Genomic DNA, 266,112 nt, shown 5'->3' on the forward strand with positions numbered 1-266,112 from the left:
CTCATTGGGGTCACGGACTAGTATTTATTCCTAATATCAGCAGACTTCTTTCAGCAGAGACTCTGAACTCCGACATGCTAAATGATGCACCACCATCTTAAAACCTTACTTACAACTTGTGAACGTACATTGATTTTTTTAATCCTCTGTGGGGCAACTGGTGCTTTAAGCAAGATTTGTTTTAAGAAACTATGGCTTAACATTGGCTCAGTGTAATGTGTGAACCCGGCCACTGTAATGGTTCTTGCCCATCTTGCTCAGACTTATCAGGCATTGCAATAGTTCCACTGCAGGCCCCTGGTGTGCAGCAAACTCTGCACAGTAAGTTCATTTTGCATCGGATCTAGCTTGGAGCAAATTTTCATTCCACAAAGTCCCTAGCAATGTAAATGTAAATGGCAGTGTCAATATTGAGCCTGACATAAATGATAGCCTTTGAACAAATGAAATGTAGATCGCTTTATTGGATTCAATTACATATCAAATTGGACAACTTGAAAACAAAGCACAATAAAAACTGGAACACATTTATTAGGGTAACTGTTTTTGAAATCCCAACAGACATAAATATAAATAGGAGTTAGATAGTAAAAATCCTATTGTATTCAAAGAGCAAGCAAACATTCTGCCATTGCCTAACCATTTTTAAAATGCTAACACAGACAGCATGTTTTAAAATTCCATGTCCTTATGCTCTGTTGTGAAAGGAAACAGAGAAAATTTGTACCACCTTCTCCTTAAGTTTGTGAAGGCCAGAGAATAAAAAGGGTGGAGGTAGGGAGGACAGTGACAATTAAAGATTTAAAATATTAGTCTTTTGCCATAAAGTAAAGCAGTCTATATTTCAGTTCCAGTATTTTAATAAAATGCATTCATCTGTGTGTAAAATTCTGCAGATTTCATTGTAATATATGGTTTTGAACCCATATTAAATGTTTAAATTAAAATACAAAGATAGAAGACCTCATTTAAACATGTTATGCTGTCAAATTAGAAAATACCTTCTTTTTTGGGGGGGGTAGTTTCCCACTAAGCAGCTCCAGCCATTTGATTCAGGTGAGAAACTGTGTACACAGGACTAGTTACTGCAAGTTGTTCCCCATCTACCTAAGAATACACACAGGAAGCCTCACAGGACTGCAGGTGAAGGTGTTTGTTGTGGACATAAGTGATATGGGAAGCCAATTTAAGTATTTGAACTTAAATATGGTTAAATATAGTGTCCTATAGTTTGAGTGACTAGAAAGGTTTATCATTTTTGGCAGTGGAGTTCTGAGGCAGGGAGAGGTTTGATGCACGACAAGGGAAAGTCTGAGAAAGGAGGCTTGCAGTAGTCAAGGCAGGAGGTGTCCAGAGCATGAGCTTCTAGCCCAATCCTATGCATGTCTACTCAGAAGTAAGACCCATTGAGTTCCATGAGGCTTGTTCCTAAGTATATACAGAATGACAGCCTTAGTCAAGCATGGACCAGTTTCACAAACATTGCACAAGGGAAGAAAGAACATCAGCATACACCATATGTCATACAATCCTGTCCAATTGATATTTATTTGTATACAAAATCCTCAGAGACAAAGAAAGTATGCAAGAAGATAAGCAAACAAGATCTGTGCCATTTGTTAACTTTTTGTTTCGGGGTTGCATTGATCCAAGCACAATATAAGACTTCTCTCTGTGCTACTGAGCAGCTCAAATCAGTTACAGCACTTTAAACAAACTTTTAATTTGTATATGAATGTGTTTCATTTCAGCTTCCCCCCACCCTCCGCCCCGATATGAAACAAGGCACTTTTATAGCCAAGGAAAGCAAAGACGCAACTTTGTTCATCTTTTGTACAACCTTTTCTCTTGGCAAGATTTTGAATCTGTTTGCCTCTCTCTCTCTTTTTCCATGGGAACTGTTTGGTAAGAGCCGACATTAGAGCTGACAAAGCTTTGTGTGTGTTTTCCCCCTTTGCCTGGTTTCTGTGTCTGTGTGTGCAGGCATGCATTCATTAACGTAATTCCTCTACATTCAACAACGGTGCATCATAAACCAGAGAGAGAGAGAGAGAGAGAGAGAGAGAGAGAGAGAGAGAGAGAGAGAGAGAGAGAGAAGACCTCATAAATATTTAGATTCTCCAGTCTACCTTCCAAAGCTAAGTGGCTGGAAAAGAAGGGAGCATTTGGTAAGGACTTGGTCAAAATTAATCTGCATGTGAACCAAAATGGGTTACAAAGGGATGAAAAGGTGGTGGAAACTAGCATACAAACCCGCAGTCTCCAGGGGGTCATTCATCTTGTTCTTGTCAATACATCCCACTCTCACTGCCTAGCTGCTTTCTGCGCATGACCAAACAGACAGGCTTTGCAAAGACAATATGGCAAAGGACTGTGTATTTTGTCCCATCGTGCAGGGCATTAAAAAAAAAAAGTAAAGTAAAATGCTTTACATTTTGGGAATAGTTGCTTGGCTTTACTGCATGCCCCCTCTTTCCGCTTGCTATCCCCTTCCTCTACAAATTGGCATCTTTGTCCAGTACTGTACATACATCAACCCAAATGGTCCAAATTAAGAAATTATTGTACACTAGTAGTTAATGCTGGAAGGGGGGGGGGTAAAAGTTAGATCATATGGTCTGATGAGTACAACTTGAGTACAATTTGAAAACAACTTAGAAATGACTGTTATCTATAATATGAAACAAAACTACAAAAAATGCAGGTAGTTCTTCTCTCACAGCTCGTGTGATTTATATCGTATTGTGGTACTGACAAGAAAACAAAGGCAGTAACAAATACTTATGCTTATTTGAGAATTAACATGAACTGATATTCTGCTTTCACACAGAGGATTAGTGAGGGTTTGTTCCAAGAATATGTGCCTTGCTACAGTAGAATAATGCCACTGCATAAATCAGATAGTAAGCATGAAACATACTTAATGCACACACATCAATTTGTATTTATGTTATACTCTGAATTGGCTTAGCTCTATATATTCAAAACTTTCAAATTGCCCAAAAGCATTTGCAGGGTTTCTCTTGCAATCTGGGATGAACAGGGTTCAAAACTTTGCTTGCCTGTGAAGTTCTCTGAAAAATTACTTTCTTTTGGTCTAACCTACCTTGCAGGATTGCTCTGAGGATAATATGCACAATAACTCTTTATATGCTGCCACAAATATCTTGGGTGGCCTACAGATGTGATAGAGCAGGGATGCCCATTTTTCCCCCAAAGATAGCCAGATTTGAAGAAGTAAACATGCATGGGGGCCATCCAAACTTGTTGAGCTTTTTTTAGGATTTGACCCCGGACCCCGATAAATGAACTGCCACAGGGGCCGGATTAGACCCCCAGAACGGACTTTGGACATTCCTGTGATAGAGCAATAAATAATGTGAAGACTCTGAACTGAGCATGTGAACTGTCACCATAGAGGTTGTCAACTCTATTTGTGACAATGCACAATGGTTGATTTACACAAAGGAACTCAGTATTTGATGTTACAATCGAGTGATGAATGTGCAAGTGAAGACCAGCCCTTGTTCAAATCTATTACTTCCATGTTTACTGCCTGGGAGACAAATTGAATCAGAACTGAAAGCAGGAGACACACACACCACAGTAGTCCAAATTAGCCCTTTCCAGTTTTCAGTAGAGCTGTACTATTACTTCTGCAGTCACCTGTCCATAGATACAATCTAAATGGCAATGGCCATTTCCCCACAGCACTATATCACTAACTCGTGTTGTTTTTTATCTGCTAGAATTCTAAAACCGTTCTGGAAGTGTTGCTTTCTTGCTTATTATGCCCCATCTTGTACTTGTGCATTTCGAGTTTTATATGTGTAGGAATGTGATGTTATACATGCCTTTGCAAATCTCATTTTGTCACTATGTACAATGGCTGGAATCTAAAGAGCTGCTTAAGATTCATGCAAAGGACTTCCATCCTTGTTTGAATAGCTGACCCCAATGTCACGGCTTTTGAAACTCCTCTCATTTTCAAAAGAAGTTTGCCATGCAGCATAAGGTATTTGAGAAAAACAAAGTCTAGAGCACTCTTCAGCTGATACAACTGATTGCATATTCTTTTATTTCAGGAAAACATTTTGCTCAGCAGTGTTGGGACTACAGAAACCACCTCAAAATAATTCAAAGCTGTTGAAGGAACTATCCAAGTTCTTGGCATGATGGAAAATGGAAAGAGAACTGACAAATGCAGTGGAGAAGATACATGGTTTTTTTGTTCGTATTAGTATAAAGATTTTATAAAACTACTAGGAGCCAGACTTTAGAGCAGTGGAGTTCTGCTACATGACACTCCCACTGGCAGAAGGGAGATGATTTTGAAAAACATATTTTCATGAATTCTCCCTTCTCCATGCAACCCATTGCTTCTGAAAGTCTATTCTGGAACGTAAGAGAACCTTCTGTAAGTGGGAGGGGCATTTGGGCCTGCAAGAGAAATTTAGAGGAAATAATCCCTTCCCCTTCTGCCACTGGGAACTTGTTGGATTCGAGGAGTCCACTCATTTGCCCAAGGAGGGCATGTCTGGATTTACCCTGTGGATAATATTCAACTTAAGTTTTGCTCAGATCAGACAAACTGAAATGAATGAAAAATGGCTAACTAGGTCCATTAATTTCAGTGGGTCTACTCTGATTAAAACTTAGTTGAATACCATTTTGTGTGCTTTTGTTACTCGCAGTCCAACATGAATGGAGAGAGACTTATAGTTAAGTCCTAGATGTCTTTCTTCATTTGTGTTGGGACTCGGAGTAGCAGACACATGCATACAACATAAGTTGTATTCAAGGTCACAAGTCACAACTTTCTGAATCATCATGGAATATGCAGGGGAGAGATTGTGCTGGACCACCAAGGGGCAAGATTTTCCATCTGTCTGCCCCACCCCTTGACTGGGGCCTTAATAAGAAAGAGCAGCTCCCTCAGGGTTTTCTCCTGCTCTCCCTGACATTTTTGTGGGAACTATACTTTGCCTTTAGCAGGAATATGAATGCATTTTGATTGTAGTCTTTTTTAAAAAAATGTATTTGTTGTCCTAAACTTTTCTAAGCTGAATTTTTTTTATTTGAAATTTGTTTTTGTGCATAAACCATCTGCTGCCTTGGGGGTCTTTTTGGCAAAAAGGCAGTACAGAAATAAACTCTATTTATTTGCCTAGTACTGCTATCAGCATTTCTCAGAAAAAGCAGTATATGTCTAGATCAATCAGAATGGGAGTGCTGATTTCTTGATTCTGATTCAGTTTACACATGACTGGAGAAATCCAAGCTGCTTGGTTACTTACATATTTAGTGCTCGAACCTGGACATTATGAATATTCTTAAACCTCTAAATAGGGTCAATGCCATTTGGGGTGGCGTGAATCCAAGATTACATCATTCTAGAACTAAAAGTATATATGACAAGCGCTTGGCTAACTGAAAACATAAATCTAGAGCACTGTAAATAAAGCTTCAATTATTTGGAACCAATTTGTTCTGGTTTCTGACCCATTTTTCACACGGAAACTGCCTTGATGGAGAAGCACATCGGAAGTACATCTCTACTAATTTCCCAGTTCTATGTTTCTTTCAATACTATCAACCATGGAATCCTTCTGGGCAGGCTTTCTATACAGGGAGTTGATGGCATGGTGTTTTGCTGGTGGTTCTCTTTCCATTTCTCAGGTGCCAAGAACTCAGGTTGTTCCACCACCCTTAGAAATCTCTGGGGTGGGGTGGGGTGGGGTGGGGTGGGGAGCCGAAGAGGGAACATTGTTTTCAGCAGCCCCTAAGTTGTGGAACTCACTTCTCATAGAATTGCATTTGGCACCATCATTATGCAGCTTTTGGCAAATGCTGAAGATGCAACCCTTTACCCTAGCTTGAGATGTATATTTGTAGGGCCAACCTTATTTCTCTAATTTTAAGTTGCTTTCAACTATTTTTAATATTGAGGATAGCCACCATGGGACCCTGGAGTGAAGGATGGGTAATAGTTTGTTGTTTAGTCATTTAGTCGTGTCTGACTCTTCATGCCCCATGGACCAGAGCACGCCAGGCACTCCTGTCTTCCACTGCCTCCCGCAAGAGTAAAAGTAGTAATTAATAAATAATAATAATAATAATACCTGCAGAGCCAATTCAAGAAGATGGTGCTGGGGAAATACTCTTTAATGCTGTAGCATTTATGCTATGGCATCCCACAAGATTATCTTGTCCTCTTCTACATAAAATCTTTGAGAGGTAGCATTCAACTCTCTTTCTCCTGAATTAGTGCCCAGATGACCTCAATGTGGGTGAACAAATTGAAGTTCAGTCATGACAAAAAAGTGGAGGGAAACACCGTATCCCATAGTCGAATTCGACTGGACGTAACCGTCCAGGGGTTCTTTACCTTACCTTACCTTTGTCCTACCAGTTGCTATGCTTCCAGGATAAAAATATATAAGACATGTTTTTGTAATCTCCAAATTAGGTACTACAGTATTCTGTACTTGGAGCTGCCATTGAAGATTGATATGGCACCATTCAGAATACAGCAGCTAGGCAACAAAAATGGAACTGAACATTAGAAATATAACTTGCCTCCTCTGGCTTCAGGTTCATCTCCAAACACTATTCAAGCGCTGATGCTAAACTTTAAAACAATACATGGTGTGGGAACCTGGGCACCTGAGGGAGCATTAACCTGTCTGCACATTGCTATCTTTTTCAGGTGCTTCTGTCATCTGAAGCAAGTGCCTGTGGAGAAGATACCCTGAATTATGGAACTTTATTATTATTAATAATAATAATAATAATTTTTATTTATACCCTGCCCTCCCCAGCCAAGGCCGTAGAGGCTAACTAGTGAAAACACTCGGTTTTTTTTGGCATCAGGTGGAGACTATAAAACTGAAGGATGTTATAAGGTACAAAGATTTTTTAAATAAACAAGTAGAAATGGGCTTTTCACTGTATTTGATAATTGTATTTTGTGATATACCCAAGCATCAATTGGTGGGGATGGGTGGTATAAAATTACATTTATTACTATCACACAGGAGACTGGATTTCTAAAACAATTTCCTAATTCTGTAAGTGAACAGATGACCATGTGAAAGGCATACATTCAAACAACAAACAAAACCCTTGCTTAAAGCAAACAAACAGGAAGGACCTCACAACACACACTCAATTTAAATTTGAACTCTAGAAGCTGGTTCTTCTGTTATATGAGCAATATATTGTATTCCCTTTTCTCATCCAAAAAGAACAGCCACTATGTTTTTTCTATAGAATTAATTTTTTATATTTAAGTCTCCACACAGTAACAATAAACATTTTTCAAAGAATACTAGCAGGTGATTTATTTGGCGGCCTGTGTGAAGTGAGTTGCCAAAAAATTTGCTAAAAATTTGACCATCTAAATGTGGAACAAAGCTGAAAATCAGGTCAGCACTTGTAGTAAGTCAGAGGAATGTTTCAAGAGTGTCAATAGACTTTTGGCAGATGAAATGATCAAAATGAAGCCAGAAAATGCTCACAGTTCCTTTTTTATTTTTTTGTGTGACCCTGTGTGAGTTGCAACAGTGAAGAAAGCACTCTTGAGAAGCACTTAAAAGAAGACAGAATATGATAGACTAGGTAGGTGCAGAATGTGGCCCTCAAGGCACCTGCACTTTGACACGATTAATGTCTCAGCTAGCTGGCAAATTCTGCAAAGATTATTACAAACCGGAGCCATTTTCTATTTTAGGGTAGGAAAAGGAAGGAAGCTAGCAAAACAAAGGTATGAGATTGGGTCACACCCAGGGAATGTGTGATCACCAGATTTGATGTGACAAGGTCACATGGAGAATTATGTCTCCCCTTTGTTGCCATTTCAATGGGAAGAACAGACTAATCCCATGGCAATTTGAGCAGTTGCCTAGTGACAATATTAAACAAGACTCATGAAAGCATCAGGATCTTCCTGAAAAGAACATGAGAGCAGGCAAGTTGTGCACATGTGTAAATGAGGAGTAGCCACATGGAGGAGAGTGAAAGAATATGCCATTGGATCCATAAACAAAGCAACAGAGGGGTAAAAAGAACAGAACTCTAGATTAAACAAATGCCTTTTAGATTGCCTGCAGAAGTACTTGTGCATTTCAAGGCACAGACAGAGGTCTTTAGCCTAAACAATTTTCACTGATCACACTAATCATAGAATGGTAGAGTTGGAAGGGGCCACAAGGGTCATCTAGTCCAACCCTCTGCAGTGCAGGAATCCTTTTCCCAGCGTAGGGTTTGATCCCATGACCCTGAGGTTTAGAGTCTCATGCTGTACTAGCTGAGCTATCCCAGCTGTATTAAATCAGCTGCATTCTGAAGGATCAGTTCAAAGACTTTCTATTTGGTGCTTCAGGCCTCTTCAGATACTTCTAAAGCTACAAACAAAAAGGGCCAAACTAGACATGATGGGATCCACCATGCTAACGGCTCATGTCTGAAAACAGGGTATGCAAAGTGGGTTTTACAACAAAAGTTGAGCTGAATGCTCCATCTTACTCTGTTGCCACATACATTTTTATCCCAGCCTGGCTGCAATCACAAAACATGTGAGAAATGATGGAAAGAAACAATGTTTGAAGTCATGGAGGGTGAGTGGGTGGTGGTGATGTTAAGCAATCGTAGGGATGTTATTTTCACCCACGGGTCCCACTCATTGTAAAAAGTGGACCCTCATGGTTTTAGATGAAAATGCAGCAGACATGAATAGCCAGCTGTGGCTGCTACTGTCACATCTAGTTTGGTCCTGTAGTACATGTTTTAACATGTGATTTTGTTAAAGTGCTTATCTCTGGCTAGACCATGCTCCATTATAAACATACCTCTAAGCAAGCATGTTTAGGATGGGGCTACGAGATACTGTTTTTTCTAGATCTGAAAATAAGCCACGTTGAAAGAAAACATTTTAAAAGTTTAGCCTATACATTTGTAAAGTTTGTTTCTCTATCATATATATTAAGCACAGATGCAAAAAGAAGGAAAAATAGTACCTTACACTGGAACACAAATATATATATATGTATGTATAACTTTAGTAGAACCAACATTATTAATAGAAGCTGACACAACTTCCCTCTAAATTTCAGGGCAAATGTTTGATTGAATTTGACATTAGCCCTGTAAAGCACTAGTACTCACTTCAGTTCTTGGGGGAAGTACCATAATATTTTGATTCACAAAATAATTGGATGCATTCATAAGGATAATACTGTATAAATGCAGTTCTTTAAAATAGCTTTGCCAAGTAATAAATGTTATCAATATCCCTTTGTTTAAATATGGAGAACTGCATAAACAAACAAGAACTTCTCTCATATTTACCTTAATGTGTTTTACACATCAATTTTAGTAGGAATTTCTGAGTAACACTCTAAACCTGAGCACACTTCTGTAGGGCAAGACTTTTTGAACAAAGTGCAATATGCTTTTGAATAAATAGGGGACACGTGCTTGGCAAGTCCCTCTGAATTATTTTTTTCAAATATGCCTCACCTAGAATAGAAATCTGTCTTGCAGTCTGATCCAGTGTACATTTTCTCAGAATGCTTCGGAGAAGTAAATAAACACTTCCATGAAAGTGTGTATGGGATTGATTCTATTTTTAAGGCAATTTTTTTTGGAGGAGGTAGAACATACACTATATAAGGAGGGAACCAACATGAATGTTAACACCGAAAAAAGTAGCACATGAACAGACAGAAGTATGTGGGTTTGACGACTGAAAAAGAAAAAGAATCCGGTTACTTCGGTATGATCTGTTTCACGTGTGTTGCGGCTGAACAAGCAGCAAAAAAGGCATCCACCTTGGAACAACGAAAGAAAGACAATGTCTGCCCTCTGAAATACTGCTTACATTCACATTTACGTAAATTTGATGTAAATAGGAGTGAATTTAAAAGGAGAGAGAACTGTGGCATCGATGCGGTTGCGGTACGCGTTGAAAACCCTGAGAAAGAGAAGCGGGTGGGGGAAGAGAAGGGAGAATCCGTGCAGCCCGTTTGGGTGGGTGGAGGGAGGGCGGTCTGGAGCCTTGCAAATTCCGCGGACCACAATGACAGTTGCAGGATCAGGTAACACCCGTCCTTGGCTGAAAGAGGCGGGGGGTGTTTAGGAGAGGTTTAAGCACTGAAAACCTAGAGGGGGGGGGGGGAAGCAGCAGGTGTTGGGCTTCGTTTCGTATGCCAAGTTGCCTCCTTGGTCGAGCATGCAACAGCCGGGAGGAAGGCGAGGACGGCCACAGCTTCTGCGCTTGGAGGGAGAGGGCGGTCCTGCATGGAAAAGCAACGGTCCGCGCCTACTCCCCACCCCTTTTAAGGGATTCAGACAACGGAGCCGCGGCCGGCTTGTGTTTTTCTGCGGCGGCCGCCGGGCACGCCAGACTTCAGGGACACCAAGAGACAGCCCGCGCGTGCTGGGCTTGGGAGCGACCCCCGCGGCATTCCGCACGGGGCTTGTCCCCAAAGGAGAGCGCCCATGGAGGGGGGGAGCCGAGGCCCTCTGGGTGGGGGGGGGGGGGCAGGCGAGCCACACGCAGGTTCCTGCCTCCGCCTCATTCACAAGGATGCTCGCCCCGTGTGGCCGCGGCGAGACCGTTAAAACAGCGTCAGTCTGCCGCTCCCCCGGCGGGAAGGAAAGGTGCGCCTGAGGGGAGGGATCCCGCGAGGCAGAGGCCAGCAGGACCCGGGAGCAAAAGGCAGCCTCGTGCGGGGAAAGTCCCCGCGTGAGACGACCGGGGCGGGGCTTGAGGGTGCCCGCGAGCAGCGCGCGGGAGGGCTGAGGTGGCCGCGAGGCGCGCCAACTGCCGAGCATCGCGCTGCCACGAGCGGCTGGCTCGGCGGTGCTGCGTTCTTGTGGCAAAAGGACACGGCTCCGCGCGTCAGGAGAGCCAGCGGGCGACACGTGCATCACTACCTCGGTGGGGAGTGAACGTGAGCCGAGCAAAGGAGAGTTCGCCAACGGGCGCGTGTGCCTCGAGCTCCTTTCCCCCCACGGAGAAGCCGCTCTTCTCCCGTGCCGCTTCAAGGGGATAGAACAAAATTACTCTGGTTTCTCGCTCTGCGCAGGCGCACGGGGCTCCATTCAGCCTCGCCCCTCCCATTCCATTCCAACGCTTGGGGAGAGACGAGGAGAGGGGCAGGGCCGCGGCACAATTGAAAGCGCGCGCGAGGGAGCGCGCGTATCCGTATCCCGCTAGGCGCATGCGTCTTAGTTAGAACCGCGACACAACCAGGACTTCCCCCCGCCACCGGCACGTGACCGGGCCCCGCCCCAACGTAAGATCGGTGAAGTAACAAGAGTTTCTTTAAGGAGTTTCTAATCTCGTGCGCTCAGACCATTTTTTGTGGAAATTCGGCGGTGGTTCGGGAGGGGAAAGAGGCGCCAGCCGATGGTAACGCGCACGCGCGCCAAAAGCAACAACACCTTACCCCCCCTCCCCTCATATACATGTCGAACGTAAAAGTAGTCTTAAGGCGGCGGCACGAGATTGCTCGTGCGCGCGCGCGCCCCCGTCACACTGAAGCAGGCACATATACAGTATTGCGTTGCGTGTGTACATATCCGTGTGCGCAGCGCCGCCGCGTTCTTTTTGGCGCGCGGTAAGTGGATGCAACCCATCCCCGCCGGGTTCCGCTCCGTTCTTCGTCAGGCGAGTGCCCAAGTCTCTCAGTAGGGGCGGGGCGGCCTGAGTCCGCCAAGTGGCGCTGCCGCCGCCGCCGCCGCCGCTCGCTGATTAACGGCCGCCCCGCCCCTGCCTCCTTCGCTGCTGCCGCCCCTCCCCCGCGCCCTCCCCTTCCCGCCGCCGCCGTTGCTTGCTTGCTACTGCCGCCGCCAGCGCTGAACTGAAGCGAACTCCGGAGCGAACTGAGGAGGAGAAAGACGAAGGAAGAAGAGGAGGAGGCACCGCGGCGGCGGCAGGACAGAGACTCGCCAGCCACAAGCAAACGGCACCAGCGGGAGGGGAGGGAGGCAGGCGGAGCGGGAGGCGAGGCGGCGGCATCATCACCACCACCACCAGCAGCAGAAGCAGCACCACCGGTGGCCGGGAACAGCCTTACAAGCGGCGGCGGCGGAGAGGAGTCCTCGCGAAACAGTAGCCAAGCCCGCCCCCCGTTTGCCTGCCCGCCTCCCTCCCTCCCTTCCCCGCCGCGGAGACAGACCAGGGGGCAGCAGCGGCAGCCGCGCCGAGGAGAAGGAACCGCGGCCAACGTCTGCGTGTGCGGCGGCGGGTGAGAGGAGGCGAAGCGGGCGGCGGCGGCGAGGGAAACACCGGAGACTGCGCCGGCCGCGGGCGCACGGCGCTGTGAGGAAAGGCTTCCCGTGGGAGCGGCGACTGGAAACAGGGAGAAACGGCGGCGAAGGCGGCGGAGGAAGACTAGGGCGCAGCCCTCTGTGGTGGAGGCGGAGGGGTTGGGGGGGTCACCGAGTTTCCCCCTCTTATTTTTTTCCTCCTCTCTCTGTCTCGCACGGGACCCAGCGGCGTGTGCTTTGGTGGCTTCTTCGTTGACGGCGCCCCCCTTTTCCCCGCTCCCTCGTTTTCCTCCTCACCCCCCCCCCCGGTTTTAGGGGGGGAAAGGCCTCCTCCCCCCCTCGCGCTTCAAGCCCACATAACACACACCCCGTCTCTTTCCCCGCCTGGCGGGCGCCCAGTGCGGTGGTTGGGCGAGTGCTGGTGCGGGCGCTCGCTCGCTCTCTCCCTGCGCTTGGAATATGGTTGGGGAAATGGAAACCAAGGAGAAGCCCAAGCCGAGCCCCGATTACCTGATGCAGCTGATGAACGACAAGAAGCTCATGAGCAGCCTCCCCAACTTCTGCGGGATATTCAACCACCTCGAGAGGCTGCTGGACGAAGGTAAATTCACCTCCCCACCCCCACCCCCGAAAAATTAAGAGCAACTCTCTCTTTTTAGCCGTGGCTGTGAGGGGAAAACGGTTGTTTCTCTATTGGGCCTCTACACCCTATACGGGATCCCCTTTGCCCTTCCCTCTCCCGTCCCGAATCGGGGGGGGGGACTCTCCTCCCTTTCAATGGCGTCTTTCGGCCTTCCCTTCCCCCGTAAACAAAGGGGAGAGAAGCGGGAAGTCCCTTCGCAGAAGTTTCGGCCTTTGGGGACGAGGCGCTCGGGGAGGGAATAAAGTGTGGCTTTGTTGCGTTCCCTCATTTTTTCTGCGTAGCTGCGTTTTTAAGCGAGGGGGAAACGTCGCCGCCTCATTGAGGGGGGAAAGAAGGGGGGAGGGGAGCGAAAGAGCCCAGGAGGTTGTTTTATTTTGGAAAGGGTGGGAAAAGAGAGTTCTGAGGATTACGGTAGAAAAAAAAGTACGAAGGCGAAGTAGGCCGGGTGGCATGATTCATAGAAGTACTTGTGAACGAGTTTGCAGCCCGAAGAAATGAGGAACGGGGCGCTCTTGTTGTCGAGATTTGACTGGGAGGGAGGTGGTGCAAACCCATTGCTGAGACTGGAGGGCTTAGCTCTCTCCTCCCCTGTTGGGTGGTTGCTCCGTCACAAAAAAGGAGTTTGTGCTTCAAGTTTGTGAGTAAACAGACCAAACTTTACTAGGTTTTGCCTTGGAAGAGTTTACACTGGAGAATAAGCGACTCCGAGTGTCAAGAACAAAACGCGAAACCGCCAGTGGCGTTGTTAAATACCCACCGCACGTTCCAGGCCATACACCTAATCCTCCTGTTCCCACTCCCACTCTGTAAAGTCACTTTTGTGGAATTAAGACCTAAATTTTTACTGTAATCTGTGGTGTAACTCTTAGCACACTTCAAAGTTTTTTTTTGTTTAAAAAATCCTAATTGTATGCTTTCAAATGGCTTGAGGATTACACCCAAAGGCTTTGCAAAACAGTGCTCTCTTGTCTTATTTTTTAATCACGTGTTGACTTCACTTGGATCTGAACCTGATTCCTTTCCCTCAAATCAAAACCCTGTCCCGAGAAATCATGAGTTTTGGCGTCCTATGAATTTTATGGGGGTAGTTTAAAACTTCAGTAGTTAGATATGAAAGATGTTGACATCTAATTTCAGTCATGGTTTTGGGTATTTTATTTTTCCAGTTGAGAAAAGTTTATGCATAGTTTCAAATGGCCTTTGAAGGGTTTGTCTACACTTGAATTGGAAACGCTGTTAAGCATTTGTTTGATGTAAATAGTTGTGGGATGTTGATTTACAAACTGGAATTTTATTTCTGACTTGTTGGGATAACACTACTATAAATGAGACAGACATTGAAAGGATGCTATTTAGGAAGTAGCTTCAGATTGTTAACATTTTTTCAGGAAGATTCCGTAGTATGAAATTAAGATACGAATTCGAGCAGTAGCTTCTAAAGTAACTAAATTGAGCACAGTTATAACAATGGATTGAAAAAGTTACTGAATCATCAGTTTGATCTGGAAAAGGGAGGCACAGCGACTTTGTCACAAGAACAAAAGAGCAGAACATCTCTGGTGTCAAAAGGATATTTCAAGAAGAATATGTGAGGTCACTGAATCTTTTGAGTGTGGTATAACCTTGGAACTTCGGAAGCCTTTGAACTGGCATCTCCCCTCCCCTGTTTTGTGCAAGTCCAAAACAAGATCTGAAAGTTATCTAATTCAACAATCAAGCGGTTTCTTGTCCCTCCCTTATTTTTCTCCCCTCTTCCCCTCCCCATCACTTTCTGGATAGCTCAAGGCAAAAGTTCAGCTGCCCCTTTAATTCTTTCTGCCTTTTCCTGTTTGTGTTGGCTCCTGGGTGGAAGAACTGCAAATGCTGAAAACTTTCTGGAATGTTGAAAAAATGTTCCATGCAAATTAAATGAATGATCTAAATGTTTTAATATTTGAACACTAAGGGGCGCCAGTTCTTTCTTTTTGGAAAAAAAGATTGCAGATTTTAAGGCTTTTATAAACATTTTTGCCAAAATTGGCAAACTTAAACAGAAAATTTAAGAAGTATGTGAGATGTTGAACTTAAAGCAAGCATATTCACATATACTGTGCCTTTAGGTTTTATGATTGTGGTATAATCCCCACCCCCTTCTCAAAATATTGTAGAAAGGTTTGTGCAGTAAATGAAATCTGTGAAGTAATTAAAATTGCTGTTTAGTCGCTTGCTAATCATGAAATAGTTAACGTTTTTACTTCTGGATTTCTTAAATTGTATTCACATTAACAAAAACTAAGAAAACATTCTGGCAATTTGATAGTTTTGTAGAACAGGAGGCAGAAAGTTTGTTTCCCGCCCTCTGTTATTATTGGTATTTGGCGGTTATGGCAAGCTCAAAGAGTGTAAAAGATAGCTAGTAATATTAGGGCTTGGAGCATTCTAATGGAATCTATACGTATTTGTGGAAAACTGCAGATAACGTCTGTATTTTTATAGGTCAGTTGATTGTATGGGTAAATATCAGTACCGTCCAAAATATTCTACATTTAATCATGTGTATGCCTTTTCATATTCAAAGGTACACAGAGATAAAGCTTCAATAATAGTGTAGATTCTCAAAATCATTGATTTTTGTTTTATTTATAAACAGCAGCAAAGTTATGTAAATTAACTTAATAAATATAAAGCTGCTTTTCTATTGGTTTATGGGAGCCTGTAGGAAGTGGAGGGAAGGGCTTTTCTTAGGTTAGAAGATCCTTTTGTTTCCAGCAATTGTCTGCTGAAAGTATTGCCACAAATTTTAGTCATGTATGCATTTTTTAAAGAAAGGAAAAAGTATCTATTTTTATGTGAATAGCAACTTGTTGAATTCCTTTTGTTTGTCTCCCCTTGTGTTATGAGTACACGGGGATTAAATATTTAATAAAGATGATGCTGAGCAAGCCAAATATCACGCTTCAACTGGAGATCGGCAAAGATATGTTCAGAGTTCATTTATGTGAGATTATTACTAGAAGCCCATATCCAGGTAGGATGAAGTTTCATTGACATCTATGTTCATTTTTTTAAAAAAAACAAACAAATCTAAAATGAGTACAGAATGGCACTGTCACAGAAGCAAGATGTTTAACCTTCACATCATGACTAATGCTACTGCCGCATAATGTATATATCTTCTTTCTTTGGCGATCACTCGTAGCTGAGTAAGATTGTCTTCCATGAATATGGTCTTAACAAGTGTGTCCGTAGGTGACTGTGGAGACCAATTCTGGATCCACACAACCTTCCACAGTGGAGACATAGGTTTCCGAACAGAAATTGGGGCCAAACTTGGTATGCTTTTGGTTCTGAGTATTCAGTATAAAAATAGCCATTTGAATTGTATTTTTTAAAACCAATTACAAATATTAGATTGAATCCCAAGTAATTAAAGAGTCTACTCTGATGTAAAGACCATTCAGTTTAAGGGGGCTTACTTCTCGGTAAGCTGGAATAAGATTGCAGCCTTCGTTTAACCTGAAAACAATAGGATGTTTAAGCCATGATGAGGTTAACATGGATCCCATTGATTCACTGAGACCCATGTTGAACTAATAGGCTGCAATCCTGTGCACATTTATCTGGGAGTAAGCTTCACTTAGCAAACTAGTGCTTGCTTCTGAGAAAATATGCAAAGGATTGCACTGAGTCTGGATCCATCCCACTACATTAAAGCTATTCAATTTATAAAAAAAACAAACAAACAAATTTCTTTCCAGTAGCACCTTAAAGACCAACTAAGTTAGTTCTTGGTATGAGCTTTCGTGTGCATGCACACTTCTTCAGATACACTGAAACAGAAGTCAGCAGACCCTTATATATAGTGAGAGGGTGGGGAGGAGTATTACTCAGAAGTGTGGTGGGAAGTGTATCTGAAGAAGTGTGCATGCACACGAAAGCTCATACCAAGAACTAACTTAGTTGGTCTTTAAGGTGCTACTGGAAAGAAATTTGTTTGTTTGTTTGTTTTGAGTATGGCAGACCAACACGGCTACCTTTCTGTAACTCAATTTATAAAGCAATTGTGTGTGTATTTATTTATTTAAAGCGTGCTCTTTGTGTGTGTGTGTGTCAACAAAATTCTATGCGTTAAGCATGTCTACTAAGAAGTAATTTCCATTGAACTCAATGGAGCTTGCCACCAAGCAAGCTTTAGTAAGCTTATTTTAAGAGAAAATGCTGTTTTTAACTGGCTTCTATTTTAACCTTAAATGATTTTGTTAAATTGATAGTGAAGTATGTGCTCAGTCTCTTACATATACAGTATTCTTGGAACTTTGTTCTGTAGGATTTTTGTTTTCATTTTTTGTATGCAATATTTTCTGTAGAAACTTCAACTGAATTGGAAGATTAAATTACAGCTTTAATAAATTAGGAGTACAATTCAAATATATAAATAAAGGCAAGAGATAACAAAGCCCCCCATCCTGCAAAACAGAATTTAAAATTATGATTGGAATTTTCCTATTCACGGACTTAACCTAATATGTATTTGCTCTTGTTCATTTGGGATCAGTGAGGCAGATATTGTACAGCTCTGGCCTTGACTCTTCTGGAACCCTTTGTGGATATTTTCCACCAATATTGCTAGTGGAGGGGTGGACTTTTGGCATTGTTTTCAAGCAGAAACATATATATTCTCTGTCAGAACTGGACATTCAGGAGAATTTTTTCTGAAAAGATCAGTGGTCTGGAAGTAGCCCCCAAATTTTCTATAACCTTGGCATAGCAACATGTATGTCTTTTGTAGAAATTATTCAAAAGCTTCAGTGGAGGCAAACATGGAAATAAACAGTAGCAGCCTTCTCAGATAGATTATCTCAAACTGTGATAGTGTGTATACTTGGCACATGTGAATTTTACAAAAGTCTCTGCCCTTCCTCCACCTGGCATGTTTGGCAGCCTTTCTGATCCCTCTTACTCATGCAGAAGGTCGGGTCTGCAGCTGGTGTTCAGTCAACAAGTGTTCTTGAAGAAACCCTAAAGAACTTTGAATACCTCTCTTCTTGATATCTCCCAGTTCACATCCCGTCTTCAGCAGAAGTTTAAAAAAGAATACAGTGAAAGGGAGGTATGAAGCCTCTTTAAGTGTATAGTGTCCAACAATTTTGTCCTGTTATGTGCTTGTAGAGCGAAAATTTTCCTCCACTGTGTGCCCCGACAAATCTGGCAGTTTTTCTAACTCTTCAGAGCAGATTTGGGGGTGCTTGGGCTATGTGTATAGAGAGAAGTTCAATTGCGCAAACAGACTTGGGATAACTTGGTTGAATACAACCTTATCTAGGCTGAGTTCAGATTTTGAACCACTATAAGGAGCAAAACCAGACAAAAACAAAATAAAAGAATTATGTACCAGTTTGTTAAATACCATTAACTGGATTCTTAATTAAAGTGGCACAAGACCCTTACAAAACTCTGGAGTTTCATTTGCCATAACTCATTTTAGTCACTTTCTGTTATAAGAAAGTGAGACTGAGTTCCAGTTTTGTTTTGAGGGGAGAAAGATGATAGGCAATCAAGCTTCCAAACACTTCCAGATATTTTTACAATTTTATAATGACACACTGTGCTCGTGGGTGCCAGTGTGTCTGCCAGTCCCTCTTATAGCTCCTGTGAAAGGTCTAGGTAAATAGCCCATCAAAAATCTTTAACACATGAGAGATTGTTTGCCTTCCTGCTTCAATCCTGTTTCTACTGGAAGCGGGTTCTGTATTGAACACGTATCCTAAAATATTTCTATGTTTCAATTGAAAGCCAGGACTGGACACCCATGCTTTTTGTGTTCTGAACATAGGAGAGGTGCAAAGAGCTCTGTCAGTGCAGCAATGGATAAGAAAGGTGCCATTTCTGTTGATGGGAGGGTGGACATGCCTACACTTTTTGTGGCTCTCTCATTTTCTTTAAAGGTGGCAGCCATTTTGTGCTATATCACGCCCCTATAGCAACCATTTTGTGACTGGTGTCCACAGCACTTACTCAGAATTCCAAATGGTGCCCCCTGGCCCAGAAAGGTTAGTGGCCTATTGGCTACAAGCTATAGGCAGCCATTTTTACTACTCCAAAAATAACCAGTGCTAGCACATTTGTAATTAAAACTTTTAAAAAACTTAAAATGTTTTATAATTACAAATGTTTTCATATATTTTGGGACGGAACAAAATACAACAACATTGTTTACATTTTTTCAAACTTATCTAGATCTGTCTTGTTCTATATTACATTTTTCAAACTTACCTAGATCTGACTTCTACATTACTGAATCTTTCCTGCATTTACAGTATTTCTCTTTATTACATTCTGTTTAAAGAAATGTGTGGGATTTAAATAGGATGTAAGAGTTGTGTTTGAAAGTTAGACTTGCTCCTCTAGTTACCAGTGTTATACATTATAAATTCAGGCTGCTTGATGTATAGAGTAATTTGCCAGATGCATGCAAACATTCTATGAGGCATACATGTTATTTTTTTATTTTTGTACTTACCTGTTCTTAAACAATATTCACAGAGTGGTTATGCTTTCCCTAAATGGCTTATCCTGTGCTAATGCTTTTCCTAAATTGAGAAGAAATATTTGATATAATTGTTAAATGGAAGAAACACCCTTTATCTAGAGAAGTGTGATTACATTAATGAAGAATTTTGTATGTGCATGTTACAGTTAAATGACTATGCTAGAATTCTGATGCAAAATTTTAATGTGGCTAGTATTTTAAATGCTCTCACTATTCAAACAATAGGATGTAAGAGTTGTGTTTGAAAGTTAGACTTGCAATTAACTGTGTGGCTTTGTTCAGCTTTTCTGTTTTTAAAGTGGTTTATAAATATGTAATTGAAAATTATTAAAATACAGAATTGTATTTCAAATTTCATGTCAGTATGCATTATTATGCTATGCTTTCAAATAAGAAAATTTTATATTTGCATACTAGTTATCATTCTGTGACCAGCATAGCTGCTGTATCATTAAGAAAGCATGAAATTTGATATTTGGGAGCTCAGTCAGGCCCATTATATTCTAACCTGCTTGGTCATCCTGACACCTTATTGTGACTGGAATATGTTTCTTCCTTAAAACTCATGTATTTGCTGTTTTTCTGAAATAATATAAAGTCCATTTAGGTTGACAACTTTTCATTGAGACTTTACATGTGGTACCCTTTTTGAAATTTGTTTATACTTCAGTGATACAAATCTGGAATATGATTGTAATTTTGAAAATTCAGTTGAAAGACATGGCTTTGAACTACTTCATTAAGTCCAATTTGTATGTTGGGTGTACTGTTAGAGTAAGAAATACAATAGTTCTGTGTGTAAGAGAGGCTATTGGTGATGAATCTAATACACTACATTAGTTGTATTGAAGCAGGAAGCTGATAATTTAAAACTCCTTGATGAAGTTATGAAAAGAAACACTGACACAGGCAAGCAAATAAAAGGTGCAATCAAACATACAAAATTGTTTTTATTTATAGCGTAGAATGGCTATAGGACATTGCCATTAATATAAAATGCATTGCTTATTGAGGGGGGGGTGGCAGTTTAGAGGGTATAGTCAGATTTGTAAACATCATACTGCATACTTTGAATCTCAGCTTCCCTTACCCAAATATTCAAATTCTGAGGGTGAAACATGCAAACTTCTGTTTCAGTTTACTTGCCTGTTGTTCTAGATCGTCCATTAATTTTCATGTTCTCTATATGTGCAAGTGGTAACAAAATGCTAAATTTGCAGTATATGAAGGCCTTCAAAATTTTCTTGAGTAACTTTTATGTTTGCTGCTTCCAACACATACATTAATTTTGTTTGTCCTGTTGAAATATCAAATATAGTTCTACTTTGTAGAATATGTGTAAAAATATATGATGTCATTACAGCTGCTTCTAGCTTGTGTAGAAGGCTTAAAGGCCTTACACTTGAAATGTTGCACCTCCCAGTTTGATGTCACAGTGTTTGGTTGTGGAGTGAAAAAGAGTCGTTTTTTCAAGAGCTTTCATAGGTTAAGCGTCCTGTCGCTCTGTTGCATGAGGTGGAAGTGGTTGGAGTATAACAGTGAAGGAACAGCTGAAGAAACAGTGCTGGTAACAATAACAATAAGCCTCTTCTTTCATGTACTGCAGGCTTTTGACTGGGATTGAAAGAACTACAGTGGACTCTCCGGGTATGAACTTAATTCGTTCCGGGGGTCTGTACATACCCCAAAAAGTCTGTACCTAGAGGCGCCGCTTCTGCGCACGTGTGCGGGGCAAACCCGGAAGTATACACTTCCGGGTTTGCCGCGTTCACAAACGGAAAGTTACGTTACCCGAAGGAAACATAACCCGAGGGTCCACTGTACTAAACTGTAAGGCGACGTGGGCTTTTTTGGTTTTTTTTTTAATGACAGTCTACCATGCAGCACATAGCAGACTACTTTTAAAAAGTTGAGTGTACAGTATTGGGAATGAAGCAAATAGCCCAGCCATTTAGTTCTTAGTTGTGTTGCTTTCAATGCAGAAATGGGAAATACAAAATACCAGACAATGCAGGATTAGATGCAAGTGGTATGACAATATGTAACAGTTACTTGTATTAATGTATAATTGTTACAACAGACACATAATTGTGGACTTCAAGTAGAATCTGAAAGATGTAGCCGATTCTTTGAAACTTCTGGTGTTGAGAAAGTTAATCTGAATGTCTGTGCAATGATGCATTTGCTTATAGGTCAACTGCTGCAAGTAGAATCTTACCTCAGTACTTCAGCATTCAGAGTCAGGGGCACTGTTTCAGGGTCTGGGGAGAGGGCAAAAAGATTGTGCATGCTGACTTTGATTAAGAGTGCACTTCTATGTTTGACATTAAGGTGCTCATCTGCTTCGAAGGATTGCTTCCACACTAACCCTTTTTTCTTTAATTTCCATATCTAGTTCAGTCCAGACAGTGTTTTCAAATAACTGCAGTCCACCCTGTGTGTGTGTTCACAACTATTTTGTGGCGATTGGTAAAAAAATACTGTGGCATTGTCAGCCTGTTCAGTGTTAATAGGTAAGGTGCTATTGATTTGCTCTCTTGATTTTAGGCACTTCTTTCTGTGATGTTGCCTACTTTTTCTGTCATGGCGATAATAATACTCACTATAGTTAATAGTTATTGTGCCGCAGTATGAACTAATCTTCTCAGTGAGCCTTCTGTTACCCCAGAAGTGGTTTGAGTCAGTTTGGAGGTTCCTATTGTGTAATATATATAGGTTTATTTTTTTCTGGTATGCACTCTTTGCTTATTAACTCTGATGTTAAGCAGTAGACGTACTTAAAATATGGTGGCTAAAATCATATTATATAAAGTTGTGAACAGGTTGGAACCAGTTTACTTGAGGGACTGCATTGCCCCATATTCCTGCCTTATCATTGGGTTTAGCCAGAAAGTCACTTTTAACGATACCACATGATGTTCATCTTGTCTATATGACACAGGTGTCTGTGTCTAGGATGCGGAACTCCTTTCTTATTATTATTAAGCAAGCCGCATTGGTACTTTAAGAATCTTATATTTACACAGCATATTCTGATGAATACAACAGTTGGTTATTGTGTATCACTGTCCCATTGTTGGTAAAATATTTCTATGCAAGTGTTATGTTCACTACCTAGATGCTTTGTTTATTCTATAAAAGCCACTGAACTCAGTGAAACATTTAGGCAAAACATGCACACAGGATGGTGCTGCTAACTTAATAAATGAGGATTATTGCCTAGTTCTCCTTGGATGCTAAAGGCTATACTATGGTTGTGAATGACATCCAAGTTTGGAGTAATCCTTTTGGAGTATTTTAGTTTGATTATACAAGTCTTGGTAATGAGCTAAAATTGGGGCTTGCCACTGAAACATCCCCTTATCCAGGGGACATGTTGCATATTACTTTTGGCGACACACTCAGCTTTGGAAGTACTCTGACTGTGTCAAAAGCCCAGGCAGGTTTAGGGTGACCCTCTTGCCCTTGCAGGTTTCAAGTTTAGTTTCAAGGATATGGAGAGGTGTGTTACTTCAGTTATGCTGAACCAACACAAAGGGTTGAGTAACAAGGGGACTGTTGTAAGAACAGCTGTGGCTGCTACTGTCCCCCCCCCCTTGTAACTGAGGGCTTTACAGGAGTCACTGAACACTGCAGCAGTTTGTTCTGTTGTGGTACCTGTTGCTTTCAACGTGACAGGGGCAGATGCAGCTGACCTTGCTGGTTCCAGTATTGGGTGAGAGTTCTCTAGTGCAGGGATGTCCAAGCAGTAGATCGTGATCTACTGGTAGGTCCCCAGCTGATCCTGGTAGATCGCGGGATCCTTATCGTGTACAAAAAGTTATGGGGGGAAAGCTCAACAACTCTGGTCACTTCCCTCCTAAAAGAGCTCAACAACTCTGGGCAACCCACCCACCCCACACACGCTCCTCCTTCCTCCAATGACAATGGGTAGATCACTGCCAGTTTTTTTATACTGGGAGTAGATCACAGTCTCTTGGGTGTTGGACATGCCTGCTCTAGTGTATCATTTTATTAAGCTGTGTGAAATAGATGTTTGGTGCAACTTTTCCAAAATACATCAAAAGGCTATATCCAAAATATGCAATAAGTTGTGATAGATTCTTTGCAGTGTCAGTGTTAAATAAACAAACCATTTAGTGCAGTCTGGATTTGTTTAACCTAGGCTGTTGAATGTAAGATGCAGGGGCTTACACAGTCCTCTTCTTTAGGTCTCCACAGTTTCACTCCATTATTAAAGCATTCCATAGATCATGGTCTTTTTTAGAGCCTAGAAGGCTGAGCTACGAGTAACTGTTACATGTCACAACATAAGCATCTCTTCCATTCCACTTGATAGCTCTATAGCTATAGGGGCGTGTGGAATTGACAGTTTGTTAAGGAAAATATGTGGATGAGTGACCATGGTTCAGTGGAAAAGCATAATTAATAAATTTGTTTGTGAAAGGATTTTGTGAAAGGATTTTGGAGGGCAAGCAAGGGGCATGTATGAAGGGACCTTGAATGGAATTTGAAACTTTAGGGTACATAGATATGAAGTTGTTGCTTCAGTACAGGGGAGGGCGGATTGAGGTCTGTGGGGTCTGTTTCTTTTTTACTATTAGAACCCTGACATCCAGTCTTTAGAGCTAGGCACACAATAGTAATAATGGGGGCAGAGCAAAATGGGCAGGTGGTCAGTTCATTTACTGGCTGTAACCCATGGACTGTTAACACAAGACATGTGTTAACATGGCAAATATTTTATATATAACAGTTAAACTGTTGGCAGTTCAAAAGTTGCAGTTGCCAATATGTAGGAGGCCTCCCCTTAAATACTTATCTATCTGACCACTGTAGTAGAAAGTTGCTACAGACCAATGTTGGTTTTGATGGATAACGATAGGTCCTTGGTTATATGTTAGATAGCCAGTATCTAGGCTTTGTCAAATCTGCTGCCTAGGGTAATTACAGTGGTACCTTAGGTTACATATGCTTCAGGTTACCGACTCCGCTAACCTGAAGGATGAGAACAGAAATCGTGCAGCAGCAGCAGCAGGAGGCCCCATTAGCTAAAGTGGTTCTTCAGGTTAAGAACAGTTTCAAGTTAAGAACAGACCTCCAGAACGAATTAAATTCTTAACCCGAGGTACCACTGTATATAGCGAGACACTTTTTCTACTCTGGCTAGTGAATGCAAGTGATAACAGGGCCCTTAAGGTTTTACTGTTGTAATAGTTATGATACCTTTTCAATTGGAGCTGGAAGGCAACAAAGCAAGTCATAGAATAATGCTTGTTTAGTTACCTATACTAATTAGTTGAAGGAAAGAAGGATTCCAGCTTAAAAAGAAAACAGAAGGAATAGAGGGTGGAACATGATCCTCTGTACGTTTGCAACCTTTTTAAGTCACTCAGTTCTACTTAGTTTTGCTACAAAGGATTATAAGTCAGTATTTTAAATTTTATTTATTTAACAGATTTTTACACCACTTAATTGCCAGAAACCATTGAAGTGGTGTACGAGATAGAAGTAAGAAACACACAATACAGTTTCAAAAAGCAATAAAATCATTTGCACAAAACAATAAAACCATACAAGAAAAACAAATCTGCAACATATCTGCAAATATGAGCTCTGTACCCCATAGTCGCCTTTGACTGGACTTAACTGTCCAGGCATCCTGTACCTTTAACTTTCCATATGGTGTCCACAGGATGCCCCAGTCAACAACCCAGCTGCTGCATTCTTTAGCAGATGCAGTTTCCAGGTTAGGCTCTAGGGAGGCCCCACATAGAAATAAAAGAGAGAGAGAAACAATTATGCAGAAGCTGGAAGCTCTTTAGGGCTCTTTGCACTAATAGTTTAAATGATAAACACTCCTTTATAATATAGTTTGCATTACTTACTAAAGCTAAAGGTTTCATTTCAGCTTGTTGAAGAGTTTGTTAAGCAGTTGCCCAGTGTGTTCTGTAAGTTGAACATATGCTTGTTTACTCAGAAGCAAGTTCTATTGGGTTCAGTCAAGCTTACTGCCAAGTAAATATGTAATAGAATTGCAGTCTTAGAATCAAAGTTGGAACAAAAGCGGATTTTTAACTAATAGAAATATAACAGATTTATCTTGTCTATTCCCCTTTTAAGCAGATAACTTTCCTCATACCCCCCCCCCGCCAACTTTTGGGACCTAGGGAAGTGTTAACAGAGTCTTTGTATGTTGCCAAATTTTGGATTTTATTACTAATTCACTTTTTTTTTTACATTGCCTTTGAATCTTTGAATGGCTTTAAAATATTGTAAACTTATAGGCATTAAAGCAAAGTTGTATCTTCTTGTGTTCGCACAGTTTGTTAGGGAGGCTATTGAAGGAGGTAGCAAATCACATTGTTTTCTCATCTCTGTAGGATACCAGTGGTTTATTATGATTAATTTCATTTCTATAACTTTATATTTTTAAGAAAAAATCTCAAAGCAGTTTAAAATGCATTGAAACATGCGTCCGCTTCATGTTATGTCTTTTCGTGTTACGTCCCGCAGCAACATGGAAGTACCGGAACAGGTTACTTCTTGGTCTTGCTGCGCGCATGCACAGAAGCACTAAATCATGCTTCGTGCATGCGCAGAAGCGCCAAATCGTGCCTGCGCAGATGCAGCGCTTCCAGTTGTGGGCATTTCACGTTATGGATGGGCCTCCGGAATGGATCCCGTCTGTAACATGAGGTACCACTGTAAATGAAACCAACTCAGTGCCCTTCCTCTTTCTAAAACCAGCAGTTATTTCTGAAGTTGCTGTCCCCAATATAATTTACAGGACTGTAAACTAATTCTTTCCTTGTAAAAAAAAATAGTTAACATGTGTTTACATCTTTTAAATTCTCAGAGAACATTCCTTGTTATAGTATGAAGGAGGAGGGAGTTTCTTCTTAGTGATTTAATACACAGAAGCTACCACTATTTGAGTGAAAATATTATAGATTTCCAAAAATTATAAAAGTTTAAAATAAGTCTCATTTAAAATACAGACTACTAGAATTACAATGGTTTCAAAATGAGTTCATCAGTGTTATAAATAGCTGAATGACACAATTGGATACAACCCAGTGTGTTTAACCTTGTTGACAGTAAGGCTTTCGTCAAGAGAATGGAGAGAGAAGCCATTTTTGGTGCTTCCCCTCCCCCTTCCAGCTTTCCATGCTCCTTAAATCTATTAAGGTGGGCCTTCTAATCTCCAGAGTAGATAAATGGGGTATAAGGAGCTGCATGGAGATGGGAGTATTGCCAAAACCTGCTTCTCTCCCCATTCTGCTGAGTGACCCTGTTGGATCCATTGGCATAAGCTTCTAAAGAGGACAAGTAAGCTTCAGTTTCATTTGGTTCTTAGAAGAAAAGGCATGATTGTATCATCCTCAATGGTAAGCTGGTCTTTCATCTTTGTTACCAAGCCAGAAGGAAGAATGAGGAAGTTATTACAGTGGTACCTCGGGTTAAGTACTTAATTCGTTCTGGAGGTCCGTCCTTAACCTGAAACTGTTCTTAACCTGAAGCACCACTTTAGCTAATGGGGCCTCCCACTGCCGCCGTGCCGCTGGAGCACGATTTCTGTTCTCATCCTGAAGCAAAGTTCTTAACCCGAGGTAATATTTCTGGGTTAGCGGAGTCTGTAACCTGAAGCGTATGTAACCTGAAGCGTATGTAACCCAAGGTACCACTGTATGTACTTGCAACTTTCATGACAATGTGCCTTTAAAGAGCAGAGTTGCTTGTTGGTGGTCCTATGCTGATATAAATTACCTGTGTTTAGAATGCTGACAGACGTGCTAATCAAAGCTTTGGAGCACTAGTAATAATTGGTATTTTAGAAAGCATAAGAACACTCCAAATATTAAAGTTCACCAAAAGTAATTCAAATCTAGGTAAGCTTATGGGGGGAAATTAAAGGATTCTGTATGGTTTTTGTGTGTGTGTATATCCATATAGCTTGTTTTGAGCAAGAGAATTTACCCAAAGGCAGGATATAGTTAAAGCAGAAAATATTGAGGAAGGAATCTGTCATCATATATCTCCAATGTGCTCATATATTCTTTGTGGGCTTCGCATAGGCATCTGGTTGGCTATTGTGGAAAACAGGATGATGGACTTGATAGGGCCTTGGCCTGATCCAGCAGAGCTATTCTTATGTTCATCCTGTCTTATGATGGTCTATAGATTGAGTGCTTCCAGTTGCTGCTGTGTATATTTTCTGTCCCTAGCTCTTTCTTGGACTTAAAAGTACTGCAGCTCTTGTTAAATATTACAGAGCTTAAAAGAAATCTGAATAGGAAGGGTATGGAAAGAGTGGGGTATTTTCAGAGGCCAGGAGGGAGACAGAAGTAAAGGATGGAAGGATGAATGAAGGGGGAGGGGAGGGAAATGTGGTTAGCTTTAAGATTTATCTGGAAGGCTGGCCTGGTGTGAAATCTCTCGGTGAAGAATAATAGCAATATTTATTGTGTAGCTGGGTTGTGCTAAAACTTGAAATAAACGTGTTTGAGTTCCATGTTTAGTTTGTTTTGTTTGACAGTATGAGCTGGTTGTAAAACTCTCATTTTACTAGGCAAACAACGTTGCTTTGATGGTTTTACAGTAGGGCTATTTAGACTAATAAAACTTATTTGCAGTAGATAGCGAGCAATCATAATACTGAACATCCACTATCAGGTAGACTTGATACAAAAGGAAAACATGGGATAATAAAAAGAAGTACATTGATAGCCCACTTTTACATAATAATCAAGTAGAATGGCCAGTGCAAGAGAGGCTACTGAGGGTAGGGGGAGGAACTAAATGCCACTTGGTCCCAGCTATGCTGATGGAGGTGCCTGGCTTTTTAATGCAGCTAAAGTGGAATTGCCCCAGATAAAGAAAATTCTTTGAAAGGAGAGCCAGAGCACTTTTTTACTAGGCAGATGCATGTGTTGTGGTATTTAGTGACATTTATAATAGACATTTATAATAGTAAAACAGGGACGCGGGTGGCGCTGTGGGTAAAAGCCTCAGTGCCTAGGGCTTGCCGATCGAAAGGTTGGCGGTTCGAATCCCCGCGGCGGGGTGCGCTCCTGTTGCTCGGTCCCAGCGCCTGCCAACCTAGCAGTTCGAAAGCACCCCCGGGTGCAAGTAGATAAATAGGGACCGCTTACCGGCGGGAAGGTAAACGGCGTTTCCGTGTGCGGCTCTGGCTCGCCAGAGCAGCGATGTCACGCTGGCCACGTGACCCGGAAGTGTCTCCGGACAGCGCTGGCCCCCGGCCTCTTGAGTGAGATGGGTGCACAACCCTAGAGTCTGTCAAGACTGGCCCGTACGGGCAGGGGTACCTTTACCTTTACCTTTATAATAGTAAAGGGGACACGGGTGGCGCTGTGGGTTAAACCACAGAGCCTAGGACTTGCCGATCAGAAGGTCGGTGGTTCGAATCCCCGCAAGGGGGTGAGCTCCCATTGCTCGGTCCCTGCTCCTGCCAACCTAGCAGTTCAAAAGCACGTCAAAGTGCAAGTAGATAAATAGGCACCGCTCCGGCGGGAAGGTAAACGGCGTTTCCGTGCGCTGCTCTGGTTCGCCAGAAGCGGCTTAGTCATGCTGGCCACATGACCCGGAAGCTGTACGCCGGCTCCTTGGCCAATAAAGCAAGATGAGCGTCGCAACCCCAGAGTCGGCCATGACTGGACCTAATGGTCAGGGGTCCCTTTACTTTTACTTATAATAGTAAAGCCATTCAGTTGAATGTATTTGGAATAATGCTTTCTTTAAAAAGCTGATTCCTAAACAATAACATAATATGCTCGACAGTTTTTTAGAATGCTTTTTGAGGCACATGGGATGAGTTTTTCAAATTAGTACACTTAAATTTCTTTATGAAAAGGAGCAGATATCTTCGGATAGACCTTATGCCCAGTTCTACCCTGGATAATTCATTAAATGCCTTTAAATGCCCTTAGAAGTAATCTACCAGTTAGAATTCAGTGTTCTAGCAGAACTGGGGAAACATACCAGCACATGTGAAAAATGTTTGTCTTAAATGTGGGTGTAGAAGTGAGATGTAAATGTTTGTCTTCATGCAAAATGTTTGTCTTAAATGTGGGTCTGGTAGTGTTGATAGGTGGGATTATAATTACAATTAACAGACAAATGCCAAAGTAGTCCTCTAAGCGAGTGACAAAATATCAAAGCCAATTACAGACACATATTTCCCTAATGCTTTTCTCTGAGACCAGTCATGCAGGTAGAAGCCAGAATCATTGTAGAACAGTTTTTGTATCCCCAACTCTTATAAATGGTCACGGGGAGCCAGTAACATAAAATCAGTGTTTCACACACACACACACACACACACCCGGGACATCCATAAGTGTGAACAAAGCTGATTTCTAGCCAAAGCCAGACGTGAACCAATATTGGAATGAGTCCAGAGATAATTGTTTTCCTCCAAAAATTCCTGTAGCTGACCCACTGCTGCCTACATGAACACCTTGTCCAAAGAGGGGTATGGTTGCCCACCAGGTTGTAGTTTTCAGATACCCCGGCGAGGCTTTTTTCTTCAATGGCTGTGCCACTAGCTCCTTCAAAATATCCATGTGTATGTGTACACACACACTTTACTATTGGTCTTATCAGGATGAAAGCAATTTATTGTTTTTATGGCTTTCACTGAATAAGGTATGGTAGAGTAACTGAACAGCTATAATCTAATCAAGTTCTGTGTTGTATATAACATTTGAATGCCTGCATACTAATAGAGTAATACAAACTGCTGAACATTATTCTTAAACAAATCTCCAGTGAGCTGGTCCCTTTATGATTCATTTTAATTGGAGTGGCTGCCCTGCATTTCACTGCAAGCAAAAGGCAAAATATGTTTGACTTTCAGTGCTTGATGGTTGAGCTTTCTTCTTTTCCTCATCTGGACATGTAGGAGTTTGCTAACCATTCTAATTGAGTTTCTGAAATTTTGAAAATGTTTCCTTACAGGTGTGGAATACCAAATTAAATTGTTGCATTTGCATACTTGCAACGTACTTTTTAATATAACCTAAGTTACAGCTTGTTAATGAATACTGAATGCCATCTGTAGGTATCTACAAACTAGTCTCAAATGTTTTTGATAGCCCACTTGACCACATAAGCGCAGCCTGTCCCATCTTTCAATAGAATCAGAGAATTGCTAACAGTATAGATGGCATGCTCCCCCAGTCTCAAGTCGTGCACTACTTTTTTGAAGAAAATGAACATTGCACCATCTCTTCTATACTCAGCACAACCAAAGAGCACTATCTTCCTCCCAGCAGCTCTACCAAAAATGCGAGTTCTCCCAACACTTGAACTTACCTTAGCAGAATTTCTGTTTGTGCCTGCCCACTGTACAGTTTTCCAATTGGTGCATTGGCATAGAGCAGTAGAAATTCATTTTCAGTATTAATGCAAAAAGACCAATAAACCCAACTCTCCTTTCCCAAGAAGTATAGTCCAGATCTTTCTGCCAACCTGCCTTACTTGCAGCAACTCCGTTACAAGCTAGTTTGTTTTTAAAGTAGGGAGGATAAAATAGCTGGCATATTTTAGGGCTAAGTTGGTGTAAAAATTATTTATTTTTTTTTAGAGAAGGGAGATTGGGCAGAAGAGAGGTCAACTCTTTATTTGCAGTGGAAGTGTACTCTTCTGCAGACATGACAGGTTTGGGAAGAGGCTTGGGAAAAGGTCTTGAAATGGAGAAGCAGGATAGAGCTTGAGGAAAGGATATGCGTGGAAGTGAGAAATAAAAAGAGTATAAGTAGAAGCAGGCAGCACCATTTTTAATCTATTGTAGAGGATTTCAGCAGTGTGGCAGGATTGACAATGACAGGCAGATCTGGCAAGCATAGTTTACCTTGACAAGAAAAATATTGGCATTTCTCTCGCCCCTCAAAGTGGCAAAGTGCAGCTGATACTTACTCATGACAGCATCCCTGTTTTAATAGCCAAAATGAAATTCATAGTTGTCATGGCAAGTGGCTGTAGATATCTGGTAACCTCACTGCTGGTACTTTGGCCTTGTGATATCATAGGGTGCTGCAGAGCTCATTTGATTGCTATATTTGCAAATATGCACTGGAAAACTAAGCTCAAAGTAGCACTCACATTACATTTCCAACTTGTCATGTGATGCCAGTCCTTTGAACGTTAACAGAGAGAGAATGTGATATGTTGCTTGAGACATACTTTCTACCCACAGATTTTTTGGAAGAGGCCTAAAGGGGTAAAAGGAATAGCTTTGGGATCTGATAATTGTATAGTATTCTTACTTCATAATTTGAATTTAAAAGCTGATTAGGCGGCTTGAGTCGCTTTCTAATTTGTTCCTAGTGTTCAGATTAGAGCCTAGTGCTCGGTTAGAGCCTAGTGTTAAAGGGCTCTTTGTCCCCCTTTGAAACGGGTTCCATTCTGTGTGTTTAATAACCCTTAAACAAATTTGATCCAGAACTTTTAAACATAGTTCTGGGATTGTGCTAAAATATGTGGACATTCCTTATCAAAAATTACCTGATCGTGTGTTAGAATTGCAAATATCACTTTAAAGTGCTAGTTAATCCTTTATCTAACAACATAATTTTTGAGAAATCCTTTAGTATTCAGTGATAAATGTGCCTTGTAATAAGCTTTTCCCAAACATACATGTAAATAATATTCCGTATTTTGAAATATACCTGTAGCCCTTCGAAAGAACCTGTTCTTCAAAAATCAAACTGGAGAGTAATGTGTATGGGAGTGGTGGTTCAAGAGCATGTTTGTTCAGATAGATAACTGTTTTTAAAAGGTGCTTAAGATAATGAATATATTCATTATGACGATTTTGAGAATAAATTGTTTTTAGATCTGCATAGAAAGATGTTACATACATGAAAATTTCAAATATGCACCTTTTTGTGAATGATATGTGTTACCATCATATTGAAGAAGAGAATGTTGGAATGGATGTGGTGGATATTTTAGAATGATGCTGCTTTTAGAAGTGAAAAATATCTTTCCTACTATTCTTGCTCAGTAGGCCATAGAGTGCAGCACATTTTTATAATAAAGATGATGAATTTAATCGCAAACTGGCAGTCGAATGGAAATTGCAGTCCTTGATACTAGAAGAAAATTGCCTATAAAGCAACTCCTGGGAGAGCAGGCTTTAAATTTATCCACCCATTTCGACATTGAGTAGAGGGTAGGAATTGCAGGGTATTTGCTGGGCCTGCTTAGTTTAGATGGATGATGGTTCATTTTTCCTTTATTTAAGAACTAGAGAGAGTTTGTTAAAAGATGACCTTGTTGCCTTGCGTGTAAGGCATTTGGCAAACTGATCTATTTATAAAGCTTTTGAAATATTTAGGCCTCAAAATAATCATGAATGAAAGCGTATATTACAAGTGAAGGCCTGTTCCTTGTGTTCCCATTATTTTCTCAGTTTACAGTTGCAATGCTGATATAAGTTGAAAAAGGATAAAACAGTATATTGAAGAATTTTTAGGGTAGCTTACGATTTTTCCAAGCAAGGTTTCATAAACTAGTATTTTACTCTGAGACATTTTAAGGATATTTCAGGTACACAAATTTGCTGATTCATTGTGTATTTTTATAGATTTATTACACTTGTATCCATCCTTTAATTAGCTCAGAATTGTGTACAAGCTCTCTGTCTGCTGACTTGATCATCACAATAATTCTGTGCAGTGTGTTAGTCCAAGAAATTGCATAGCACCAGGTTCCCAATGAGCAACATGGTAGAATGGGGATTTGCAACTGGCTGGAGATGTCCAGGAGCCACTGTTGGCTGCTAGCATCTCCACCTGCCTGGCTGCAGTCAGCTCGTCTGCTGGGCACGATGGCAGTAAAAGACGCACATCTGCCTCCATCCAAACACCTGATTTTCCCAGCAGTGCAGCAGCAAAAGACATGCCGCCAGGTGAATCAGGTGTTTAGAGGGGTTGCTGCCGCGCTACCCTGCAGACCCCCTGATTTTCACCTGGCAGCATTTTTATTTTTTGCTGCAGGGCAGCCTGGTCTAGTAACAGGGCAGAAAAAAGGCACCTAGACATTCTGGTTTGGTGCCCACAACCTAGATCCCAGCAGCTACATGGCTCCTAGTATTCATACCCCAGTTTCTAACACTGAATTTTTAAAAACATGTATATATTTTAAGGCTATCGGTGTTTAAATGGATGAAAACAGTCCTTCAGGTAACCAGCCCACAGAGTTTAGGGCTTTAAAAAGCAATACCAGTATTTTGAATTATAGGTCTGGAAGTGCACTGGTAACTGGAGTAACTGAAACATGTTCTGCCCCCCTGACCCCCACAGTACCTGGGTGGCCACATTTTGCATCAGTTGAGGTTTTTGACTCTTTAAATGCAACACCACATAAAGCACATTACAGGAAGTAGTCTAGCATGAATAGCTAAGCTGAGGTTTGTTTATTTCAGATAGGGTTGCAGTTGGCACACCAGCCTAATAATAGCAAAGCACTCCTGGTCACCGCCTGCACTTACTCAGTTTATGCCCAATGCAGGAAAGCTTCTGAACTGCTTATTACACTTTCAGGAAGAGTGCAATCCTGTCTGACATGGTTGCAAACATCCATCCAGCATAGATTGTTTATTCTTGATCTTGTACAGATTAATATCTAGTTTGTTCACTCTTATGCAGCCCAAAGGTGCTTCCAACACAATTTAAAGTGTTGTAAATCTCCATGGGATTGTTAGATACAAATGAGAGAGCTGGATTACATCCACATATTGATAACACTGCAGACAAAACCACAAGATGATTTCCTCAGTGGTTTATGTAGACATTAAATAGTGTAGGGAACAAGATGGAACCTTGGGAAGCTCTCTGGTGTGTCACATTAATCCTTCAGGACCACCTTCTGTCACCAGTTTTTTAGGAAGGACTGGAGATGAGTGCTTCCTAATGTCACTTCATATAAACTATATACAAGGATACCATGGTTAATGGTATCAAAAGCTGTTGAGGGGTGTAAGAGAACCAATAAGCTTGCAACCCCGCTCAGTTTCCTGGCAGAAGTCATTCACCAGGGCAACCAAGTTTGGTTTCATTCCAAAGTTGGTTGTGTGACTAGATTGGAATTAACCTAAATCAGTATCTGCCAAGCCTACCTAGAGGTGAGAAGCTACTCACTGAGCACAATCTAGAAGAAACTTTGTGAGTGAAGGGAGAAAATCTCTTTTCACTGTTTTCCTCAGAAGCAGTGCACAGACTGATGCAGGAATAAGGCTTCATTGAGTATGTTCTTCTCCCATATTTCCAACTCGGTTGAAACATTAGCACTTTGATGTTAGTTCACACCTGAAGGGTGGTATGATACCTGGAGAAAAAAATAGGAATGCATAGTTTGAAGGAAATGTCTGGATTCTTAGAAATAAATGAGTGAAAAAATGCTGTAGGTTCCAGAGAAAAAAAACTTAGGTGAAATCACCTTGGTCATACATTCATAAAGTAAATGTTCCATATATTCCAAGTGTTACCATAGGTTCTTCCTATGATCCTTCCCCAAAGCTGAATACAGAGTTTATCACCACCTTTTTATATGTGTAAAGTTACACATATAACTGTTGTACCACTGCTAAAAATGCTTGCACAAGAATGGCTTTACACGCCATGATGATAGGTGTTGATTTCAGTCTCAACACACAATAATGCCAGTGGACACAAACTGATACTATGGGTAATATTAACTTCAGAGAGACCACTTCATTCATTCATTCAAATGGATTTTTTTTTATATTAAATTTATATACTACCTTTCATCTGAAGATCACAGGGCAACATAGAACATAAAAACAAATACTGTGTAAATCAGAGATGGTTTGTGGGCTGGATCAGGTCTCCTGATTTTAAAGGATGCCACTTCCTGACCTTGGACAGAAACATGATTTCCCTCTCGCATGCTGTCACATTCTCCAGAAACAGGAAGGAGTACCTCTGAACTGCTAGCGATGGCGGCATCCAAGAGGGAGAAAAGGTGCATTTTCAAGCTATCTTCCCTATCAAAGTACTAAGCAGGGAGGAGAGGTCCGTCTCTTCCCAGTGCTGTGATGGGGAAGAAAAATGCTGGCTGCTCTTTAGTGATTAATCTCTGAAGAATAGTCATAATTTCTTCCCCCCAGTCCAGCATGTGGGGAAGAAAATTCTGCTCCACTACTTTGTTGTTGAACGAGTTTGGAGCAGTGACCATAATGCTAGTATATTCAATATATAAATAGGCTATTGCCAAATAATCCAGCACGGTTTTGAAGAGATCTAGCCAGCCCACAGCAGTTGCCTCTATTTGTGCCTGAAGTGGGACCTTGTTAGCTTCATAGGCTGAAGGAGGAGTTTCTCTTTGAAACTGTGATCACCGGGCTCCAGTCCTCTTTGCTACAACTGCTTTGCCGCTCCCAAGAATTCTCTTGTGATGATTCTGGAGTACTGCTTGCATGTAATGTATGCCTTGTAATAGTGGGTACATTGTGATGAATACTGTGTCTTTGTATGCTGGCCTGAACCCCTGTTTTTTCTATCTGAAAAAACTGCATGGCTACCTCGGACTCAGAACAGGAGTCCTCCACAGTATAACATTTTCTTGCATATCCCAATTATTTCATAGGGAGCTAACTATTCATTTAGACCAGTAGGGTCTAAATGGATTAAATAAAGCATGTAATATCAGGTAGTCCATATGGCATTCTAAACAAGAAGTAGAGATGCTATGCAATAGTTGATTGAAGCAAATGGTTTTGTCAGCAAGTACCGTATTTACTTGAATCTAATGCTCGCATTTTTTGGCCAAATTATGTTGTGAAAATTAAGGTGTGCATTAGATTCGATGGCACATTTACATTTGACAGCAAATGCTTTTTTTGGATTCAAGGATTCTGTAAATTGAGGTGTATGTTAGATTTGATGGCTCAAGTAAATACAGTATTTCTGCATTGGTAATGTACATTTTCTATGCTTACATTGCCATCAAGTTACAGCTTTGTGCTTAAATGAACATATGCTTTTATTCAACAATAGTTGCTTTAGCAGCTCATACTGGTTTGCGTTACATAAGTACCTAAAAGTAGGTTTTGCTTCCTGGATATCAACTGCATTTACCCATAGTGAAGTATGTTGGTTTACAAAAATGAGAAAAATGATAATCTTTCATCCTTATAATGCATAATGAAAACAGTTATTCTAAAACAAAACAATTATCTTTTGTGAAGAATTATTTTAAAGTCAGTTACGATTCTTTGCATCTTTTGGTCAAGTTCTTTGTGTTCTTGCCAGCTCGTGTGCACGTCTAAACCAGGCACCTTCAACTTAGTGCCCTCTAGGTATTTGGTCTGCAACTGTTATTATTCCTGACTATTGCTAGTTGGGATTGCAGCGAAATGGAGACCAAAACATTTTGGAGGGCATCATATTAGGGAAGGCTGCTGTAATTACTTGTCACAAGGCAGCTTGTGCAGTAAAGACAAGGTGCTTTGTTAGAAGCTTGCTAACTGCAAAGAAGGTTGCTTATGATAATGTGACCCTGTTTCTACTTGACTTTTTTAGATGAATGTGGGGGTGGATACATTGAGCAGCCCTGTAGATATTCATATGGCACCTCTCCCACTCCCACATGCTGGAAAATGGAAACCTTCAGCGCCTGGTGTTTAAACTGTTTTCAAAACCTTGATTTCAGTTTACATCTCTGTGAAAAGTCACTGAGCAAGACTAGGTCAGTGCTCAGAGTTGGCATTTACTACATAAGTGTTTTAACTTTGCATGAAATGTAAAGTAAACATTCATGTCAAGTGAGAAATATCCATAAACTGAGAAGTGAGCAAAAAACAGTTATATAGGTTACACCAAATAAGATATTGCTGTGATGAGGGCATCTGTTGTTATACTTCATTCATTATAGAGGAAAACAGTCTTAAGCTTGGTTCAAATTAGGGGTGAGGGGTAGGGAAACACTTACTCTGAGAGCTGGATTCAAACATGGCCAACTTTCCAAGTGTTCAGTGGTGGGTAAGACAGAAACAAAGCAAAATAAAATTCCTACCAGTGGAATAAATTCAAATAGTACAAAGAAAAATAAATACAATTTTCTCCATTGGAATGAAACAAAAATTAAATTAAAGTATATCTGCACACATTTCCTCTCTTCCTCCTGGCCACTAGCAAATGCTCAGCCCACTCATTCCCCATCTCCATTCCAGCAGTGAGATTTGGGTGGCTGGAAAGTTCCCTCTGCCTGAGCAGGCATAGAGGCAAAGGGGTTTTACTTGGTGTTAGTGCTAAGCAGCAATGAAAGATCAGAAATGAAAGTAAATGGCAGCATTTCTTACCACCTTCACTGGTTTGGGTGGAAATGGTGCATTTTACTTTTTGCAGAGTGGGCAGAGGGCTTAAACCTGATCTTGGCATCTTGTTGCTCATTACAAAGACTGGAGGTGTGAGATCCTTCTGACTACTTTTTAAGGGCTTATTTCCAAACTCAATAAAATGATGTAGAATGATTGGCAGATGGGTGAGGCTTTCTGAGATAGACGTGACCGGCCAGATTGAGGGGTGTGGTGGGTCTGACGTTCTCCATCACTGATTCTAGGTAGATTTGGTTTTAGGTGCTGGTTCATGTAGGTCAGATCTGAGTGCTATTGGGCTATTGCATAGCTCAGTCAGCATTTTTGCCTATCTCTTGGTTGCAGCCCAGCATGTGCGTATCAAAATAAAGCATGCTGCATTAGTCTGAAACCATTCAGTGTTAATGTAAAGCAGATCATGCTACAGCTTTTTCCAAGCATCCTCCTATTACTGATGGCAGTGAGTGGGGTGAGCAAGGTGGGCAAGCAGGTGAGTGAGGTGGACTTGTGGCAGTGGGGTAATTCAAGTAAGGGGCTGGAGAGGGTGACTTGTGGAGGTGGCGTGGGTCAGTCCACAGGGGAGATGTGTTGGCAGTCTTGCGCTGTGGTGCTTTGGTGAGGAGTAAGGTGGGGGTAGGGTAGGGGGTCTTAGGGGAGTGGGGTTTGAGAGCAAAGTGAGCAGGGACTGATAGTCACAAATAGCTAATCATTGATATGTATTGTCATGGTGGTAGTTCTTGTATTTGTCACTCTGAAAAAAGCCACAAAGGGAGTTACAAACTCCTAATACTAAGGCTCTGGGGATTACTCCTGCCTATGCTGCCAGACACAGTAACAAAAACCAATGAAAAACACTGGAACAATTTTTGATAAATTTCTTCTACATGCCTCCCATAAGCACCGCAATTGGAAGTAAAAAAAAAAAAAAAAAAAAGCATTAGTAAAATTATTCCTTGGTTGAAAACTAGAGCTGCCTGTCACAAATCTGCACTCCTCTTCCTCCTTACACGGTTTTCCCCATATGGAGCAAAATAAAACAGACAGTTACAGACATTGAATCTGTCTGTCTGTTTACCTCTGTCAGTAAGGAATCTTTGGGAGGACTCTGATTCAGTTAAAGTCACTTAGAAGACCCCTGCTTCAATTTGGGCAACTCCAAAATCCCCTGAATCAACCCAGTTCCCTGATCTGGGAGTTACCCAAAGCAATTTGACATGTGTACAGAATTCTCTAGTGCTAGGGTTCCTTGTGCTTACAGAAAGTTGGATGCAACATTCTTCATCCCCCAATCCATATCAAACCATCGTTCTCGTAGATATTCATTGAAGACAAATGGCATAGGTGTTTCTGTGAAAGAAAAATATTTAAATTATTATTTGATGAATCCTGGGGAAGTGTTGAAAGGGGCATATTCTGGTAATATTTTCACACAAAAAATAAGGTGAAATGCATGTGTACTACAACAATGTTTGCTTTTTTGTTTTCCCTGAATGTTTTAAGGCAGGGGTCCTCAAACTTTTTAAAGGAGGCCAGTTCACTGTCCCTCAGACACTGTTGGGGGCCGGACTATAATTTGAAATAAAAATATGAATGAATTCCTATGCACACTGCACATATTTTATTTGTAGTGCACAAAACAGGAAAAACAATACAATATTTAAAATGAAGAACGATTTTAATCAACATAAACTTATAAGTATTTAAATGGGAGGGGTGGGGAATACGAGAGGGGGGGGTGACCGAGAAAGAGGGAGGAAAGGAAAGAGGCTCTTGCCAGAGGCTGCAGCACCTAGCTGCTCCTCCCTCAGTGCCCTCCGGCGAGCTCTCCCTGCTCAATCTCAGCCAACACTTCCTTCATGCAACCACCATGCAGGCCCTGTTGTTGCACAATGCCCATTATCCCTTCACATCGCTGTCAGATCCCTCTCCCAATCTTCTCCCAAAGAAAATGATCCCTGAGCAATAAACTACTATCAGTCCATGAACTTTGGCAGAGGATGTAAGACTTATTAGTTCTGGGACAAGAACTTGCTGAGCTAAAAACTGGAACTGGAATACAAGAAGGGGAGGTGTGAGGAAGTCAAGGAAATTGGTCATTGACAGTAAGAAATGTAAGTTGTATGTGTGTTTAATTGTTTTTTTCCCTTTATGTTTTGTTTTTATTTTTTTGAAAATTTCAATAAATATCTTTTAAAAAAAAGACTTATTAGTTCTTTGTAGGAATGGAGGCTTGAGTTTTTGCTTCCTGCTTTGTTTTCATTGTGTCACTTGTATCTGCTAGTACTAAAAAGGAGAATAGTAATAGCCAATAGGAGCTTGAGGTAAAGCTAAAATTTGGAAAACATTCCTACAAGGTGTCCCAGTAGAAGAATGCTACAGTTTGAAGAACAATAAATGTTTTATGAAATACCTGCTCTGCTACTAATGTCTGAAATGCTACTTAAACTATAGTATGTTAAAATCTTGTCAGATATACTGCAGATATAAAAAAGTCAGTGGTATCAACGGGTAATGATGCTCGCAATGCTGGTATTTAGAGTACTAAACAAGTAGCACTTTCAGGACTGATGTTTGAAAGTTGTTTCAAAATTGTACAAAACAGAGCTTCATAGTTGCATCTGCTGACCAGCTTGCTGCTGCAATATGGTGATAAGGCCTTGTACTGCATAACATCTGAGTCTTTGGGTCTCAGTTGTGTCGTGTTCATTCAGGCCCTGTTAAAGTATACCTTCCCTCCAAAATGTGTGGGCCCTGGGTAAAATTTGTGGAATTTTAGCAACTAATCAGTGTGCTCAAGTTTTAAAATATACTGCTATGAATTGTGAATTGAATGAAATTTTGACTAACAATATTGAAATGTTAGTTTGAAAGGCTGTTTAGATTCAAACCTGTTTGTGTATGGAAGATGTTGCTTTAAATGCTGCAGCCATTTGATACGAGTGTTGCAGTTGGGGTGAGGGCTTTGCAACCCTGCAGGTCCATTTTTATAATAGAAAATGATGAAATTGAGTTTGCTGCCAAATTGAAATGCTGCCAAATAGTTAAAAATATATTATCAGTCTCATATGACAAGCCAATCATTCTAACCACTATGAACTGGATTCACAAAGGAAACTGATGGAAGGAAAAAAATAAATCGCAAAGAACACAGAAATAAGTAAAAACCCACATCTGTTGTGCAGTAGTGGTTAGTGTGTTGGACTAGGAGCTAGGAGACAGCTTTCTGGGTCATGTGGCCAGCATGGCTAAACTGCTTTTGGCACAACAGAACACCGTGACTGAAGCCAGAGCGCATGGAAACGCTGTTTACCTTCCTGCTGCATTGGTACCTATTTATCTGCTTGCACTGGTGTGCTTTCAAACTGTTGTGTACGAGAAATGAGTATGAAGGAAAACAGTAATTTGGAGTGAATCCTATTAATGTATGTGATCCAAAGAGCTACTTAAAGTAATGTAACAGTTTTCTGCTACCTAGTGGAATTCCCTTTCTTAAAACATGTCAAACTGCTTTAGAAACTTCACTGGTTTTTAACATGGGGAGACTACTATTCAGTCTAAAGTTGGTCTTAGTTGAGAATTCTGTACACTGCATAGATGTATTTTTATGTGAGTTTGTGGTAGAGAAATGAAATTACTGTTACTAAGCTTAAATGTTTCTGGATGTGCTCTTTGAAATTCTTTTCCATTTTGGGTACAATAGTAAATATTCTACACCACATTCTGTAGTGACTACTAGTTAATTAGATTCTGTTGTACTGAATACCAACAGAATGTATAAATTTAGTGAAAGACAACATATATAAAAAATTGAATAGGGCAGTGGGACAGAAAATTATTATTTAAGAGATGCTTCCAAAACATTGGTTTCGGAAAATCCTGCCCCTCCACCCTGTTCATGTATTTAAAGTTTCATTTTTGTTTAGCTTTATTTCAGCAGCCTGTAAGTAGTCATATGTGTTGTCTGTGGCACTGAAGAATTCTCTCTACTACAAGGCAAGAAAGCCTGTTTGAATTTGAGAAAGAGTTGGGGCCAGTGTGCCCTAATGGCAGATGCGAGATGAGCTAGAGAAACTGTTGTCTAATAATTGCTGTGCCTTGAATTTGTGAGGCTGCTACTGAGATCTATATCATTTTATGTTCTTAATGTTACACATGGGTGTCTGTTTAACTTGCCAAAATGTGGGCCTTTAAAAAGAAAAGTCACATTCAAGCCTGCAGTCCTCAGTAACACTTGCTTGAAAATCTAGCTGATTGATCTTGGTAAATGCAAGTTTCATTTCTGTCATAGCAGTGATATTCTGTGACTTCATCATGACGTGAGGTGTGACATGAATTACTTTAGAGAGAATAGTCATTTCTATTTGGTCAGTATTATCTAAAATGGTTCCTTTTGAGTTCCCAGCCCCACATTTGAAGCATGCAGATATTATTTTCTCTTTTGGAATATTGGTTTGTTGCATTGGTCTGGAAATAGGTTATTAGCTTTGGTTCCTTCATTTGTGATTGGATCACTACTAAGTGAGGTTTCAGAAGATTGTCCAGACTGTTTCTTGAGCAGTAGACCTGATGTGATCATGTGTATCTCAATGGACCCAACGAAGTTCTAGAATTCCTAGGAATTTTCTGTTTGCTGTACTGTAGTTTCCTCTGAAGTTGAACCCTTACAGTAACATCCTATGATTCCCACCTGATTGTGCAATGAAGTTTCCACTTGTGCAATGGAACTTCCTTTCCTCCCACCTCCCATAATTATTCTGGAGTGCTCCCCGCCGCTCAGAAGCAGATTTGGGGGCCCCGCAGTGATAAGGAGAGGAAGAGTGTGATGTTGGATGATACCTATCAATCCTGGATTTGATTTCATAAAGCAAGCAAAAACACTTTTATTTTGGAAAGCTTTAAATAGTTCATGAGGTTTCAGTATTTTGCTTGAATCAAAAGTTGAAGGTGGACTTAAGTAAAATATTATGGTAACAATAACTAAGAGGTTTTGTATTGACAACTTTACTTCCAGTTGTAGTTAATCAATTTTGAGTATTTTTTAGAGAGTAAATATATAATGATGAAGTAGTAAATAGGATTGATGAGTTTCCCTGCACCAATTATAAAGCAGAATGTCCTCTCCTACCTCAGAGTACCTTCTAATTGCTTTAATAGAACATTATAAACATAATCTATTCTAGTAATAGTTCTAGTAACTTTCTAGTAACTTTGAGAATAAAGATAAAGACAAATTGACACTCTGGTTGCTTTAAATGATTTGTCATAGTGCTCAATAATGGACCCTATGAAATTCATGAAATACTTCGGTTATTTCCCTTTACATATTTCAGTAATAAAGAGCAGTTAACAGCTTCTGGTACATTTGTAAATTTTCCTTGTCAATACATCTATAAATTTTTACTACAACAGCCTTTTTTTAATGTAAAGAAACATCCCTGGAGTATAACTGGCAGTAGCAGAAATGTTTTTAAAAGGTGCATATATGTATTCAGTTTCCAATTGTTTTATAATTGAAATAAATTTTGGGGTCCCATAAAGATGACAATAAAATTGATAAATAAATGTTTTAGAAATTGTAATGTCTTGAGTTTAACACAAAGTATACATTTCCCCCCACAGAAATTAGCAGAGTACGGAAAGACATGTATAACGACACGTTAAATGGTAGCACGGAGAAGAGAAGTGCAGAATTACCTGATGCTGTGGGACCTATTGTACAGTTACAAGAGAAACTATATGTGCCTGTAAAAGAATATCCAGATGTAAGTACCTTCTTTTGGTGAATCTATCTTCTGGCTTATAGCTTATGCAATACCCTCTCAGTGTTGCTTCATGTTTGCCAGTTTTCTAGATCCAAGAATACTACTGAGGTGTAAGGTCTGATAAATAGAGCAATCTTTATTTTTTATTTTATGGCTTATATCTTGCGGTTTTTCTGGACTAAACTAAGATTAAGAAAGTGGTCACTTCACAAAGTATAATGAGCTGTTAACGGTATTAGCTATTGTCAAATACTTGGCACAGCAATACTTTTCTGGAAGCTACATGATTCTATCATGATGACAAGGTGTAAGACCATTTATACTCATCCCCACAGCACCTGCAGTTTGTGTGCTCAGGATCAACTCACCTGTCTCCAATGAGATATTTCTGAAATGTTCCCATATATGAGCCTTCCTACGTCTAAGAACAGGCATAGGCTAGCTTGCTGCTCAGATTATAATTTGGAAGGACACTCTTCTTTCTGTAACATATGAGATTGCACTTCAGAATACATGACATCTTGCCTCTACAACAGAATAACAATTGAAACTTCATATTAGATGAACTTCTGCAAAGTTCTAAAGTTTGTTTGTAAACAACAACAACAACTCTTTAAATACTTAAATCTACACTGAAATATCTTGAGTAATAAATTTTGATTTGCTAATAGTTGGAAAATATGTGGTTAGCAAGTTTCATTTTTTATACAGTGGCAGTATGGTTTAATGGAAGGCAACCGTTAAAATGTGATTGACTGGTCATTTGACCATTTTGTTTTGAGAGAAGTGTCCAATCTTATGTCTATGCTTCTGGAATTATACACAATCTGTGCAGTTGCTTTTCTGAGAATATCTGGGATTCGATTGAGCCCTACCTATTATGGGCACAGCACTTGCAGGCACATTGAACTGAGTTTGGGAAGTGTGCTCAAGTTTTTTATACTTGTCACACCTGAGCATGTTGAGCGTCTATACATGCATGTTTTAGTAAAAAAAAAAAAGAAATTATACTGCAGCAATGGTAACTTTTTCAGTTAAGTATCAGACTAATTATGAATTAGTACATAAAACAGTTACTACTAAATGGAAAGCTGTGATATTGCTCTTCCTGAATTAATAATGGTTGAGTAAATTATGGAATGAAGACATAACAAACTAAGGAATTCAGAGTCTGTATAATTTTATTTAAAAAGCTTTTAAAATGTAGGATAGGGTAGCATTTACTGCCTTAATACGGTGAATGGGGCATGGGACCAGAAAATGCGGTGGTGGGCGGGGGGGGGGGAGAGGAGCACCCCACTCAAAAACAAAACAAAAAATACCAACCCTGGGGCAGGGCTTCTGCCAAGTTGCTGCTTTTTCTGAAATCGCTTTCCATGCTGCTTGCTGATTTGGGCTGATGAGAATGTCATATTTCTATTTTTATTAGCTCCTGGTTCTTGTTGCTTTCAGACTTTGAAATCTGATAGCCATTTTCTTGCTATCTACACTATTCCCAGTTTAAATCTCCCACCCTCCCAAACTACTATCTGTTTCCAGGGGAGAAAACCATTACTCAATAATGTAGAGCACATGCTTTGAAGGCAGAAGCTGCCAGGTTCAATCCCTGATAACTCCAGGTAAAAGTATCTAGTAAGGCATGGATGGGGAACCCTTTTCAAGCTAAGAGACACATTCCCTTCTAGGCAATATTCTAAGGGCCTCGTGCCATTGGTGGATATGACCAAAAGCAAAAGTGGACAGAGCTGCTAATGAAACTTTGCCTTTGTATAGTAGGCTAGTTCCTATATGTACTCACACAGCCCTCCCTATCCTCCGTCCCGATTTGCAAGAGGCATCATCAGAGTTCAAGGACACATTCCAGTCAGGCAAAAGCACTTCTGGTGCAAAGTTGGGCCAATGAGAGGGGTATGAGCTGTAGATAGTTTTGAGGGCCAGATGGAGAGGCCTGGAGGGCCACATTCAGCCGCCCAACCTGAGGTTCTCCATTCCTGCAGCAGGAAGTGATGAGACCCTGGAGAGCTACTGTCAGTCATAATGGGTAATATTAGGCTAGATGGGCAAATACCTGACCTGGCCTAAGGCAGCTTTTTATGCTGCTGTTGTAGTTGTACATATATTTATTTATACCCCACCCTTTTCCCTGACAGGCTAACTGTGGCTTACAGATAATAACAGCTATGAACAAGCATTTTAAAAATTAAACTTAGATGGAATTTGAAATTAAAAGTGTGTGTGTGCATGCACACACGCAAAATCTATTAAAACCATACAAATAATTACAATAAAAACAGCACGGCACCAGTCCTCTCATTAAAAGCAGTCAGTTCTCAAAAGCCTCTTGGAACAAGAAAACCTTCACCTGCCAGTGGAAGGAGGAGCAAGGAGGGAGCCAGTCTGACTTCTCTAGGGAGGGAGTTCCAAAGTCTGGGTGCAGCCAATGAGAAGGCCCTTTCCCATGTTCCTACCAAGCATGCCTGTGAGGGTGGTGGGAACGAGAGAAGGCCTTCCTCAAAGATCTTAAATCATGGGCAGGTTCATATGAGGGATGCGCTCCTTCAGATAGCTTGGACCTAAACCATAAAGGGCTGTATAGGTCGTAACCAGCACTTTTAATTGTGCCCAGAAACAGGTGCAGCTGGTGCACTAGCTTTAACTGTGCAAATGTACTCCAGGCCACCCCAGAGACCTGGGCATCCATGCTCGGGGCTGAGTTGGGATTTGAACCCTAGTCTCCCAGGTCCTAGTCTGACATTCTAACCACTACACCACACTGGCTTTCATCAGTATTACCCCCTCACCCCCCCCCCCATTAGTAGTGTTTATTAGTCCTGTGTAGAAGTTCAGTGACATGATGCTATGTAAAATACTCCAGAAAGTCATGTCAGGGCATGCCCATTGAACTTATGTCTCTTCCAAAAAAATTTAAACTTTGAAAGTGTCTCCTTTTTATAAAATATGATAGAGAATCTGTCTCATTTTTTAATTCCAAGTTGTGACACTACAAAACAAGGTGAACTTCTTTCTGACAGTGCTTTGAATATTTATATCTATATTTCTTTTCTAATTTCCCTTAATTATATTATTCTGCTAGGTTTCAAGAGGGTAAGGAAGCAGAGACTTACTGGTTGATAAGAGAAGAGAGATAACATGAATACCTGTCTTCAAAAATGTGTGTTTAGAGGTTGAGCATGATCAGTGTGTTGCTTACTTGAGAAAGAACACATCCCTGTCAAGTATTGCCATCAGCTGGGTGATAGAGCAATCGGTCAAGCTGACTTCATGCACCTTACCGGAATCCAGCTTGCCAATAAAAGACTGCATAAGATCAGATTCCTATGAATAAGAGAGCTCATCAAATGTGATCATCGGGTTACAGTTTAAATATCCTGTCAGTTGATAGTGAAACAAATGAAGAAGTACTCAAGCATGGAGTAATGCCATCACTAGAAAGAGCTGCAGTCAGGACTCCCTGGAATCTGGTTGGGGATTGCTGAAATTCTTTAATTCCTTCTATACATTGGGCATGCTAAATAAGTGCACCTTTACAGCAGCAAATCACTGTTTGATGGCTGATTGTAAATAGCATATGAATTTTCTGTGACTAGTTTGGAGGACAGAATTCTTTTGCAATGAAACCCAGACTTTGAAAGAATGAAGGTATCCTGATAGAGAAAAAGGGGCATGCTACTCTTTCTAGACCGATTTGAACTTCAGAAATCTGCATGGTGTGTTTGCTCCTTAATGTGATTTAGATTATTAATTTTTCTCATTAGTTCCCAGTTGAGAATAAGTTTATGCTGGAATTATATATATTTCAGTTCTTTGATCAATTACTTGAGGACTTGAATGAGCTGACCATCATCTATCTGTAGATGCCTTGCATTTCTAAACAAAAGGATACTGAATATTAGCTGTGGATCAGAAGTCAGACATGTAGTACCTGCAAGCATTCCTGCTTGGGAATGACAATTAACCAGCTATCCCCTTTACCATGATATTCCCTTGCTTCTCCTTGCCTTTTCTCTCCCCCGCCCCCAGCACCTCCATCAGAGTTTCTGTGCCTACTTAAGCATTCTCATTCGTTCATCGCTTAGCTGTTTAGGAAGAGGTAGCCTAAGGGAGATAAAAGTATCTTTGTACTTGGACATTATTGGGGTTTCCCTAATGTTTGAATCATAGTTTGAATCATTCAGATGTCATGGCAAAAGAAGCATGCCAGAAGCTAGGGATGGAGGGAATTTGGGAGAAGTGAAAGTTCAAAACATGTTCCTGGCAATCGAATGATGTCTGAAGCAGGTCTAGGTCTTGAGTATTGAGAATTCAACTAATGCGGGCTATTATTAAAATCATGTATTTTTTAAAAACCTTATTTGTGGTTGACTTTGTAATTGGATGTTATGGGTGGAATTATCCTCCAATGTAGTTCTGTGAATCTCCCCCATGTCAGATAAAAGGAGCTTTGGCGGGGGGACAACAATGACAACAGAAATATCATGAAATATGGCAGTCTTCAGATGGGAATAAAAGTACTTCTATTTCCACAAACCTTTTCCAGTTTGTCTCTAAGGATCAGTTTTTCCACAAAGCTTGAGGAATGAAATAAAATGTGTTAAATTGCTGCGTTTGTGTATGTGTGTATAATTTTATTTCACTATAAACAAAATAAACTAAACAGTCAGTTATCTTGCATACATGACCCAACAGGGAACGTGGATAACACATTATCCAAAATAATGACTTAGAACATTGAGATACAACACTTTTGATCCAATAAAAAAAATTAAAAAAACAAAAACAACCTAAGGCACCCATGCAGCTGTAGTATGGTAGCTTTTCTAATATCTGATCGATATATTGATGAATAGTATGACAATATCTGTAATAACACAAAACTTTAAAAATTCAGGATGAGAATTTCACTTATGACTTGTACACAGCTCTACTGAAATTAGTGAGGAAAGGATGTGCCAAAGTATTTGCCAAACTTCAGCTTGTCCTAGGTAGTTTCAAGCAAATAAAAACTAATAAATACATTAAGACTCTACCTCGAATGCATGTGTCTTGATGACAGATAATCTTGCTGCATTGTGGTGGTGCCAGTTTGGTAAAGAATGTCAGCAGGCAAGAGCAAGAAGGTTACTACATGGTTGTCACTAAGGGAAGGCAATAAATGAGATCAGAGCTAAATATATTTGTGTGACATTCTAGCAGCTGGCTTAAGCCCTGCTGTTTGTTGCAGTGGTACACTGGCCTTAAAAAGGAAGAGAATGCATTGTAGCCCAGGGAGGGAAACAGTTGGTGGGCTTGTCATTCTGCTTACTGACAGTGAAGGTCAGACAGTTTGGAGAAATGAACGTAAGTGGTAAGATACCTCTATGTCCACTCCTTTACCTGTTAGGTGAAATGTCCCACTGTAAATGGATTGGTTTGCCTTCTAATCTTGCAATTTATTCAGATGATTATATATTCTTGCTTGCTGTTTTGCAGACTAAAATATAGTATTACTATAGCATGCTTTTCAATGTAGAAGAATTTGATTTCCCTTTACAAGTTGCAGTTCTTCAAATTACTGCTAGTACAGTGGTACCTCTACTTACGGACATGATCCATTCTAGGGTGCCATTCGCACCCCGAAATGTCCGTAAGTAGAGCGCCGCTTCTGCATGTGATGCAATAGAGCGCTCATGTGTGAAGCGCGCAGAATGCTTCTGCGCGCATGCACGCAGCGAAACCTGGGAGTATACACTTCCGGGGTTGCAGCGTTCGCAACCCAAAAATCCGCAACGTGAACCTAATGCAACTAGAGGTATGACTGTAACTTTTTTCATATAAAAAGCAGAGATTAGCCATTTCTTGGAAATAAGTTTAGCAAAATATGTAAGGACCTGTTTCCATATGAAAAATTGAGACTAGAACTCAAACAGAAGTATTCAAGAAGTTTGCAGATGGACTGGGGCCTACTAAATGTTTCTTCTGTTAACCGTGGTATCATTCTGGACCAGTTGCCAAGATAGAATTGAGGGAGCAACACTTTGCTGGCTTGAGTCCTGACTTGTTAGCTGGCTGGCTAAGAAGAGTGGTGTTGCATAAGCCGTGGTCCATTTTATCTGCTGTATACAATTCAACTTCTGCATGAAATAGTTTGGAGCGGCTGACAATAATTATGCTGATGACACTCAGTGCTTTACATCTACTAAAGGTGAAACTGTAGAGGTCCCCCTGACATGGTGTTGTAAGGATTTTGCTTTTATTGTATGCAGGTTGTATGCTCACATTTGCTTATGCAGAAATAGGCCTCAGAATGCTTTTCACATTTTTAGGATTATATTGTAAACAAATAATAATTTAATTATGAAAACTATAGTAACTGTGAAGATTTGTGAAATTATAGATAACCTGGAGTATTCTTCATTGCCTTGTATTCATGGAACCCTCGTGTAAAAGAAATGAAGCTGAAAGCTTATCTGAGAGTAGGCAGGGTTTTCAAACGTTGCTGAACTATTGGGAAGAAGGCTAGCTATACCAATATTGAACTTGTTGAAGTCTAAAGTTGAGCCACAAGTTTTGTATGGAAAAGATCTACAGCTTCCAGAGCAAAGGGGATTTATGTTGCATTCAGAATAGAATCTTAAAGATTGTATTAGGGATAGCTAGATATATTTTAATGTTGTACTTTGGTTCCAAAACTGGATTAACTCTATGGTCTAAGAAAATCTGTTAGCAGACTTTGTAAACTTTTAGGGTTTGTTGTAAACTTTGAGGGTGGGATTCACATAACTAATCCTGTCAGCAGAAGCCTAGCACTTCTGCTTGTGTAATGGTGCCTCCCCCTCCAGAACAGCACACAGGAGGAGGAGGGGGGATCATTCTGTCTGTTAAGTTGAAATGCTGGTGTGGACTCAATCATTAGAAGAGTGAAATTTAGAATTCCACTCATAGATATCCTGGGTATTCAGCAAAAATTCTTTAACTGGATAAATTGTATTTTAATATGCAAAGGGTAATCAACATATTTGGATACTCAATTTCTTCAGGGTAACTGTGAATCAGCTAAGACGTTTAAATATGGAATTTATATTTGCCCATACATATTTTTATAGGTCTGTAAAGGTAGTTCCTCTTTAGAATATTACTCATGTATAAATCGGGCCCCCTTTCTCACATTTATCAATACGCTACAGGAAGGTTCCAAGCCTCCAGGCTTGCAAGCAAGTTTGTGGAGAGGCTATGTGAAATAATGTGACTTATTGGCACTAATTCTGTCTCCCTTGTACCCCCTTTACATAATATGACTGATAGAATAGTCTGTAAGACACTAATACTTGTTCATTTCATGTTGTTCAACTTTGTGTTTATTGAAATTCAATAAGATACATTCATAAACTAGGTCCAGAAAATTATTTATCAAAAATTACTAAGCATAATCTGAGAAGGGAATTTACTTTATTTCAGTTGATACCATCTACTATGATAGGATTGCAGCCTTAGAAGATACAGGCTAATGTAAGGGTAAGATATTGCTAGGATTCCACTGTTAGTTTCCCCAAAAATGAATTGTATGGAATCTAACATCCTTCTGGACCGTCTAGAGGCTGGGAGTTGGGGGAACTGTTATACAGTGGTTCCGCTCCTTTCTCCTGGGCCGTGTCCAGAAAGTGGTGGTGCGGGATGAGTGTTTAGACCCCTGGGCTCTCACTTGTGGGGTTCCTCAGAGTTCCGTCCTCCCCCCCCCATGCTTTTTAACATCTACATGAAGCCACTGGGAGAGATCTTCAGGGGCTTTGGGCTGGGTGTTCATCAATATGCAGATGATACCCAGCTCTACCTCTCTTTCAAATCAGAACCAGTGAGGGCAGTAAAATTCCTGTGTGAGTGCCTGGAGGCGGTTGGAGGAGGGATGGCGGCTAACAGATTGAGGTTGAATCCTGACAAGACAGAAATACTGTTCTTGGGGGACGGGGCAGACTGGTGTTGAGGACTCCCTGGTCCTGAATGGGGTAACTGTGCCCCTGAAGGACCAGGTGTGCAGCCTGGGAGTCATTTTGGACTCACAGCTGTCCATGGAGGCACAGTTTAATTCTGTGTCCAGGGCAGCTGTTTACCAGCTCCATCTGGTATGCAGGCTGAGACCCTACTTGCCTGCAGACTGTATTGCCAGAGGGGTGCATGCTCTGGTTATCTCCCGCTTGGACTATGCAATGCGCTCTGTGTGGGACTATGCAATGCGCTCCTTTGAAGGTGACTCGGAAACTGCAATTAATCCAGAATGCGGCAGCTAGACTGGTGATTGGGAGTGGCCGCCGAGACCATATAACACTGGTTCTGACTGGAGCAAGTATGTTTCCAAGCACAATTCAGAGTGTTGGTGCTGACCTTTAAAGCCCTAAACGGCCTCAGTCCAGTATACCTGAAGGAGCGTCTCCATCTCCATTGTTCAGTCCAGACACCGAGGTCCAGCTCTGAGGGCCTTCTGGTGGTTCCCTCACTGCGAGAAGTGAAGTTACAGGGAACCAGGCAGAGGGCCTACTTGGTAGTGGTGCCTGCCCTGTGGAATGCCCCACCGTCAGATGTCAAAGCAATAAGCAATCTTTGCTTACTTTTATCTTACTTTGGCAGCCCTGTTTAGGCATGTTTTTAATGTTTAATGCTGCATTGTGTTTTTTAGTATTCGGTTGGGAGCTGCCCAGAGTGGCTGGGGAAACCAAGCCAGATGGGTGGGGAATAAATAATAAATTGTTGTTGTTGTTGTTGTTATTAGGATGATCTCTCACACTGATGCAGGATGCAAGGTGGAAATAAGATTTTAAAGTAAACGCTTAAACTTTTTTAGACCTGCTTCCCATCTTTAACACAAACTTGCAGTTACTCACTTCTTAATTTCGCAGTATGGTGATAGCAATGGGTCAGGGTGTTAGGGGAGGGGTAGTACTTCTGTTGGGGGACACATTGTGGTCCTTATGGGGAGTGCATTTTCTGTATGTGCTGCAGAGAAAAATGAGGGGCAGATGGAACTCATCAACCTGAGAAGGTAGCCCATGCAGAAGGGGGGAAACTCTGATCCTAAACCTCCGCTACCTTGCAGGATAACTTGGGGAGAAAAAAAGCCTAAGGAGTAAATTTTGTATGCCTCCTTCCAGCAACTGCTACAGCCAAACTGATGCCAAATGTACTTCTCCGTTTTCCTGTGGACCATACCAGTGAGGCCGAGAGGGTGGTCTTGTCATCTGGGCAACCCAGAACCTCCATACACACTGCCAGGCTTGCGCCCTGGGGAGGTCACTTATGTGCTGCTAATGCAGCGGTTTGACTTCACCCCCAGAGGTTTACTCCATTGTCTCTTAAAACAGATGGATGCCAGTAAAGTAATGGGTCTCAAATTATCTGTGGAAGACTAGTGTTTCTTTAAAAGAATAAGAAGAAAAAGTGATAGCTGGTCTGTCTGTCAAAAAGTAATAATATGCTTTTAAATGATTCCAGGGTTATGAGTATAATTCTGTAACAGATTTTTTAATACAGTGGTACCTTGGGTTAAGAACTTAATTTATTCTGGAGGTCTGTTCTTAACCTGAAACTGATCTTAACCTGAAGCACCAGTTTAGCTAATAGGGCCTCCTGTTGCCGCTGCATGATTTCTATTCTCATCCTGAAGCAAAGTTCTTAACCCAAGGTAATATTTCTGGGTTAGCGGAGTCTGTAACCTGAAGCGTATGTAACCCGAGGTACCACTGTATATTTAAAATTCTCTCTCTGGTTTTAGAGTAACCTTTCCCTCAGTAAGTGAAAAAACTTAACTGATTTGGCCTGTCTTTGTAGCTCAGAGACCACAGTTGGCACTAAATTTGGGGGGAAGCTGCTAACTAGTGCAAGACTTACATAATATATGTTACGAACTGTTAAAGAACACTGCTTGTCAAATGATGTTTGGTCACAATTGAAATTGGTTTCAGGCTCAGTGGTACTGTTGGGCAGGTGCTTGCCACCCAGCATCTCTTCACAACTGCCTCATCTTCCTTCCCAGCTTCATTGTTAAGTTCTCTGGGTTTGTATATTCCTTTCTTCTCTCTCCTCCATCTGTGTGGGGAGGACCAGACAATCCACGGGTAGCAGACCACAGGAGTGGGTGGACACAAGACGGAAACCTGGGGTGTACTTTGTGGTAGCAGGAGACCTACAGGCAGATGGTGGCTTTATTTAAATTGCGATTTAAAACAACAATTTAAATTGAGGATGACTTATTTGTAGCCCTCTAGATGTTGTTGGCTTCCAACCTGCATCAGCTTCATCCAGCATAACAAGAGTCAGGGATGATGTAAATCAAGGTTCAACATCTAGTCTAGAGAGCCAAAGGTTAGCAACCACTAATAGTAAAAATCAAAATTGGCAAGCAAAGGCTGATTTTAAACCATTGGTTTACATCAAGTTACCCATCGAAAGTTCTTCATTTTTCTTTAATGATGGTGCAAATAATCTTCATTTACAACTAGAATGTTATTTACACTTTGATGCTTTCAACAGAGTCCTGCATCTCTTTGCACTATATATGTGCATTTTGAATGCTTCCCCTTTTCTCTTAAAAAAGGAAGGTATTTGAAATATAGTCATATAGGGTCTTATGAAAAGCAGCCATGACAGTATGTGTTAATTGTGAGAACAAAGGAATCTGAGCAACGGACAATTTTCTCTTCTCTTCTTCTTTCCAGTGGTGTTCCATTCTGCTTCACTCTGCCTTGGCCCTGTTCCACCCTCAAAAAAGCAAAGTAGCAAACAAAATGAAATGCCCAGGACTGATAGGTTGAACCAAAGTCTGAGAGTAACTGGGCAAACTAGAGAAGATTTTCATGAGATGAAAATGACATGCCTATGTTTGGTAGGTAGAGTGTAAATAATCCTATTCGAGAAATGATCAGATTGGTTCCTAATTTACATAGAAATAGAGCACCCAACTTTTCTCTCACATGTACATGCTCAACTTTTAAGAACATTTTAAGAGGACTTGAGAATGGTCCCACTTTCTGAATTAATGTAGATGGTAACAGGTAGCAGGAATTTCTGGTTTTTTGTGGCATCTTGTCCCTTTACCATAAAGAGTTAAAACATTTCTGTTTTCCTCTTTTTATCCTGTTGTTCTTAATTATTCTAGGTTTATATTGAAAGCTACCTTGTGAATCAGTATTAAAAAGTGAGATAGAAATATTTTAAATAAAAATAGACCTTGTACAATCATAATTCCTCATGTGAGATTGAAAGCTGCTGTGGAAGATCTCCCAACCTTCTGGAGCAGGTTTGGGAGAGTTAATTGGGGCTTAGTTAGGAAGGGGTCCTTAGGAGTTATTGCGTGGGGAAGTACTATTTATTATTTTCTGAAATCCCCTCTGCATATTTCACACATAATTGGGCTACCTCATACAGATATAAGTAAATGTAAGAAGGATATTACTTTGCTCCTAAAGAATGCCACCAGTCTTTTTTTTAAAAAGCCATGCACTTTTATTTACTACTACCACTGTTCCCTTATTATTGTCATCGTCATCATGATTGACCTGGAAAACCATTCAGGCTTTTTCCATTTGATCTGTTATATTTACATTAGATAGAAAAGCTGTTCATCAGTTAAACGCTTCAACTCTTTGGTACATGGGTTATTAGAGGTGAATAATGTGGATTTAAAGGATTTAGTAATTCATTCTAAACCTCATACTACATTTTTAGTTTTTGCCTTTTAAAGCACAGAGCACCTGCTGCTATCTAGAATACTCATTTTATCAAGATCACATAGATAATCTGGTTAGTCCAGATTAAAGAAGCAGTGATAAACAGTAATCCAGTTTTTGGAATTGATTGTCAGTGATATTTCTAAAGATAGATATGATTTGATAATTCAAGAGTTGGAGGGACTTAAACAGCTTTTCAGCAGATTTCCAGGACCAATTAGAAATGAAATTGGTTTGTAAAGTAGTACTTGTAAATTATTTTAGCTTGATACTGTTGGAATACAATTTTGATTAGGTGGTCTTATTTTGATTTCACGTTGGAGAGGAGGTGTTGGCCTTGAAATGTTTCTGGATTTGTATGTAGAATATTAGAACTGTAGATTGTACCTACAAGTGTTCAGCTGCCTGGAGTGTACAATGCATTACGGCCCTGAGGCTGGAGCACTGAAAAATCTCCCATTTACCTAGCTACACATAAATTCAGAGGTGGGACAAATGCACCCAGTGAATGGAATGGGACAGTGTGATCCCACTCTCAACTCAGATGTTAATTGTGGAATTCTTATCAATTCTTATCTGCTTCTTTTCTAGCAGATTCCTCTGCAGGAGGAATAGTACCTTCCAGAAGTCTAGATAAATCATAGCCACCAAGTTATGCTTTCCAAAAACATCGATTCCTTACATTTCATAGACAAATGCACACTTTTTTTTTAGTACAGAGATAATCTGTATAGGAAAAAGTGGACACATTTGCATTGACATGAATGTGTGGATGGGATAGTCACTGATATTTAATACGAATTTGTACTAACACGAAAGTAAATTTGCCTCAATCCTGCTTTATTTAGCTTTAAGCTTCGGCACCCTTGTGAAGATTGATTTCAAACTATTTCTTCATATAGGCATGAAACAAAAGAATTTGTTGCTGCTACTACTTGCTAGACATAATGACAGGCTATACACATAATTGGAATGTTAAACTGATATTCATGCAGCCAGTGAGGTGGTTTAACTCCTGCCATTTTGAGGAACATATCATGATAACTACAGGAAGCAAATGGCAGGGCACTGTTTCTTCTGTTGTGCCCAAGCCTGTTTTATGCTAATACTTGGTAATGAGCTTAGAGAAACAAACAACAACATTACATGTAGGCAATGAAGACTTCCCACTATCATTGCTTTTAGATATTCATCAGCTGCTTTCATAAAACTATATGCCTATTTAAAACTATTTTGTTTTTGCAATTCAGTTATAGTAAAAGATTTTTATCTTCAGTACTATCTACTTTGATTTAGGCACTGTCCGATTTGTTGAAGTATTAAGTGTCTAAGTTTCGGCTATTGAAATAAGTAGAATTGACTGGATTATGCTTATTGTTAAATGTAGCAGTTGGACAGTGTTTCAGAAGAATTTGCTCTATGGTTATATGAAGTTTAATGTAACCACTGTTTTATTGTTAATAGTGAACAATTTCCCCCCACATCCTTTAATTTCTTTAGTTAGAGTGCCTTTGTGGGACAGGTGCAATGTTGAAATAGTTCACAATTATTTTTTTTAAAATCACTGGTGATGTACAGTAGATTAATTTTAATGTGAGTTAGTATCACAGTTAAGAATAGTAATGTGTTAGTGTTTCCAGTATGTAGTTTTCTGCTCTGTTTGTTTTTGAAGGTGACAACTCTTGTAACAGCTCATTGTATATAAATGATATAATCAGATCTGATTATTCACTATTTAGAAATGTTTACTAGACCTATTTAACTTTACAATTGAGAATGTACTTGTTATTTGTTGGAAGTAGCTATATAATATTCTCTAACAAATGAACATCTGCTAACTTCATAGTATATCACTGACGCTGTTCTTACATTTGTGTTTTTGTAGTTGCTAGTCTTTATTCATGGAGCATAGTGAGAAGTGACTATCGATTTTTAGCTTTTCTCATGGTTAAGATGTGTGAAGGATGTAAAAGTAGTATTGTTCTCATTTGACTGACATTTAAGAGCTGGCAGAATAAAATATAAAATTAACATATAGCTCAGATTTGTGTATTAAGCAGGAAAAGATAGCTAGCAGGTGGCTCAGCTTGTTTTAAAATCCTGTAATTTGTTTCCCAAAGCTCTGCATACAGTGATGCAAAAAGAATTGCAGCAAAAGTAATTGCACATTCAAGAGTGATCAATGATGCTTGCATTAGGTAAAATATGGGGGCTCCATAATGTTTGGCTGGCCTTAATAGGCAATCAAATCAGTCTTTTCTAGAACTACTTCCCAAAATAGTATGTCTTGTCTCTGATTAAGAATTTGGGAGAGTAGATTCACCCGGCAAGCATAGTGCTTGGTAATGGTGTTCCAAGTGTCTTAGCAGTGCAGCGTGGTTGCAGGAGCAATCTCCAAATCTGCTTGGAAGCCCAGTGCAACTGTGGGGATGATGCCCACTTCCCCTCTCCAGCTCTAGAATTGGGAAGACAACTATAGCGGGCAGGAATAGTTACACGCCCCAGAGGTCAGAGGATCCACTCTCTCCAGGGTGGAGAATCTCTGGTCTGTGGACCCATCTTTGCCCACCAGGAGGTTAAATTTGGTTGCTCTACTTCTGCCTCCTCCTCTTAGTCTTCTCCTTTAGTCCCTGCCTCATCTTGCTGCATCCTCTTCCTAATTGTCACACTAAAGTTTTCAGGACTTAGTACCACCTGTGGTCGGTCATGGAAACTACAGCATGACAACAGACCAGTGAAATATAGGGTGGAGAGATATTCTGTTCTGTGGGAAATTGAGGACAAGATTCTGTTTGTACTTAAACTACAGTCATGCTGATTGTTATCTGAATGTTTATTGCTATATTTTGAAGAAAATGGTGATTTCCCCCCTCTTTAAATTTCAGTTCAACTTCGTTGGAAGAATCCTTGGGCCCAGAGGGCTAACAGCTAAACAGCTTGAGGCTGAAACAGGATGTAAGATAATGGTCCGAGGCAAAGGGTCCATGAGAGACAAAAAGAAGGTAAGATAATTTAAAGATAATTTAAAAACTCCTAGTTTGTTTATGCTATTTATATATTCTTCATTGTTTGTACATATGATTATTTTATGCTGATTAAATAAACCTTGAGGCTTTTAGTTATATGGGAACTGTGTGTGTCTTGGTGGAGTGGACTCTAGAATTCATAACTGTGCCTACAGTATCAAGTATTCAAAGAGCTTCAAATGCATTATATCTTGATAATCCTTTCAACATCATTGTAAGTAGGCCAGTACTAATATCCCTATAGCAAATTGAGGAGTTGAGACATGGGAACTTGCTTAAGGCCGTTAATGATTTCATGGCTTGGAGTTCATACTTTTGGTGACATTGTACATATATTGTGACTGGGTGGTTGATTACAACAGCAAGAGTCCTAATGATAATAGGTTACTTGAGTAAACAGCTTAAATTATTTTCTGTGCTTCATCTTCTGCATGCTGAATGTAATGTGACTTGTGGAAAGATGCACATGACATTCCTATTTTGAAAATGGTGCAAATTACAAAGCTCCAGCTAGTTAAAATATAAAATTTGGTGATCTCAGGGGATAATGATGGCAAACTCGGAGCTAGATACTAAATTCTGAAATAGGCAATGACTTGGTTGTGGAATTCAGTGTTGTGCTACTACAACTAAAAAGTTGCTTGAAAAAGAAACTCTTGAGATGCTTGAAATAATATTAGAAACTTTTTCAACTATGGTATTTCTCTCCGTGCCCTATTGTCACAAGCTGTTATCCTTGAAAATATTTAAGCTACTAGAAAATCTCACAATTAACTATCTGTGAAACAAATCTTGCCATCCTTCACTTAATCTTAGTTCAGTCACAAACCATGTATGTCCAAGGTTTAATATCAAGGTCAGAGTGGAATCAGTGGATTACGTTGCTGTTTAAACCATGCACCAGTTGGTTCCTTTTAAAAATAAATAACACTAAACCCCTTTAGATGGATTGCAATTTAAGACTCCACACACTGCAGTACATTACATTGGAAATATAAGCAAACAAAATAAAAATATGCAGTAAATAATCAGTCCCCTTCCCTGTTTTCCTGTAAAATAGTTTCCAAAACTGCATCTCCCACTTAACTCCTTTTATTTAATTATTCTCTGCATTTCTTCCAAAATCACCTTTTAATTGCTTGACTTTAAATTAATCCTGCTAATATATTTAATTGTTTATAGTAATTTAAATAATCCTAATATCTCCCCCATTCCTGATTAAAAGTCTTTGCTTCTTGATTTCTTATTTTTCTTTAGAGACCAAGTGCCCAAACTGCAACCCAAAACCCACTTATTTATCACAGAGTGCCCAGAGCTGTTGAGCTTTTTTGGGGGGTGGGGGTTCCCCGGAGTTGTTGTTTCAGAGGGGGTTTTTTGGGAGAGACTTCTCATAAATAGCTCACCATACATGACTTGCTAGTTCTTTATTATTCTTAACCAGCCCTGTTAAGTGCAGATGGGGAATTGCCCAGCGAAGAGAAAGGAGGGCAAGAGAGCAGCCTTACTAGGGGGTGAAGTGGAGGCTTCCAGTTGCAAGGCAAAGCTGGCCTTGCACCTTTAGAAACAAGAAAGGCCTAGCAGGGTGCGCCACCAGAATGCTCTTTTCTCTAAGCGCCTTTTTTGCTGTTTTGCTGCCAGGCTAAGTTTTGGCACATGAGTGAGGCCACACCTGCGCCTTCTCTTGATCTGAGGTGGCTGCCTTGCAGCATCTCCAGCCGCGCTCACCTGCTGCCCTTGTCCCGTTGTAGGAGGCTGCTGCTGGCGGGCATCCTCGCAAGGGCGGCTGCAGGAGCATCTGCTGCTCCTGCCTGCTGCCACCGTTTGCTGTGGTCCCCGCCAGTGTAGCTGAAGGCCTGCCCCAACCAGGGATCCTGCTCTGAGCATGCTGCCCAAAGTTATGCCACACAGGCCAACTGGGCTTTTGAGTAGTCCTGCTTCCTCGCTGCTGCAGCGAGCCATGGTTCAGGCAAGGCTCCAGGCGGCGCTCTGGTGGGGCCCCAGAACCTGGGTGGGAGCCGCGTGTTTGCAGCGTCCCTAAGGGCGGGTTGTGTACCAGGCAGGTTCCCGGGCACGGCACGGCCCCGCTCTCTGGCTTGTCACCTCACAGTAAAGATGACATACAGCGGTCAGTGGCGCTTCCCAATTTGGCTCGGCAGCTGTGGCTGGGGCCGCCACGGGCGGGTGCTGGCCATACTCAGTCTACTTGGGGGCCTGAGGAGCGCTTGGCTGGTGGATGAGTGGCCGCACCAGTAGAAAACAGCCGAGGGGGTGGGGCGGGCGTCTCTTCCTCGGCCGCCACCACTGCCACCTCCACTCCAACAAGCAGCAGCGCAGATGGGCCGAGGGCTCTGCGTGCCCACTGTGGCACACGTGTCATAGGTTTGCCACCACTGGCATAGTCCATCAACTTTGCTTTCCATTCTTCCTTGGTTGGGACAGTGTCTTCTTCCCATCCCTGCACAAAAAGCATCCTGGCAGCCATGGTTGTATACATCAACAGGTTTTTTTCCTGGTCTTTCAGTGTGTCCTGTCCTATTATCCCTAAAGGAAAAGCTTTTTGTTTTGTTTCGTTTTTAGTAAAAGTTACCTTCAACTTTTTTCTCTCCAGTTCATTGTAAATAATTTCCCATAAGTTTTTTACTATCTTACAAGACCACCATATATGATAAAATGTTCCCTTTTCTCTTTACATTTCCAGCATATATCTGACTTGTACATTTTCACTAATTTACTAGGTGTTAAATACCATCTGTACATCATTTTCATATAATTTTATTTCAGGCTGTGAAATTCAAATCTGTGTTCTAGAACCTTTCCCACGCTGCCAGTCTTTTGCCCAGTGTATCATCACCGATTTCACCTGCTCGTCTTTTGTTTACTATTCCAAAAGACATTTATACATCTTAGTCAATGTGGAGTTTGGAACTGACAGGGTCAGAACTCCGAGGTGTCCTGTGTCTGGGAAGGAAAGGAGGGGGAGTAAAAGGAGGAGCCTGTCGCAGAACAGTGACGCACAGCAGGCGTCTCTCTGTTTCCAGACTCACTTTCACTTTTCGCTGAGCAGCAGCTGAGCAGCAGAAGCTGCGTGTGTGCTCTTGGAGCACGGCTGAGAATGTCGGAAGTTTCGGACGGATTTATTGCCTTGTAAATAAACGCTTTAGAGATAAGAACCGAACTGTCTCTGGACTTGATTTATCCCTCATCTCACACGGACGGGACCGCTGCTACTCTGCTCCCTGCCAGGTCAGCTTCTGAACAGAGCTGCGCAAAGGGAAGCGTGACTGGACGCAGGGTTTGATTTATGCAAAGGTTATGGACGTATCGCGTTTCCTGACAAGTGTGAGAAGGGAGAAGGCTGCCAGCGACGTGTTGCTGTAATCTCCTGCCAGGAAAGGGCAGAAGGGAGGTGCCGGAGAGCGGAGCCAAGAGCCAGAAGGAACGGCTGCTTCGGAGGTCCGGCTTGCTGGCAAACTTGTGAGTACGCTGAAGCCCCGGGGGGGGGAAGATGGCTGCCGCACAGCAGGGCCATGAGAGCTTCAATATCCCCTTCGAAAGACTGAATGGGGCCAATTGGGAGGACTGGAGCAAGCGCATGTTTTATTGGCTGGAGGGGAAGCAGCTATGGGAATGCACGCAGGCCGATCCAGCCCCGGCCCCGCCCAATGCAACTCCCGCAGAGGAGGAGAGGGCCTCAGCGGCGGCAAAGAAAGACAAGAAAGCAATGTCCCATGTGGTGATGGCGATCGAAGCATCACAGCTCCCTCATATTGATGGCTTACGTACCTGCCATCAGATTTGGTCCGCTCTGACTAGAGTACATCAGAGGACCACTGCTGGGGCAAAGATCCATGTGATACGCTCTCTGTTTGAGAAGAGGCTGTCCCCAGGGGAATCGATAAGGGATCACATTGCTCAGGTGCTGACTATTTTCAGTAAGCTGCGTCAGCTCAATGTGCCCTTCCCAGATGAACTTAAGGCTTACACGCTTTTAAGCTCTTTGGACAGAAGTTATGAGAACTTGGTTCTCACGATGGAAACGATGCCGCCTCAGGATCTTACGATCGAATATATTAGCGGACGCTTGATTGACGAAGAATCGAAGAGGCAGAGGGCTGGGAAAGAGCCCGCAGGCTGCACCCCAAGAAGGAGTGGGGGGGCAGCAGCCAGGAGTGGCGAGGACTGTGTAAGAGCCTTTGTTTCCAAGAGCTGCTATCGGTGTGGTAGCAACACACATCTGGTCCGCAATTGTCCGCTAGAGGCGCAGGGTGGCGGCAAGGAGACTGGCCGGCGTGGAATGTCAACAAAGCAGGTTCCCAGGGCCGGTTCCCAGCATCGACGTGGGAAAGCAGCAGGCCAGGAGAAAAACAAAGACAAGGCGTCTTATCACCTCACAGCTGCGATGGCGTCTCTGAGAAAAGGCAAGAGCCTTAGCCGGGGAGAGGCTGTGGCCATGGCAACCGATGGGAATGCTAGCAACGCCATGGCATCTGTGGAAAACAACCAGAGACACTCTTTATCTCTCGTGATCGATTCCGGAGCCACTCATTGTCTTGTGACCTCTAGAGGGCTTCTGAGGAACTGCAAGACAGTTAAAACTGGACGCTATGTTACTTTAGCAGATGGGTCTCAAAGACCATTGACTGAAACTGGTCTTCTTTATTGCTCTTTCATAGATCATTGGGTAGAAGCTTTTGTGGTACCAGAGCTTGCCCACTCTCTTTTAAGTGTGCCAGCCCTTATGACTGCTGGGTTTGATGTTTTGTTTTCTAACAATGTGTGTTCCTTTTACAGGAATGGGAAGAAGATCCACAGTGTCCAGAGAAGAGGCACGCTCTTTCTGGTCGAGATGCCCATTGAAGATGGGGCTGGTGGGAAAATGGGGCTAGTGGAAAATGGGGCTAGTGGAGAGTCCATTGACGATGCCCAAGGGCAGTGTGCCAATATCCCACCACACCATGATTGTTTACACTTATGGCATCGCAGGTTTGGACACGCAGGGTGGTCATATGTGAAGAAGGCCACAGACAACACCATTGGGTGCAGGTTCAAAGCATGTGACAAATACCTAGATTGTCAAGCCTGTAAGCAATCAAAGGTCGTAACATGCTCATATCCCAGGTCTGAGAGGAAAACCAGTAAACCCTTTGAACTTGTCCATGCAGACTTGTCGGGACCCATGCCGACACCTTCGTTAGCTGGATCTAAGTGGGTTCTGGTTCTGGTTGATGATTTTACAAAACATGCGTGGCTATTTGCGCTGCAACAGAAGTCAGAGGCAGCTGCACTGATCAGGGATTGGATCACAGCAGTAGAGCTACGTTTCTCTACTAAAGTAGTTTCCTTTCAGTCCGATAGGGGGGGGGGGAGTTTACAGGTTCTGCGCTGCAATCGTTCTTCAGGCAGAAGGGTATCAGTCATCGACTGACGGCCCCCCACTCTCCGCAACAGAATGGGGTTGCAGAGAGGAAGTTTCGCACGCTACAGGAGTCAGCGAATGCTATGTTGGCAGACTCGGGTCTGCCACGGCGCTTTTGGGCCGAGAGTTTTAAGACAGCTTGCTTCCTGCAGAATAGAGTGTTCAATTCCAGTGTAGGAGACACACCGTATTTTCTGCTTCATCGGAAAAAGCCCAAAGTACATTTTCTGCGCACTTTTGGGTCTACAGCTTGGGTTCTGATTCCAAAGGCCATGCGCAGAAAAGGTGAGCCAAGATCCAGGAAGATGATCTTTGTAGGCTATGAGCCGGGTTCAAAGGCGTGGCGCTTCGCATACCCTACTGGCAACCAGTCCAGGCTGCTTATTAGCGGCAGTGCTGAGTTTTGCGAACAGAGTGGGTGGAAGCGGCTTCACGGAAATCCGGATATTCTGGTAGACTCAGATGAGGAAGAGGAGGGTGAGGCTGAACCTGTTGCTGAGGTGCACAGTCCACAGCCACAGAGTCCAGAGCCGGGATCTCCAAGGGAGAGGCTTCGTGTCTCTCCAAAAGGGAGTCCCAGGACCCCTCCACAGGTCTCTGTCAAGTCTGAGCCAAGGAGTGAACCATCCTCGCCAGCAGGACCAGCTGTTCGCCCTAAACGGCGCAGCAGGTCAGAGGGGGAGGATTCTGACATAGAGGATAGGAGGGTTGATCCAGCGAGGTTAGTGGCGCATGGATTCACACAGGGACGCGGAGTCCACTTTACAGAGGTCTATTCGCCGACCTCAAGGGCGGAGACTTTGAGAATGCTTTTGGCAGTAGCAGCACAGAGAGGTTGGAAGGTGAACCACTTTGATGTAGATGTCGCCTACCTGAACTCAGATCTCCAGGAGGAGTTGTACATGCGTCCTCCTCCAGGGTTCGAAGTCAGTGAGCCAGGCGTTGTGTGGCGGTTGCACAAATCCATCTATGGGTTACGCCAATCTGCCAGGACTTGGAATATGTGCCTACATGAAGCCTTAGAAACGCTAGGTTTTAAGAGATCTCTTGCAGACAGTTGTCTTTACATTAGAGATTCAGGCTTGCAACAGCAAGTGGCACAGGTGTTTGTTGATGACATCTTGTTGATGGCAAGGACGAGTGAACAGGTGGAGAAGTTTGCTAAGGAGCTTGGTAAGCGGTTCAAGCTGAAGCAACTTGGAGATGTCAAGTCCTATCTAGGCGTAGAAATCGCAAGAGCAAGTGATGGAAGCTTTTTGCTTCGCCAGAAAGGTAAGATTGAGCAGTTGCTTGAGAAGTTCAGGATGTCTGATTGTGCAGGTGCCAGATCACCCATGGAGGCTGGGTACGTGAAGGAGTGTCAGCAAGTAGAACGCGTGGTGTTCGAAAACACTGAACTCTTTCAGTCAGCTCTGGGTAGTCTGTTGTATCTGTCACAGTGGAGCAGACCAGACATAGCGTTTGCTGTCAATCTGCTCAGTAGAGAAGCTTCAAGTCCTAGTGTGCAGGCCTGGAATGGTGTTAAGCGGGTGCTACGTTACCTGCAAGATACCAAAGACTTTTGCCTCAAGATGTCAGCTGAGGGCGATGTTAAGCTGACCGCCTGGGTGGATTCGGATTGGGCTAACCTTGAGGACCGCAAATCAGTGTCAGGCCTAGTGGTGAAGTTTGGGGACTCAGTGATTGGGTGGAGGTCCCGGAAGCAAAGTCTCATAGCGCTTTCATCTACTGAAGCTGAGTTCAGTGCGCTATCAGAGGTTTGCAGAGAACTGGAGTTCTATGTGTGTTTGGTCGAGGAAATCTGTGAAGAGGATTGTCTGCCCGTTGTGGTGCATGAGGACAATCAACCATGCCTTAAATTAGCTGAGACAGGGCAATTCAAGGCGAGGACCAAACATTTGGACATACGGTTCCAGAATGTATGTCAGAGCGTTCATGAGGGGCTAGTTGCTCTGAAATACTGTCCCTCAACAAAGAACCTCGCTGATGGTTTCACAAAACCATTAACCTTCCAGAAGCATGAGGAGTTCTGTGAGGGTCTGTGTATGGGGAAAGCATTGATGGCTACTGTCTCCAGACGCAGGACAAGAGGGGGTGTGGAGTTTGGAACTGACAGGGTCAGAACTCCGAGGTGTCCTGTGTCTGGGAAGGAAAGGAGGGGGAGTAAAAGGAGGAGCCTGTCGCAGAACAGTGACGCACAGCAGGCGTCTCTCTGTTTCCAGACTCACTTTCACTTTTCGCTGAGCAGCAGCTGAGCAGCAGAAGCTGCGTGTGTGCTCTTGGAGCACGGCTGAGAATGTCGGAAGTTTCGGACGGATTTATTGCCTTGTAAATAAACGCTTTAGAGATAAGAACCGAACTGTCTCTGGACTTGATTTATCCCTCATCTCACACGGACGGGACCGCTGCTACTCTGCTCCCTGCCAGGTCAGCTTCTGAACAGAGCTGCGCAAAGGGAAGCGTGACTGGACGCAGGGTTTGATTTATGCAAAGTCAATACCTTATCTTTATTTTCTATTAAATACAACTGCCTCTGTCAAGCAAGCAGAGATCACCCCCCCACTTGCAAGGAGGCATTAATTACCTTTCTGGCCCACCCAGCTGTCCCCTCCCTGCTAGTTTTTTATTACCCAAGAGGGGCAAGGGGTCAGAGTGCAAGTGGTTGCCCTCACTAATCCAAGCAGACCCTGTCCACCTCCTTAATCCTTACTATCTGAAACCAACACAACAGGTCTAGACAGTGCTCTGGACACTCTTTGAGATTCATCTGTAATAACAGTGGAGTCAAGAACCTGGTGTATGGAAGTAATTTTGTCATCAAAATGCTTTGCAAATAAGTCACAGGGAGCTACTGTCTGTTCCACCTCCTCCTTCAGGCCAGATTGTAAGTGGTCCCACACTACTGGAGAAGTTCTGCCAGATGGCATAGTGAGGATGCAATGGAGGCAGCAAAGTATTCCTCTTTTGCTGCCTTCACTGCCACTAGGTAGGCTCGATGATGATTGCATTTGATTTAATCTTTCCTCCACTTGCGTTCAAGCAGTTTCCCAACTTGTTTCCTAACCCTAAGCTCTGGAGTATAACAGGGAGTCAATCGGACTCCATGAAGTGAGAGAGGGTGCTTAGGGACTATCCTGTCAATAGCTTGAGCCATTCAGATAGTCCAGAGATTGTTAAATCCCCACAAAACCAGCAGTCTTGTAGTCCTCAACACCACCTCCAAGAAAAGCTCTGTTAGCTCAGGCGGTAAACCAGCAGAGCCCCCAGTCTATCCTATTCCCCACCCCTGGACAGAAAGCCTAGAAACAGAGGGGGTGATTTCTATAAACCACATCAATTTCCCCTCTCTGACCCTCAGGTCTGTCTTAATATTGCACCAAATACCCAGGGTAGCCACACTCTACTCTTCTCACTCACCCAGGTCTCAGTGATACAGACCAGATCAGCCTTCTCATCCACAATCAGATCATAGATGAGGGAGGTCTTATTCTGAAACGACCTAGCATTTGACAACAGCAGTCACAGACACGAGGGTTGGCTGACAGGACAACCACAGTTCCCCAGGTTGGAGGAGGGATTGGCACACAGCCACAATGACCAACTGCCTGTGCTGTGTGCCCCTTACCCAGCCAGCCCCACCTTTCCACACCATGCCTTCCTCAAGCCTGAACCACTGTGATTGCTACCCCTACTCTGTCCCACTGCTCCTCTATTTCCAGGCACATCTTTCTTTTATTTAAAGCAAACCAAAAATTTTAAAATCCCACAAATTAAAGTCATTTAAAACATTTTAAACAATTGCAGCAGTAAAACCAATAACACAGTCCCGAACAAGAGCTCTTAGACCATGGTGATCCAACGCACGTCTCAAGGGCCACATGCAACCCTTGTGGGTGGGCCTTGGCAACATTTGATACACATTCCCCCCCCCCCCAGGTAACTGAAGTTCTGGGCTTGGGGAAGAAGGTGTGATAGAGCTCTGACCCAGGTCCTAGAGTTTTGCTGCCTTCTTCCCGAAGTCTAGTTAGTGCTTTCCGAGCTTTGGGAAGGAGGTGGGAGGGCTCTAGGACCCTGCCGGACCCCTTGTGCTCCCAGAACCTTGCACCTGCTTCCCAAAGCCTGGCGCCTCACTTACCCAACTTACCCAAGGCAGCACAAGAGCAGGGGTGGGGTGGGCACACAAATTTTGGGGCATGCTTCCTTTCCCTGCAAGACAAGGCTGTATGTGGCCCACGAGTTCCATGCTGAAGTACACTTGGTATTAAAAGTTGGACTGCCCTGGCCTAGATGCTGCCAAATTGCTCTGTGGCCTCCATTTTTCCATTTATATATTTCATATTAAAAGTATATGAAATATACCTCTTCAGTATTTCAGAAATCTCTAAGCAGTGTGCAGTCCCCCCAAAAACAAGCAATATTGTTGAAACATTACAACCCCAATCACTAAAATAACAATTTAGAAACACATAAAAGCATTATTTAATTGCTGGATTTTCAGTTCCTCATCCCCCTTTGTTTTCTGAGAGACGAAGCCATGCTGATTGTGGAAACCCTCAGAGGCCAAGAGGGAACAGGGTGTGGGGAATCTTGCATTTTGATGGACAGGTTTAGCTTTTAATCATGGTGAATAATTTTCCCAGTGCATTCCAACCTTCAAGTATTAGAATGATTTCAGAAGCATATTAAAAAGCAGGTTTCATAGGGCCAGATTCAAGCACCCAATCCCCTTAACTGCAGCCTGCACAAGGACTCCCGCTAGTGCAGTGGGAATTCCCTCCCTCCCCTTGCTTCTCTCAAGTCCACTCAGGAGGGTCAGGAAAATGTCAAGAACAGCATGCGGGCAGACAAGGAGAGATCATTCCGTTGGGCAAGCAGAAAGGCTTCTGCTGGCAGAACAATATCCTTAGTGCTATGTTGAATTTTACCCATGGTGTTGCATGTTTATTAGTCATTTTCTTAACTTTAAAAAAGAAGACATCTGCTGGCAGTTTTGTAAGAGACAATTGTCTTCTAATGAGAAGCTTGTATGTACAGAAGAAAAAGAATAGGGTTGATTGCTTACAATCTAAAAATAAATAAATATAACCACATTTTTGGATTATTTGTGTATCTAATTGCTATGCAATCAAAACTATGTGAACTGTAGTTATTTGAAACTACAAAATGAAAGGCAATCATTTATGGGGGAAATATCACATTCACATGCAAGCCTGCCTGAAAATTAGAGTTAGGTGGCTCTTGTGTTTAATTATAGGTGTCTGGAAAATAAAGTTATGCTTGTGTATTAAATGAATGAATGTGACCCTGAAACATCAGCCCTGCTTTGTTGTTGCAGAGCAACTGGCACAGAGGAGAACTGAGTAGTGTTGTGTATTTTGGTGATAAGGGACTATGTCAGAATGGCGGTTAATTACCTGCTTTGTTTGATTAAGGAAGTAGTGGCTCTGCACTTTTCTTCCCACCAGTGACAGCTTTCAGTTAAACTTGTTTTAAACTCTGATAGTGCCATCTCTCTTTTTCTGGAGATGAAGAAATTTAATACATTTTAAGCATGCTTAGAGGCAGCATTTCTTCGTGTGAATATAGTGTTTACTACAAGGTGTGTCATGTTTATGATACCAGGTATTCAGTAATGAACTAGAAATAGTTATACTTATGGAGAGAGCAGAAAATGTTTGATTTAGTTTGCAAATAGTTAGATATCTATCTAGCCTAGAAGCATGAAATCAACTAGAATAATTGAGGAACTGCTCAGTAATTATGCAATTAACTTTGCTTTAAAGTATCCTGCTAGTGATGTGATTTTGGCAATAAAGGTTTTTCAGCAAAGAATACCCTGAAATGTAAGAGAATGTTTTATTTTGCTGAGAAATTTGTATTTCAGATGCCTTTTGGAGGTATGCAAGAACTTTGCAGGAAAAACACTTGGTGTCGTTGTCATAAAACTTGATGCTAAAACCCGATACTTCTAACTTATAAGCTCTCCCAATTGTTTTTTGAAGTATAATAGTAGTAGAGCTTTAAACAGTGGCATAGAAGTATTTGATAGTCTTTACTGGCCTTTCTTACATGATTTCTTCACAGAATTGTAGAATTGTTTGCTATAATATTGCAACTAGACAGCTAATGGCTGATAGAGGTGGGCTGGACTAAGGCCACATGGTAAATCCTCGTCTGATTTTTCCAGTCTGTTAACACGCCATATCAGCTCTTTGTGTCATATTCCTTCCCTTTGGCACTGGAGTGATTGTATCTCTTGCAAGCCAGCTGTAGGGCTGATGAAGGGATGGAGCTTTCTTCCACCTCACCTCATTAGTGGAGTTCTGTGCACTCATATGCACAGAATCCCTGGTTGCCTATGGCAATCAGTTGAGTTGCTAAGCACTAAGCTCTCTTGGTTCACTTCTTGATGGGGTATAGGCTTTCAACACTGTCCTTCTGTTATAACTTTGGTTGTCCATTCTGATAATCAAGGTACTTACATAGCTTTGTGACTCCACATATGTTAGAATTACCCTGGGTTTCAACACGCTATTTAACCTAGTATGACACCTTGAATACACCCCCCATGCACCAAATCCTCACTATGTGTTCATAGCTGTTCTAACCTCAACTTGTAATGAAGTTTTGGTCAGTTTTGTACTTAGAGATACTATGGTCTGTGAAATTTCATAGTAGCGATAATTAGTAAGGAAGGTGACTCAAGTTCATATGAACCTTGATCATTATGTATCTAAAATACTTTGGTACCGGTAATCTATTGCAGGAATTATGGTGCAAAATGAGATAAATCTAGAAGCTGAATCTGATTCAAAGTTGAGCACTAATGATCTGAGAACTACTAGAAAAGACAGTAAATGGGATCAGTACTCAGGTTGATATCTAACTAGACCCATTGAAATAAATGCATTTAGGTTGCTTAAGTCCATTGTTTTCAATAGGTCTACTTTGTGGATAACATTGGATAGCACCCTCAGTTTTTGTGAAAATAGGGAGTTTTGGTTTTTGGGTAGTAACAAAACTCAGTGGCTTTAGAACTATCAGAATAAGGAGACCAAAACTCTTTCGCATTTGGGAGTTCCTCCTGAACACATTGACGTTACCCCTACTTTAAACTTTTCAAGCATAACTCCCAAAGCAGTTTAGAAAATGTTGAATGATACAGTAGTAATAAAGATTTATAAGGCATAGCAGAATAAGATGAAAACAAAAGAGCAACAAAATCATGGACAAACACATCAGTCAAAACTAAACACCCTGAAAAGCCTCAGTGAATAGAATCTTTACCTGAAACTGAACAGCTTCTCTTGGGAGAAAGTTCCAGGGGCAGAACACCACAGCAGAAAAGGCCACATTTCCCCCCCTGCCCCCACTGGTTTTGCTGGGGTGCACAAAGGGATTGTAATACCTGGCATAATAGTGATTGGGCTGTGAAACAGATTGGAAACCAGTAAAGCTGCTTCAAGGCACAGATATTAGCCCCCTGAAGTCCACTTTAAAACAAATAGCAGGAGCCTTTGTATATGTATTATTATTATTTTAGTTGATCACCTATTAAGTAATGACTGGTTTGAAACCAGACCATTTCTAGATGGTTTCATTACCACTATAGCTGTAAAGAAGAAAAACCTTGAAAATATACTATAATCTCATTATACAGGTGTTTTTCTATAATATGTACTTGAAATTTCTCTAGTTATTTTGGGCCATGTGCTTCAGCCTTTTAATTGCTGGTGCTAGTGTTTAGTATGTTATAGCCAAATTGAGCACTTGATTAATATGCAGTAAGAGATTTTCAATATTGCTGCATGATTAAAATGTTGCTGTTTTAACTTGAGTTTCATGATTTAACTTGATTTGGGGTTAATATTTATGAGCCTGTTAAATTGACATACTACTGAGGCTATAAAGACAGATGTATGAGGTAGGGAAGAGCTTAGCAGGTTAGATTAATAATGAACCCAGGTGCTGAATTTTTACTATTAGTTATCCCACTCCCTCCAAGGAAACAAAAGTGGCATAGAGTGGTACCTTCGTACTCAAACAGCTTGGCTCCCGAACTCCGTAAACCTGGAAGTGAGTGTTCCGGTTTGCGAATGTTTTTTGGAAGCCGAACGTCCAGTGCGGTTTACGCGGCTTCTGATTGAGTACAGGAAGCTCCTGCAGCCAATTGGAAGCTGTGCCTTGGTTTCCGAATGGTTTCGGGAGTCGAACAGACTCCTGGAATGGATTAGGTTTGAGAACCAAGGTACCACTGTATATGGTTCTGTTTCCCATTTTTAAACCCCCAAACAATACTGTTAGGTTGTGAGTTATCCAAGGTCCATTGAGCTTTGTGACTAAATATAGATTTGAACCATTGACTCCTGGGTCCTAGGCTAGTACTCTGATTACTTCACCACTCTGGTTATAATGCCTAGGTCATCAAAACTGGGAGTAGGGAAATCCCAAGTTGAATAAAAATAAGGGAGCAAAACCTTACCTGAATAGCCAAATGCAAACTGATGCTCAACATCCACAGAATGCTTAGTGCTGGTGTGTGTGTGTGTGTGTGTGTGTATGTTTGTATGTTTGTGTGTGTGTGTGATGAGGACAGAAAGTAATGGGGAAGGGTCATATAATGAAGAAACTTGAAAGACTGCATGGCTGGCAGAAAAGCCACTCCACACAAAACACTTCATTGCATGTTCTACATGTGCTACACCACCATCTAAATTATATAAGTATATGGAACACCAGTTTTCTCTTGCTTCATCTTTTATGTTGTACAGTTACTCTCTGCAGATGACTCTTCCTGTCAGCAGCGAACATCCCAGCTAACCTGCTTTGTGAAATATACACATCTTCAGCAATACATTAGCAGAGGGTAGAACAATCACTGTGTTCTTAAATGTCATGTTATAGAATTACTTCTGCATTAGGAAATGCTGCACTTAGTGCATAATTTGTGGCCTTCTTGCCAGATGGTGGCACACAATACTTGCATCAAAACTCTTTGGGATACTTAATGTATATTATGTATCTTACTTCTAATGTGACAGTTAAATGTTAACTGTCCATGTATTGATACAAAACTTTTTATTGCATATCTTCAATTTTGAAGTCAAATAGAATTGGGGTTCCAAAGCCTGTCAGTTGGTCAAATATGCCTTGATATGGATAGAGCCATTGTGTAAAGCGAGATGAGCGTCGCAGCCCATAGTCGCCTTTTACTGGACTTAACCGTCCTGGGGTCCTTTACCTTTACCTAGAGCCACTGTGTAAGTGGTTTTAGTTCTATCATTTCAAGACAGCAATGGCTAGAGTTAGAAGCCCTTGCTCCTCAATTCTTAGGTTGGCCATTTAAGAAACAAGGCTTACCCGTGGCAATTTCAGGATTGTAAGGTGCAGGATGAATAATAATGACTGTACTTGTACAGCAGTGAATGCAAATGTATTCACACTATGCCATACATCTACACCCCTTGATAAGACCATGGAAGGGTCTGGCACCATTTTGGAAGGTTCATTCATCAAGTCTGCATACACATACATATGCTGTCCCACATAGGCAGTGCATACCAGATCTGGCACTTTAAACATACTAGTAATGTGGCTTAAATGATAAATGCTGTTCATGACAGCCACTTGCATATTTTTACTAAATTTTGTAAAAAAAATAAAATCAGAATAATTTCTGAAGCATCTGGACAAAGTTTGGGGTAGAATGGAACTATATACAGTTCTTAATAGGACTTTTCTGTAGACAAATTAGCTACTTGCTTCCAAAGTTGTAGTATAAATCCTTTAATTCATCAGCAGTACTCTGATCTTTCCATGCCTTTCACTTCTGATTTGTAATTATGTCTTAGAATATGTGGGCTGTTTGCATAGGAGTTTTTGTGCTGTAAGTTTAGATTGTACTTTGCTGTGAAATGTCAAATTATTATTATATTTCTGTTCAATATAACATGCAGTGGTTATTTGTTCTGAATGGTCCCTTACATTCCCACATATGCCCCTGCCTCAATCCAAGTGTTAGATAGAATATTCTTGAAGGTCATGTCACACTCTGGGAGAAGTATTTTGTATCCATGAAATATTTACTCTTAGTAAACTTGGAACTGCTGTCACACCAGCAATCACCTTTAAAAGTTCCCCCTCCAAACCAGGTTTCCAAGTGAATGACAGTTTGACTTGTGCAGATGTAATGCTACTTACTCTGTGTTGTGTCAACTGCTGTTCAGAATAATAGTGATAAATTTCAATTACTGTTACAGTAAATGCCCTGCTCTTGGGAACATCTGTGGCTTACACTCCTTCCTCTACCTTGGTGCATAAATGCTCCCTCTTGTCTATTTTCTGAGCTTAGCTATAGCTGTGTTAAATCTGAATTGGACCTTTTTGTCATTTGTCTTGTCATCTGACCATAACCTGATTGGTTGAATTTTTTACAAACTAAAAGGTTATAAAAGCCTTCTTCCAAACATTCAGTAAATGTTTCACAGATAGCATAATTGAGACTTGTATGGTACATTTGTATGTAACGTACACCCCATTCCTAAGTATGTCTATTCAGAAGAAAGCGCTATTGAGTGTACCCCACATTTTCTCTTCAGATTTGATGGGGAAACTTCTGAAGTTTCAACCAATGACCCAGGATACAGCCATGTATTGCCTATAAAAGGGGGCACTAACCTTTTAAGATCAGAGAGACACATTTTGAATTTTGAAGGGAGTGCTGTGGACATCAGTCAGAGAATGTTTGACCTGTGGGGGGGGGCACAGCCAGTGTTGGATATCAGGGTCTCCCATTGCAACAGTGCCCTGTGCAACAACAAAATTTGGTGCCCCTCACCTCTTGTGCTTTTTTGTAAATCATAGTTGTGGCAGCCCTGAGGCTCTGTGCCCAGCTGTGAGTGAACCAGTTGCGCCCCCCTAAATCCACCACTGGCATAACATAACACAAAGTAAGAGAGAATATAGTCATTGCCTCTCCACCCCAAACACAACAACAACCTCATCCTTTCCACCAGAAGTTAACTATGTAGAGATCACACAATATTGATTTTTCTCTCGCTGTCTCTCATCTACCAAGAAATCAGTTACTTCTCTGGATGCAATTGCATTTTTATAACTTATAAATGGATCAGGTATCTTAACAAAATATGTTGCAGCTAAGACAACTCAAAATAAATATGATGGCGGTGTTTTTCCCCCCAGGAAGAACAAAACAGAGGAAAGCCGAACTGGGAACATCTGAATGAAGACCTGCATGTACTAATCACTGTGGAAGATGCTCAAAACAGAGCAGAAATCAAACTGAAGAGGGCTGTAGAAGAAGTAAAAAAATTACTGGTACCTGCAGTAAGTAAATATATTGAAATATTCATGTTTTATGATGTGTTCTTTAAATTGGGAATGAGAATATTCAGATTAGGTTACATTCTTGTGAGTGTAGTTTCAGAGTGGAGTATTTTTTGATGTACTACAATGTCATAAAGGATATTAATAGGAATAAATCTATAACTTGTTCAAAAGTCAGATTTCTCCTAATGGAAAAGGATAATTTATAATGCATTCCCATAATTGAAAACTATGGGTCATTTTAGAGATCTTTGACCACAATCTAGAGAACTGTGTGAGGCTGTTGACATAAAAACAAAGCAAACTACTTTTTAAACTTGTGAAACTTAGAAAGTGATTCTTTCAAAAGCATGTTTAGCACGTTACAGAGGGAAGAAATGTCAACGTTAAGAGAAGAAATGTCAAAAGTTCAGAAAGCCATAAGAAAACACTTGGGTACACCTAAAGTAACTATCTGGGTTCTATGCTAGATGTGTAATTTAAAACGTGGGTGGGGCCTAACAAAGTGTTTAGGAAATGTACAACTCCTGTCTAACTACAAATAAACTTCACCAGTTTCTTGATGGTGGCCATAATATTTATTTGGCTGCCACATGTGAAGAATCAAGTTTTTATAAAATTGATTTGCTGAGGTATTACTAAATAGGTCTTTACTAATTCTACATATTGCCAACAAGACATAGAAAACTAGGAAATAGAAATAGAAATGTATGAATGAGATCACTTTAAGGTTGCAGGTGTTCAAACTGTTTTTGCTTTAACTTGTTCAGTGTTTCCATGAAAGAATGAGCAGAATTCACTGATTATAAGGGGCAGTGCTAATTTTCCATGGAACAAAAATTCATAATTAACTTCATGGGTATTCAGTTTTGGAGTTGGAGAAATTCCATTTGATGTGTGTATGTGTAGGTGCATATATAACATTATCAGGTTATGTGAAATTTGAGAGATTTTTACAAGGAAGATAAGCACAATGCACTACAATTTTCAATGATAGGTTTTTAAAATTAAATTTTATTGTTGTTAGCTGCCCTTAGCCCGGCTTTGGCTGGGGACGGCGGGATATAAATAAAATTTTATTATCTTTATTTGTTTGTTTGTTTGTTTGTTTGTTTGTTTGTTTAAATGAAGCTGAAGTATTTGTCATATAGAGGAAAGAAGTAGTATCAAGTACAAATTATACATTAGTACCACAGAAAAACATGTTTGGTCAGTATAATTTAAGGTATTACTATACTAGACAGAATGGTTCAGAGTACATTTTTCATATTTTTAACAAATGATTGAGACATTAGGAAATTTCACTGAAGTTCTTTTTAGTTAGACCTTAATTGGAGAGAAAGGAGCAGAAATACATAACTGCTTTCTTCATCATTTACAACTACAATTTAGTAGCTGGTTGATAGTTTCATAGAACTTCGTTTGAAACTGATACCTTAATATTAAACATGTATAGATACACTAGGACTGTCAACTGATTGCACTGTACTGTACTTGAAGCTGTCTTCCTTTGAACTGATTAAATTGATTAAATTAAAAAACCTTTCGCGTATTACAAAATCAACTTAGATGCCCTTTTTACAGCACATGAAGCATAAGAATGTATAATTTAATGAACAATAAAATATATTTTTGATTTTCCTCAAAATGATGATTAGCTGATCTGCTGATTAAAACCTTTTAAAGCTTAACCCAGTTGATGTCTGACAATGAAGTGTATGTGTTTCAGTGTTGCATGCATAGTCAAATAGTTGAACAGATCTTGATGCATTTGGAAGTGTATGACTTTAAGATTGTTGCAATTTTAACTGGTACAGCTTTCATTTGGGAGTCAGCTATGTTAAATTTATTTTGAAAAGTTAACTCAAATTATGAATGTGCTCCTCCAGAGATAATGATAGGTTCAAATCAGGATATAAAGAATATGGTGTGCATAAAGGAGAGAATATTTGTGATGCATGCAAGTTGCAGATAGTCAGCTCCTAATTTCACTACAAATCAAGTTTTTGTGTGTGTAAATCATTGCTTAGTTCTGCTTGATAATTTGAATCATTCTTTTTTACACTGTTCATTGTTTTAGCACATGCTGGTTTTTCTCTGTCTCCATTTCAGTATTGGATTTTCTTTGCAAGTTATATTCTTTAGGAGGTTATGAATGAATATTTGTACAGTCATGAAAAGGAAGAGGTGGTTTGAGTACCTTGTAGCTAAATGTTAATGACTATTGCTGTATATATGGAACATGGAGAGGACCATATTTGTTATTAATAATGTCATAAGAGTGAAGGGACAATGTGCATAAATACTGGTCTTCATTATTCCTCTTTATAAATTGCTAGGTTGACTTCCCAAATGTGATGTTAAAGTAATGGAAGTGTTTTGTTTTGTGAGTCTGCCACTAAACCTCCCCATGCTTTTTATGCTAAGAGTGGTTCTCTGTTTCATTGTAAATTTACATTGGTTCTATGTTAACTGCCACTTACTTTAGAAGTATGGAGTCAACCTCAGAAATAGTTGCTTGTTCTTCCTCCTTAATCCCCTCTTCCCTCAAGCCTTTACAGCACTGATACTAAAAATGATTAAGGTTAACCGGGGTTCTAGTTTAACCAAGGTCTGAAACTGCATTTGCAAATGGTTTCAGAAACTCACAAATCATAAGTCACACGCTCAGAGGCATGAGTACAGTCAACAAGACTAGTAGCCATTGATAGCATTTTGTCCATGCAATTCTCTTTTAAAGATTTCAAGTTGTTGGCTATCACTGTATCTTGTCAAGGGGAGAATGCCATAGTGCTACTATGTGTTGTGTGAAGACTTCTTTTTTCTGTTCTGAATTTTCCAATGTTAAGCTTCATTGTCCTGAGATTTAATACCATCTTCACACCAATATTTTATCCACCTTTTCAATGTTCTCCCCCTTAATGCTTTTCTGAACTATAAACCCCGCAAATATTACTTATAGGGCAATTTATCTAGCCCATTTCTGAACTTTGCCCTTTCTGAACCTTTTCCAGCTCTACAATAATGTTTTTTTCAGGTGAGGCAACCAGAGCCACACAGCATATTCCACATGTGGTTCCACCTTAGATTTATATAAAAGCATTATGTTATTGACAGTTTTATTTCCCATCCCTTTCCTAGAGTTTGCAATTTTCACAACTGTTGCACACTGGGTGAACACTTTTATTAAGCTATCCACCATGATTGATTTTTTGGTTGTTCACAATTCACACCTTATTTGTGTACATGTGAAATGAGGATTTAATTGGGTTGTGCCTTAATCTGCATCAGTGCACACGTAGCATCTGCCCATTCAGCTACCTTGCAGAAATAATTTTGACGCTTATTGCAGTCTCTTTTTGTTTTAACCACCTTAAACAATTTAGTGTAATCAGCAAACATAACCACCTCACTGCTGACATATAACTCTAGATCATTAATGAATAGAACAGACACACAACATTGCATGGCTTTTGGAGGTCACTGAGCACCATCAGTTCTAGCTGGACTGCTGGTGGAGGGGTTACTCCCTCTTGGGTTTTTAACGTTGTCGTGGTTTTTTTTTTTTTCATACCTTAGGTTTTGCTCAAATATGCTGATACTTCCTTCTTATTTCTCAACAGCTTTGCTTTGTCTCCAGTCGTGTAGTTTACTATTAGAGGAATAATAAATTATTCACAATAGTTAATGCAGTTTAGGCAGATCAAACATCTGGTTTCTTGGACAGTTTTTACATGGACAGCAGTTTGTTAATTTTGTAGGCTTTACATTTTTTCCTAAGAAAGATCTCATGACATCCTGTGATTATATTGTCAAATTTTATTCTATCCTTTTTGTGGTAGATGGGGCCCCCAGGAATGGGTTCACCTGGAATACCATAGGTTCCGCTTAGGTGGTGAATGCCTCACAAATGGTTTAGGTGTAGGTAATGTGCTGCTAATCCCACCACACTTCTAAGAGTTGTTTCAGAACAGAAAATAATTTAAAGTGGCATGGTTTGAATAAACAGAACTATGGCTCTAGCCATAGTTTTGGTTACTATAACATAGCTTAATCTGTATCCACCAACAGTTGAGTTTAATTAACAATAATTCAGTCCAGTCACCCTAGGGAATAGTTGAAATATCCACTGTTGCAAGGAGAATATTTAAATCTTTAGCTCATAAAATGGTAGGGGTCTAGGGATACTTAACACGTTGAATTTAGATTTAGAAGATCCTGATTGCTTCTCTTAAAGTTAAGTATCAATGCCAGCAAATCAGAGTTCCCAAATGCATTCTAAAAGATGGAGATAAGGCCATTTCTTCTGTCAGGAATGTACTCGCCTTTGTGCCTATAGCAGAAGCAGGTTTTGTTCAGCATAAATATTTTTTTAACCTTGGACTATTGTACTTGGACTGAAGTATGCATTACAATCAGAGTGCTGGTTTGTTAGGCCCCTTATTACTGGCCTCTAGTTGATACACCTCTCAGCCACAAGACCTCAGACCTGATTTGATGCCAGTATTTTGCTGTTTTTTTTAATGTAGTACTTGGCTGCTCTGCTTGGTTTTACTTTTGCCAGTTCAGGCAGTCAAAACTTTATAGTATAATGTCAGATGTAGTTGTGGCTCATAAATGCAGGTGAAATCAAAGAACTTGCTTCTCAGTTAATGATGGGAACAGAGATTGGAGAACTGTAAATTATGTTTTACTTCTGCATTCCTTTTAATAATTGAATTGGCTGTTATAATAGATCCATCTTACATTTAGGAATTTTTTTTTACTATCAGGTGGTTCTACAATCTCTTATTTGGCTTCTGGTCAAATGAGATTCACAGAACCTGGCAACATGCTCTGTAAGTTGCATCAGCTTAATTTGCAGAAGTTCACTTGAACTATGTGAGTAGTGAGGGCCTGCAATAAAATAGTGTTGTGCCAACCAGGCTGAGTATCTGTAAGAAGTTGTAGAATTAAAGGAAACTGCTTTAACATTTAAGGAGCATAAAACATGGTTCCTTCTTATAACAAGCAAGCCGTAGTTCTCTTTCACGCCAGTGTGTTCTGTGACAGTTCTAATATGTTAATGTAAAGCAGAAGTAAAAAGCTTCTCTGATTTTCTTTCTTCTTTTTGAACTAAATTTACTTTTGTAATCTGCTAGACATTTTGACCAGATTACTGAATGAGGCTGAAAATAAGATTTACTAGTACAGTGGTCTTATTTTAACAGGACATCTCTAGTAGTGACCGAACCTAGTTGCAAATTACGAAGTCATAAATCTGCTACAGCAACTTTCTGAACTATGTTAAGAACATACTCATTTGTAATAGTGAATTTTCTACAATGGCAGGAATCGGACTAGATGAGGTTGATCCAGCTCTGATTCCACGCAGTCTTAAAGTTGGCAGTGGTGTTTGCATTTTAAATGATGCTGCTCATCTGTTTTCTGATGTTGCTGCACTTGAGCAGAGGTGGCACAAAGAACTTGGAGGTAGTGTAGGATCATATTTGCAAATGTAAAGCATAATACATAGGAGTTTTGTGCATCTGCTTCACATGCTTTCTGTTTTCAGTGATGGTGAAGCTGCCATAACTCCAGACTTTTGCAGACACTACCACAAAGTATTCTGTGTCCAGTTGTTCTGGCATTTTATCTCCTTCCATAGAACTAAATAATGGCATAATGACCAAAGCTTTGAATATCTATATGGGAAACTCAGGTTTGATATTTGCTTACCTGTGTAGCTCATTAGTTAGTCCTGATCATCAAATTACCTTGCAAAATTGTTATTTATTAAAATAAAGCCACAGAATAACTAGCTTCCTATCTGATAATTATACAGGGGTCATAACTTGTATCCTGAGTAGCATATGCAGGGAGACATATTTTCTCCTGAGTTCTTGATAACACTGTTCTCTAGAGCCATTGCAAACCTGTAGGCCTCCGTCTTTCAAACTGCACAATCTAAAAGACTTGCCTATCTACTAGTAGTGATTTGGTTGACACACCTGGTCGTACTGTTTTCATCTTTCTTTTGCCTGTGATCCGGACCCTATGCCATCTGAATGAGAAATGGAGGTTGCTTCCCTGTAAACGGAGTTCTTCCCAAGTGCCATTGTCTAGTCAGGTATCCCTACCACTTCCCTCTTTTGGGAAATATTTTTTTATTTACTAAAAGATAGAGAAGCAGAGGGACTGAACAGTAGCTCTGCTTTAAAGACTTTATCTCCATGTGTTGGATGGTATACTTCCTGTGCATTGGTAGTTAAAAGGTTCCAGTGCTCCCACCTATTACTTGGCTAGACAGGGTCACTTAGGAAGAATTCTCCTAACAGGTAAGGGACTTCCCCTTTCTAACTCCAGTTTTTGTGTCATGTTCCAGGTCTTCCAAAGGTTGATAAGCCCCTCCCAGAAAAAGTAAGTTGGGTTGTGATTTTTCTGATTTATAGAGAGAAATTTAGTGGTCATTCTGCCTCTTCATGATTTTATAAAGGGTTGGCTGTGTACAGTTGTAGTTGCTTTATTTTCCAAGTCATCTTAACTTGTGCAGTTGCAACTTGGTAAAACTGACTTATGATACTATATATTCCACTAAAATGGTAAAAAATTGATATTTTTGTGGATTTATTCTGAGCACTTACATTGTAAATGGGAGAAGCTAATATTTGAAGATAATAGTGGTTAAGTTAATAAAATTTAAAAATCCCAAGGACTAGTAGATGGAATCCTAAATGGAATATATTTGAGAATTTAAAAGGTTCTAATTATGACAATGTCATCTTCAAACAATGCCAGGCTGTCTGGCTTGATTGATCTGTCTGTTGTGCTGAACATTTGCGTGCCATTTCATGTTCAGGCATTTACTGATATAAATAGTAAGGACTCTTTTCTCTAGGATAAGGCCCTCTTTCACAATGAGAAGTACATTAATCATACTTCTATTTTTAAAATCCATGCACTTTAGGACTATTATAAAGTATGCAGTTTGGAATAGAATGTTGTCTTGTCAGACACATAGTTTGTACCAACAAATTTTAAGATTTAAAAAGAGAATGGGATGGCTAACAAACCACACCAATGGCTGATGTGGAAATGAACAAAAATTAGTTAGCTCTGGGCTAAACTGTAGGGTGATACCATTGCAGCATAGAACATTATTGAGGGTTTGCTCCCAAAATAGATGTTAGGAAACCACTTCTGCAATAAGTGGGTGGCAGCAATCTGTTGGCACTGACTGCATAGCATTGGGTTATTTTAACCAATGAACTGTACTCTGGAGTATTATGTAAAATCTTTTGAGCTTCAGCTATATTTGTGGCAGATATTTGCATATTAAAACATAGAGCAATGGATGAAGGATGGTAAAAAGTACTAGTTGAAGCAAAGGGCAGTGGAAAATAACTTACAGATTTATCCATTTAATGGAGATTGTGACAATTTGCTACAGATCCGGATGACCACTGGTGTATAGATCAATATGTCAATGCTAGCTTCCACCTCCTAAATTTCATTATAGACTTGTATGCAGGAGGTGCTATTGGGAATCTTAAGTTAGAATCGGGGGAAGGAGCACTTGGCTGATATTCCGTTACCTCCGAAATACATACTAAGCCCATCTTCTCCACACCCACCCTTTATCTAAGCATGCATTGTGCATTCTGATATGTGGGGGCTGGGTTAGATTGTCAAATTACTCAGTCAACATCACTCGGTTAAATTAAGAAACTTCATTTAGAATCAGGAAAGAACAATATTGCAAAATATAAGCAAAATTTTGAATAAGCTAAACTAGAGAACATCTAATAGGTATTCCAGACTTTCATAGTCATGGGTAACTATTATTCAAAGATGAGTTTTCCTTATCGAAACACTGAGTCCTGTGAGCTTGGGGAAATGTGGATACAGTGGTACCTTGGGTTACATACGCTTCAGGTTACATACGCTTCAGGTTACAGACTCCGCTAACCCAGAAATATTACTTCGGGTTAAGAACTTTGCTTCAAGATGAGAACAGAAATGGCACGGCAGCGGTGCAGCAGCCTCAGCAGTGGGAGGCCTCATTAGCTAAAGTGGTGCTTCAGGTTAAGAACAGTTCCAGGTTAAGAAGGGACTTCCAGAACAAATTAAGTACGTAACCAGAGGTACCACTGTAAAGGGATCTGAACTCGCTAGTCTGGAGTAAGAAGAAGGCCAAGGGGCTTTTAGTCCACATACCATGGATGAAAATCTTTCCACAGTCCGATGGGACAGAGTACTGACACCTGCAGTTGTATGCTTCACATGTGGGAGGTAGGCAGCATTTCAAAAGTAAAGTGTAATTTGATGTAGCGACCTGTTCAAATAATAAAGCAGTCCTGTGTTGGGTGAAGCAGCTCTTACGGACCTAATTACATGTGGCATGAAAATATACCAAACTGAATCCTGATACTCTGCCCCTTCTAGGAAAAGCTGCTTAAGGTAGGGGTAGTTTGGAGGTTAGAATGAGAGGAAAGGAATGCTTAATGTTTTGCCTTCTTACGACTTGTCTGTTCTAAATCTTTCTGCTTACCATTTGGTTCACACATGACAGTGATTTGAGAGTGTTCTGGACTTTTTTTTCTTGGAACACTGGGATCTGTTGTTGAATCACAACTGGCTTTTTCAAAAATGGTTTTCAGAACACTGCAGGAATGGCTGCTTGAGAAATCCAGTCCTTGTTGAATATGCAAAACTATTATTATTATTATTATTATTATTATTATTATTATTATTATTAAATTTGTTAGTTGCTTTATCTTGCCCATGGCAACCCAAAGCGATTTAAACCAAAAGCCAAATACCCCATGCCCAAATATACATTAAAATTAAGGGGAGAAATACATGAAAAACACTCCACCCGCTTCTAAAAGGCCACAGATAGTTCAAATGCCTGGTTATAGAGGAAATATTTTGCCTAAAGATATATAGTTGCATGTTCTTTGAATACTCAGTTAATTGCTTTGATTTTTTTCAGAAATAAGCAGGCAGATAAGTGTGCGTACATGCGATGCACAGTAAATATCTATGTTTGATATCTAGACATCAGTACTTCTTGGAGAATTGAGCTCATTGAATATATCAGATAGGTAGAAGGCACAAAAGTGTGTGAAAGCATTCAGGTTTACTCAGAGAATAAACCTAGTAAAATGAGGGATGGGAGGGCTAAGATTTATTTATTTTATTTAGCAGAATTTGTATAGCACTTAATCATCAAAGCCTCTAAGCGGATTAACTTACAAATACTCATAAAATTAGATGTTGAAAGCCAAGTCAGATTCACACATCTGGGTAAACAATTTTTTTATCAGGTGCCAAAAACAATACAATAGATGTTCCTACGTAATATGAATAGGCGGGGAGTATAGGTGCTGCCACACTGAAAGATTGATTCCTTGCATGTGCAGAATGAATATTATGTGGCCCTTAGAGAAATAGCAGTTCCACAGATCAAGTGGGCAGCTCTGCAATGTTCGACAGAGATCACATCGGAGTTCAGCATTCAAATTTATGTCCGAGGGTTAATACCTTTAAAGCATAGAATTGTCATGATGTATATATAAGCTACCAAATCTTTTCTTCCCCAAACAGCAATAAGATAAGATTACCAATCTTAATCATAGCAAAAGCGGATGTATAGAAGACTGAGGACGATCATCATAATCTTATCCCTAACCATTTGTAGAACTTAATTTGCTACCAGCCTAGTTTAATCATCTTAAAACTGAGGCATGCGTCTTTAATCCTAATTCGAAAGCTTGCCCTAACTTTAGTATCCCATAATCTGTTGTAGATACCATAAATTCCTTTGATCCATAAAATGATGTATAGAAGAGGCCTGTTTTAAAAAACTTAAATGGAAAATACACCAAGATCTTTTCATAATTAAATTAACTATCGTGTTTTTTACATTGCTTGTCTTTCTATTCTATGTATCTCTTATAGCAACCATAATTGAAGATTAAGACAAAACTAATTTAAAACAGATTGAAGTGTTCTTTGTCCCTGATCCCCTTCTTACAATGTACTGTACAATTATCCTGAATAACTCCTTAGGTGTTGTGAAAACAAGGAAATGTTTGTTTGCTAGCTTATTTACATCTTTTAAAATCTGTTTCTTCAATTATTATTTTCTCTAAAGTAATGGTAGTTGAGCACATGTGCCACATGTCAGCAAGATTTAAGTGTAATATAGTAGAGCTATTGTCCAGTACATGTGTAGCATATCCTTTTAAAGTGTTGGCTCGGGTATTGCCTCTGTTATAGCGAGCTGTAGAATTATGAGCCAAGTTTTCATCCTGTCCTGCTCATGTCCAGGAATACTGCAACTCCCTGCTGCCCCTGCCACTTGTAGTGTTACACCTCCTGTCCCAGTACTCATGTCTGACTTAGAGTGATACATGCTTGACTTGACTAAATACTTCAATTTTTCATTCATGTCCTCTGAGGCATTTCTGTTAAAGAAGATCACAATGTTGCTTTGTAACTAATGTTCTAAACTTCATGACAGCATAACCTAAAATTTACCTTTCATATTTTGATTCTGAAATTCAGAGTCTACCAGTAAGATTTTCTAGTGCAAGCATTTGGGGTAACTGACTTGAAAAAGCAGTTTTTAATATGGGGTATGTATGTGGTAACTCTTAATTGATGCAGTTAGCAATAAGCTGTAGTTAATCAAATGATGCTAGGTGTGCTGTGTTTATATTTTTGCAGTATGACATAGTAAAGCCAGAAACATCAAGTTCTGCTGAGCTCCTGAATAAACTTTGGTGTATGTTTAAATCTATTAGAGAACTCTGTTGGCATATAACAAGAAGTCATGGAAATATTTCAAACATGCATGGAAATATTTCAAATGTTTCACTGCGTAAGCATTGACCTGCTATGACAATAAATTTGTGCTGGGGTGTTGGTGGTAGAATCCTGTCATAAAGCCTAAACTGAGAACCTGAATAATTAACTTATGGCTGACAGTCTGCTTGGGAGACTTTTTATTTGTACTATCTTAAATGTTTTAAATATAAGAGTTTTGAAAAGTATAGTTAGAGTAGCATGGGTAATTTAGTCAATTGCAAATGTGTTGTTGCAATATGGGGTGTAAGAATTATGTGTGGTATTCAACCAGGTTTCCTCAAAGTAGACCCATTAAAGTTAATGAACATTGTTAAGTTAGGTAAAGGTACCCCTGCCCGTACGGGCCAGTCGTGTCCGACTCTAGGGTTGTGCGCCCATCTCACTTAAGAGGCCGGGGGCCAGCGCTGTCCGAAGACACTTCCGGGTCACGTGGCCAGCGTGACGAAGCTGCTCTGGTGAGCCGGCACCAACGCAGCACACGGAAACGCCGTTTACCTTCCCGCTATAAAGCGGTACCTATTTATCTACTTGCACTTAGGGGTGCTTTTGAACTGCTAGGTGGGCAGGAGCTGGGACTGAACAACAGGAGCTCACCCCGCCGCGGGGATTCGAACCGCCGACCATGCGATCGGCAAGCCCTAGGCGCTGAGGTTTTACCCACAGCGCCACCCGCGTCCCTATTGTTAAGTTAGGTCCATTCATTTTAATGGCTCTACTCTGAGTAAAACTTAGTTGGTTACCACCCAGTGTGTGGATTAACGCTTGGAAAATACTGCCTGGCCAGATGTCCCATAAATTAATGAAAATGCTCATCCATATAAATCGCTGTGCCTACTTGAACTTGAGATTCAAATGTACTTTTCCTTCTGTGCCAAGCCAGGCATGATGATAGTATATGAATGCATCTTTGCCACTCATTTTTTGGAAAGTAGCATCCAGTTTGGGACTAAAGGTGGAAGTCCCCTCCCCCTTTTTCTGCAGTGGCTATTTGCCATAGTAGTAAAAGTATGGGTGCCAGCAATTGTACCTGGATCTTTCCCTCCCCCGCTGCTTTGGAGATGATTCACCCACCTCCCTTATACACAGTTTGAACCTCAGTGGCTTCTGAACTTCGGTTGGGTTCTTGAAGAGAAATTTCAGAATGAAATAATTTTCTGCTATTACTATAGATTGCATTTCCAGCCTCCACATTTTTGTTTTCTTTTTCAAATGATAATTGATATAGAATTTTGTGTTTAAAAAAATATTTTTATTGATTTCAATAAAACAAAATAAAGCCGCTTCAAGTAAACATATAATCTGTTACAGATACAGATTATAAAATACCTAATACAACAAATGATTAAATTATTTTAGAAGAGTTGCAAATATTGGCCAGCATTCTACATTCTTCAATTTCTCTCTTCACCCAAAATATGAGCTATTTTCTTCAGTAAGTAGAATTAGACAATGTCCTCTTAAGAAGTGCAATAGACAGGTTTTATTAACTCTTGTAATTTTCACTGCTGATCCCTTATTCAGTTTTCAAATATTAATAAAACTTAACATTATAACGATAGTGATGACAAATGTGACTTTCTCTTATGAATCCATAATCTTTTCTGCAGCTGATCTACTTTTATTGTCTTGTGACACAACTCAATTCTTGGTTGCTGAACTTATTTATTTATTCAACAGGATGTATAGACCACTTAATCATCCATAACATCTAAGATTTGCATAGAATATAAAATGCTCATTTAGAGATACAAGTAACTTGTTTTTAACATTTGACTTTAAGCTACATTTTATCACAATATAAGTAAAAGCAGCAGTTACTAAAATATGTGTAGGCTAGTGTAAACAAAGACCTTGCTACATATGGTGAAGGGATCTGCCTATTAATAGCATTTAGGGAGTTCCAGACAGTAGGTTGATTCCTTGCAAGTGGAAAATGAACATTACATGACATTGTAAAACTTCCAGTTGGGCATATATGGGGAAAGCTGATCTTTCCAACTAGACTGGTCCAAAGCACATTGTACTCGTAGTATTCTATTTAGAAAACATGGTTTTAATCTTTTAGTTGAAGGTATATCTTGACTTAGTAATAATATAACCTTTCTAGTAGGAAGCTATGCTGTGAGAGTGCATCTCCCCACCCCCACCCCAATGTGCAGAAAGGTGTTGCTACTCTTTCCAACCATGCAGGGCCATTTTAATCTGAATAGAAAATCTGTCTCAGGGCTGAAGTACAGTAATTAGCTGTCTCTTCAGAGTGTCAGAGCAAAATTACCATTGTAATGGTTTAGCTGGAGGATAAAAGGATTGAATTTGGGTCCCTTTGCCTGCCAAACTAAGTTGCCATGGGAATTTTCAAACGTAAGAGGCGTTTACTTAGAGCAATTTGAAGGGTTTGAATAAACTCATAAATTATGGTTTTTAGAGCAGCAGCAATCTCTGCTTTCTCTGGCATAGACTGAGCAGCAACATGAAGGCTGTTAGAAACTGCTTATGCTTAATGAGAACGAGTTGATCCATGCTCCCGTGCAGACTATCAGCTTATTAAAGCTAAACTGTTTCTGCTAAATACTGTACAGTAAGCACATTTCAAGAGAGACAGTTTGTAACAAATCCCTAGAGTAAAAAACAAAATCTGATTGCTGTAGATGTAAATTGAATTTCCCTTGCTGGATTAGATCTCTTTTCAAGTAATACTATTAAAAATGGTTCTTTATTTTGTTTCAGTAAACATTAACTTGATTTTAACTTTGCTCCCTGCATGTAATATTTATTACAATACTTGTCAAATCTGACTATGGAGGGGATAAAGGGACACTGAAGACTTCATTTGAAAGCAAATAAGATGTCTGGGCACTTTGAACTGGTTCTTTTGGGTCACGTGTAAACGTTTGCAGAGACCATGCTCATTCTCACTAAAGAAGTTGTGCTTTGACCTATTGACTTGCTAGTCACCTTTGACACTGTTTAAATGTGAGCAGGTAGATTCTCTTTCTGTAAATAACTTAAGTAATGAACATTGCTCATGCTTGTTTAACATTCAGTTGTTCTTGATGAGTCAGCTGTAGATGTAACAGTAACTTGTGTTCTGTTCTGGGCTTTAAGAGCATGGTTTTTATTGAAGCCTTTGTCTTTTATTTTTGTTGATACCAAATTGGATGTGACAGAGCTACCACTCCTATCTATACCGTGTGTGTGTGTGTGTGTGTGTGTGTGAGAGAGAGAGAGAGAGAGAGAGAGAGCGCGCTATTTTAGGAGGGGTGTGTGAAAGGGGCAGAACTGTACCTCACATAAGCTGTCTGTGCTGTCTGTCTTGAGGTACATTTGTTCCAACTTGGCTGACACAATATCTAGGAGAAAAGTGCCTGGGATTGGCAAGTATTTGGGGAGGATTCAGCTGTCCGCATTCATGTGCTGATTTTGATCCCCAAAACCTATATTGTGCAAATAAAAGATGTTTGGCCCTCAGCTTATATTTGTGATGTCAGGCTCCAAGGTTCTCTTCTGGCAGTTCCCTCATTGTGAGAAGTGAAGTTACAAGGAACCAGACAGAGAGCGCCCACCCTGTGGAATGCCCTCCTATCAGATGCTAAAGAGATAAAACAATTATACAATTTTCCTCAGACATCTGAAGGCAACCCCATATTGGGAAGTTTTGTTATCTGATGGAAGTTATCTGGTGTTTCATTGTCTTTTTTAAATATTCTGTTGGAAGCAGCCCAGAATGGCTGGGGCAACCCAGTCAGATGGGTGAGGTACAAGTAATAAATTACAGTGGTGCCTTGCAAGACGAAATTAATTCGTTCTGCGAGTTTTTTTGTCTAGCGAATTTTTCGTCTTGCGAAGCACGAAATCCCATAGGAATGCATTGAAAATCAATTAATGCGTTCCTATGGTCAAAAAAAGTCCAAACAAAGCCAAATTTGGTACAACAAGAGTTTATTAACTGCTCTTTAAAGTCACACATACTGTAAAGAGCATTTCAAAAATTGAAGGAACAATAAATTAAGTTTCTAAACATGACAGAAAAACATTTAAAAATCAACAAAGTGTACAGTACATTTTCTAAAACCACACAAGCTTCCAGATTCTTGCAAACCCCTCCCCCAACTGTTCCCCCAGCCAGCCACCACACAGAAATCCAAATCCAGAAATTTTTTTAAACAACAGCAGAGTGGCCCAATGGTCACAGAAAATCATAAAAATTCAAAAAAAACCCCACACAAGCTTCCAGATTCTTGCAAACCCCTCCCCAACTGTTCCCTCAGCCACCCACCACACAGAAATTCAAACCCAGATTTTTTTAAAAAAAAAACAGCAGTGGCCCAATGGTCACAAAAAATCATAAAAATTCAAAAAAAAACCCCACACAAGCTTCCAGATTCTTGCAAACCCCTTCCCAACACCAAGTCCTTGAATTCCAAACACCCCAACCCAAAATCCAAAAACCCCCCAAAAAGTTTTAAAAGTTTAACTTACCAAATGGCTGCAAAAGAAGTTTTGGAAAATCTTCAAAAATCAGCAAAGTCTTCAAAAACCTCAAAAAAGGCTACCACACCGTGTGCTATGAGTTGCTCCTTGAAGTCAAGTCGCAACTGCACCTCTTCAAGCGGTTGTAAGAAAAAGGAAACAAACTTGCAAGACGTTTTCGTCTTGCGAAGCAAGCCCATAGGGAAATTCGTCTTGCGAAGCACATCGAAAAACGAAAAACTCTTTCGTCTAGCGAGTTTTTCATCTTATGAGGCATTCGTCTTGCGGGGCACCACTGTACTATCATCATCATCTTTTTTTGATAGTGTTGGAAGGGTTGTAGCTCAGTGGCAGAGCATCTGCCTTATATGCAAAAGGTCCTGTGTTTTTTCCCCTGCATCTCCAGGGAGGGCTGGAAGAGATTCTCTGTCTGAAACCCTGGAGAGCTGCTGCTGATTATTGTAGGTGGCCCAGTGCGTCTGACTCAGATAAGGCAAATTCCTATTCCTGTGTTGTGTGATAAGTTTAAGGACTGTTAACTGATTCTTGCTCCATGGGTGTTAGTCCCAAGGTATGTCCATGGCCCTTAGGAAAAAGTCAGCTTAGAATAAAAGTGCAGGCTTAGCTTTCAGATCAAGCCCAGTATATGTCTCAGTTTATATGTTGCCCTTTAAAACCTAAAACAAAGTTTGAGATTCAAGTTTCAGCTTTCAGTTCAAGTTAAAACTAGCTAAAAACTCACTCAGTTTTGAAAATGAAAGCAAGTGAAAACTAGAGGGTAACTTACACCTTAAACATAAGTTCATGCTCGGTATAGACTTTATTTAAGGTGTGCTTCAACTTATACAGGGAGTTTGAGTCTTACATTTTCTGAAGGGCTTCAGAATAAGGCACACCCTTATCTTAATTCCATCCACTGCCTCCTAGCCTAAAAAAAATCCCATCCCTAGAGGGCTAAATGGACCTACACTCCATATTTCAAATTTCTGGCCCCTGGAATTTGGTGCAGCCCAGCAATTTGAGCCATAGATCCTTATATTCTTCAAACAATGACCTCTTGATCTGCTTGGCTGCAGGAAGAGGTGAGGGAAGGTAGCCAAAGCTATATATTTAGGGCAATCTAGTGATGGAGACTGCCCTATGAGCAGGATTAGAAGCACCCACTGACAAAGCATTTCAGCCCTAGTGATAAAGCATTATTGTAGCACGCTAGTCTGGCAGATGTACAAGCTCAGCAGCAGGACAAGGAGCCCAGGGCAAACTACTCTCCTCACCTAAGAAATGCCAAGCAACAAAGTAAAAGTTATGTTACAACGGTTGCACATCACCCCAGTCTCTGCTGAGCAATGGCAAGACTCCAGGGGGTTCCAGGGTCATGTTTCCGTTGTAAATTCAGGTACATCATAGACTGTAGCGTTTAAATATTAATGGTTTGTTTTACACTTACATACACCTAAGAGCAGGGATCGGCAAGGTTTACCTCACCTGGGCCGGTTCACTTCAGTGTAGATCCCTCCGTGGGTTGGATTGTGCCTGTATGTGCACACACACGCCCATGATTTGTGGCTTCTGCGCAAACTTGATTTCCGGCACCGCAGAAGCAAGGCACCGCGCTGCACCAGTTTAGCACAGTGCACAGAGACTCACCAAGCGGGCGGCTCAGTGGGCCGGTTAAATGACCCCTGTGGGCCACAGATTGCCTACCCCTGCCTAAGAGTTTTCAACGGGAAGGGTGCATGCAGGCCCCATTGATGCAAAACTTAGGTTGCTAGTTAGGAGGTTGAAAGCTAGAATATTCAAAGTAGTTTATCTGAAAAGCTACCTATACCATTCATAGGGTCAGCTGGACAGGCACAGCTCAGGGGGGACTTCAACAAGTGAATGAGACAGTGATGTTTATATAAGGGGTGGTGGTGGATTTGTTTGGTACTGCCAGGGGGCGCATATGGGTATAAACCAGCCCCATAGAACTGGGAGGGCTCTACTTAAACCAGACTGGAACAACAATGTTGCTGTTTAAAAACAAAAAGGTAGAAGAGCAGCTTTTAAATTGATAACTGGGAGAAGGCTGATGAATGTTCAAGATATATCATTCTGAAGAGTTGAGGGTGAAAACAATTGAATGTTCAAATGGAAGAGGGCAAAACTAGACAATGCAAGTGCAGGTGGGCATAATAGCCATTCAGAGAATCCAGGTTGCTTTAGATTAAAACATATGTGCCAAAGACATTTGCAGAGATACACTGTATACCAATGTTTAAATGCTAATGCTAGAGGTATCCAGATCAAGATGGGTGGGCTGGGGTGCTTGGTTTTAAAGAAAAGCATAGATAGGTATTGTGCTCATAGCAGAAACATGGTGAAAATAAGTGAATTAATGGGACACTGGTGTCTGTGGATATAAACTCCACAGAATACACACATACACTAGTAGCTTTTGAATTGGTGTTGGTAAGCTAGTGTGTAGCAGCTGTGAAGAAAAGCTAATTCCATTTTAGAAATCATTATGAAAGGGATGGAAAAATGAAACTGCCTGCCCCATGATGCTTTCCCAGCCTACCTGGAGTTGCTAGGGATTGAACCTCTGAGGCCTTTTGTATGCAAATCATATGCTTGACCACTGAGCTTCAGCCATTTTCTCAAAGCTTACATTGTGTTAAATCAGCATTGTTTTCCCCATACTACTCCCTGTTTTTGACCTCTTAGTACAGTGATTCCCATTGCGGGTCAGGGCATCCCTGGGGGTCTGCGGAACAAACCATCCCCTGCCAGGGACTCACTTACCTTGTTAATTGCACAGTGAAAGCCTTACATGGACCATCCAGCCTCTGCTCCCAACCAGCACTTGATTGAGTACCCACAATGCAGTTTACTGAGCAGTGCGCTAAGAAATTATTAATCCTGAGAGTTGTAATTTCCTTTCCTGATGTTAGTAAATAATACTAGACTTTAAGGCTAGCTTCAAAGATAACTTCCCTATTGCCTGGAGCCAGTTTCAGAAGTTGCAACAAGTGAAAAAATTAACTCAAAAATTAAGGTATGCTAGACGACAAAACAAGCAAAGTTCATTTTCAACTATGTGATAAAACATTTTCAAGGAAAAATATGACTAAAATGGTCACATTAGTGCATGTAGTTTTTTTCAAGAAGTTATCATAGTCCCTGTAAATTACCTGAATATTTCTACTTTCAGAAACAAAAATGTAAATGCAAAGCTAGATAATTTTAAAATCTCTGGCAGCATACTCTGCCAGTCGAGCAGTCAAGTCTTTCAAATGTAAGGTCATGTGACTGACACATTTGTCCTCTAAAGAGAGGACATGCAATTCTTTCTTTAGTACTCTGTATTTTTAACTGGCTGAATGCAAGTCTTAGCCAGAAGTAAGATGAGCTGTAGCTACCCAACAGAAATAGCATTATCATCATTCTGGAATTTATATGCTGGTAACAACAAAACACTAGTGGAAAATAACTTGACTTGGGTTTATAATGTGTCTTGTTTAAGCTGAGTAACTTTATTTGTTGTGAATGTACCTTTTTATAACGAAGTTATTTCTGCACGGGGTGCACACTGGTCTGTAATATGTATTATCTCTGGCGGTTTAGAGGATGCATACGTTTGAGTAATGGCATAAGAAGAGCCCTGCTGAATCAGATTAAAGCCTATCCTTTTACTAGATGCTAGTGAAAATTCCACAAACAGGAAATGAGCACAATAGACCTTTCCCCTGTTCAGAGTAGTACTGTCTCTGATCCTGGAGGTAGTATGTAGCCATCACCACCACTACCACTACTAGTTGTTGTTGTTGTTGTTGTCGTCATCATTATATCACCCATCATCAGTAGATCTTAGGATGGTTCACAACGTCAAAATACAATATGAAAAACACAAAATACATAATAAAAATAATAACAAAAAAAAATTTCAAAAATAACTCCTCCCACAACACATTCAAAAGGGTATTGGGTGTTAATCAGCCAAAGGCCTGGTTGAAGAGAAATGTTTTTGCCTGGTGCCTAAAGGAGTATAATGCCAGACAAACCTCACTGGGAAGAACATTTCACAAACAGGGAGCCACTGCAAAAAAGGCCCGTTCTCATGTTCCACCCTCCAGATCTCTTGTGGAGTAGGTCCATGAAGAAGGGCCTCAGAAGATGATCTCAGTAACCAGGTTGGTTCATATGGAGATAGGAAGTCCTTGAGGCATTGCAGTCCAGAGCCATTTAAGGCTTTATAGGTCAAAACGCCTAGGGATGCGGGTGGCGCTGTGGGTTAAACCACAGAGCCTAGGACTTGCTGATCAGATGGTCGGTGGTTCGAATCCCTGCGATGGGGTGAGCTCCCGTTGTTCTGTGCCTGCTCCTGCCAACCTAGCAGTTCAAAAGCATGCCAGTGCAAGTAGATAAATAGGTACCTCTCTGGTGGGAAGGTAAACAGCGTTTCCGTGTGCTGCTCTGGTTCACCAGAAGCGGCTTAGTCATGCTGGCCACATGACCTGGAAGCCGTACGCCAGCTCCCTCAGCCAATAAAGCGAGATGAGCGCCGCAACCCCAGAGTTGGTCACTACTGGACCTAATGGTCAGGGGTCCCTTTACCTTTACTAGGTCAAAACCAGCACTTGAATTGGCCCTGGAAACTAATTGACAGCCAGTGCATTTTGGGCCAGCATCAGTGTAATAGGCTCAAAATGTCTTGCTCTAGTGAACAACCTGGCCACCGAATTCTGCACCAGATGAAGTTAATAGCCTTATTTCCCATGAGTTGGCCCAATCTCCTTTTAAAGCTGTCTTAAATTGGAGGTTATCACTGTGGAATCCAATTCCGTAGATTAATTAGTGAACTGTATTAGATTATGTAGGTGTATTCTGCAAGAGAAGCATTTATTTGTAGGACCACACATCCAAATAAGCAATCTCTAAATTTTGTACCTTAGAAATTCCAAATATGGGCACCCTTTTTCTTAAAAAACAGAAACAAGCAAACAGATAAGACGCACCTGTATCCTTGCCTGCCAGAGGCAAACTTTTAAAGGAAAGATGGCACCTCATATGAAATGGCAAACAAACCGCCATACCTCCAATTTACTACCTGCCTTTCTGTCAAAGAACTGCAAACTGTCTAAGTACTTGGATCTGAGTAGGGTCAACTTGGTAACTTCCTTTCATGGGTATCTCAGCTTCCATCACCAGGGTTCCCATGGCGGGGCTTGGTATTCAGTTGCTGTGCAAATAGTGTGGTGAGCTTAAATGTTTATACATTTTTTTGTATAAACAGCTCACATTAACTCGTGTTCATCCCCAAAGAATATGGTTTTCAGCCCCTCTTATGTAGAGCAGTGTTACCAAAAACTAAGTCAATATTTAGAATTATATAAGTACCATGGTAGTGACTCTGAACCTGGACATATACAAATGTATTCACTCCTGGCACTTTATCTTGTTGCATGTTAAATAACTAGAAAAAGGAATCATGGGAAAAGTTGCAATTAGAGCAAGTATCATTAAATACAAAATGTCCAAGTGAAGAGAAATGTAAGGAGATAATGCTAGCTCCCCCCACCCTCGGTGTGTCTTTAACATTGTGACCATTAAATTTGTCAGTGAAATAGTCTTTGCATATCATTTGAACTGATAGCTTACTTTGAAAAAGATAAGGCAGTAGCGTTGGCTAAAAAATAATGATGTCAATTTACTTTTGCTTGGCCTAAGCACTGTAATGTGCATCACAGATTTATTCCAAAGAAAGTATGCCATATCATATTAGTTTGGTGCTGCATATCCTGCTGAGGTATTAGGGATCCAAACTTGACTTTCATATTTATTTTTTAGTTACCAAGTTGTATCAGAAAAGTACAACGGGGTTGACAGTTTGAGTGTCCACAAATATTTAAGTCAGAAATAGTATGTCTTCTTTTCATTTGGTATCCATTCTTAGCTGTTAGTAGTAATTTTTGTTTACTTTTGGGAAGGATCACAGCTCAGTGGTAGAGCTTATTGCATTGCCATGGAAGGTTGCAGGTTCAACCCCTGGCAATGTCTCCTGCTTGAAACCCTAGACAGGCCCTGCCACTCAGTGTAGGCAATACAGAGCTATATAAAACAGTGGTCTGACTCAGTAAAAGGTACCTTCTTATCTACTATTCTTCTGCAAGTGCACTTAGTTGAACATAATCCATGCTCATCCCCTATCACAATTCCTTTTTCTTATTGGGGTTTATTTCAGTAAATCCTGTTGTTTCCTAAAATGGCTACATTTCTTTCAGAACTTTCTTCATAAATTCATTTCTTGAATGAATCTTTTCCATCTTTAATGGTACCAGTCAGTTGTTCCCAAAGTTGCTTTGGTGCATCCCATCTGGGCTGCAAGAATCATAGAATCGTACTCTAGTCCAACCTCCTGCAATGCAGGAATCTCAACAGTAAGTAGGAGTGGGTGGCAGGAACTACCAGAGAGTAAGACCCATTGACAGCACTGCAGAACTGTTGTGTTGCAATTGGGCAAGGAAAAGAGTGGGGAAAGCCTCTCCCAAGCATCCTTCCTTTGTCGCAGCCTGTTTTGAGTTAAGAGTACTGGTAACTATAAAACCACATGATAATTTTCTGTCTTATACCAATGTTCCATTTTCACAGTTTTCTCACAGTGTTTTTGTGGGTCCTTGCAAGTTAAATGCCAGTACAGTGGTACCTCTACTTACACACACCTCTGGTTACGTATCCTTCGGGATACGCACGTGGCAAAACCTGAAGTATATTTTCGGGTTTCTCCGCATGCGCAGAAGCGCTCTACTGCGTGCATGCACAGAACAGGCACCTCCGGTTGCAAAAACCTCGGGATCCAACCGGAGCTGTGGAACAGATCCCGTCTGCAACTGGAAGTACCACTGTATTTTGATCTTAATGATGTGTAACATTTTTGTCTCAAAGTTAGAACATAATACTGGATTCGCAACAAAATGTTGTAGTGTGGAGTGCTGCTGTTTTGACTTCTAGCCACTCCAGCAGTCAGCATACTGTGATAACTGAGAACACTATGAGCTCTTTAGAACTGGGTGATATATTGCCCAAATTCACTTTCGAGTCTATATCATGATACACATTTCATAATTTTTGACCTGGCAATATATTGCAATTCATGGTGTGTGCATGCTATGCAAAAATCACAATGTGGGAAAAACCTCAAAGACAACCAGTGGCTCGACAAAGCTCCATCCTAAATTCAGACATTGTGATATATCAGTATATTGTGATATTTAGCTGGTGATAATAGTGCATTGTTGAAACCAGGTATCACCCAGCCCTAGAGCTTGTGGGCTGTTTTTGGAATCACCCCGCTTTCCTAACTATTTTTTGTATTTCTGCAGATGGTTAGTGTCCACCAAAGCTTGGTGGTACCTCCCTCTTGAACACGAGTGGTGCCTTTTTGGCTACATAAACAACAGCACTCATAGTCTGGGCATTGTAGACAGAGGGAATGACAGTGTACTCTTGAAGCTCCAGTGCATATGTGGAAAAGTCGCTTTAGAGATAGCACATTCAGTAGAGCGGGTTCGTGGGTTTGAGCCCTACTTCAGGCAAAAAAGATTCTTGCATTGCAGGTGGTTGAACTAGATGACCTCTTGGTCCTTTCCAACTCTACAATTCTATGAATGCTATATGGAAGCTGTTTGATTGTTGTTATTTGTGCTGGGCAACTGTGGGTGATTAGCTTGTGATTAATCACTTTTATGTGCTCAAGATTCTTGCTCTTGTTGTCTGGTGGAAAAAAATCTCTTACATGGAATTCTCCCATACTTGCATGTGAAGTTCAAAAATGATTTCAACTAGGTTTTACTGTATGAAATATATATAAATATATAGTAGATCTTAGTGTGTGTATATATATATATATATATATATATATATATATATATATATTATAGTAGATCCATGTGTGTGTGTAAAGATTCACTGTAGTTTCAGTAACACCTAGCTTTTATCTAACATTTATAGCATAGTAAAAAGTATCAGAAAATCCAGTGCAAAATCTTAACAGCATATAATATGGTCTTCAATGTTACTAGAGACTAGAATTCAACAATTTCTTTGCCCGCCCCCTCCAATTATTAACAAGAACACTAGACTTTTCAATTATGTGAGTGTTTAGTGTGTTAGAGAAGAAAAGCTAGTTAGACAATAAAAGGTTTGCCAACTATATTAAACTAATAAAAACCATGCTTTGTCAGACTTTCCAGAAGTCTACTTACAGCAGCACCTTAGCAGTATAAATTGTACTTTATTCATTGATACAGACTTACATGTAGTCTGATTTCCGTTAAAGATTCTTCATCTCCCTTTTGCACCCTCAGTTTCACCCTCTTTGAAGGAGAATGCTTACAGAAATTTCTGACATTGGGAAACATGCTTTTTAGTAAATTGAGAGGAGAGGTATTGGCCAAAGAAAACAATTAAAAAATTGTGGTGTGCTTTTACACCATAAATTGTTTTAACTTGTGTTTCTGGATCACAAAAAAGAATTATACAAATTTCAGGATTTGAAAAGAAAAGACTGTGGAACAATTATTATTGTCCTTGAACATTAATGAAACATTTAATTAAAAACACCAGCTAATTTTAAATGATGGCATAATAAACAAAAACTACATTGTGGGCCATGCAGCCACGTTTATAGAGTTTTGTAAACCAAATATATGGGTAAGTATCATTTCAAAATGACACAATATCCACAGCCATGGTAGAAGCAAAATTATCAGGTGATATAGGCAACCCCACCTTCTGACAAGATAGAAGTGGAAGGTGGGGGTGTTGCAGTATTTGCTGCATTTCCAGTACATAAGATTATCTTTCATAAGTTTATACTTACTATCCATTAAAGCTGCAAAATAAATCCAAATACAGAATTAAACACCTTGCTATTTGTAGCTTTGTGATCTGTCAGCACAAGACTGCTGTAATTGTAGAAATTGTGTCTGTTAAAGTTTTAGCAACTGAACTATGGACTTTGAATCCAGATGGAAAACAGCATTTGTGTGCATGGATAGTAACTTTGGAAATATGTTGTCTGCAGATGTCCCTGGCAGAAACAATATCTAAATGGTTTCCCCAATCTACCGTCAATAACTCTGTAACTGCTTGCAACTGCCAATTGTTATTTTTCTTTTGGGATTTAAAGAGATACTTACTTTATAAGACTTGATGGAAGCCCAAGATAGCCTCATGTGCAGCTTCCACTATACAACCATGTTTCATGCAAAGCTGTTAATAAAGTTTTCCGTTGCAGACTGCCTATAGCTCTGCATGTGTGCCTTTCATGCAGTTCTGTTTGATAAAGTCTATGGTATCCAAAATGTTGTGTGAAAGAGAGCAGCCTCCAATTCTGCTATGCTGTCCTTCTAAAAAGCTCAGTGCTGTTTAGAAGTTATGAATATTGGCTTCCTTCCAGTGTTCTTAGAATGTAGGAGGAGGTCCAAGGAGAGTAGTGTTTTAGATTTAGGACTGAAAAAATAGGGACCTCATGTAGGTAGAGTAGCATCTGAGGGAGTTTCTCTATTTTGCAAACATGTTTCCACTTCAAATATTGAAATGTGATAAGCTTTTGCAAGTGCATTGATACTGTAAAATACTCTACTAATAGTCTACTTTATTTGTTCAGGCAGAAGGAGAAGATAGCCTTAAAAAGATGCAGTTGATGGAACTTGCAATTCTCAATGGCACCTACAGAGACGCCAATATCAAATCACGTAAGTACAACAGAAATGTGGGGGTTTTATATGGGAGGATGCTTTTAAGTTGTGTTTGTTCACACTAGATTGGAAGACAAAATATTGCCTGTGTTACATATGTAGCCCACTGACCCCTTATAGATCTTGCCATTTCCATAATCTTGACTCCTACACAGAAAACATCTCATGAATGTGCTTCACATGCCCTATCTTGCTTTTCCAGAATGTGCACACTCTCAGTTTGTGTAGTAATATGACACTGCTGTACTTATAATGTCATGGCATCATACAAAGTGAGCAAAGCATGCTGCTGAGAGGATTGGGATTAGGCACATTTCTTTCACATCTTAACTCTCCTTAAGAGTATCTTTAAATATTGATCTAACTGTGTAAGACCCACTTTTCTTAGAAGGGCTTCTGCATGACTGGGGTTAACTTAGATCTAGCCATGTGAGCAGAGGCTGATTGTATGGTTGCTGGCAAAAGAATTGGCACCTGCAAGGAAGGGTATATATGCCAGTGCTGTAGGAAAAACCCACTGAATAAGCTACCCTCTCTTAGTTCCAAGAAGGACCAGTTTAAAAATAAAATAAATGTTTTGAAGATATTTAATATATAGTTAGTGCTTTCTGTGTAATTATTGGCATGTTTTCCCTTTTTTCAACTCTTCAGCTATGAGTTCAGTCATATATTTTTTGCAATGGTTCTTAGTTTCATTAAGCATGTTTTCAGAAACTGCATATTCAAGGTTATCTTAAAACTAAATGTCTTGCACTAATTGGGTTAGATTTCAGTCATGTTTGAAACATAATTAACGGGCAAATCATTGCACTTTGAGGGTAAGAGTAGTCAGCCTAATCACTAATTGATATGGGCAATAATTTTTCCTGTCACTGCCTTCTTTCATTTAATGAACCACAGTCTCGCATAACAAACCCAACAGAGACTTACATAATGCAACTAAGTTAGCTCATTCTGTTAGCTTTAACACAGAGCTTGTCCAGAGAAAAAGGGATTTCTGGTGTGTTAAGGGGACCTAAAATTATTCTTAGGCTTTGATCAGTGTGTTGGAGGCTCCAGATGCATGCATTTAGGAAAACCGCTTTCATTGAAAAGAGGTGAAATGTTAACAAAAAATTATCTTCCTGCTGTTCTAGTGTCTCTTGATATCATCTGTATATGTTTAAACTGTGCTTAAATTGGTTAAAAGAACTTAACACTGAAATCCTGTCTATACTTGGGAGTAATTTCTAAGTAAATATGTATTGGTTAAAACCTACAAGTCTAATTGATGCATATGGGACCTTGCAATCCAATTAAAGCTCAGCTGATTTTCAGTGATTTTTGTGGAGTGTCTTACAGGTAGATTTCCCAGTAGCTGAATTTTTCTTACATTTTAGGCGTGTATCTTGAAGCTTGCTTGGAACATTAGCAGTCCCTGGATTATTTGCTTTCTTTAAGTGGATGTAGTAGTGGTGGTGATGGGAGGTTCTAGCTGCTGTAGTTCTAGATATAGTGGAAATGTGCAAGCAATATTATGTTGATGTTTTCAGTAAAGTCTGATTTATTCCCAGGCACCTCTGGGTAGGGCTGGAAAAGACTCCTGTCTGAAACCGGGAGAGTTGCTTTAAGTCAGTATAGACAATACTAAGCTAGATAGATCAGTGTTCTGACTAAATAAGGTAGCTTCATTCATATGTTCATATAATTTGAGGGTCTGTACTGTGGCGTGTAGGGAGATACTCTTAACTAAAGGTAGGGTTAGCAGCTTTTTTCTCTACCAAATATTTGGCACATAGTGTTATGTGCCTCTGAGCATATGCAGAATGCATTTCCTTGGTTTAGGGAGCTCTTCCTTGTTTACCCAGGTTTTTTTCAGAATCTAATTTCCTTCAATCTGTCTGCCTTCTTTAGGATAGCAGTGGCCCTAAATGTGCTACACTGCCACATTTCTTTTCTTTTTTTTATTTCTAGCCCGCTCTTCCTCCCAAAATCCAGGGCAGCAGTACAATAAAGTTGATACTGAGGGGTAAGCTCCCAGGGGTTAAGGAACTTAGGTCCCAGGGTTTTGAGGGCTTTGTATGCTAGTAACAACACTTTGAATTGGGCAAAGAAGCATACTTGCAGCCCGTGTGGTGCTTTTTGGACCAGTAATACATGGTCCTGTTGGGTTGCCCCACTCAATAACCACACAGTGAGCACATTACAGTAGTCCAGGCAGGATGTCACTAGAGAATAGACAACTGAGGCCAGACTTTCCCAGTCCAGGAACATCTATAGCAGGCAAACCAGCCTAAGCTGGGCACAATCACTTCTAGCCACAGAAGCCACTTTGGACTCCATTGACAGGTTGGAATCCAGCAATACTCCCAGAGTGTAAACATGTTCCTTCATGTGGAGTGCAGGCATCCTCCCCCCACAAAAAAGGTTGTCCGTCTAATAATTCCTGGACACAGGTACTACCCAGCCACAGTACTTCTGTTTGGTTAGAATTCAACCTCAGTTTATTAGCCCATCACTGCTTCAAGCACTAATCCAACACCTGCACAGTGTCTGCTGATTCAGGTGGAAGAGAGAGATCTGCATAGTATTAGCATGCTGAGGACATCATGATCAAAATCCCCACATGACAGTTCTGGATGATTTCATATAGCTGCTGGATAATGTTGGAGACAGAGTGGTACCTTGCAGGTCCCACAGTTCAAAAGCCATTGACTGAGCAACCGTGTCCTAGTGCTACTTTTTGGTTGGAGCAGAGCCATTGTAATACAGTGCCTTGTAACTTTCACCTCCCTGCATCATTCCAGAAGCACACCATGGATCATGGCATAAAAAACAATGGAGAGTTCAAGGAGACCAGCAGAGTTACACTGCTCTGTCTCTCTTCAAATAGAGGTCATTAGTCAGAGTGTACTTGGCTTTTTCAGTGCTAAAACAAGGCTGGCATGAGTCTAGATAGTTTGAACCTGGGCCACCCAGTTTAAGAGTAGAGAGCAAGTTTGCCCTTCTCCACAGAGGAGAGGCTTCTCTTCCATTCTCTTCTATAGAAACTAAGTAGGCTCTCAAAATAGGCCTTTCTCTGCTAGCCCTTCTTATGAGTAAAAAGCAGGCTAGCAAACATTTTGTAGACTACCAACTTTTTGGCTAATTTACCAGGCTGATCTTCGAGTCTGACCTGCCTAGGCTGTTAAAGTAAACAATACTAGGGTAGATGAACGAGTGTCATAATTCATTAGTCTGCTGCATGTTTTCATAGTTGTGCCAGTCACCTTAGGGCCTATTCCTTCACTGTGAGTGAGCACAGTGTTTGTGTGTTTGCATTTGCTTCACAGCATGCACATGCCCAACTGTACTACAAATGCAGCCACCACTACCGTGTGGCGTTTAGAAAAGCAAGTATGTGCTGTAACAGCATACATATATGACTAACAGCAAGAATGATTCAGCTGTATTTTACAGCCCCCCCTACTTTTCATGGTTTCATTCTGGCAACTGGCCACAAGGATAAAATTCAGACCAGGCACCCTTAAACGAGAGGTATTGTATAAAATTGATGCAGGTGTTAATGTTTTTTTAGTAAAGGCAAACCTTGCAAGGTGCTTGTTGTCTGGTTGGTTCTATCATAGGGTAATTTAGATATGAATATAGATATAGATACAGATTTAGAGACACCCCAACAGCACTGTAGCTAATCTGTTCTTATCCTATTTACTGTTTCATACCACTATGCCTAGCACAGGGAAGGGGAACACATAAGCCTCCAAATGTTGCTAGACTCAAGCTCCCAACATCTCTAGCCAGCATGGGCAATGGTCATGGGAACTGTAGTCTTGCAATATCTGGAGGGCAACAGGTTTCCTAGCCCTTGTCTAGTATATAAACTAACTATATCAAGATCAGTCCTGCATCTGAGGTAGGTCCTCTTAACAGAAGTGAATGGAATTAAAACAACAACAGCAGGATACCTCTTGTAAACTCCCATCTAGTCATATATCTTTTACGGGCTTTGGTTGACCATGGCACCTAACTTTGAACCAATTTAGTCTAGCCTAGCAAGGCCTGGTTATTTGGTTCTCTAAATAACACCATGATAATTCTCTCAGAATTACAACTTAAGAATTCTCTTTAGGGCTTTCCTTTCATTATTAGGTAACTTCTTGCTGTGAATGATCAGAAGTCAGGTGAGCATGTTTCAAGCTCTCACTTTTCATAGGCCCAGCTGAGTCATAAGTAGCATACACTCCTTATGATCTGGCCAGGCTTCATTCATACTTGTATTGGTAAAGGTAAAGGTACCCCTGACCGTTAGGTCCAGTCGTGACCACTCTGGGGTTGCGACGTTCATCTCGCTTTACTGGCCGAGGGAGCCGGCATACAGCTTCCGGGTCATGTGGCCAGCATGACTAAGCTGCTTCTGGCGAACCAGAGCAGCACACGGAAATGCCATTTACCTTCCCACCGGAGCAGTACCTATTTATCTACTTGCACTTTGACGTGCTTTCAAACTGCTAGGTGGGCAGGAGCAGGGACCGAGCAACGGGAGCTTACCCCATCGCGGGTATTCGAACCGCCGACCTTCTGATCGGCAAGCCCTAGGCTCAGTGGTTTAGACCACAGCGCCACCTTCATCCCTTACGTGTATTGGTTGCATGTGTCAATCCTATTCAATGCCACAGGATGTGTTCCCTCATTCAGATACTTGGGGAGACAACGACAGCAGAATCTGTGTGCAGAGTGGCATGGCTGCCTAGCTCATGTCTCAGTGGATTTTTTAAATACCCCTGTTGGCAAAAACATTGTAAAACAAACACATAAACATCTAATAATACAAAGCTTCATTGTTCAACAATGGCTTAGACTTCTGCCTTCTGGACCCTAAAGCTTGGTTTCTTTCATTCAAGTTCAAGTTTCTGATCTCTCTCATCTTCAAGTAAAACAAGAAATTATTATTGGGACTTTGCTGCATGAAAAGGAAACATCCTCTAGAGCAGATATGGGGAACCTGTTGTCCTCCATATGTTATTGGATTACATAATCCCTGACCATTAGCTATGCTGGCTGGCTCTGATGGGAACTGGAATACAACATCTTGAGGTCCACAAGTTCCTCATATGCTATGACAATCTCTGAGGCAGGAATCACCTTAGTTTGGTAGGATTCTTTCACCTTTAACAATTATATGACATGCAGAAATTGGTGAAGCTTTTCTCACCATGCCCAAAGTCATGCTGAATATGTTCCAAGTCTAGCAGCTGATACATACAAAAGCCTTGTCAGAAAGAAAGTACCGTATTTTTCCATGTATAACACACCCCCATGTATAAGACTCTTTTTGGGGACTGAAAATTGAGAAAATGGGGGAAGATTGCCCCGTGTATAAGACGGGCCCAAATTTTTAGCATAACTTTTTAATTAAAAAAAACAACAGCCTAGTCTTATACACAGAAAAATACGGTAGTTCTCTTTAGCATAACTTTTTAATTAAAAACAACAACAGCCTAGTCTTATACACAGAAAAATACCGTAGTTCTCTCAGTCTGGTCAATTATGCTGTCAGTCTGGTCAAATTATACTGGCCCTCACTTAGTGAGCCAAGTCAACATACATGATGACTTTGGCTAGGTTATTGTGGATCACTCTTTCTCACAGAGGATTTGTCCACTGAGAGGGTTCTTCATGGTCCTTCCAGATGAATCTGCTGCACTTTAGTTTCTCACATTCTGATTTGCACTGGCACCTGCAGCTTGTTTTAATTGTTCCTCCATACAAAAGATTAAGCATAAGAAACTTTTAAAACGTTGATACAAGATAAAAAAATATATTTGTACATCTTTCTCTGAATCTCTGAGGTGATATTTATAAGGTATATTGCATATGTGGTACTGGGAAACTGACCATGGAACTTGACAATTTTAGAGTTTTGTTTTGTGGTACTACTGTTTTTTGTATTGTGACCTAGGATGTGAGCAACTAAAGCCAAGAAGGTGCTAATGAGTTCAGTTACTACCCACCCAATCTGTAGCTGCTGTGTTCTAAAGAGTTAGAAAGGGAAATTTAAAACCTAAATCCAAGATAACTATTTTGATGTATCAATGACTTACTCCCAAGTAAGCAGACACAGGATTTCAGTCTAAATATTCTGCTGAGTCAAGGCTGTTCCTGTCTTTTCTAACCAAACTTAGGTTTTCCATACTAAAAATGGGATGTTCTGGGAATTGTGTACTAACACTAAAGGTTCAAGGTCTGAGAGAAAAGCAAAGAGCTTCCCCCACATAACTGATTTTTTTACCATCACATAACTGTGTTTTATTAGAAAAGTCGAACCAGGAACAGTAACCTGCCACTTCTGTCCTAAATATGCTCTCCTGTGCTCTTAGCAGACTGAATTTCAGGTCACTCTTCCATGACATGAGCAAATAGATGGGTATTTTTCATTGGTCCTTTCCTAACTTTTATTTATTTAAAAGATTTATACCCATTTCCCCTTCCACAAAGGAGTCACTTAAAGCTGCTTACAAATGAAGAGCAAACACAAAAGCATTAAATACAATCACTAAAACATAAATTAACAAAACTAAAAACAGCAAAAACACTAAGAGTCTCATTGACAATACATTGAGCAGCAACAGAATCAAAAGTAGATTTTAAAAAGCAAGTGTTTATGTGCTGGTGGACAAGAAAGAGGAAGGTAACGTAACCTCTTGGGACAAGGAGGCACCACCACAGAAAAAGCTCTCTTATGTCTTGGTTACCTACACATACAAGACAAAAGCAACAGTTGATCTTAACAGATGGACAGATTCACACAAGAATAGCTTGATTTCAAGTTACTTTGAACTTTATTGGTAAAAACCAGCTCCTTGAATTGCATTTGAAAACAATTGCATTTGAAAACAAGCCAGTGCAGCTGATACAATAATGAAGTCACATGATCATAGAGCAATTTGCCCTGTTAAGATTTTAGCAGCAGCATTCTGCACCAATTTGAGAGTGCTTTTAAACTGCAGCCTCTCAGAAGCATGTTGTTACCAGGTCCAAAAGGCTCTCCAAAAAGTGAATTGTAGTCTAAATCTGATTAACAATACTTAATCACTGGACATTATGTTTGATGAATCAGTAAAGCTACGCTTAAACACTAATTGATTTTAAAACCAGTGACAGCATTATGTATTAACAGCACATTTACACATCTTAACTTACTTGTTTTTTTAAATACTACCTGAGTGTATTTTTCTAGTGTTCATACTGGCATTTAAGAAAAATAGAGTAAGAGAGATTTTTTTGTAGCTAACTATACCAGAAAGGCAAAAGTGTTGATGCTGAAAGTAGATAAATGTTATAAATAAATGCTGATGTTTGTATACTAAATAGAATGTTTTTATGATGAGTTGCAATTTAAACATGTTACATTGTATGATATCTAAGCTTAACTGAAGTTCTGTGGACTCTGTAATCTCACTTTTTAAAATATTCCATATGCAATTACAACAGTATTTTCTTTGTTTCCTGCATGCCTCTCAGTCTCATGCAGTCTTGAAGGCATAGGTAATGAAAAAATATGTGGTCTAAATTGAGCTTTTGTGCTGTGTAACCTGTTTTAGAAATCTCCTCTACCATTTTAAATTGGCTTTTGTTTTGCATGTTCATACTTAATCACACTGGGAAATGAAAAGCTGTTTGCTTTTGAATGGTGTGCTTTGCCACTGTGTGATCAATGCATGTACTAATGATTTCCTTTTATTTTTCTTCTTTCCTATTTTCCTACTTTCTCATCTTTCCATGTTTTGCACTGCTGTCTCCATACTTTCTTCTAAATTTCTTTGCTTACTGTAGCAGCCCTTGCCTTTTCTCTTGCAGCAACAGCCCAGGCTCCAAGGATTATTACGGGGCCTGCGCCTGTTCTCCCACCAGCTGCCCTGCGTACCCCTACGCCAGGTGGCCCTACCTTAATGCCTTTGATCAGACAAATACAGACCGCTGTCATGCCAAATGGAACTCCTCACCCAACTGCTGCAATAGTTCCCCCAGGACCTGAAGCTGGTTTAATTTACACACCGTATGAGTATCCCTACACACTGGCTCCTGCTACATCAATTCTTGAGTATCCTATTGAACCCAGTGGTGTATTAGGTAAGTTCTTCCTAGATAATTATTTGAATATTAATTTATCAGGTGGTGAGTTTCTTATACTAAGATAAATACAGTATGAGGAAACATACTATATTGTACAAGTACCTTTTTGCTATAGAACTCGCCCCCTGATAATGTTATCAGAGCATATTGGGCAACTTGGTGAATTTTTCATTGGCATCTGTTTTGTTTCACCATGTCCCCTTTTCAGATTTTGAAAATATCATCAGTTTAAACATAGTTCAACTCTTTCTTACAAACAACTAGATTTAGTTGGAAAAGATAGTTGGCATCCATCTGTCCCAAGAGACAATGGAGTGCGCCTCCAGAGATGAAGTCAAACCTCTGGAGAATCACAGAGCATGCTGTGGCTGAAGAAGCTGGTAACTCGTAACTACTGCCTCCCACGTTGTTTTTGCTGCATTAGCAGTACCAAAGTGACCTTTCTGGGGCACAAGCCTGGACAGGGTGTATGGAGGTCCTGGTCTGCCCAAATGACAAGCCCCGCACTCTACCTTGCTGATGTGGTCCAAAGGAAAGCACAGCAATGTGTTTGGCACCAAATTGGCTTCAGAAGTTGCTGGATGGAGGCATACAAGATAGAATTATAGAATTTTAGAGTTGGAAGTAACAAGGCTGAAATGTGAAAATTTTTAGATATATACTGAAAGAGAGGGTTGAAGGATATTTTAGAATTCTCTGACACAGCCTGTGCTGCATATCTCTTAATTATTGAAAAAGGCACAGTCTCATTTTTGAGACTGGGCGCAGAGGAGGGTGGGAAACCACAAGTTAATATTAAATGGGCTGCCCCACAGGTGCAAGTAAAATAACTTGTCCTGCTTTTCTAGGGACTCGGAAAAATATGTATCTCTTTTTTCTGTGCCACCAATTTTAAAGTAATTAAAATCACTGAAGTTAGGTGAGAACATAACTTAAAAGAAGTTGCAATTTAAAACATTACTGCCTCCTTTTTTACAGAGGAAATTGAAATGTCTCACATTCCTGATACTTTGGTCTGTTCATTTGCTGGATGAAGGCCAGACTATAGCAGCAATTAATTAAGAAATGGTCAATGCAGGCATTGCAGGGCAGTTTGTGTCCTTCCCATAATTTTGAATATATTTTTCTGCCTATATTTTTGTGTGAAATATGTATGGCCTTGGCATTGCTGATCTTGTTGATTTATGGGACTTTGGTTGTTAAATTTGGGTCAGCAACAATGTTTTTCACATTCTAAGAACATAATCCAGCCAAAGTTATGCACATTTTAAGTCTGCTTGATTTGAATCTCTATTTAAATCCCTGTTAAACACTTGTGTTGGAATCAATGAGACTTATAAGTGCTTAACTTTGGCTGGTTCATATCTAAACAGTTACTATGTTGAAAGTAGTGCTCGTTTACAGAAGAATAGACCTTGTGTGTCTGTATGCACAAGCTCACATCTTCTTGGTCATAGGAAGAGAACATTAAGCACTCAAGTTTTTGCTTTTCATTGTTTGCTACTACTTTTGTAGAACCAATTCAGCTCTTCACAGTGCTTTGCCTTTTATCTTAGCCCTGATTTTGAATTAATGACATCTACAATGTGGTGCTTTGGGGCCATGGGTACACTAACTTTTCCTATATTCTTTTCTCTTCCTTTGCAAGTCTTTTTTATTTCAGATGCAGACCGTCTTTTCAGGAGCAATATTAGTAGTTTAGCCCCACATTCTGTCACCGGTAGCAAATCTCTTTACATGACTTCATCCAATCCTAACACTTCTGTGGTATGGATTACTGGAAGTCATGCATAACAAATTGTAAATGTAGCAGTTCCATAGGCAATAATCTAGCCTAATCCATAATCCATTATTAGCTTAGTTTTGGGGAGCAGACTATTGGTAATCATAATAATTGCAGTCTATAGTAAAAGATAAAGCATTGTACAGTATTATTGTATGGAAATAGGTGAATTACTTTTAGCTGACCTCAACCCCTCCCCTCCATAGACTATTTCAATTTAACTACTAGAATTGTGTGGAAGTACTAATTTTACCTATGTGGTGAATTCAGAGTAATCAACCAAACTCAAAGCTTTGTAGGTGCCATAACACCTCCAATTTTCTCGCTGGGGATGGGCACAGAATTAGAGCCATGTTTGTGATTGGAGAAATTATGTGAAGAACTGACAGCAACATTGAGACAATTGGAAAAAGAAAGTTGCCCCTGGCCTGGGACAAATGTATACAGTGCTACTAGGTGAAAATGCAAAATGGCAGTGTTGAAAAATGAAGTTAGCCTCATTGATTTGAGTGGCACATAATAGATCCACATGCGATTTGCAGTAAAATGGTGACATATTGAGATAATATAAAGTTCTGAAAAGATTGATTTAGGAAAAATACGTGATAGAGGAAAGGAAGATTGGCAATAGTATCAAATCTTAGTTGACTAATGTTTCATTCCCTTCCTTTTATCTTTAGGTATGGCTTTCCCAACGAAAGGCTAAGAATTCAAGAATGGTCTTAACTGAACCCTCGTCAGAGCTGACTTTAACAAATGCTTAGTTTTCAGCAGCCTTGAAAAAAACATAGCCTAGCAGTCAGTGACTTACTTGCACTTTTTTGCACATAGAAATAAAAATGCTATTAATTTGGTATAGCCTGTACTATGACAAACTAGCTGTGATTTATGAGTGTATGGTAGTATACTGACTGCTATGTATTCTGTACTATTTGCTTTACTAATCACCTAATTCATTGCAGTTCACAGTTATTGACTTAGTTTTAAACCACAGTCTGTAGGCTTGAGGAATTGCTTTAAAACTTTTTAAAATGGTAAAAACTGGAAGTTGTTTTAAAATTAGCAAAGAATCTTCAGTATTAAAAATGGCATTATTTAAGGTAGTCCTGCTGCAAGGAAGGCACTTCAGTGAATATGTGACTAGTAAAGCTCAAATGTGCTTGGGTCTAGTAGATTTCATGAAACTGTAATCTTGAGTTTGTAAATGAATGGATAATGCAGGTTAAGGCCCGGATGTTTAAAAAAAATGCAATATTAATCTGCACAGGTATACTTCATATATTAAGATTAAAATTTGAAACTACTGTGCCTTAACTTGTTGCTTTCTTAAAATGAATTTTTTTTTAGAAAGTGATCATTTTAAATCCATTTTGATAAGCCTGCTGTTAATGTTTTATCAAATGTTTTCTAACTGTCTTGGTAATTGCAATTTAACTAGGTGCGGTGGCTACTAAAGTTCGAAGGCACGATATGCGTGTCCATCCTTACCAAAGGATTGTGACCGCAGACAGAGGTTAGTTTAGTTCTGCAGTTCTTGCTTATAAGAAATGCTTTGAGTGTACATGAAATTTGCAACACCACAGCTGGTTAACCAAATACTATTTTGACCATTATATTGATGTTTTACATTAAATTGAAGTGCTAGTAATATTTGTTCCAGAGGTTTAAAATTGTTAACTACTGTACTCTTTTCATCTAAATGATTTTTTCTTTTAAAAAAAACACCTTCAGTGTATTCAATATAAAATGCTATAACTTGTTCCTTTTGTAAGCACTATGTATGATTTAAATTCAAGCAGGACTGAAGTCTTAGTATTGCATTAATAGTTGACCCTCCCATGTGACTATTATTAATTGGAGATATCAGATTGGTGTTGCAAAATAAAATGAATGGATGGGCGCTTAATGAGATAGAAGTAAATGCTTTCTTACTATTACAGGAGAAAGCTGAAGATTTAGTTTCCTCTCTTCTGATAAATGGTTTGTGCCACTGTACTGTAACTTGAGCAGATATCTGAGAACAAAACCCATCTCTAAATTTAGCAAAACAAAAAAAACAACAACAGTAAAATTGATATATCAGAAGTTGGTTAGGGTTTGTGCTGATAAAGAATATTTCACTTCTGTTAAAAAATATAAATTTTTAGTTATATCATTTGATGCTAAAATTTATTTCTTGAACCTGTTACAATTTTGACATTCTGGTTAGCAAAGACAACTGCTTTTGGACTCTGTTTGGCTTAGCTAACGGATGGAAAATAAATCTTCATTTTCTCCTTTTACATGAAATGTAATTCATGTTCCTCGAACTCTTGGACCCATGAATGGTTTAATCCTCCTGTGAAAAGTGAGCTCTCGGTTTATTGACATTGAGTGTGCTACTGGCAGTAGTGTGACTGTGTATTCTCAGGAGCATTTATCCCATATGTAGTATCAGCTTGGTTTGTGGATTTGATAAGTAGCAGTACTGCCTGTTTCCGTAGAAATCCTCCTTCCCTACCTCACAGGGGTGTTGTGGGGCTTAATGTGTGTTGTACAGTTCAGAAATACAAACTAGAATGGAAGTGTTGAATTGCAGTGCTTGAGGTATGAGAGTTTTCTGTAGGTTTGATACATTTGATAGCATTCAGGTAATGGCTCTTTTATCTACTTGCAAGACTTAGAAGGTTGTATAACACCCCATGAGCCTTTTCATACATTTAACCTGTTCTTGGGCTCATACCAAAGCAACTCAGTGTTACTACAGACATTCCAAACCAGAGTAGTAGTTGAATAATCTGGAGCATTTCTAAAATGCTACAACAGAATTAATATAGTTTCCCTCAATACATTACTTAGTTATGACAAGCTTCTTTTGAACAATCTTTCCCCCTACCCTACTTTCTCATTACATACAGATAGTGTGCCTTTCCAGTTCTATCTTTGTTAGATTGCCCAAATGTGAGTATAATATTTGAACAGGGTGTACATGCAGGGGAAGAAAAAGAATGCACATAGGCCCAGTTCACTTGGTTCACATATTTGAGGAATGGGGTAAATTACATGATTCTGCTTAATGCAATTATGTGGATTTTACATGCTTGTACACTATTAAAGTGTTATTAACATAGAGGGATGTGAAAGGATGCTGGAAGCAGGACAGCTTTGTCCGGTGAATAGGGTGGGAAGAAATAATTTCACACTCAGTTGCTGGTAAGGAAAAAAGGTAGCGGAAAGTATTGCTGAACTCAGCCACAGACTGTCCCTGTTTCTGTTTTTGCAGCTGGAAAGTTTGAGCATTTGGGTACTAATACAGGCAGCCACTTACTTTTGCTTCTAAATAGATGTGGCTGTTGGAAAATACTTTGTAAGTTTTTTTGGTCAGATTTTGGCTTCAAGTAACTTGAGGATGTAGCATCAAGGTTTTTAGTTTTATTAACTATAGTCTTGGAATTGGAATTCCTTTTAGTAGCAAGGGCTCCCAAAGTGCCTTCTCAATTATAACTACTATTGTATATAATATAAGGAGGTGAAGGTGACCTCCTTAACGTTTTTCCTTCAGTGCTTATTTGCTAATGGTGCTATATGATTCAAAAATAAGTGTAATTAGTGAACACTGTAGGTAATTTAAGATTTCATAAAACTAATATAGTATTTGTGTTCATTTTAAGTTGCAGTAGATTTGAGTGCTACACCTGTTTCTCTCAATAGGATTGTTGTGTGCATATATTGGTATTTTGTTTAGATTTTATTTAACTACTTCCATACAACCAACTTCTAAGTTAAAAGAAATTTCACTTTTTGAACATTTCCATTATGCTAAAATTAGTGGGCACTTTCTATTTACACTTGCTGTAGATTTATAATACTTTGATTACCTGTCCAATATTGATGGTAGTTAAAATACAATGTCAGTAAACCGAATTGCTTTCTCTTCATAAGGAAAAGCTGCAAGAAGATGAGAGGTAGAATGTACATTCACTGGGTCTATGATTAAACTTTTTTTCCAAATTATGTATGCTACTATTATATTCTCTCATTAAGCAAGCTGTTATTCTTAATGCTAGCTTACATGTAAGCATTGCATTCAAAGCAAGAGCCCACAATTTGTCAGCATTCTTTTAAGAATTAAGTTTAGAATGGAAGACTTCAGCAGTACTTAATTAATTTCTGCCAAGGTTAAGGCCCCGCTATATAAATAATACAAAACTGAATTTGATTCATGTAACGAGAGTGACTGACTGATCTAATTGTAATAAACTGTAAATTGTGTGTGTTGCACAGTTGACAAACCTGTGTGTGCTGTAGAAGGCCAGGGACTTGGCAGAGGATGTATCACAGGTGTACTGGTATCTTAAGATAGCTTGCATTGATTTTATAAACCACACAAAATGGCAATGCGAAGGCCATAACTGAATGTTTTCAAAGCCAATTGTCACATAATTTATGTCTAAAATTTGTAATACCATTTTAATCAAAATTGTAGTAAGTACCAAGAATGCTTTAAGATTCCGGATATCTAGTATACATTTTAAGGTGGCAAGATGGTGCCACACTAAATATTTATTTTTTAATTTTGTTTTTGTTTTTTGACAACATTTTTAGCTTAAACCCCACTTCTCAGCATTTTTTTTTCAAAAAAATCAATAAATCAGGGAACATGAGGTCTCATTTAAGTTACAGCAATAATGTTTAGTGTTCATGAACTGTAGCCTAAATGATAGGCCATAGAAACAATGTAACATGTGAAGATGAATCCAACCCATGATGTCTGTCATTAAAAAGTGTGCTATCTGTGAACATTGCACCTACTGAATTTCATTTTACAAAATGGCACAAATCTGACTTTGCACTGAATACCTTTCTCACTTCCATCTCCTCTGCTTTAGTCAATGGCAACAGTACAAATATTTTTTTCAAACCTCAATTTATTAGAGATGATAAAGCTGTTGAATGAGTCTTAAAATTTGTACTACTGTAAAGTGGACCAAGTTGTTGAAGGAGAATGTGAGAGAGTCATTAAAGAAGGAACAGCTCAAGAACATTGGGAATGATAACTTTCCACTTGAGAACTTTTTTTTATGTTTTACTGTAATTTTTGTGTGTGTTTTGGAAAAGAAAATAGTATTTACAGGTGGCTTCTTTTAAAATATAAAAATATAAAGCAGGAATGTATATGAAATGTCAGATTTTATTGTATTTGCAGAGTATTAGCTTTGAAAAAAGAGCTGTTTGTAGTTTTTAAAATGCCTTATTAGTATCAATTAGATTTCCTCTATTTTTGATGTAACTAGAGCATTTTAAGTATAGAATTTAAAATGGCAGGACTTTTACAGTGTTTACATACAAGTGCATTTTCTTAGTGTCCTATATGTGTAAAATAGCATTTTCAGCAGGAAAAGCTGGCTAGAACATTTGGCCTTTTCCTGGTCCCTATGATGATGCCTACACTTCTAGACTTCAATTTAGTATTGCTTTGTATCATGAAGCCAAGAAATTCAATGTTGTTTGTAAATAGAATCATTGAAAAGCAATAAAATATATTGAACAAAAAAACTTGTTTGGCCCATAGTTTATGTGAAACCAAATTGTTCATGACAAATCAAATTCCTTAGATTCATTTCTTTTAACAATCAGTTTTTAATAATCACATTCATCATTACTACTTGCTTTGATGCTTGCACATGGGAGAATACTAATGCTTAATAGCAGTCAGATACTGATATGGTGCACTGACTGTTCTAAATTCTTTTACCAAGTTCCAGAAACTGTTCATTGTTTTTTTTCCCCCTTTCATCGACTGCTACTAACCATTAGATATATTTTATTTCTATTTTTCCTTGTTAACCAGTTTTGTGGGAGTGGGCTTCTCCTTCATATGTTCAAATCATGATAGAAGGCTGTCATGATTTTTATTGCATTCTGTAGATGGTGTCAAGCAGTATGTCAGAATTAAACATGCTTGTTTTTATTAGTTGTGATTAGTTTTCATGTTGTCATTAAGCCGTCACTAGCTGAAACTAATCTCTTCTCTATCTTTCTTTCCTTTTTGTTTTGTTTTTGTTTCTAACCACCCAGCCGCCACCGGCAACTAACCTATGACCTTCTGACCTCTGAACTCTTCACCCAATGATGACCTGACCATGCCTGCCTGCTGATCAGTTAACTGGTAATCGCCTTTGCTTGCCTGTCTTCAGTGCAGCGAGCTGAGGCACTTGTCCGTTCGTCTTACCATCTAACAAAAAGACAAAGAAATTGTTGTCCTCCAACTCAGCTTTTTTTCCCTGTTTGGGTGAAAGTGGTTCTAGAACCTGCACTGAATAGTAGTAAAGCAATAAGGTCCAATTCATCCCTCCGCACTGATCATCTTTTAGTGTCCCACCCTAAATGAATGGTAAGAACGGCCTCACTTGAGAGATGGAGGCAGATGTCCCTTAACTCCCTGATGACAGAGGCAGTTACTGTGAGACTTCTAGGAATCTTTTTCTTCTCATAAAGAAGTCAAAGTTCTCTTTGAATGTACTGTGTGATGATGCATCATGCATGAACCTTTGGTCAGGGATGTCATTGGTGAAGGGATTCCTAAAAGTATTCAAAATTTGACATGCAGTGTAGTCACTACCAATGCCCTCAAAGGGCAGAAGATGCAGCCTTTTTTATATTACCTGCCAAATTGGGTGTTTTTAAGAAGAAAAAAGTGCCATGAAAGATAGGTTACTGAATTTTTGAACTACATCAATGCATAAACTAAACAGCAACACTATTGAAGCTAATCCTGAGATACTTTCTTTTACTATACATCAACTTCCTTAAAAGATTACATGAGTACAAGGTACATGCATTATGTGTCACATTACTGGGCAAACTGTTCAAATATTTTTTTAAACCTCCCTGTATAGAGAAATTTCATTAAGGATGTAAAAGCCATGCTTGCCTATTTGCTGTATACATGTAATGAAATTGTAGATAAAGTGTAGTGCATTGAAACAAATTGAAAAAAAAGTAGATACTTTTACTATACAAGGGTGCTGGTGCAGAAAAAATATATTTTTGGAAATGTAGCATTTTATACTTTCAAGTGTTATAAAAAAGAAAAAAGAACAAAGAAACCCTTTATTTCATTAAATGATTTTTTCTGGTGGTTGTCGAGAAACAAAAGACCAAAAGAGCCTTTTTGTCTTTATTTTTTATTTTTTAAGTATTGGAATAAGTATAAAGAAGAGAAAGTGCCTTATTTTCTTCATGGTCATTTAGTCAGATGTCTCGTATAATCCGCTCCTCCCTCAGACAGCAAGTTAATGCATGCCACTCTGTCGCCCAGTATGTGAAAAGAAGCTGTGAGGAAAGACAAATGAGTTGACCATTTAAATTACCTGGTTTTTGCCATAGCATAATGCAACTTTGTCAGATCTGAAACTGTGAAATGGAATTGTTCCACCAACAGCCAACCGCAATATTTTTGTAACATGTTCCCTCTTCAATTGTAGACAATATATTTTTATAGTACTTGCTCAGCCTTAAACCAAAGGGTTCTAAGATGCAGTCTCATTCTAAATCAAAGTATTAGATTACACTATTTATACAGTAGCAAGTGTTATACCCCCCGCCCCCGCCCCCGGAATAGGTTGCATTGTCCCTATTTGAAATAGATAAGGGAAAACACAGCAGAACGTGAGCTTGCCTACAGGATGACTTTGTCCATGACTAAACTGAGCATTCAGACAGTCTGTCTTTGAGCATGTTTTAGGTTTTTGTGTGCTTCATCTACAATGCCAAATAGTGTGTACTCCTCATCAAACTCCTACTTGATGAATGTTAACTGCCGGTTGCGCTTTACTGAAAAGGAAAAGAAGTATCAGTTAACTATCTGGAAGTTAAGCTATGCTTCAGTTTGAGTCAGTAAACATTTGCATAGCTGGGCTAGTGGTGATAAAACACTTTACGCACAAAGGTGAAGTAAAAAAATATATGAGCAAGTAGTGATACGTTAATTGCTTTGAGCAGATTTGGCAAAGATCAGGTGATAACCCCCCTCCATTGTGTCAACTTATTATCCTAAAAATCTTCACAGCTTCCAAATCAAAGGTCAATAGTAAGTTAGGTAAGAGGGCTTACTTTTTAAGCACCTGCATGGTGACTTGGTCTAACCATTGTGTCTCACCTGGAAACAAGTATCAATTTATTTACTATGCAATAAACATACATCCTTTTGTATTCAGCTAGCTTTTATTTTATCTTGCCACTGGCTTTGTCTTCCTGTTACACATAGGTTTTTTGGTTTGACTTTCAGTATATGCTGTGCCATTTTGATTTTTGTTTGGTTGAATAAACTTGCAACACTCAAAAATTTTGGAGAGAGAATTGCTAAAACATAACCAGTATTTGATCCAGTTTCATCTCAACTATGATAAACCTGGACATTTTTAGATGCTGATCAAAGGTCTCTTCTTGGGAGAAGTGTGACTTATAAAAGTAATGTTTGTTCTGAAAAAGTTTGAAGACTTAGTTGACAACATTTTGGATCAACTTAAAGCATGACATTTGAAATCTCTGAATGCCTTGGTTCTCAGTATTATCATTCTTTATTGAATTTTTCTTTATTAAAATATGTAGTCTAAGACTTTTTTCTGACAGTATTATGTAATTTTTTTTAGAGTGGGTATACATACATCGCTTGTATGTTACCATACAGACGACATGTATTTGTCTATTCCTTTTACTTTAGTTTGATGCTATGTATGTACCATAACCAACCTATTGCCTATGAGAAACATGTAAGATAATGTATTTACAGCCATTGTTACAAGTTTATAATGTATTTTTCTATCTTGTTTTATATGTATGTTATATAACATTCAGAAGAATTTTTTTCCTGATTGAGAAAAGGATACAAAAATGCAAAACCCACAATTTTGATAACTGAAAATTGCCAATTGTTTTGCAGTACTTTATTATTATATTGGGAGTGTTGTCTTTGGGCTTTTAGTTAGCTACTGGATTGAATACATTAGACATATCTGGGTTTTAGTTGGGTTTTTACATAGCTTGCATTTTAATTCTTTGGTTCTTTGCTGTTTCTATTAACCCATAGCATTATTTTAATAAATGTTATAATACCAACCTACTAACTCTGGACTATGTCAGTTTATTAACCATTACATGTTTAATTAAAATAAACAAGGAAAGACGGAAGAATGTAAAGTCTTGAGTTATTGGACTAACCCTGAAGAACGTGACCACCGATAACACAACGTGACTTGTTTTATGTTGTTTGTTTGGCTGACATTCTGCACACTACTATTAAATTGGCTTTGGTCATTCTGGCCTCTTACCTTGGGGGTAGGTGCCAATAGAGTTGGGAACAAGTAGCATTATTGGAGGCATTCTTGTAGAGTCTTGCCACTTGCCTTTCAGCATCTGCATTACTAATTCCACACTTTCCTTCTCTGAAATAATCACTGTCAGCTCACAGCAAAAGGGCAAAGATACCAATCTATTGGTAAATTATGTTATGTGCCCAGAGGAACCAGTTTGATTCTTTGTTGAGCCATTTTGAAGCTACACAAATTCAGTGTGATTTGAAGCACTGATTAAAAGGACAATTCAGCAGACATCTCAATATGTAACTCTCCTGTGTTGTTCATGCTTCTGAATGTATTTGAAGCAAGAAACTTTTCACCCCTTACTCTAGCAGAATCTGCCCCTCTCCCTTGTACATGAATCTAAATTACTTTCACTGTGACCCTGAAGGGGTTTAAGTTGCAGTCCTCAAACTACATAATTCTCAGGTAATTGTACTGACTTCAAGCAGGTTGCTTCGCAGTAAACAGCTTGAACACTGTAGCTTAACTACTTTTAGGATTGCGGGTTTTTAAATCTACTGTAGTGTTTGAACACCACTTAGCTCAGGGCAGTACAAAGCTGTACAAAGTCGAATAGGTCATTTTGTAACAACTGCAAAAAGTAAAACTCTTTAGTAGTAGCCATTTTCAAAAAGGAGGTCTAAAGTTGACTGTTACCAAGGGATAACTTTAGCAATCACAGTTCAGAGAAGCAAGCTGTAGTAAGTTACTTTCAATCAACTTCATTCTACTAGGAAACAATTGTTAAGAACTTGGGGTTATATCCCCAAATTCATCCTATTTACACAAGGACTACAGCTTGTGCAACCGAATTTCTCTGTCTTGTCCCATGTGCACCTCTTTTGGGAGGTTTCCCTGTCTCTCCAAAGCATGCTGTGGGGGTGCATGAAGAGAGGAAAGGGGGAGTTCCATTGCACAAACAGTGTCCTTGTGTGAAAATGGGGTGACTTTGTTCAATACAACCCATGCTTTCTGTGGCCTATTCATAGCTGCTATGTTAATTACATTTGTTTGAAATTTACTCATTTGTAAACAAAAATGATTTTGTATAGACAATGACACCTGAGTAAATAAATCAGTTTTAAATATACCCATTAAAATATATATAACTGAAGCATTATACTTCAGTTCCACCACATAATAAAAACAAAATCCCATCTATTAGATAGAGGCTATGTTAGGACAGATTGATACATTTTAAACATAATCAAGGATTCTTTATGAATAATATAATAAAGTAGAAAATACTGAAATCCAGAGTTTTAACTAGATAATACTCAATATTTGTGATAATATGAAAGTTTGCTCTTAAGTATAAAACAATAAAAGGGTGTTTTGTAATAAAGGTTGATAACCCACTTCAGTATTACACCAATATACCTGTCATCAATATGCTTCAGTGGTCAACAAATGTTAGCCTTGCCCCATGAGTTGTATTCAACACTACATGAAAGGAACAGACTTTGCTTGTGCGGTTGGATGTCACCTTCATTTTCTCCCCCTTGCAACCTTCTACACACCCTAAAAATTGCTCCAGAGGGTTTGGGGAAGGCGAGAAGTCCTGCTGTGCAAGTGGATGTCTTCCCTTGCAGCACTGGTTGCATACCCACTTGTTTGAAGCCACAACCAACGTTGATTAATATTTGTATAATATAGAACAGTGAGACACATTTTTAAAATAAGAATAGTAATAATAACCATGGCTTGTTTTATGGTGAGAAACCAAACCTTCCTGTGAGCTGGAAGAAGGGATTTAATTTGTATGTAAAGGCAAAAGGCATGTCATTCCAATGACAGATGCTCATGCCTGTTGAGCCCTCCTGAGTGTGGATGGGCTTTTGAAAAAGCTGCTATTCAATGGAGTTGGGAAGCACCCATGCACAAGCACAGCACCTCATAAATCAGGATCCTTGCCATATAGTTCCTTGAGATGGCACCTTATGTATTTAATTTGAAATTGGAGTTAGACATTATTTCTAAATACTTAAGTCACATTTTAAACACTGCTGGTTACTTAGTAATAAAAATCTACTACCATGGGGGATGCGGGTACCCATTGTTAAGTCTCATCGGAAAAGGCTCACTGAAATAAGGGTGAGTTACTTAAGTCTGCTTGTTGCTGTTACACTCTTTAGCATAGCTATCATTAAATTTATTATTTGCCCTTTACCAGCAGGTCCCTGTGATTTTTTCCTCTGAAGTGGGGAGAGTTTGTGGCTATTTTTCCTGGAATAAACAAGCTCATCTAAATACAAGACAATATGTAACTGGAAGAAATAAACTGGTCAAGACACCAAATTCATAGCCTGCTTACAAGTCCTATTAACCATGATGAAGCTGGCATCTGAGTAAACATGTTTAGAATTGTGCTATGATATCCTGTAGAAGTTAAAAATAGTCCTTAGGCCATAATTTTGTCCATTCAAGTAGAATTTATCTTTGTGCACCTAACCTATTTGGATTAAATAGTAGTTCTCCAATACCAGATCTTTAAGTGAACACTTAAAAGATGGCCACTCTTTTCTTAAAATAACCATTACTGTAGACCACCATTACCAATTGACAACTTTTAGTGTAGGTAGGGACCACTGAATTAATTTCATTAGGAAATGCCAGTGGAAGTGGATAGCCATACAATAATCACATAATAGGCACAACTGTGTACAATAAATATATGTTAACACAAGTTTCTGAAGTAGCACATTTCCTAGAATAAAGATAGGTCCACAGTCTAAAAACATTCCCAGGATGCAAATTGTGAATTGTGCTTGGAATTCCTATATTTATTTTTGATGTAGCATTAATAGATGAAGTGAACACAATCGCCAGTGAAATACTTTCTGCTAATCAATGTTGAATCAAACTGGTTAACTAAAGAACAGTGCTCCTGATTCTTTTTATGCTGCCAGATCACTAACTGCAGGTGTAAAAATCCTGCCTTAGAAGTGGGTATTTGAGAAGCAGCAGGTGGCTTACTTGCAGTATTCACTTCTGGATACCAGTTGTGCTAGTGGTTGACTACTAATTGCAACAGGAGAAATTACTCCCAGGACAAAGGTTTGCTTCTGAAGGACTAATGATTAAGGAGAATTTTTAATATATATATAAATAACCTATTGAGTTCTGTTGTGAGAATGCTTGAATCATTTACGTTTTTGTTTGTGCAACACAGTGTATTAGGAAAAAATGGGTGTTGCCCAAACACTTGTAAATAATAATAAGAAACACGCCTGTAAATGATGTGCAATAAAAACTGGAAAAATTTTATGTGCTTTATCCTCAAAAGCCAATTGACAGCTTGCAGGGCTGTCAATACTTTTATATTTTGAAAAGTCAAATTTTATTCTGTATCAATGTATGGCAGAATAAAGAATGTACATTTTGCACTCTTTAACTGTCATTAATGTTTCTAACCTTAAGAGATTCCAGAGTTCTGCATCTAGTTCCCTAATTCATTCTCATTGTAAAATACATGTAAGATGGCCTGTATCAGTCAAAGGAGATCAGAATTGTGTGTGTGTGTGTGCGTAATCGATGAGTTAATTTAGAAATAGTCCTTAAACAACCAGACAAGGATGAGTAAAGTCCAACGAAAAGTAGAATCCTTGTGCTTCATGTAGTTATTGAACAAGATAAATAAATGTTGTACTTGTCTTACAGGTAATTAAACTTCCATGACTAGGTGCTACATCCTAGGAGAGCAAAACTGCACATTTCCCTTGCTTTATGGCATGTTATTCCAGGAGTACTTAACCTTTTGCTTTAATGAAGGTCCCTGCCCTTATTCTACTCTGTCTCTGAAGGTTTAAGAAAATGGCAGCTTTTGTTTTTGAAATGGTAGATTCTCTAGATGCCTTGGTGTTGCAGCTGTTGGTGGGGGTATTCTGGAAACCTGGTCAATATTTTCAATGTCAAGAATAGGTGGGCACTCAACTGTGTTATTGGCACTCTGCCTCATGTAGGTTGCTGAGGCACAGGATGGTTGTAGCATTAAGCAAGTCAACCCTCCACAATGACCACCTATTTCTTTGCTTCCCTTCTCCCAAGTTGCATCCCTTCCCAATATTCACCGGTTTCCTGCCTGAGGAATCATATAGACCACTAAGGGAACCAGCTTACCTCAGTCACACCATTTCAGTGCTCTCAAATATTTCTTTTGCTTTATTATTATTCATTTCATTTCTGTATCACTTTATATTTTAAAGAAAAAAATCTGGAAATGGTTTACAACACGTTAAAACAGGCATAGGCAAACTTGGCCCTCCAGATGTTTTGGGACTACAACTCCCATCATCTCTGACCACTGGTCCTGTTAGCTAGGAATGATGGGAGTTGTAGTCCCAAAACATCTGGAGGGCCAAGTTTGCCTACGCCTGCAAAACATCAAATAAAGCAATCCATAGTAAAACATTACTGAAGAAAGTAAAAAAAAAGCATACATCCAAAGCATAATGAACAGGAAACCAAAATATTAGAAGATTTCAAAATAAAATGTTACAAAGGAGGTCAACTACAGAATGTACTTTTAACACAACAAAGTACATTTTTATTAAACATGTCAGAAGAAAACATTACTAAAGGAAGTGAAATATAAAAGGCACATTTAAAACAGTATTATTAATGAGAATAAAATATTGTCAAATGCATAGAACACATCTGGTGCTGTTGCTGTCAATCTTGCCAATGGTAGATCATGGTGAGTGGCGGTCATGGAAGCTCAGACTTAATGACTTGGGTCTGCACTAAGAAACAGCCAAGATAGTCTCCACAGTAGCCTCAGCTTTTTATGCCTCCCAGGCAAGGAGCAGGCCTTCCAGGACTCACAGCCAAGATGGCCTCTGGCTTCTTCAGAACTCTAGCTGAATGGTGCTGCTATGTTAATAAGAGGTACATTGTGATTGCGTAAATTATACAGTATACTGTATATCCTGCACTGGGGTGGGGAACAGTATATCCAGTCTGCAGTTGCCTTGGGTCAGAGCATCAGTAATTGGGAGCATCACTTTCCCCTTGTCACTTGCTTATAGCAACAGCAAGAGGACAACATACAGTTAACATTCCTGGCATCAGTTCTGTTTGATCAGTAGCTTGAATTACTGGCAGTCCAGTTTGCAGTGAACTACATCTAAACAGCAAAAAGAGAGGTAACGGTTTTGCTGGGCTCTTTAAACCCAATATGGCCTCCCCAGGTGTGTAACCTGTGGACAAAGTGCCAGAGGGAAAACCATTTTCCAAGACTACTCAGTCAGTACAGCACAGGAGATCATATTCACCTCTCCTTTGGCTGGGCATTGTTTGTAGCCCAAGGCACACACCTTTTCCTTGCTTGTTTTTGTTCTCATAACCTCATCTAGGCACCATCATGTAACCCCAGTTGGTTCAGCTCTACTGCCTTTGATCTGCTTGTCCTGCACATTGTAAAAGTAAGTTACAATTAAAACAACCACCACCATCATATTCAAGGCTTCTCAGCCACGATCTGTTGAGCTACTGCTTTTAGTCAGTTGCTGACATGAATTAATTGAAATAGCCATTACTAAAGAAAGGAAGAGGTGGGATGAAACAGGCACAACAAGCAATGTTTCTTAGGTTCCACCTTGGAATGTTTATGTAGCTGGCTGCTGTCCTAATGGCTCCAGCCATGACTCATTTGCTCTATTTGCCTTTTTTTTACTATTACTTTGATGTGTCCTCTGCTCTGAGCATGAGCCCTCCTGTTTAGGAACACGCCTTCTCATAAAGGGCTTAAGCACCTTCCAGAATATGCTACGTTATCCTTTTGCGTTTTAAGATTTTCCCATGTCCTGTTAACACCTGCATTCATCCGAATAAATATGCTCACAAGGATAATAATCCAGAAAAAGTTGCAAATGTAAACAAAGCTTTTGTTCTTTGCATGAAATTGCAGGCGACATCACAAATGAATTGTGCAAAACAATGCTTCAGTTGTGCTGCTGAGAAACTTGAACTCCTTTCTGTGGCAAAAGGCTGAACGCTTGGTCTTCTGGTTAAAATGCACTATCGTATGGACTACAGATCATAAACTCATTCTTCATGAAAGCAAAGATCCATGCAATGCTTTTATGAACCTGGGATCCTGGTTGCCAGTAAATCCCTTTTCTCCTTTGTGGTTTGTGCTGAGATACCAAAAGCATGATAAATGGCAGGTGGATTGCTAAGTACTTCTGAGTTTCAAGTATAAGCTGATATTTACATATGCCAATTTAGAATACAGATATCACAGAAACAAATTAATTTCCAATCCACAAATTGCCCCCAATAAAGTCTTAATTTGCGCCCCACTCTAGATCACCCTCAATCATTCATTTGACCTCAATTTCCCAACAGATCCTGTTCCAGATCTCTTCAAGTACCACCAATCTTAATAGATAGTCCTCTTAATTTATTTCCTTGAATTAATTACCTAGAAGCTCTTGAGGCACTCGGGAAAAAACGGGGAGCCTGTGCCCAAGGACCCATCCCTAGCAACACTCCTGGTGACTCTGTCTTAAGAGCATGTTAAGAGTAGCTTTTCTCTTGCTGTTTGGGCCTCTTGAGAACTGATGAAACAGTTTGAACACAACGTCCTCCCCACATCCAACACACAGCCCTTGCTATGTAATTGTAAGATATGGAATGTTTCAGGTTTGCTACATGCACACTTATGGTACTAGTAGCAAAGATGTTGCATGTGTATATTAGGAGCGCTTTCACCTCTGAACTGAAACATTGGATTTACTGTGGTGATTATTCAGAAAGGAAATACTTTGTGGGAGAGATGTTATGTATCAACCAGCCTCTGAATCTCCCACATGGACCACCAGATATTTTAGTCCTTGAAAAGAGAAAGGAAATAAGAGTGGTAGGGATTAACTGCAGTCTACACTTCTGAAATGTGTCAACTGTCCCAACAAATATGAGAACCTTTGCAATTTGAAAGCATCACAGAATGTGTTGCCTAGTCATAGATTAGCTTTCTTAGTCTTAAAACTAAATAAATAACAGCTTGGTCATCCCAGATTTCTCCCCAACTTCTGAGGCCAGTTGAAGTACTTGGAGGATGAAGACCCAACTGGCAAGTATATGTCATCCGCCCGGATACTAAGCAAAGTGTTCAATGCACAGTGTAATTTTTACTCAGCATGAGAAGGGTAAAGGATTGGGCTGTTAATAAAAAAAGCCAAAGTTAACTGAAAACTTAAATAGATTTAGAATGAAAAACACAAATGACCACAAGTGGGAAAGTGCATTGGCAGAAATAGAAAAGGAAAAGGCTGTAAAAAAGACAACCCTGTCCAAAGGATTTCTGTTGCTTTAAGCAATGTGGCAAGGAGCTAGTAGGAAGGGGAAAAGGGAAAAGGAAAGGAAACATTCTTTTCTGAATTATTTTTAAAAAATATTCTAAACTTCCTGCCTTGAGATCTATGCTGATATGTTTGGAGTTACAATTTTGAAAAAGAAAAGAAATTCAGGTTTTGAAGGGTTTGCTTTGCTTTAACATAGCGGCATCTTCGCTATGTGGCAGATTTAGTGCCTAGTTTCTGAACATTTTAAATGTCCAGCTTAAAAATTCTTGGGACTGTTCAAAATGTTAATTGACTACTCCCTACCCTTAGACTTGTGATCTTTTTTTATTTTAAAAAAATGCCACCCCCACCTATAATATAAAAAAGGTGGGAACCTGTGCTCTTGATGGAAATACATGAACCAGAAATTCCCACATCCAAATTGAATACATGTTGGGATTCAGTCTATTTCACATACAGTACTTTATGTGTGCACAGTCCCATTTGTGGTCCTGTTCTTGGCTTTGTGATTCAAAGGCCAAGTGCTTTTTTCGCAGGGCTTTATGAAGGTGCAGATGGAGAGATGAGAAGCAGCCTCCAGGGCACAATCTCTCTCTTTTTTTTTTTTGGCTGGGTAGCTTGCAGAGAAAAATTGGGGGAAGAGCTAAGAGGATTGCCTGAACTGATCAGAGCCAGCAGGCCAGGCAAATTAGATTGGACGACAAATATCAACCTTTGCTGCTAGATGTGAGGAGTCCCCTGTGCTAAGTGAGTGACAGGCACAACAGCTAATGTGTTTATTCTCCCTGCCCAGCAATCATAGTCAAGCAGCAAAATAACAATGCTTGTCAAAAGGAGTCAATGATTTTCATGGCAAAAACATAACCCTTGTGAGCAACTGTGTGTATGTTGTTAATAGTAGATCACGCTGGAACTCCCTAACAATAAATTTCAGGTGCTAATGTTAATAAAAATTGAGTATTGTAGATCTAGCTATCTTTGACAGAGAAAAGCAACCCTGTAACAACTCGCATAGTTCTCCTATGGTATGTAAAAGGTACAGAAACAGACAAAAAGAAATTCCATGTGATGCAAATGGGAGGCATGGAATTGGGTTGTAAAGGGGAAATTAGTTTATCATATTATATTTGTATGTGCAACATCTCTTGGGTCAAGCTGATCTGTTAAAATAAATACTCCCCTGTTTGAGGAGAGTTTGAACTTTGAGCTGAAAGCTGGTGTATCATCATAGCAGCGAAAAAAGAAAAAGAAAAATCTGTTGCACCAGTCAGAATTACTCTGCTTCATTCCAATTCAGTTATATTTTACATTAACAATGTGATTACTTGTTCAAATCCAGTATGACATTTTAAAAATGTTACCAGGCTGGAGCAAAACATTGTCCTATCAAAATGCAGCATTAGAACAAACTATTTTATTCATAAGTATGATTATTTGTGCCTGGCAACTATTATCCTGACTTAGTCCATTATCATAATTAAAGAATGCTGCTTATAAAGGCCAATGCTCAACATGGTCAAAACAGTACAGTAGTTTCTATGTGGACAAGCAGCTACAGAGAATCCTGAACATTTATATCTCTAGGGATAGTTTGAGGAATATGATTGTTGTGTATATGATCATTGTGAATTTCTATATGGTTTTTTTTTCTGATCTAAAATTCCTGCAATATGAGAAGTAGAACTTAACTACCCCAGTATTCACATATCTCCAAATATTTTGATGTAATACTCAGTAGGTTAAGGTAACAGTGTACAAATTACACGTTTGGAAGGGGGAAAGCATTTAAATATATATTTTGAGATCATTTTTTTTTTAAAAAAAAAAGATCAGTGCAGAAATAGAACAGAATTACAGGAGAAACATGTAAAAGTGCCATGGAGCAGAAATAGGTTTGTCTGCCCCTAGTTTTGAGGAGAGGTGCCACATATTGAACCTAGGATCTTAGATGTATTGAGGAAGGGTTCTCGAAAAAACACAGGCACCAGCATGCTGGTCAATACCCTCTGTGGCACTCACAAATGGTCTCGGTAATATCACTTCAGAAATCTACAAAGCACAAGAGCCTTCTCTTTCCTGCTCAGTTGGTCCACACTAGCTCAAACTGTTTGGCATCAAATATGTACACTTAAACATGCACACAAATGGATGTCAGGGTTGGACGTGCACCCTCCCATCTTTTCTCCTGCTCTGGAGGGTCGGACTCGAGGCAATGGCTTCAAGTTACAAGAAAGGAGATTCCGACTAAACTTTCAGGGGAAAACATTTCTGAGAGTAAGAGCTGTTCGGCAGTGGAACAGATTCCCACAAGAAGTAGTGGTCTCTCCTTCCTTGGAGGTTTTTTAGCAGAGGTTTTCTATCATGGATGCTTTAGTTGGGATTCCCCCCACCGCCCAAGGTCCTTTCCAACTCCTAGATTCTTTGATTCTATGTTCTGAATAGATCAGAGGCACAAAATGTGGCAGTGACTAATGGTGGTGGCTCCCTCCTCCCTGACCATTTATGGGGCAGCTGATTGGAGGGGGTGTGCCTAAACCATTTCTCTCTCCTCTCTTCTAGCTCTAGCAGCCATTTTCTGTTATCCTACACTGCCCATGGCTGCCATTTTGTGATTGGCACCCTTAGCACCTGCTCAAAATTCCAAATGAGCCTACTAGCCTTCCAGTGTCAGCAACCCCTGAATTAAGTTTAAGTCTTCAGGAGTCCTTCCATGGACAGAAAGCCTCTTCTATGCATGAGAGCCCTTGCCACAAATTAGCATAAGAGTCTTGTGTTGTACAATTACTTCTGCTAATTATTGTGCAGCAGTTCTTGGAACAGCGATACCGTCGGCACGTCTTCCACTAGTATATCTCTGGATACATGCCACAAAGAGCTCTACCACTTAGCTATGTCCTTGCCCGTATTTTCTGTTTCCTGGGAACAAGTACAAAAGATCTGAGGAAAGCCAGAAATTTAGTGCTTTGGCCCATATACAATGAAAGCCCTATTACTTTTCAAATGTGTTCCTGGTCATCCAAGCTTCCTGGAATGGAGCCATCTGCCTTCTTCCTATTCATAAGGAATAGCTATTTTCTTTCTTGGCACCATTTTGTGTAACCAACATAAAAGGCAGAGTATGGGGCTAAGATAGGGCCTCTTCACTACACATTCCTTGTCCTACAACTTTTGTTTTCTACCTCAGGCCTGCAAAACTTGTATGCCATGAAGCCTGACGCAGCCCACCAGATACAAATCATAGCCTGAGACATCTTTTCTCACACAGGCAGGCCAGCGAAGGTGGGAAGTTTGTCAAGCCTGTTAAGTTTCCATGCCTGCCTGGTAGATCACACATTTTGCAGGCTTATCGTACACCCTTTCCTTTGCCCTGCATTTTTTGCAAATCCCATTCCCCAGTGCTTCCCTTCCTTTAGGTTGCAAAGAGGATGATTATTAACACAACTTCTGAATGAGAAAAGATCCAAAAGGCACAAATGAGCAGCGACTAATCCTCCTAAGTGGCTTTCTTAACTGTGATCTGGGTGTCACTTCCAATAAACCAGATGTCTTCTGCTTCTAGAAATGGTGACCTGCGCACCTCAGATTCTTGCCAAGCCTCTGAGGGAACTTGCCGCACTGCTGAAAGTCTTTTTAGAGCCCCTCATTACAAAGACCTTTGTGGAAAAAGCACTGCTTTCTGCTGTGTAATGCCAAACATACTAATAAGATAAGTGTTTCATGTATAAAAGTCAACAAACATTCAAAAGCAAAATAGACACACACACACCCCTTTCGCTGGCCTCTTGTCTTTTTATTTGGTCTCTGCTGGGTCTTTTCATCAAAGAACACATTTGAATGAAAAACTCCCTCAGCTTTGGATTCTGTTCATCAAAGTGCATTTTGCTACAGGAAATTAGAATTTCTCAGGAAATTATAACTCTTATATAGCCTTAATATGAAGAGGACTGAGGACCCCCCTGAGGGGACAGTGGTCAGCTGTGCTCCTGATCCTTCTATTGACCATGTGTACTGAGGGGCTTTTCCTTTCTACTTCTGCATGTGGGGTTCCACATGTTATTTGTAGGATCAAGATGTGTTACTACACATTAGTAAGGACATGATAATTTGCACACACCCCCTTTTAAGGACATACCTTGTGATGCTGCTGCAGTTGTTCAGAAACGTACTCTTGCCAAGGTCTGGACAGTTGACAAGGGATGTGCTTGGCAGGGCCATGGCATGGGTGACAGGATGATAAAACTGGCTCTTTGGAAATGAGGTTGGCATTTAACTTCTTAGTGGTGCTTTAAACTATCTTTATAAACCAAATTCTCGCTAAATTCTAAAACACTGATACATTACGTCTCCATATTGTTTGAGGTAATTTATGTGGAACCTGCAAACTGAGGGGCTGATTTCGAGATTTAAGGACAGCAAAGGGTGGCTATTGCCGTCTGGCCCTGTCAGATGTTTATCTATGCAAACACACTTTTAGAAATGAACTGAGAGTTAGGGCAGCTGTTTTTAAAACCGAGTATACTCATGACTAAGTAAATTTATAGTTGGTAGGAGTTACTGAGGGCAGGATTCTTGCTCTCAAGCCATTGTTACAAGCATTCTGAATTACAGGGCTCATCTAGACTTCCTTTCGTGCCATGCTTTTGAGGCACAGGTCTGCGCTTTAAAGCTCTGTGTCCAAACAGTTGTTTTCGTGTCCTGGCACTTTCCCTGGGAAAACCCCCATTTTACTGCTGAATCAGAGCAAATGGGAGAAAACGCAGGCCAGTGCCTAGAAATGCAGCACAAAACAAAGTCTGGATGACCCACAGCCTCTGCCAACCTGATGGACTACAACTCCCAGTCAACACAGCTGTTATAATCCAAAACATCTGGAGGGTGCCAGTTGGTAAAGGAAGATGACAGACACAACCTTGATCCCCGTTTGGAAGCTGTGAAACTACAGATGACTAAAGGAGAGAGTGCCTGCTTTACTGAGGCCCAAGGAATCTCAAGGGTCAGGCCTGAAATCTATTCCTGGCAATGCAATCTCTCCTTTCACAGCTCCCTTGCCACTCTGCTTCTGCTTCCTTCAGATACACGGAGGCTCACTGATCACATGGATTACCTTGGCTAAACGCTATGCTGCAAATAGTTTCTTGGGTCATTACATAAGCCCGTAACCCCCCTGCTGGTTAATATATTGTAAACAACAATTTGATGTGCTAAAAGTTTTGTAATTGGGACACCATCTACCGGAAATGACTAAAAGGTATTAGCATTAGCACCATTACTCTGTACGCAGTTGAGAATTAGCTTTTTCCTCATTCTGCCTGGAGATGAGTTCTCTGCCGCTTGCAAGTGTGCATATTTTGGTCCTGAATGGAAATTAGTCCAATAAAAGTGTTCGGTTTACTCATTTTGAGTCGCTCACCTAAATGGAGCGAGTATAATGAGATCAGTAAGGACTCTTACTATTGATTTTTCTATACCTGAGGACACATGCATGTCTACTGACATAGGCAAAGCAACAGTGAGTGTCCCTCTTGCTGAATGAGGGATTAGCCAACTACTGCACCTCTCCACTGGGTGCTACGTCTTTTTGGAGCCATGTTGGCCCAGTAATTGTAAACTACCCCAACCCGGAAATCCAGGCCCTATAGTTGACTACATCATTCATGGGGACAGGGTGGGTCTACCTTCTGGCATTGGCCCAGTTGATGGTGCTGCTTCTCTCAGCATGAAAACACCTCCAGAGTGGGCAGAGCAGATTCTACAAGCCTTGATGCTCTTAGCCACTGAACACTGTTCTCACAGGAATGGTTGTATGTGGAGGCGTTGAGAGGACAATACCTTCACTCAAGAGCAGATGTTTCTCCTGCTGTGGTTGATGCTGATGTGTTGCTTCGTTCCAAGGCCAGCAGCAACCTTCCGGATAAGTTCCCAGAAAGTAGCTGTAACTCAGCCAAACTAAGATAAGGGCACAATAATCCATTGCTCACCAGATACCAGCAAGAAAATAAGACTAAACAATTACCTTGGGAAATACATTCATCCTGCTTTTTTATAATGTTTTATTAGCACATTCCATTCAGTAGCAGCCAAGAAGGAGAATATAACCCATTATTAAGCCATCAACAAGACACCAAGCAGGGCCGATGTTCCAGACCTTGATGTTCTCCCACACCTGTGTTTCAACCTGGAAGAGGTGAGATGGCAATACTGGAGTCCCTTTTCCACAGACCAAGAGCACCTAGATGTTCCTACTGCTCCTGACTGTTTTGGGTTTCTGTTCTTGTCCACAATAAACATGAGAATTTACACAAACCATTAAAAGTTCCTATTAATTGAGGTCTATTTTGTTGCAGATTGATTTCCAGTGCAATCTCAATTATCCATATTCCGTTTTACCTTCCAGGTAACTCAGAAAAGCACAGAGCTTCCCCCTTTATCCTTATACGACAACCCTGCAGGGAGGGCCAGTTAGGCTGAAACCGAGTGTCTAGCTGAAGGTCCTGCAATGCATTTTATGACTGAGAATGAGAATTTTAATCCATCTCTCTCTCTGGTTATCATGCCAACACTCCAGCCACTGTTGTTGGCATCTGGCTGTCTCAGGAGACAATGGAGGAGTGTGCCTTTGGGGGTGAGGTCAAGCTGTTGGACGGTTGCAGCACCTGCTGTGGCTGTAGAGACTGATGCGGGAGAAACATGTTTTGTTGCAGCTGTGGCAGATGCAGACGCCCAGTTGTGCTGCTGCAGATGCACCTTGGCGTTTCTTCTCTCTGCGCTCCTCCCAGCCACTATCCACACTTAGCATTCCTCCATGCTTTGCAGGCATGGTCCATGCCTTAAAGCTCCATGTCTGAACATTCTGGAGCTTTCCTCACAAAAACCCACTCTTTATGGCAATCCTGGAAACATGGGGAAAAGTTTAGTGTGCATAAGCCCTATGTTGACTCTCTGTGGGTTCCTTCTCTTCATTTCAGTGTCCAGGAGCTGAGAAGCATAAATCACTACTTTTCTCAAAATGCATCCTGCACGATTTGTTCATTCAAATCGTTTTCTTGAGAGAAGAATGTTCACATGAATATGTAAACATTGATCTCTCCATGCAATCAGGCTGCATTTTGATAGGGCAGCTTGTAGGCTAGATGGGGAGAACCCTGATTGCACAGGGGGGATTGCTGACTTGATTCTCTCCACTAATCCTGCACATGCATGCCAGAATCAGGGACCCTCCAGAAAGACTTGAGGTTGGCTACAGCAAGATGCAGCAGGAGGCGAAACAATTGAAATAGGTAGTGGGGGCTGTCTTGCGTGGAATGGCCTAGGTCATTCATCAGGAGGCAAAAGACCTTGAGTCATCCCTGTACTTAGGTCAAACATGACATTCATTCCCCACATAGCTTAGATGTGTTGTGCTGGAAGCTATTTATGTATTAACTGAGAGTCAGTGTGGAGCAGTGGTTAGTGTTGGGCTAGGACCTGGGAGACCATGAAGGACGTTCTTTGAGTGACCTTGGGCCAATCACCGTCTCTTCAACCTAACCTACCATGGTTGCGAGGACACCATGTGGAGGAAGGGAACCAAGTATGCCACCTTAAGCACCACGGAGGAAAGCTGGGATATAAATAAACGTGTGTATTGAAAGAAGGACCAAGAAGAAGACCCTTTTGTCCATCTCTCTAGTTTGGGAGAGTCAAATGTGCCAGATTTGGGGGAGAATTCAGTGAGCCAAATAGCAAGTGTTTCATTTTCACCTCCTCAATGAGATCTAATTATGAAGGATTTAGTGTCTATTATTCCCCAAGAGGCGGTGTTCACACTTCAGCTAAGCACGGGTGGTGGCTCCACTCTAGCGTAAGCCACAAGTGCAAAAGACTTCACTAATAGAACTTCTGTTATGTCTGGCCATCAGGGAGAAGCTAACTATAGGGAAGGCACCATAAACTGTGAAATGAAAACGGCTCCTTTCCCTATGATAAGAGGAAGCTAGCATTGAACCTATTACTCAGATTATAGTGAATCTGAATTGCTTTCCCCTTGAGCTGCTACAGAGATAGATCAGTCGGATTAAAATCCTCTCTCTTATGTAAAACAACTTAACTGGAATAGATAAAAACGTAATATATTTTTGAAGACTTGTATGTTTCCTCGAGTCTGGATAATAATAAGTCCTTGACTTACAAATGTCTCCTTGATTGTTTAATGAATTATTTTCTCCTCCTTAGACGGCTTCTGACTGGAATGTACTAATAAAACGTAAAAAAGTGGGATACATGTTTTTCCTGAAGTAATTCTAGAAGAATGATTTATTTGAATAATAAATTTATGCTATTATTTTCTTTCTGGTGTCTGGTGAGCAATTGATTATTGTGTCCAATCTATATACTATTATTTTCTTTAGACCTCAATATCCTCCTGAACATTAAGATACATTGTCTGCACAGTTGTAAATCTAAAAGTATTTTTAGGTACTAGGAGAAATAATAGTAGAAAATTCACTTTTATGATTGAAAAGAGAAAGAACGGCACCCAAAACCACAAGGTAGATCATGTAGAAGCCGGGTTTTGTGTGTATAGCTGATGCAGATGCTCGTACAGATGTGTAATTGGAGATGCTCATCATCTGGAGTCCATTGAATTGGCTGGATGCCTCTTTAGATGTGGATGGGAATGTCCATCTATATTTAGGAATAAATTAAAAAAATTGTCCAGTAGCACCTTAGAGACCAACTAGTTTGTTCTGGGTATAAGCTTTCATGTGCATGCACACTTATTCAGATACATTTCCCCCTCCCTGACTGTGTCAGACCGACACGGCTACCTACCTGAATCTATATTTAGGAGTTACTATAGTATCCTGAGGGCCCCCTTCCTGCCACTCACCACCTGGCCTAGGGCGGGGCCTGAGAGGCTCCATAAAGGACTCCTGCCACTGCTGCTGCTGGGCAGAGAGGGCTCCGTTTGTTGTTGTTTTAAAAAAACACTGGTTTTTTTTACCTATGTCATTTTAAACTGTGATATTAATGCTTTATCCTTCGTTTTAGATTTTGATTTATGTCGAAATTGTGTTCCATTTGGTTGTGTATTTTTTTTGATGTGGTTCATTTATTGTTTATGACTTTTGTAATTATGTAAATCTTGTCATGTTGCAAGCCGCCTTGAGCATTGTTTTTAACTGTGGAAAGGCGGCATAAAATAAAATGATGATGATGGTGCTCCTAGAGTGCAATAGCTTTTTGTTTGTTTGGGGAAGATAATTAGGCTATTTCACAAAACATTCTGAGAGGTCTAAATGGAACAATTCCACTCTGGGCCACCACATCAAATGAAAAGCCCGTGAAGAGTCTGGGAGATTCTATCTTTCATCATATTTCTGGCATGGAATTTAAATGATCCAGGCATGGACCCTGCTAGTGTTCTAGTTCAGCTTTCTAGTTCAATTGGCTGGGGCTGATGTAAGTTGTAATCTGAAACGACTGGAGAGCACCAGCTTGGGGTAGGCTGGATTATATTAAAATGACGTCAGTGTAGAATTAGGATGCTTCACCAGAAATGCTCTCCCAGATTGAATCCTGTGGTTTGTCTGTTGTTCTGGCAAAAAAGCAAGCAATTGCTAGTTGGTTATAGCATGGTGATGATAATGCTAAGGTTGCAGGTTTGATCCCTGTCTGAGACAACGGCATCTTCCTGCATTGCAGCGGATTGGACTACATGATCCTCAGGGTCCCTTCCAACTCTACAATTGTATGATTCTAAGTGGGAAATTTCATCAAAAAATCACATTTGTCAACTATGGTGATGTTTGGTACATCTGAAGAGACCCTCGCCAAGCTCCAGTTAGATTTTGCTTCCTAGGTATCATCTTCAGACTGAATTAGTAGAGCAGTGAGTCAATATGCGGCCATGTCCAAATATTCATCACCTGTAACCATTGCTATATGAATTAACTGCTTTCAGACAGCAAATTACTCTGACAAAGATTATTGGATGGCATAGTTAGACTTGTATTACATTATGCATTATATGGAGCACCTTCACTGATAGACACTGGACCTCTTGACTACTTAAACAAAATGCTGGCAAGATTTAGGCATTATCTTATGTATGCCCATTGCTCATTCTTTCAAGCAATTCCCCTACCTGTCAACTTCTATTATTTTGTGATGGTTGAATTTCAGCCAGTTCATTCCCATTTACGTCTCTGAGTCCATGGGAAATCAAAGAGGCTGCTAAGTCCAGGTGTGATTTAGTCTTGTGTATCTGCTGTCCATTCACACTTCATTTCCTGTTGCCTTCCTATCTCCACTAGCATCCATGTATGTCTAGTAATGAGATGGAGTCCTGCAGGGCTCCAGAGCAAGAGGAAAGCAATTGCTAGGACTGAAAAAAAATTGGAGGGGGAAAATAATTCTGCTTTAGAATTTGACATTTTGGGGTGCAGAAGTTCAGATTCTGAAGTTCCGAATTCAAAATTTAGATTTGATTTAGATATTGTGCCAGTTCAGATCCATCTGTTCCCTAAATTTTATTTGAAAGGCTGCTTCCCAACACCAACCCAAATTTGGTGTCTAGGCAAAAGAATCATTCTTCTTTGATGTATTTCACATCCTCAGCTCTTCCTCTGTGGGGCTCAGATTGGCCTACGTTTGGTTTTTAGGAGGGCTGTAATCCAGGCAACATACAGGACCAGAGCTGCTTAGCTTCACTGCTTCATAGTGGTGTCCAAACTTTTTTCAAAGAGGGCCAGATTTACTGAAGTGAAGGGCTGTGAGGGCCAGCCAAAGGGCCAGCCAAAGTTGTTAACCTTTTCTTAGGATTGAAGTTGTTGAGGATTTTACCCCAGGAAATAAACTGCCACAGGGGCCGGATTTAGCCGACTAGCAGGCTGGATTGGACCCCCAAGATGGACTTTGGACATGCCTGCTTCAAATGATTGTGGGAACTGGTTATTTTGAAAGAAAGGAGTGAATTCACTGAAAGTCCTCCATTATCTGAAGTGTTCAGACTGCCACACACCAGGATTGCCATGACACTCATGTGCTATTGGTTCTTCTGTATTCAAGCATAGGGTTTCCATAATCTGACCTGCAGATGGAATTCTGGAGAAGGGATATATTTTGCCAATAAATCATCTGAAACTCTTTTGATTTAGCTGCCCTTTTCTTCCATCTCACCACCACATAGGAAGCTGCCTTAGAACTTTGCTCCATCTAGCTCAACACCTGCACTGACTGGCAGAAGCCCCTCTGGGTTTCCAGCATGAATCTTTCCCAGCTTTGCCTTGATATTTCAGCAGCTGAACATGGGCCGTCTGTTCTTACCCAGGGAGCTCTGAAGCAAGGCTTCTAAGCACCATCCTACTTCCCAAGCATCTGCTCCTATATTGCTGTCTCACATTCCCCAGAGGAATTTCTGATGTTTGCTTTTATATTTGTAAGCTGCTTCAGAAAACTTCTTTATGGAGAGGAAAACAGGGTACGTTTTTTAAAAAACCCAATAGCATCTGCATAGCGTTTGGGGACTTAGTAGCTAGTATGGTTCAGTGTGTTAACTGTCGCCTTCTTTATCTGGGACCCCCCTGCTGTCTAATGAGAGAAATGTTATACTTTGTCACAATGACTCTGCCAGTGCATTGTCATTTTGTGTCGGGCAACTCTTGCCTGTATTATTTCCAAATTCCTTTTAGCCCTGCGTGCCTATGATTTAAATTCAAAGGGCTCCTCAGGCAGCTGGTATGTTTGAATAAACAGAACGAATGCAGATGAGTTACTGAGCTGTAAGGTGAGATAGCAAACCCTGCTAGTCTGTTGTTTTGCACTAACTTCTAACCTAAACTACCTTAGCACACTGAAAATACAAGCCTAATCACACTTATTAGGGAGTAAGACCCACTGAGCTCAGTGGGGCTTATTTTTGAGTACATGTGTCTGAATCTGCACTATTAATCCTTGCAAATTACTGTTGCTTAAATTGTATCCCTAGACTTAGCTTTCATCACTATTTCCCACTCAGGTTCCAATCTACTAAATTTAATATTTGGTCACTGGAAAGAGCCTAGATTCTCTGTCTAATTTAGTAGAATGAGAATACTCTTTGTGGGCCATGATCCTTGCCTGAAGGGGGAGAGGACGCTGCTTGCTCTGAATTATGTGTTTCCTCCTTCCTCCCCAATCCATTGCCCTTTTGTGTTGTGCCTTTTTAAGATGTAAGCCTGAGGGCAGGGACTCTCTTGATTGTAGTAAACCAAGTTGGGAGATTTGCCCCCCCCCCAAAGTAAGATGCACATTCTGCAAATAAATAAGATTCACAAAATCAGCTATCTGAGGCAGCTCCTTCGCTTTGCCTGAGGGCAGAACCAGTCCTAATATTTTCACTTCTAGACATGCTCTGAGCTCTGCCTCTGGATTCAGAGGGCCTACTTCCAAGGCCCTACCCAGGGAGCATAATTTCTAAGTTTGTTCACATGTTACACTGAACGCAGGTACAAACTACCTCTACACATAAGTGTTCGTGTGAAAGAGCGTACACTTGTTGGTTTATACTGCTCAACTATTGTGTACAGAGGTACATACACTGTACCTCTTGTTGAACGGTACATGTCAGTAACCATACGAGCTAAACTATTTGTGTATTCAGACTCAACACCCATTGAATGGAATGTGTGACCTTTTAAAAAGATGGCAACCCTGTTTAGGTAACAAAGCTCTATTGGAAAGGCAGAGCTCACATAATATTCTTGGAATATTAAAGCTGCCAAACATTGGCTGACAAATCAAAACCAAATCTAGGTGTGAAAATCTAGTGATGATTGAATTTGATAATTCACCCCTCTAAAAATAATAATAATAATCCTTTTTTGGTTCCATAAACACATTGACTACATAATCTATGTATATGTAATAATACATAATTGTTATTTTGGTCTATAAAGTTAAGTGTATGTTCTCCCATTTGTACCCAGGGGAGGGAAGGGAGGGAAATCAATTCTGGTGTAATTAGAATTCAGACCACTGGTATAGTTTTACAAAGGTCATTTTAGACTGGAGTGAGATTGAGAGTGTTGTTGTTAATCGAACAGAGGATATTTAGTCAGTCTCTTTTACAATAAATGGAGAGAGCAAACAACATTAAGCCCGCTATCACTGCAGCCTCTCAGATGTGCCTTAAAAACCACCCTTACTTTGTTTAATATGACTTCAGTGGAGCAGATTGCCCTCTCCAGCATTACTTGATCTGTGTAATAGGAAGCAGTGTTACAATACAAACCTGAGTGTATCTGTTCCATATAAATGCACTGCAGTTGATAGCCATGGAACTTCAGCTCCAAATATCTGGTTTGATTTCATATTAATTTGTATGCCCCCTTTCTATATTACTGATTCAGTACAAAAAGTTTGTGATAAAAACATAACTTTCAGATAACAATATTCAATAATTCATTAGAATATTATAGTAGACAATAAGATCAAATATCAGCAAATAAAGTGCTTAACCCAAGTTCCTAAGCTCCATGCACTTCTCTTATTCAGTGGCACAAGACTGTCTTTATAATACTCTTCTCTTCTCTTCTCTTCTCTTCTCCTGCAACTACTGTACCACAACACTGCACATAAACTACTAAAAGTACAATCTTTCCTATATATGCCCACTCAGTCCCACTGATTTCAATGCCACATAATCCCAGGATTGTAGCCTTAAAGACATACCAACTTCCTTTGCTAATGTTCGCCATAAACCAATTTCCCTTGCCTCCCCACATTTTATTCATGCATTCATGGTTTATATTCCTTGCCTTTTAAAGAAAACAATCTTGCAAGGCAATCTACAGGCATGCTGGTCATCGGATATTATTCTTCCCCATTCCGCTGAGATACCTATATAGTTTATATAGGTATAAACTAGCACATACAAATTTTATGCAAGTCCCACCCTCCCCCCTGATTTTGGTGGTATATTTCATCTCTCTTTTTTGGTGAGATATAACTAGCTACTCAATTGCTATCCTTAGTTTGTATGGTTTTGCCATCTGAGAAGTGTGGTTGGGACTATATTCAATTAGGGTGCATTCAAATATATGTAATAGGAGCTGCTTCACTATAGAAGCATATACATCATGTTCGTGTCAGATATACCAAATCCTCTCTAGGATCAAGATCAATATCTGGCGGGTGATTGATCAAACATGAATTTTTTTAATGTTAAAAGGTAGGCATGGGGAAAGACAAGAGAAATGAGATGGAGGGAGGAGAAGCTGGGCCCATTCAATAGAAGGGAAAAGCAGCGACTGACTTCTGTTAGTTACTCTGGGACTTCTGAGAAGAAACTTCAATGGAAGCAAGAACATAGCTGTTCTTTGGTAACGTATGACTAGCCTTGACCAAGCTAAAACTAGTCTTGATCTCTTGTTTTAAATTATAAATCTTTTCTGTTTTAAACTCAGCTTCCTATTTCTTAACTGCTAACGTAATCTTCGAAACATTTTAAGAACAATTAATTGAGGTTGGTGGTTTTTTTATAAAAAAAGAAAAGCTAGGAATCATCTCTCCACGTTAAGTTTATTTTCCTATTGTAATCTTATTATACCTTTCACTTGCTTGATGCGTTTAAGATTAACTTTCATTTATAAGAGGTTTATTTAGCATATTAATCCATCCCTTTCAATTTGTAACCATTGTTCTTGCAAGCAAGCCATCCCATGTGATTTTGTAATGTTCATGCTTTGAAGACTGAGAAAACAACGTTATTCTTTTCAACTGGTCTGGTTTATGACTGATAACACACTTAGACCTTTGATCACTGGAAAGTAGGTACAGGCCTGAGGGCCAAACCGCACACAACACAGAGATCTGTGTCATTTCAACAACACTCTTTAAAAACAAAGAGCAGCTAACGGGGGCTGTATGTCTGCGAATGGAGGAAAGGCACAACTTTTTGCCAACAATCGCCTTTCCTCCACTCCTTTTTATTTATTTATTTGAGTTTCTGATACAATTCCATATCAAAGAAATGAACGGAAACAATGCAAACGACACACAAAACTCCCCTCTGAAATAGAAATTAAATAACAATTTTAGGATATAAAAAATAAACAGAAAACCAGAAATCATTTCTCCGCCGTCTTCCCATCCTCTCTTTCCATGGTTCCTTTTGTCTCTTTTTCTCGTGTTTTCTTCATTCACCCAGTCTGTCACAACTTCTTATATACACTTTAGTTTTTTCTTACACTGCTCAAAATCTTACCATCTTGCTAGGTTAATTGTTTGTTTATAATACTTTTTCATATATTCAATAAATATATATATATATAACCAGTCCTCTTTATATTTTTCAGCATTTTGATTTTTTATTCTAGTGGTCATCCCTGCTAACTCTGCATATTCTAACCATTTAATATGACATTCTTCTTTTGTTGGTACCTGTAATGGTTATATGGGGTTGCTCGTGCGTAAGTTGCTGCCACTCCTGGCTAGGTTGCCTGGTTAAACCTTTTTCTGGCTGGAGAGCCCTTCACTTCGTGGCTGTTTCAGTTGCTAGCAGAATCCGTCAGTGGGCGTTTCTTGAACTTCTTCCAGCAAAGAAGTTCTTTGACGCCAAGTCTACACCTACTTTCCCTGTGCGGAAGTCTTCTGCGCAGGGTGGGTGTGGGTAGCGGAGGACCCGTGCTCTCCCCGCTGGTCTCCAGTGAGGAGTCCTGGAGCCCCCTCGCCGATTCCCCCATCTGCCCCCCTTTATCCCTGGTGTTACGCTGATTTCCTTCCCCAGCCGATGAGCTCCCTCTCTCCCTGCTGGGCCCTTCTCCAGCATCGCTTGGGAGCCTTGCCTCCACCTCTGGCTCCGATGTCAGTTCCCTGACATCCACCTCCCCCCCAGGACCCCCTCCACCCCCGGCCCGACCTTTTGACCCAACTTCGTCCCTTTCCTCGGCCGACGATGCGGGGAATCCCCGGAAGGAGCTGTCGCCATCCTCAGAGGATTCAAAACCCACTTCCCACCCGCTCCGATCTCTTCCTGTGGGGTGGGCCTCCCAGTCTGATTCCTCTTCCTCTGACGCCTCTCCTCCCTCCTCTTCGGAGGCAGGAAAACCCACAAAATTCTCTTCATCGTCTGTGGCTCCAAATTGCTCCTCCCAGAATCTCGCTAGTGGTTTAGGTTTATCTGGGAACAGGCTGTGGAACTCCTCCACAAGATACCCATCATTGATAGCCTCCGCGGGAACCCACGTGTTTTCTGGCCCTGGTTCTCCCTCCCAAGCTACCAAGTACTCCACCTGGCGCCCTCGCCACCTTGAATCGAGTATTTCCGTGGCTTGGTTGTGGTGTTCCCTCTCCTCTACCTGCGGGTGTGTGGTGACTTCTCCCTCTCGCCCCGGGAATTCCCGCCCCTCCCTGTACAGTGAGAGTAGGGACCTATGGAACACCGGGTGTATCTTCATGCTGTCAGGCAACTTGAGCTTGAATGTCACGGGGTTTACCTGCTGTGTTACCTCAAAAGGTCCCAGCTGCCTTGGCCGCAACTTCTTGCACCCTCCCTTAAATGGTAACCCTTGAGTTGACAACCACACCCGGTCTCCCACCCGTATGGTCTCCCCTTCCCGACGGTGCTTGTCTGCCTGCCTCTTCTAAATTTCCTTGGCCCGTTCCAAGTTCATCTTAAGTTGCTGGTGCAAGGCCTCCATTTCTTCCACAAACTGCTCTGCCACAGGTATGCTCCACCCTTCCTCCCCCCTCCCCGGGAAGGCCCTGGGGTGACACCCATAATTGGCCATGAACGGGCTCATTCCCGTGGACACATGTTCAGCGTTATTGTACGCAAATTCAGCCAGCGCTAGTTTCTCTACCCAATCGTTCTGTCTCTCGCTGACGTAGCAGCGTAGGTATTGATGGAGTATACTGTTCACTCTTTCTGCTTGCCCGTTGGTTTCCAGGTGTCTCGCCGTCGAGAAGCCCACCTCGACCTGCAGCAAGCTCATGAGCTTCCTCCAGAACTGGGAAGTAAATTGTTTCCCGCGATCTGAGATGACCCTCGAGGGAGCCCCATGCAGCCTGAAGATGTGATCCACAAACAACCTGGCTGTTTCCTCTGCCGTCACCACATGTGAGCAAGCTATGAAATGGCACATTTTTGTCAGTAGATCGACAACTACCATGACTGCTGTCTTTCCCCTTGACTTGGGCAAATCTGTCATAAAATCTATGGATACCACCTCCCAGGGTCTTCCCGGCGTGGGTAAGGGTTCCAGTAACCCTGCGGGGGCAGCCCTCTCCCCCTTTGCCCTCTGGTAGCGGTCACACCCCCGTACATATTCCCGTACATATTCCCTTACCCTTGGCCACCAGAACTGCCTGGTGACAAGAAACATGGTTTTGTGTTGATCAAAGTGCCCCGCTGTTGGGTTGTCGTGGAGTTGTTTGAGTACCCTTCCCCTCAAGGTCTCCCCCGGTACGTACAGCGCCCCCTTGTAGTACAGTAGCCCTTCCTTTTCCTCAAACCCTCCATGGTTTTCCCTTCCGTCCCGGAGTTCCCTGATTTTAGTTTGAGCGAATTCGTCGTTTCTAGTAAGCCCGGCCAGTTCTCGTTTCCCAACCAACACTCCCCCACACACCCATCGGTTCTCGGGGAACACGTGTCTGACTTCCGGCGGTCCCTCTCCTTCCATGTACTCCGGCTTCCGGGAGAGAGCATCTGCTCTTACGTTTTCCTCTCCCGGCACGTACTGGATCTCAAAGAAAAACTTGGAGAACTCCTGTGCCCATTGAATCTGTCTCTGGTTGAGTACTCGCGCAGTCCTCCAGTATTCCAAGTTCTTGTGATCCGTACACACCTGGATCTTGTGCTGCGCCCCTATTAGCAGATGTCTCCATCGTCGAAATGCTGCATAAATTGCAAGCAGTTCGCGGTCATACACCGTGTAGTTTTGCTCCAACTTGCTCAGCTTCCTTGAGAAAAAGGCGCACGGCCTCCAGCTCTGCTGGGCCCCTGGCTGCAACAGTACCGCTCCGATGGCCTGGTCTGACGCGTCGGTCTCCAGCCTCATTGGCTTCTGCAGATCCACGTGCAGGAGCTGCTCTTCCGAAGCGAACGCCTTCTTCAGTCTTTCAAAGGATTGCTGGGCACTTTCTGTCCAGACGAACTTCTTTTTGCTACTGAGACAATCTGTGATGGGCGCTGTCAAGTGGGCGAAGTTCTTGATAAACTTCCGGTAGAAGTTGCTGAACCCTAGGAACCTCTGCACGTCCTTCCGGGTTTTGGGGGCCTTCCATTCCAGCACCGCCTGCACCTTGCTTGGGTCCATAGCTAGGCCCTTGTCTGACAACTTGTACCCCAGAAACTCGACTTCTCTGGCGTGAAATTGGCATTTTTCCAGCTTGACCCACAACTGGTGCTTCTGCAGTCTCTTTAGCACTTCCCTGACGTCTCTGACATGTTGCTTCTCATTGTCCGAATAGATTAAGACGTCGTCCAAAAAGGCTACGCAGTTCTTGTACAGCAGGAACCCCAAGACGTGGTGCATGAAAGCTTGAAAACAGGCGGAGCCCGACTGTAATCCAAATGGCATAACTAAGTACTCAAAGGCCCCCAGGGGGGTGAACATGGTGGTTTTCCACTCGTCCCCCTCCCTCATCCTAATCAAATTGTACGCTCCCCTGAGGTCCAGCTTGGTAAAAATTTTCCCCTGCCTCACCCGTGTTAAAATGTCATCAATCCTGGGCATTGGGAAGGTCACGGGTTCTGACACCAGGTTGACGCCCCGGTAGTCCACAACGAGCCTGGGCTGATTAGTATCCTTTTTGTCCACAAAGAACACCGGACTGCCCCCCACCGCCTTTGATTCTCTTATGAAACCTCTTTTCAGGTTCTTGTCAATAAATTCCCGCAACTCCTGCATTTCCCGGTCCGACATGGCATACAGCTTACCCACCGGCAGCTGAGTCCCTGGGAGTAAGTTGATTTGGCAGTCAAAGGGCCTATGGGGGGGGTAGTCTATCCGCCTCCTTCTCGCTGAAGACCTCCTGCAGGTCAGCATATTGTGGTGGCACCTCGCCTTTTGGCTCCACAGCCATCCCAGCCACCCTGGCCACGGTCATCCTTGGGTTCCCCCCCCAGACAGTGTTCCAAGCAGTAAGCTGACCCAAAGGTGACCGTCCACTGATGCCATGCCACTATTGGATCATGTAGTGCCAGCCAGCTCATCCCTAATATTATTGGGGGTCCTGCCAGTGTGGCTATGTGAAAGGCAATGGTCTCCGTGTGCCTGGAAACCCTCATTCTCATTGGTGGGGTCTGGTGCATCACTTCCCCTCCCAGAAGTTCCCTGCCATTGATGGTGGTCACTTGCAAGGGAAAATCCAGGGGCAGCAGGTGGAGTTGGTGCTCTAGAGCGAAGTCTTTGCTGAAGAAATTGCAGGAGCTGCCTGAATCCAGCAGCCCCTTCACCTTGACTGGGTGCCCATTCGGGAGTTCTAGCACCACTTCTATGGCTATAGCTGCCCTGAGGGGGTCTGGCTGGGGCACTTCTATTGGTTGCTGGCCTGGCTGCTGTGCCCGCTGATTGGCAGCCAAGTGTTGGTGTTTCCCTGTGCCTGCCCCTTTCCCCCCTCCTCCTCACAGCCAGCAGCTCCCACCATCCCTTGCCAGGCCTTTCTTTGAGGGCAGACCCTGGCAAAATGTCCTGGCCATTGGCAGAGGAAACACTTCTTGGTGGTTTTCTAATCCTTTCCCTCCCTCCTGCGACCTTCAATGGAGTTTGAAACCTCGCGCGCGCGCCATCTATTTCCATTGGCTCAGCCGGCTGGGAAGGCTGCCTCGGCATTTCAGGAATGTGGTAGTCATGGCAACGTTCCCCTCTCCCTTCGTGCTTCTCCTGAGCCCGCGCTTCCTGTCTTACTCCAATCGCAAGCACAGCCTTGGTCAGCTGATCCATCGACTGTGGGCGGCTCGCGCGGGAAAGCTCGTCCTTCACAGTTGGGGTCAACCCCTCCTCAAACAACATTTGAATGGGTTCAGAGTCCAGATCCCACCCGAGCCGGTGGATCAACATCACAAAACGCGACCAGTAGTCTCTAACTGATTGGCTCCCCTGCTTGCACCCCATTAATTCCCGTCGAGTCACATTTTGCTCCACTTCACTGGAATACATTGTATCCATCGCGTGATAGAATTTCCTAAGGTCCTTCAAGGCAGCATTTTGCGTCGCCATTAGGGGCCTGATCCATTCCTGGGCCCCATCCTGTAGATGCCCGACAATATAGGCCACCCTTTCCCCATCATCAGCAAAGTCATTATGCTGCAGTTCCAAAGCGTACTCTATTTCCGTTCGGAACGCGTTATAGTCCTGGGGCTTCCCCCCAAACTTGTGTACCAGTCCCGGCACCTTCCTTGCGATGGGGGTGGGTCTGACCTGTGCATCCTGAGTCCGCCTTTCGTCCAGCCGCGCCGTCAAGAGAGCCACATGCTGTTCCAAATCTCGGTTCCTCTCCACCAGATTTTGCACTCCAGCTGCTTGCTCCGTGGTGCCGGCTCCTCCGGTTTGGCTCATGGTGCTGCCTGCCTGTCGCTGTGCACAAGCAACGTCAGGGACTGACGGATTGCTGTAATGGTTATATGGGGTTGCTCGTGCGTAAGTTGCTGCCACTCCTGGCTAGGTTGCCTGGTTAAACCTTTTTCTGGCTGGACAGCCCTTCACTTCGTGGCTGTTTCAGTCGCTAGCAGAATCCGTCAGTGGGCGTTTCTTGAACTTCTTCCAGCAAAGAAGTTCTTTGACGCCAAGTCTACACCTACTTTCCCTGCGCGGAAGTCTTCTGCGCAGGGTGGGTGTGGGTAGCGGAGGACCCGTGCTCTCCCTGCTGGTCTCCGGTGAGAAGTCCTGGAGCCCCCTCGCCGATTCCCCCATCTGCCCCCCTTTATCCCTGGTGTTACGCTGATTTCCTTCCCCTGCCGATGAGCTCCCTCTCTCCCTGCTGGGCCCTTCTCCAGCATCGCTTGGGAGCCTTGCCTCCACCTCTGGCTCCGATGTCAGTTCCCTGACAGTACCTTATCTGTTTTCCATTTTGGGGCTAGTAATATACGTGCAGCATATAGGAACAAATTACTCTTTTTTTGTCACTTCTGTTGTTATTAACCCCAGCAACAATGCTTCTAGGTTTTTAGAGAAGGATTTATAAAACATTTTTTTTGTTCATTATAGATAATTTCCCAGTAGTTTTTAATTAAGCTACACAATCACCACATGTGATAAAAGGATCCCTCTGCTGTCTTACATTTCCAGCAATTGCCCTTTTTTGCTAGTGTATTTGGTGTCAGATACCACCTATGCAGCAACTTCATAAAGTTTTCTCTTAGTGTGTAGCATGCTGTAAACTATATGTTTACTTTCTACAGTTGTTCCCATAGTGCAAAATCAGTATTGTGCCCCACATCACTAGCCCAATTTATCATTTAAGATTCAACCATTTCCTCCATTGTGTCCCACTCAAGTAATAAGTTTTACATTTTTAAAAAATAATATTTTGACCCTGGATCCTGATACCACTTTTTCAAACTGCGAACTCTGTTCTGCAAATCCATATTTTTTGTCTAACTTAAAAGTTGGGGGGAGTTTATAGTAACTTAACCAATCTGTCCCGTGATTGTTTACCTCTCCATACTCTTTCAATTTATCGTCCTCTCTGGTGACAGTTAGCAAGTCTCTATACATTGGTACCTCAGGTTACAGACGCTTCAGGTTACAGATGCTTCAGGTTACAGACTCCCCTAACCCAGAAATAGTACCTTGGGTTAAGAACTTTGCTTCAGGATGAGAACAGAAATCATGCTCTGGCGGCAGGAGGCCCCATTAGCTAAAGTGGTGCTTCAGGTTAAGAACAGTTTCAGGTTAAGAATGGACGTCTGGAACGAATTAAGTTCTTAACCCAAGGTACCACTGTATGTACTTCAATTTGTCTCTGTGTTAATTTTTTCCTTGTCAGAGCTTCCACTGGTGACAACCACATTGGTGTTTTTCTAGTGGGTTTTCCAGGGTCAAGAGAACATCATCGGCATTTGCTTTTAACTTGTAATTTTGTTGATCCACTCTTATGCCCCTTATTTTGTCATTATTCCTTATTTTTTGTGCCAATACCTCCAAAATAAAAATAAACAATAATGGAGACAATGGGCATCCTTGTCTGGTTCCTTTCATAACCCTGCACCCATCAAAGCCCACATAGTATTGTTTACAATAATATTTGCTCATTGTGTGGTGTATATTGCTTCTCTGGCCTTTAAAAAGGTTTCCCCCTGGTCCATTTTCCTCAAAACTCTTTTCATAAATAGCCAAGACACGTTGTCAAATGCTTCCTCCACATCTAGAAACATCAATGCTGCCTCTTTTTTGTTATGCATTTCTAAGTATTCTATTATGTTGATTATATTTCTGACATTGTCTTTTAACTGTCTTCCGGAAGAAAGCCTGCTTGGTCCTTATGTATTAAATCGCTCATAATTTTTTTGAGTCCGTTTGCTAATATTGCTGCGAATAATTTATAATCACAGTTTAGTTGTGAAATCGGGTGGAAGTTTTTAGGATTTGTCATGTCCTTATGTTGTTTAGGTATCAAGGTGATATAGGCCTCCTACCAAGTTTCTGGTACTTGTCCTACTTCTAACATTTTATTCATAATGTCTTTTAGGTGGGGGCCCAACACATCCTGATTTATTTTTTTTGTAGTATCCCACCAAGAGCCGATCTGGACATGGGGCTTTCCCAGATTTTCCCTTACTTACTGCCTAGTATATTTCCATCATTGAGATAGGCATATTTAGTTCTGCACTTTCTCTCAAGATACTACTCAATTTACTTTCCTCTATATACTTCTCTATTAGTTTGAGATCTTCTTTCTCTTTTTTATACAAATCTGTGTAAAACCTCAAAAACTCCTGTCTTATTTCTTTTGGGTTATCTATGTGTACTCTATCATTTATCAATTCATTAAATACTCTTTGCCTACTCTCTCTTTTTAAGTTGCAAAGCCAGCAACTTCCCTGATTTATTTGCAAATTCAAAATTCCTTTGCTTTATTATCTTAATTTTTCTTTTAATCCACTCCTGATTGTACAGCCTCTACCAGCTATGTTTTAGTTTTAAAAAGTAGTGGGGAAGTCGCACAGAAGTCTGTGCAGCATGTTCTTTAGCCTGTAGAAAGTAGAGGCCAAGACATTGTCATTGTCCCAGTGTTCACAGAGGACAGAGCAAGACGGTGTGAGTGTGTATAGAAACTAGACTACTAAACAAAGGCAAAAAATAGATTCATTGCTCCACTTGCATTTGCCAGTGGCAGACTTTGGTCTTTCAAATTTTGGGGGTGCCTTGTGCGACACCAAAATTTGGTGCCCCTGCCTCTTGTCTTCTGTTCTAAGTCATTGTTGTGGTGCCTCCTGTGACATCCTCTCAGCTCAGCACCCAGTGTGGACAAACAGGTTGTACTCCCCTAAACCTGTCTCTGCTTTTGCCCCTGACCTCATCCATCACTGAGATGTGGCCTTCAGAAAGTTGGCTAGAGTGAAGGCTGCCATTGGATGGAAAATATATTCCCCAGCCAGCCCTGATTCCTCACTTCCCTTGCCCTTTTGTTGTCAATTGTATTTTTTTGTTGGCATTTTTTAACCTCACATTTTGCATCAGAAGAAATAGCACAGGCACAGACCCAAGCACACACACACACGGTCTAATCTTGAAAATGTTTTCCCATACACTCCAACATTCTCCGATGAAAATAGGGACATCCTAATGAAAAGTGGGACATTCCAGGATCAAATCAGAAACCAGGATGGCTTCTCTAAATCAAGGACGTCCCTGGAAAATAGGGACCCTTGGAGGGTCTGTTTTCCTCTTTCTAGTTCTGCATGACAACAAGCCCCCAAGCTTTGCCTTTCCTTGGCCTTCTCCGCTCTCCCAAGTTAGTGCTTGAAATATCCTAAAGCCTTAACCTTCTTGTGGGATTTCAAACACTTATCTAGAAGCAAAAGAGCCTTAGCATTTTGTTTGAAACCCGCCACAATTTGAACAACACATTACAAACCAACAACAAACCAACAGCCGACCAATTGCTTGCAGAAAGCAAATAAAGAAACAAAGCCTTTCTCTTCTGCTCCAGCCAGTGCTCACTGCTGTTGACCATGTGGTGCTTTTCTTTCTTTTTTTAATAAAAGAAATGGCTTGCTCTAGACTGCATTAGAGCTAAATTATCATTTATGTTTGTCAGAGGGGTTGCTAATGTGTAATGAGATTTTAGAGTTAATGTTTTGTACAAAGCACTTAGCTGAGCTGGGATGAAATTGGTTTAGGATTTTGATGTGGTGTTTTAATTAAAGATAGTTTCCAATCAGGGTCGAGCAAACGGCTTGTCAGGAGATTTTGTTTCCATCGGCTAATACACCAATGTAATCCCAGTCTTGCTGTGTGCATTTGGATTCCACTGAGGGAATTAGAGAAGCTTTGTGGAAAGAGGACTGCTCTTTTCTGGTGACACCTCCTCAAGGAGGCTGGCCATTCGATGGTAGGATGTAAATATGGAGACTAAAACATGGGTGCGGATATAACTGTTTAACACCAGAGTTTGCTTCTTTTCAAGTGAAACAAAGTTTTCCAACTCATCTGTACTGCACAGGGCCTTGCTTATCACAGGAGTTGTGCTACTGGACAATTTCCTACAGCAACAGAGACTTGTGGCATCCATTTTTTAAATCCCAAATCTTTTCCACATTTTTTTGTGGGACCACGTGACATTCCACCCACATTTAGCTTCTGTTTACTGAACAAACTGGCCAGCTTTACTCTTGCAACCCCAATCTCCAAATACAACCCTGTCAAATGCCTTTCTTGGGGGCCTGTTCTCCCAGTCGCTTTCCACAGTATCTTTGTAAAGCAGGCATGAGAACTGGCCCAAAAGACCTTTAGGTAGGCAACTCCCTTGAGCGTCTCCATTTAGGCTCTAGACAGCAATGACAGCCTGCACAATCTGTGTATGTAGCCTCCTTATGCAAGAGAAAAGGTCAAGGGGAACAGCATAGAGGGCGGATGCTGTGTGCATGCAACATGCTTTCCTGTTATTGTAAAGGCAGAGCTGTGGATAATGTTTTGTATCTCTCTGTGAGTCTTTAACTCATTGAACAGATGGCCATTGAGGAGGAAGCTTGCTAGAGTCTCTTTCCTCAGGTTTCAAAGGTGATGGGTTGTATTTGACCAGTCTCCTGTCTGTCTTACAGAACAGGGTAGGAAGCTAGTGGTGCTGTCAGGGGAGGATTTTGGGGCAGAGGTCTAGGGTCCCACTCAGCAGAATTAACAGGAGGGGCTCCAGATGGAGCAAAGCTGGCTTGCCACATTTTAAATAAACTTTATCATTTAAAGAGACCCCCCCTCACGAAGTCTAGAATTATCTAAAAGCACCATTGTAGGAAGTGATCCAGCAGTTGTTCACTTTTCAGCCAAGCAGCTAATGTTCCTCTCAGCCAGATATGAGGGAGAAATTCCTTGCCTTTAAATTCACATTCAAAGGAAACCTACCCAATTCATACATTCTAAAACCATATGTGGACCACAATGCCTGCATCTACTGAAATTTTCATATCTCTGAATTTTGCGGTGCAGTTCTCCAGTCAAGAAATGAGTGAAAAAACATCTACTGGAATAGAGTGTACATAAAAAAATACATATATTAGTGAAAATAGTGCACAAATATGAGGTGGAATTGCTTCGTAAAAATGTAAACATCAAGAGAAATGGCATACAAACGTGTATATTGGGATAAATTTGCCCTTAAAATGCTGATGAATTTTCACAAGGACTTTAAAAAAGAGAAAGCAAATTGATATGGAAATGTAGAGAACAGCACTAAAGACTAGAAAAGTTGGTAACTGTGGGAAACCAAAAATGATAGATTTGCCCACCCCTATGCTCAATAGAGAAAAATGTTTCTTTGAAAGCAGTGCTCAAAATGTGGACAGCCCCCAGCTCCCTTTATTTTTTTGCAACAGTTCCCTTATCTACTTTTTTAAAAAGTAAAACATAGGGAAGTCTTGATTTGACTCAAATTGAAGCGAGTTGAAGTACATGGATTTCATTAGGGGCCCGACCTCTGCCCTCCGTGATTCAAGCACTGCTTGAAAGCTGTATCATTTGTAGGTCTGTGGCAGGCATGTTAGGGTGTCTTTCTTCAAAGTAAATAAAGAAGGCACATCTACATTGTTGATGACAAATGGCTTAATGTTCATTTCTTTTCTGAAAGGATCTCTGCATGGGGGGGGGGAGAAGAGGGGATTTTGAATGTAATTCAGCACCTAGACGTCTTCTGAGGTGGGAAACCATGCCAGTTAAAGTTGTTTTTCTGCGGTGACTAGTTATTTCTGTGCACATATTGGTATCAAAAGGGCATGCAAAATTGATTCTTTCTTGCTTTTGCTTCCTGGAGTGTCTAGCTAGGACTCCTAGACTAATGGTCATGGCTCAATGGAAGAGTACCTGTTTTGCATACAAAAAGTCCCAGGTTTGATCCCCAGCATCTCTGGGTAGAGCTAGGAGGTGCCACAGTCTGAAGCCCCGATGGACTGCTACAAGTCAGCATAGACAATGTTGTGCTAGATGTGCCAACGGTCCTTATACTTCTACATTAAAGGAGACATATCTTCTCAATACCGAGCAGATAATTCTGTTGTTCTCTGCCACTTCTATTGTGTCATACTGACTTTACTGACTGGATGTCAAATTTCATATCAAGGAGCTGTTTACTTCTGAGAATTGAGGAAGAAAATACATGGTTGGCAACCTTCACCCTTCCAGCCCTTAATCATATCAGAATGCAACTTCATGTTGTCACCTGCCTGATGTTCCCCAAGCAATGCCAAATGATAATTTACAGCTCCAAGAACAACACACCCTCTCACCTTTCTCTTGACCCCAGGACTGACAATCAGCACATAGGATGTAGTACATTGTCTCTTTTGGAGCACTGATTTATCAGGAGTGGCATAAATCCGGGTGTATGGGCAAACCATATTCATAATCAGTGACACGTCTACATTGCAAACTTGCATCACTTTTACACCTCTGTATGCCAGTTGATGAGAATCACAAGTGGGGAGAGTGCTGTTGTGCTCAGGTCCTGCTTGTGGACATCTGGCCACTCTGAGAGAAAGGGAGCTGAACTAAATGAGCCATTTGACCTGATCTGGCAGGGTTCCTCCTCTGTTCCTAAGGCTTTCTGTATTGAATATTTGTCAATAACTGTGGGAATACCTTTGTGCTTCTCCTTAATCTCTTTCACTTGTTCATGCTGTTTGTGCACAGGGAGTGAGAGATAATAGTGGACTTGCTGTAGTACTTGGTGTTCCCATAATAAACAACAGATTCCTCACGTAAATGGTCTGAACGTGGAGCATTGCTCTTATTTTGTAATGATAAGAGCGTAGGAAGTGCCCATTTTTTCTGAAGGAAAGAAACAAACCAAGCATTTTTGTTCTTCTTTTCCTCTTTTGTTATCAAGGCAGGAGAAGGAGAGCAGCAACAGGCGTGAGAAACCAGATGGTGTAGAGAAAGTAGACATGGAGACACTTTAATCCTTGTCTCATAATCATAGGAGTTGTGGGCATCCAACGAAGCTGATTGTTGGAAGGTTTAGGACAGACAATAGTTAAATGATGGAACTCACTCCCACAGGCGGCAGTGATGGCCACCAACTTGGATGGCTTCCAAAGAGGATTAGACTAATTCATGGAGGAGAGGCCTACCAAGGTCTACTAGCCATGATGGCTATGTTCCACCTCAACTGTCAAAGGCAATGTGAATACCAGTTGCTGGGAACTGCAATTGTGGGGAGCACTGTTGTGCTCAGGTTCGGCTTGTGAGCTTCCCATGACCCTCTGTTTGGCCACTGTGAGGACAAGGTGCTGTAATATATGGACGTTTTGGTCTTACCCCGCAGGGCTCTTTTTATCTTCTTAACATGGCTTCAAATATACAATCATCTTTATTGTAGTTCTAATGCTCATATTGTGACACTGGTGTTGTTAATGCCTGTGATGAGTGTATAGCTGTCATCTCTCAGGGGGGTTGGGGTGTATCTGCTATAGTACCTGTAAGTGGTAAGGGGATGGCATGATGTGCACAAAACCAAATATTATGCAACCTTACACATAACTATAACACTCCACTGGAAGAAGTTAGCCATGGAATATATTACCAGTTAAGAGGTCAGAGCTCTTTTCTTACCACTGGCAGTATTTGGAATTCAGGACAATTCTGAAAAGTACAAGGAATATTTCGAGAGAAGATTGGTTTCCCACCCAAAGCATTAGTCTGTTTTCCATTTTTGTTTTTCTCATCAGTCCATGTGGTTCTCGCTGCCTGGTGCATGTATGGTTGGAAGATGCGTTCTCTAGAGACCAACCGGAGACCACCTGCTTAATGGGACTGGCCACTTTTGGATGCTTTTTCTGAAGTCAAGAGTTTCAGAACATGTTAAAGTCCCTTATGCATTCTTCATCAATTATAAATCTGTACTTGGTGTTTACAAAGGTTCCTTGTTTATCATGAAATATTCATTTTTGAGCTGTGCATCTGCTGTCGCATTGTCGTCTTCTCTTTGCTCAGAGGAAATGAAATACTCTAAAATAACCTTTTAGTTTTGTGGCTTTGCCTTTGTTGAAAACAACCCAGTCAAGCAGTGCAAGGCAGTAGATGACAGGGGTGATGGAGGCAGTTCTTTAGAAAGATATGAAGCTGCAGAATTTTATTGATCCTATCATGACCGGTTTTATTTTCCAAAAGGCAATGGCTGTTAGAGTAACATAGTTGTGAAGGAACACACACCAATTCTGGAACATCAAAAAACTGTACTAGAACTTATTAGAGTCCTGAGGATGGGATATAGGGAATCCACCACATAATCGCATCTGGAGACAGATGCAGACGACAGCAGCAATAGAGTATGTGGTCCAATGAGAAGCCGACAGAAGCATTAAAGGCCCACCCACTCCATGTTAGAGTGCCTCTTGACAGCCAGACCCAAAACCTCACAATATCTCACTACCAGGAACAAAATTAGTCAGTCATCTCTTCCATGCAGTAACTCACTTACAACACTATTATTTTATTTATTTTTCTTCCATTCTATCCCACCTTTCTTCTGTCATCAAATCCATGATCACAAGGTTTCCAGGTGGCCACCCATCCAACCGCTGACTAGATCCAGGCCTACTTAGCTTTGACATGGTGGTGATTTCCTGTGCCTTCAGACCATAGCCTGAGAAAATATCTACTTTGCTGCTACCAAATCACCTCTATTATTTATATACTGACAATATTCCCCACATTTTTGAAGCTGCAATCTGTCCCCCACCCTATAATCATGAGGCACTGATCCCAACTAAGTGGAGCATTAGCATGTGTTCAGTCTCTGAGGTGCCTGTCTTTCTTGTTGTAACAAGCCTTTAATATTGGAATGACATAGTCAGTCTTATAACCAGACCAAAGCAGCAAAGAAGTTAATCAGATCTTTGGTAGCATGAATTCATTTCTGAGTGAGACCTGTGCATAACCCCAGGAACTTTATGACCTCACATAATGACTTTTAATTAGAAGGCTTTCATACAATACACTCTTCACCAGCTTTTTACCTCATCTGTCCCTTGGGAACAATTTTGGGATGAGTGTATGTTAAATGGGAGTTGGGTGGATTTGGCAGAAATGACCTACTTAGCCTTTTGATAGTAAGCAATGAGTGTCATCAGAAAACAGAGGAGTGGTTGTCAAAAGCTGGCCAGGAAACATTGTATGATGGTAGTGAAGAGCTGTGACATAGCCGCACCCTTATGGATGCTTGCTGAATGTTTCTTGGAGAGGGAACATGTAAACAGGCAGCAAAGTCTGATGCCAAAGTGATGGAATGCTAAGGGAACAATCAAATGAAAGGACTCCAAATACTTCAGATTTATTTGCTGCTTCAGCAGAGCATTGTACTAATATATGGAGAATTTCACTGGAGAAGGTTGTGGCTTTTTCTGACTTCTGATTATTGCCCAGAGCATGTTCTAGACAAAGTGAGGGAAATTAACAAAGAATCTTCCTTTCAAAGAGATAGCTAACCTGCTGCATTTAATGAATAGCAAGTGGTACTCCAGCAGACACAGCTGTCAATGACTTGGTCTAGGGAGTGTTCTCCAACCTTGGGTCCCCAGATGCTGTTGGACTACAACTCCCATCATCCTTTATGGGCATTATGGGAGTTGTAGTCCAACAACCTTTGGGAACCAATGTTGGAAGACACTGGTCTAGGGAATACAGGTAGGGGACCAGCATAGGTTTCATGGGAGTCTGTGAAATGTCCAGGTTGCATTTTCACTGGATGTACATCCTTCTCTCTTCACCAACACCATCAAAATGCTTGCTAAGATAAAAGGACAACCATGTTACACATCCTCTTAGACCGCCTTCTTACAGTTGTGTACTACTTACAGCTGCTGCCCTCTGCTATCTTCTGCTTTTTATTTCTGGGTTTTCCAGGTCATACAGGCATTTGTATCACAGGCTCATGAGATATTCTTCCACAAAAGAAAATTTATACTGACAGGTTTTTGAACGCTAACATGAGGGTGGATGAGTAGGGGTTGAGGATCAGCACAGGTCTCTGTTTTTATTTTGTTTGAACAGCAAATTTTTATTGAAAGGGGCATGCCTGTGTTTCTTAGGAAAGGAATGTTGGTTGACATCCTCTCGCACAGCTGCTTCTGGCTGCTGCATCTTCGCCGAGCCCCAAAACACATTCTTGAACTGGGAGCAGCATCCCTTCACATTTCTTCTCATAATTGTTCTCTGCAGCTATTCTTAGCTGTTTTGCATCTGATTTAGAATCTGCAGAGAAAATCTGAGGTGTGGAGACGTTTAATAGAAAAAAGAAGAAAAGATAATAAAGGCAAATTTTAGAAAATGATAGGTGGAACTTCTTTAAAAAATCTACTACCCAGATCCAAAGCACCCATCTAATGATGCTGATGTGATGTCGATGTAATGCCAGTTCACCCATCATGGTTGTGTGATGTTGTCCTGGTGCAGCTGTCAGTGAATTCCTCTAACAAGCTTTACCACAATGGTCTAACTTTATGATTCCATAACAAATAGCCTTGATTTCACACAACCCCAGTTTCATAGAACTTAAAGTCATGAATTTGACACATGCATGTTGTTTACAACCAAGCAGTCATATAAGTAATTTAACTCACAGTGTCAGAAATGAATGATTATCTTTGCACAATTAAAAATAAAACCAAAGAAAGACAGGTCCCACCAGCAGGGCACTTTAAAGGGCAGTCATGTTATCATTCAAAAGAGACTTGCGAAGATGATTTATGCTGAAATTTGCCCAATAAATAAATTTTACAGAGTTTAAAAAGAGATCAGGTTTAGATGAATAGAAATATTCTGTGAATTAAAAGGCAGCCTATTCAGTCATCAATTATATTGCCATTGTAACAGCATGTGCTAAATGTTAATGGAAGACACAAGTGAAATAGGAATGGTGCAAGCAAACTAGTGGTCTTTGGATGTGTACACATTACCGGCTTAAAACTCAGCAAGGTCACTCTTTTTCAGATCAAAGCTGCTTTAGGGAGAAACACATCATGCACCAATATTTCATAAGGAATTACAAGCTAGATACAGGCTAGATAAGGATTGTGGCTAATGTGTGTACACTACTTCCCAAACCAGTGGTTGGGGTGCCCTGGATGCAGTGAATGTGAGTGTACACACACCCTCTCTTTCTTTACTGATGTGTGTCTAGAGTATTTTTTAATGCTTCAGAACATGAGCCTTGAAGAACAATAATGGGAGACATAGTTAAATTAGAGCAGCTTCTCTGGAGTGAACTTGGAGGAGGATAACCAGATGAGGAGTTGTTCTTGTGTTGTTGTTGTTGTTGTTGTTGTTGAGGAAGACCTGGAAACCAAGTCCTTTGCAGAACAATAAAAAGAGCTGGGTATGTTTATTATGGAAAAGAGATTTGGGGGAGCCATGATAGAATTATTAAATATCTGAAAGGCTGTAATGCTGAAGACAAAGCAAAATGTCCTCTATTGCTCCAGAATGCAGGACTAGAACCAAGGGGTAGAAACTGCCCGGTAACAGATATTGGCTAAACTTCCTAATGGTATGAGCTATTCCAAATGGAACAGTCCACACCTAGTAACACCTTTTATCAGCTTTGACCAAAGAAATGAGACCTGGCCACAATCATATATGCCCTGATAACATCTAGGTTAGATTTCTGCCAAGTGTCTGTATGGGACCGCCATTGAAGTCCGGTGGAAAATGCTGCAGTTAGACTCTTAACTGGTACAAAAAGAAACTAAAGAAATAAAAACAACCAAGTCCACGCAGCAAAACTTCTCAGTTGGAGAATGCATAAGAAGGAAATAAAGTTCTGGGAGAGGAGGAGCCAAATGACTGGTGGTCCCGGTGACACCAGTGGAGTGGGCCCTGCTCTCTCACCTCAGCTTTAGTTGCAGCAAAGTGGAATGGTTGTTAGGACATTGTTTTGTATAATAGTAGTCACTTGTTGTGTAGAATCAGTAGGTTGGTCAGAGGCAGAGGTGGTCTCAATGAACGACCTCATGGGATCATGAACACAAGAATGGAGTGACTAGATAGGGCTCCATGTCTTCCAATTTTGTTTGCAGGTGCCCCATAAGCATGGCAGAGCTAAATGCAAGTCTTTCCCTGTTGATGCTGAAGGTCACATTTGACTCCAAACTTGGGGAAGGGTAAGACTGGACAGCCCCAAAGGCATGCCTGCCATCCTTGAGAGCTCGTTCCCTGCCATAGCACTTGTCATAAAATTAGGTCACTGACAAGCCTGGATCTTGCTGTCTTTTCTCTGCAGAAAGGATCTCAGTCTTACAGGAAGAAAAAGGTGTCATTTTATTCATTCAGACGGAGAGTACTTACCAGGCCAAGCTTCAAGGTCAAGTCCTCCCTTGGGCCTCTTCCATCTATATGAATTAAATGGCTTCGGCAGGAATATGAAACAGTGTAAATACATCATTGTTAGTGCGTGTTCTCAGCGAGGCTTCAGGAGCACCGAACATGCAGCCACTTGTAATGAGACTCGGTTCCTAGTCATTTCATTGCAATAGCTGCTTAGGCTCAATTACAGCCAGGGCTTCTCATTATCTCTTAGTTGCCAAGTTATTACCTTGTAGGAGAACAATTATTTATTTTTTACCACCTTGCCCAGGACATGCTTGTCACAGATTCTCAGGAAGTCTCATCATCATGTTCAAAGCAGAAAGAGAGTGAGAAAGCTCTCTATGTCCCTGTACACTTTCATGGCTCCATTCATCAGTTTTGAGTTATGCAAGTGTCACTGGGCAGAGGAGCCTTGGCTCAGAGCAACCATCACTCTTTCTTCATCCCTCTATACCTATGTCCCATGTCCTGTCTTCATTTTTAGGCTTGGTTTTCTCTCACTTGTGTACGCAAAAGTGGGAAGTGGGGGGTCAGATTTTGCACTGCTTCCAGTACCAGGTTTTATTTTATTGCATTTATTGCATTTATTATATCCCATCTCTTCTCCAAGGAGATCAAGGTGGCCCTCTTCCTTCTCATTTTATACTCACAATAATCTTGTGAGGTAGGCTAGCCTGACTGACAAGCCCAAGGTCACCCAATGAGTATCATAACCCTGGGCACAAACCACGGAAGATTACATCCATACATTATCCAGCAAAGTCGATGAAACTGAAGGACAAGGGCCCGACAACACCCATTAACGTCAGTGGGCCCTGACACAGTGAGTTGTCTATGGATCACTCCTGTTGGGTCAAGGAGGAAGCTTCCTGGCTTGAGACTCAGATTCACCTTCCTGCTCAGCTGAGCAAGTGATTGTGGGCAAGGGTCAGAGCTATGTCACTGGCAGCTGTTAAAGCTGAGCAAGGCATCACGCCAATGGCCAGCTAGAAGTCAGTGCCAAGGAACATACCAAAGCTAGCAAGGCAATTGTTGCCTGGAAAGTTCTAACCTAAAGAGGAAATCTGTATAGCCCTTCCTACTCCGAGAAGCCCCATTGCCCAGCTTGGGTGGGCAGAGCCAATTCAGTACCCAGGAACCATTTTTACCCAGGAAGATGTTCTGCACTGCAGCCTTGGAGGCTCACTATAGCTGCTGGTCACTTGCTCTGCCAATCAGTGGCTCCTGATAGCAGGTTATTGTTCATCCTGGCATGCCCAACTGTTGGGCAGATAAAACAGGATAAGAATGGTAAAACATTATATTTCAAGACAAATCCCATAGAAATGGTAACGATTACTGGTGGGAGGACAGCATGGCAGCAGACAAAGTGTGGATGAGAAACACCATATGAATCTCTCCATTCCTACTCAAATGCTATAAAATGCATCCTCAATCGAAAGTCTTGAGCACAAAGACATTCTTCTTTCAAATTGGGACAAATACTGAAAACTCACCCCCCCCCCATATGAAGCACACATAGCATTTTATACCACCTTTCCCCAAACATTTATTTCCCCATCCCTCTGGAGAATATCATCTCTACAAATGCAAATTAAGATTGGGACTGAACTCCTAATTAAAAATGTGACACATATCATCCCACACCTCCTTCTTAGGCTTAACTGTTCCTAAGATTTTCCCCGAAGGACGGCTTTATCCTTGAAGGCTCTTTCTAGACAGAGATGCTTAACTTCTCCAGGTATGCAAATCATCGAGTTAGTCACCACAGGTGAGTAAGCATGCATCTCACATATCTGGGACTGTGTGAGAGGTTGTTTTTTTTAATTTTATTTTTACAGGTATCAAAATGTAATAGGCAAATTCTATGCTATTCATATATTGGTGTGTCTAATTTGTATAATAAGGAATTTTGGAGGTGGTGAAGCATGCCACTTGAATTGAAGGATGGATATCTATTACCATTTCAGGTTTGCAACTCACAACTGAATCCAAATTGTGAAGACATTTTCAATACGATCCCATTTATTGTGGCTGGCCTAGTTATTTTATTTAGGGACTTTTCTGTACCCAGTAAGGCCATTTCTATTTTGTTTAAGACTATATAGCCTGAAATATAATAACATATAAACAACGTATCTTGTGGACATCATGGAAGAGATCTGGCTTCAGAGCAGTGCATGAGGAAAGGATCTAGGTGTCACCCTGAACATGAGCTAGCTGCTAAAAAGAACAACACTCTAATGCAGGCATCCCCAACCTTCGGCCCTCCAGATGTTTTGGACTACAGTTGCCATCATCCCTGACCACTGGGTCCTGTTAGCTAGGGATCATGGGAGTTGTAGGCCAAAACATCTGGAGGGTCGCAGGTTTGGGATGCCTGCTCTAATGCAATCTTAGGCTGCGTTAACAGGAGCACAAGAAGGAATACTTCCATTCTGTTCTGCACTGGGTCAGGCTCTGCCCCTGGATGCCACATTTTCAGAAGGACATTGGCCAACTGGAGAATGTCCACAAGAGGATGATGCTGATGGCGTAGAGTATTTAAACCAAGTCCCATGAATAATGGTTGAAAGATATGAGTATGTTTAGCCTGGAGAAGAAAAGATTACTGGATGGTGCTGGATATGATAGCTGTCTTCAAATATCAGAAGGACTGTCATGCAGAAGATGGAGTAGACTTGCTCTCTCTTGTTTCCAGAGGGCAGGATGAGCACAAATGGTTGCCAGTTGTAGGATGTTCTTAAGCAGAGGTGGACAGTCACGACCTTCTGCTAGGGATGCTGTAACTGCATCCTGAATTGCTTATCCTTCACTGAGCAAGAGATGGACCAGATGGCCTCCAAGATGCCTCCCAGCACCATGGGTCTATGAATCAGCTTTGTCATGGCGGCCATGTCTCATACTTTTCCAAAGCATTCATTCGGATTCAGAACTTTCATTTGCCTCCAGTATTCAGAATAAAGAATCCTAGTGGTAACTTTATATGGAGCCACTACCCATTTCACTGCTTTGGTGAATTTATTATACCAAGAACAAGGAATTTGCAGTCTTGATGAGCCAAGTTAGAATAGATATATGTTTGTGTGTGTGTGTGTGTGTGTGTGTGTGTGAGAGAGAGAGAGAGAGAGAGAGAGTGATTCAGCGGTTCAGTGAACTCTCTGTTTTGTTTCCTCCCCATGCTAAATCTAGCCTCCCGTTAACATACCAAGTTGGTAAATAAATAATTGGCCACAGCTCTGCTGCCCATACTACTGAGTATGACTGACTCTAAGATGTACCTCATTCTTGACAAATGATGTTTGCTCCAATAACAGTTGTCTGGAAGGGTCATTAATTATTGAAACTCATTTTCCTACAAGGGGAAGAAACTCAAATGAGGATTTGCTTCTTGTCATTACAGTTGTTACGTTGTTTAAATGCCAGTGTGGCTTGTAACATTTTTCTTCCTTGCTTGGCTTTGTGGGTGTTTTCAAACAGCTCTCTGAAAAAAGGGAGCTGAAGAATGGGTGAAGTAGTCATTCAAATGCTCCAGGGCTAACCGAAAGTATTTGGGTTTACCTGGCTCTCTCCAGGTAGTAGGTGGGAAAACGTGAATCCCCAGGTGGACAAGAGTGGCTTATCATTATTATTTCATTGACTCGGTGTGTGTGTGTCCTGCCTCCTCCCCTTTACCAATTGATATCAATTTCCAGGGCTCAGTGGTGAGAGGGAGTGCAGAGAAACAAACACCAGGCTGCATGACATCACTAGGGCCTGTTCCCTGTGACATCACCATGAATCGCCCATAGGCCTCAAGTTTGGGCCTTGAAATTTCAGGGTCTGTGATGTGCCTGACCTGGCAGTTCTAATGTGAGAAGACTGTGGTCTGGATCAAATGTCACCTCAAGCCATGGTTTGGAGATTAGGAATGCACATTCCACATTCCCTTCTGTGATTGGCTGCAGCTATAGACGCTTTTGCATCCACAGCAGAGCTAACTTTGCTTGGCTATGGCCAGGATTGATGAGAACCAAATTACAAGTCATGGTTCCAATCCATGGTTTTAGTGCTGTCATGGTCAGCGCTAACCATAGCCATCCCCAGTTTGACTGTAATGGCAAGCTATTGTTACAGAAAAGCATAGCAGGGGAGTTGGTTTGTTAAGAACAGGAGGGAACATAATCCTTCTGCATCTCCACACCAATTGTAAGGGAACATGATGACTAAGTGACTTGTGCTTCTTGTTCTCTTCTTTGTAATGAAGTGGAACCCCTGCCATGAGAAACACAAGCTCCAAATGTAGAGATACTTTGCACATTCCACTTCAGGGGGAGACACACAAGTGCCATTTTGGATATTAAAAAGCAGCTCAGAAAATACCACCCTCCATTTTCTGCTTTCTTCTCTCTTCTTCACCTCACCTTTCTGCTTAGACAGAGTTCAGCTCTAGGACAAGCTTAAAATGATAAGGAGAATTAAAACTGTTCCTCTAATGACACAAGTCCAAAGCGGCTGCCAGCCTGTGCCTTTAGCTTCATCGCCATTGCTGCATGTCTCCAGGTTCCCCACAAGTTTCAGGATAAAATCTGAAGCAAGGAGCCTGTTTCACTGACATAGGCTCTCCATGCAAAAGCCCTCATGGAGGGGCATGCAGCAAGGCTGATGAATGGCATGGTTGGGGCAGAGTTGGTGTGGCTTGAGGAGGCAGCACAGTATGAGGAGAGTCGCAAGCGCCAGACAGAGATGTCCAGGCCTGAAGTTCCCCATCTTCCCTCTAATGGATCCTGCCAGTTCAGTTTCCTGAACGCCTCCCAGGATCAAATATCTCATTTTGTTCTGATGTTTGGACATCCAGAGAACCTGCCTGGAAATTAGGAGGAGGAAATAGGCCATGAAGAGCACATCTGGCACAGCACAAGGGTAGATATGTCTGTCAGGAAGTCAGCCTCATTGAGTTTGATAGGATTTATGCCTGGGTCAGTATAGGATTGCAACCTAAATTATTTATGGCATCTGCTTCTGAATCGCTTGGCCTTTGAATGTGGTATATTTGCCACACAAAGCACCAAATGAAAGAATGGAATGGAGCTCTGGTGGCACATTCCCAAAGATGGCGAGTGCCTGTTGTCAGTTAGGTCAAACATTGCAAGGGACCTATGCGACTCCCAAACGCCTTGCTGTGAAATAGGAGAATGTTGCTAAAAGCCACCAGTGGTTTGTTTTTTTTTAAGGAAGAAGGTAATATGCATTCTGCAAGGTTTCTTCTACAAATGCTCCTCCGTTTATTATTGCACTAAAATATTTATACTAGATGCTTTCCCAAGAACCAGGCTGATTGTGAAAACAATTTCCTGGCTTTTTCCTTTCATGGGTGTATGCTGAAGTTCAGATTTACAACCTGTGGGGCTATATTCCGTGCTTGTTTATACGATTATGAAGTTGTGTAACTCTTCTGAAAGCAGACTCCAGTTGCACCGAGCTTCTACATGCATGGAAATGAGAGCTTGACTTTCAGATCACGTGGAGCTTGCTTGATAGTTCTGTGCCACCAAGGAAGGGACTGGAAATGACTGGGGCACTCACATTTGTTGGGTGCCATGGTTAAGCTCAAACAGAAAAATAATAGACTTACAAATTCCATATTACTCTGCATCTTATTTGATGTTCTGTGTATGAAACAAAGGCAAGAGCTCAAAGATTTATTAGTGGTGCTTTAAAGCATTATTGAAATTAAGATTTAACTAGCTATGTAATTTGCTGGAACCAGAGTTTTAGCATTTTTGATATAGTATATGCTGTTATTTGCAAAGATGTACTAAACTGCTTTCATGGGAGCGAAACAACCACAATGACTTTATTTCTAAGGTACATTCCTACGAAAGTATTTTTTTAATTGAGTGAACTCTGGTTACACTCACCCCTTATCCTTAAAGCATTCTGATACATTTTTTACAGTCATGGTTTCCCCCAAAGCATCCTGGGAACTGTAGTTTGCTAAGGATACTGAACATTGTTACAAACCCTTATTCCCCTCACAGAGATACAATTCCCAGAGTTTCTTGGGAAGAAGGATTGATTGTTAAACTACTCTAGATTGTAGCTCTGTGAGAGGAACAGGGGTCTCCTAACAATGCTCAGCATCTTTAGAAACTACAGGTCCCAGGATATTTGGACGAAGTCAAGACTACATAAGAATACTTTTACAGTGGTACCTCGGGTTACATATGCTTAAGGTTACATACACTTCAGGTTACAGACTCCGCTAACCCAGAAATAGTGCTTCAGGTTAAGAACTTTGCTTCAGGATGAGAACAGAAATTGTGCTCTGGAGGCGCGGCAGCAGCAGGAGGCCCCATTAGCTAATGTGGTGCTTCAGGTTAAGAACAGTTTCAGGTTAAGTACGGACCACTGGAACGAATTAAGTACTTAACCCGAGGTACCACTGTAATGTAATTTGTGGATGTGGCCCAAACAGTGCTTTTTTATGGGGGTATGCAGAGGGGCGTAGCTAGCTGCTCCGACACCCAGAGCGGCGGGGCGGGGGGCAGCGCAGCGAGCTGCCTACGGAGCCTGCCTAGTGGACGCCCAGGAGAGATGTGTGGCTTGGGTGCGCTGCAGGCCAGGCCCTGCAGTAATTGCCAACCCCCGCGGTTTGCCATTTTGTCACCCCCTTCAAGGATGACACCTGCGGCAGACCGCACCCCTCTTGCTATGCCCCTGGGTACGCACACCTCTAAACATTTTGTGATTCTAAGTTTGGCCTCATTGAGGGGCAGTTTTTCAATATGAGTAGGAAAATGAGAGCACCCCTAAACATTTTTTTTAAGAAAAAAAGGACTGGGACCATATATCCAGAAATGCTTACAGAGGGGGTGCTGAAACTTTTCAGCCTGTAGTGTAGATGGATCCTTAGCACCCCCATCAGTTGGCATTTTGAAAAGTTGGTGGGGCCACACACTTGCCAGTCACATGATGTCAGCACGACGTCAGGTGACACGTTTATTCTTTGCAGCATTACTTGAACTCACGCTGTACTGCAATAGAAGTGATTCTTTGGGTAACTAGGCCCCAAATTATTTAGGATTTTAAACCAACATATTACATGACTAGAAGCCAATGCAGATGATAAAGCAGTGGCATTATAAGCTCATGTACTGCTAGCAATCTCGCTGCTCTATTGTAGATCGAATTATGTTTCTAAACTGTTTTCAAGGCAGCCCTGTGCACAATGCATTATAGTAATCCAGTGATATTTCCATATTCTAAGTGTTCTTCAATGCAACTCGGTCACTCCATGGGCATGAACAAATACATATTCACAATCAGTGACCAAGGATCATTTTCTAGTTTTCAAAACTAAATTGTCCCACCACCCAATAATTTTCCCCATTCACTTCTTTTGTCCTTACTGGTGCTGCATAATCTTTTGTATTTTCTTAACTGGGTTCCTTGGCACCTACCGGTAATACTCACAAGCATAATACCCCAGTATACTAATACCCCAGTATGAAGGCTGTTTATGAGGAGCAGGAATATTACCTTGGACTCTGGTAGGCAAAGCTTTCTGTTCTTTAGGTATAATTTTAGGCACAGTATATTAACAATGCATACCTTCTGAGAACTCACTTTTGTTTCATTGGACGACTCCATGTTCTGGTATTATGACGGGGGGTGGGGGATCTCTCTAGCTACTTTAACCACTCTGTGAATAATCTTACCTCCATTATGCACCACTTACTTGCATTTTTTCTGAACCAAAAGGCCTCAGACATTGAAACTTTCCTCAAAGGGGAGTGGCCCCAGCCCTTTGATCACTGTGGTGCCCTTTTCCTAGAGTTGCCAGCTCTACAATGTCTATTTTGAGATGTGCCCATCAGAGCCATCTAATTTCAATAATCATCTATTAACCAGTGTTAACCAGGTTTCCCCCCTCCTTTGCAATGGCCTTATTCTGAAAGGAAATGCTGCAATGTCCACAAGAATAAAGAGAGAAAAGCTGTAAACATACTTTTTAAAAAGAGAGAGAGAGAAGGAAAATGGGGCTTAAGCATTCTTGATGTCTATTTTGGCTTTATCGCTATTCACTGAAATAGTCTATAACCAAGAGCACAGAAGGACACCATTCTACTGTTGCAGGTAGCAATAAGATAGATATTTTATTACTACTACTGTAGACAAATATAAACTGATAAACCAATATCATTTCTCCCCCATTATTCATTTTGTATATTCCAAGGTCTGGGCTTTGCTAGTATTGTCAATCCTGTTATGTTGGATTCTATATAAAACGGGAAAGCCTAATAATAATGGAACCTAAGAGTTTCACAAGGAAAAAAATGCACACATTTCAAAGAAAAGCAGGTAACCATCTGTGATCCAGCATAGGCATCAGGGAGTTTGTATTGTACTGCTGTATTTCTTTGTTACCTGCTTACTTTTTCTTTTTCTTTTGTAAATTGCAGGCTATTTACCAGAAAGAGACAAGAAAGAATCACAACTAGTTTGGGGGAGTATCTTCTTTTTCACTTGCTTATTATCTGCATGTTTCAGCAAAGAAGAAGAAAAGATTTGCTGCAGTACAGCAGCATTGCTTCAAAGATAGGTGATTATATAAAACATTGCCAATCACATTTGTGTGGAGTTTGGAATGCAAAATGAAAACAAGTCCTGGCTTAGACAACCTGCTGCAAAGATGAGCTTTGACACTCACCTACGCTCTAAAAAATTGTAATGAGACCAAGGTTGGACTAAATCAGTTTCTGGGGTCCCCCCTGCCAACCCTATAGCCCTGACCATGAAAAGATACTGCCCAATAGGTCAAATGGGATGGAGTAGCTTGGCAGATTCCCTTTTGTTGGGAGACTAGGCCTTTGTAAAACTAAAGAGAGGGTCAGGTACGGGTGATGAGTTGCTATAGAAACTTGGTATCTGAAGAAGTGTGCATGCACACGAAAGCTCATACCAATAACTAACTTAGTTGGTCTCTAAGGTGCTACTGGAAGGAATTATTTTATTTTATTTTATTTTATTTTTTATTTTATTTATTTTGTTTTGTTTTGACTACGGCAGACCAGCATGGCTACCTACCTGTATATAGAAACTAAATGGCTGTAGACACTTCTGGAAAGGGTCATGTCTTTGTCCTCTCCCCTCTCTTGGCAGTAGATGATGCCATCAAGGTATCTGTTGTGTGAAAGAGAACAATAGACTGCTGTGGCATTGGCAACCCTTAGAAACCCAATGGGAGAGTAGGATGTGCTAAATCTGTGAACTTTCCATTTTATGCTCAGTGTAGACCAGGCATAGGCAACCTTGGCCCTCCAGATGTTTTGGGACTACAACTCCCATGATCCCTAGCTAACAGGACCAGTGGTCAAGGATGATGGGAATTGTAGTCCCAAAACGTCTTGACGGCCGAGGTTGCCTATGCCTGGGGTAGACAAATGTGTAATGAAAACCTTAAGGCCATAAATCCCAGAGCAGGCACTAGAATGGGGGGCTTGTAACAATATAAACCATGAAGGGCTATTGGATGTGGTGAATCCATGCCTGCCTCTGCCATGATCCCACTGCACTCCTTTCCCCTACGCTCCATTGGTAGAACATCTGCACTGGTGGAACTTTTCACCAGCTTGTGGAGCAGAGGACTTCTGATGATGTAAGTGTCATTCTGCCGTCAAACATCTGCCACTGCTCTGGAGCAGCACTTACGTTGCTTCCTATTGACCCTCAGTCGCCTTTCAATGTGCGGTTTAGATTACACTATTCTGTCAGGCTTTAGGAATCCTCTCCTTTCCCCCAATGGCACCCAAAGGCAGGGAGGAAACAAGAAAGTTCTTACGTATGATTTATTCAGTCATTACAGTAAAAGACAAAGAATTCCTGTCATTCCTCCATAATGGAGTTGCTCGCATTGAGCTCCTCCCCCTTCCCTCTCTAGCAACAACACCTGCTTCTACGGCATCTGTCCGTGGACAATTGTTTCTGTGTTCTTTGTTCTAGCACCCTTAGTGAACGCCACGTTTTGGGAGAAGGGGGATTGGTTATGCTCTCCAGTGACGTGCCAGCTGGCTGCTCTGCCTCCCCTCCTCCTCCTCCTCCTAACACTCTGCTGTTTGTCTGTCTCTGAGCTGCTATCATCCTCAAAGCTTTACTGTAACTCAAGACTGCCTTCATCCTCTCTGGAAGCTACAGGAGAAGGGGAGTGGGAGAGCTCCACCATTCCTCCTCCTCTTCAGTGCAATCCCAGACATCTTCTAAACCCTCTTAACTGAGAGTAATCCCATTCGAATGTCCCATTCAGGGAAGGGTCATAGCCCAGGGGTTAGAGCACTTCCTTTGCATGCAGAAGGTTCCAGGTTCAATCCCTGGCATCTCCAGAAAAGGCTAGGAGAGACCCCCTATCAAAAACCTGCTGCCAGTCAGTGTTGGCCATGCAGAGCTAGATGGACCAAGGGACTGACTCAATACAAGGCCACTTCCAATGTTCCTTATGATGGAAATTGCTTCTGAGTAGGCAAGTATAGATTTGCGCTGTAACAGGAAGATTTAAACATGAAATATCCAATAATGTTAAATACAAAGCAAAACGTTTTAAATGCACTTTTGAATATTCTCTCCTCAAAGTCCAATTTTGAAACTCACAATCTGATATTGGAAAACCTGTTTAGATTCTTCCATTTCTGGGGTATCTTTCCATTTGTGGAACACATTGCATGCAACTATTAAACAGTTAGGCTCTGGCCCAGTCAGCTCCTCAGCTCCATGAGTCCCGTTTCATGCCCAGCAATAGGCAAGCCTTGCTTGGTTCAGAGTCCTCGTGGTGTTGGTGGCAACGCATGATTTAAATGGTATCATTTCCCAAAAATAATCAGACTCCAGATATTTCCAGGAAGCCCAGTTAGTAGCTGTTCCTCCTGCTGAGAAATGGAAGAATGTTAACAATTTCTAATGTGATTTGCTAGGTACTCCACTAATCCAATTAGTCCGTATCATCCAATTAGCTCACATAATCCAGATTAAATTATGCCGTAAGCAAAAGGGAGGTGTGCTAGATGCCAGAGGTGCCACTAGGCTAAACCTTACAGCTGTCAAGACTCACCCCAAGAGCCAGCCATGCGAGCTAGGAGTGAAATGAAATTTTGTACACCTTTAAAATAGGGAAGCGACTTGGTATTTACAATACAGAAATTTAAGTATCTATTATTCTATATATACCCTGGTAGGATTGTATCCATTGCCACAGCTCCACTAGCAGAGTGGATTTCCATGCATGTGATAGAGCTTCCTCTTTCTTCCAGCTCCCCATCCCTGTTCATCCTCAAAATCAGCTATGGGGGGATTAGGGGCCCCTCCAAAGCAGATTTGTGGGGGGAGGAGAGGAAACTGAAGTCCTGTTGCACTGGTGAACCATGCTGGTGCATAATTAGGTAGAGCCCATAATTAGGGTTGCAATCCTAAATAGACTTACTGAGTAAATTCTATTGAATGCAATTCAGACTAAAAATGTGGAGGTTTGTGGTTTAAGTCAGGAGTGTTCTAAAACTTTTTTTTTTAACTGAAACATAGGAAATTGCCTTATACCAAGGGGTAGGTCAGGGATGCAGTCCTGGTCTTCAGTAGTTGCATGGTGCCCTTCTCACACAAGTAACGTGTGAAGGGGGCTAATGTGGTAGGCATTCCACAAGAAAGGTGCCACCACTAAAAATCTCCTGCTTCTTGTGAATGCCAGTCTTGCTCAGTCCAAGGAAGGCAACCTGAAAACCCCACCCCTGATAATCTAATGGCCAAGGAGGATCTCATAAGAGGAAGCAGTCTTTAGAGCACACCTGAGCGATCATTTGTTTAACACTCTTACTGAAGCTTATGCCTAGAACTGTTCCTGTTTATCTACTGCATTATTAACCACAAAAAGGGCATGATCCAGCCAAACACCAGCACTTTTAAGTCCTCACTAATATTGATGGGAGAGAGTTGTGCAAATAAAAAGCTCATCCATTAAAATTAGCGGGGACTGTAGTACTTAACTTGGGTTGCAACCCTATACGCAGTTCTGAGAGTTTGCTTCATTTAGCTTAACGGGGTTTATGTCCAAGGGACTGGACTGCAAGTTTTCTCTATGATATCTTTTTTAAAAAGAAAAAGAACTGGGCAAAGATTTTTTTGAAATGCTGTTCTTAAATAAATAAATGTGAAACGGTATGAAGGCACTCTTCCAAAGCTTGCATCATGCAAGGAATATTTGCTCAACACTTGTTTGGACTTGTTTTTCAAAATGCATATTGGTTAGACTTGAATGCTTCTCCCAGGGTGACTGCTGGAGTCTGGTGTGTAATTATGTATTTAGGACATAGGTTATCTTTCCTTTTAGAAGCAACTGATATGGAAATAAATTGGGCTGTATTTGCAATGGTTAGGGGATGTTTTCACTATTCAAAGTACTCTCAATGCATTTAGCTCAGGGGTCAAGCAAACTTTTTCAGCAGGGGGCCAGTCCACTGTCCCTCAGACCTTGTGGGGGGCCCGGACTATATTTTGGGGAAAAATGAATGAATTCCTATGCCCCACAAATAACCCAGAGATGCATTTTAAATAAAAGCACATATTCTACTCATGTAAAAACACCAGGCAGGTCCCACAAATAACCTCGAGATGCATTTTAAATAAAGGGGCACATTCTACTCATGTAAAAACACACTGATTCCCAGACCGTCTGTGGGCTGGATTTAGAAGGTGATTGGGCTGGATCCGGCCCCCTGGCCTTAGTTTGCCTACTCATCAGTGGCGTAGCGTGGGGGGTGCAGAGGGTGCCGGCCGCACCGGGCGCAACATCTGGGGGTTAGGGTTAGGGGGCGCAAATCCACGGGTTGGGGGCGCAAATCCACGGGTTAGGGGGCGCAAATTACTTGCCTTGCCCCGGGTGCTGACAACCCACGCTACGCCACTGCTACCCATGATTTAGCTCAATTTCTCTCTCTCTCTCTCTCTCTCTCTCTCTCTCTCTCTCTCTGTAGTAGTAATCATTTCTTAGCTTTTGCATTCTATGGTCAGGTCAGTGTGTAGTAATAATTTGAAGAAAATGAAAACAGGTTATGCAGGATTTGTACCTTAAACCCAAGCCAATGAAAACAAAACGTTTGACCTTGTCTCTTTTTATAATGATATTATCTCAGTGACAAGATTTTGCATGTGTGTGTGTGTGCACATGTAAGCATTTTTCAAGCACAAAGCAAATTTGCCTAGTGGAATTGCAGCTGCTGGAGTGTTCTGTGCACACCCCTGCTATGAAGTCACAATATTGCAAAGCAATTCCCTTCAAACTTCTCCATATGTAGGATGCCACATATCCGAAATTACTTTTGGAAGGGCTTCCATTGGACAAGATGACCTCTGGATCCCTTCCAGCTCTCCAGTTCTATGATTAGAAGGAGCCTTCAATTTGAAGGGCTGTCCCAGCCAAGCCGGGTTTAAAATCAAGAACCATAAGAAAAGAGAATTGGGGGGGGGGCCTTGAAGTTGCCCCCAACAGGTAGCAGAGTGAGTCAGTCTTCTTCACTGTGGAGAAATGCACTGCTTTCTTTCTTTTAGACAGTAGTGATTACTTCTAAATTCACATCTGTACATATAAATCATATATAAAGTGACAGTTCACTGCATCCTGACAGTGGCTCACTGTTCCACTAAAACAATAGTTAAAAACTATCCACAGTCTTAGATATGGAGTTGCAAGCTGTTGCACCGTAAGGTCCCCAAGTATATCTTAATTTTCATCAGTTGGGGGGGGGAGTTCAAAATGAAAACCACCTAAAGGAAAGTTTCATTATGTGGGCTAAGAAAAAAATATGCAGACTGTCACACTGTCATAGAAATATAAAGAAAGGCATTTTTTAATAGATAAAGCTCAGAAAATAAACATTTTTATATATGTAACAATTGAATTCATGTCAACTTTATTAGACTATTTCTTTTCTTTACAGAAAGGCATAAATGGGTAACATCAAAGTTGCAAAGTGGTATATTTAAGAACATAGGGAGGGTCCTGCTGAATGAAGCCAGTGGCCCATCTAGTCCAGGATCTAGTCCAGTCCTGTTCTCACAGGGACCAACCAGATGCCTGTGGGAAGCTGAGAAGCAGGACCTGAGCATAACAGAGTTCTCTCCATTTGTGATACACAACCATAGGTTTTCAGAAGTGTACTGCACTGCTATTCCCTGAGGGCTTGCCTAAAAAGAAAAGTTTTTAGTATGTGTCCAAAACCACAGATTGTCGATGCACAATGCATCGCATCCATATGGAGCATATTCCACAAAATGCCATCAGGCTAAATGCTGTCTTCCAAGTAGCTGCCGGGCAGACTTTAGGATCATGTGGCACTACTGAAGAGTTCAGTGTTATTTCATTACATGAGATAGACTCTAGATAATATTAGCCATCCTTATTTATTAGATTTCTTTTGCCTTGTTCCATCCCAGTAAATGAAAGTTCATTCCTCTGTATGAAATAACTGATTCACTGTCTGAAAAAATCCAAAGCTTCTGATTCTGAGCTTCTTATAGGTTCAACTCTGGTACCCAGCACCCAGGGGTAGTTGCTGGGCCCTCAGCACTCTGGCAGGGCCGACTGGTGTTGATGTCTGCCTTGGCCTCACCAACACTGATGTCTGCTTTGGCTCTTCGGCCTGCATGTTTACCTAGTGGTAGCTTTAATGGATGGTATCTGGGAAGACTTCTGCCATTTTAATTTCCCAGCATGCCCTGAAATAGCAATGGTTGGGCAGGCTTGTGGTTGATAGTGCTGGACTTTTGACATTACACTGTATTATTATTATTATTATTATTATTATTATTATCATCATCATCATCATCATCATCATCATCTTTCCCAGAATACGGAAAGGTGCAAATTGGAAACAGGGAAAGTGGAAATCACTTCCTTATTGTTGGGCTGGATTTCTCTTGCAAAGTAAGAATAAAACTGAATTGAATCAGGAATTGAACCTTCTTCCTTCCAAGTGTTGGACAGAACACCACTCCCTGTTAGTTTTGCTTCGACTTAAAAACAAACCCTGGGCCAAAGTTAAAGCAAAGAGTTGCCTTTCTAATTAAGCAGCATTCAGATATGGCCTTCGCTTTTGCTCACAGGTTGAGTGATGAACTTCAGTGAAAGCAGATGGCCACAATGGTATTAAAACCTAAAGACTTCATTTAGGCTTTTAATTGAAAACAATTGGACCCTGCTGGATGGTAATTACCTTGCCTGTTTGCAAATAACATCCCAGCACTTATACCTATGAAGGAAAAACCCCAGCAACAACCCTGAAACTGAGTTAATAAGAATGCCTTATCTGCATATTGTAAGCAAGGAGCATCAAAGACTGTTTCTGCTTTTAGACTCTCTAAGAATGCTTCCAGTGGTCAGCGACATGAAAAAGAAACTGCACAGGAACAGAAAAGGAAAATTGAATTTTCCAATTTTTTAATGAAACAGCCTGCAACACACATAGGTGTGCCTACCTAACTTCTACTCAAGAGTCAACCGATTTGTAATTATAGTTTGGCATGCCTATGAATTTCAGTAGGCCTATTCTGATTTTAGCTACATACAACCTCAGTCCCTCTCTCTCTGCCTCCCTTTTTTTCTGAAGGTATAAATATAGAGATATAAATTGTTGAATCTCTCTCTCTCTCTCTCTCTCTCTCTCTCTCACACACACACACACACACACACACACACAAAACAATGCAATATTCCAACATTTTCTCTCCTCCAGCCTGAAATAACCCATTACAAACATTAAATATACCAGTTTTTATTTTTGAATGGTATGTACTGGAACCTAGACTGTACAAATAGACTGGAAGTTCATAGCTGCATTTCACTATGCTGTCATCTTCACTGATATAGTAACTTCCACTTCTCATTTTTAGATGGTGCAGCCTACTATTTGGTACATTTCAAGCTGGCTGTCACCAGAAATTTCACCAAATGCTTCTGTAACCATTTATATATTATATGTTCAGCCTAATTCAGAAAATAAATCTGTGGCCATACCTAGCCATACAGTCAATATTTATTCAATTCTATTTTCATTTTCCTCTCCTAAATGCTCCTGCTGCTTTCCTCTCATTGCTGATATCCTAAACATCTCCCCTGAAATTGTTCCTTCCCTTCTATGTATGAAGTTTTCTCTTTCTTTCCCCTAAACCAAGAGTAAATATATAGATTTCCATCCCTATTATTTATGTGTACATATGATTTTCCTCCAAGTTGGCATACACAGCTGAGAATAGCAGGTAATTTTTACAAAGAGAGGTGACAGGATTCTAGCATACTTAGAGATCACATCAAGGCTAGCCCAGCCCAACAATACAAATCACTCAAGTGCTCATTGCGATGGTGGCATCAGTGAAACATTGTGTGATTGAAGAACTGCTTCCTAGAATGCTTTGCAGTGATGTGCAATCTGTATACGCAATGCAATCTGAAAGTGGCAGCCTAGCATCTTCTGTGGCAAGCTTGGGGCAAGGGTGGGCAGAAGGTCAATTGGGATCAATTGGTAGACCTCTGGGTGATTTGTAGTAGATCAGTGAGGGTTCCTGACTCCCAACTGTTTAATAAAAGTAGTAAGAAAATGACTTTCCCCCACCTATACTGCTGAGATGAAGAACGCAAACTGGGAGTAAATGCCGAGAGCTCTGTTCAGTAATGAAAGTATGCAGAGGAACCCTGTCCTTTATTTTTGTCGGCCTTTTGCACCCCACTCTGATTGGTAGATCTATGGGTTTTTAGCTTAGGGATTGCCAAGGCAGTGAAAAAAAAACGCCAACAAGATTTCAAAGATGAAAGACAAGGGGATGGCCATATGAACAGAGAGGAAGCCTCTTCCAGCTTGTGACATCTAATTGCAGCAATGGCTGCACTTCAGGTAGAAATTTAATAGGTGATGCTATACCCATTGTTGCATCTCCATGGAAGGAATAGTAAACACTTAATTTCTGTCTGGTATGCAGCAGTTTAGAAGTGCAGGAGGTTTGCAAACAGAAACATGGTGACCCTACTTGCAGCCCTATTGAACACTTGCAATGTCTAAATTGGCCCTTGGCAGTCTTCTGGTCAATACCCCAATTCTGTAAGTTAACAAGTGTGTAATGGATACAAGCACTTGTGTTTCAGGGAATAAGTCAATCTTTAGCTGCCTAATACTGCATTCGCAGGCGCTTCCAGTGCAAGCAAAGAATCCCCAAACTGCCTCTCTCTTTTTTGGGGGAAGATAATTGTCATTTTCTTTCTGGCACTGCGATCCCTTTGGAGACAATTCTTGATAAGATCCTGCCTAGAAAATTTTCTGCATTGATACTTAGCTTCTACATGGTGGGAAGCGGCATATTGGCCAATGCATCCTGTGTATCTGTAGGTACAAAACTGCAAAGAACTGCATTTATTTTTATGCCTGGAACCTGTGACAAATAAGCAACTAGAAACTAGTTACATCTGAAAAGTAATGTGAGCAAGTGCCATTATTTTTAGCAGGCGGGTAATAACTACTCTCCACTGGTTCTATACGACATAATTGCACACTGTAATTGCTGCTTACAGCTTTGCGGGGCTTGTGGTGTATAGAAAACTATTTTAAAGGTATATGTAAGGCATAAGCTCTATTGATTTGTAGTACACAAAAGCAATAAACATCTGCTAGCTTTGATTAAAGCTGAAGTGAAGCTGAAGCTCTTAATCAATCTCTAAAGCTGCTCTGAATATATCACAAAGCGATACTGATTATTGCTATTATATGGCAAAGTAGGGCATCCAAGAAAGAATGGAAGGAAACGATTCTCTCCCTTCCTCTGGGAGCTATGGATTGTATAATGCTGTCTTTTATTCAGAAATACACCTGGAGGGGTTACCACACAAGCTAAGATATGATGGCAAACTGAGAATATGATGCTTTAAGGAAGGATATTATTCAAGGATTCTTTTTCTTTAAGGCTGGGCTGAGGGCTGGGTAAGGGTGCTTTTCACGAACATTGGCTCACCCTGTGAAAAATATTCCCAGTGATTTTTTATTTGTGTGTGCAAAACTGTTCCTGGAGGGCAAGTGTGGTCCTTCTGCACATTCTGGCATTGGTGGAATTCTAGAACGGAACATCTTTGTGGCCCTGATTGGCTGCTGCCAGGTGTCCTTTTCTGTTTTCCAAAAAAGCTCTTCTTCTGCCTAGGAAAGAAACTGATGTCATTATATAACCGGAATTGGTGACATGATTACTTCATTGAGGACAAGCAAAGGCTAATGAGATGGAAATGAGGTGGCAGAAGGCTGAGGTCATAGAATAGATGGTACCATGTAAAAACAAACTTCCTAAAAGTTAAAAACAAACAAACTTGCAGAACAACAAAATAGTTACACTAGAACCTTCCACAACAGATACTTTCAATATTGTAAAAATAATAAAATAACTGTTTTTATATATGTTATTGTTTTAATTGAATTTATACATGCAGTTGTTTTAACTGTTTTTATACAGGCAATTGTTTTATATATGTTTTTACTGTATTGAGAAATCGCATTGAGATGCTTCAGAGGAAGTGATCCATAGATTAAATAATAACAATGCTACAAATATGCAGTACCCCAGCCATGCATTGGAGTCTAGTGTGATTTGTAATAGAGAGGGTCATGTGTCCTGCATTACATTTAGTTAGCTTGTGTACACACTCATGTTTACTCTGCTTTCAGTGTGCTCCCACCACTATATTGGTAAGTCGTATACACACCATGGACATGTTCACACCACACATTTATAGCACTATGATACTACTTTAAAGAGTCATGGCTTCCCTCAAATAAGAGTGGTTACAAGGCTCCCATTCCCCTCAGAGCTACAGAGCTCAGAGTGATTTTAAAATCAGTTCCCCCTCTCAGGGAACGCTGGGGATTGTAGCTCTGTAAAGGAAGCCACGAGTGCTAAGGTTGGGGTAAGATTTGGACTTGGACTTTGTTTAGGCCCCCCAAACCCATGGCTGTTCTCCAAGCCAATACTTGTTCTTTCTATTCTTAGAATGGTCCCCATTTCTTTCTTTTCCTTTTAAAAAACTGCAGCAGTGTGTTAACCTCTGTGGCCCTGTCTTTGCTAAATGGGGAAATGTTGCAAAGCACCATTGTTAGTCTGGATTTGTGATCTATGGGTTAAGCTTTAAAAGAACTCTCTTCACTTGAAAAATCACATTACTGTGAGAAAACTGTTTACTTTCTATTGTTGCAAGTGACACTTAAGACTACTGTAAGTGAAAGAGATTAGAGAGAAAAATTGTCTCTATTTTCTTCTTCTTTCTTTACCTGGCTCTTTCAGTAATGCTACATACAGAGATGAGTTTCGTCAGTTTCTCCATACATCCCTTCACTCGGATTCTCAAAGATGAGACAAAATAGACCAGACACAGCACTGTGATCCAAATCCTTCTGTGACCAGGGCTCTCCTTGCTGGATATGGCATGGGAAGCAGTGAAACAATATGAGCCACTTCTGCAATTGCAGCCACTTGTGTACTCAGGCATATACCCTTGTGCAGTGCTTTTCCCCTGGAAAAATAGGTGCTGGTACTCACCATGAAGTTGTTACAGTAAGTGCCACACTTTTTTAACAACAATGAAAAAGAGGTGCCGGTACTGCATACTCTTGAGTACCCCCCTAAAGAAAAGCACTGCCCTTGTGGGATAGTGGGATTAGTTAGAATTCACAAGTGAAACTGAAATTGGCTTTGACTGAAATTTGTAATGTGAAGGCCTCAATGGACATGGAAATTTCTACCCCTCATGATGAATACACATACATGGCACACATAGCATAAGAGAAGGCCAAATGGTACACTGATTCCTCGTGTAACCACCCAAGGCCTGTTGGCCTGTAATATAAAGGAGAGAGGATTTGATTCCTTAATCTGTGAACAGGGACGAGCAGTGTATAGCTACAGAACCCAACCTGCTTCAGAATTCTTCATTTTTCAATTTGAGTTAGATTCTTGAGTGCCCCTACGGTGGTGCTAATGGATGCTATGTGAAGACAAAGAGGGTTTCCTGGCCCTTGAGGCATTCTATAGACCTGGTGGCAATGTGGTGCTTGTGGATGCTGTGGCACTCTTGAGATCTTTCCCTGACACCCATGAAGCCTCTGAGCCCCTACCTCACTGCCCCCTTGGTCATGAGGTAGTGAGGGTGGTTACTTAAAACATTCCTAGAGTGGAAGTTGGAAGAGTCTTTCTCTCTTTCTGACCCCTCTCTCTGAGTGGGGGAAGGGGAATATAAATGACCAGAGGGTGTGATGTTCATAGTACCTATGAAAAACACACTCCAAATTCCCCATCTTGCAGTTTGAACGTGTTATTTCAGGTGCTACCTTCTGGAACCACAGAAAACAAATTTACTCCATTTATGCGGCATCCCTTCAGATGGCTATTGTTCTGCATCTCGGTGGTCTTTTTCCCTTTGAGCTAAACATTCACAGCTCTTTCCGAGAGAGACAGAAAGAAGCAGTTGATGCAAAACAACATGGTATATACGCAGTGCATATGCCAGCCACTTGCTTTTCTTTGAATAACGATATTTTCACAAAAGCCCAGGATTTTACTCAAGTGGGAAGCAAACTCAGCCTCTTGGCTGCTTTTGGGATTAATGAAGTGCTCTTACACCACTCTGGACTGCCATGTCCTATGGAGGCGCATTGCTACAAGGTCTATAGAATGTTTCAAGGGTCAGCAAACCCTCTTTGTCTTCCTGAGATTACTGGAATGAATGAAGTAGCTAAGCAAAAATGGGTTGGATTATAACACATGCATGGGCCTCCAAACAGTGAGAACCTGCCTGAGGTGCAGAATGCAACACTATCTCACTTTGTCACAGAAAGAGTTAAAAAGATATCCCTGTAGTCATAAAAATAAATAAAATCGGAGCTGACATTTAAGCCCAAGTGACAGATTTTCTCTCCAGCTCCCACACAGACAAGTGCCATAACCTATCATATTAAGCTGGCAGTGAGAAAGAACAGTAACAAAAGAAAGCAATATCGTTTTACTAGATTTGTTATGTCTACATTGTGCTGATCTACTGTGCTTGCACTCTCTTCAGACATCGTGTACGGATGGGCTTGGTTCCTGGGAGCCTTTATGTGACGCGAAGCATTTTGTCCAAACCAGCTCTCTCCTCCAGTTTCCTTTGCAGATGGATAGTCCAAAGTGAATACGCACAAGAATCTTACTTAACAACTACATGATAAATTCTTTATGTTGCATGTGCTGCATCTTTCTCTTTCATCCCTTTTATGGCAATGCAGAATGTTCAGTTTTCTTTGGACCCACCCACTTCTCTGTATTTTGCAGCCATCCATGAACACAACTGGAGGTTAGGCTGGAATTTCAGTTTAAGTAATGCTTTAATTACAGGATCAGTTCAAATTTTAATTGAGAATCATTTTGCAGAAAAATAGTAAGTTCTGTTTGAAATGTTCCTTTTTTTTTAAGGGCATAATCCAGCCAACTGCACCCCATTGTTTTTAACAGGAGGGTTAAGCAAGTGCTTAAATTGTCTCTGTTGAAATCAATAGTTGAAAGCTATTCACTTTCGCTGGCTTGTGCCCATTGATTTTATGCAACAGTTTGAGCTAATCCTGTAATTTGCATATCAAAAAATGTGAAAATTCTGAAACATTTTCATTCTTACATGTCTAGCTTGGTATAAATACCGGTTCGAGTCAAAAGGCTGATGTCAACACATTCCTAAGTTTTGAAAAATTCAGTCGTCTTATTTGGCAGACTTTGTTGCTACTCTGTGCTGAGCAGCAACTCCCTCCCTAGCCTTGTAGCACTAGAAGACCTTGTGAAGCACCCTGAGATCATCAGATGGAGGGAACAACAACAACAATGCCTTTCTGATTCCAGGACTTGTCTCCATGTCCAGGCACTGCAGATCTAATGGATCTGGGAAGGATCAGGGTGAATATTGAATCTGCTGAAGGAGGGACAATGTGGCAGAGTGTGGTCTGAAGCCGACATCTTGCCACATGGATATCATTAAAGTAGTTTCCTCAGCAATCATATCTATAGGATATATCCACCTTGTTCATATATTTCAGGCTGCATTGTTACCATACGTAGAAAAGGGGTACATTTTTCTCTGGCCATACTGAGCAGCAGGATGAAGCAACCTGCTTCAGGCACCACCATGGAGAGGGAAGTAGGTGAAAGCACAAACTGGTGTCTGAATGGTGTTGCAATTTTTTTTTTAAAGTTTTGGGCCAGGGGAAGGGGCTCACAATTTGGGCTCCATTGCAGGTAGCAGCAGCTCTGTCTTTAGCATATGTGCCGCCGGGGTGCAAAGATCCGCCCAGTGCCCCCAAATTAACTTTTTTATGCTTATGTCAGACACCACGCTTACGCTTTATCTCTTGTTTATGAAAGAAGGGAGGAAAAAGAAACAAACTTTTTAATTTGCTCATTTATTTACAATACACTTATACTTAAGTGTACAACACCACCACACTTCAACTTATAAGTATTGTTTAGGCACCTACTTAGGAGAAACACCCATCGTGTCAAAGGTGTTTAGGCACCTACTTAGGAGAAACACCCGTCGTGTCAAAGGTGTTTAGGCACCTACTTAGGAGAAACACCCGTCGTGTCAAAGGTGTTTAGGCACCTACTTAGGAGAAACACCCGTCGTGTCAAAGGTGTTTAGGCACCTACTTAGGAGAAACACCCGTTGTGTCAAAGGTGTTTAGGCACCTACTTAGGAGAAACACCCGTCGTGTCAAAGGTGTTTAGGCACCTACTTAGGAGAAACACCCGTCGTGTCAAAGGTGCCACAGACCCCACTGCCACATAGCAGCTCAATACAATAAGTAACATAATATTTTGATGTAAAAGTTAATTTCAAGAGTTAATGACAAGTGCTGCTGTTGAGTCTATCAAGCGCCGCTGTTGTGAATAACAAGCACCGCTGCTGGTGCAGCGTTTCTTTCATAAATGAGTGCACAAAGTCGAAAGTCCTTTAGTGAAACAGTAGGTATATGTTTTGGTAATACAGTACCTAGGTATATATGTATTTTGTTTTTCTAGCTTGATCAAAATTATTTATTATATCATAACAGGTAGATAGTTAAGAGCTTAGGTGGCTTCAGCGGCAGGCGCCTGGTGCCCCCCAGAATTCGGTGCCCAGGTGCCCCGCACCCCTTGCACCCCTGGGTAAAGATGGTCCTGGGTAGCAGAATGCCTTTTGATGACACTCTTTCCTGGATCTGCAACAGTACAGATGCAGCCTACCTACAGTTACTGTGCTATATAGTGGTACCTCAGGTTACAGACTCCGCTAACCCAGAAATAGTACCTTGGGTTAAGAACTTTGCTTCAGGATGAGAACAGAAATTGCACGGCAGCAGAGCAGTGGCAGCAGCAGCGGGAGGCCCCATTAGCTAAAGTGGTACCTCAGGTTAAGAACAGTTTCGGGTTAAGAACGGACCTCCAGAACGAATTAAATTCTTAACCCGAGGTACCACTGTAATGTGTTTGGCGCTACTGTGCATCCTTCTTGGCTGTTTTTCCTTGGCTGGAATGGAGAAGTGGGCTCTGGGAATAAATGTGACCACGATGGTGCTAAAGGCTACAGAGGATTATCTCTCAATGCAGCGACAGAGCCATGCGCAAAGGGCTGGTTTGGTGTGTGTTTTTAAGCGGTTATTGCACGGTTCGTGGTTGTCTGTTTCCACCTCTAGCAAAGTGAATATATGTGGCAAGGGCTGCTTAAATTATTCATGAAAAGCTTTGCAATCTTGAATCCTTTAATTCTTTCATGTCTGTAGTACAAAAGGAAATGCCAATGTTCCCTGCTTATAGATTTTGTAAAATAAAATCCCCCAGCAAAGCTTGGCAGGTGAAACAAAAATTAATTGTAAAGCATCAGTTACTATATCGCTCACCGAAATTAACAGTCCTGCCGCCGAAGCAAACCCATAGATTAGCTTCTCTGATCTCTTGAGCTTGGCAAGTTGCCTTCTAGGCTCTTTCTCAATGCTCTGGAGGTTGGAAGCCAAGTATGCAAGGGGATGCCTTGATGTCAGTGAAACAGCCCAACGCTCTTGCTCCAGGCAATGAGGAGGAGTTAAGATAGCGGCCTGAAAGATGAGGCAAGTGCTATACCCACAGGATGGATTCTGTTTGCATTGTCAGTTCCTTGTTTTGGCCAGTGGATTTCCATGAAAAACAGCATTTGCTTCTTTCTTTTTCAAATGCCATCCCCCTGTGTTGTCCTTCCTTCAAAATTGTCAAGCGCTCTCTTCAAAAGCTCCATGTGTGTTGCTCACAGTCAGTAGAGGCTGGTCTTTTAGGGCAAATGGGGCATTGCCCCACCAACCTCATTCTGATCTCAGCCAGCCTTCTCCTTTGTAAAGCACAGTTTAAGGCTGCAGTCCTAAATACATCCATCCAGGAGGAAGGTCCCTTGAACTCAGTGCAGTTCATTCTGAGTAGGATTGCATGGCACAATGGCTATATGCACATTTAGCTGAGGATAAGGACCACTGAAGCCAACCAGACTCATGTCTGAGTAAGTATGCCCAGGCAAGGGGTTGGAGTTGGTGAGGCCTAGACACCTTCCTGCAAGTTGAAGCAAAACTCCTTCCTGATATTGGCTCTTCTCCCCTTCCTGAGCTGTGGGGCTCACCATGATCTCATTCAGCAACCCCTGAAGAAGCCTTAAATAAAGCAAATCACACCAGAGACGCCCTCTCAGTCACCACTGCCATGTATGTGTGCATGTGCAGGATCATATAGTTGTAGAGCTGGAAGGGACCCAAAGGGTCATTGAGTTAAACCCCCTGCAGGGGAGGAATCACAACAAAAGAACCAGGTTTAGCCTGGAGAAGAGGAGGTTAAGGGGTGATATGATAGCCATGTTCAAATATATAAAAGGATGTCACATAGAGGAGGGAGAAAGGTTGTTTTCTGCTGCTCCAGAGAAGCGGACACGGAGCAATGGATCCAAACTACAAGAAAGAAGATTCCACCTAAACATTAGGAAGAACTTCCTGACAGTAAGAGCTGTTCGACAGTGGAATTTGCTGCCAAGGAGTGTGGTGGAGTCTCCTTCTTTGGAGGTCTTTAAGCAGAGGCTTGACAACCATATGTCAGGAGTGCTCTGATGGTGTTTCCTGCTTGGCAGGGGGTTGGACTCGATGGCCCTTGTGGTCTCTTCCAACTCTATGATTCTATGATTCTATGATTCTAGGTCTTATATTTGTTGTATTTTAATTTTCTCTGATTGTCCATTGCCTTGGAGACCCATGGTCAGACACAATGGCAGCATATAAACATTGCAAATAAAAAAGAAATATATTAGGAATCTGTTGAACATGCTGCTTTTGCTCTCTTTAACATGTTCCTAATTTTGATTATCTGCCCTGAGCCTTTGAGGAAAAGATGGGTTAAAATATCCAAGTCAAATCCACCCTTTTGGGTTTTATTGTAGCGCTGCGTATATTTCCTTCCTTCCTTCCTTCCTTCCTTCCTTCCTTCCTTCCTTCCTTCCTTCCTTCCTTCCTTGTCTTTTTAAAGAACTTACTTTTTAAACATTTGGCCCAGATGTAAAAGAATAATAATAATAATACAACCCCCTCCGTGCATAAAGAATACATAACTTTGACATCCCTCCAGTTTGGAATACCACTGCCAGGCCTGGAGATGTGTTTCTGCTCCATGAATTATTGCGTGTTTGAGGCTGGAATGGCCTATGTGTGTGTTCCCTCTGCCAAGGCACAAACGCACATTTTTATCAAATTTGTCAGGTTAAACTCCTGTTCGCAGCTAAAAGGCACCCGCAGCTGCAGTGCATTTGTGAGGATGAATGAGCCGGGAAGGAAAAAGGCTTTTGCTGTGTGGCTGCTATTTTAATGTGCAATTGAGCCCCTGAGATGCTCTGTTCTAGTTCAGTAGTTCTAAGAGGAGCAGTTCCCTAGGGGTCTTCAGTACCCAGATTAATTGAAATAACTCCAAGGGTTTTTCTTAATTCCTGATCCCTCCCCTGTGTTCTCTCTCTGTCTTGTTTTCGCACTCCGAAAACTGAATTTTATTTTCAATGGATAGGATGAAAAACACAATTCAAACTGAGTTAGCGTGAAGCTGAGAGGGCCACTCTGTTCTCCAAAACAAAATGCTCCGGCGGGTACAGAGAGGCCAAGCATATTTGGGACATTCATGAATGAAACCTGAATACAAACCACGCTGGAAAGTGGAAACTATTCCCCCCCTCCTTTTGACCTTCTCAGTTGGTTTGGAACTCCTTTGATCGTAATCCAATGCAGACATTTTTGGCCATGTGAGAACACGGCTTGGGATTTGTCAAGCTTGTGAGCATGTGCTGGAGCAGTTCTAATCTGTGTATATATTGTTGTTCCACCCTATGGATAATAATACACAAAGGAACCTCTTCTATAAATACCGCCAAACACAGTGGCAGGGATTAGTTTTCTCCATTCAACTCAACCTTTGGCTGAAACCCAAGCAGCACATCTCACTGCCCAGCTTCTTTGCGCTGGTCTCTGAAATACTTTTGCACACTTTTGCTGTTTTCTTGGTTGTGGTGGAAGCACCTTGGGATAGATGGACTAGAAGGTGATTGAGGCACAGGAAAAGGGCAGGAGTCAGCCATGGGTGGTTGCACAAAGAAATCTAATGTTTTGATCCTGTTGCTGCACCAGCTTCTGTGTGTCCTAATGGGGTGAGAGTGCTCTATAGAGAACAATAGGGAGAAACTGATAGACCATGCCTATCCTTAAGAATGACTATTCTCATCAAGGCAGGGAGGAACTACTCAGTGTTAGCGAGGTCACTTAAATAACACAGATGGTCTTGAAAACACTTAACAGACAAACTGAACAAAAACAATGTATAATTTTAGAAGAACTGAGAGGCTTTCTCTTTCATAGATCTTAGATCAGGCCTTGTACATAGCATGAGGACATTTGACCAACCATACAAAAGAAGATTCCCTCAGAACTACACAGCCATTCAGAAGACATGCTACCTCAGTGAAGGTCATGCCACTCTTCCTGGTTGCTAAGCAACAACTCCACCCATCCCCCTCTTTAGATGACTTTAACACTAAATGACTTCAAGTTGCACACTGAATGATTCCTGCTGCTGCACTTCCAGCACTCCATACCTCCTAGGTTGGGGGGAGGTATTGCAGTGTTCTTAATACCAGTGCTATTAGATAGGACACCTGTTCAGGTCATAGTAACTGTGTCCTCCTAGGGCAGGCATCCCCAAACTCGGCCCTCTAGATGTTTTGGGACTACAACTCCCATCATGCCTAGCTAATAGGACCAGTGGTCAGGGATGGTGGGAATTGTAGTCCCCAAACATCTGGAGGGCTGAGTTTGGGGATGCCTGTCCTTGGGTATGCCAGATCATGGAGGATAGAGGGTAAGGGACGTGCCATTTTCAGCCACTGAGCCCTTCAATGTCATTAAAGCTTTGAAGAATGAGAGAAATGGTCTTCCATTGGAACCACTTGCATGAGAAAAGTGCCAACATAATCCAGTCCACATAATATGGCAGATCTACATGTTACAGAGATGACTGAAAGGAGCAGAGAGAGGGATTTCAGGCATAACAGATGCTTCTGGAAAGGAGGAACTATGACTGGAAGCAGCTGATGGGGATGGGAAGCACAACATCTTGAAGAGGAGATGGGGAGACGCCAGCACTTTAAAAGGGGATTGGCCTTGAGAATCATTAGGTGGGTTCAAAGAATCTGGTGCAGAAAGGTACAAAGGGGGATTTAAGAAGCTGTGTGATATTCTTTGCCTTGATAGATGTTGCAAACCCCTTTACTCTCCAATCGTCTCTGCCCACACAAACACTGCAATATTTGTGACTTGCTAGAATTTGTTAAAGTACAAAGTTTAGTGCAGAGCACTCTAACACAAATCATCTTAATGAAGTGGAGGGGAGCCAATTTAACCTTTACATTTGGGTTTAATAATCTGAATGAATTAATGTGACTATATTCACTTTTAAAGTCATTTTTGAGATTAAAAGGCACTGCTAATTTTGGCTCAAACAGATTGATTCTGGAACACTGTAGTATCTTAGATTTCAACCTTGAAGAGAACTCAAAGGAGAAAAAATGTTTTAATTTGTCCCCCACCTAGGTAAGCTAGAAGTACTATCAGAGTCCTAGCCAGGCCCAAACGCTTGAGGAGGGTGGGAAGCGGGGCCAGTGAGGGGTGTGGCCAGGGGAGAGGGGAGTGGCTTGAGGAAAATCACATGGACCAGATAGAGAGCCCTAGAAGGTTTCCTACACCTGCTCGAAGAGCTACTCCACACCCTCTCTCAGCAACAGTTACCCTTCAGATTACTCGACTGCTTCCCTCTCTGGTCCATCTGTCTCCAGCCTTCTTTCCTGCCGGAGTACCACCTGCCTGCTACCTGTTTGCCTTCTTTGGTACATGTGAGTCTTTGGACCTGAGCTCCTGATATGCCGTGACAACTAGATATACTATGTTGTTTCCATGATTAAGCATTTGCATACAGGACTGACTTAATTGTGGTTCTATCATTTATCACGACTCTGTTTACTCCCTGTTTCCTTTCATTATCCTTCTATGTACGGTTTGGATGAAAACATCTGTAAAAAATCAGGACTGATCTACCCGTTTGAACACACACATGTTGGGTTGGGCCAGGTTAAGCGTACACACTCTGTTTCCCAAAGCAACGATTCTTGGCGTTGTTAAATTCCTTTCTGAGGATTTGTGTTGACAAAAATGCTGGGTGGGGAAAAGGGAAAACAAAGTTGTTAGGACTGGAAAGCTTGTGCAATGCAGCACAAGGTGAGTCCCACGCTCAGGGTCATTAGGAAAGGGATTGAAAATAAAACTGCCCTAGTGCTTCTTCACACAGTGCATAGTTAAATAATGAAATTTGCTCATACAAGAAGCAGTGATGGCCACCAGCTTGTAATACTTTTAAAAGAGGATTAGACAGATTCATGGAGGATGTGGCTAACGACGGAAAATAAGGTAAAGGACCCCCGGACGGTTAAGTCCACTCAAAGGCGACGATGGGGTTGCAGCACTCATCTTGCTTTCAGGGCAAAGGAGCTGGCGTTTGTCTGCAGACAGCTTTCCAGGTCATGTGGCCAGCATGACTAAACCGCTTCTGCCACAACAGAACACATTGACAGAAGCCAGAGCACATGAAAATGCTGTTTACCTTCCCACCACAGCGATACCTATTTATCTCCTTGCAGTGGTATGCTTTCGAACTGCTAGGTTGGCAGGAGCAGGGACGGAGCAACGGGAGCTCACCCCATCATGGGGATTCAAACTGCTGACCTTCCGATCAGCAAGCCCAAGAGGCTCAGTGGTTTAGACCACAGTGCCACCCTCATCCCTAACAATGGCTGTGCTCTATTCACCATGTTGGAGGCAGTATACCTCTGAATATTCCTGTATTCCCAGTATTCCTGGGAACTGCAGGAGGGGGGAGTGCTGATACACTCATGTCTATCTTGCAGGCTTCCCATAGGCTTCCCATAGTCGGTCACTGTGAGAACAGGATGCTAGACTAGATGAGCCTTTTCTCAATTCAGCAGGGTTTTTCTTATTTTCTTCTTCTGATTTTGATAATTTATGACTTTTTAATGTGATTTTTCATTTTAAAAGGCTACTGATAGAAAAGAATGCTTTTTTTTAAAGAAGTCTCTTTTCATGGAAGATACACAGGAGTGGATTGACTGTACTGTACAATGTGGGGAGCTCCTTTCGAAGCATAGAATCTTCACATGCAGGACAAGTCCCTAACTCACCAAAGGTTTGAGACCCACTTGGTACCCTTCACCTGGCATAGTCAGCCAGTCAAGGCCATTTCCCGGGGTGTGGCTGCTCTCGCATGCTGACCAAGGAGTCACAGGTGAGAGCTCAGTGCAGGGTGGGGACTGAAGGTGGGCAAGCTACCCCAGAAGGAGCACAACATGCCCCCCACCAGAGGTACTATCCTTCCCCTAACATTGCATGCAATCAATTATAATTACGACATAGGTAATTTCAAAGGGACAAACCTTTATGCATAAGTTATACTTTGTGACAGGAAATAGCTGGTTTTGGCATTGAAACATGCATGAAGGGGGTGAGAAGGGATGAGCAAGTCTGTCAACACAACATGAAGAAATTTAGGAAGGACCAAAGTTCATCTGGTCCTACCTCCTGTCCAAATGCAAAACCAAATCAAAAATCCCCATCATCCTCACTTGAATAAATGCAACGGCCTTTTTGAGGGACAAACTCTCCATTCGCTTTTCTTTCAGTTAGTCCCACCCTTTACAAAGTTGCTATTTCAAGTCTGAAGCTGGTAGGCAAAGTGGGCTGTGTGCTTTCCTGCACACTTTTCACAGTCCAGCTGGGAGTGCTCTTTGGATTTCCTTCCTTTGCAGATTTTTCCTGCTTTCTTTCCCTTTCTTTGAGGCCAGGGGCAGGGGAGCTGTTTCCCCACACAGACACTGCATCTCTTTCATTTATTTTGGCTCCTGCGTCACGGTGAGCCTTGACAGATGCTCATCTGCTGAATGTGTTTGCTAGGAAATAGCAAAAGGGACTGATTAAAAGTAACAAATTACCGACGTTTGCTACTGAAAGGGATACTGACAGAACACTGATATTACAGAAATGCAGAAATACATTCAGAAGGAGAGATCGCTTTTGGAATTGGGATAGGAGGAAATAGTGCAAGTTCCAAGAGCCCCCAAATTGTCATTTTCTACAGGGCCTGAATGGAATCTAAAGCAGTCATAGATGTTGATTTTGCATGAGAACTGAGATGCAACAGCATGCTGTGTTTGAACTGCTCGTCTGTTCTGTGTTGGGGGGCTGTGTGTGCCACAAATGTGGCCCAGGAATCAGATTCCTGAGAAATATTTGGAGCGTATGGAGTGAGGAAGAAGGATGCAGCTGTGTAAACTCAAGATCCCACCTCTATACAAAGTAAATAAGCAAATTCTCAACCCTGCTCAGACCCTGAAATCTTCAGATATGTTCCTATTAAAGTGTCAGATTCCTAAACTACTGGTCACAAGGCTCTTGTAGGAAGTTCATGAGCACCAGATTCTAAGAAGGAAATATAAGCAGAAGCTGAAGATGGGATGAAGATCATGAAACTTTCCCCCACCCCTGCAGACCCTATTTAGGAAGGGGCTGCTCACTTAACAACGCAAGAAGAACCCTCCAGAGGCTCATCTAGTCCAACATGCTGTTCAACCCGATGACAATGTGAAGCCCATAAACATGACCCATGTGCATCAGCACTCTCCCCAGCCGCTGGTATTCAGCGGTATATTGCCTCCATCATCATGGGTACACCATAGCCTTATCTTCCATGAATCTGTCTAATCCCAGCAGGGGAGATACCATGCTCATGATGGTGGTTTTCTCAGGCTGTTGTTCTCTCCCCAAAATGCATATTTTGCATAGTCCTCTTTTAAAGCCAGCGATGCCAGTGGCCATTGCTACCTGTTTCCTGGCAAGATTATGGGGATGACGTACAAAGGTGGTTAGTATTAATTCACTCTAATCTAACACAGTGCCATGGACAGCACGAGGGTATATATTATTCCAAATGAGAATCTTCACACAATGATCTGCATGCATGTTCATACTCTTGAAAAGTGTTCCCTTTTAATAACTTTTCACTTTCCTCCTTACCTTAAAAGAAGTGTGCATGCACACGAAAGCTCATACCAAGAACTAACTTAGTTGGTCTTTAAGGTGCTACTGGAAGGAAATTTTTGTTTTGTTTTGACTATGGCAGACCAACACGGCTACCTATCTGTAACAGGAAAAATACAGTGTGTATTTAGCCAAGGATGACTGAAATAGTGAGCCTGCTATAGAGCTATATTCATCCTTTTTTGGCCAGACACATGTCCTTACCCAGACAATTGAACTTAGAAGCAACCACTTCTTCCTGTTTCCAGCAGAAGATGACTCTGCTAACTTGTTGTCCCAAGTGACAATCATGATGTCACTCACTTGCCCATCTAAGGCTGTGTTCCAAGTTACAAAAAACAAAACAACCTCATTCAGATTGGCTTCTCCTCCTTTTTAAAGTGCCAAATGAATATTAAACTGGATGAATATGTCAAGCAACTGACTGTTGTTGTCTGTAAAGCAGAAAGCCTTTCGAAGCAGGGTGAGAGGAAGCTAAGAGAGAGTGGAAATCAGCAGCATGAACTAGCATGCATTTGAGTCATTAGATGGATAAAAGCAGGGAGAAGCAGGAAAAAATATCTGCACTAAGTATGTCTATACACACTCATATATAGAGAGAGGGGGGATCTATTATCTGTTCCTATCTCATGTTCAAAAGTGAATTACATGAATTATTATTTATTCTATTTTCATTTATATGCTATGGTTTATTATTTCACTGAAACTTGTGAGAAGTCCCCACCTTCAGGCCATAAAGTAGGCCCTTTAAAATACTCTAGTGCTCCAAAAGGCAAGGGCGGGGGGAGTCTAGAAGAGACGGATTAAGTAAAAACTTAAAAGGCCTCAGTGCACTTCCATCCCTTGTCAGAGCAAGCTGTTCACTAGGAGGCTTCCCTGACACTTCGACAACTGGCCTGCCTTGCCCTGTGGATGGTTCTATGGGAATAGAATGAAACATCTTCTGCAGAAAGGATGAACAATTGCTGTTCCTCATTTTAAACACCGTTCAGAAACTTTTCATTAAGTCAGCATTCCCATTTTCTCTCCAGATTTATCTTGGAGACCCTTGCTCACTCCTGAATCCGTTCCAGTTTGTCAACATTCTGTTTCAAATATGGTGCCCAGAAGTAAACACAGTACAAGGTTTGTTTTCGAGAAGGAAGAGGGGGGAAAGCAGACACAAAACACAACCTGATATATATCTGAACTCCTTATGTTTTTATTGGGATTTTCTTGGGGTGAACCCTATTAGATGCATCACTAGTCTAGAAATTTGCCTTTGCCAATAAGACCATCTGTTCTATTCACGGAGCTTGAAATCTCTGGAGTGTTTCTCACAGCCTCATAAACGAACAGCCCTTTTTACGGTCACAGTATTCTGCGTCAACTCTGTGAACAATGGGAGAGTACCCAGGAGGTCCCTGCAGGAAGCAGAACTTCCCTTGTATAATTAACTGGGTGGGAGGCTGGGGAATGGAGATAGTACATGAGACACATCAGACAAACTGCTGAAACAATAAACAAACAAATGAGCAAGGCCCATTTCCTCTTCAGGAACTGTTGTTCCCATTGCTTCCTTATTCCAGGGCCTCCAATTGCATCCCCCACCCCCCAAAAAACCCTCCTTTGCTTACAGCAAGTGTTTTAACCCCTCATGGGCACTGCCTTTGAATAAACTGGCCCAGCCTAAATTTAGCCACAGGCTTCAGCTTTTCCAGCAGGCAGAGGTGAAGTTTGGCACATTTGAAAGTCACATTTTTTCACTGCTTATTGCTGTATTAAAATAACAGAGTTCAGAAGCACAGAGTGACATGAGGCTAGATACTCCGGGGCGCTTATGCAAGGCAGAACTATTCATCCCCCAGCCCCTCACCCCATCAAACAACACAGTCCAGACTTCAGTTTGTCACAGGTAGGGAACAGGTGCAAACATGCAAAATTGCCTGCCATGTCCAAATGAATCAATAAAGTGTTACTACAAGTGGAAGGTAGTCCCTTACTAGCCAACCTGTTTTAGCTATGAAATTCTTTTCCTGTCTCACTGATGGCAATCAGTCTGAGCCAAAGGGTGAACAAAATATCACCGAGGCGCCTCCCTTTACTTTCCTTACAAATTCTCAGAACATAAGAGGAGTGCTGGTTTTGACTTATAAAGCCTTAAACAGCTCGGGACCGTGGTATCTCAAGGACCGCCACTTTCCATATGAACCTACCTGGACCCTGAGATCATCTACTGAGGCCCTCCTTTGTGTGCCTCCTCCTTGAGAGGTCTGGAAGGTGGCCACACGAGAACGGGCCTTCTCTGCAGTGGCTCACTGTCTATGGAATGCTTTCCCCAGGGAAGTTTGCCTGGCACCTTCATTATACACCTTTAGGCACCAGGCAAAAACGTTCCTTTTTAACCAGGCCTTTGGTTGATCTGATTTACATCCTATGCAATTTTAAAATGTGCTTTTTTGGGGGGGCTATTGGGTTGCTGTTTTTATTATGTATTTTGTGGTTTTATATCATATCTTGATTTTATTCTGTGAACCGCCATGAGACCCCCTGAGTATGGGGTGGTATATAAATTAATCATCATCATCATCATCATCATCATCATCATCATCATCATCCTGTTGGATTAGGCCAATGGCCCATTTGGTTCAGCTTTCTGGCCAGTGGCTGCCCAGAAGTCTGTGGGGAAGCCTGCATGAGTCCAATAGCACTCTCCCCACCTGTGATTCCAATATACCAATATTCAGATAGTCATTGTGGCTAGTAGCCATGGGGGGTGGGGGTGGGACTGGAGAAGGGGTGTGGGGTGGCATTTGACCCCTGGATGCCAATGGTGAATGCAATCCTCTGACCAAAGGAGATTAGCCACCCCTAGGCTGTTTCTCCACTTACAATCAACCTGCACAATCATATCAACTCAAACATTACTAAACACAATAAGCTCTCTGTGGCCTCCTTGCATAGGAAACCACACCTCAGAAAGGACAGCACCCCTGGAATCTCTCCGTGCTCAGAGAAGTGGAATGATTGTAAACGGCATACAGCCTTTCATTAAGTAGGAAGAGAAACATATGTGTGAAAATTGGTGTGGGGCTAATCCATCTGCCCACCAAGAGCCCTGCTGGCCTGGGCACTTACCTTGTCATGGCTGACCTCGCAAGGGAAGAATTGAAGCCAGCTGTGGCCAGTTTGAAACACCTGGGCAGACCGATTTAAAAGGATGCTGCTGCTGCTGAATCAATCCTCTTAGTTGTATGATTTGTGAGGTTCTGGCGCTCACTTCTGTTTGCTGCCTGTATGTTTTTGAAGCAATGGTGGGTGTAGTAGTTGGTCTGAGTAGCTGGGTGTTTATAGCTGACAGGGGAGATCCAGATGAGCTGGAATATTGATGAGGTAAAGTTGTTGGTGCGTTTCTTCTCCAGATAGAGGTTTTGAGGGCTGCATGTGCTCTGGGCCTGAGGTTCCCCATCGCTGTTGTAGCAGCAAAGCACTGGAATGATCTGTGTGGGTTGTGTTACGTGAAACAAGCATTACAATGGTTGCTCCAGCTGATGGCTTATTTGTTATTACTTTAAATACACTCTGTTGGCATTAAGCACAGCAAGAACTCTAGTAAAATTGGAATGGTGACATTTAAAAATGAAGGCTCTCAAATAGGCTTTTAATCTCTTTCTAATAAGAAAGTTATCTGCTAAACACCAAGTTTAACAGTCATGTAATAAGTCCATATCTATAATATGGCTAATCAAGGGTGGGATATGCCTTAATGCTTGGTGTTTAATTAACCTATAAAGCACTTCCTCTTCTTTTTTTGCTCCATCTAAATTACTCTTGTAGCTCTACAACTATTTAAAGTCTCTGAAAGTGTTCTTAGTTGAATATTTTTGCCAACTGTCTGCATTATGCTGCTGGAAAAAGAGGGGGAAAGATTCCTGGATATTTTTGAGGAGATGTTTAATAGGTATGGGCAGATCTTGAACAGGACTGTCTTCTCTTGGGGAAGGATTCCCCAAAATTCAGAAATAGCCACTACCAATTCTGGAAGAAATCTTCTCCATGAAAACACCAGTTTGCAAATGTACACACAATCCTAGTTAAAAATCTATTTAACCCCTACCACCACACAGCGGCGGATGAAGGCGTCGTGACACCCGGGGCAGGGTGTTGCTATGTAGGGCGCATGTGTGGCATTGCTACGTATGACACATGCTCCATATGTAGTGATGCTGCACATGCGCTGTACATAGCGGTTTGCTGTTGCCACCGCTTCATCACCATATGGACCCTTCCGGAATCCCTCCGTTGCTGCTACACCCATGAATGGAGGCTCCTCTACATGTGGCTGTAGCAGTGATGGAGGGATTCCACCGCTGTCCGTACAGCGTTCAAGCAGCGCCAGCAGCAAACCGCTATGTACAGCACATGTGCAGCGTCGTTACATATAGCGCATGTGTGCGATGCTGCACATGCGCTGTACATAGCGGTTTGCTGCTGGCGCCAGGATCCTCCACTTGCAGCTGCAGCCGCGAACGGAGGATCAGCAAGCCCCCGCAGGGTGCCTTGTCACCCCCCCAGACATGGCACCCAGGGCACGCTGCCCCCCATTGCGACACCACTGCCACTGCATTAATATTGCAATATCCAGCATTCATGTCAAAACTGATATTCTGGGTGGTAGAATGTGTCTCACTCCCATTGTGCTCGCAGTAATCCTTTCACCAACAGTGCCCTGGCTTAGTGCTAGATTGGATCCATCTATTCTGTTCTTTCTCTGAGGAATGTGGGGCTCTTTCCTTTTACACTGATATTTTCTCTCTCTCATGAAGTTAAATGTAAAAAGCAAAACAAAACAAACTCTGCTCAATATCCCTGTGGACTACCTATTCCCTTAGTCTCTTGGTTTTAGTCTATTAAAGAATTGTGTTACATCTAGGTAACAGATGACAGAGAAAAAAATCGCATCTCTATTTTTAACTTTCTCAAGAATAGGTTCCTCTTGTGTTTTAGGGATTTTGTTTATGAAGTAGCATATAAATATATTCATTTATTGTATGTTGATATGACTTATTACTTGATTTTCCAATTTTAAAAACCCCAGTGATTTTTTTAAAAATACACATATGTACTTAAACCAACATGAGGATAACAGTCACAGCATAACCAGGTGTAAAGAAAAGTAACTGAAATTTAGAGAAGGCATATTTGCTGGGGACGTGAGTCATAACCTTTTCTGTGGTGGCCTCCCATTTGCGGAATGGCCTCTCCTTACAGGTATGTTGGGTGCCAACATTATTAGGAAGACATACCTCCCTAATCAGACTTTTAAGGTATTTAATGACTGTTTTAGCCTTCTGTGTAACTGTTTTTGTTACCTTTGCTAGTGTGTTCAATTTTTAAAAAAATTAAATTATTATATAGCTTCACACAGAGAGTGAGACCCCACTTTAGTCACACTCAGCAGACCCACTGAATTCCACCATTTCTGCATATTCGTCTTGTAATTTGTATTGTTCTTGAACACAATTTAATAATTCTGGTCTGCTCCCAGAATTTTTGCAATAGTTCTTCCTTAGATGGACTTGTGATTACCTTCCCACATTTTTCAAATAAAATCCTTGTAAAAGTAGGAGCATACAGAACTGGTAATTCCCGCCCCCTCCCAGTCGGAATATGGCTGCAATATAGTGCATATAACTGGCTCTGACTTCAGCTTTATTTCATATATTTCTCCAATGAATGCCAGTTGGTTTGGTTTTACTCTTTTTCTTTGGTAAGTTATTTGATACTGTACCCTACCCTGACCTACAAGTCAATGAAGAGCAGGTCATACATCTTTAAAAATAATAATAATACAAAATGCTGTTACTTATTGGTGGACAGATCCTATCTGGAGTGCTGAAATAAACAGGCATCCCTATCAATCTGGTTGGGCAGGAAAGGTAAATAGGGAAATGAAAGAAGTAGCGCATCGGCTTTGCATGCAGAAAATCCCAGGTCCAGTCTCTGACTTCTCCAGGTATGGCTGAGAAAGTTCACCATCTGAAACTCAGAGGAGCCATTGCTGGTCAACGTAGACCACACTGAGCTAGACAGACCAACAATCTAAGTATTAGGCAGGCTCTTATGTCCCTATGAAGAATAGTGAAGTAGCATGCCCCCCTTGCTCGCAGTATATAGGTGCCATCAGCGAGCAGGTCCGATTCACATAGGTCGTGGCAATCTGCATTGCATATCCCTTGCAAAATTGCACAGTGGCAATCTGTAGCCTAAGGTGAGCGCTGGGAAATGACAGAGAGCCAAGCAAACAAATGTGTCAAAGGCTGGCTAAGCATGAACGAAGTAAGAGATGCTGCTGTGAACAGCTTTAACATTTCCTGAGAGTCTAGGTGAATAGAGGAAGACAGGCCTGGGATGCTGTATAGACTAATAATAAAAACTGGTTATAGAGATTATGCAGCGCGATAGAAAACTTGCCACAATTGTACATTATCATAGAAATGAAAAAAGATCCACTATCTCCTTCTTCAAACACTGCTGAATGCCCTTTAGTTCCGTGCAGATCCCCGAAGCCACGGCAGCCTCAAATAACAGCAGTGTCTGCTGCACAATTAGTTCTGACAGGTGGGCCTTTCCAACAGCCTGCTGCCAGTTGCGGAGGAATTGGACTCCCAGGAGGAAAAGGCATGGAGTCAGGGAGGGACAGCAAATCCTTTAGGTCTCTGGTGATGGGCATCTGTTCTGTGTTTACAGGCCTGCTTCCTCCAGGGCTGCAGGTAAGTGCTCACAGGGAGCTAGCTGAGCCTCTCGCTTGCCCCGTGGGGAAGAGTGTCTTATCACAATCAGAGAGGAATGTTGCTGTCAGACAGGTTTTTCTACATCTCCTTCTGATCTCTTTTGGCAGGTCTGTGTGCAATCGAGAGCGCTTGACCTCGTGCTGAGTTCTAGCCTGTCACAAAACATGCGCTTCCACAACATGAACTTGATTATAAGAAGAAGAAAGGTGAGGTCCCCAGTTTTCTCCTTCAACTAACTGGAGCAGTCAGTAACAGTAGCCTTAAAGATCCCACCAGGGTCCAAATGCAAGGTTCACTACCCCCAAATGAAAGCTGTCCATTATCAGTGGCAGACTTTGGGCTTTGAAATTTCAGTGGCACCCTGGGCAATGCCAAAACCGGCAACCCCCCTGCCCCTCACCTTCCATTGTTTGTCATGGGTGCAGTGCAGTTGCAGTTTAGTGCCCAGTGTGGGAAAATTGGTTGCACCCCTCTAAATCCACCTCTGCTATGATCATGCATATGTTGGGTGGTCATATTATGTACACAGTGTAGCCAGTTTCAAGGTAGCTGAACTCACATATTCCATTAATGTAGCTACAGTGGTACCTCAGGTTAAGTACTTAATTCGTTCTGGAGATCCGTTCTTAACCTGAAACTGTTCTTAACCTGAAGCACCACTTTATCTAATAGGGACTCCCGCTGCCGCCGTGCCACCAGAGCATGATTTCTGTTCTCATCCTGAAGCAAAGTTCTTAACCTGAAGAAGTATTTCTTTATTAGCGGAGTGTGTAACCTGAAGCGTATGTAACCCGAGGTACCACTGTACTTAATTCGTTCCGGAGGTCTGTTCTTAACCTGAAACTGTTCTTCACCTGAAGCACCACTTTAGCTAATGAGGCCTTCCACTGCTGCTGCGCCGCCAGAACACGATTTCTGTTCTCATCCTGAAGCAAAGTTCTTAACCTGAGGTACTATTTCTGGGTTAGCGGAGTCTGTAACCTGAAGCGTCTGTAACCCAAGGTACCACTGTACTTTGAATGTGGATGTGCATGAATGGCACGGGCGTTTCACAAAGCACGGCCACAAGCATAACAGGAGGACTTCAGTGCTGTGACCTTCTGATTCAGTGCAAGCATTTTGCCCAGCCATTTAGAACAACCCCCCTCTCCTCCTCCCCACTATCCTGGGGTTTCTCCCGTAGCCAATTTTGGGGTGTGTGTTGGGAGAAAGCTCCATTGCACAAGCTCCTTGTGTAGTGCTTCTGCTGACAGGACTAATTAGTTGAAGCTACCTAATGACAACACTAGTATGTGGCAGCTCAAGCCCATCCAATAGACAGGCTGAATACGGACAACTATTTCATTGTTTTATGTTCAGGAAAGAGAGGAGAGGCAGTTCTAGACCAATAGCAAATGATGTGGATTTGTTGGCTGCACCCCTACTAGATATCCTCCTTATTATTCTCACAGTAGAGTGGAAGCCTATGTAGCTACAATGTTTTCCTTTAAATATGCCCTTGCTTTCTTTAGGACCATGGCCTTGCTCCATCTTTCTCCAACAAAATTCTGCTTCCTCCTCCTCTTATGCTTGTGGTTTCATCCTTCAGCCAAGCCTGTTTTCTGGTGGTCTTTTTCATGCCTAAATGACACCACCATCTACAAAATGGCCTGGCAGACAGCCTGGTCTATCCTTCTACCTTCTACATAGTTGGAACTTTTCAGCTCACTATCTCCTACTTTTGCATTCTGGTCTGGCATTTATGTGGCAAAAATACATGGAGGAAATGTAGCAGCTTCTCCCATCCTTTCTTCTCATCTCTCTCCAGTTATCAAGACATATACAGTATTTGATAAAAAGGAACCTACCATGTCTTGTTACTTTTTCTCAGTTAAGATACAGTTCGAACAGGAACAGTTTATGTTCCTGTTTGTTTATATGTTGCTTTTTGGTTGAAGGCCCTCAGTAATATGATGCCTTGATTAGGTGCAATTAACTTTTTTAAAAAAGCATTGAGCCAGTTTTTTTAGTTTTGCAGAAATCAGGCTTAAGATACATGGGAAAATATGCTTTTGGTAACTTAGAGAACAGAGGGTGGTTTGCTATATGAGGCAAGAAATAATTCTAGGAACCAGGTCCAGTGTGAAAAATAAGACCACGGCAGAATGTAACTTCAAGCAGGAGTTCTCAGCAAATCAAAACTCTGGCTGTGAGCTGCTTGAAAAATACTCTGAAAAATACAGGAAGTATATTTGCAACCACTGGATTGGAAAGACAGATGTTTCTCTTATTCCTTCCTGCTTGTGCCTAGCTGTTGTCAGTTCAGCTAATAAACTGTGCCTCTGAGTGTAGCTGGGAGGGTAGTCAGTGGGAATACTACAATAATGCAGCTTGTGCTACTAGATATCTATCCTTTGTCCCTCTTATTTATGGTAACATGGGGGTGGGGATAGGATTTAAAACCAAATTGAACCAAGCCACATTAGTAATAAATTTGTGCAGCTATTCTGATTCCAAAATGGATTATTTGTTTGAACAGAAGAGAGAATAATTACTAGAAACATAGCTTAGTGTATATGAAGTCTGCCCAAGAAGCAGAATTGCCACACAAAAAAGGTGTCATAGCAACCTAATTTCTGGGAGAAAGACAGCCAGGTTACTAAGGCCTGTAGCCTAGATTGTCACCATGCAGTACGTTAACCTCCATTCAAGGTGACTTTAACATACATCTCTGTGTGATGGTTGCATGAGGCGCAGCTGGTTATCAGTGCTGTCCTTCAGCTATCAGTGTAACCTATGACTCCAAAGGGCAGGGAAGGATAATTACGTGTCAGTCTACACTATTTAAAAATAAAACCAAGCAGTTCATGGACAGAAACACTGTATTGATTCCAGGATGCTGCATTTGTTCTATGTCCATGGAGTCAATTAAAGTGCTACTGTATAGTTCAAAGGTGCTGGTTGTTAATGCCAATCAGCTGGCTGGAGCAGGCAGCAAGCCCTGTTTTTGTCCACTTGCAGCCATTGTTTGGAGTCAAACCATGCCTGTAAATATACATTTCCCCCCTTGCAAACTGGCAGAGCTGGTGAATGTGGGCAAGGCTCCTCTGTGAAATCTGGACTTCTGAATGCCCCCAGGGATCCCAGGTGTGTGGAGGGCTTTATCTGTGTACAACTACAGAGGTGATAACTGTGGGGTCATGGCTAGGGGGACACAGCAATGTTGGGATTAAAAGCAGCATAGTCCTGTTTTCCATGTTTAGTGAATGCGTGTCAGCCAAATGAGTGAACAACCCTTAATTCTTTGGGGTAAGCAGTTACTAGAAATACATTTTTATTTGCATATTAGGAGCTGTACAGTACAAGAAAAAAATAATCAAAAGGGCATCTGGCCAACATCCTTTAGGACCTTTTACAGTTATGGAGTAACAACTCTAAGAACAAACACATTGTATGAATGACTTTAAGGAAGGACTGGTTTGCTGATAAGAATAGCAACTGAGATGCCACCCTAAGTCTTGTCTGCACTTGTCCTGCTGCTCTGTACCCCTAAATCAGAGCAAACATCAACTGGGTTTTCCGTGGATTGATGTTTGCTCCAATTCAGCAATAAAGAACATTTCCCCAGGGAAAGTGATGTGGCAAAAGGAAAACCACTCAGACCTTTGCCTAGAAAGCACAGGACAAGCAGAATACCTCTCAGACCTCTGCTTTCCAGACATGGGACAAGTGAAGTATGGATGAACTCTTAGGGTCACTGATGAGCTGTTCTGATAGCTAACCCACTCATCCAACATGTTTACATATGTATTCCATCATGAGATGGTCCCAAGTCTGGGAAAACTTCTATGAAGAAGAAGAAGAAGAAGAAGAAGAAGAAGAAGAAGAAGAAGAAGAGGAGTTTGGATTTGATACCCTGCCTTTCACTCCCTTTAAGGAGTCTCAAAGCGGCTAACATTCTCCTTTCCCTTGCTCCCCCACAACAAACACTCTGTGAGGTGAGTGGGGCTGAGAGACTTCAAAGAAGTGTGACTGGCCCAAGGTCACCCAGCAGCTGCATGTGAGGAGCGGAGACACGAACCCGGTTCCCCAGATTACGAGACTACCGCTCTTAACCACTACACCACACTGAACCATGTGGCTCTAATTTACTAAAATTGCTACAGAATTCCAGAACATTCCAGGAAGTTCCTTCTGCAGATTCTAACAATTCTTCCTGTCCTAGAATGACTCTGCACATAAACACTCCATGGAAATGGGAGTCGCATAAAGAAAGCCACATTGGAACCAAGCTTTTTACCAACCCCCAGTGACCACTTTTTGCACAATTTATTCTCTCAAGGACCCATTTATGTCTCCCCACTGAGAAATCAGTTAGCCATAGAGTTGACTGGCGGGGAGACAAGCTCCTGCTTAATACTGTGTAGTACCGAAAACCTGATATACAGCATAAGCAATGAAGTATTTGGGAACAGTGACTGTCAAACTGAACATACATGTGAGTGTTAAGTCACATGGAAGGCCCAAAGAGATCACATTAAACTTCAAAAGAGTAAACTTCTCAAAGATAAGAGGCATGGTTAAAAGGAAGTTGAAAGAGAGAGTCAAGAGGGTCATGCCTCTTCAGGATGCTTGGAGATTATTTGAAAGCACAACAATAGAAGCACAAATAGAATCTATACCTCAGATTAGGAAGGGTATAGACATATGACCAAGATGACACTGGTGTGGTCCACAAACTCAGACACGGAAGCTTTGAAAGGCAATATTTCCATTTAAAAGCCCTTCTCAAATCAGGAAAATATGAAAAGCACAAATTCTGCAAAATGTAAGTCAATAATAAGGCAGATAGGTATGTTGGGATTTTGCCTACATGCTTTGATCCAGCTTTCTCACAGAAGCAATTAGTGAGTTGGCCGAGGATACAACTCTGCTATTGGTAGAGGTTTACCCATATAGGCAGGATGACACATGACTTCTGTGTGGTTGGTCGGTCTATTTGGAGTTAGCTGAAGTTGAGTTCAGTGAGAGAGAGTTAAGATCCATGTCTGTATCCTGTGTATAGTAACTTGTGAGCCTGCTGTAAATAATAAACCTCTAAGTAACCAAGTTACTAGCGGGCAGCGTTTTGTTCTTGGTCATCATGTCAGCTTGCAACCAGATACTTCCAGAAAGTCTGAGTATACTCTGCAATATTCAACAAGGTATGGCTTTGAGGAGCATATTGTTAGAAACCTTAAGACACACAATAAAAACACATGTAAGCAAAGGAATCAGCTCAGGAGGTTATTGGACAAAGGCGAGAAATGATCATGGAAGAAACAGAGAAATTGCAGAGAAGCTGAACCAATTGCTTGTGTCAGTCTTCACAGCAGAAGATAATAAACAGATATCCATACCTGAATCATTTGTTTTTTAGAGGGTGCCAGAAGAATCAAGTCAAACAGAACTGACAAGAGATGACACACATAGGCAATTTGAAAAATACAAAACTAACAAGTTTTGAAAATATATGTACCTGGGAGTTTAATTTAACAATTTAAATTGTTGACATTGAATAAAAATATGCATCACTGAAGTTAGCATCTGAACTGTAGGATTGGGAAGGAAGCTAATGCAAAACCAATCTTTACAGAGTGAGGACAGTTCTAGCCTTGCCTAGAGATGCTACATACAGTGGTACCTCGGGTTACATACGCTTCAGGTTACAGACTCCGCTAACCCAGAAATAGTGCTTCAGGTTAAGAACTTTGCTTCAGAATGAGAACAGAAATCGTGCTCCGGCAGCGCGGCAGCAGCAGGAGGCCCCATTAGCTAAAGTGGTGCTTCAGGCTAAGAACAGTTTCAGGTTAAGAACGGACCTCCGGAACAAATTAAGTACTTAACCTGAGATACCACTGTATTGATCCTGGGATGCTCTACTCCTGAGCTTACTGGCTTTCCCCAAGGGCCAGCATCAACAGTAGGCATCACTGGGAATCTGCTGAAGCCCATGTCCCTGAAGGGGGTCCACTGCCATTATCTAGTTGCACACCTACTTGGGAGTGAAGCCTCCTCAGCTCCATTAGCCACAAACCCCATCTTAGACGTGTCAATTGGAGAATAACACAGATGTGCTGCTTTAGTTCATTAATTGCATCTATTTTTAATCTAATCTATATCTCAGCTGTGATCAAGTCACTAAAAGGCTGTTTGATTGGTGTTTCTGTCACTGGTTAAAGTAGCTGTGCAGCACGCAGCCCTGGAAATATCAGCTTATAGGTATCTTTAAGCAAATGGCTACAAAAGGATGATTTGAATGACCTGGAAGGTGCAATGCAGATGCTTTGGGTCTGGGACTCAAATTTTTGAGTGGCTGTGACAACACCTGTACTGACTGCACTGGTCATGCGAGCAGCCCCAACACGAACATTGGCAGCATGCGGACCTCGGAGGAGGTTTGTAAAACAAGCGTGGCCTTTCTGCGTCAGGAGCCCTGGACAGTCGTCGGAACCAGATGGAACTGTTTGTGACACCAGCCTACCTCCAGAGCACATGGGAAGGCATGTGTGAAATTGCTAATATTTCACCATCTTTGTTCTCGTAACAGCGGAGTGAGGAAAGGCTTATTGTGATTTTTGCAGGGGTTGCGGGGAGGGAAGAGGAGGAAACTGGATTTGCATTATTCTTATGAAAGATGGAAGCGCAAATGGCCAGAACAAGAATGAGAAGAATGTGGAAATGAGTCACAGGTTTATCCATGCACATTTTTGTGGTACATTATTTAGTTTGCATTGCATTTGCACAGATACCTCCCAAGCTCCATCATGGGAGCAATCCATGGGTCCCTACCTCTGTGTATGTATTATGTTCCCCTAAGAGGAAAGTTTGCAACTTGTGGGGGGCGGGGTTAGTTCAGAAAAAGATGAGTAAGTGGGGATATGATGGTGCTGTATAAAATGATGCATGCTGTGAAGAAAATTGAGAGAGAACAGTTTTTCTTTCACAGTACTAGAACTTGGGGACATCCAAGAAAGTTGAATGCTGGCAGATTCAGGACAGACAAGTACTTCACACGGTGAATTTGCTTCCACAAGATGTAGTGGTGGCCACCAACATGGATAGGGGATAAGACATAATCATGGAGCAAAAGCCTATCAACCAGTCATGGTAGTCACTACCTCCAAGATTAAAATCAGCAGTGCATTTCCAGAGTGCATGTCCAGACTATACTCAGCTTTCCCTTCCATCTGTATAATGAAACCCAAGAGGACATGACCACTTCCACCCAAGGTTCCCAGTACTTTCCCTTTGTCAATCAGTTCCTCCCGGTTGGTGAGGACCAGGTCCAGGATAAATGATCTCCTTGTTGCTTATGAAGAACCATAAAAAGGAAGTGCTTTAAAGTTACACATCAACAGATAACACCTGGATAACAGAATGAGGTACACAAGTCACTTGGTCGTAGTCTTCCCCACTCTAGGGAGATGTAGTCTGTTATGATTTAATTTATAGCAATAATGTCTAAATCTGCATATATTCATATAAATTAGAATATGCAAATTATATGCAACCCTGTTCCCGCCTCTCGATGAGCTTCCTCTCTCCCCCTTACTCCAGTTCCCATTGCAAGTTGTTCAAACAATTCATTCAGTCATCTTTTAAAAAAGACCTCATAATTGCACTTTGTTCTTGAAGTCTTCTTTCCCTAACACTTTTCTCCTTTGGCACTCACCACTGGAGGAAAAGCTGTGGCCAGACACTTGGCTAGGTGACTGAAGGATAGCCAGATTGCTCAGCTATGTCCGGAGATTTAACATTGTTAGCAGAAGGATATAGACTCATTATCGGAGTGTGCTAATTTTAGAAGGTGACTTGTCAATGTCACACAGCACGTCCAAGGAATCCGGCTTGAAAAGAATTGTGCTGTATTTTATCTATCTAGCCTGACAATAGGATTGCATAGTGGCTGTTGGGCTGTTTGCTGAGCATATGGAACTTGAGCACTCACTGGCTGGTGGCCAGGCATCCAAAAGTTAAATTGATGGGTATTGCCACAAGGACTTCCAGCCTGTGCAAATTGCACGGAATGAAGCCTGCTTTAGTTTTGCTTTCTTTCTTGGGAGCCTTCCTCACAGATCAAAGCCAGCAGGTATAACTTCTTCTGCTCTCCACACCCTAGGACAGTGTTGTCAAGCTTTTTGGGTCTGTGGGCACACATTTGTGAAATAGAGAAAATGTTGTGGGCACTGCACCCACACTGCGACTAGCCACACCCTGCAACCAATTCTGCTATTTAGATCTGTTCCAATCTGGGTTCAAGCCTGGCCACAGAACTGAATTGGCCTGGATAGCCCTGGCCTTTGCAGAGAGCAGGACAGGGGGAGTGCAACCTTGCTCCTGCTTCCTGATCTCTTGTGGGCTTTTGATACCCTTGACCATGGTATCCTCCTGGACTGGCGTTGTTGTTGTTGTTTAGTCGTTAGTCATGTCTGACTCTTTGTGACCCCGTGGGCCAGAGCACGCCAGGCACTCCTATCTTCCACTGCCTCCCGCAGTTTGGTCAAACTCATGTTAGTAGCTTCGAGAATACTGTCCAACCATCTCATCCTCTGTTGTCCCCTTCTCCTTGTGCCCTCAATCTTTCCCAACACCATGGTCTTTTCCATGGAGTCTTCTCTTCTCATGAGGTGGCCAAAGTATTGGAGCCTCAGCTTCAGGATCTGTTCTTCCAGTGAGCACTCAGGGGTGATTTGGGGACACTGTATTACAGTGGTTCCGCTCCTACCTTTGTGACAGAGTCCAGGGAGTAGCACTGAGAAAGGGCCTTTAGGCCCCCTGACGGCTACATTATAGGCTGCTGAAGGGGACTATTTTATCTCCAGTGCTATTTAATATCTACATGAAGCAGTTGAGAGTCGTCATTTGGCGTTTCAGAGCAAGATGCCAACAGTCTACTGATGACACTCAGCTCTATTTCTCCATAACATCTGAATCAGGAGAGGCCTTGCAATCCCTGAGCCATTGCCTGGGCACAATGATGATATGGATGAGGAAAAGCAAGCTGAGCTTGAATCCTGGCACTGTGGGTGAGGAGTTCCCATGTCTTAGAGACTGGTCAGCTGCCTCCCTGGATGGGGTTGCACTCCTCCTGAAGGAGCTGCTTCTGGATCCAGCTGTCACTGGAGGCTCAGGTAGTCTCCATGGCTAGAAGTACCTTTGACCAACTGTGGCTGGTTCCATAACTACAGCCATTTCTGGACCAGGAAAGCCTTGCCACAATAGTTCATGCATTGGTTACTGGCATGGAAGGGCTGTGTCAGATCAGTATCATAGCATGCGTGTTTGTACAGGTTTCCTCTATTGCAAATATTAATATTGCACGTATTAATATTGCACAGCCTGAAGTATCATGGTGGCGCAAGGCGCATGAGAACCACATGGGGCCAAGTTGGCACCACTGAAATAACTTACAGTCTGAGCGCGTTATGTTAGTGTTCTCTCTCTCTCAACAAGCATTCCAGACTCAAGGAGAGGCATGTTACTCCCACTAATGCCTAAGAACAAAGACTAAAGGCAATCCCCTTTCAAAATGGAGCTTTGCAACCGATTACCTTTGTTAAATGATCAAAGGTAAACATTCAGTATTAGAGCAGAGAACAACAACAGTTAATTATCAACCCACCTAGGAGCTTGGAGTCCTTTAGTATGCTGACATGGAAAAACCCTAAATGTTAGCAATACACACACACAGAGAGAGAGAGAGAGAGAGAGAGCGCTTTATTGTGGTCCATAGACCTAAAATACATAGTACAATAATCAACAGTTATTAAGGTGTAAGATTGCTTCTTGGCCTTTTGGCTAAGATCATGTGTCGTTGGCAATACACATTTAGTCATTGTCCATTTCAGTGTCAATTAAAGAGTTATTTGTTGTTGTTGTTTAGTCGTTTAGTCATGTCCGACTCTTCGTGACCCCATGGACCAGAGCACGCCAGGCACTTCTGTCTTCCACTGCCTCCCGCAGTTTGGTCAGACTCATGTTTGTAGCTTCGAAGACACTATCCAACCATCTCGTCCTCTGTCGCCCCCTTCTCCTTGTGCCCTCCATCTTTCCCAACATCAGGGTCTTCTCCAGGGAGTCTTCTCTTCTCATGAGGTGGCCAAAGTACTGGAGCCTCAGCTTCACGATCTGTCCTTCCAGTGAGCACTCAGGGCTGATTTCCTTCAGAATGGAGAGGTTTGATCTTCTTGCAGTCCATGGGACTCTCAAGAGTCTCCTCCAGCACCATAATTCAAAAGCATCAATTCTTTGGTGATCAGCCTTCTTTATGCTCCAGCTCTCACTTCCATACATCACTACTGGGAAAACCATAGCTTTAACTATACAGACCTTTGTTGGCAAGGTGATGTCTCTACTTTTAAAGATGCTGTCTAGGTTGGTCATTGCTTTCCTCCCAAGAAGCAGGCGTCTCTTAATTTCATGGCTGCTGTCACCATCTGCAGTGATCATGGAGCCTAAGAAAGTAAAATCTCTCACTGCCTCCATTTCTTCTCCTTCTATTTGCCAGGAGGTGATGGGACCAGTGGCCATGATCTTCGTTTTTTTGATGTTGAGCTTCGTTTTTTGATGTTTTTGATGTTGATCTTCGTTTTTTGATGTTGACCATATTTTGCGCTCTCCTCTTTCACCCTCAATAAAAGGTTCTTTAATTCCTCCTCACTTTCTGCCATCAAGGTTGTGTCATCTGCATATCTGAGGTTGTTGATATTTCTTCCAGCAATCTTAATTCTGGCTAGGGATTCATCCAGCCCAGCCTTTCGCATGATGAATTCTGCATATAAGTTAAATAACCAGGGAGACAATATACAGCCTTGTTGTACTCCTTTCCCAATTTTGAACCAATCAGTTGTTCCATATCCAGTTCTAGCTGTAGCTTCTTGTCCCACATAGAGATTTCTCAGGAGACAGATGAGGTGATCAGGCACTCCCATTTCTTTAAGAACTTGCCATAGTTTGCTGTGGTCGACACAGTCAAAGGCTTTTGCATAGTCAATGAAGCAGAAGTAGATGTCTTTCTGGAACTCTCTAGCTTTCTCCATAATCCAGCGCATGTTTGCAATTTGGTCTCTGGTTCCTCTGCCTCTTCTAAATCCAGCTTGCACTTCTGGGAGTTCTTGGTCCACATACTGCTTGAGCCTTCCTTGTAGAATTTTAAGCATAACCTTGCTAGTAAAGAGTTATACTTAACAGTAATCCCTTTCTCCCACTGTGTTCCTGATCAGAACTGCTGTTTGCATCAAGAGAAAAGCTCCCATCAGCTCTGAGATCTTCCACAATTAAATGGAAAAGGGTATTTGGCATTTTCCATGTCGCTATTGTAGTGTTTGCTCAAACCATATGAAGTCAAAATTCTGTTGGCCAATCCAATAGACAACTGATAATACTGCATTTAAAAAATGGTTAATATGGTATGAAGAGAATTGTCTTATGCCGTTAAAAGTCCTAGTAAATTGATTTATGTCAGAATGACTACAAAGGCTGCTGAGATAAAATCTGCAAACACAAAAGATTAATTATAGACAGCAGATTGCAAGGTCCCTTGGTGAATCATTTTTGCGATTTGGAGCACAGCAAGAAGGACCTGAAATTTTGGACTCTAGAGGAGTCCAACTTAAAACCCTTTCTCCATAATGCCAGAGCCCCAATCAGGATCAATGCTCCTTGTCTTTAACTTTCCTTCTAAAAAGCCATTCTTGTAATTGCTAATTAAGGTAAAAAAGGTAAAGGACCCCTGGATGGTTAAGTCCAGTCAAAGCATGAATTGCATTTTGGGTAGTGTTGGGCTCTTTCCTCCCTCTGTAGTATAGATTCCCTGTATGGAATGTTATCACTTTGGGGCCTAGTGCTCTCTTTCCACATACTTTATTGGTCTAAATTGTAACTGTTCTGCCAAGCGCAGGGTTCTTTCTGGATCTGGAGCCAATAAGCACACCAGTGGATGAAGAATAAGTAGTGCTTTATTTGCATTAGGTTAACAGATAGCAGCAGGGACGCGGGTGGCGCTGTGGGTTAAACCACAGAGCCTAGGGCTTGCCGATCAGAAGGTCGGCGGTTCGAATCCCCGTGACAGGGTAAGCTCCTGTTGCTCAGTCCCTGCTCCTGCCAACCTAACAGTTCAAAAGCATGTCAAAGTGCAAGTAGATAAATAGGTACCGCTCCAGCAGAAAGGTAAACGGCGTTTCCGTGTGCTGCTCTGGTTCGCCAGAAGCGGCTTAGTCATGCTGGCCACATGACCCGGAAGCTGTCTGCGGACAAACGCCAGCTCCCTCGGCCTATAGAGCGAGATGAGCGCCGCAACCCTAGAGTCATCTGCGACTGGACTTAATGGTCAGGGGTACCTTTACCTTTAACAGATAGCAGCAGGCATACAAAACACAAATTATAGCATACCACACAGAAATCACACACAATCTCCCCTTCAGCTGCCCGAAGCTCCAGGTAGAGCAGCGAGAGAGACCCCGGCCACCAGTCTCACAGCATCTGGGACCTCAACCTGTGAAGAAGCTCTCTGAGCCCCTTCAACCTACAACTTTTATAGCCAACTTTGATTGACTTGATTGACTGTACCTGGTTAGCAGGTATCACTCATGATCAGCCCAGGACACCGGGAGTGACTCAACAGGAATGTGGAGCAGCTGAGAGTCTTCAACCCAATTCACTGCAACTGGGTATCCTCCCCACTAGCCAATCAGCACTTAGAACAGGAGACCCAGGAAACTCCTGACACAGGTGTGTGGAATATAAGTTATATCAGCATGAACTGGCAAACTTTAAACCAGGGATGTAAAAGGAAAGAGACACATCGTCTAACTCCTCGAAATTACAATGGTCTTCTGCATTTCCCCTACACAAGTATATAGTGGATCACCCTCAGCTACTTGCTTGCCGGCACCATCCAAAAGAAGCCTAAAAGCCTCAATAATATTTTTGCATCAATTTACCTTGGCAAGTCTTTAATTGCCCAAGTTCCCGAGGTCTTTTAAAGAAAGGTGTTAGGATGGCTATCTGCCAATCTCCTGGGAAGGAATCTGATTTACATATTCACACCTTATATTTAAAAGTTCAACAATTTAGCATTTTAGATCTTTTTAGAACTCTTGGGTAAATGCCATTCAGCCATCGTAGCTTACTTTCCCTGTGTCAGTTACTTCTAATATTTTGGCCTTTGTCACCTTTGTTTGACCTAGTTATTCAGAATCACTTGGTGGGCAGGGGAGAATGGTTCAGGAGTCGATCTCTCTACTATAATACCTTCTGCAGCAAAAAAAAAAATTCATTCAGCAATTTCCCTGTGATCCTTCTGTGCTCCTTTAACACTGCTCCTTCTCTGGCTGGGTTGCAGCTTCGGATATATTAAAAGCCCTTAATTAAAGCTTCCTTTCAATAAACCGAATGTGGGACAAGGCTTTGTTCTATGGCCAGGTTTCTGTCTCCTTAGCCTGGACTCAGTGTAGCACTTGACAGATTTTAGACGCTGGATTTAATGGGCTCATGCAAGGGGTGGGGCATGAGCCCATCAAATCCAGAGTCTAAGGGTAAAAAAGATAAAGAACCCCTGGATGGTTAAGTCCAGTCAAAGGCGACTATGGGGTTGCGGCACTTATCTCGCTTTCAGGCCAAGGGAATCAGCGTATGTCCACGAACAGCTTTCCGGGTCATGTGGCCAGCAGGACTAAACCGCTTCTGGCGCAACGAAACACCATGACTGAAACTCGAGCGCACGGAAACACCGTTTACCTTCCCACCGCAGCGGTGCCTATTTATCTACTTTGCACTTGCATGTTTTCAAACTGCTAGGTTGGCAGGAGCTGGGACACAGCAATGGGAGCTCACTCTGTCGTGAGGATTCAAACTGCCGACTTTCCAGTTCCAAGCCCAAGAGACTCAGTGGTTTAGACCACAGCGCCACTCACGTCCAGAGTCTAAAATCCAAGTCCAGAGTCTAAAATCTGCCACGTGACAGTGGCCATGCATTGGAGGGGGGGGAGAGATGTGTGAAGCGCCTCATAGGTTCCCTGTATATATTGTTGTGGTTGCTTGTTATTGTTAACTGAATTTATATACCGCCCTATACCTGCAGGTCTCTGGGTGGCTCACAGGATAAAAGGATCCCTACACCCTGTTGTGGAATGCACAGCCATCATGGTGTGTGGCCAGCAGGTGTGTTAACATCAGGTGTGGGGCTGGTGGTGTGCACAGTGTTGGGGGCAGAGCTGGGAAGTGCAGTCTTTGTGCCGGAAGAGAGAACCCTCCTTTTGTCCTAATTGGGTTATGGACTGCTAAGAGGCAGAAGTAATGAGATCTTAAGGAGGCTTCATGGATATCCAGACCATGACATGCTGTAAGCAAGATCAGAGCCAATATGCTTCCCAAAAATATGTTGATATGCACCTGCGCTTCAGATTATACACTTCAGTATGTATATCTCTATATCTATTTATAATTGAAGAAATGCCAGTGCTTCTGGATGGAACTCACTATATACGTTGTGGATTTTTATTTTATTTTTATGGTTTGCTTTGAAGCTTTCCCCCCCATGCAATTGAAACTCGGCAAATCAAAGGCAATTCATCCTCGGAACCAGTGATTGACTCAAGCCAAACAATGCTTTCTGATTTATCATAATTGAAAAGATTGCAAGACAGGAATAGGATTGGGCTGCAACTCAGAGAGTGCAAATGCTTTATGACGAGTATCATTACATTTGTATGCTCTATCAATTCTGCATTATGGGGTTTATTTGCTTTTTTAATATATAATTTTATATTAAGTAAATTTAATGCTTGGAAATGACCAGCAGTTCTGGAAGTAGAAGTTTAATCTACTCACTGCAAAAACAGAAAAGCCTTTCTAGGGCTGAGATTCTAATTCTGCATGGCTAACATGCCTCATCCCTGATCAGTTTAGGATATTGTATTGCATTTACTACAGGCAATCAACTCAAGTGCTCAGGACAGATTCTATTTCGTTTCCAAAATACTCTGTAAATGAAAAAATGGAATTTAAAATGCATGCAAGTTACATCGCTAGCCAAGTCACTTTACAGTATGGAAATATGTGATTTAACTATATTTTCTTTTCTGAATCGCATGCATTTTGCTCTCTGACTTACCCGTTTACTAAATGTCTTCAGTATGGTATTGTTACATAGGTTGTGAGCCACCCCCAATCTCTGCCCAGTGGTTGCAGGATTCCAGGGGGTTCCAGGCACTTACCTAGAGTCATGTTTGCATTTGAAATTCAGGCATGTCAGAGACTGTAGTGTTTAAAGATATATGGTTTATTTTACACTTGTATACACCTGGGTCTAGGTGGAGGAAGAGAGTTCACAGCATTATATCTCCAGAGAGACTTGTTCCCTACAGCAGTGCAGCACTGAAGCCCAAGGCATCCTACACACCATCTCTGTCCCAGCTTGTCAAAATGGTTCTGCCCTGCATGGCCCCCGCCTGGAGTTCTGGCTCCTCCTTTCTCCTTCCCAAGAATCTTTGCTAAGCTGGCCCTCCCTGGTCTCCAAACCTTTCTGTTTTTAAAGGGACACATTTTCCCTGTTACATCACACACCTTCGCCTTGGCAGCCTCCCAAATCTCCTGTCTGTGTCCACTCCTTGGAGCAGGGGGGAAGGACAGCTGTTTGCATCAACAATTGCACTTAATGGCCCAATACCTGACTCCCCATTGTTCCTTAATGGCTCTGCAGTTAGCTAGCCCAGCCATATGGGTTTGCATCAGCTAACCCAGAAATATCTTAATACTACTGTTTATTAGGTTTTTTTTTTACCATTTACCATCAGCCTCTGGTACCCAAGATCTATGGCAATATATTTGAGCATCAGGAGCATTTTGATGACTTTCATTCCCACCAAACTCCAGAAATTAAGGAAGAGCCAAGTAGTGTACAATTGAAGCTAATGCTCTCATCAGCGCCCAAAGCTCATTAGTCTCATGGTATTACACAGTTGGAGGGGGAGAGTAAAATAAATAAAATAACCCTGAGACTAAAGACGAAGAGGAAGCCTTCCCACAAAGAATTCTGGTAACTGGAGTTTACCCCTCACAAAGCTGCAATTTCCAGCACCCTTAACAAACTAAGGTCCCAGGACTATTTGGAGGAAGTCATGTGCTTTCAATGTACATTGAATATATGGTGTGCATGCAGCCCAAATCCTTTTGACTGTATAGTAATCTCTTGGTGTCTGAATTGTTCATTCTTGTCATGTTATTCCATATTCATTTCAACCAAACTTTCTAGTCACTTATCACTTTTGCCAGGAAAGGTGAGACCTTCTTGCCACTCGAAGAAACTGTTCTTAGGTTGGCAGCCTTAGAGAGGCTGTCTGCTGGATTTACTGAGTCTCAACCCCACCCTGTAATATATTTTAATTATAAAAATGCCTCAAGCCGCCCAGGTTTTACTTATCAGACGAAACAGGGGGAAAGGATAAAGGGCTGGGAGACTGGCCTTAGTCATACTCTGCTCCGATGCCAACTTATTTTTCAAAAATCAGAATTGCCTTTTCTGAGTCACCCTTGTGACTAATTCCCTGAGAGACACCTTACAATATTATAAATCAGGCATTCGTTAAAGTAAGGGCAAGTTCAGATTATTCTATTGCAGCATTGTTGTTGACCTTGATTGCTAATTTTCTTATTTTCTTTTTGCCTTGATTGCTATTTAGGTTTTCTCTTTTTTTTAAAAAAATGTTGGCTTAGTGTTGATAAATGTTATATAACTGTATTGGCTGTCTTAAAGTGTGTGTAATCTGCCCTGAGACTGCTTTTAAAGTTGAAGGCAAACCCCACTTTTCTTTTGGCCCTTTAAAGGAAACCCTCCACACACACACCCAAACTTCCTTGAGTCTTTGGAGATTTCTCAAACTACAGGATATATGCAAGACCCATGAAAGAAACCTGGGGGCAATTAACATCCTGGTACACATCCTACATCCCTTAGATCTATTTTGTAGCAATCCATTTACAGACTAACTTCTCAGGTGCACAGATGGGGCACTGCTATACTTTCACTATTTAATGGTGGGATCACATACAGTGGTACCTCGGGTTAAGTACTTAATTCATACTGGAGGTCCGTTCTTAACCTGAAACTGTTCTTAACCTGAAGCACCACTTTAGCTAATGGGGCCTCCTGCTGCTGCCACGCTGCCGGAGCAAGATATCTATTCTTATCCTGAAGCAAAGTTCTTAACCTGAAGCACTATTTCTGGGTTTGCGGAGTCTGTGACCTGAGGCGTATGTAACCTGAAGTGTATGTAACCAGAGATACCACTGTACAGGCAAATTCAGATGGAGCAAGTATGGTTGATTGGGAGTTCCTGTGCAATAACAATAACAGAAGTGATGGGTAAATGCACTAGAAAGTGAGGGATAACACTTGCACTGATGTAATGTCATGTAACAACAATAACAACAATTTATTTCTACCCCGCCCATCAGGCTGGATTTCCCCAGCCACTCCCCACAAGCAAAACAGAATGAATACTCCTGAAATAGCAAACATTATCTAATCTCTCTGCAAGGAAATTAGGACGAATGCTCAATAAACAGGTTGCCTGGAAGTATTCAAAGGTAATGCAAATAACAGAAGATGAGTGTGGCTTGCGAATCAGGTTGAATTTCCTAGAAGAATCCCTACTCTCTACCCCATTGCTTCCAGCTTTACCCACCAGAATGTTATGTTTTCTTTAGATACCACTTTTTAGCTCAAAGGCCAATGAAGGAAAGAGATGACAAATGTCCAATAAGTCCAATAAATAATCTCAGCAATATAAAATAGCCAAACCACAAAATACCCACCATTTGTGCTTCCACTTTGCACAGTCACTTAGGACTTACAAATTCGTTTTGGCTGAAAGCGTGTTGACGCAGTGCTTCAAACATTATACCTGAATTAAAGTCCAGATCGTGTTCAGTCCTAATTAATTTGCTACTCAGGTTTTGGGATTGCCAGTTACTGTACATGACAGCTAGGAGTTGTTTGAGGAAGAGGGAGCAGTGGGGGAGCAAATGACTTTCCATTTTCTCATTTTACATTCACTACCAGAAGTGAAAGCCTGGCCTTGCATATGTTGGTGTTGTGTGCAGTGTGAAATCCGCTGAGACATTTGTGCACCGTCATGCTTTTCACCACTATATTTTACAAATTGTGTGCTCCTGCATAGTTAATTGCAGGGCTGAGTACTTTCAGTACTTGTTTTCTTTTCTCCACCATCACCATTCTTGGGCTGATAGTATTTACTTAGCAGGCATTCATCTAAAGAAAAACGTCCCTACTTTTATATAAGTCAAAGTGAGCTCTCTCTCTCTCTCTCTCTCTCTCTCTCTCTCTCTCTCTCTCTCCACACACACACACACACACACACACACACACACATGGGGGTTAGACTCAGTGTTGTCTATTGTTTTTGGATCTATGAACCAAGCTAGATGTGATGGCATACCTCTTAGAGACCCTGGAGAATCACAGTGGATCAGCGAAGACAGCAGAGAGCTTGACCATCTAAATCAGTGTAGGTAAAGCTAAAGGACCCCTGACAGTTACCGTAAGTCCAGTTGCAGACAACTCTGGGGTTGTGGCACTCATCTCACTTTACAGGCTGAGGGAGCTGGCATTTGTCCGCAGACAGCTTTCCAGTTAATGTGGTCAGCATGACTAAGCCGCTTTTGGCGCAACGGAACACCGTGACAGAAACCAGAGTGCACAGGAACGCCATTTACCTTCCTGCCACAGCAGTACCTATTTATCTACTTGCACCAGCATGCTTTCGAACTGCTAGGTTGGCAGGAGCTGGGAAGAGCAATGGGAAATCACCCCGTTGCAGGGATTCGAACCACTGACCTTCTGATCAGCAAGCCCAAGAGGCTTGGTGGTTTAGATCACAGTGCCACCCATGTCCTTTTTATCTGGAAGCTGCCTTGAGTCCCATCAGGGACAAAAGGCAGAACTACTGCTGCTGCTGCTGCTGCTGCTGCTACTACTACTACTACTACTACTACTCAGTGGTAGAGCATCTACATGCAGAAGGACCCAGGTTCCATTCCTGGTGTGTCTAGGAAGGGCTGGGAGAGATGCCTCCATGTAATCTTGGACAGGTGCTGTCAGTCAACGTAGACAATACTGATCTAGACAGACCAAGAGACTCACACAGTAGAGGGAAGCTTCTGTTGTTCCTATGCTCCTAAAAACCATAATTTCACAGGAGCAAAACTTCCCAAGGATCCCCACCCCTAACCTTTCCTCTTCTGCATATCCTGCGGTGCTTCCACAAGGGCAAAAGGAACCGAAATCCTATCCAGGTTCCTTTGATCCCTGGTTAGTTGACAATCCCATGTGTCTTGAACAGTTGGGCTCAGCTGTAAGGCATGAAAAGAGAAACTCAATATATAAAGGTCCCAGCTGACTGGTCTGGCAAGGGGCAAAAGGGGACTAAGTGAACATTGGAAAGGACCATAATAATAGGAGCAAATTCTTCCCAGAGTGTGAAGCTGTGGGCTTTTTCAAGGTCTGAAGAGGATGCAGAAGTGCTGTTGGTTGACATTAGATGGCCTTGCCAGAAAGGGCATCAAGCTGAAATAAAATATTAATGTATCTAACAAGCATGTTACTAGCAGCCTGAATTAGTTCACACATGCATTGTAAAACTTGATTTCCCATTCCTTTATTTTTACTTTGTTTTATGCTTGGTTGAACAGCTGCTGAATGTGAGAACTGTGTCCGCTGAGAAGCATTGCATTAGAGGTGATGCAAGACAACATGATGAACGTTTTATCTCTGGTATTTGATCTGTGATGGCTTTTCATTCAAGTAAACAACCACTTGACATGACAGACATAAAGTGATGAGCATGTAGTTATGAACTAAGCCTTTTTCACTGATGTGTACACATGATTGCAGCAGTACTGCTAAACTGGCACTGAGAGCAAGCAACCAAAAAACAGCTTCATCTGTGTTACTGGTGGCATGCTAATGTTGATACATTGACATGCACACAAATATGCTTTAATATGTATTTTTACTGTTGTAAACTGCTTGGAGAGTTCTCTCCCCGTAAGCAGTATAGTAATATTTAATAAATCATGCATAGTAGAATCATGGATTGTGGAATTTGAATCCCTTAGGATCATCTAGTCCAACCCCCTGCAATGCAGAAATATGCATCTGTGGGGATCAAACTTAGTGCCAGAAATCATCCCAGAACATCTAAAGATAACAGCCTGTTAGTCATGTTATCTGTAGACATTTATCCTCAAAGTGAGAATTAGCCAAAGTCACACTACAAACTTGTGGTTGGTAGGATTTGAATCCAGGCCCCCTAGATTCAACGAGTGGTCCAATGGACTACATTTCTTTCTAACCAGCTTTAACTTTAAGATTCCATAATACACCTTCTACTTTAAATATCCAAAAGACTTTTACCCGAGAAAGGAATAATGGGTTCTCTTAGCTATACAATTGAATCTGCAGCTTCAGCCAAGGCTGATCTAGACACATGAAAGAAGCATTTCAGTTAAATGCATTGTAAATTTAAACAGGGAAAACAGGTAGAGAAAAACGGGACTCCATAGCACCATATTGTGGCACAATGCAATATTGCATATACAACACATATAAATCGCTTTTCTTTGCCAGTCTAGCTGAGCCCCAATTCCATTTTAAGCAGTGGCTGCTTCTTTGACTAATGTTTCCCCTCCTGCATTCCTCCCTCACTTCATTGGCTTAAACAGATGATTCCTTTTTGCATAAACAAACGAGTCACAAGAACAACCTGAAAAGGGGAAAATAATGCTACATATAACACTGTATAAGTGCTAGTGTGGGCTGTACTGCCAAAGGCCAAGACCAGCTCTCAACTACACTCTGTTTATACCCCACTCTTCTTCCAAAGGGAGCCCAGGGTGGTAAACACACAAGCAATAAAACAAAAGATCTAACAACAATTCTAATACAGATGCAGACTGTGAAAAATCCCTGCTTAAAAGGCTCGTTTGTATCTATCAAACGGGGTAATATGTTGGGACTTTCTCTCTCCTTCCCTCTGGCTCAAGACAGACAAATGTTATGGCTTTGTTTTGGTGGTATTACAACACCATTTTTTGCTTTGCTTACCTGTAATGATCTGTCCTATATCTCCAGCTCTGAAGACTTCGCAGTGGAAGTTTTCACAGCCAAAGCTGCTGTCTTCATAGTTCCCTAAGTTTAAAATGTGTTCTCCTTACTCAGTTTTTCACTTGTTATGAATTCTATAAGATGTGCAAAGGGGGGTGGGGGGAAGAAAGCATTTTGCACTGTCCATTATACAACTAGAGAGAGAGAGGGGAAGTCTAAAGTGCAGTAATTCACATAAGTGACTATGGAAAGTGGTGCATTTTTACTCAATGATTTTATTCCCTGGTGTGCTGATTGCTTTTCCGACACCAAAATATGTATCCTATTACATTTTACTATTGTTAAATAAGGAACTGGGTTCTATTATGTTCTTCTGTACCTGCAGCACAGCCATTAACACTATTCTGTTTGCCAAATGTGCATCTCTGGTGATGAAACTTGAACAAGAATGAATACTGACATTTTAATGGCTGCTTCTGATTTCATAAAGCTGTTTTTATAGAAAGGTACATTGATAAATCTATTTTGTGAAGTACCAAAAAATGTAATCCAGGCTTCTGAAATGGAATAGCTATGCCCAGCTCAAGGATTCAGCTAGACTGGTAAAGAAAAAATGATTTATATGCGTTGCATGCTCGATATAACATTGTGCCACCAGATGGTGACATGGAGTCCCGTTTTTCTCTACCTGTTTTCCCTGTTTAAATTTCTAATGCGTTTAACCTAAATGCTTCTTTGATGTGTGTAGATCCAGCCCAAGTTTCATTTCCTGGGTTACTATTTTGTTACTGCTCAGAACCTTGCAAACAGCTGACTTCATCATTTCACAGAGAGCAGGGCTTCTTGTGTTTATTCAAGAGACAAAAGGTAGCTAAAGGCTTACATGCTGTGTCTTCATATTCCATTGATAGAACGATATTCAGGAACCATGCACTATCCAACACTTGTTGTTAATTTCCTTCCGGTTCATGAAGAACATCATGAATTACTGCTCCCGCTGTGTTAATGGGGAGCTGGTAGCTGGTGATGTTCTGAAGGCCAGCCTGGGAGCTCACTGCTGAGATGAGATATGATTTGGATCCAGATCCGTTTTTGTTGGCATACATCTGTCTCACGAGACAATGGAGTGTGCCTCCAGAGGCGAAGTCAAACCATTGTGTTGACATCACTGAAGTCACCTCCATGGAGTGCAAGCCTGAGCAGCATGTATAGCTTACAAACATACAGTTTAAAGTTATTACCGTATATGCTAATAGGCTGGGAACAGGAGTGTTGAAACCCAGATAAAGAGGTACAATTTCTAGATACCCAAAGGACTGTGTCCTAGAACAGCTGGAGCCAAGCAGAGGTGGTGGTGCCAAAGACTCGGTGTGAGATGCTAAGTTTCAAATGCTATGTAAATTAATGACACCTGAGGGGGCACCACTTAACCATCCCTGATCTAACATGTATTTTGGAGAGCTATGGTCTCATGCTAGCTTGCATGAAGAATTTAAAAATTTATATATCCACAAATGGATATCAGCTGTTTAGTGCAGCTCAGTTTGACTAAACAAACAAGCCCCTTCTCTCTCTCTCTCTCTCTCTCTCTCTCTGAGTGTCATGTTTAAGCATTGATGAAGTCATAGAATATATATATATATATATATATATATATATATATATATATATATAGTCTGGGCTTAATATATAATCCTCTGTGCATTTTTAAAATCTGCCTGGATGAAACTGCCTCCATTTCAAAAGGGCAAGACTGCACAGAGTGATCCTTGCTGACATTCCAGGCACTAGCTGCTACTCATCCCATAGGAATTACTCAATGTGTTGGCTTCTGATACTCCCAGACAGTATCAAAACAACTGAGGAGAGCACTGGCTAGGACAAACTTAAATGTACTTTACCTTATGTCCTATGTGAGAGAGCTACCTCACTCATCCTGGCCTGCCGTTCTGCTTCCTAGATCAAATTGTGCCCTTCAGATAGAGCCAATTTCATGGCTAAGGCTGGTAATAAGGGGAAGGAAAAAAAAAGTAAAGCTGGTGTTAGGAGTTTGAGGCTTTAGACCCCACAAGTGAAATTGGCAAAAGCTGAATTCCATGCTGTGCCTCTTTGCACAAGAAGCAGGGAAGGGGGTATGGGTGGAATAAAAATTGGGAACTCAAATTGTATATAATATAAGTTTTTTTTTTTGTTTTATCTTTATAAGAGTTGGGAAATTCGTGGAAGGGAATTTTTTATTTCGACCTTAGGGAAATGTTTTAAGAATAAGTATTGATATATAGGTTTGGATGAGAGTTAAGATCGGATAAAGTAAAAGTAAAAGTGGCTTTTAAAAATATGGTAAAATTAAGGATTTTCTTGATAAGATGTTTGAAAAGGAAATTTATGTGGTATTGGTAAAAAGATATAAAGGATTAAGTAAAAATGAATTGATGAAAGAAAGAATGTAAAGCTACAATATTTTAAAACAAATTATTAAGATAAAAATTAGGTTGGAAGGATTTGCTGAAACAACAATTTAAACTAGAATACAAAAATGGGCGGTGTGAGGAGGTCAAGGAAATAAGTAAAGGAAGAAAGTTATGCAAAGGTTTGATTTGCTTCTTTTTCCCTTTTTCTTTTTTTTAAATGTTTGTATTTTCTCTGTCTTTTTTAAAAAAATTCTTTTTGTTTCTTTTTTCTTATTGTAACCTTTAAAATCTTGAATAAATATTATTTTCAAAAAAGAAAAAGAAAAAAAGAAGCAGGGAAGATCCTGGATTTTTAGCCAAGTCAGCTTCCAGGCTGTCACCATATTACAGGTAGGGATGTCCATTTCAGTTTCGCCCTCATATTTTCATGTTTTCCAATTTTATGTTCAGTTTTTCACATTCACGAAAATTCACCAGTGGATTTCTCCCAGCATATACACCTTTGTATACACCTTTGTAATTTGGCTGATATGCACAGTTTTGCAAAGTAATCCTCCTGGATGCATTATAAATGTTAATATATACTAATATATGCATTTTACGGACGTTACCTTAGTATATACACATATTGCTTGGCTGGAGAATTGCACTGCAAAATCCAGAGGAGTCGAAGTTTCAAAGGATGGCTCTGATTCGGTTCACATATAGTTTCAGAAAGTGTAAATTAGGAAGGCCTCTAAATGTGATCTGAATCGACAACCCAATCCCTAATTGCAGATGGGGTTCAATCAAATATTTGTAAATTCAGGTTGTGCAAAAAGTGATTTTTGTGTTCTTGTACAACAAACCTGTTTCCACTCCTGCCCCTCCTCCAAACATTTGGCAGTAAATGAGAAAATGCCCTGGAAATGCACTGGGATATCAGTCACTTTATATGATCTCATATAGCCTCCCTGCAAACAAATCAGAATGAATCCTCAGTTACCAGTAAACGTCATATAACTGCCCTGCAAACTTTGTGCAAAGAAGTCTGAAGTAATGTTCAACAAGCAGGTTATCTGCAGGCAGTCCCAGTCATATATGAATATGAAATATGAAATACTTTATTGTCACTTGTACAACTTGTATACAGTGAGATTACACGAGCACCCCCCACTCAGCTCTCTTAGTCTTAATATGGTTGCCTTTTGCTGTGGACTTGCCTGTAATGAAGTAAGATGTAACTTCTGTGCTTCTTATACCAGCCTGGGGAAGTATAATAAGGTAAATTCAACGTTTGCTTCTTATTATCTTGATTGCATTCCCTTGTGTAAATGCAACTAACTTCTTGGTTAAGTAAGTCTGTGTGTTGTAATTAGGGCAAATCTTAATCCATGTTAATGTTTTTGTCCTTTGGGCCGAGTTACTGAGAAAGTGTACAATTGGTTTTTTGGGTTAGAGAGGAGGAAGACTTGGAGACTGTGGATTTGTCCCCACTTCCTCTTGTCTAGCAATTTGGGTTTTTCCAGATTGATGTTTGCTCTGCTTTAGCATTAAAGAGAGGGGTTTCCCTGGGAAAGCAGTAGGGAAAGGGGGAAACTGCCTGGATCCATGCAGAGAAAGTGCTGGTCAAGTGGGAAACTGCTTTGACCTATGCTTTCAGACATGGGGCTAGCAGAAGTGTGAATGAGTCCTGTGTCAATGATAAAACGAACACACAAAAGGAATGTGGCATATTATAACCACAAAGACAATTTTATTGAGGAAGGGGGCTTGTTCATTCCATTTTGGAATGATAAAGTCAGAGATGAAAGACCTCCTTATAATTTATTCACATTGGTTTAATACTCTGTCGTTATGTAACCTTCTCTCTCCTCACCTTTCCTCGCTCTAGAATATCACTTTTGGTTTTATTTAAGCTATACTATTGGAATGTAAAATGCGAGATATAAAAAATATTTTAAAAGAATGATGAGAATCTTTCTGGGTTACAACTCAGTACTCCAGATAGTTCTCTGGGTGGCACAGATGCTGGTATTATTATTATTATTATTAATTTATTTTAGATTTTTTTAGGGTGAATTTAGTCCCAGCGGTAAAGCTGGAATAACTAGGCACCCACCTAGTGAGGGTTCTAACATTATACGAACACAGAGTAGAAGGCAAGGCCAGGTCGACTTGAAATGCTCGACTCCATGTGAAGCAAGTCTTACAACCCTGGCAATCAAAACCTGAGCCCGAGAAGAATCTAAGGGATATCCAGTGACCCTCAGAGATGTGACATAAATATGCTCCTGTTTACTTCTCTGCTTTCTCTTCCACAGACTCTTCTCTTCTGCTACTTTGTCGCACTTACTGGAAAAGTAAAGCTGAAGAGACTGACAGATTTATTTCTCTTTCATTTAATGGACGTTGAGACAGGGTGACTTCTGCCCCATTGATCCAAAGCAGCTCCTACACTTTCAGAAAGAGAATCACTTGAAGATCCCAAGCATGTCCTTTTTCTTCTGGTAATTTGTTTTTTTTAGCACCTCCCCCCCCCCCCCAATGTTAGCAAACTATACATGAAGTGGAACATGGCAGAATATCCCCAGTGTAAGATAAATTGTGTTGCAAGGCTTGGGACTAATTATCCTCCGCAACATCAGAGCTAGATGGACCAGAAAATAAAATGGTATCTTGTGGCTACAGAGAAAATTTGGCAGCAGCATTCCTCCATACACGATTAGATGGGTATCATGCTTGCTATTGTGGTCCAGCATTCGCTTGCAGGGTCTCTACGGGCTGCATTTATTTTGTGTTTGACAAGAACTCTTTGTCTTCTCGGCCGTGTGTATGCTCTATGTATACATTTGCTGGACTTTTCTCTCTGCGGCATTTAAGCTCCCCCCACCCATCCCCGCTGTTGACATGCAAGTGCTTTTATCTGGGCTTGATTAATTAGGAAGCACACTAGGCTTTAGCACAGTAGCCACAATGGCAGCCTAAAGAACTTTCCCAACCACCAGTCGTCAAAGTAAAATGCTAATTACACAAGTGCACAATACAGTAAAGTTCTTTCAGGTGGTGTTTACTAATATAGAAGTGGAAGCTCTCAAGAAATGTGCAAGTAGGTTTTCTATGGAACGCTTAGAGGAGTATATCTATGGAGCAGAGATGCTGATGCAGTTAGCAGGGCTTGGCCCCAGCATTCTTTGGGAGGTCTCAAAGAGGCAAGCATTGCAGTTCTTCATTAGCTTGGGTAAGATTTAAGTCAGAAGAATTTCCAGTTTACCTACTTACTGTGGGCACTCACCTGTCTCGGCAGATAATGGAAGAGTTTACCTATAGATTACTAATTTAACAACTCCCAGATGAGAGCTTCACATGCCCATGGGAACTCACACTGGGATCTTGAGGCTGTCAAGAGCGTCAAGGATCAAAGCGAATTGAAAACCTATCACAGTCCTTGTCTTCAACAGCTGCCCACACAAAAATTTATTCTTCAGCCAGGATAAATTTTCCTTGGCCACAAAGTTGTCATCTGGTGAAGGTGTAAATTTTTCCTGGATATTATATTTTAATATTTGATCGTCATAATTTTGATGGTGGTGAATCACTCTTTAATACAGTGAACTGTGAAAGCAGCATAAACCTGATTTTAATTAATGCCTTACTATGCATTTTTATATATCTGGGAAGCCTGCAAATGAACCCTAATTGCCAAGTGTGGGTAGAAGCTGGGGTTGACTTTGGATAGGCTCAGAAACAAGGCAATCTCCTTCTCATTTTTTTTTTTTTTGAGGGGGCACCTAGTTGAAGGTGTGGGGAAGTCAAAGAGCCAACCTGGATTTCACTCCTCTTCTTTGGGGGGGCGGGTGGACAGGGAAAAGCTATAATCCATATAAGGAACACAATTGTGGCATTTGGGCTCAGCCTAAACTGAATAGTGAATTGTGACGAAACACACATTTTGAATCTGAGGAATATTTCATGAGTCTTTTGCAATGAAAACTATTTTACTTTCATTATTTGTACAGCACATTATCTGCCACCCCAAGTCTGTTTCACCCAACAATCACATGTAGAATTGGGTGAAGGAAGAGGAATTGGGATCTTTCCCACTGGACCTGCCTCTCCCTGCCTTGCATGCATCCTTAAGATTGGGTATTAAAATAAGGGCAAATCTTTCTTTCTTTCTTTCTTTCTTTCTTTCTTTCTTTCTTTCTTTCTTTCTTTCTTTCTTTTTGGAAATGCATTCTTCAAGGCATTACACTCTGCTTAAAACCACCTAATCTTTTATTAATGTACATGGTCCTAAAAAGTAACTTCAGACTTCAGTAAGTAGATTCATATGCAGTGCAGTATTTTAACTAACTGCGGAATGCGCTTGCATATCCCTGAGCAAAAGGGACATGCTTGGGGGAGTGTGAAACGGGCCCCGTGGAGCTCAAACCGTAATCCTCTCTCCGCTCTCCCCTCGGTTTCTCCAGGCGATGCAGCTGAGGAAGCTTGAAGAACAGCCTCGCAACATCCGAAGAAGCCTGAACTTTTAAGTCGGCACTGCAAAAATATGCAGGTGGCATTCATAAATTAGAATTTTCTAAACAGGGCCCTTGGAACTTGAGCAGTCATACATTGCAGTCACAAAGCTGTGAATTTTCTGATTTTTGTCACACTCTGATAAGATTAACGCCGCCGTCCCTCCTCCCCCCTTGCACACACCACAGTTAAATTCACTCCTGCTGGTGGAATTGCAGAAGTAATTTCTCTGACAATAGAAATCTAAAACTTTTGAGATTTTCTGCCCATTGGGATGGAATGCAATTTATCAATTCCTATTAACTCCAGTCACCAATAAGAGATGCCTTTATTTTCCTCTTAGGGAGTATAAAATGCACACCACCTATATTTTATGCGCTAGCGTGAATTTCTCCATTCAAATGGCAAAAGCACCTTGTTTCTGAAACCTCCCCTGAAAGAGAGAAGCATCACTTTTAGTAGCACTTCTTATTTGCTGTGCAGCTCTCACAAGCAGAATTATGAAGTGTGTGAAGTCTGCTTACATTTGACTGTGCTGAGTCCCTTTGAGGTATTCCATGGGCACTTTGGGCTTTTCCGGCCCCTCTCAGTTTTGTATAGACATTTTTTCTCAGCACCAATTTTTCCCAGACTATGGCTGCAATCCTTGTGTACTTACATGGGAGAAGGTCCCATCAAATATAGCGGGACTTACTTCTGAGGAAAAATGCACAGGATTGTGCTGTATGGCTGTAATGCTCCACTTGCTTAGGAACATATCCTTTATATTGATAGACAAGACTGAGCTAGATGGACCAGTAGTCTGCTAGCTCAGTCTGGTCTACACTGAATGGCAGTGGCTCTCCAGGGTTCAGGCTGGGGACACTTCTAGCCCTACTTGCAGGTGCTGGGAATTGAACTTGGGACCTTCTGCATGCAAAGTGGATGCTCTGGCACTGAGCTATGGCCCTAGTGTGATTTCTGTCTAAGAAAACATGTCCAGGCTTGGGCTGCTCATGGAACTACAGCGAAGCTGTTCCCAAGTGAGTGCTTTCATACTACACTTGCATCTTTTCTGTCTGTGGAGCAACAGAATGCTTCGTACACCAGACAGGGGCAACCAGCCGTGGCTCCTGATGGGTGTTTATTGTGAGATTGGTGCTGCCCGTGCATGCAAGGTTTTCACAGCAGCCACACAACGCCACATTGGCATCCAAATACCAGGCCACCTTCCTCCCTGTTTAATCTGGATTTACCCTTTTGGCAAACAAACACAAATAAGTTAAAAAACAATGCTGTTGCCAACAATCTGTTTCCAGTTTGTGAACAGGCTGCTTGCAATGTTAAGCCCCGGGCAGAGAGGACCTGCTGCTCTGCAGATGAAGGCCAAGTTACATGTTACAAAGGAGATACTTGATCGGATATCCTGTCACATTTTGCTTGTCTGGAAAGCAGGTTCCACCAATTTGGTTCAGGGACGTGACGCAGAGGGGATTTAATCCTTTCTTCCATACCTTGATGCAAATCCCCTTGTCCCCTGCAGCTAATAGCAACTGCAGGTGGTGGTGAGAGTGTTGTATTGGGAATGGGCATAGAAGGAAATGGGTTCAACCAGTTACACATTGCCAAAAATGTGGAAGTGCAACACACACACACACACACACACTGTGAGGGAATGGAAACATGGATTGTCATAAAATTTGCATATGCTAATTTATATATCTATAGGTGCTAATGTATTAATTTCTTTAAAAATAGCATTACAACAGATTTCATCACAGTAGGGAAGACGGTGACCAAGTGACCTGTGTTCCTGCTGAGTCTCCTGTCCAGAGCAACTTCAGGGTCCCTGCTTTCTCTTCTTGGGATTCTTTCTCTCTCAACTACAGTGGTACCTCGAGTTAAGAACTTAATTCGCTCTGGAGGTCTGTTCTTAACCTGAAACTGTTCTTAACCTGAGGTACCACTTTAGCTAATGGGGCCTCCCGCTGCTGCTGTGCTGCCACCGCGCGATTTCTGTTCTCATCCTGAAGAAGAAGAGAGAAGAGTTTGGATTTGATATCCCGCTTTATCACTACCCTAAGGAGTCTCAAAGCGGCTAACATTCTCCTTTCCCTTCCCCCCCCCACAACAAACACTCTGTGAGGTGAGTGGGGCTGAGAGACTTCAAAGAAGTGTGACTGGCCCAAGGTCACCCAGCAGCTGCATGTGGAGGAGCGGGGAATCGAACCCGGTTCACCAGATTATGAGTCCACTGCTCTTAAGCACTACACCACACTGGCTCTCTCTCTGAAGCAAAATTCTTAACCCGAGGTACTATTTCTGGGTTAGCGGAGCCTGTAACCTGAAGCATCTGTAACCCGAGGTACCACTGTAGACTTTAAACTCTTCAGACATAAGACTGTCCTCTGTCAGCCCTTCAAATTGAGGACTGTGAATTTGAATGCATGACCACTCCATCCTCTTTCCATACCATAGCCTAGTCCAAATCCTGCTCTTAGCAAAAGAGAGACACAGGTCCATTTATGGATCTCCTCTGTAAGATGCAGTTTGAATCTGAGTGTTCTGAGAAGGAGAGTTTGGTCTTACAGCCTGTTCCTACACAGGTCTGCTCAGAGGTAAGATTGAAACGAGTTTAATGTGACTTGTCAACTTGTAAATAGATTTAGGATCCTAGTCTGGGTGTGTGCTAAAAGAATGGGGCTGGAATGAATCCCACACACTTTCCTTGCTTACCTTTCTCCCTCTTACTTTGCACATCAGAAGAAAGAAACATCACCAAAACGATAACCAGGGCTTTCAGCTTTCCCCCAACCTGGTGCCCTCCAGATGATGAGCTACAACTCCCAGCATCACTCCCCACTGCTCCTGTCTGTGGCAGATTCTAAAACATTCTTTTATGGGTCAGAGGCACATAAAGAATTAGGGATGCAGGCCAAAGTTATAAAAGGAATTATAATAGACAACATTGGCTTCTTTGAAAAAAGTTGGGAAATCAGTAGATCGGAAAGACAGGAGTAAAATGCAGGACAATTTTTGCTATTAGTGAAGTATTTGAAAGAATGCCTCTTACTTCAGATATTCATTCTTAATGACCTGGTTACAAACAGTGTCACATGGCTGGAAGAAGGATAAATAGATGGCAACAATTTGTTGTGATCTATGGAGTCCTGGGGAGGCACCCAAGTGGGGTGTCGCAGACACTAGAAGTCTTGGTTTTATTTATCTTTCCTAATGTCTTGGAACGAAGAAAGGAAAACATCCCATTAATTAAAATTGTGCATATTAAATTGGGAGGTGTAGCAGAAAATAGACTAATCACTTAGTCATTTATAGGGTGTCCCGAGCTCATATAATTTACTATGCACCAATTAAATGTGAAATAAATCCTGACTCATAGCAAATTTTATTCACTGGCTTGATATTTAGAGCCACAGTTTATTTCCTCCCAGTGCTGTATAGCTGCCAGGTGAACTGGGCACCCATCCACTTTTCATTTAAATCAAGAACGTTAAGTTCTGAAAAATGTCTGCCTATTAAGAAATATGCAGACAAAGTTGAGAGATTTGGAACTAGGAGTTCAGAGTTCATTTATGAAGAAAAAATGAACAATGCGACAAAACTACAGGGATGCCACAATTGCTGAGCCTCTTGGAAGCAGGGAGAGACCCTTGCATATATTACTATTACTATTACTATTATTATTATTATTATTATTATTATTATTATTATTATTATTAATTTATTTGTACCCCACCCATCTGGCTGGGTTTCCCCAGCCACTCTGGGCGGCTTCCAACAAAGATTAAAAATACATCAAAATAGGAATGGCATAATTCTAATGTTGAAATGGGGTCTCCTGGTCATGGTATTCCCTGAAGCTTTTTGTGTGGCAAAGGGATTGTGGCTTCACTGCCATGCAAAAGACCCTCAGACACCTGAAGTGGGGTTGTCATGGGGTTGGGACAACAGAGCAATCTAATTACATCTTGCCCAGTTACTTCACTTTGGGGAGTGAAAAGGTCTAACCTGCACTTGCTCGATCCAGCTGCCTGCCCACAGTGGCGGCCCCTGGATCTATCTGTCCAGGAAGACCAAGCAATGATAAATGAGCTACTGGGAAGAAGGAAGAAGAATCCCCCCCACCTTGAAGATACAGTATATTTTGTAGGAGGCCATCAGATAGCTATGAAATGGCCATTGCTCAAGTAATATAGATGAATTCACAATTTAATCCAGAGACCTCATAAAATGCCCTTTTCTGGAAAAAACCCCCAAAACAACAACCACCCAATTCCATGATTGTCTTGCTTATTCTTCACCAGACATCCCTAATGATGTTGGCTGGATATAGTCTCCTTACAAAAAAATGTCCATTGGGGTGATAAAGTATCATATTGAAAGCGCTATAAATCCTCTGCCGTTTCCACAGACAGTTTTGTAAGCAGACCGTTCCAAAAGCTGCCTCACCAGAACTCTAGTAAATCAGGAGCCATCTGGTGTGTTTGCATTAATTCATCCACATTGCCTGTTACTCTTGCGCAAAATGCCAAAGGAAACCTGCGTTCGATGCAATTAGGATCAGCTGCAATCTTCGCTTATTGGGAAATTACCACTCCCACAAATCCAGCAGGTAACTGAGATGTGCTCCACACAGAGTCAGGAAGCGCAATTTTGCATTTGGGAACATGGGAAACATTTCAGTTGCTTCACTCTAATGAGTCTGTGTGGTCTTGGCATTTGTATACAGACTGTAAGTTCATGGAAGATAAGGCTAACAATGGCTACTACCTGTGATGGCTATTCTGCTTCCATGGTCAGAGACAGGAATGCTTCTGAAGACCAGCTGGTGGAAATTGCAGGAAGGGAGAATGTTCTCATGCTCAGGTCCCACAGGGTTTCCCACAGGCTGGCCATTGTGAGAAAAGATGCTGGACTAGACTGGCCTGAACCAGCAGACTCTTCTTATGTTCTTATGTTTCCTTGTGAACACTTCCAATCCGATGTAGATATCCACCCCTTCCTATTCTCAAATCTCAGGCTGGCTGTTTTTTTCTTAGGCTCCATTTTAATGACGGGGGAAATGAGCCTGACAAACTGGGATTTGCAAAAGCTTGTTCAAGGACCTCACAGATTGTGACCCAGGCTTCACAAAAGTGTCTCAAATATGGAGGCACGTTTTATGGATGGGGCAGGAGGGGCTTAACTCCAGTGACTCCAAGGGGAAGCCTACCTCAATCATACACAGTTGTACCTTGGTTTTCGAACACCTTGTGACTCGAATGTTTTGGCTCCCAAACTCTGCAAACCCGGAAGTGTTTGTGAACTTTTTTTGAAAGCCGAAGGTCCGATGCAGTGTCCGTGGCTTCTGATTGAGTGCAAGAAGTTGTGCCTTGGTTTTTGAATGTTTTTCGGAAGTTGAACGGACTTCCGGAATGGATTCTGTTTGAGAACCAAGGTACTACTGTATGCTTGAGTCAAGGAAAAAGCAGATTAGGGGCCTTTGTCTCCCCGCCCCCCCTCTCTCTCTCACACACAGAGAAATCTAAGAGCTCTGTGAGTGATCCCATGCCCATGAGGACAGTTTGTATTCATCATACAGTTGCATGAGCAGATCAATCAATCAGTTTATTACGGTCATAGACCAGCAGTTTTAAAATGGTTAAAAATACAATAATTATAACAACAAGATACAATAGTTATAAGAACAAGCCAGAATAAAAGCAAGGAGACAAGAGTCACTAACCAGCTAGAATTTTGGCTGAGCAGATCTTTCCCCATACGTTTGGAAGGGTGCCACTCAAATAACATAGACTTGTGCAACTGGCCCCATTGTCTAATTCCAGGGCTGGCCATACAATGAGGCAGAATAAAGCAGCTGCCTCAGGTGGCAGATGATGAGGTGTGGGGAGGGGACAGAACTGTGCCCTGTATTTAGCCTGCTGCCCTCACGTGCATTGGAAGATACTATGCTTGCAGCAATACTGGAGTAGGATTCAACAACCAGTCAGACTGGTTTCGCCTATGTGCCTTGAGGGAAGTTTCATCTTCTCCTTTACCTCAGGCAGCAAAATGTACTGAGCTGCTCATTTAATTCACACATGGACTCATGCCAAAGGGAAACAATTTCCACATCACAGGGTGTTTATCTATATCTATATCTATCCATCTATGAATGGGCCAACATTGTTACCATAAGTGATACCACAGCACTTTTTTTTTTGGTACAGTTAGTAAAAATGCCACTTTCTTCTTTTTCTTGGTTTGCTTGTCTTTTGTTTTGGCAAGCGGAGCCAGGAAAGTGCCCGCAATGACAACACAGATGTATGCTTTTGAAACGAAATGCTCCTGCCTTCCTCCCCTCCTCCATTGAGGGTTCGGCTGCACCTTTGTTTCCCTGCTGCTGCACAAACCACATTGCCTAACGCCCTTCATGGTACCTGGAGTGAAACCTCTCACGCAAAGTTTAGGTAGGTTATGATGATTAAACGCTGCTTAAAGATAAGATCTCTTGCTTCTTTCTTGGGCAAACCTCCCACTGACATAGGACCTGTGAGAGAAAAGATGTAGCTAATTGTAAGACAATTCCTTTGAAGTTCTGCGAGTGCCAGTAACTTCGGTAAAAGATTTATAAAGGGCTATTGGGAAGGGGAAGGGCAACCTTTCTAAAGTCCAAGCTACTGAACTGGCAGGTTGTTCGTTTTGACCTGACAGGCCGGTCAGGTGAGGCTGTCAGTTCTTTGAAGTATCTGTGTCTGTAAATAAGACACGAGTCCAAAGCAAGGGAGTTCTGAGCAGCTCTTTTGCAGCTGCTCTGCTGAAACTCACAGTGTGGGAAAGATTTACAAAGAGCAGAAATTTGCCTGAAGTTAGCTTCAGGCACAATGGAACGGTAGCTGTACCTGTTTCTACCAGCAAAACAGTGGCACCCTACAGATAGATTATTGAACATGCTCAAGGTAGGGCCAGCTGTTTCAGAGTTAAAATTAGGAAATGTTAAGCAAAATGCTGTTGCCTAAGAACTGGGTTCAAAACAAACCAGATTGGGCTTCTGTAGCTGCCCATTCAACCATAGATGCGGTGGACACATCCGTTAATTGCAGTTTCTCTCTGTTTCTCATTTCCCCCCACTCATAAACTCAGTTTGCAACATTCCTTCAGAATTTTGCAAATTTTAAAAAAGCCCTCACAAGTTTTTGCAAGCATTTTTAGTGCACATTTCTGCTTAATGTACACATTTTTGCATGCAATTTTACCCAATATGCACACTGCAAGCAGTTTCCCACACCACAATGCAATTCATACAGTATGTAATTTTTACATACATGCACATTTTCTTCTAAGTATTTTTATACACATTATCTGGTTGAAGAATTGCATTACAAAAATTAAGAGAAGTGCACATTTTGCAGGATAACTATGCTTTGGTTTGTCTATTGTTCTGGGAAGTGCAAACCAGGTAGCTTTGTATTAAAATGCAAACCAAACTGAATTTCTCCCTTACTACTAACCATAAGCATCGTGCAGCCTTATCAATGTGTTAGGTTTCCCTTTCCCAGGATGCTTCTATAGCAGCAATCCCAGGGCTGGTGTTGGGTGGGGGCCATTGAGGTGGAACCTGACTAGTGACATCAGAGTCAACTAATTCTAGTTTTGTCCTCATCTTCCTCCCTGCTCAGTTCTGCAAGTGCAGTGCTGCAGAGGAGGAAGTTGGCACTCAGTGCCACAGTCTAGATTGGCTGTAAGGGCTTTAGAAAGAAAGAGGAAATAAAACTTCTGATATCAAAATGCCATTATACAAATCTATGGTTTGTAACCACATTTGGATTACTACGTACAGTTCTGGTCATCTCATCTGAAAAAGAATATTGTAGAATTTGAAAAGGCTTAGAGGAGAACAACCAAGTCTCCTTTCCAAATCATGGATATGGACCACAGCCAGAGCTATTTTTCTAGAAAAAGAGGTGCCGGAACTCACCACAAATGCCTCCCTTGTTCTCTTATACAGTGGAACCTTGGTTCTCAAACAACTTGATTCTCAAACGCCGAAAACACAGAAGTAAGTCTTTTGGTTTTGGAACATTTCGGAAGTCAAACTGACTTCCGTAATGGATTAAGTTTGGCACTTTTGTTTTTGCTATTTATTTTGCATTTTTGTTTTTGAGGCTTTTTCAGTTCATTTGTTTTTGTGACTGTGTGGAGCCCAGTTCAGCTAGTGATTGATTGATTGATTGTGTACTGTGGAAATGGATAAAAGCCCCCCCATCCAAACAATGACTATCATCAGTGCACATGAGGGAAAAAAATAATTTAAATTATTTCATCTACAATATTGTCTTATTTATTTTATAGTACAGTACATTGACTATTGCTTTCATTTTTTGGCTCAATGTTCTTGTTTGATAGTAAAATTCATGTTAAATTGCTGTTTTAGGAGTTGTTTTTAAAAGTCTGGAATGGGTTAATACGTTTTGCATTACTTTCTATGGGAAAGTGCACCTTGGTTCTGAAACGCTTTGGTTTTGGAATGGACTTCCACAACGAATTAAATCTGAGAACCAAGGTACTACTGTAATGGCAATGCCACCCAGTGAGTTCCGACTGAAAAAACGCCCTGACCACAGCAGAGATGGTAGGGGAAGGCAGTCTCCGGACCTCACAGGTGCTCATTAGAGCAGTTGCCCCTTGTTCTGGTACTGAGATACAATGGTGTGGAGACCTTTTGTACGTCTCATGCAACTGTGAGTTTCCCACCTGACAAGAGAAGAAGAAGAGAAGCTTGTTAGCTTGCTTGATCAGCATTTAAAGCAGGTTGTTTGGAAGGCAGGGCTGCCTTCAGATTGTAATAAATAATGTGGCATGTTAGAACAGCAAAGGCACACAGGAAAGTGACTGCTCCTAAGCTCTGTCATTCTGTGCCTTCAAAAGTTGAAACAAAAGAAAACCAGAAGCCCCAATGTAATTTGTGCGTCCCACAAAACCTTTTTTTTCAGGCTAGCACAATGACAAATCCACACCATTAATGTCATATTTAAATTGCTTCAAAATTTATTTGAAAGGTATCTCCTGTTGGACAACCAAAGGTACTACTTAACATCTTGGCCTGTAACATGAATTGACTCAGGACATAAATATTTTGCTATTCATCTTTTCACTTGCTCCTGGATTATGCCATAAATAGTGATCCCTGGGTTAATAATACATATAAAATCCTCATTTTTTTGCCCTTTAGTGAGCTTTTTCCTGAGTTGAGAGAGAGCGATCAAGGCCTCCCAAAATAAGGCCAAATTTGAGCCAGAGTTTACCAGGGCCCCTCTACATAGTCTTGCTTCAAAACTAGCAGATTTGATGCAGCTTAACTAATTCCCCCCTTCAATCAAAGATTCTACCCTGCCAAACATTTCCACTGTTCCAGTACTGTTCTTTCCTTGTTTTTGTTCTCCAGCTGCTGCTTCTCAGTGTCATTTTGCCACCCTACCCTCAGTATCTCTGGCATTTGCCAATGCTGCCATTTAATGTAATTGGCTGGGCAATGCATGCTCAGAATCCCCCACCACACACACATATTTTCAGGCTTGGAAATATAGTTTTGGGTAGCTCCAATGCTTGCCTCAAATACAATATGAGTGTTAAAACTTCAAAACTTCTGCAGCTTGTGAATCTGAACCAGAGAAGAACTTTTTTTGCTTTTTCTCTGACTCCCCCCACATCCACCCAGTTCTTACACACCCATCCATTTCTCCAGGTGATCCTACCCTTTTCCATTAGCATGGAATGGGGGGGGCATGGGCAAGCAGGTATGTCAGGTGTGTAGCCTGCAGGCACAGTCCTATTTCCCCATAAATGTGATCTGTGCAGATTGGGGGAGGGGAGAGGAAGAATATGCATTCTCCTTTGATGTCCTGGAACAAGGTAAGTACCTTGGCATCCACATGACTGCCGCTTCCCCTTTCGTAATGCAACATGCTGCAAGAGATGCCTTTCTTTAAAAGTTCTGGAGTGAGTCTAATAACAAACAAGTATAGCAGCTGAAAACTCCAGCTCTCTGGGCACGGTGGATTAGAACCAGGTATAGGAATCGATCCGCTAATAGCAGCAGCTTCAACTCTACATAAATCAAGGGGGAAAGCAGGATTGTGAGACTTTGGGAAGCAAGATCGAAAAAGCATTGGCTCATCGTTGTCAGCACTGATGGCAGCTTTAGAAGACAACTGGCCCCCAAAGTGTCGTGAAGCAGTTGGGCAATATACACATCAATCCAAATTCTTTACAAGGGATTCACAAGAATGGGGGCTGGCTCTCGCCTAGCAGCTGTCTGCTTAGATTTTCACAATGCTGTATTTTCTGTGGGCCATTTTCTCCTGTCTACAGGATGGCTTAGAGAAACCTCCGTGGTACTGCTCTTACTTCTACAACTATGTAGGATCTATAGGTGAAGGAGAGAGCAGGACTGCAGCAGCAGGTGGTGTCTACAACCTTTATAAGTTCATAAGCCAATTACACTGAAACATAGGCAGCAGTGCTTCTGAATACCAGTTCCTCAAATCCACAGAAGGGGAGAATAGTCCTGCCAGAGGGCTTTTCGTGGGATATGTATGACTGATGTGATTGCAGAAATGGTTAGTGGTTGCTGTGGGCTATGTCCTCAGGAGAGGCATCCAGAATTTTAATTATTACTGAGAGAAGCGGTCCAAATATGTTGTTTTTCTTGCAAAACAGAAAAGTTTAGCACCCATGGAGAGACAGTTATGTTTCTTCAGTTCATGTAGAGTTTCAGTAGAGTAATAGCTTCAAACGCTTGAAACAATATATAAGGGTTAAAGTAAAATGGATGAGTTAAAGTAAAACAGGCCAGCCAGCTCCATTAAGTGAAATGTGTGGGGCGGAGCAGGAGGAGAGATGACCTTTCAAGCAGTCATTGAAATTCAACTGTGCCCATCATTATGCAAACTGTCTAAGAACCGCTCTCAGGCTTGGTCTGAATTGCAAATAGATTTTTAAAAACTGCAGACAGTCCCAAGGTTAGCAGGTTGGGGTATGTGAAACCCACTTCTGAGATCCTGGACCCAAGTGATGTTCTTCTGCAGCCCTTCCAAAGTTTGGTAAATAACTGGGTGTGGCCTCTCAGTTGTACTACTTAACAGTGTTTGGCTGAAATCTGTAACACTTGTTTGAGCCTTATGTCTAAAGAGGGAATTAGAAAGAAGTAGTCGAAACAAAGGTCCATATAGTTAAAGCTATGGTTTTTCCAGTAGTGATGTATGGAAGTCAGAGCTGGACCATAAAGAAGGCTGATCACCGAATAATCAATGCTTTTGTATTATGGTCCTGGAGGAGACTCTTGAGAGTCCCATGGTCTGCAAGAAGATCAAACCTATAGATTCTTAAGGAAATCAGCCCTGAGTGCTCACTGGAAGGACAGATCCTGAAGCTGAGGCTCCAATACTTTGGCCACCTCATGAGAAGAGAAGACTCCCTGGAAAAGACCCTGATGTTGGGAAAGATTGAGAGCACAAGGAGAAGGGGATGGCAGAGGACGAGATGGTTGGACAGTGTTCTCGAAGCTACAAACATGAGCCTGACCAAACTGCGGGAGGCAGTGGAAGACAGGAGTGCCTGGCGTCAGGGGGCCTAAAGGCCCTTTCTCAGTGCTACTCCCTGGACTCTGTCACAAAGGTAGGAGCGGAACCACTGTAATACAGTTTCCCCAAATCAGCCCTGAGTGCTTGCTGGAAGAACAGATCCTGAAGCTGAGGCTCCAATACTTTGGCCACCTCATGAGAAGAGAAGACTCCCTGGAGTAACATGCCTCTCCTTGGGTCTGGAATGCTTGTTGAGAGAGAGAGAACGCTGACATAACGCGCTCTGACTGTAAGTTATTTCAGTGGTGCCAACTTGGCGCCATGTGGTTCTCATGCGCCTTGCGCCACCATGATGCTTCAAGCTGTGCAATATTAATACGTGCAATATTAATATTTGCAATAAAGGAAACCTGTACAAACACGCATGCTATGATACTGATCTGACACAGCCCTTCCATGCCAGTAACTAATGCATGAACTATTGTGGCAAGGCTTTCCTGGTCCAGAAATGGCTGTAGTTATGGAACCAGCCACAGTTGGTCAAAGGTACTTCTAGCCACAGAGACTACCTGAGCCTCCAGTGACAGCTGGATCCAGAAGCAGCTCCTTCAGGAGGAGTGCAACCCCATCCAGGGAGGCAGCTGACCAGTCTCTAAGACATGGGAACTCCTCACCCACAGTGCCAGGATTCAAGCTCAGCTTGCTTTTCCTCATCCATATCACCATTGTGCCCAGGCAATGGCTCAGGGATTGCAAGGCCTCTCCTGATTCAGATGTTATGGAGAAATAGAGCTGAGTGTCATCAGTAGACTGTTGGCATCTTGCTCTGAAACGCCAAATGACGACTCTCAACTGCTTCATGTAGATATTAAATAGCACTGGAGATAAAATAGTCCCCTTCAGCAGCCTATAATGTAGCCGTCAGGGGGCCTAAAGGCCCTTTCTCAGTGCTACTCCCTGGACTCTGTCACAAAGGTAGGAGCAGAACCACTGTAATACAGTTTCCCCAAATCAGCCCTGAGTGCTTGCTGGAAGAACAGATCCTGAAGCTGAGGCTCCAATACTTTGGCCACCTCATGAGAAGAGAAGACTCCCTGGAAAATACCCTGATGTTGGGAAAGATTGAGAGCACAAGGAGAAGGGGATGACAGAGGACGAGATGGTTGGACAGTGTTCTCGAAGCTACAAACATGAGCCTGACCAAACTGCGGGAGGCAGTGGAAGACAGGAGTGCCTGGCGTGCTCTGGTCCATGGGGTCATGAAGAGTCGGACACAACTAAACGACTAAACAACAACAACAAGTCGGAAATGGGGGAGGGCACTCTCCCTTGCTCCCCATGTTTCTGTCTGCTCTACCCCCAACTTTCCTGTTTTGAGAGAGAAGATCTGAATGGGGTTTTTTTAAAGTGCACTTGTCTGAAGACACTTAGAAGTCTTCTGACAAGTGGGAAGCCTGCACCCTCAGGATTCCTAATTGCAAGGAGACTTCTCTGCATTTCAAAGCCCCCTTTAGACTTCCCTCACAACTTGAGAAAGTTGGGGATGGAGCAGGTTGGGCCGGCACACACAAGGACAGTTGGACGGCAGCATGGGGCTGCACTCTTCACCTGACCTTCTGGCTGCTGCTGCATATGGCCATGGAGAGGGGGAGGGGCAAGGTCATTGTGGTACAAATCCACCAGTGGAGCCATACTGGCATTCCTGACAGTGCTTTTGAATTGTGCCAACCTCACCTGCTTTCTCTTATTGGGCACATTACATGAAGAGGGTTTTCATCTCTTTAGAAACCGTGAGGGGATTTGCATTAAGTTATCAGGACCATCAAACACTTGAGATCAAGGCAGCTTCAGATAATTTGGAGGGAAATTTTAATATGGGTTGTATGAATATCTATAAGCACCTTGTTCTTTCCCCCCCAAAGCTGGACTCTCATTCCCCAGGAATATTTCTTTTAGTTACTTAGGGTAACTCATCCCCATATTTCCCCTTCCCTTTCTGAGCTTGTCCTTTAAGGCCACAGTGAACATGGCAAATTAAGTGAATGCCTGTTGGGGAAAGTCATAGATTTAACCTATTAATTATTACTTCAACACTATAATTTCAGACTGAATGCAAGTATCTCATTTAGAAAGGCGGTCAGCATAGGTAAGGTTTAAAGATAAATACTTCTGTAATTATAAGCTTGCTGCTTCTTTTCAGTTTTAGTTTGCCTAGTTTCAACTTCCAGCTCTAAAATATCGTAATGCTTTTTCTCTATTAGAAATCTCTCCATGGGAGGCACTTACAAACAGTGATAATAGCAACACTTAACCATCTGTTTTAAGGTCATTCTATTTAGTTTGGCAATCTTGCTGGAAGCCAGGCTTTCCAAGCTATGAATCATTCTGGAAGCCCACTTCTGAACTCTTATACATTTCTTTTCCTATTTTTTAAAAATGCTTTGACACAAGCCCCTGACCTACTATGCCATTAACACACGCTACTGATGAAGATTTTTTTAAAAAAACAACAACACTCTGAGCCAGTTTATATAGAGTGTTTACAATAAGTCACTTGCCTTGAGGAGAAGGTTTTACATCCAATCCGCCTCTGTTCTTCTCAAGTTTCCTAATCAAATGGAAGAATGTAAAGCCTCCGTATTCTTAAATATAAAACTGGTTTAATAAATTACTTCTTCAAAAAACAAACATGGCCTGGTTGAAACCTGGAAGTTGGCTTTAACTCTATGCCCTTAAATTCCACAAGAAAACTGGTGATGGCACAGCTATGACTTGCATGCCAAGGCTCCATGACCCTGTCACTCCTTAGATAATGAAGAACTAGACAAGCTAGCAGCCTATAGCTCAAATAGGCCACAACTTCATTGATTACAGATGTGAATAGTTTGCTATAGGCATTGAGTGAAGTCATTTATTTTGCTCCAGCCCATCTGCTGGGAGTACATCCAAGGGTAAACCACATGGGGAGGGGGCTATGATCTACATCAAATAGGTGTCCCCGTTGGTGGACTGTTATGGCCCTAGCAGCCACCTGGGCATCGGACAGAGGCAGCTCCGTGCAAATCCCTTTAATGGTGCACCCTTAATCAAGGAGGGGCAGGCAGAGGCTACAACTTCCCCTCCACCCAAGGCTTACCCAATGCCTAGCCTCACAAAGTTGTGATGACTTCTATGAGGTAGGTGAAAACCAAATGGCCGGTGCCAATTTGCCAAGTGGAAAAATTCCTGCCCGGCCCCAAATATGGTGGCTAACAAGGTCCTTATTAGCATGAAAGGAAAAGCGTATGATAAAGGGAGGGAGGGTGGGAGATCTGACAAAAAGCTGAGGAAGACTTGGCAGGCTATTTATCCCCCCAGGAGTGAACCCAAATGCCCATTGGCTGGTTGGTCTCACCCTCTGAGGAACTCTGGCCCCCAGGCCAGTCTGCTATTGGCCAATCTGCAGGCAGGTCTGCAATCCACTGCAGCCAGCTGCTGGGTCGCAGATGTGGCTATGACCAGCCTACAATGCTGTCTGACCATTAAATGTAAGTGGACTTCTTCCACCACCCACCCATCAATTTATTCACTCATCCACCACCCCACATCTAGTTCTGTCATCCACCCTTCATGCCACATCCTCATCACCTTTATACAAAGAGAGGTAAGGTAAAGGTAAAAGACCCCTGGACAGTTAAGTCCAGTCAAAGGTGACTATGGGGTGCAATGCTCATCTCTCTTCAGGCGGAGGGAGCCAGCATTTGTCCACAGACAGCTTTCTATGCAATGGGACACTGTGTTGAGTGCCAAAGCACATGGAAATGCTGTTTACCTTCCTGCTGCAGTAGATAGATAGATGATAGATAGATGATAGATAGATAGATGATAGATGATAGATGATAGATGATAGATGATAGATGATAGATAGATAGATAGATAGATAGATGATAGATAGATGATATAGATGATAGATGATAGATAGATGATATAGATAGATAGATAGATGATAGATAGATACTGTAAATGATAGATGATAGATTTTTCTAATAACAATTTTTCATAACATATCATTTCCAAATTTACATTGATTGACTTCCCCCCACCCCTCCTGGTTTCCATTTTTTCTCTTTTATTTTCCTTGCATCCAATTATTTTTCATCACTTAATTTCAAATTCTTTTTCACATCCTAATTTTGCCTTCAGTTCATAAATGTTGCAAGAATCCTGCTAATGTTTCCATGTTTTTACAGTGCTCTTGAAAATAATCTATAAATTTTTCCCATTCTTGATTAAATTTTCCTTCATGATGTCTGATCTTCACAGTTAATTTAGCGTAGTGTATCATCTTAGTCTTCCATTCTTCTTTCATTGGGACGTTCTCTTCTTTCCACTTCTGGGCAAGTAGCATTCTGGCAGCTGTGGTTGCATACATAAATAGTCTCTTTTGCTTCTTGGCACTTCATCTCCTAGTATTCCTATTAAAAAGGCCTCTGGTTTTTTAACAAACGTATTTTTAAACATTTTTTTTCATTTCATTGTATATCATTTCCCAGAAGCCCTTTACTTTTTTACATGTCCACCACATATGAAAAAACGTATCTTCTTTATCTTTACATTTCCAACATAGGTTAGATGAATTTTTATACATCTTAGCAAGTTTTACTGGAGTTAAATACCATCTATACATCATTTTCATATAATTTTCTTTTAGTGAACTGCATGCCGTAAATTTTAAATTCTCTTTCCACAGCTTTCCCCATGATTCAAATGGTATGTTATACCCTATATCTTGTGCCCAGTGTTTCATTACAGCCTTAACCTCTTCGTCTTTCGTCTCCCATTCCAACAGTAGTTTGTACATTCTTGATAAGAATTTCTCATTATTTTCCAATAATTCCTTTTTGAACTTTGAGAATTCCTTCCCAAAGCCCATCCCTTTATCACCTCTGAATAGGTCAATCAATTGATGGTATTGTACGAATACCAGAGTGCACAGAAACATCATTTACATTCCCGCCACAATGGTACCTATTTATCTACTTGCACTGGCATGCTTTTGAATTGCTAGCTTGGCAGGAGCTGGGACAGAGGAACGGGAGCTCACTCCGTTGCGGGGATTCAAACCGCTGACTTTCTGATTAGCAAGCCCAAGAGGCTCATTGGGTTGGGACCCCCCCCCCGGCCAGGCCTAAACTGGCCTATTATTCTGGAACAACAAGTATGAGAAAACTTTTTTACTTAAAAAATGCATTCTTCATTTTATGGCAAAGCATTAATGTCAGTTGTGCAATCTGGATGCAAGTATGCATTGCCTTGCTCTTCAATAGGAGGAAAGGTGCATTAATATTCACTTTGGGAATGGTTTAATGATGAGTGATTGATGCATTGCCAGCTCATAAAATCTGATCAGTATCAGCTCATTAGCAAGAAGTTGAACTGTATGCATTGTTTTGATACACCCACCCACATGCACTTGATAAACAACACTCAAGACGGAGCCTGATTTATTAATACATAAAATATTAATTCTGAAAATCAGTCTTCGAAACTGAGATATTGACTACATAATTCCATATTCTCCTTATTCGGATGTTTATGTTGAATGAGGAAGACATTTTACAAATGACTGATAAATGGTGAAATAGTTACAGTGGTACCTCGGGTTACAGACGCTTCAGGTTACAGACTCCGCTAACCCAGAAATAGTACCTCTGGTTAAGAACTTTCTTCAGGATGAGAACAGAAATCGCGTGGTGGCAGCGGGAGGCCCCATTAGCTAAAGTGGTACCTCAGGTTAAGAACGGTTTCAGGTTAAGAATGGACCTACAGAACGAATTAAGTTCTTAACCCAAGGTACCACTGTACAGGTATTACTTTCCCCAAAGTCACATATATTCCAGTTGACCCAAGATGGAATGACGGTCTTATTCACTAATCCAAAGAAAACATATTAACAAGATGCATTGGGAGGAATTCAATCTAGCTCTATAATAATTACTCCATCACTGAAAGCTTCTTAGCTTGCAAGACAAAATGATTCCTTCCAGGAGTGCCAACTTGAATGAAATATGGGGCAGGGGAAGGGAAGTGCAGCCCTGCATAATTGATCACATGATGTGGCACACACTTACCATTTCAATGGCAATACTTATCAACTTTGGAGGGCCCAAGCCCCTTCAAATATTTTATGGGGGGAGGGAAGGGACCTCAGCCCCTAGGAGCTGGCTCCTATGATCCCTTCTCTCTTCCTGATGTTCACTGTTCTGGGGATTTTCCTTACCCTCCATGAGCCAAATTTTTTTGGGGGGGGGGAGGGCTGTGTGGGGAGAAGCTTGGTAACCCCATTGCACTAGTGGAAGTCCTTGTTAATTGAATCCCACAAACATGAATCCCTATGGGAATCTACCTGCAGCAGGAGTGCTCAAGGGGGATTATCTAACTGCAGTGGACCTCATGTAACTCTGAACAGCTTCATTCCAAATCCCTGTTGTCTCTGGGCTATGGCAACTGTGTGAACATTCCTAAAGAAATCTGAATATTTCTGAACATTCCTAAAGAAATATTGGGATCTGAAAGAAACATATAGGGTGTTTCTTCCAGATCCCAAGATAAAGCATATGGAAGAATGAAGGGCCATGTGTAGTCTGTTGCAATTTTCCTGCCAACCAAGGGTTAACCTTATTTACTTAACCATGACCTGTAGCAAACCTTTATGCTTTTTTTTAAAAAAATGTATAGTTTGAAGCTCTTTTCTTTCACAACATAGCAGAATATCATCTGGACTAGCAGTTCACAAAGTGGGCAGTAACCCCCCCCCGGGGGGTGGGGTGGGAATTACCTAGGAGGGCACTAAGAGGCAAGGCGAGATGATGCTGAAAGTGCAAAGACTCTGGAGTTTTGTAACATGAGTCTTCAAGTCTCAGTGGAGGATCTCTCGCTTCCAGCAGAGAGAGTGATTCATATGCACATTGTCAAAGAGAGAAAGCATAGAAGGACAGGCACAAAATGATCCTATTCGAAAGCCCCAAGGCCTGTGGAAGGAGTGCTTTGAAGAACACAATGACAATACAGTGGAGTTTAATATGACAGAACTGCCAGGGCTGGGCAACTTCTTCCATGCCCAGAGTGGGTTCTTGGAGGCCTCTTTAGGCTTTACGCAGTCAGTTAAAAGCAATTCTCTTTCATTTCTGACAGGTTTGGGCATGTAGACCCATTAAAACGAGCTCAGGTAAAACAATTGGCAAAACAGACTGTGACCCAGGCAGTTTCCACCTCTTTTTCTCACATCGTTTAAACTTGTAAAAGCTTGCTTTGTTTTCTTCTTCTTCTTTGGTCAAAAAGCTTCTTAATCCTGAATCTGATAAATGCAGTATTCCCCCCCCCCTTTTCAAGATGAATTAAGCCTTCTTCCCTGAAGATGAATGGGCAAACGTAAAGAAATTTTGCAACGTGAAGTTGATTGTGGCTGCAGTCCTATTAGTGTGGCCAAGTACGAAGAAAGCCACAACCTTTAGTCTTGCAGCAACCTTTTGTTTTTGCATAGAAGGAGGGCCCTCATTAGGTGTAGCCTGTGCAGCCAGCTAAAACCTGCTGAAATCCCCCCTTCTGCAGAACAATTAAAGGTGCAGGAATCTAGCTTCTTTTGCCTTTGGCCAGCCTAGGACATTTACCCGGGAGACCCATTGAATTTAGTGGGATTTACTTCAAAATAAACGTTCCTAGCATTGCACTGTTAGAGGTGGGCAGAGTAATTCAAATCCCAATTTGCTGTGCTGGAGGGGGATGGAGCGGAGGATTCCTTCTGCCCAGACTTGCCCAGATCAGCCAACATCTGCTGTGGGGTAACTCCATCATTAGTGGCTCAGCCTTGTCAGAGAGGAGCACCCCAACGCTCTTTCTCAAACATTGAACAGGTAGAGCCTACCTACAGCCAGCAATATTTCCACCAGGGGTAGGTACTAGAAACCACGCAAATAGGGCATTTCAGAGGCAGGGAGAGGACAGTGCTGGTCCAGCTCATGATTCACCCTAGAATCCAGTGCAGCAAAGAAACATTTTTCCTGTCCTTCTCTCCAACTTCCACCCTGGCAGCTGTGAGTGGTGAGGATGTAGATTCAGCACCGGATTCAGGGTGCTGTGGGCAGTTCTGTTACACAGGGCACCGAGCCAAGGGGGCACGAAACTGAGAAGATTCATAATTGAGAAGATCCATTTGGAGGCACCAATTTTTGGCCTTGCACAGGGCGCCATGTTACAAAAGATAACCTGGTGGAGGCAGCCAAGGCTACACTGCCCTGCTGCTGCAAATCAGGAGTTTGGATTGCCCCTCTTGGACTGCAGTCCTACACACGTTTACTGTGAGTGAACCCCGTTGAATTCAGTGGGTCTTGCTTCTGAGCAGGCTTGTGTAGGCCCACACTTTAACTGTTAGGTATTTTAGCTATAAACTAACTCAGATAATAGAATAATAGAACTGTAGAGTTGGAAGGGACCCTGAGGATCATCTAGTCCAACTCCCTGCAATGCAGGAATACGCAGCTGTCCCATATGGGAATTGAACCTGCAACCTTGGTGTTATCAGCACCATGCTCTCACCAACTGAGCTATCTCACCCAGGTCTGATGAGTTCACTGTTTCTGATAAGCTTCTTCTTTCGCTGTATTGAGAGTAAAACCAGATACAAGACTACGAAGTAGTTAAGATGTAAGTGATGAAGCTATGGTGGTCTTTGACATCTTTGTATTCTTGACTGATTTGGCAGAACACAAACAGTAAAGTTAAAACGGGCCTTTGTTTGATCCTGGAAGCAGCAGTGGAACAGAATGGAGGAGGTGGCCTTTACAGAAGGCTGCCTGGGAAAAGTATATCTGCTCAGTTTTATCTGTGATCAACAGTTCCATTTTGTTTTCATCCCATTTTCATCTAATCTCGAGAAATTTGATTGAATGTTGCCGCATTTGTATTGTCTCTGTGCAAACCACTTAGGGACTTTTATTCTATTAAGCGGTATCATTTTTAATTGATAAATAAATGCAATATAAAATCTCGGAGGCACTTGGAGAGGAGGCAGCTGCTCATATCCAGCCTCAAGGCTCCTTTGCTCATCCTCCTCTCCTACCTATTCAGGCAAGCAAGACACTGAGCAAAGCAGGGTTTTCTGAAGGGGAGGATGAAGGCTCTAAATGGCTGCATTGTTCAAGTAAATGATTTAGGTTGGCCAATGGGGAAAAAATGAAGGGTTTCTGCATCTTTAATTGTTTTTCAGAAGAGGAATTCATGCTCAGGGTTGGCCCCACCGTTGGGCAGAGTGTGGCAGCTGCCTCAAGCAATGGATGCTGCAGATTGGAAGGCTTTTGGGAGCCTCTAAAGTAGCTTGAAGTCCTCAGTTACAGTGAAGGATGCTGTTCCGTCATCTGTAAGGTTTAGCTGCCAGTCCTTAAGGCTTCTATTCAGTTGAGGGCACCATCTTGTCCTTCATTGAAGGGATCAAGATGTCTTGGACAAGCCCTGAGTGAACTTTAAGAAATCCCCCACCCTTTCTCACGCATTCACCTATTCATCAAAGACAGCTCCATTTAGTTCGTGTTAGAACAGGCTTGCTTAAGGGTCAGGGAGACAGGCATGGTAATGTATAAATGTCTGTTAAAAACTCACACCTTCAGGCTTTCATTGCCAAAATGATCTTCAACCTCAACTACTCTCTGCTCCTTTTCTCTTGGGTCCATTTGATTTAATGAACTATGTGACGAGTTACTGTAGGCACTGTGGAAACACATTATCGTCAGTACTACCACCATCACCACCAGGCAGGAAAGTAATTACGTGACAGCATATCTCTGTGAAGAGAGGCCCTGCTTTCTTCTGTGTGGAACATGGTGGACCTTGGTGGTACCAGAGGGAGAGGCAATGCTCTCAGGACAAGTAGCTCTCTCCTTCCTCCCCACTGCTGAACCCTGTAATTATTTACAGGATCACTTTTCCTATATTGAAAGTCACTTTTCCTATATTGAGAGTGGATTCTTTATTATCATCTATCAATGTCGAAGCAGAAATGTTTAAATAGAATAGAACAGACAAATAAAAGAAGTCTGTGTGTGATCTGAAGCAGGAACTCAGGGCCTAACCATGTGTCAGGGTATTTGTGGCACACAGTACCTCAAAGTATATTCTGGGCACTAAATACCTATTCAGTGGCCACTGGGCATGAAGGAAGTACAAATCCCAATAGAGAATTCAAATATTTCCCCCCCTTACGGATTGTGTAGTTTGAATGACAAATTTTTCATTTGTGAGACTGAGGCCACATTCACACCATACATTTAAAGCCTGAAAATACCACTTCATGGCTTCCCCCAAAGAATCCTGGGAAATGTAGTTTGTTAAGGATGCTGGGAAAGTCCTTGGTATGCAATCTCCCACCCCAACATAACTTCTGTCTCATGGGACTGAGCTACAGTTAATTGGCTATCATCCACTACTTCCTCAAGATGCTGGTTCAGCACCTTCACAGCTTCATAGCAGCACGACACTTTTTGTTAATGTCTGCACATCAAGCTGGTGTTAAAGGTGCAGCTACAATAGCCGGTTAAAAAGTTGGCCACCTGCGTTGGCACAATCTAAAACGGAGCTGAGCAGAGAGGCTGCACTGCCTGCGAATGGAGCCAACCCACCTTTGCTGCTTTAGTCAATTAGCTGCGGGTGAAAGAACAGTCAAGGTCCACTGGGTGAGATGCTGGAGGTCACTACCTGAGCAGTGTTGTGAATGCTGGGCAGCGAGCCAGCGAAACTTTGAAATGGAGGCAGCTAATTAGCTGCAGGTGACTGCGAGGAAAAGTCATTCAAACCCGGAGTCCCCTACAGCTGGGGACAGATGAGAGCAGATGGGCATTCCAGGTCTACTCTTGTCGGCTTCACTTCTGGGCTTACTGCCACTACTTCGGCCTCTCCACTTGCTTCCCACCCCCATTTTATCATGTAATTTACAGCATCTTGCTGTGCTGGTTGTAAACACGATGAAGCAAGTGTAGCTAGTGTGGCAAAGGCAAGCTGAAACAGTAGCTCAGAGAGCAGCAAACACCTCTCTCCATCTTATTTAAGGGGCGCCTCCCGTGTTAATTGTTCAGAGTCAGTTGTGCACATAGCTGTTGCTTGGGATGTGGGGAAGTGCTTCCAGATTTCAGCTTCTCCAGCCCCAAATGCTGAAAAATGAAACGAGAAACACCTCACAAAAGAGGTGTCATTTACATAGGTACAAAAGAGGTACTGATTATACACCACTGATTTTGCAAGATACTTTGGTTGCTTCCAGATAACTTGTTTATTGAGCACTTATCCCAATCTCTCTGCACAAAGTTTTTTTGGGGGGCGGGTATGTCTGCTGCTAACTGAACATCCATTCTGTTTCGTTTGCAGGAGGTTAATTCAAAATTGCCTAAAGCAATTGTTATCCAGCACTTTCCAGGAACATTTCCTCATTGCTTTCCGTACCTTACATATGATTTTTTTGGAAACAGGTTTTGGTTGCACAAGAACACCATATTCACTTTAATCACACAACTTGAATGTGCCAGGACCCAACCGTTTGCCACACCCTGTGCTAATTTTGTTACAACTGCATGATCAGAATGGCAATGAGAACAACTGACACCTGACTTGCTGGTGTTAGACACATGTTTGGTTTGGACATATGACATTTTAAAAATCTGGAGCCTTCATTCAGGATAGGCTGGGGAAATGATCTGAAAGGCAGTAATAATGTGTCAAAATCTGTCTTCCCTGGCCATTGAGAAGCTTGGATGTGTTTTCTCAGGCGGATAAAATTCTAGAGATATTGGTATCTTTGCCCCATCACAAATGCACAAGGGTACAATGCAAGCAGATTCAGATCCAGATTCACAGCAGCACCAGTTCGCACCTCTCAGATCCTTTAAAAAATAATTGGGCGTCAAGCCTCAAAACCCACCCCCATGGAATAAAGACGCAATGGACACAGAATTTAGTTTAAAGATTAATGGGCAAATTTAGGCCACAACTTTATTGAGTACACAGGTGTGACTGGTATTGGCTTAGGCATTGGTATCTAATGACTATAATTGGCTCCTGCCCACCCAGCAGGAAGCCTGCAAAGGGTAAACTACCAGCTGAAGGAGCTCCACCAATGGCTATTGACTGGTGCTCACCCCTGGGGTTCCCGAGGGTCCTGGCAGGCCCTAGTCCCTCCCTGGGCTTCAGATGAGATCCAGACCCCCGGATTCCTTTAACGGAATACCCTATCACATGGAGGGGCAGGTGATGGCCGCACCTCCCCTCCCCACATTCCCCTAAACCAATGCCTAACCGCCAAACCTTACAAAGTTGTGACGATTGCTAAGAGGTAGGCAAAAACCAAGTGGCCGCTGCCAATCTGCCACACTGGAAAAAATTCCTACCCAGCCCCCGTTCTAAAACAGGCAACCAACCAAAGTCCAAAGCAAAGCCAGACACTGATCTAACAATGGGTGGGCAGTGTGGTATTTGGCAGCACAAAGCAAGAGACAGGCACATGTTGCGCTGCTGTAGATATACTTACCTCGTGATCATGCCAGCACCACTGATTAGCCCAGGCCCCTGGCGTGATCGCAGCATTACCGACCGGTTGCGGGGCCAAAGCCTCCAGGCCAGTTGGGGGGAGTTCTGAGGGTAAATCCTTGGGTAGGAGGATCCAACTAATCAGATCCTAGCTAAATGAACCACTTTCAAAAGGAAAAGGCCTTCTCTTTCAACACCTTAGCATTGTTTCTCCCAGATGGAATTGGTTTCATTCTCCACCTGGCTGTAATTCTAGATCATTCCAGAAGCTTGGATGCAGGAAGAAACCATTTGTTATGCTTGCCAACTGATAAATTAATAGCAAACTCATTCCCTAAGTGCTGACTGTGGAAGGTATCAGCAGGCCTGCGGTAACTCCAAGGTTTGCAGGACAATAAATAGGGGGGACCCCCTAACAAAGGATTAAACATGCTCAGAGGCCATAGTACATTCAGTATATGTTGGAGGTGGTTTGGAAAATTGAGGTGGTGGTAATGGAATGGAGTATGGCAGAAAGGGGCATGGCTGGGAATGGTCATAGAGCAATGGTATGTTGCAGGTCTCACTTCTTGCTGATGAATTTTCACTGTTCCCCATGAATGGCCAGGTCGTTCTAAAGCTTCAAGGCATCATAAGATGGCATAGCCCACAACAAGCACCTGTATGTGGGGTAAATCTGGATAAGCTGCTATAGGTTCAAATATCGTCTCTCCATAAAAGATGTTGGCTATGGTTTTTCATATATATTGGGTGTGACTCTGGAGAGGATGCACATATATAGTGTATGTAAAGCAGTGTAAGCACAGCGTTCTTTCTGAAACATGCATTGCTTACTGACAGCACAATACTATACTTGCCTACTCAGAAGTAAGGGCCATTAACGTCAATGAGACTTCCTCCAAGGTACGCATGAGGAGGATTTCCTCTTCACCTTTAGTAATAGTATTATTTGGATTTTTAAACCCACACTTCACTGTAAGTCCCAGGGTGGGTTACAACAATACACAAGTACAATATTAAAAACAGTTAAAGCAATTTACAACTAGAAGAATAGGGTGGATCCATATATATACCCCAGATGTGCCTTCAGCATATGATGAAAGATATACAATGAAAGTGCTGGACACACTTGTGGAGAGAAAACTTCACAGCTTAGGAGCTGGCCATGGAGAATGCCCTCTTCAAGCTGTCCAAGGGCAGTTGAACAACCAGAAGAGCCTGCTTTGTTGATCTTACCACTGAGAGGGTCTGTAGGGAAGGAGGCAGATATTTAAGGCCTCTGTCCTTTGGGGCTTAATCTCCCTGATGGCATTTTATGCAGCTCACCTTTCATCTCTTGGAAGTGTGTGGCTGAGATGCAGCTAAAAGTAAGCACTAGAATTCTGAATCCAAATAGTTATTAAAGTTCTAAGCCAAGCCACGAAGACTAAACTCTAATGCTTGGAGGGCAGAAAGCATTAAATTTGGGCATCTAAACATAGTGGTATCGATGCATTCTTCTGAGGCCACTTTCTGACATTAATTAAATGGATTCACTAGTGCCGGTTTTATTAGAGAGGAAGATGAGTGAGCTCGTTTGAGCGCAATATGAAGTGACTTGAATCTTTGCCCAGAATGCTAATGGAAGCTTTTTGAAATCAGAAAAGTAGATAATAACATTTTATTTAATTAATACATATTTTTTTCTTTCCTCTTTCCTCCTTGCCCTTCTGTACTTGAAGATGTGGGAGAATATTAAAATCAAGGCTGGCTCGAAGCATTTGCAACTTGACTCAGGGTGACTTTAAAAGCATACTTTAGATCCAGTTGCATGCCTGGAGATAGCTTTATGTGGCTGTGATTGCTTCATCATTTGAAATAGACAACTTCCAGAAGCTCCCAGTCTCAGCAAGTTACATTTGGGAACTTTTGCTGTAGATAACAGATGATACGCCATTCCAGATGAATGGGCCAGGGAAACTTTTCCAGTCTGAGGGTCATGTTCCCTTGTGGGAAACCCTCCAACAGAGGTCAAGGAGAGAGGAAAAAAGTGGGACGAACATGGATGTGACTCTTCCAGAAAGATACATATTAGCTTGCAAAGTCACGGGGTTCTATACAGACAGACAGACATACACAGTCGTACCTCGGAAGTCTAACAGAATCTGTTCTGGAAGTTCCAAAATGTTTGGAAACCAACACACGGCTTCCGATTGGAAGCCAATTAGAACCCGTGGAACCTGCATTGAACATTCGGGTTCCAAAGAATGTTTGCAAACCGGAACACCCTCTTCCGGGTTTGTGGTGCTTGGGAGACGAAATGTTCGAGTCACAAGGCGTTCGACTTCTGAGGTACAGCTGTAGACCTCTCGATCCAGGCAAGGAAAAGGCCTCACAATCCAAGTACCCATTCCAGCAAGGCAAAAGGACTCAAGGAAGACACAGAGCAGGGCCAGTGAAGGGTGTGGCTTGGAGAGAGAAGGGAGCAACATCGTGGGAGGAGTCTAAGGTGAAGCTTCCTTGTTATTTTTGCCACTGGATGCTGCATGTTGTTTAAGTAATCTTGTTACATGCATAGTATTGAAATGTGGTTTGTTGTTGTTTTGGCATGCTATTATAAAATGGTCACCATGTTGTTGTTTTATTATGTTATTATGAAATTGTTTTTGTAGTGTTTGTTTGAAACACATCCCAGTCTTTCTCTAGTAAGCTGTTTTGAGCATGATTTTTGTGTGTGTGTGTGTGCAGAAAAGTGGCATACAAATATAATGTAAACAAAAAAGGAAGCAAAGGAAAAATATGTGGCCTGGAAGAAAGGGGTGTCACTTGGGAACAGTCCAGAGAAATGGATAATGAGGATGGGCTTACAGCAATTTTCATATACAGTGGTACCTCGGGTTACAGACGCTTCAGGTTACAGATGCTTCAGGTTACAGACTCCGCTAACCCAGAAATAGTACCTCGGGTTAAGAACTTTGCTTCAGGATGAGAACAGAAATTGTGTGGTGGCAGTGCAGTGGCAGCAGGAGGCCCCATAAGCTAAAGTGGTGCCTCAGGTTAAGAACAGTTTCAGGATAAGAACGGACCTCCAGAACGAATTAAGTTCTTAACTTGAGGTACCACTGTAGCTGGATTTAAAATGGCCGGCCCACATTGCTGCTCCTCATTTGAATCTACTTTTTAAACAGAAAGGGGTGGAGTGGGTATGGGGCAGGCTTAAGCACGTTCTGCCGACGCACGATGACCCGGAACGCATCCCCCATGAAATATATACACTGAAGGGGAGAACAATCAATGAGCTGGAAGGAAAGGACACAAAAACATGTTTAATAGTAAATCTCGGTGTGTGGCTTGCAGCATTTTTGAGATCAGTTTTGTCTTGTTATCCAACCTAACAATGTTTCTCTGTTTGTTCTTTAGCTGCACTGGTTACTAATTGCACGAGTGTTTTGCAAATACTTTAATGGCTTTAGTAGATTAAATCTTTGGTAATGTCTCTGCCGGCAAATAAAACTCAGTCGTTTGCAGTGCTGGATATTATGCTGTTCATTTCTAACTGCTGCACTGAGAAGTGGGATTACAACAGTTTAGGAAGCTGCAGAAAAGTCAGGCAAATTTTAGAATTTTACTAAAGCAAAATAGTAAGTGAAGAGAATTCTCAGGAGCAAAGAGTTCAAATTCCTGTGTGAAAGGAAACTTTCCTCAGAAAGGAAACTGCAGAACAAGGCCATTGTTTTAAATCCCACATTATTAAAATATTTCTTTTAGGAATTGGATTGCTTTGTATAATAAAGCCTTCCAATTTCACACACCGTGAGCAGTCCATCTTAGTAAGCCTGAACCTTCTTCCAAGCTCCCTGCCTTTTTCTTTTGCATGCTCCTCACTTCCTAATTTTTTCCTCCAACTCCTTTTTCAACAGCCCACATAACACCCCATCTTACAGCTGGGATTTGTCTCCTCTATGTACCTGTATGAAGGAGGCAGATATGGTATGTGACTAGATGCCATACAGCAATGTCCCACTACTCACTACTAGGCAGGGGATCACAACCGCCTTGTACTCAAACAGGAAGAGGATTTCCTGCCACCTGCATGTGGAGCTTTACTTTGGGAGGGTCACATTCCTTCCAACCACTAGGTAATGCTACCGAGTGTAGCTTCTATTGCCTTTTTTTTTTATAAAAAAAAACTTAGTACACCAACTAAAATTATCTCCAGCTTTGCTCTTACGAAAACCACCATGTTTCCTTTTTACTTCTGTTCTCTACCTAACAAGAAACCTTTGTGTTTTCTTAAGGCTAGAAATAGATCTGAGTAACAGCTGGATTATATATTTTCAAAAATGTTGTGTGCCTAAACCAGTTACTTTGTGCTTCTTTCTCCTGCTGATCCCAAGTGCAGCCTGCAGCCTGCACAGAACCCAGTGTAGCCTAATACAATAGTCTGCTACCTCCTCTTATACAGCCGTACCTTGATTCTCGAACGGACTCCATTCCAGAAGTCCGTTCAACTTCCGAAAATATTCGGAAACCAAGGTGTGGCTTCTGATTGGCTGCAGGAGCTTCCTGCACTCAATCGGAAGCCGTGGAAGCCGCGCCAGACGTTCGGCTTCCAAAAAATGTTCACAAACTGGAACACTCACTTTTGGGTTTGCGGCATTCGGGAGCCAAAACGTTTGAGTCGCAAGGCATTCGAGAACCAAGGTATACCATTTTAAGACTGCGTCTGTGTACACACCATATATATAAAGCACCTTGTAGCTCTGTGATACGTACAGTGGCGTAGCGTGGGGGGTGCCAGGGGTGCCGGCCGCACCGGGCGCAACATCTGGGGGGGCGCGAGTCCAGAGGGCCCAGCCGCGTCATGCCCTCGGCCCGCCCCTATTGTCAGAGCGGCCGGCCAGCCTCCACCTGCTCCTACCTTGCCCACCCGAGGACTGCGGCAGCGCCCGCCCCCGTGGCCACCTACCCCGCCCCGCCTCGCCCATTGGCTCGCCTCCCTCGGCCCCGCCTCTCTCCGATGGCCGCGGGGGGTGTCCTGCTCGGCGCCGGAGCCTTTTTTCAGGAGGTAGGGAGGCTGGACGGGGAGGTGGGGTCGGAAGCGGGCAGAGAAGGAGGGGAGCTCGTAGCTAAAAGGGCTGCGCCGGCCGGCAAAGGGCCGGGGAAAGTTTGGAGAGGAGAAACGCACCATCATGATTTCCCGGTGGAAGCGGCAGGATTAGGGATGGCAAAGCGTAATTAAGCACGAATTTCGCTGGGTGAGAGCTTCGGGGATCGATCGGCGGAAATGGAAATCAATTGGAATATGAGAAAGAGAGAGAGAGAGGGACCATCATTCATAGGCATAGATTTGTAGGGTTAGGGGGCGCAAATCCACGGGTTAGGGGGCGCAAATTACTTGCCTTGCCCCGGGTGCTGAAAACCCACGCTACGCCACTGGATACGTAAACTATAGCTCCCATGATACTTTTTTTGGGGGGAGGGAATATGCAGTCTGTGACTAAAGGCAGACTTTGGACCTCTTTGCGTGTTAATCATGTGAAGGGGGCATCGTGTGACTACAGGGAGTGGGGCTGTGCTGCTGCCCCCACCCCAGACATCCATGCATAGACAGGTTAATATTGCAATATATATTTCTATATCTCATTTCATTACTTTGCAGCTTTAACAAAGCTCATCTTCACAGCAGCTCTGGGAGGAAGGATAAAACGATGACAATTGAGAGCATGCCTAAGGGGGGGATTTGAACCCAGGTCTTCCACATCAGCACCCAATACGCTAATCAAATTAACCCCCCCCCAGGCTTTACTTGGACATATTGTTTTATTTATGACATAGGTTTTTTTTAAAAAAAGTTTGGACACTAAATGAAATGCCACTTTGTAGGATTCTATGGCTTTCTTTTTTTAAAAGTTCACTTTGATACTTACTTTTAAAGAAAAAATTACTTAACATTATTCACATTGTTTAATTCTGTGAGTGTTCATTCTGCAGAACAATACATCCCCATTGTGTTAGATATAGTTGCTCTAGATAATAATACATCTGATCATTATTTCAGCCTATAAAATAATATTTATTATAAAGCGTCACTTCTACCCACCTTTCCTTTTCTTAAATGCCAGCATGACATGGGGAGGAATGAGTCAGCATTGTCTTGGTTAATGCCGTCTCGAGATTTTCTTTCTTTCTTTTACAAGAGCTTATGAGCTTCCAAAGGCTTTAATTAAATATGGCAGGGCAGCAGATGTAAAAGGGAAAACACACACGCCCTTCCCCACCATGAAGTCCCCAAGAGAGCTTAATAGGACGTCGGGGGGACTAATATTCTAAAACTAGACAAGTTTCTGATGTTAAACCCTTCACACAAATGAACAATTTTGGTCTTGAAGCTGGCTCTCATTTTGTCTTATATTCATTCTCTGGTCTTAAGCTGAGAGGGTTAGACGTTTTTGCCTCCTATCATGATTTTTGTCACGAGTCTAACATCTCACAGGGTGGAAACCAAAGTAGCACTAATAAGAATGTTCCATTACTGCAAGGATTTCAGCTTGCACAATGGAACATTCTCCTCCTGGGCTCCACCTAAATCTCTTTGTGGAGTCCCCCTAAGCCTCTGGAGCAGATTTGGTGAGAGTGTGGGGTGCATATGGGGAAAGGGGAGTCCTGCTGGGCAAGTGAAAATCTCTGCACTGATGGGACACATTACTAGAATACCATCCATTATCATTTTTCCTCAAAGGTTTTTTTTTAAAATAAAAAATATAATGATCATTTGGCACACACACAAACCTCACATGTGCCAAGACAGTTCAGATTTCTAGTACACCCTGATATGATCATGGTTAAAAGAAATGTACAGGAATGTACAGGAATAGGTCTCCAATATGTACTGTGAAGGATTCTTCTGGTCAGACTTAGAAGGTCTGGGTGCAAACATCAAATAGATATCACTCACCTTCAAAAAGTATATGGATTACCAGCCTTTTCTACTCCCCCCCAAAAAATGGAATTTCTTTTTGCAGCTGTGGAACCTTTATATATATATATATATATATATATATATATATATATATATATATATACATACATACATACATACATAGCAACCAAAGCCAAAACAGTGTGTTCTTACCAGAAAGACTCGAAATTTCAAGAGAGGGAGAACAAATAACACATAGAGCAGAATTATACCAAGATTTAATATTTATTTCATATGCCACTTTTCTATTGAAATAATATTCAAAGCAACATACAAGAACAGAGAGGTGGGGAAGGAGAGGGCAAGATAACAGTCAACAAAGAGGTTGAATGGGAGATGGAAAGTTATGAACAAAGTGTTTCTGTCAGGCATGAGAGATTAAGGGTGGATCTACACACAGCAAAAAAAAAGGCTATAAATAAGTCAGAAATAAAATCATTATAACAAAAGGGGGGGAAATCACTTAGAAATTTTATTTTTGCTCTCTGGAGCCACCTGGTGCTGCATGTTTATAAAGCATTCAAAATGCTGTTTCATGACTAATGTAGCTGAGTCCTAAGTCAAATGTTTCATGGGAAAGCAGTCTTTTGAGAAATAAGCAACAAAGATATGCCAGAGGTGGCCCTCCAGGTATTGCTGGTCTACAAGCCCAGACCATTGTTCATACTGGCTGGGGATTATGGAGGTTTGAATCTAACAACATTGGAAGGCCACAGATGTAGGTGTTGTGGGGAGGAGGGTCCATGTGATGGGATGGTGAGCTGCTTGTGCGTAAAATCCTAGTCCCTCAGAGTTTGGCTAAGTCCACAAACCTCTGTCTGTGACGGAGCTCCTTAAGCATGGCTCCATCAGTCGCTCGTTGAATCGGACAGTGGGCGTTTACGGAACTTCTTCCAGCATAAAAGCTCCTTAACGGAAACGCGTCTTCTGGACTCTCGGCGTGACAGTTTCCGGCGAGGAGTGGGTGTCCCTCTAGGAGGTCCTGAAACCTCCCCACTGTTCTCGCTTGAAGTGTCTCTGAGCCCTCCCTCCGACTCACTTTCCCTTGGAACTCCACTTCTCCCCCTGCTGGTCCCCTCCTCAGCTGAATGGTCTCTCTCACCCTCCGTGAGCCCCTTCACCTCCTGCGTCTCAGATGGCAGTTCCCTGACATCCACCTCCCCTCCAGGGCCCCCTTCACCCCCTTCCCTCCCCTCTTCTGTGGGAGGCGAGGGAGCAAAACCCCTGAAGGAACCTCCCTCATCTTCCGAAGTTTCGAACACTTCCCTCCACCTGTTGCTGTTTCCGGTTTCCAAGTACTCCTCCTCATCGGAGTCTGTTCCTTCTTCCAACTCCGATTCCCTGAATCCTTCCAGTTCCTCCTCATCGTCGGTGGTGCCAAAGTACTCCATCCGGAACCTCGCTACTGGCTGAGGTTTCCTGGGGAACCTTTGGTGGAACGTTTCGATCAAGATCTCGTCACGGACCTCCTCTGCCGTCACCCAGGTGTTTTCCGACTCCGGCTCCCCTTCCCACGCGACCAAATACTCCACCTGATTACCCTTCCACCTGGAGTCGATGATTTCCGCCACATGGTTGCTGCTTTCCCTTTCTTCTATGGCTGGCCCCCGTGTGGATACCCCTTCACCTTCCCCCCTATATGGTGACAGTAATGACCTGTGGAAAACTGGGTGCAGTTTCATGTGGTTCGGTAACCGGAGTCTGAAAGCCACTGGGTTGACCTGTTGGATGACCTCAAATGGTCCCAATCTTTTGGGTCTCAATTTCTTGCAACCCCCCTTGAACGGCAACCCTTGGGTTGATAGCCAGACCTGACTCCCCACCCTAATGGTTTCACCTTCCCTTCTGCTCTTGTCTGCCTGCCTCTTATATTCTTCTTTGGCCCTTTCTAAGTTGAGTTGGAGTTGACGATGGATCGCTTCCATCTCTTCTACAAAATGTTCAGCGGCCGGGACACTCCATCTCTCCCCTCCTCCCCCTGGGAATGCCCTGGGGTGGCACCCATAATTAGCCAAAAAGGGGCTCATCCCGGTGGACACATTCTCTGCATTATTGTAAGCAAATTCCGCTAGCGCCAACTTTTCGACCCAATCGTTCTCTCTGTCATTGACATAACACCTCAGGTATTGTTGGAGGATACCGTTTGCCCTCTCCGCCTGCCCATTGGTCTCAGGGTGCCTGGCAGTCGAAAAGTTGACCTCTACGTGCAACAAGCTCATAAGTTTCCTCCAGAATCTGGACGTGAACTGTTTCCCTCTGTCGGAGACCACCCTCAAGGGGGCGCCATGCAGCCTAAAAATATGTTCTACAAACAATTTCGCTGTCTCTTCCGCCGTGACTGCATGTGAGCAAGCTACAAAGTGACCCATCTTAGTTAACAGGTCTACTACGACTAGTATGGCGGTTTTCCCCTGGGATTTGGGCAGATCAGTCATAAAATCTATCGATACCGCCTCCCACGGTCGTTCTGGTGTGGGTAACGGTTCTAATAACCCCGCTGGCGCCCGCCTTTCTCCTTTGGCTCTCTGGCATTGGTCACACCTTCTCACATACTCCCGTACATCCTCCCTCACCTTGGGCCACCAAAACTCCCTGGTCACCAACCACATGGTCTTGTGTTGCCCAAAATGCCCCGCTGTGGGGTTGTCGTGCATCTGTTTGAGTACTCTCCCCCTCAATTCCCCTTCGGGTATATATAGTGCCCCTTTGTAATACAATGCCCCGTTTCTTTCTTCAAAACCTCCGGGGTCTTCTCCCTCTCTCCTTAAACCTCTGAGCTTATCCTGGGCGTATTCATCATTTACCGTTCCCTCTACCAGTTCTCTTTGCCCCACCCAGGCCGCCCCACACACCCAGTGGTCCTCTGGGATAATATGTCTCTCTTCAGGCGCTCCCTCCCCCTCCAAATATTCAGGTTTGCGTGAGAGAGCGTCCGCTCTGATGTTTTCTGGACCTGGCACATAGCAGATTTCAAAATGGAATTTGGAGAACTCCTGAGCCCACCTCACTTGTCTTTGGTTGAGCACTCGTGCCGTTCTCCAATACTCCAAATTCTTGTGGTCCGTACACACTTGCACCTTATGCTGTGCGCCAATTAGTAAATGTCTCCATCTCCGGAACGCTTCGTGAATGGCGAGTAGTTCTCGGTCATATACGGTGTAGTTCCTCTCGGATTTGTTCAGCTTACGCGAAAAGAAGGCACACGGTCTCCATTCCGACTTATTGCTCCCTGGCTGAAGCAGCACCGCCCCCACCGCCCGGTCTGAGGCATCAGTTTCCACTCTCATGGGTTTTTGTAAATCCACATGCAGGAGCTGTTCTTCCGAAGCGAATGCCCTTTTCAATTCCTCAAATGCTTGCTCCGCCTCCGCCGTCCAAACGAATTTCTTCTTGCTGCTTAGACAGTCCGTGATGGGAGCCGTTAAGTGGGCAAAGTTCTTGATGAATTTACGGTAAAAGTTCCCAAACCCTAAGAACCTTTGCACATCCTTTTTCGTTTTCGGTGTCTTCCATTCCAGCACCGCCTGGACCTTGCCTGGATCCATGGCTAATCCCTTGTCTGATAAGCGGTACCCCAGGAATTCCACCTCCTTGGTGTGAAACTGGCACTTCTCCAATTTCACCCACAGCTGGTTTGCTTGCAGCTGGCTCAGCACTTCCCTGACATCCTTTACATGCTGCTCCTCATTCTCTGAATATATCAGCACGTCATCGAGGAAGGCCACGCAATTCTTGTAGAGCAAAGGTCCCAGGACATGGTTCATGAGCGATTGAAAACAGGCGGAGCCTGATTGCAATCCGAATGGCATAACGAGATATTCAAAAGCCCCCAAAGGGGTGAACATGGTGGTTTTCCATTCATCCCCTTTCCTTATTCGTATCAGGTTGTATGCCCCTCTCAGGTCCAGTTTCGTGAATATCTTTCCCTTCCTCACCCTGGTCAAAATGTCATCAATTCTGGGCATGGGGAAAGTCACTGGTTCTGACACGGCATTTAGCCGCCGGTAGTCCACTACAAGCCTGGGTTTATCCGTGTTTTTTTTGTCCACAAAAAACACTGGGCTCCCCCCCACCGCTCTGGACTCTCTGATGAAGCCCCTCTTCAGGTTTTTATCAATAAACTCCCTTAACTCCTGCATTTCCCTGTCTGACATGGCGTACAGCTTGCCCACGGGGAGCTGGGCCCCAGGGACCAGGTTAATTTGGCAGTCAAAGTCTCTATGCGGTGGTAGTTTATCTGCTTCCCTTTCGCTGAAGACCTTGCTCAGGTCAGCGTATTGTTTGGGCACCTTCCCTTTATCCGCCACTTCCGTCCCTGCTAGAAAGGCTTTTGCCCCTTCTGGCACCTTTCCTTCTCTGCAGTGCTCCAGGCAATGTGCTGACCCAAAGGAGACCACTCTCTGATGCCAGCCCACTAGCGGGTCATGCAACGCTAGCCAGCTCATTCCCAAAATGACGGGAGCCCCTCCCAGGGTGGCCACATTGAACGCTATCCTTTCGGTGTGCCTGGCCACCCTCATAACCATTGGGACGGTCTGTAGGCTAACTTCTCCTCCCAACAGCTCCCTCCCATCGATCGTGGTCACCTGCAGGGGGTTGCTTAAAGGGAGTATCTGTATCTGGTGTTCAGCTGCAAACTCCTTACTCATAAAATTACAGGAGCTGCCTGAGTCCAACAGCGCCTTTGTCTTTAGTGGGTATCCGTTTGCCAGCTCTAGCAACACCTCTATTACTAGGGCTGGTCTTGGAGGTTCCGGAGTGGGCACTTTTACTGCTCCTTGGCCTGGCTGCAGTGCCCTGACGGTGGCAGCCAGGCGTTGGCTTTTACTGGCTCCTGGACTCCCTCCTCCTTCCCCCCAACAGCTCCCGCCATCCCTTGCCATTCCTTTCTTTGCGGGCAGACTCTGGCAAAGTGACCTGGCTGCTGGCACAGATAACATTTCTTGGCGCTCTTTTCCTCCTTCTTCCTCCCTTCACTGGGATTTGAAACTGCGCGCGCGCGCGCTGTTCCAACTTCCATCGGCTCTCCTGGCGGGAAACTTGGCTCTGGAATCTCTGGAATGCGGAAATCCCTCCAACGCTCTCCTTTCCCCTCCCGCTTCTCCAAGGCTCTTGCCTCCTGGCGCGCTCCAATGGTCAGTGCTGATTTGGTCAGCTGGTCCATAGACTCCGCCCTGGGCGCTCGGGAAAGTTTGTCTTTCACCGCCGAAGAAAGCCCCTCTTCAAAGAGCATTTGAATGGGTTCCGCCGATAGGTCCCACCCTAATTTATGTATCAACATTGTAAACTCAGTCCAGTACTCACGAACCGATCGGCTACCCTGTTTGCAAGCCATCAATTGTCTGCGCACCAGTCCCTGTTCAATCTCGCTGGAAAACATCAAATCCATGGCGCGAAAAAACTTCCTCGTGTCCTTCAGCATTTCACTATTCCCTGCCATCAGGGGTCTAACCCAGTCTCTCGCCCCCCCTTAGAGATGGCCAATCACAAACGCCACTCGCGATGCCTCGTCGGGAAAGTCGTTAAACTGCAGTTCGAGAGCATACTGCATCTCTGTCCTAAAGGCTTGGTAGTTCCTGGGGTCCCCCCCAAACTTCTGCACCAAACCTGGCATCTTTCTTGCTAGTGTAGCGCCTTTTGCCTTTTCTGCATCCTGCGCCCTCCTTTCCTCTAGCCTCGCCGTTTGCAGTGCTAGCTGGACTTCCAACACCCTGTACCTTTCTTCCAGGCTTGGACCCTCTCCAGCTCCTCCTGCTCCCCCGGCTCCGGCTGGGTTGCTCATGATGCCTCTCTGCACAAGCTGCTTTCAGGGACTGTCCGATTGCTGTGATGGGATGGTGAGCTGCTTGTGCGTAAAATCCTAGTCCCTCAGAGTTTGGCTAAGTCCACAAACCTCTGTCTGTGACGGAGCTCCTTAAGCATGGCTCCATCAGTCGCTCGTTGAATCGGACAGTGGGCGTTTACGGAACTTCTTCCAGCATAAAAGCTCCTTAACGGAAATGCGTCTTCTGGACTCTCGGCGTGACAGTTTCCGGCGAGGAGTGGGTGTCCCTCTAGGAGGTCCTGAAACCTCCCCACTGTTCTCGCTTGAAGTGTCTCTGAGCCCTCCCTCCGACTCACTTTCCCTTGGAACTCCACTTCTCCCCCTGCTGGTCCCCTCCTCAGCTGAATGGTCTCTCTCACCCTCCGTGAGCCCCTTCACCTCCTGCGTCTCAGATGGCAGTTCCCTGACAGTCCAGTTATGGAGGCTCTTTCAAGTGCTTGCACCAAGACTAGCACAATATGTCAACCCTCAGCAACCTTCTAATTATTTCCAAAGCTTCCTCCCCCAAGTTTCCTTCTGTATGGCCTCTCGGGTCATACAGATTCTGTGAGCAAGAGGTGAATAGGCCTCTTCCTTTTGGCAGCGAGTCCGGGTGAGAACATCACCACAATATGATAAGTGGCTTTTGTAACTGAAGAAATGGAGAAGCGAGTCATTATAGCTTTGCCTTTCTTTCCTCTAGGCAGGCTACTAGAAGTTGATGTACTAACAAATTGGTCCAAGAGCTCATAAAACAAAAGGAGGCATTATGATGTCATGGGGCAAGTTCTGAGGAGAGAGAAAAGGGAAACAGCGGTAAACAGAAGCTCGGCCAGTGAATCATAAAACCCCAGAGTAGTTTTAGAGCAGGAACAAATGACTCATGTGGTTTACAAGCCACAATTTTGCATGGAAAAGTTCCAATAATGCTGCCCTCTTTCAGAAATCATCTTCTGTCCTTTCTTTAGAAAGAAGAGGGAAGATCAAACTTTCCTTCTCTTCAGCTCTGTGAAACCTTGGCGCCTCTCACCATCCCAGGAGACGAGCGAATCCTCTTTGACGACTGCTCTCCAAGTAACTATAGCTCCTTCAGAGAGGGATTGGATCTATTGGTTCTCACCTGCTGCTTTCTAAAGCAGTCATTAGTAATACACACAGGGGAAATCTGGTTCTACTGCTCAGGCTCAATTCTATCACCCTTCTGCTTGAGAAATAATTTCTTAGTAGGGTAAATCATCTGAAGATATAATCTGTGGATGTATCCTGGCGTTTTAGCAGGTCTAGTCATGACACTGGACAGGTTGGAGGTAATGCCTCAAGAACTAATCCTTTAGACTCTGGATGTTCAGCATCTGCTGAAGAGCAAAGGCAGCCTCACTGATTCCAGCAGCCCTAAATATCCCAGAAGCTTTGGCATTATTATCTGATACCCAACTTTTTAAAAGTTTAGGGAAGTTTTTAATGTTTGATGTTTTATTGTATTTTTAGTATTTTGTTGGAAACTGCCCTGAGAGACTGGGGAAGCCCAGCCAGATGGGCGGGGTATGAATGAATGAATGAATATAAAAGAAAAGTTAAAATTATTTATTTCTGTGTGTGTTGTTGTTGTTGTTTTAAAAAACAATTTAATTGTAAGCCAAATTGGAGGGATTTATATCCTGAACAGGTTAAATTCCTCTTGTATCTTGTCCTAGATCCTTATGGTGAAGGGCAGGTAAGAAGCATTATAAATAAGACTGGATTTTTTTCTTATTTAATTACTGGCCACAGAGAAAATCTAAGCAGTAGCACTGAGGTTATGTGATTATCATTAATATATATATATTGATTTATATACCACTCACATGCCAAAAAAGACATGGGTGTTGTAAACATATAAGAGAAATACTTATTATTATTTTGTGATGGAAACCTTTCCCTGTAATAAGCATTTACAGTGAAATGACACCAAAGCAGAAAAAGCTAACCAAAGTGTTTAATCAATGTTTGTATTTATTCTTGATCTATTAATTAAATATTTATACTGCTTAATATAATAACAATAAACGCTTTAAGCAGTTTACACAGAAAATAATAAAAGTGCAAGCATTAATGTTCAATCAAATTCCTAAATAAGTAAAATACCTGTTTAAGTAAAATCAGAACAAAACTATATATCATAGTGAAAAGTGTAAGACCTTTAACCTTCAAAAAACTTTTTTCTGCTCTCTGTCAAAATTAACTTAACAGGCAAATATAACAGATAACATATTAATCTGGGAATAAACAACAAATCCCCCCCTTTTTTTGAGTGGCTGTTTTATTTCTGATTAGTCACATTCTTTTCCTTGCCATTCCAATATAGTTCCTCTATTATCCACCCCTTTTCTCCAGCTTTGGGTGGGAAGACCATGTGATTGCTGCCTCTGTCATTCTGTGCCTTGCCATCCAAGCATATGCTTTATGGTATCTGATAAGCTTTGAAAGTCATTGCCATTTCTAACCCTCCAGTGCCTTGATTGCTGATGCTGCAATTACCTATCAGATGACTCTGCAATATCAGTGGCACACAGGGAGAGCATGCAGTAATGTGCCACCACAGGTGAGGGACAAGAGCTGATTTTTCCAGACATCAGCCTGATCAAAGAAATTCTCTGCCTAGGGCCTCATTTGGGGGCAGTTGATAATGCAGAGCTGCTTCTCTATGGATAAGTGAGCCTTGCTATTTTCAAAGAATTTTACATACAGAATTTTTGCTTCTTCCCTTCCCCACAGAACCACTCAGTTCCAGCCCTATTCTGAGTTTTCTTTTGTCATTCTAGCATGCATAATATAGTCAACTCAGATAGGAAGATTGCTACTGTATGGACAATGTGTCCTTGTCAGTAAGGTTGAGGAGAAATGTCTATTTTCAATTAAAACCAATTAACATGAGACTGCACTTGCCAGTTGTCCATTGGTCACAGAGTTATTTGAAATGTATATACCCAGAGGGGCGCGGGTGGCGCTGTGGTCTAAATCACAGAG

The 266,112-nt window shown here is 41.8% G+C and overlaps 1 protein-coding gene and 1 long non-coding RNA gene across 11 annotated transcripts; one reads left to right on the forward strand and one right to left on the reverse strand.

Moving 5' to 3' along the window:
* Positions 1 to 444: 444 nt before the first annotated feature.
* LOC128410728 (uncharacterized) lies at positions 445 to 10,602 on the reverse strand. Its single transcript, XR_008329592.1, has 2 exons — positions 9,887 to 10,602; positions 445 to 1,428 (listed from the first exon to the last, which is right to left on the reverse strand). It is a non-coding gene; the product is annotated as an uncharacterized LOC128410728 (long non-coding RNA).
* Positions 10,603 to 11,894: 1,292 nt separating this feature from the next.
* Positions 11,895 to 119,142, forward strand: QKI (QKI, KH domain containing RNA binding). 10 transcript variants are annotated; one of them, XM_053382353.1, is made up of 10 exons: positions 11,895 to 12,877; positions 43,432 to 43,574; positions 58,174 to 58,290; positions 74,933 to 75,076; positions 100,050 to 100,137; positions 107,641 to 107,664; positions 107,977 to 108,249; positions 111,474 to 111,548; positions 112,933 to 112,975; positions 116,093 to 119,142. In XM_053382353.1, the coding sequence occupies exons 1-9, from the start codon at positions 12,736 to 12,738 to the stop codon at positions 112,962 to 112,964; spliced, it is 1,038 nt and encodes a 345-aa protein (XP_053238328.1). In that variant the 5' UTR covers positions 11,895 to 12,735; the 3' UTR covers positions 112,965 to 112,975; positions 116,093 to 119,142. The 10 variants fall into 10 exon arrangements, with proteins under 10 accessions (XP_053238328.1, XP_053238327.1, XP_053238329.1 ...); XM_053382352.1 differs by lacking the exon at positions 107,641 to 107,664 and having other exon boundaries at positions 107,953 to 108,249; XM_053382354.1 differs by lacking the exon at positions 107,641 to 107,664 and having other exon boundaries at positions 107,956 to 108,249.
* Positions 119,143 to 266,112: the final 146,970 nt, after the last annotated feature.

Source organism: Podarcis raffonei, chromosome 3 (genome assembly GCF_027172205.1).
Source record: "Podarcis raffonei isolate rPodRaf1 chromosome 3, rPodRaf1.pri, whole genome shotgun sequence".
In the NCBI taxonomy this organism is placed as follows: Eukaryota; Metazoa; Chordata; class Lepidosauria; order Squamata; family Lacertidae; genus Podarcis; species Podarcis raffonei.

What these genes read in the sequence shown, in the direction of transcription:
- QKI (XM_053382353.1), top strand. Translation starts at nt 12,736, where the DNA reads ATGGTTGGGGAAATGGAAACCAAGGAGAAGCCCAAGCCGAGCCCCGAT. An exon ending in CCATGAGAGACAAAAAGAAG is followed by an intron (nt 58,291 to 74,932) that starts GTAAGATAATTT and finishes TTTTCCCCCCAG; the next exon opens with GAAGAACAAAACAGAGGAAA. An exon ending in AAAAATTACTGGTACCTGCA is followed by an intron (nt 75,077 to 100,049) that starts GTAAGTAAATAT and finishes TTATTTGTTCAG; the next exon opens with GCAGAAGGAGAAGATAGCCT.